Raw genomic sequence first — 257734 nt, forward strand, 5'->3', positions numbered from 1 at the left:
GTGGATTTATTGGATGATTGTTTTCTACATCAGCATGTTCGGGAGGCAACCAGACGGAGTAATACTCTTGATTTGATTATCAGCAGTGATTCTTCATGCTTTAAGAATCTGCAGATAAATGAACCACTAGGTGGCAGTGATCAAAGTGTGCTGAAGTGGGATTTACTCAAAGAGGTAACTACCATTAGGGGTAAAGGGAAGGGTTATTGCTTTCGTAAAGGCGACTACGATGGACTGAGACATTATTTAAATTCTATACAGTGGGACCAACTGATGATCTTACGAACAGCAAATGCAAAATGGGAAGCATTCAAAGAACTTATCTTGGAAGCTACTAGGCTTTACATACCAACTAAGAAATATTGTTCAAGGTTTAGGCCTAAATGGATGTCAGATGAACTGATGAGGCATATGGCAGAGAAGAAACATGCATGGGATACATACAAATTAACACATGACACAGAAGCCTATGATAGATACAAGTTGATCTGTAACCAAGTTACAAAGGAGGTTAGGCAGGTGAAGGCAGATTACGAGAAATCTTTGGCAAGGGATGCAAAGGAAAGCAGCAAAGAGTCCTTTACTTATGTAAACTCTAGAAGGAAGGGGATGAATCAGATTGGTCCACTTGATATCGATGGTTCAACTGTTGATGATCCTGCTCAGGTAGCTAACAAACTAAATGAATATTTTGCATCGACGTTCACACATGAGGAGTTATTCAGGAAGGAGAATGACGTAGGTAAAGTAAACATTGGCAGTGAGCTAGATGATTTTGTAATAACTGAGAGGAAAGTGGAGGAGAGATTGTTGAGGATAAACATAAAAAAGGCACCTGGGGTGGATGGGATCTATCCAGTTATATTAAAGGAGGCAGCAGAGGAAGTAAGCAAACCCTTAGCCATAATTATGAGAGCTTCCTTGGACTCAGGGGAGGTACCCACAGACTGGAGATGTGCAAATGTGACCCCAATTCACAAAGGAGGATCAAAGGCTGACACAAGCAATTATAGACCTGTGAGTTTAACTTCTGTTCCAGGAAAATTAATGGAGGCACTAGTTAAAGAAGCACTGCAGGATCATTTAGACAAGACTTCAGTTATAGCTCGGACACAGCATGGTTTTGTTAAGGGGAACTCTTGTCTGACCAATTTGATTGGATACTATGATGCAGTCACAAAGGAACTGGATGCAGGGAATAACTTTGATATTATATACTTGGATCTTAGAAAACCTTTTGATACTGTTGCACATGGAAGATTGCTGCACAAATTGGAGCAGTGTGACATTGGAGGAAAATTGCTGCTATGGATAAAGGGGTGGCTGAGTGGGAGAAGACAGAGAGTGGTAATCAATGGACACTGCTCGTCGTGGACTAATGTTATTAGTGGAGTCCCTCAGGGCTCCGTGTTGGGTCCATTATTGTTTTCTGTATTCATAAATGATATTGATGATGGTATAGCAAGCTTAATGCCCAAGTTTGCAGACGATACAAAGGTAGGCAGGGTTGTCAAGGACACTACTGACACTATGCTGCTGCAATAGGATCTGGAAAGGTTGAGCAGATGGGCTGAGAGGTGGCAAATGAAGTTTAACATTGACAAATGTAAAGTACTACACATGGGAAACAGCAACCCCAGAGCAAAGTATCAACTATGTGGTATTACACTGACAGTGGTAGAGAATGAAAGGGACCTGGAGATGGTTGTGCAGGCAGATATGAAGTTCTCTGAGCAGTGCAGACGGGCTGCAAGAGTAGCTCATGGTGTATTGTCAATGATATATAGGAATTTTTCTAGCAGGGATAAAGGGGTGATTATTCCCTTTATAAGGCAATGGTCAGGCCACACCTAGAATACTGTATACAGGTCTGGAGGCCTCATTTCAAGAAGGAACTGCTGCTGGAACGAGTGCAGATTAGGGCAACAAGATTAGTGAATGGAACAAAGGGGTGATCTTACGAAGAAAGGCTTAAGTTTTGCAAATTACAGTGTCTGGAGACTAGGCACCAGCGCGGTGATCTGATAGAGGTGTATAAAGCATTGAATGGTTTGAGCATGCTCAATTCTGATGGGATTCTTCCTCTCGCTCAGAGTAATCACCTGAGAGGGCATAAATTCAAATTGAGGAAAGACAGATGTAGGATAGACGTGCGGAAATTTGCCTTTAGCCAGCGAGTGGTTGGTTGGTGGAACAGACTTCCATCCCTTGTGGTGGAGGTTGATAGCCTAAATAAGTTTAAGGCTCAGCTGGACAGGTATTTTGAACGAACAGAGGGGTGAAGTGGAAGTGTTTTTTTTTTTTTTTTTTTTTTTTGGCTGATGCTGCATAAGCTTGCTTTCTTGCATCAAATGCCTCTACTAATGCTAATGCTAAATACATGGGCTATATTAGGGTAACTAAGAGTAGAAACAGGTGCATGTACACAAATGCTAGGAGTATAGTTAATAAATTTGATGAGCTTGAAGTGCTAGTCAAGACATCAAAGGCAGATATTGTTAGGATATCAGAGACCTGGTGTCACGCAGACATAAGCAGTGCAGAATTGGAATTCGGGGAGAACAATCATAATGTGTACAGAAAGGATAGACATTAGAGGAAGGGAAGAGGGATTGTGCTGTTAGTTAAGAAACATATAAAATCTAAGGAAGTGCATCCAATTGATGTTGGTGCACAATGGAATGTTGAGTCTGTTTGGTGTGACATAAACACTGGGAAAGGAAAAATGAGAGTAGGTGTGTGTTATAGGCCTAATGAATCTGATGAGTATAATGAGCAATTGTTCAGAGAAATAGATTGGGCCAAGAAATCAGAGTGTCTTATATTGGGGGATTTTAATTTCCCAGACTCTGACTGGAATTTGTGGATTGGTGACTCGCACACAAGCAATGCTTTTGTGGATTAATTGGATGATTGTTTTCTACAGCAGCAGCATGTTCAGGAGGCAACTAGAGGGAGTAACACTCTTGATCTGATTATCAGTAGTGATTCTTCACGCATTAAGAATCACATTAAGATAAAGGGACCACTAGGCAGTGATCACAGTGTGCTGAAGTGGGATTTACTCAAAGAAGTAACTGTCATAATGGAGTTTTAATTTATTCCTATTAATTGTTTCTACCCCCCCCCCCCCTTTTTTTGCATATTTCTTATTACAAAATTATCCTTCTTTTAGTACTCCTCTATTCCTTTGTTAAGCCCACTTAATAATGATTTCTACAGAATCTTTTACTTGTAATATTCAATTATTAACTCCATTATAACGAAGCATAGAAGTACATAAAACTCTCACAAAGTTCTACTGAGCTGTCTCTTAAAATAACCTAAATTATAAACAGAGGAGTCTTACACTACTAGCTTGGACATAAATCACACGCCTTTAGTGATATTCACGCTTATGGGTGTCAGCAGTTGTGCCAAATATGGAAATGCGCTTGGTACTTCGGGTAGTCGCCAGACAGGGCCGGACAGAGATTGCGAGAGTAGGAGGACATTGCGATCATTCCTTTTCCATCACGTGCCGTCCAGGTGCATGAGACGAGCACTGGAGATGCCAATCATATCTGACATTTATGTAAACTATGGAGGAATTTCTCCCTTTAAAAACTGGGTCCTGGGAGACCCAAGGAGTTAGAACAGAAACGAACAGTAAAACGTCCAATAGAGCCGAGAGTGGAGAGTGTCGGGAGGTGTGGCTGAAGCAGTTTTTGACCATAGTGCGCGAAAAATGTCCTGATAGTATTTTTTTGTGGTATGGGGTCTGTGTCGTCACCAAGGAGAAGGCCGCCGCCCAGTTACAGCAGATGAAGGTGCCCATGAGAGCAGTGGCGGATTTAGCACTTGAGAGGCCCCAGGCGCAATTCAATTTTGAGGCCCCAGGCGCATAGTGACATAGTGTTTTTTGACAGGCGGCACCGGTGCTTTCGCACAACTCCGCATTTGAATCTCTTGTGAAGTAAGACAGTACTGTCAAGGCCAGATAGCATATGTTAGTGTATGTTCATGTTTGCTTAGTGCGGGTTATATTGTTCATCTGGTCGCTTAGCCTAGGGTCTGTGCAACACCACAGACTGCTAGTTACCGTCACTGGCACTGGGAGCCGGAGCAGGTAAGTGGGAAGAGAACTCTGGCTGGCCGAACCTGGGGTTAGCCTGAGCTTCCCAGGAAGAGCCAAAAAAAAAAAAAAAAATAAATAAATAAATAAATAAAAATATAAAAAACATATATATATATATAATAATAAATAAAATAAAAATAAAATTTAAAAAAAGAAAAAATAATAATAATATAATAAAAATAATAATAAGAAGAAAAAAATAAGAAAAAATAAATAAAAAAAAATAAATAAAATAAATACATAAAAAATAATAAATAAATAATAAAAAATAATAATAAAAAAATAAAAAAATATATATACTTATATATATATTAAAAAAATATATATATATAATAAAATAATAAAAAAAATAATTTTTTTTCTTTTTTTTTTCCTCTTTGAAATAGGAGAAGGGGTGAGAGATTGAGGAGAAGAAAGAAGGTAAGCAGAAGAAAGAGAGCGAGGTACGGTGGGCTCCCCCCTATTGGGGGGAGCCCACCCTACCTCAGGAGGAAGAGAAAAGATTGTGAGGTCAAGTGACCCACAAGGTCAGGTTGCCTAATAGCATGACCCTGCATTTGAAAAGTCAAATGCCAGTCCCACTCCCAGAGGAGTATTTATGTAAGTTCCTACACAGCTAGGAAAATCAGTATTTTCCTACACCTCGAAGAGAAGAGGTGCCAGCAAGTGAGTGGGTCCCACATTGGGCAAGAGCCCAGTGTCAGCAATTTAATCTTCAGCCAAGGGTTACTTGTAGAGGACTTGGATAATCTTCTCCTCTCTCTCTCTCTCTCTCTCTCTCTCTCTCTCACACACACACACACACACACACACACACACACACACACACATACACACACACAGGGTAACTCAGAAATTTTTTTTGGCTGGTGCAGCATAAGCCTCAGGCTTCCTTGCACAATATGGCTAATAATAATAATAATAATAATAATAATGAGAGGAGGCACATGGATTTATGAAGCTTAAGGATCGCTTGGAGTTCTTGTGTCTATTGTAGAAAAGTCCTCTTTTGGGTTGGTGGGTTTGTCAGATAGCTTCCTTTGTGAACAGGATATTGATCTTTATCCTGTTAGGTCAGGATAAAGATCAATATCCTGTTGGTGTTTTCTGTGAATTGAGTTTTGGGTTCATTATAAGATGGGGGTGCGCTGAACAGTTTGCTGTAGGTGACTTTGACGCATTTCAAATACAGTCTGGGCAAAAAGTAGTGAAGGCTTTGTAGTTGGTTTCGTCAGTTATGTAGAGATGTTCCTGCCCACTGGATATATTTCCAGTTCTGGTAATTAGGAGACTTCTAGGTAAATCATAAAGAGGGCAATCATACATGAGGTGAATCCAGTCTTCATTGTCACCGCATGTGGAGAGAGGAGAATCGGTGAGACCCAGGGCATGCAGCTTGGCCCGAAACGATCCATGACCAGTGAGGAAGAACGAGACGTGAAGGCCTGGTGAGTACCATGGAGGAGGTTTTGGTGCAGTTATCATAACTTGTGGAAGAAATCTTTTAGTTGTTTCACCTTTGGCTGTTGCTCCCAAGATCTTTGCCAATGCTGGTAGAGCTTAGAGTAAATCTGTTTCATTTCGTTTTTTGGATCATTAACTAAATCTAGTGTTATATCCAGAATGGTGGTTGGAATTCCTCTCTTTATGCGGTATGAAAGTCCGCGACGAATAACCTCCAGGTCCAGAGGAAGAGTACCTGCTAAGACCTGCGGGGCAGGATTACTGACTGTGCGGCAAGCTCTAGTCACGGTGAGTAGGATATTGCGTTGAATTGTATGTAGTTTTGCTTTATTACGTGCAATGATGGCACGAGGGAACCATATGGCTGCATCATAGCACACAGCTGGTAGGAAGATGGTTTTGTAAAGTAGCATGAGAGTTCTACTCTTCAAACCCCAGTCTGCTCTGCTAATTCTTACGATCATGGCAGTATAACGACGTATTTTGTTTGAGTGGTAATTATGATGAGGTAGAAATGTTAATCGGGAGTCGAAGGTTACTCCTAGATATTTTAGTTCTGTTTTGAGTTCAAATGTCTGCCCAGAGATTTTAATTTGGGGCGGTCTTCCTATGTCCAAGGATCCTTTGAGGAGGATAGTCTTCGTTGTCCCAGGCGCAATTCAATTTTGAGGCCCTCCCCTCTAAATATTTTCGGTACCACTACAGTGTGCATTCTACGCGCACGTTTTTACTATAGCACGCGCTCTAGATTTGGTGTTGTGGTTTTCATCATTTTGGTTGTGCAATTCTTTCATACATATTTTAACTAATATTTAAATGAAAAAATGGCACAAATAAGCATTAATGATAATACGTATTCTACTTCAGATTCACTTAGTTCGCATAGATATTTCATATAATATGTAGGGATATCCGCATAAGAATTTACTACCTTCTCATATTAGATTATAGTTTTATTCAGTAACGGTAATAATGATGAGTGTAAAAATTAAAAATGAAACAATTTTATTATTTTTTTGAGACCGGAGATTCGAGGCCTCCTCTATTTAAGAGGCCCCAGGCGCGTGCCTCGTGCGCCTGTGCGGAAATCCGCCACTGCATGAGAGGACAAGGGAGCAAGAGAAGAGAATGGGGTAAGTGAGAATCCCTTTTCATAAGTGTGAAAGGATTGTGAGGAAATCATAACTGAACAGAAAATATTCATGTTAATTCTTACCCATAAGGAACGATAATTTCTTCCTAAGAATATATATTTCTTCTTAATGTTATGCCTAGTATATCTTGTGTTTCTTAGTATTCTGATAACTTAATAGATATCGCTAATGAATTTATTTTTCCAATAACGCGTTTTAAATGTAAAGCGGACAATGGCTATTTATGTGAAATTACTATAATATAGGCACAAACGATTGACCACTATAACTAATTATTATGTTGACTTATCCTCGTAAATGTAGCATATGTTATACTAGAATCCTCATGTCTTTAATCTTCTTTGATGGAAGATGTGATGTATGTTTGTTTATTAATTTCTTATATTAAATGTTTTGTTTGAAATAATTGTCTCTCTCTGTGCTGTAATGTAATAACTAGATCGTTTGTATAGCTTAGCTTAATTTTCAGCATCACCTCATAGTAATCGGCTTAGCTGGTGGAGAGTTTTACCACATACATAGTGGTTATAGGATTCTAATAATTTACAGGGATTATGGGTTTAAAAACTAAGTTATGGGCTATAAAAATTTTCTTAAGAAAGGAAAGTGCACCTTCCATTCTATGGTTGCCTAATTAAATTAAATTAAATGAAGAAAAATAGAAGCTAATAGCCGCGCACGAGCGACTTTCGAAATCGTCATCAGTTAGCTATAGTGGGGGGGGAAGAGAGCGCGCTTGTGCTATATACGGGTTGGGTTTCCCGAAATGCATTTCAGTGCACGTGGAAACTTAATACGTGCTAAATTCCAAATGGGGGAGAAATTGGTGGGAATCTTTTTGTTTAACACGTTGAGTGATGTATGGCGCTTAAACCATTCGATGACGAGGGCTTCGTTTTCAAGGATTTTGTAGCTGGAATTTATTTTGACTACTGTGATAGCTGACTCGATGAGTGGGTTATGATGATGAGATTTGACGTGTTGTGTTAGTTCTGTACTTGTTGAATTAGATTTGAAGCTATTAAAGTGGTAGTATGAACGCGTGTTGGAAATTTTTGATGTCCCGAATTTTGCTGTTGTACTTCCTATGTAACATGCTTGGCAATCTGATTGGCATTTAATCAAATATATAATGTTGTTATGGTCTTGTGTTTCGTACTCGTGTGTTGTCTTGTATGAATTGAATTTGGAACTTAATTTGTTATAGATGTGAATATTAATTTGATATCTGTATTCTTAAAAATTTGTTGAAGTCTTCTAGCGTATTATTGCTGATATGGGAGCGCAATAAGGGGTTTATGTATCTTATTCTTATTCACGTGATTAATGATTTTGCTTGGGTTATTAGTGTTATTATGAACTTTGGTGATGGTTTCTTTTATTAGTTTTAATGGGTATTTTCTGTCGATGAATTTTTTGGTGTGGTATTGTAATTCTACAGATAGGTTTGTGTGCGGCTATATTTTACAGCGTTGTATATCTGGTTGTATAGAACTGCTTTTTTGATGTATAGAGGGTGGTGTGAGTGGTAATGTAAGAATCAACAAGTACAGAACTGCAGGTGGTAGATGACTCATCAACCGGTGCAATACACCACTTTGCTTATTGGAGGGTTGAAGTGGTGAAACCCATGTTTAGTCTTTAGAGCAAAGTTTCCGGCAACCCCGCCATACTTCTCTTTCAATCCATGCACGGTACTAAGTACTATCGGTTTTGATACCTTTCGTGTTTGCGGTTTTCATAAAGTAGCACACTGTTCAGAAATGAAGTGCACTGATGGTGAAAAGCATTAGGAGCACCTGAACTCCCTATCTTCATTTAGCATCACACTGGGGCCGCACCCTAACACTGGCTAATTCACCCCCCCCCGGATATCTAGCGTCGTAACCCCGTAATCTGGCCATCACCCTCCCGCCTTACATTACTACTATCAGGAGTAAAGAGAAGAGTTTTTGCTTTCGAAAAGATGATTACGGTAGTCTGAGACAGTATTGAAATTCTATACGGTGAGACCAACTGATGATATTACCAACAGCAAACTCAAAATGGGAAGCATTGAAAAAAGAACTAATCTTGGAAGCTACTAGGCTTTTTAAAAACTAACAAATATTGTTCAAGATTTAGGCCTAAATGGATGTCAGATGAACTAATTAGACATGTGGCAGAGAAGTAAAATGCATAGGAGACATAAAACTTAACAGGTAACAGAAGTCTATGATGATTATAAACTGGTCTGTAACCAACAGACCAGTTTACTACAGACAGATCTAGCAAAGGATGCAATGAAAAACAGCAAAGAGTTCTTTACTTATGTAAACTAGAAGGAAGAGGATGAATGAGATTGGGCCACTAGATATCGGTGGTTAAACTGTTGATGACCCTGCTAAGGTAGCTAACAAACTATATGAATATTTTGCATCTACATTCACATATGAGGAGTTATTTAGGGAGGGGAATGCCAGAGGTGTATTAAACTCTGGCAGTAAGCTAGATAATCTTGAAATAACTGAGAGTAAAGTGGAGGAGAAATTGTTGAAGATAAACATAAGCAAGGCACCTGGGGGTGGATGGGATTTATCCAGTTACATTAAAAGAGGCGGCACAGGAACTAAGCAAACCATACGCCATAATTATGAGGGCATCATTGGACTCAGGGGAGGTCCCCACGGACTGGAGATGTGCAAATGTATCCCCAATTCACAAAGGGGGGGGGATCGAAAGGTTACCCCGAGTAATTACAGACCAGTTAGTTTAACTTCTGTTCCGGGTAAAATAATGAGTCACTGGTTAACGATGCATTGCAGGATCATCTAGACAAGACTGCAGCAATAATTCAGACACAACATGGGTTTGTTAAGGGGAAGTCTTGTCTGACAAATTTGATTGGATATTTGATGTGGTTACAAAGGAACTGGATGCAAAAAATAATTTTGATCATATACTTGGATTTCAGGAAAGCTTTTCACACTGTTGCGTATGGAAAAGTACTGTACAAATTGGAGCAGAATGGTATTAAGGGTAAAAAAAAAATTAAATTACTGTCTTAGGGTTACCCGTAAATGAAATTACATTAACCCGTATTCGTGTCTGTAAATTGCGTGTGTTCTCTGGTCGATTTGCCTGTTTTGCTGGACGAAAAAACCTCAGTTTCTGAGGGAAAAAACCTTGCTATCTACGCCTGAGACTGACTAACTCAGCCACGGAGTGAAAAAAGCCCACTAAAGTTCCTCCCGTCATCGACGGGATTCGAACCCGGGCCTTTTCCACCCGGTGTGGGGAGGACGGTGGCGGTACCACTGTGCTACCCACGCAGACGGTATTAAGGGTAAAGTAAAGTGCAGCCATTATTAACCCACTACAGGATGGAAGCCTCCTCAACAATTCATGCTAAGGGAAATGAACCATAATCTGCCACGCTGGTCCAGTATGGGTTGGCAGATCGACCGTATTCAGCAGTCAGGGGCTTGAACCCCGGTCTACTCAAATAGCGTGTGCTACTGCACTCCCGCTCCTGCCCACTCGGCTACGGAATCTCAGTTATCAGTTGATTCAACTACTGCTCATCTCAGATGCCCAAATTATTCGCCGTATGATTCCTTTCGCCTCAAAGGTGGTACTTGTGCATATGTCCATTCTGATATTCCCTGTCAGAGAATTGGCAATTTGGAATCTCCTCTCTTTGATCTTCTCTGGCTTAAAATCTCTCTAACTCATTTTGTCCAATTCATCTGTTGTCTCTACCGTTCTCCCAACTCCACTAATCACTTGGAGCTCTTTGACTTCCTCTCTTTGCAACTTGACTTTCTCCAGTCCAACTTACCTAACAGTGAGGTAATTTTCCTTGGTGATTTTAATGTTCACAACTCCAGCTGGCTGCCGTTTTCTAGTCACACCGACCCAGCAGGTCGAGATGCTGAGGCTTTTGCAATTACTAATGACCTAGCACAGATTGTTCATTTACCTACAAGAATACCGGACAATCCTAATCATACAACCAATATGCTTGATGTTTTTCTCACAAACAACCCGTCTAAGTACACGGGCGAAGTGAGAGGTCCTTCAGTCACTTCAGATCACAACTTGGTGATTGTCTCTTCCCCAATGGAACATTTATCTCATGGCTATTCCCAACCTCGTGTTGTTTGGCATTACAAGAATGCAAAATGGGATGACCTGCGAGACTTCTTTTCTTCTTTTCTCTTGGTCTGATTACTGTTTCAAAACTTCTGATGTCAACCTTTGCTCAGATCGTGTCAGTGAAATTATTCTTGCAGGAATGGAATCCTTTATCCCACACTCACTTTAAAATCTCGTCCTTTATCTAAACCTTGGTTTTCCAATAAAAGGCTGTCCAAGAGAAGAATGTTGCTTATCGTAATTGGCTTGTTTCTAATTCTTCAGTTTCATTTTCTGCCTACACCAAAGCTCGCAACAGTTGTAAAGCAGTTATTAATCAGTCCAAACTAGAGTTTGACCAGGCTAAGGATAGAAATCTTGCTTCTTGCCCTAATGGTGGCCGAGCATTCTGGTCTCTTGTCAAAGCTATTTGCCGCAACTTTTGCTCATCTCTGCTCCCACCTCTATCCAAACCAGATGGTTCTGTTGTAACTTCAGCCAAGGATAAAGCTAGCACCCCATTTTTCTTCCAGCTCATGTATTAATGATCTTGGTAAAACACTCCCACCATTCACAACACGCTCCATTCAGTGCCTCCTGTGGTCTTCCATCAAAAGGATATCAGAAGGATTTTGATGAATCTTGATGCTAAGAAAGCTCCAGGTCCTGATGGTATTTCTCCACTTGTTTTCAAAACCTGTGCTCCTGAACTTACTCCTATTCTTTGCCACCTTTTTTCACTTTCTTATTCCAAAGGTGTTTTTCCTTCTGCTTGGAAATTTGCTCATATCCAGCCAGTTCCTAAAATGGGTGACAAATCCCTCCCATCCAATTATCGTCCCATTGCAATTACTTCTACTCTTTCTAAAGTAATGGAGAAATCAATTAACCGCCAACTCTTAAACTACCTAGAAACCTTCCGTCTGATCAATGATCGCCAGTATGGATTCCGTCAGTGTCGATCCACTGGTGATATTCTGGCTTATGTTACCCATTTATGGACTAATTCAATGGAAAAGTTCAATGAAACACAAGTAGTTGCTCTTGACATCTCAAAGGCTTTTGATCGTGTTTGGCATGAAGGTCTTCTAAACAAGCTTCCATCTTATGGTTTGCCAACTGTTTTTAGTAATTGGTTATCCAGTTTTTCTCTCTGATCGCTCACTTAGGGTGATGGTAGATGGCAAATGGCAAAAAGGATTCTTCTGCTCCTATGGTTATCTTTAGTGACACTCCGATTTCTAGGCAAAATGATATATCTCTTTTGGGGATTACCCTGACTTCTAATCTCTCTTTGCACAAGCACATTACAAATATTGCTTCCTCTGCATCTAAAAATCTTGGTTTTCTCTTTCGCTCTCTGCGTTACTTTTCTTCCAAACAGCTACTCACTCTATATAAATCGCAAATCCGGTTGCCATGGAATATTGTTCCCACATCTGGGGTGGTTTCCCCAAAACTTTCTCTGGCTTCTTGATTCCATTCAGAAGACGACAGTTAGGTTAATTAATGATTCATCTCTAACAGAGTCTCTCCACTCGCTTTCTCATAGACGTACTGTTTCTGCTGCAATCCTCTTCTACAGATACTTCCATGGGCACTGTTCTTTTAAATTGGCTTCTATAATTCCCGCTCTCTCTTTCAAAACAGTCCGACCACGTGCCGCCATCCCCCAACATCCATTTACTGTCCAACTTCAAACCCACAGAACCAACTTTTCATCTTCCTCATTTATTCATTCAACTGCCGTTTTCTGGAACAACCTTCCTTCATACGTTTTGCTGAAAATTACAATCTACAGAAGTTCAAGTCCAATGTCAACAAATATCTTCTTTCGTCTTCTCAACCTCCAACCCAAGCACGGTACTAAGTACTATAGGTTCTAATTCCTCTCGTGTTTGGGGTTCACATAAAAAAAAAAAAAAACAACCCTTGAAGTCTTACTCGCTCACTTGAAACGTTTCTGCCATCAGAACATCTAGATAATATGTCCAGTTGGGGTAACAGATAAGAACTCTTGAGGTATGTTAAGAGTTATTTTGACCAAGATTATCAGAAAAACGCGTGTCAGTATTACCGATATTCCCCCCCACCCCCTAACTAGCAGTTTCCCTGAACCTTTAAGGGATCCTCAATAATACTGGCAAAAACTTTTGCACCACCTTTGTTTAAGTGTATCTCGTCTCTACAAAGCAAATTCATTCTAGCTACAAGTGTGGGCCATGCTGATAGAAATTTCCCCCCCTAAAGCTTTGCAGAGTCCTTCAAGTCTTGAGTTAATCCACAAGGCTTTTAACATATAATCCCTCCTATCGTGTCTGTGCAGAATTGCAGACATATAGACATTGTGGCCTAGCTCGCGGCATTTTCCTCAGCATGGTCTTGTATTTTCCCAACAAATCGTCTGATCGTGTATGTTTAATGTCATTAGTCCCCACATGAATAATAATATTCTCTTTACCCCACTTAAAATCTGACAATCTGTTGGTGACAACATTAATAGTTGCTCCTGGGAGACATACCCTGGTTCTATTCGACCTATCCTTATTACAAAAAATATTTCCCGTTTCCCTGACAATGGAGTCTCCTAATAAAACAATTTCCATTTTAACCAGAGTAGTTTGCACTTGGTTTTTCTGTTTTGAGGCCCGAATCGGGTGTGCATCACTTGGTAGATTGCTAGAGTCTTAAGTCTCTGACGAGTTCCCAGATGCATTATTCTCGATGGCAAGCACCCGGTTTTTTCAGCGACTCAAATTGTTCCATCAGTGCACCAAATTGTAATTTAAGATAGGTGCACTCCTTACATCGATTACAAAGAAAAGAATCTCCAGGTGAGCTATGATTAGTCACCAGGTCGACCTTGGAAAACATTCCACAGGTTCCGCAACCGATTAAATCATGACTCACACATATATCACCATCCGCTATTTCCGTGTGAGTCACGATACGCTGTGACGTGTTTAAGGTAGATCTCGTAACTACCATTATAAAATTAGCTAAATATCAATGAAAATTAACTTTAAAAAATTATATCTATAATATTATAAAAATCAAACTGTTACAGGAAAACCGATAACAAAATAATCCAACAATATCTAAATAAATCAAATATTTGAAAGCACTGATCAACAGTAATCCAATCCACTTAACTGAACAGCCTTGACGAAGCGCGTCCGCTCACCTCGAATGCCAACACCAAGTCTCAGGCTTCCTTGCACAATAATAATAATAATAATAATAATACAATACAATACAATATTATTTTATCAAGAGAATTTGTTTACAATAAAAGTAATAATAATAATAATAATAATTTTTGCACCATGGTCGCATGGTGCAAAATAAACACTATACAGGGTGTCTCAAAAATATTTGTAGAAACGTTTAGGGGAGGTAGGTAACATCTAAAGGAATCTGAAACGCATAGGAACACATAACCGGAAACGTCGCGGGAAAGTATTAGCAGAGGCACAAGAAGCAGAAATGACAGAAGACAGTAATTAGCGGCAAACATTTATTTGACATAATATTAACAATGGAGTACGAGATGGATGCATTTCATGATGTTACAACAGATGCTCGAAGGTTCCACCATGAGACGCGATGCATGCGTGACACCGACGCAGCATGGATTGGCGGACACGGTCGAACACACCTGGAGTTTCTTTGACAGTAGCAGTGGCGCAGACGAATCTCGCCACGAGATCCATTTCCGTCTCCACAGTCGATTCATACACGATAGATTTGAGGGTCCTCCCACAGTAAGAAATCAAGGCTCGATAAATCAGGTGAGCGTGGGGGCCAGACAACGGGTCCACCACGTCCAATCCATCGACGCCCAAAACGCTTGTTCAAATGGTCACGAACACACCTTCCATAATGGGCAGGCGCCCCGTCACGTTGAAACCAAATGTTGCGTCTCACATTTGCTGGAACATCGTCAAGTCACCCTGGTAGAAGAAAGATCCGATATTTAGCGGAGTTCATGCAGGATGGTAACAAGTATGGGCCGACTAAGCAGTCACTGACCATACCTGCCCACACATTTATTGCGAAGGGATGTTGTGCCGCATGGTGGCGCACACCGTGTGGGTTGTCATGAGCCCACACATGAGCATTGTGTTGATTGAATAAGCCTTCCCGAGTGAAATAAGCCTCATCCGTCACCAAAACATAGGCTGGAAAATTAAAGTCTTGAACACTTTCTTGAAGAAACCACTGCGCAAAAGCCACACGTGAAGGATGATATTGGGGAGCATTAACTGAACCCTTTGGAGATGGAAGGGGTGTAAGGAATCGTCGTGCCAGACACGCTGTACACTGCGACGAGACACTCAGGCAGAGGCAACGGCACGTGTGCTGGTAGTAGGATTATTATGGATGACATTCAACACACTTTCTTCCATGGCGGGAGTTCGCGTCGAACGTGGTCTGCCCGCACTACTCCTGTTACCTCTAAATGACCCATAATCGCACAAATTTTGATGCACCCGCGCAAACAAACGGTGGTCCGGTACATGTCTGTCTGGGAAGCGTTTTCCATAAATTCCTTGAACGGCTAATCCCCTCTGCTAATCCATTTCCCCTCTGCTAATCCATACACTAGGGTAATGTCTGCCAGCTCATAGTTCGTATATTGATGCATGCTCTTCGTGCGGCGACTACTGTTTGAATGAGTAAACCACAAATTTTCTCTCTCGCGAACTGATGAACAGCGCCGTGTACCGACTTACGGTGACGTTTCCGGTTATGGGTTCCTATGCGATTCACATTCCTTTAGATGTTACTTATCTCCTCTAAACGTTTGTACCAATATTTTTGAGACACCTTGTATATATATATCTCATTCAGGGTAATTTGGGAATTTTTTTTTGGTTGGTGCAGCATAAGTCTCAGGCTTCCTTGCACCATATGGATAATAATAATAATATATATACTGTATATATATATATATATATGGTCGGCCAACGTTTCCCGGACCTCCCGGAACTGGTCGTTGATCCTCCAGGAATCCGCGTACCCCAGTTTGGGAAACGCTGGAGTAAGTGATCACTTCTCCGTCATGTACGCACCTTTGCTCGATCTCGTGCTCACGTGTCTTCTGGGAAGTAATTGATCCTGTGACATTTTCAAATCAGGGTTTGAGTTCCTTCCTTCGAATGTCGCGAGGGGGAATTTATTTGCACAGATGGTAGCATTGCGTCATTGTTTATTGCACAATGTTTCTTGCAATTTTCGGATAAAAATGTAATCGTTAAGTCACTGTCACTTATCGCAACTGACGAATATTGCGCAGCTGTAGGTGTTTCTAAGACAGGTGAGAGTAAAAAAACTTTTTTTAGCAACTTTTTTAAATTAGTAAAAGAAGAAAATGTCGCTGTACGGGACATTTCTGAATGCCCATATGAACTATGACAACTATACCAAACCGTTAACTGTGCGTCCCCCACTCCACTGTACCTGCAGTGATAGTACTTTTGCTTGGCAGTATAGTACTTTTATGGTTTTGTAAATAAGCAATAAGAAGCAAAACTTAAAATTGCAGGCCACAACATAAAATCAAGTCTGCTTAATTCAGAAACTTGTTTATTTATCTTGCAAAAAAGGCACTCTAATCACAATATTTCAAATATAACTTATTAATACATCTGCTTATGATGTACCCATCATGCCAAAACCTGGTTGAACCTGAAAACTGACTGCATTCAAAGTTGGCAATCTTGGGTAAAAATTACTTGGAATTTTCATATTCACTAGGTTTAAATTACATCAAAATATTAATAACTTTTATGGTGTTAACCCTAAAGTTTATGGTGTAAACCCTAAACCAAGGTGTTAACCTTGGTTTTTTACCTCAATACCGTGCATAGGTTGGAGTTAGTTTTATTTTCTTTGACACATAAGCAAAAACAACTGTAGTTCACTGACTATTTTTGAAATATAACTTGTGTTTGCATCAGTTCCCACTTATGATTTTTGGGGGGTATACAAATTTTGTACACCCACCAAAATTGATGTACAAATTTTTTTTATGTTTGCACCATTTTATGAATTTTATTGCTGATGGAAAGCTTTCTTTCCATAGCATATGTAATGCTATGTTTATATGGTGTGTACGGCATGTTTGTGCTCTGTTGTTTCTTTTTATTACAACATACATTAACTTTAGATATCAACTGTTGTTTAAGTTAGTTTATTTTCATTGCTATTTTGGTTGCCTAAACTGTAAAAGGGTTGGTCCATAAGTAATGCATCCTGGGTGACAAAATGTTTTGTAATTGATTTAGCATCATGAAGTTTTGCATATTGCTAGTATAAATATTAAGATGTGCTAAAATTAAAGTTTCTGTGTATTCTAGACCTTAAGTTATGAATAGTAAAACTGATGACTGTTTCTACCGATGGTCAATGACAGAGTTTCTTTTCAAGTCAGAAGAAACTCAGCTGTTCAGATTCGTGAAGAATTGAGGAAAGTATGTCAACAAGGCACTACCAAAAATTAAACTGAATAATAATAATAATAATAATAATAATACTGATATAAGCACCATTTGTAGATGGTTTGCATGTTTTAAAGGATGAATCATTGACACTTGTGACCAGCCAAGGAGTAGAAGACTGAAGTGTGTGAGAATTGAAGAAAAACTAAGATTTTGGATGAAATGATTCAAAAAGAAAGGACAATAACCATATGTGCAATGATGTAAGCCTTAGTATAACTATTTTAGATATATTATAGGAAAATATGTTATAAATGGTATCCAAACTGTTAATAAGAGAAATGAAATTCTTTCAGTCAGAAGACCTACCAGGACTGTTGCAGGAGTGCAATAACTTTCATGATTTTTTTTAATCTTTCATTATGACCTTTATTCTGAATGTCAGTCTGTGGAATGAACACATCCATCATCTTCAGTGAATAAAAAAACCCTTGAATTGCCAGATGATCACAAAAAAATATGGCCACAGTATTCTGGGAAAGCAAGGACCAATTTTTGTTGATTTTTTTAGAGAAAGGTGAGATACTGTAAATAAGGAAAGATAGTGCCAAACACTTGATAGGACTAGAAAACAGAACAAAACAAAAGGAAGGCTCTGATAGGACATCAAATCACATTACATGATGATAATGCCAAGCACTTATTGTTCATATGACTTGGATGAAAACTGCTGGCCTAGGGTGGAGAGTCTTGCCTCATCCTGCACATGGCCTGAACTTTGCTCCATCTGATTTTTTTCTGTTTTGATATATGAAAAGAGATCTTTGTGGAAAACACTCTTTGAGTGATGAGGAGCTGAAAAAGTGTGACATGCTGGCTTCAGCAGCAAGGTCTATCCTTTTACTTTTACAATGAATTGGAAAGAATGATGGCAAAAATGTATTGATAAACAAAATAGATACAAAGAATAATGTATACATGCTTTCCAGTGTTTGTTTAATAAATGACACAAATTTCGACTTTGTACCTGTTGTCTTTATATTTTTTATGTTGGTCCATAAGTAATACCAAAGAGACATTACTTATGAACCAACCCTTGTATCTTCTCATTTTACCATTGACCATTGCCTTATACAAGAGGTGATTATCCTCTTGTATAAGGCAATGGTCAGGCCACATTTTGAGTACTGTATACAGGTCTTGGAGGCCTCATTTTAAGAAGTATGTAGAACTGTGGGAATGAGTACAGAGAAGGGCAACAAGATTAGTGACTGGAACAAAGGGTTGCTCTTACGAAGAAAGGCTTATGTTTTGCAAATTACAGTGTCTGGAGACTCGGCACCTGCAAGGTGATCTGATCGAGGTGTATAAAGCCTTGAATTATTTGAGCATGCTCAATGCGGATGGGATTCTTCCTCTTGCTCAGAATAATCGCCTGAGAGGGCATAAATTCAAATTGAGGAAAGACGGTTGTAGGATAGACGTGCAGAAGTTTGCCTTTAACCAGCGGGTGGTTGATTGGTGGAACAAACTTCCATCTGTCATTGTAGAAGTTGATAGCTTAAATAGATTCAAGGCAGATCTTGTCATTGTTTCTTCAACCCTGTGATTAAATGACGTGTTTTTCTTGTGCACATCCACTTCCTGCTGTGTCTTTAAATCAGTTATGATTGTCACCATAAATGAAAAATTTCATTCAACTATTTTAAGCTAATTGAACACTAAGAAATTGCAACTTTCATGCACTAATTAGCTTCAATTTTAGACATAGATCTTGTTACAGTTTTTGCTTATATTTTAAAAATATGTAGCCTTTTATAAATTAAATAAATTTTGCATAAGTTTCAGATTAAATAGCTATTTATGTTATTTATTTCAGTTGCCAGCATGTGAAGTGGAGTGAAGAATAGCTTTATTATTTTTCTGAATATCTGATATGTCAGATGGATGCAGTACAGTACAACTGTATCCAGCTGTTCTGGATGTAGCACAACTACCTCTTGAACAAGATCAAATCAATGAAGATATCCTGCAGATGTGGAGGATGTAAGAAATTCCATTTTATTTTTTTTCTTGTAACAATTTTTATATGAACACTATAAGCAGGAAACCCCCCCCCCCACTTTCTTTTTGTCTTGTTTATCATATTTCATAAATATTCTGGCAGGTAACATGATTTTTAATTTTTTTTTTTTTTTTTTGTGGAGCAGTAGTTTGTATGTTACTTGCAAATCTATTTGCTTGATTTCATTCTTGCTTTCTTGGCACCTTTAACGTTTTTTTTTTTTTTTTGCATGCTATTAACAAGAATGAAAAATGAAGATAAAAAGATTTTATTAAATTAAACTAAACATATATTGAGTGTTAGCGTATTATAAACATGATAAAGTTGTATTAATACTGTAATGCTGTTATAAATTATATGTAGTTATTAATACAATGCTGTTATCAATTGCACGTCGGTGTTATTAATACAATAATGCTGTTATCAGTTACGTGTTCTTATTGAATGCTGAAATTTGTTGATGCCTTGTTGAACACAAAAATCTCCCCAAGACACTGATTACTGTACCAGCAAAGAACAAACAATGTTGTTTTTTCGACAAACAATGTTGAATTTAAAAAAGCTGAGGAGAGCATGCAAATGTGCCAATAAAGAAGAAAGCACTGAGCTGTAAAGAGCAGCAAAGGTTCATGGAAGTCATGTTAACAAGCCCATGAATGAAGCTTCTCAGAAGTCATTACAGCAAGCTCACAAATTGTGATTCTCAGCAGTTGCGCCAACATTCAGCAGGTGCCAAGTGGCCAGGTATTGCTTATCAGGGGCAATTGCAGCAACAAGTCTTTTTCAAATGAATGCATTGAAGGATGAAACTGAGGTCTGCAATCTCAACTGTTTGTTCTAAGCCAGAACAAAAGTTGAGTCAAAAAAAATTGCCGAAATCATTCCTTGTGGTTCTGTGCAATCTGCATCAAGTGCATGGAGAAGTGGTTGTCCCTGTTTAGCTAAGCAATGGAGTAAGTGGCAAGAGAAAATGTGTGTGTGAAGGACAATATCCAGATCTTGAGGAAGTGTTGCTGAAGTGGTTAAAGCAGACACTTGCATTGAACATACCAGTGCAGTTCAGTCAGAGGTGGCTAATTTAGCCTAAAAGATGGGGCTAAAAGTTGAATGGCTGGATAGAAAGGATTAAGAAGAGACATAATTTTGTGTACTGTTTTGTGTGTGTGTGTGGTGAAAGTACTAGATGAATATAGAGATAGTGGATGTGCAGAAAAACAGTCTGCCAGCCATCCTTGAAGAATATTACCCTGAAAACATTTTCAATGCAGATGAAACGGGCATGTTTTTCTACATTTTACCGAATAAATCACTACAGTTCATAGATCAGAGGTGCAGTGGGGATAAATTTAGCAAAGAAAGGCTTACAGTCCTGTTTTGCCACAACAAAAGTGGAACTGAGAAGCTTGTGCCATTGGTGATGGGGAAAGCAAAATATCTGCAATGTTTTAAGAATGTGTATACCTTTCCTTGCACTTATCACTCAAATACTATGGCATACCATTCAGGCCTTAGTATTTGAGTGATGTGCCCATTTTTTAAACTTTTTTTTTTAACAAGTATTAGATGGCAAAATGGGATTAAAGAAGAGAAATTTTTACTCTTCGTGTGTGGCTTATCCATCCAACACCTCATATTAGCAGTATATAAAGATGGTATTCCTCCTGTCTAATTCTACAAGTAACCTTCAACTCCTTGATTAACATATAATTTTATGTGTGATGCAAAATTATACAAAGGAGGCTAGCATTTTGTACACACAATGCAGAAGAAAATTTCAATATTGGATGTAATACACTTCATAAAATCTATGTTAGGATTCTATTGATGCAAACATAAGGAACTGTTTTAACAAATCTGGCTTTTGTCATATGCTCCTGATTGCTACTTCCCAGTAGCAAATTCATACAACCACACAACAAAATCAGATGACTCTGGCAATTGTCATTGTGTCATTCTGGGAATGACATTATTTTTGATGATTATGTCGAGTGTGACAACATTATCTCCCAGCCTTCATCACTAGGTGAAATGGAGCAGCGGCACCATGTAGGAAGAGGTGCTGAAAATAATACGATGGCAAAGAAAAAGAGCTTGCACTTTAAGACACTGTCGAAAGCTGTAGAAGCCAAATGCAGTTATATAAATTGCAGAATCTGGCACCTGTGAAGTGACCTGATCTAGATGTTTAAGTCTTTGAATGGATTAAGCAAGCTCAATGCTGTTGGCATTCTTCTTCCTCTTGTTGAGACTACATAAATGAGGGGTCATAAATTTGAATTCAGGAAGGATGGTTGCAAGATAGATGTATAAAAGTTTGCCTTCAGCCAGCAGTTAGTAGATTACAAGCTTCCATCTGTTGTTGTTCTGGAAGTGGGTAAATAAATTTGAATAAATTCAAGGAAGAACTAGACACAAGACTATTGGAGGGATGGACAGGTGATGTGGAAAGGTTGTTTTTAATTTTTTTTTTGTTGATGCTCTATAAGCTTCCTTTCTTGCATTATTTGCCACTACTAATACTAAGTCATGGTTATTATATTTGCTGTTTTCATGTTTATATGTGGGGCATTATATTTGAAGTTTGATGTTGATAAGGACATCATTATTCAGTTCTCAAATATGGACATGATTATTTACAAATTAGGCCAGAGCAATAAGAAACAAAAGACTAGATATGTGTTTTAAAAATGTTTGTTAAATGAATACATGTTTTTTAACTTACCTGAGAATTTTTGTTAGTATGTTTTCCAGCTTATGACAATTTTTTTTTTTTTTTTTTTTTTCTGGTTCCCTAAAAACATACTAATGTGATTCCACTCTACCATGTTCCCCTCTTCACCTATGTGTCTATTCATGTTTCCTACAATCCAGTCTATACCAAACCCCATGATTTGAATTTATGGCTCCTATTTCAGTAATCATTTATATCAGCAAAAATTTTTGAAAACTTTATTCAGACTACTCACTTCCACAAGACCAGATGAAAGTTTGCTCCTATCAATTACTTTTTGGCTGAAAGCAAATTTTCACTTGTCTATCCTGCAACTGTCTTTTTTTTCAATTTAAATTTGTCTCCTTATGCGTGCATCTGAGAAAGACCAAGGATGCTATTAGCATCCTTTCTCTTTAAATTCAGCACCTTGTAGATGCTCAGTTACAAGTGATGCAATTTGCAGAACTGAAGGCGTTTTTGTTAAGAGTATGTTTTTGTGCCCCTTATCTTTTTACTCTCTCTCTCTCTGTACCTATTCCAACATATTTGCATCTTTCCTCAAATGAGGCCTCCAGACCTGTATGCAGTAATCTAACTATTGCCTTATATAATGGGATAATCACCTCCTTGTCCTTGCTGGCAAAGTTCCTTATATCATTGAGAGAACCCCATGAGCTATCCTAATAGCCTATCTGTACACATCAAAAAACTTCATGTCACACTTTGCAATTATCCCTAAGTCTTTTTGGTTCTCTACAAATTTGAGTGTTGGCACCACCCAACTGGTATGTTATTCTGGGATTACTGCTGTCCATATGAGTGCCTTGCATTTAACAATGTTAAATCTCAGTTGTCACTTCTCAGTCCACCTGCCTAATTTTGTATAGGTCTTGTTACAGTAGCATACCTGATTGCCATCCTTTGTATAATCAGCAAACTTTGACATTAAATTTGATATGCCTTCATTGATAGCATTAATAAGTATTGAAAACAGTAAGGGGCCCAGCACTGAACCTAGGACTCCATTAATAAAGTCCAGATAGTGCAGTGTTCATTAATAATATCAGTGGTTCTTATACTGCCTCAAACTTTCTACATAATTGGTTTGGCAATTTTGATTTTATTAGTATCAATCAGTGGTTGATTTGGTTTGTTCTATTCACTTTTGGAGGAATTTGATATAAGAGTTGGGAGAAACTCAAACACAGTTGACCTCCACGTATCTTAGGTTTTTTAATCATACTTGGCATAATGGCTTTCTAAATAAGCTTCCATCCTATGGTTCACTTTCTGTTTCTTGTAATTGAGTAGCCAGTGTTTTCTTTGATTTCTGACTGCAAGTGATAGTACATGACCATTTGTTTTCTAACATCTCAACTAATGCTGGCTTTCTGTTCTTTCTTCCACTTTCTTCCTTCCTATATATTAATGACCTTCTTTCACTGATTGGAAATCCTGTCCATAGCTTTGCTGATGATATGAGATTCCACCCTTTCTGTCTGAGGAATCCTGCTCTGTGTAAAAATTACAACTGTTTGAGTATCCACCACCAGTTGCTTAAATGCTGATATCTGTGAAATTTTCTGAATTAGCTGAAGTTAACTAAGAAGAAAAAACTTAGTTAACTTCAGTTAATTCTTCTAAAATTCAGTCTCGTCTTGTTTATCTTCAACAACTCTGATTTCTAGATAAGACTGTATATCTTTGGTGGTGATAACCGTGACTTCTATCCTTTCTTGTCATAAGCATATCACAAACATTGCTGCTTCTGCAATGAAGAAACTAAGTTTTTCTCTTTTGCTCTCAGCATTATTTTTTTTGTAAACAGTATTGACTCTGTGCAGATCACAAATCTACCCTGCCATGGAATATTGTTCTCACATCTGGGTGATAATGCATCCAAAACTACTTTGATCATTAATTAGCTTAACTGCCCTCTTTTTGAACAGGGAAATTAGGCTAATTAATGATTCATTGCACACTCAATCCACTCTTCATCACATAGATGTTCATTATTTGATGCATTTATTTTTTATAGATTTTGGGCTGGCTATGGTCCTGGAGTAACATATTTACACATTGTATGATTGAGCCTGTATGCTGCCACAAAAAAGTACAGAGTGCATTATTAGCCGATATGGTGGTAAATTAGCATTAGCATTAGTAGAGGCATTTGATGCAAGAAAGCAAGCTTATGCAGCATCAGCCAAAAAAAAAAAAAAAAAAAAACCACTTCCACTTCACCCCTCTGTTCGTTCAAAATACCTGTCCAGCTGAGCCTTAAACTTATTTAGGCTATCAACTTCCACGACAAGGGATGGAAGTCTGTTCCACCAACCAACCACCCGCTGGCTAAAGGCAAATTTCCGCACGTCTACCCTACATCTGTCTTTCCTCAATTGGAATTTATGCCCTCTCAGGTGTTTATTCTGAGAGAGAGGAAGAATCCCATCAGCATTGAGCATGCTCAAACCATTCAAGGCTTTATACACCTCTATCAGATCACCTCGCTGGTGCCTAGTCTCCAGACACTGTAATTTGCAAAACTTAAGCCTTTCTTCGTAAGAAAGGCTTAAGTTTTGTTCCATTTGTTCCATTCACTAATTTTGTTGCCCTTCTCTGTACTCGTTCCAGCAGCTCTACATCCTTCTTGAAATGAGGCCTCCAGACCTGTATACAGTACTCTAGGTGTGGCCTGACCATTGCCTTATACAAGGGAATAATCACCTCCTTATCCCTGCTAGAAAAATTCCTATATATCATTGACAATACGCCATGAGCTACTCTTGCAGCCCGTCTGCACTGCTCAGAGAACGTCATATCTTCCTGCACAACCACCCCCAGGTCCCTTTCATTCTCTACCACTGTCAGTGTAGTACCACAGAGTTGATATGTTGCTCTGGAGTTGCTGTTTCCCATGTGTAGTACTTTACATTTGTCAATGTTAAACTTCATTTGCCACCTCTCAGCCCATCTGCTCAACCTTTCCAGATCCTGTTGCAGCAGCATAGTGCCAGTAGTGTCCTTGACAACCCTGCCTACCTTTGTATTGTCTGCAAACTTCGACATTAAGCTTGATATACCATCATCAATATCATTTATGAATACAGAAAACAATAATGGACCCAACACTGAGCCCTGAGGAACTCCACTAATAACATTAGTCCACGACGAGCAGTGTCCATTGATTACCACTCTCTGTCTTCTCCCACTCAGCCACCCCTTTATCCACAGCAGCAATTTGCCTCCAATGTCACACTGCTCCAATTTGTGCAGCAGTCTTCCATGTGCAACAGTATCAAAAGCCTTTCTAAGATCCAAATATATAATATCAAAGTTATTCCCTGCATTCAGTTCTTTTGTGACTGCATCGTAGTATCCAGTCAAATTTGTCAGGCAAGACTTCGCCTTAACAAAACCATGCTGTATCCGAGCTATAACTGAAGTCTTGTCTAAATGATCCTGCAGTGCTTCTTTAACTAGTGCCTCCATTAATTTTCCTGGAACAGAAGTTAAACTCACAGGTCTATAATTACTTGTGTCAGCCTTTGATCCTCCTTTGTGAATTGGGGTCACATTTGCACATCTCCAGTCTGTGGGTACCTCCCCTGAGTCCAAGGAAGCTCTCATAATTATGGCTAAGGGTTTGCTTACTTCCTCTGCTGCCTCCTTTAATATAACTGGATAGATCCCATCCACCCCGGGTGCCTTTCTTGTGTTTATCTTCAACAATTTCTCCTCCACTTTACTCTCAGTTATTACAAGATTCTCTAGCTTACTGCTAGAGTTGAATACACCTCTGGCTTTCCCCTCGCTAAATAACTCCTCATGTGTGAATGTCGATGCAAAATATTCATTTAGTTTGTTAGCTACCTGAGCAGGATCATCAACAGTTGACCCATCGATATCAAGTGGACCAATCTGATTCATCCCCTTCCTTCTAGAGTTTACATAAGTAAAGAACTCTTTGCTGTTTTTCTTTGCATTCCTTACCAAAGATTTCTCGTAATCTGCCTTCGCCTGCCTAACCTCCTTTGTAACTTGGTTACAGATCAACTTGTATCTATCATAGGCTTCTGTGTCATGTGTTAATTTGTATGTATCCCATGCATTTTTCTTCTCTGCCATATGCCTCATCAGTTCATCTGACATCCATTTAGGCCTAAACCTTGAACAATATTTCTTAGTTGGTATGTAAAGCCTAGTAGCTTCCAAGATAAGTTCTTTGAATGCTTCCCATTTTGCATTTGCTGTTGGTAACATCATCAGTTGGTCCCACTGTATAGAATTTAAATACTGTCTCAGTCCATCGTAGTCGCCTTTACGAAAGCAATAACCCTTCCCTTTACCCCTAATGGTAGTTACCTCTTTGAGTAAATCCCACTTCAGCACACTGTTATCACCGTCACCTAGTGGGTCATTTATCTGCAGATTCTTAATGCATGAAGAATCACTGCTGATAATCAAATCAAGAGTATTCCTCCCTCTAGTTGCCTCCCGAACATGCTGATGTAGAAAACAATCGTTCAATAAATCCACAAAAGCCTTGCTAGTGTGTGAGTGGCCAGCCCCCAAATTCCAGTCAATATCTGGGAAATTAAAATCTCCCATTATAAGACTCTCTGATTTACTGGCCCACTCTATTTCCCTGTACAGTTTCTTATTATAATCATCAGAGTCATTAGGCCTATAGCACACTCCTACTCTCAATTTTGATCTCCCAATGCTTATGTCACACCAAACTGACTCGACACTGCACTGTCCAGCGATGTCCACTGGCTTCACTTCCTTGGATTTTATGTATTTCTTAACTAATAGCATAACCCCTCCTCCCTTCCTATCCAGTCTATCCTTTCTGTAGACGTTGTACTCCCCAAATTCCAGTTTTGCATTCCTTATATCTGTGTGACACCATGTGTACACCATGTACCGCAATGACTCCCAGCAGTCTCTGAAATATCCTGCATCTTGTTTTTCAGGCTTCTGCTCAATTTGCTGCAAGAAAACAATTACAAGAAGTTATAAATTCTTCTGGCCTTGTTTGTACAGAATATAAGTAGAAATTTATTTATTCTTTCTATGGGCACTATTCTTCTGAATTAGCATCTGTAATTTCCCTATTTCTTCCAAATCAGGTCAAATACACATCTCAACTAGTCAATGTCTATTCACATTTAAGTTCCAACTGCATCAAATCGACTTCTCTTCCCCATTTATCCCTTCTACTTCTGTTCTATGGAACAGTCTTTCTTAGTATGTATATCCTGAAAATTGCAATCTGTAGAAAATTCAGAAGAGGAAATCACAAATTCAGAGAAGTACTAACTGTGGTTTTCCAATTTTGGTGTGAAATTGAAGGAATTCTCTAGAATTAAATATCCAGAAGTTTATGAAAATTAATAAAGTTAAATAAATTGGTGTAGAAGATATTATTGCGTCAAAAGAAGTTATTTTTTTTTTTTGTAATTTGTTTTATAAATTTTTTTGCAGATTTTTCAGTATCAAAAGATTCTGATTTGATTTTTAACAATAATTTCACTATAATGTTGGGCAGTGGAGCCAAAATAGGCAAAACGTAATATTTAAAAGGATTTAAGTACAAAGTTTTAATTTTTACAAAACAAAAACTTCATAAAAAAAAACTATTACAGCTTTCTGTTTGTAGAAAACTTATTGCCTGAGCCCCCCCCCCCCACCCCACCTTCTGATAATGTGAGTGGTATTGTTGCTAACAATACCATTGCACCTTTGATTTCTGTTCAAGCTCTTTTTTTTTTTTTTTTTTTAGGGAGCAGGATGAATTAAAGAAGAAATTAATTTGTCATGACACTGAAAAATGGCAGAAAACAAAAGCAATTGGTAAAGAAGAAAATAGCACAGCTTATATTTCACAATCAGATGTTCCAAAACTTTCAAGTCACCTGAAAAATTTAACTGTATGTCAAGAAAATGAAAAACTATACGAGACAGCTGATGATGATATCTGTAATGAAAAGAAAATATTAGATGATGTGAAAATTGATGAAGGCACTTCTGATGAAAATGAAATCCTAAGATATGTGGCTGGAGTAGATATATCATATGGAAAGGGAGAGCAGAAGGCTTGTGCTGCAGTTGTTGTTCTTTGTGTACCAGATTTGAAGGTATGAAATAATATGGTTAATTTATTTTGGGTAGGTGTTACTAACTTTCTTATTAGCAAAGTTAAATAATTTACAATAAATACAGGGACAGGCATCTGTTACTGATTTGTTAGCCTTGTTAATGGTAGGAATTTGCTATAGTTATATCATATTAGTATTTTTGTTCAATTGTTATTGTTTTTTTTTTTTTTTTTTTTTGTATATCTTCTCAAAGCAGAACAGACAGGGCACTTTCTACAGGAGCATCAGGAGTTAACGTTACATAAAAAATGTAGCTAGAGGTATTCTATAAGTGGTGAGGGGTACATATTTAAGTATTTTACCAGATGCAAAAATACCTAGTAACAACTCTCAAGTATTTGTCCTCGAAGTTCATTGCCTAAGAAGACATTCAGTAAGAATAGAATTTATGAAAAATAATTTTTGATTATGAAATGACATAATCAAATGAGACATGAGTACTATTTGTCTACTACATAAGTCTTGGAAACACTCTCACCAAGTAATTAATTATTTTAATGTAGTGCAAATAATTTAAGTTATAAATTGCATAATACATAACAAATCAGAAAGCTTCCAGTGGACCTGTCACCTCTCTCTCTGTCTCTGGCCACATCTTGAGTACTGCTTACAGGTCTGGAGGCCTCCTTCTAGGAAGAATGTAGAGCTGCTGGAACAAGTACAAAGAAGGGCAATGAGATTGTGAGTGGAACAAAGGGAATGCACTTACCAAGAAAGGCTTCAGTTCTGCAAATTTTAGCATCTGGAGACTAGACACTGCGAGGTGATCCAGTTAAGGCTTTGAATGGATTGGGCAAGCTCAGTGCTGATGGGATTCTTCCTCTTGCACAGACTACACACATGAGGGGGCACAAATTCAAATCAAGAAAGGACAGTTGCAGAATAGATGTACAGAAGTTGCCTGTAGCCAGGAGTTGGTTGATTGTTGGAACAAACTTCCATCTGTTGTTGTATAAGTTGATAGCTTAAATGAATTCAAGGAAGAACCAGACAAACTATTGGAGGGAATTGCTTTTTTTTTTGGCCAATGCTGTATAAGCTTGCTTTCTTGCATCATTTGCCACTACTAATGCTAATGTGTGCGCACGCGCTCTCTCTCTCTCTCTCACACACACACACACACACACACACACACACACACACACACACACACACACACACACACACACAATTCTCTATATCAGACTAACTTTTTGATGTGAAAACATCTTTGGCGGCACCTACTAAATTTTTCAGACTGAAGTAAAACTGATTGGTAATGAAAACATGAGATAGAAATGGCGCAGATGACCTCAATTCCTAAAAGTCACTAACATTGGTTCGTTAGAATAAGTGGCAGGCTTGAGCATAAAATGTTACATCGTTCGTGACTTTGGTTCTAGCTATTTGATTTTAAAAATTTAAATGGTGTTGATTTTCATCAAAGATGTTTTTACATAAAATAAAATATCTTTCTTGTGTACAGGGTACACATGCAGTTCTTTGATCTTTGCTGCCTCTTTTCCAGCAGATCCCTTTCTTGAACTAAAGGTTCCAAACCTGTATCCATTACTCAAGATACGTTCTAACCATGGTTTTATATAATGGATTAGTTACCTCTTTGTCCCTATCAACAAAATTCCCGTACTTCATAGATAAAAGAGTATCATTGTTATTGTAGTAGTCTGTCTACACTGTTGAGGGAAATTCACTTGGTTTGCACAATTATTCCTAAATTTTTTTCTTACGTTTTTAAGTTCAACCATCTTAATAAGTTTGTTTCTTGAGAGTTTGAAGGGATTACTATTTCTTAAATGTAGAACACTAAATTTCTGGGTAACACATTGTTGTACTTCAGCTGCTATTTTTAAAGTCAGCTGAGTAATTTATCCAGGTGTTGAAGCAGCGTACTTTGCTTACTATCATTTACCACGCTCTCAACCTTTGTGTCATCAGAAAACGGCATTAAGCCTGCTGTACCTTCATCAGTATCACCAACTAATATCGAAACAAGAGCGAACACAGTAATGACAATAATAAATCCCAAAGAACTCTACTCAAGACCCTGGTCAAGTCACATAATAGCTATTTGTAACTATCCTTTGTCACCCAATCAGGCTTTTATCCACCTTAGCATCTTTCCACCAGTGGCACATTATTCCAAAAGGTGCTCGTTTAGGATGGCATTAGAAGTCCTATAGTCTAAATATACTATGTTAAAATTATTCTTTGTATCCAGGTCTTTTTGACTATCTTATAACAGCTTATTAGATTGTGTAGACATAGTTTTTCTTAATAAACCCATGATGTGCCTCACACAGTACAATTTGGATAGCTAATTTTTTCAGATAATTCATTTTAAATGCAGTTAATTGGTTATAAAAGGGAAGTAGGAAAAAATTAATGAGAGAAAATTACTGTAATTTGCATTTATGATTTACACTTTCTGACTGTATATGCTTATAGAGCTTTAAAATAATTACAATAATTTTCTGATTGAAAGATGTTGAGGTGTTTTTTGTTTTTTAATGCAAGTTTCTTCAATCATGTAATTGTTCTCATTCAATTCTTGAAATTTGACCAATCTAGTATGGGTGTTTAGTTCTTCACTAGCCATTGATTTTCATTGGGCACATTTGTCATAATGTCAATCTTCGTTTTCAGTTTGATTTGGATTAGTAAACAGTAAAAGTCCTCTTAGCCAACCTCAGTTTAACTGAGCCTCTGGGTTAACTCTTCCCCCTACTCCTTCCTTCCATCTTTAAAACCATCTGTGCAATCTCCACGGTTCACTGTAGCCTTTTTTTGGATAATACTCCTTCACATATCGTAGTGAGGGACTCAGGCCATGATTTTATCACCAAATATTGATCAAGCCTATGGATCAAAGGGTACTACAATGTTTAAAGTGACAACATAGGCAAAAATGAGTTTGCTTTTGGAAAAAAAAAATGGTAGACAAAATATAAACCTTGTAGAATTGTTAAAACCATCAACATCAAAGATGTGATTTACAATATAGCAGAAGCATGGAACAAAATTCCAAGATTGACATTTACCAGGTCTTTTAGAAAATTTTGACCAGAGGTAACAAAATTCCTGAACTAGTTGTGTAAGTTAAAAAATTTGAGTTTGCGTAATGAAGAACGTAGGTTAGCAGATTTCAGGCAAATAGGTTTCAAAGATTTTCAGCAAGAAGACATACAGCAATGGATTCAACAATGTTTTCCATCTACTCATGAAGATTTGTTGTAAAATAAAATTGTAGGTGTGCAGAAATCAACACACTGTGATGGAAACATATAGATCTAAGTATGAAGAAGAAGAGGTTGGATCAAATCTAGGGCCAAAAATGTTTTCAAAAATAGTTCTTGCCAGCAAAATATGCCCCATATTAAGAAACCACTGCCACCTGGATAGTGGACACCATGCATGATGGTTCCCTGGATTCGCATTTGTGTGTGCCACGCACAAAAGCATCTGTTGGCACGTTGTGCCAGGTATTTGGACTTTTCTGACCAGTACACTCATTTCCAGCCTTCCAATATCCAATCAGGATTTTGTTGACACCACAGCATTCTCCATCAAGAGTGATCAGCTGTGAGGAGAGGGTGTCTCTTGGGTCATCTGCTGAGGAACCCCATATGTTTATGTATGGGGTTGAACTAGACAAACTTTTGGAGTGAATGGATGGGTGAAATGGGAATATTTTTTTTTTTTTTTGGCTGATCCCATGTAAGTTTGCTTTCTTGCATCACATGCCTCTACTAATCCAATGTCTGAGCGTACAGTGCATTTTCATTTGGAATACTGTTGCATTCTTTGTATTGTATTGCAATGTCAGCTGCCGCATAGTGACCTGCTGTTGAGCCTATATAACATGCTGCACTCTTTGCTCACTACAAACATCCACTTTGCATAATCCTTTACAGTTTTGTTGGCAGAAGGTGGTTTGACCCGTTCGACACCATTCTTTGTACACCTTAACCACAGTGGGCCATGAGCAACTGACAAGACATGCCATTTTCGATATGGAAGCACCTAATGCACCAGCTCCCACAATCATGCCATTTTGAAACTGAGCTCCATGATATCTTTACTACATTCATAATTCAGATGCAAATTACCACTGCTATAGCATACAAAACTGTTCAGCTTTTTATACTGCAAGCTATGTGGCATAATTCATTATGGATGGAGTGGTCACAATTCAGTGATCACTGAGTGTGTGTGTGCACCATAAAGATACAGGTTTGGTAATCTGCCCTACATATGCGCCCCCATAGTCCACTTGGCAAGATTCTGCTTTATAATATTGTATCATTCCAGACTTTGCTAAATTCAGCTGTGGGAGCAGAGATGTATACTCATTTACCCCATACCTTGTTCCATTCCATTCTTCTAATGATGGCAATGTCTGGATTGCAATTCTGAGTACATTGGAGAATAGAGCCACAGTTGAGAGATTGAATGAGTGAGCATAAATTGCCATTTTTGCAGTTGAAGTCAATAGGTCAGCAGTCGCATATCACTGTTAGGAAATAAATCATCAGATATGGAATTATAAGGTGCCTGGATAATGTATAGATCCCAGAAGTTATTACATAGGAAGTGGAGACTGTCCTCTTTCCATATCTTGTAAAAATTGTATTTTTTTCCATTTCTTTAGACTCCCAGAAGAAAAACTGTTAAGTTTGCTTTTAATGAAATAGGGATACCAGTCCAAAAGCCTTAGCATGCACTTGTAGATTTCTTCTGGCAGTATTTTATCACTTTACTCTTAAGTATTTATTTTTCATCATCTTTTAATGGCATTTTTTTGGTTTATTTTACATTAATAGCAGTTATTTATATATATATATAGTGTCTGCCAATTTTTTTTGTGAGAGCTTTCAGCCATTTGCCTATTCTTGCAAGAAATTTTTGCAGAAATGGGATTTTTATTGTCCTAAATAATTTGATTTCTGTGATTTTTCCTTTTTCCTCGTAGGTACCCAGCTTGTTCAGTATCAATAATAGTATCAATGTTCAGTATCAAATAGCCATATTTAGCCGCTTGATTGAATATTTTTTACATCGAATTATTTCTGTAAGTAGCTTATAGACCTAGTAAGGATCGTTAGTTTATTCTGAATTGAGACAGCGAGATTTGAAAGTTAATTAATACTTAAGTGTCCGTAGATTCACCGTTTGTAACTTTCCCGCCTTTGTGATACGATAGTTATATACCGTACTAGATAGCGTTAGTTGAACTTCGTTAGCAGTTAAATTGTACTTTTAAATAAATACATATAACGACTTAGATTACAAATGTAATATAATTATATTTAACATAATAAATAACATAAAATAATTAATAAATTAATAGAATCATGACTCAGACCAGAGCAGCAAAGCAAAAGGCTCAAGCTAATGGAAGTGCTGTGGCTCAGAGCAGAACTGAGGGGGGCAGTTGTCCTCTGACTCACAGCCTTATAAAATGCACTGTTTGCTTGATGTTTGCAGAGCAGTCGGGTACGGGACATGATACTGCCATGGGGGATGTCTTTGTGTGTGCGCGATGCAAGGAGTGTATCGATATCAGGCAACAACTCAGCATTCTTGTGGGCCTATATGAGAGCTTGAAGGACAGGGTGGATGCCCTCGAAGAAACTAAATTGAGGGGCCCATCAAGCTCTCAGCTGCCCACATCAACGCCAGAGCTTGCACTTGGGCATCACGTGACACAGAGACAACCCCCAAGGCAGAATGCGCTGGTCCCGAAGGAACTAGTAGTTGTTGGTGACTCTATTGTCAGGGAAACGGGGAACATGCTTTGTAAAAAGGATAGGTGGAACAGGACCAGGGTATGTCTGCCAGGGGCAAAGGTTGATGACGTTGTAGAGCAGATATCATCTTTTAAGGGCACAAAAGGTGATATAGTTGTACACATTGGCACTAATAATATTAAGAGTAGGAGACTGGCAGAATTACTTAACAAGTACAGGTCACTGTTGAACAAAAGCCGAGAATTAGGGTTGAATTTGAAAGTGTCTGCAATTCTGCCCAGACACGATAGGAGGGAGTATATGATGAGAGCCTTGTCGATCAATTCGGCCCTGGAAAGATTGTGCACGGCTCAAGGGGTAGAATTTTTTTCAGCCTGGACTGTACTTGTTAACAGGAGAAATTGCTTCTACAGGGATGGGATACACTTAAATAGAAAGGGTGCAAGAATATTTGCTGATGCTATCGAGGCAGTGTTAGGTGGGTCGGAAAACTGCTAGCTTGGGGGGGGGAGACAAAGACCAATAGATTGACAGTAGCCACTGGCAGAGGTGAAAGAGATTCTTGCACTGCTTCTATTAGAATGAGCAGAAGCCTGAAAAACAAGATGCATGATATTTCAGAGACTGCTGGGAGCCATTGCGGTACAAGTAAACACACGGGTTGTGTTAGGGTAGCTAAGAATAGAAACAGGTGCAGGTATACTTGCGTGTACACCAATGCTAGGAGTTTAGTAAATAAATTTGAGGTATTGCTCAAAACATCGAAGGCAGATATTGTTGGGATATCAGAGACGTGGTGTCACACAGATATAAGGGATGCAGAACTGGAATTTGGGGAGTACAACATCTACAGAAAGGATAGGCAGGATAGGAAGGAGGGAGGGGTTATGCTATTAGTTAAGAAACACATAAAAACCAAGGAAGTGAAGCCAGTCGACATCGCTGGACAGTGCAGTGTTGAGTCAGTTTGGTGTGACATAAGCATTGGGAGATCAAAATTGAGAGTAGGAGTGTGCTATAGGCCTAATGACTCTGATGAGTATAATAAGAAACTGTACAGGGAAATAGAGTGGGCCAGTAAATCAGAGAGTCTTATAATGGGGGATTTTAATTTCCCAGATATTGACTGGAATTTGTGGGTTGGTCACTCTCACACTAGCAAGGCTTTTGTGGATTTATTGGATGATTGTTTTCTACATCAGCATGTTCGGGAGGCAACTAGAGGGAGTAATACTCTTGATTTGATTATCAGCAGTGATTCTTCATGCATTAAGAATCTGCAGATAAATGAACCACTAGGTGGCAGTGATCACAGTGTGCTGAAGTGGGATTTACTCAAAGAGGTAACTACCATTAGGGGTAAAGGGAAGGGTTATTGCTTCCGTAAAGGCGACTACGATGGACTGAGACAGTATTTAAATTCTATACAGTGGGACCAACTGATGATGTTACCAACAGCAAATTCAAAATGGGAAGCATTCAAAGAACTTATCTTGGAAGCTACTAGGCTTTACATACCAACTAAGAAATATTGTTCAAGGTTTAGGCCAAAATGGATGTCAGATGAACTAATGAGGCATATGGCAGGGAAGAAAAATGCATGGGATACTTACAAATTAACACATGACACAGAAGCCTATGATAGATACAAGTTGATATGCAACCAAGTTACAAAGGAGGTTAGGCAGGCAAAGGCAGATTACGAGAAATCCTTGGCAAGGGATGCAAAGAAAAACAGCAAAGAGTTCTTTACCTATGTAAACTCTAGAAGGAAGGGGATGAATCAGATTGGTCCACTTGATATTGATGGGTCAACTGTTGATGATCCTGCTCAGGTAGCTAACAAACTAAATGAATATTTTGCATCGACATTCACACATGAAGAGTTATTCAGCGAGGGGAATGCCAGAGGTGTATTCAACTCTAGCAGTAAGCTACAAAATCTTGAAATAACTGGAAGTAAAGTGGAGGAGAAACTGTTGACGATAAATACAAGAAAGGGACCTGGGGTGGATGGGATCTATCCAGTTATATTAAAGGAGGCAGCAAAGGAAGTAAGCAAACCCTTAGCCATAATTATGAGAGCTCCCTTGGACTCAGGGGAGGTACCCATAGACTGGAAATGTGCAAATGTGACCCCAATTCACAAAGGAGATCAAAGGCTGACACAAGTAATTATAGACCTGTGAGCTTAACTTCTGTTCCAGGAAAATTAATGGAGGCACTAGTTAAAGAAGCACTGCAGGATCATTTAGACAAGACTTCAGTTATAGCTCAGACACAGCATGGTTTTGTTAAGGGGAAGTCTTGCCTGACCAATTTGATTGGATACTATGATACAGTCACAAAAGAACTGGATGCAGGGAATAGCTTTGATATTATATACTTGGATCTTAGTAAGGCTTTTGATACTGTTGCACATGGAAGACTGCTACACAAATTGGAGCAGTGTGACATTGGAGGCAAATTGCTGCTATGGATAAAGGGGTGGTTGAGGGGGAGAAGACATAGAGTGGTAATCAATGGACACTGCTCATCGTGGACTAATGTTATTAGTGGAGTCCCTCAGGGCTCAGTGTTGGGTCCATTATTGTTTTCTGTATTTATAAATGATATTGATGATGGTATATCAAGCTTAATTTCCAAGTTTGCAGATGATACAAAGGTTGGCAGGGTTGTCAAGGACACTACTGACACTATGCTACTGCAACAGGATCTGGAAAGGTTGAGCAGATGGGCTGAGAGGTGGCAAATGAAGTTTAACATTGACAAATGTAAAGTGTTACACATGGGAAACAGCAACCCCAGAGCAACGTATCAACTCTGTGGTACTACACTGACAGTGGTAGAGAATGAAAGGGACTTGGGGGTGGTTGTGCAGGCAGATGTGAAGTCCTCTGAGCAGTGCAGACGGGCTGCAAGAGTAGCTCATGGAGTATTGTCAATGATATACAGGAATTTTTCCAGCAGGGATAAGGAAGTGATTATTCCCTTGTATAAGGCAATGGTCAGGCCACACCTAGCGTACTGTATACAGGTCTGGAGGCCTCATTTCAAGAAGGATGTAGAGCTGCTGGAACGAGTACAGAGAAGGGCAACGAGATTAGTGAATGGGACAAAGAGGTGCTCTTACGAAGAAAGGCTTAAGTTTTGCAAATTACAGTGTCTGGAGACTAAGCACCAGCGAGGTGATCTGATAGAGGTGAATAAAGCCTTGAATGGTTTGGGCATGCTCAATGCTGATGGGATTCTTCCTCTAGCTCAGAAAAATCACCTGAGAGGACATAAATTCAAATTGAGGAAAGACAGATGTAGGATAGACGTGCGGAAATTTGCCTTTAGCCAGCAGGTGGTTGGTTGATGGAACAGACTTCCATCCTTTGTAGTGGAGGTTGATAGCCTAAATAAGTTTAAGGCTCAGCTGGACAGGTATTTTGAACAAACAGAGGGGTGAAGTGGAAGTGGGGTTTTTTTTTTTTTTTTGGCTGATGCTGCATAAGCTTGCTTTCTTGCATCAAATGCCTCTACTAATGCTAATGCTAATAATGAGAAGATCTTTATGGAAATTAGTGATGTCTTGAACATTATATATATTTAATGTATGTGAGATATGATGCTGCTTGTTGCCAGGAATGCATTAAATTTCACTAGTGTCATTAGCCTTAGGGTAAATCATTCTTATAATAAAAAGACTGAAAACACTTTTATACAGATAGACACAGAGAGAGAGAGAGAGAGAGAGAGCATGAGATTTTATATTGTATTTATTTATATTGCATGCTTATACTTAATATCTAAAATAAATTTGTTTTTCTCTTTATAAACAATTTCCATAGGTGGTGTATGAAGATTGCCGTTTAGTTGATATTGATGTACCATATATTCCTTCATTTCTTGCTTTTAGAGAAGTTCCATGTCTTGTAAAAATGGTGAATGAAATGAAAGCAGTTGCTCCCCACTACTTTCCACAGGTATGTTGTTTGATTTTCTTATTGATTTAGCAAATTTTCATTTGGAGAATAGTGAAAAACTAAGCACTTCATCTTATTTAGAGTGTAATCTCTCCTTAATTTCTTAAACAACTTCAGATTATTCTTAGATATTTTGTAGTACTTGTACCACTTCTTCACTGCCCATAAAGACAGCATAACAGGTAAATTTAGTAACTAAATTATTTAATTATTTTGAACCAACTTAATAATCTTACATATAAGCTTACTCTTACTTACCTAATAGATAAGTTAGTTAATATTGTCATATTCATTATAATTATTAGACAAATATTAGTAGTTAATTGATCAGGCACTCTAAGTTTATAATAAAACTAAAGGTTAAAGTATCTTATAGCCAATTATTTGTTAGGCCCAAAATGAGCAACTGGTTTTAAGGTTTAGAGATGTTAAAGGATTATGTGGTTCCTATCATATAACACTTTTCGGACCTGGTTCTAGGGTATTGAGGAATTAAGGGATTATAGGTTAGTCATCTGTATTGCTCCTGTTCTTTTAGACAACTGTGTAAGTGGATTCTTTATTAAGGTTATTACAGTTTATAAATCTATTACTATTAGTTTTATTTGTTCTGAAATCCTCCTTTTTGAAGATGCAGAAGAAGGCAGTGGTTAAATCATATTTCGAGGAAGGTATGAATCTATTCGAATGAGTGCAAAGAAGAGCAACAAGATTTGCTTTTGTGAAGATGACTACAGTGGTTTCAGATAGTTTTAAAATTCTGTACAATGGGAACAACTGATGCTTTTACCAACAGTAAATTTTAAATGGAAAGCATTCAGGGGAAATAATCATAGAAGCTACTAGTTTTTCATACCGCTTAAGAAATATCAGGGCTTATATGTAAATGGATGTCAAATGAACTGATGAGAATCGTGGCAGAGAAAAAATGCAAGGGGTTTATATAAATTATCAGGTGATACAGAAACTTATGGTAAATATAGTCTGTAATCAAGGACACAAAGGAGGGCAGACAAGCTGAGATAGATTACAAGAAGTCTCTTTTTTTATTATTATTATTTTTTATTTGTAGTTTTGAAGTGTCCTGTTAAATCGAGAGTCTGCTGTACATATAAGCAGAAAATGAGTGAATAAATAAATAATGAAAACAGGAATGGAAGCTAACTGGTAGGAATACGTGTCGAATAAATTAAGAATAATATACTCTAGCAAAGAATGCAAAAAAAAAGCAACAAAGACTTCTTTATTTATATTATTTGTAGAAGGAAGGGGGTCAGTCACATTGATCTACTTGATTTTGATGGTTTAACTGTTGATTATCCTGCTCATTATTTTGCATCTACATTGACACATGAGGAATTCTTTAGGAAAGTAGTGTTAGAAGTTTATCAAACTATAACAGAGAAGTAAATGATTTTGTGATAATTGAGAGGAAAGCGAAAGAGAAATTGTTGAAACTAAACATAAAAAAGGCACCTGGGCTGGATGGAGGTCTATCCAATTACACTGTCAGCAAAGGAGGCAGGCAAACCCTTAGCCATAATTATAATAGCATCTTTGGATTCAGGGAAGGTCCCTGTGGATGGAAAATGTGCAAATGTATCCCCTGTTCACAAAGGGGATCAAAAGGGAACATGAGTAATTACAGACCTGTTACCTTAATTTCTATTCTAGTTAAAGACTAAAAACTGGTTAAAGAAGTAATGCAGGTTAAAGAAGTAAAGAAGTAAACCACCTAGAGAGGGGCACAGTTGTACTTCAGTCACAGTATGGGTTTAGCATTAGCATTAGTAAAAGCACATGATGCAAGAAAGCAAGCTTATATAGTATCAGCCAAAAAAACCACTTCTCATTTCACCCATCCACTCACCTCAAATGTTTGTCTAGTTCTGCTTTGAGTCTATTTAAGCTATCAACTTCTACAATAACAGATGGAAGTTTGTTCCAGCAATCAACCACACGCTGGATAAAGGCAAACTTCTGCACATCTTTTCTACAACTGTCTTTCCTCAATTTGAATTTATTCCCTCTGAGGTGATTATTCTAAGCAAGAGGAGGAATCCCATCCGCATTGAGCATGCTCAAATAATTCAAGGTTTTATACACCTCAAAAGATCACCTCACAAGTGTCTTGTCTCCAGACAATGTAATTTGCAAATCTTAAGCCATTCTTCATAAGAGCAACCCATTGTTCCATTCACTAATCTTGTTGCCCTTCTCTGCACTCACTCCAGCTCTACATCCTTCTTAAAATGAGGCCTCCAAGGTGTGGCCTGACCACTGCCTTATACAAGGGGATAATCACATCCTTATCCCTGCTAGAAAAATTCATTCCTGTATATCATTTACAAGACACCATGAGCTACTCTTGCAGACCATCTGCACTGCTAGGAAAACTTCATATCTGCCTGCAGAATTACCCCCAGGTCCTTTTCATTCTCTACCACTGTCAGTGTAGAAATGCACAGTTGATACGTTACTCTGGGGTTACTGCTTTCCATATGCAGTACTTTATATTTGTCAATGTTAAACTTAAGATGCCATCTCTCAGCCCATCTGCTCAACTTTTCTAGATCCTGTTGCAGCAGCATACTGTCACTAACAACCCTGCAACCTTCGTATCGTCTGCAAACTTGGACATTAAGCCTGATATACCATCATCAATATCATTTATGAATACAGAAAACAATAATGGACCCAACACTGAGCCCTGAGGGACTCCACTAATAACATTAGTCCACGAAGAGCAGTGTCCATTGATTACCACTCTGTCTTTTCCCACTTAACCATCCCTTTATCCGTGGCAGCAATTTTCCTTCAGTGCCACACTGCTCCAATATGTGCAGCAGTCTTCCATGTGCAACAGTATCAAAAGCCTTTCTAAGATGCAAATATATGATATCAAAGTTACTCCCTGCATCCAGTTCCTTTGTGACCCATCATAGTATGAAATCAAATTGGTCAGACAAGATTTCCCCTTAACAAAACCATGCTGTGTTCGAGCTGAAACCAAAATCTTGTCTAGATGACCCTGCAGCGCTTCTTTAACCAGTGCCTCCATTAATTTCCCTGGAACAGAAGTTGAACAAACAGGCCTGTAATTACATGTGCCGCCCTTTTGTGAATTGGGGTCACATTTGCAGATCTCCAGTCTATGGGTACCTCCCCTGAGTCCAAGGGAGCTCTCATAATTATGGCTAAGGGTTTGCTTACTTCCTTTGCTGCCTCCTTTAATATAATTGGATAGATCCCATCCACCACAGATGCCTTTCTTATTTTTATCTTCAACAATTTTTCCTCCACTTTGCTCTCAGTTATTACAAAATCATCTAGCTCACTGCCAGAGTTTAATTCACCTCTGGCATTCCCCTCTCTGAATAACTCCTCATGTGTGAATATAGATGCAAAATACTCATTTAGTTTGTTAGCCACCTGAGCAGGATCATCAGCAGTTGAACCATCAATATCCAGTGGACCAATCTGATTCATCCCTTTCCTTCTAGATTTTACATAGGTAAAGAACTCTTTGTTGTTTTTCTTTGCATCCTTTGCCAAGGATTTCTCATAATCTGCCTTTGCCTGCCTAATCTCCTTTGTGACTTGGTTACAGATCAGCTTATATTTATCATAGGCTTTCATGTCACCCATTAATTTATATGTATCTGATGCATTTTTCTTCTCTGCCATATGTCTCATTTGTTCATCTGACATCCATTTAGTCCTAAACCTTGACAATATTTCTTAGTTGGTATTTGTAAAATGATAAGAGGAGTTTACCTCGATATAGTACATAGAACACGTAGTACATCTCCAGAAATTAAAATGAAAAACTTACATTAGAGTAAAAAATAATTAAAAATCAATTTAACACAAAACATCATTTTGAATATTTTCATTAGATTCTTTTTAATATTTTTAATTGCGTTAAATTTATTTTTAATTGTGTTAAATTATTTTAATTGTGTTAAATTGGTTTTTAATTATTTTTTACTGTAATGTAAGTTTTTCGTTTTAATTTCTGAAGAATATCATATGGAAGTGTTCTACGTACTATATTGAGGTAAACTCCTCTTATTATTTTACAAATATTAATGTCAACGTAGAACGTATTGAGCATTACAGCTCAGATTCATACTATCTAATTCTTAGCTGGTATGTAAAGCTTCCAAGATAAATTCTTTGAATACTTCCCATTTTGAATTTGCTGTTGGTAAATTCACCGTATAGAACTTAAATACTGTCGCAGACCATCGTAGTCGCCTTTACTAAAGCAAAAACCCTTCCCTTTACCCCTGATGGTAGTTACCTCTTTGAATAAATCCCACTTTAGCACACTGTGATCACAGCCACCCAGTTGTTCCTTTATCTGCAGATTCTTAATGCATGAAGGATCGCTACTGATAATCAGATCAAGAGTATTACTCCCTCATGTTGCCTCCCGAACATGCTGCTGTAGAAAACAATCATTCAAAAATTCCACAAAAGCCTTGCTAGTGTGTGAGTGACCAACTCATAAATTCCAGTCAATATCTGGGAAATTAAAATCCCCCATTATAAGGCTCTTTGATTTACTGGCACACTCTATTTCCCTGTACGGTTGTTTATTATACTCATCACAATAATTAGGCCTGTAACACACTCGTACTCTCAATTTTGATTTCCCACTGCTTATGTCACACCAAACCGACTCGACACTGCATTGTCCAGCCATGTTGACTGGCTGAACTTCCTTGGATTTTATGTGTTTCTCTACTAATAGCATAACCCTTCCTCCCTTCCTATCCTGTCTATCCTTTCTGTGCACATTGTACTCACCAAATTCCATTTCTGCATTCCTTATATTTGTGTGACACCACGTCTCTGATATCTCAACAATATCTGATTTGATGTTTTGACCTACACCTCAAATTCATCAATTTTATTTACCAAACTCATAGCATTTTTGTACACGCAAGTATACATGCACCTGTTCCTATTCTTAGCTACCCTAACACAGCCCATGTGTTTACTTGTACCGCAATGACTCCCAGCAGTATCTGAAATCGCCTGCATCTTGTTTTCCAGGCTGCTGCTCATTCCAATAGAAGCAGTGCAAGAATCACTTTCACCTCTGCCAGTGGCTGTTGTTGTTGGTGGTTTTGATTTTATTGGCGCATTAGCTACTAAGGCTATAATGCGCCAAGACCACCTCTGCCAGTGGCTACTGATAATCTATTAGTCTGCATATCCCCTCCCCAAGCTAGCAGTTTTCCGACCCACCTAACTCTGCCTCGATAGCATATGCAAATATTCTTGCACCCTTTCTATTTAAGTATATCCCATCCCTGTAGAAGCAGTCTCTCCTGTTAACAAGCACAGACCATGGTGAGAAAAATTCTATCCCTTGAGCCTTACACAATCTCTCCAGGACCGAGTTGATTGACACGGCTCTCATTATATACTCCCTCCTATCGTGTCTGGGCAGAATTACATACACTTTTACATTCAACCCTGCTTCACGACCTTTTTTCAACATTGACCTGTAGTTGTTGAGTAAATCTGCAGATCTCCTATTCTTAATATCATTAGTGCCAACATTTACAAAAATATCACGTTTTGTGCCCTTAAAAGATGATATCTGCTCTACAACGTCATCAACCTTTGCCCCTGGCAGACATACCCTGGTCTTGTTCCAACGGTGTTTCATCAGTAGGCAGGTAGGCACCCTGGTACTGCAAACATGACAGCTCAGTTGTGAAGATAATCCCACAATATGAAAGGCCAACAAACCTTGAAACGGTGCCATCTGGGTGGTGGTGCCCACTGAGAATAAGTAACAATAGCCTTCTCTATTAGTGAAGCGATTATTATTCGAGGTAGTGCAAGATATGGTAACTAGTTGTGAAGGATGAGCACAATATGAGATACAATTGCCTGGTACTTTGTTTCAACAAGTTTATCTTCAAATTTCTCTACATTCCACCGCTTAGTTTTCTCAGCCTTTCCTCTTGCTACAAGGGCTATTTTATACTTCAGTCTAGCTCTCACTAGAAAATGATTAGAATTAGAGCTGTCACGCGAAAAGAATGGACATTTTCAATTGCAGTAGCCCACCTCATAGAGACCAGTACATGATCAATCTGATTAGCCTGATTTGTACCAGGGATTTTTCATGTACCTTTATGAATATTCTTTCTTTGAAATCAGGTACTCATGACCTTAAAGTTGTTGGCAGCAGCAAATTGAGATTCATTTCTTTGTGGAGGCTGCCTCCCAAATAGACCCATGAAAACTTCTTCCCTGCCTAATTTAGTGTTGAAGTCACTGAGAGTTATAATAGTGTCATGTCTTTCACTTCTTTCACACACAGCCTGGAGTTCATCATAAAATCCATCTGCAACATCATCATCCACACCTTTACACATTAATGAAGTTCACATTATGGAATTTTCCTTTAATTCTAAGGCTGCAAATTCTCCCAGACACTGGTGTGAAGGCAAGCACTGATTTGCACATTCTCTTAGAAATCCTACACCCTGTTCTCCCTGCCTGTCATGAATTCCAGAGTAGTACATTGTAAATTTCAACTTATTAATCACACCTTTACTTTTCCTGTGCTATTCATATATCCAGCTTGCTACAGGGTACGCACATTCCAAATCTCAATACCAAACTCGTGTCCATATTTCGAGGCTTGGTCTGTTTCCGTAAGGGCTGTCCAGTTTCATTCGTCAAATTATACGTAACAGTTAAATTTTTTACAGGGCAGGGTTATCAGCTCTGCACCCAACCCCCAACCTGGAGGACCTGGGTATTTCTTTTCACCTGTCTCTTCACCTTTGACCTGTCCAGCTGGGTGGTCCTACCAGTAGCTAAGCTACCACTGGTATAGCTCTTAGGATCACAAGCCCCACCACCACTTCAAGGTAGAGATACTATCATATGCCTCTACTGATGCTAATGCTATGGATAAAGTGATGGCTCATTGGGAGAAGACAGAGGGTGGTTATCAATGGTTAGCTCCTTGTGGATTCTTGTGATTAGTAGATCCCCCCCCACCAGGTTCAGTGCTATGTCCATTGTTGTTTTTCTGTATTTATTAATGAAGGTATATCAGACTTAATGTTTGTTTGCATATGATACTAAGATTGGAAGGATGGTTGATGACAGTAATCAAGGTAAGCTACTGCAACAAGATATAGAAAAATGAGGGAGATGGGCCGAAAAATGACAGTTGAACTTCAACATTAACAAATGAAAAGTACTGCACAAATGACAAATGAAAGGTACTCCTTTTTTGGTACAAGATTAACATAACTACTGTGTGGTGGTGCTGCATTCAGGGTAGTTCGAAATGAAAAGTGAAATGATAAGCATGAAATGCTTATCATTTCAAAATGAAATGATAAGCAGTGATCCTTTCAGATTGTAACTTTTCTAAAGTGAGCATTTAAAGGCAAAAATAAGGTATTTTTTTGAAAAACAAAAGAAAGTCATATTTTTATAATTTTAATAAAATCTAAAAAATAAATTAGTGACATAGATTTGTTACATATAAAAGTATTCGGAATTTGCATTTTTTATGTATAGCCTGAAAATAAAAAAACGGTAACATGAAAACAGAAACTTCCTTTTACATGTAACAAGATATGGAAAATGTAACACTAATTTTGCTTGAATCACTCAGTGCGGGTCCCTAAAGAATTCTAACTTTAAATATGTCTCCTGTACAAGAAAAGGTTGAACACCACTGCAGTAGAAGTTGAACCAGAGCCCATTGGGAATACCCCTTGATCTGCTCACTGTTGACCAGTGCAACTTCTCCGTATGTGGGACAGGTGGTCGGATAGGTTTTACCAGGCACCACGTTGTAGAATGGTAATCCCTTTAGTTTTTTCAATTCTTGCTTAGCAGCAGCACTAATTTCCTAAATTTTCTGAAGGCCAGAAGTGCAAACAGTGTGTACGCAGTTAAGTCTCTCCTAAGCCGTTCGTTATATGAAAATTTTCTTCGCTCAACTGAAACTATTTTAAATGTAATTTCCAAGGGATTCAAAAAAACTTTGCTATAAAAGGAGTTCGTTAAACAGAGGTCCGACCGAGTAATTTAGAATTCTAAAAATAGTTATAAATGTTTATATAGAAGATATCTTAACAATAGACAGTAAAAAATGCAAATTTAGTTAAATAACTTTAAGCTTATTTGAAAAGTAGGTAAACATGTGAAAAAATTGATGGAATATTACAAATTTTGAAGTGTACTGCATCCAAATGTCACACGTCGTTTTTAATAAAGGTACCGGTATGCCGTACCTTTGAGTACTGTCCCAAAAAAGCAGACTATTACATTCGAAAGACTATTACATATGTTAAACATCACATTAACATGTTTTGCTAACTTTCAAATAGTTTAACATTTTACTCTAGTTCTTATAAAAAGTGCAGTACTCTGGCAAACTGGTTGCTTTGGTAGCTGTTTTATCCAGTTGACATTCACTCTAACTGCATGAGATGGTACGAGTCAGCAAAGACTTGCAACCTGTAGATCTTGTAGTTGGTGCAGAGCTTTGCTGGATCGGTCTTAAGTTGATTAAAAAGTTCTATGGTTTTTATGTAAGAAACTGAAATTATGTAAGAAACTTAAATGCTCACTATGGATTTCCAGTTCAAAACATTCATTCAGCGATGCCCAAGCAGTATCCAAAATTGTATAAAAAAACATTGACTCTGAATATATCTTCTGGCATTTGTGGTGATTCGTCATGATGGTCATTCTGACGTGTTTTTTTTTTTTTTTTTTCTTTGGCGAACTTCAACTACAGATTTAAATTCTGGTTCTCCCTCTACATCTTTACAAAGTTTTTTTTTTTTTTTTTTTTTTTTGCCGTTTCAAGATCCTTGTAATTTGAATCTGATCGATATTTTAATACGAATGTTTAAATTGCTGATGGATTCTAAGACAAGTGCAATGTTCATATTTTTATCTTGAAGTTGTTTGCTGACAGGATTTATTCTATTCAGCATATCATGCCAAATTATCAAGGAGCAAATAAATTTATAATCTTTTATTTTAACACAAACTTTGTGCTTCATGTATTTCTTTATTCAAGTTGTCATGGTCCATAATTTCATAGAGTGCGTCATAAATTTCTCCTAGTTGTAGAGGCCAGATTGCTTCGATTCTACTTTCCCATCGGGTGTCTGAAAGCTGCTTTAATGTTAAATGTGAGATGTTCTTTAAAATAATTCTCCATTGCTTTGGAGAAGATGAAAAGAAATTATATAATTCTTGCACAGTTGCAAAAAAACTAATTTTGTCTGCATTGACTTTTGCTGCATAATTTATTGTTAAATTTAGAATATGAGCAGCACTGGTGACGTAAAATGCACGAGGATTTGTATTTAAGAGCATACGTAAGCCCATTTCTTTTCCCTTTCATATTCGCCCCATTGTCCTATCCTTGACCCCTTATATCAATTGGAACGTTCCAGTTTTCCAATAGTTTAATTATGGTTTCATATAAACCGTAGCCTGTAGAGTCATCAACTTCCACAAAACCTAAAAGGTTTTCCCTGATTTCGACTTTTCCATCGGTGTAGCAAACAAAACGTATGATAGTACTCATCTGTTCTGTTTTACTTACATCAGGTGTGCAGTCCAGGATCATTGAATAGTAATTAGCCTTTCGAATTGATAATAAAATTTTATCCCTTATTCCATTGCTTAAAATTTGCAATATTTCATTTTGACTGTCTTTACTTAAATAGTGAATGCAACCTTTTTGCTGTAGAGCTCTTTCTATGTGGGTTTCCATAACTGGGTCAAACTTAGCGAACAGTTTGACTTATTTTAAAAAGTTTCCGTTATCCTTTTGATATAATGTATCCGATGATCCTCAAAATGCTAAATGTTGGCCTCCAAGAAATTTTAATATTTCAATCAATCTTTCTAAAACATTTGACCAATGTTTTTTTTCCATTTTGTACATGTTTTGTGTTTGAAAGTCAACAGTTGTTTTATTTTTCAGATTCTTCTCAAGTTCCTTCCATTTTAAAAAATTTTTCATGTGAGTCATACTGGTCTCATGTATATGTAAAGTTTTGGACATGTTTCCCCAGTCATCATATCCTTTTATGAGGCTATTACTCTCTGCTGGGGCACCTCCGTAGCCAGGTGGGCAGGAGCAGCAGTGCGTAGCACACGCTTCTTGATTAGACCGGGGCTCGAACCCGTGACCACCAAATACGGAGGATGCGGAAAGGTCAGGGAATGACCACCGCATATCCCTGGAGCAATATGGCCTTAGTTGCTAATGCTCCTAAAAACCAAATAACAAACAAACTCTCAGCAGGTGTAAAAAGCTTGCAACAAAAACAGAAAACAATTTGCGGTTAATGAATAAATAAGCCATGTCCGTGTTACCAATTCTCTGTTTTCCATTTTTCTGTTATAATATGTATCGCTAAATTTACGTCCATTCGTATCTCTTGGATATATTAAATTTTTCTTTGAATAAAATTTTATCCCATTTCGGATAAAACTATTCATAATTTGTCGTCAATATTTGGCCATTTTGCTGGGTCTTCTAAATTTACATTAACTAACGATTTTTCATAACAGTTTTATCACAATGCCTTGCTCCGAATTATCTCGAAACGATTCTTCACTTAAGACGTTTTCCATGTCATGATTTAAAGAATTTTTAATTACCTCAAGATCTGAATCACCAATTAATTCCTCATGGTCTTGATCAGTCGTAATATTCTCATTTAATCTGGCTGATGAACTTGGGTTGGATGTCTCTTCATCAACATTTGGTTCTGATGATATTGTCAAGTTGGACACAGTCTAAGTCTGCAGTATTCTTCATTTTTTTAATGAAATGAGTTAGTGCAATGGCTTGGTTTTGAATGGCAGTGTCTTTTGCGGCCTTACGTTTATGATTCTGGGCACCGGATAACTTCTTCGATTCCATTTTTTAATTAAATTTTTAGGCTGAAATTTAATAATAAAAATAAATTGGGGTTAATTACAAAATACCAATTGTTTTTAAAAAATATTCCAAAATGCCCACAGTTTTTAGTGGGTATTTTATCTGTTTGTATGTATCTGAACATAACAGATACATATAAATGGATTATAACAATTTTATTCATGGCCAGGGACAGTCAGTGTCCTCATGTTGTTGTGAAAATAGCAAATGAACATCAAAACCATAAATTTAACCAAACTGTATGCTTTGGAGCGAACTGAAGTAGACACTGTACTCTGCCTGGTAATTGTTTATTCGCTCTCCGAACATCATGGGATAAACGCTAATTACAAGAGCTATGCAACTGCCATGTATGATTATTAAAAGACAAACTCGATAATACATTATTTTAAATAGGAGTTTGTTTGTAATCCGCATTTTTGTAGTATAAAAAAGTATTTTAACAAGGAAAATGTTCTGCCCAAAAAATTAACAAGGGGAACACTACTCAAAAATATTTAACAGGGAGAACTGCACCCTCCCAATTTAACTACTGTGTCTAAAACTCATTTTGGAAATATGACAAAAATCGAATTCTAAAACATAATTTTAACACATTGAATGCCGACTACGAGTTAATTCGTATTTGGTGATCTGGCCCAGGACGCCGACTACGAGTTAATTCAGATTAGTATAACTTGCCTTTCAGGCGCAGCTATGAGTATTCCTAGCAAATATGTGCAAATGATGGACAGTTGGCTTCTGGGATAAGAATGAAAAATCAACCACAGTGTCAGAAAACAGAATTTATTCACAAAAAAAAAAAAAAAAAATTTTCTTCATGCAAAGAGCTAGCTTCTCTTGGAATGTTTAGAATTTTTCTCCAATCAAAGATTCAATGTAACTTTTCCGTCAAGTTACGGGTTCCACCAAAAAATGTCCAAAATTCAGAGAAACCCGTAACTTGAGGCGCCTCCGTAGCCAGGTGGGAAGGAGCAGCAGTGCGTAGCACATGCTTCTTGATTAGACCGGGGTTCGAGCCCGTCACCACCAAATACGGAGGATGCGGAAAGGTCAGGGAATGACCACCGCATATCCCGGAGCAATATGGCCTTAGTTGCTAATGCTCCTAAAAACCAAATAACAAACAACAACAACCGTAACTTGACGGAAAAGGATGTATGCGTTATGCATATATATTTCTATATTTCATATATATATATTGAGGTAAACTCCTCTTATTAATTTACTAATATATATTTCTATAATATATAATGCAGTTTTTTTTTGGACATCTGGTGGTTTTTATTAGTGCTGAATAATAGACACTATTTGATCCGATTGATCTATGAACCAGAACCATGCGACTCGTCAGACAGCTCTTCAAATTCTGAGTCACTCATATTATCATAGAGCTCAAGCTCTTCTTCAGTCAGTTGTCTCTTCTTATCCATGTTTTAGGTTCGTTTTTTTTTTTACAAAAAAAAAAAATAAATAAATAAAGTAATAAATACAATGTACACGACAAAGTCTGTGTCACTGCAGCGGATTTACACACAGCACAGATTGATATATAGAGAATTCTGCAAGTTACAACACGTCGAGTTAACTCATAGTTGGCTGCCACGAAGAATTTTCTATTACATACGCCGACTACGAGATAATTCCCGAGGCTTTTTTTTTTTACACCAATAAGCTTTTTTGTATGAGGTTTAGTGATGAATATAATTTGGGTTTTGAATAATTTAACATGCTTGTTATTTGGTTTTTAGGAACATTAGCAACTAAGGCCATATTGCTCCGGGGATATGCGGTGGTCATTCCCTGACCTTTCCGAATCCTCCGTATTTGGTGGTAATGGGCTCGAACCCCAGTCTAATCAAGAAGCGTGTGCTACTCATTGCTGCTCCTGCCCACCTGGCTACGGAGGCACCAATTTAACATACCTAACTCAAATTGGCATCAGAGACCAGTTTACCCAAATAAGCCTTGGCATCAACGTGTTAAATAACTAATAATTACATATAATTTTATAACCTATAAAAGTAAAATACGCTGAGTGATCACTGAATTATGACCATCCGTATGAAAACCGAATGCGACCCATTGACCACGTGAGGTACGTGAGTGTGGAGTTAGTCGACCTACATTGCTTTCTTGCATCACATGCTACTACTACTACATAGCATAGATAAGGTGTCGGTGGTTCAGTAGGTAGTAAAATTCCGAGCATGATGGGTAAAAGGAAGGATTTATCGGATTTTGATAAAGGATAGATTGTGGGTGTTCGACAAGCTGGTGCCTTAATTTCCCAAACTGGTGGGGTGTTCGAGAGCCACTGTAGTTAAAGTGTACCAGGCATCAAAATAGCCAAACAAGGACCCGACAGCAAAACTGCAAAGGTCAGCAGAAGGTTGATGTTAGAGGTGAGTGCCGAGTCCGATGACTCGAACAGGCGCAGCACTGTTGAAGAGTTGACTACCCAATACGGCATGGGCCGACCCGGAACAATATCTGGCATGACCATGTGTCGCATGCTCGCACGTATGGGCTACACCAGCAGACAACCCCCTACGGCATCTCTTCAAACCAAGATTCATCGGCGTAAAAGACTCGCCTGGTGCAAAGAGCATGCATGTTAGACGTTAGAAGACTGGAAGAAGGTGTGCTGGTCAGATGAGTTATGTTATTTACTCCATACCATGGATGGTCGTGTAAGGATCAGGTATCTGGATACACCAATCACCTCCATACCTGCATTGCTGACCGCATTACACATAGCTTGGTTGGCCATACCTCCCGAACCCTTCTGACACCTTGTTGAATCAATGCCATGTTGGTAGGGCTTACAGTGCCGATATCCTGGTAATTTTTTTCCGGTATTGAAATGCCGATATTGATACAAAAATACCACAAAGTAAATTAGTACCAGTTTTTCGGTACTAATTTAAAAAAATAATTGTTTATAAAGGTTATAAAACCGAAATTGCCAAAAAGATAATCATTAATATTGATTAATGATTATCAATATTAAGATAATCATTGATTTTGCAACTGAGGAATTGTTATATAAAATTCAAATATAACAGAAACCTGGAATTGTCATGAAAATGAGATCTCGTTTCCTCACCAAGCTTAAATATCAATGCTCTTCTTTCGTTAATACAGATATAGTGCCATAAAAATTCAAAAAGGATATTTTTTTTATTTTTGATTCATTTTGAATTGTATTCATTTAAATTAATTTTATATTTACAAGCCCAACAGACACAAAAATTGCCTTCGTAGAACACAGAAAAGGAAGCGATGTCGTCAGTGTGGTTTTATTATTAGATAATTAAAAAATGGTTAGCTAGCACAATGTAAAAAATATTCAAAAGAAGCTCAATGAGGTGGGGGATCTACAAGTGGGCTCCATATGCATTTGAAGACAATAAATTATATACAATTAAGAAAAAGATGTGCGGGCATCTAATTTAGGGAATGATGAATATGAACTTACTACAACATTCCATTTTAACCTCCATTCGCTGAATCCGCTACCAAGGCCGTAGCCTATCCGCGGTAATGTCAGAATGGGATTTTTCCTAACTTTTAGAATTCAGTTTTATTAATAAATAAATAAATAATAACCGAACAATAAACAATTCCTATCTAGCCACTTAGCCTCATGCAAGGAGAATCAACTTTGATTTTCTATCCATTGATCCTAATTGGATGAGTTGACATCCCTGCCACTTGGAGGCGTGCCACTACTACCCAGCAATCTAAATCTTCTTTTAAAGACTTCCGAAACGTACTTATTAAAATAAGTAAATAACCTTTTATCAGTGAACATAACATGGAGTCTCTCTTTCTCCAGATAGCCAATTGATAGTTCCAATTCCATTCTCAAGTCAACGTAATAATTGCAGTCAAGCATAACATGCTCAGATGTTTCAAGCTCTCCACATTTACACAACCCATTTTCTTTAAACTACAACAACAGCAGAGGCAAAGCCAAAATTTTTATTGACTGATTACTTCAAGAGCGATAAGAGAGAAACTATCGGAAGTACTGGCTCGTATGAGAGCATATGATGGCTTACCATTCCATCTTTTCTCTACTTCTGTTGATATCAGAAAAGGATTGATCTCCACAGGTTTTAGTGATTTACTCAAATTGCCAGTAACAATTTAAAAAATGGTACTGGATGGCAGAAATCATATTCAAAATATGTTAGAAATGAAATAGCTCAACCTATCAGAAGTAGTCTGTAGTCTGAAACAGTACAAAGTAGATGATTTTAAATATAAATGTTCACTCTGTTGGGGAATTTTGTGGGATATGGGACTAATGCATGTGTACAGTAGCATGCCAGCAGAGTTTTGCTTAGAACTTGTAGATAAAAAAAAAAATAGGTGAATACAGTTTCTGTTTTTCTAAAGACATAATTTGCATGCCAACTGGTGGTGCATCAGTTATAGCCAAATTTGGTAAAGTAATCAATGCCGAACAGCAGCTTTGTTTGGTCCATGGTATACACTTAGCAGTAATAGATGTACTTTATAAGTCAACAGTAAATTATGAAAAATTTTGGAATACCGGTATCCTGGTTTTTTAAATTAAAAATACCGAAATACCGGTAATAAGATTTTGACCGGTATTGTGAGCCCTGCACATCGGATAGTTGCTGTACAGAGGTCAAGAGGAGGACCCACGCAGTATTAGGTAGGTGATCATAATTCAGTGTATATGGTTACAGTTCAACTAAAGGAAATTAAGTACATAAAAGAAAGGTTTGTTTAAAAACCTCCACATTAAAAAAGTAAGTTTCAGTAAACTTACTTTTTTAATGTGGAGACAAAACAACAAAATTTGAACTAACACTTTCGTTTCTTTTAACCTGCATCTATACTCACACTTTGAGCACTTGTGATTCAAGCGAAATACAGTACTCACCAACTGATTAGCACTAGAGGATTAAATAGCACTTTAAAACAAACCAAAATGCTCAGAAGTGTGACGTCACAAAATGTGTCGTACTTTATTGAAATTTGTAATTGGAGTTTCTCTGTTATTTTCGAAATTTGTAAAACACTGTTCCGCCCTGATATTTTTTCCATGATTATAAATCTCGAATTTATAAATTTTTTCACTCTCACAAAAATTTGTGGAATCAGATGTAGCACGCACAAAGATAATTCAGTATTTCCTTTAATAAAACTTTTATTTTTATTGTAAACAAATAACACAGGTTGACTAGAGGCTATTATCCATGTCAGAATATGCCTTAATCTTCTCGCTTGCTGTAAATAAAAAGAATTGACTAGCGCGACTTCTCAGTATGTTGAATAGGTGACTGGATAGGTAGCATGAAGTCTCTAATTAAGGACACAATACAGGACTCTCTAGTATAAAATGGACTTCTAAAATTTAATTTAATTTTATTTCAATTTTAGTTTCATTGTTGAATTTTTTATAAAATTAAAGTGACATTTAAATGGCCTTTGATATGGAATAAAATTGTACTAAAACAAAAAAAAAAGAAATAAAAATTTATTTTTGAATTGTATTGCAATATTTAAAATGGCAATTTTTCTAATGTACCGTGAGAAGGCACATAACCATGCTTTCTCAGACTATGCATTACAAGAAGTTTTATTTCCATTGTACATTATGCAAGTATTTTTACTATTACTGTGTAATAGCAAAGATACTTTATTGTGTTGGTTAGGTGTTTTTGATGCACTGGAATTTTGCATATAACTAAATAATATCAAACATGATTGACTCATATCATGGAACTCTCATCAGTGGCTCAGCTTTAAAACTTAAATTGCATGCAGATATACTATTTACAATATTAAGAACAATTTAGGATAACAAATCTCATATTGCTTTATCATTATTATTGTTAGTAGTAGTGGCTTAAACTCTGAAGTACTAAATTCTGAATTCTTTAAAACAAACCAAATCTGGATAAAATAAATTTTTTTTTTTTTTTTTTTTTCCCCACTGTCAAGAATTGAAAGTCGCTGCCTTCTAATTTAAAGCAGTGTGAGTTTCATTATGTCAATTTGTTCTTAATATTGTAACTGGCATATTAGGATGTAAATTTGTTTTTTAATAAGGTCACTGATATTGAGGGCTCCAAGATAGGAGTTGATACAGTTGGTATTCTTTAATAGGAGTATGTTTAAAATTCCCATCCAAAATACCTAGTCTATGAAGTAAGGCATATCATTACTATTAAAATAGGGATTTATTTATAATCACACTTTGTATAAAATCTGGCCACATTATAGTAGTATAGAATTTTTAATATAATGTAGTATTATATCAGTTATTACAATTGTAGGTGTAATTTTTTATAGGTAATTTTTGTAGATGGGAATGGAACATTACATCCAAAAGGTAACTGAATTTGCTATATTATATGAAAAATAAACTATTCTTATATAGAAATTTATGTTGAATTCAGTGTCATATTTCAAACTATTGTAAATATATCTTGAGATAAACATTATCTGATTTTAGATATCATCATCTGATATCTAATAACTAAAAGATATTTTTCATAAAAATTATTGCAATAAGAATAAAAATGATTGGATTAACTCATGTATTTTGGTTTCCATTTAACTTTAATAGAAAAAACTGAAAGGAATAATTTTTGGATTTTATTCCTGGAGGCATCTAAGTAAATTTGTAGTTGCTTTTATATAATTATTTGTACTTTAATAGCTGAACCTCAAATTACTTACTCATTTAAGGTTCAGCTATTAAAGCACAAATAATTGTATTTTCAGAATTGCCGACCTGGCTATCCGGGTGGGTAAAGTGCCTGCCCGGCAACCCAAAGGTCGCGGGTTCGAATCCCGCCTCGGGCTTGGATCAAAGTACTGCAAAAAAAAACCTTGGGAGGTGCATTATGGCCACAGAAGCCGATGCGCCAACAACTACCAAAAAAATTTTTTTTCTGAATTATTAAAGCATTATCAGCCCTGCTTTGCTACCAAAGCAGGATGGCCAAGGTCATTTGAATATGATACCTTTAATACGATATTTTTTCAGAAACACACTAAGGGTTAGATATTAATGTAATCAATTTTCAACTTTGAGCTGACAAAAGATTAAAGAATTTGGTATATATCTCTCTGTGTCCTCGTATGACCAGTGATATAACTTTTTTATATTAAGAAATTTAGTTTTTTTAAATTATTTTTTTGCTGTTATAAAGAAATAAACTAATAATTTTAAATTGATGCTATTTGATATATGGCATTAATGCTATTGCAGTAGTTAACAATTAAACATTATATGCACATTATTTTACTTAGGGCATGATCATAATCATTTATTATATATATATATATATATTTATTATTTATTTATTATATATATATATATATATTTATTATATATAAAATGTGTAAAATTAATGTTAAAGATAATAATATAGAAGGCAAATCAGTCAAATAATACCAAGCAGGAAATTAAGAAAACGCAAAAAAAAAAAAAAAAACTTATCGCTGTTTACCCACAATTCAGATGACTTCAACTGGGGCCAACCACCCAGACTGAAAGCAAAAAACGACAAGAAGTGCTCTGTTTCTGTAATGATCATTATGTGCTAATATATAAAGTATATAGTAATTTGAATCTAAACTAAGTAAAATGTTTGAATCTAAATCAAATAAGAAATTGTAAATGTAAGCATATATCTGATTTCTACAAAGTCAACGTCTGTTTGGAAGAAAAGCAATGCCGAGAGTGAAAGAGGAAAACCCAGTTTTTTATATGCAGAGGAAACAGTATTTGTAATGTGCTTTATGCCAAGAGAGATTAGAAGTCAGGGTAATCCCCAAGATCTTGCATAGAAACTGTCATTGAAAATAAGCATAGTAGCAGAAGAATCCTTTTTGTGAAATATAAGACAGGACTGAGTTTTAGAAGGATTGAAATTAAGTTGTCTTTGCCCCACTGGAGAATTACCTGGAGATCAGCATTTAAGGATTTGGCAGTCGATACTTGAGAAGTTGAAGCTGTTTGAACAGGGCAAGGTTTCTCAAACTAAAAGGTGAAATGCAATGTGCTATGTTCAGCAAAACTATGGATAGGATTTCCGGTCAATGGAAGGTCATTAATATACAATACGAAAAGAATGGGAGAAAGAACTGAACCTTGTGGAATAGCAGCATTAGTGGACAAGTTAGAAGACAGAGAGCCATCTACCATCACCCTCAGTGAGCGGTCAGAGCGAAAACTGGATACTCTGTTACAAAGAACAGCTGGCAAACCATAGAATGGAAGCTTATTTAGATGACCTTTATGCTAAACATGATAGAAATGTCAAGAGCAATGGCTTGAGTTTCAACAAACATTTCCACTAAATTTGTCAATAGATGGGTAATATAAGCCAGAATATCACTAGTGGAGTGACACTGATGGAATTCATACTTTCAAATCATTGATCAGATGAAAGATTTCCAGATAGTTTAAGAGTTGGCGGTTAATTGATTTCTCCATTACTTTGAAAAGAGTAGAAGTAATCGCAATGGGACGATAATTGGATAGAAGAGATTTGTCACCCCTTTTTAGGAACAGGCTGGATATGAGCAAATTTCCAAGCAGAAGGTTTTTGGTTTGGATTTATTGGCACCAAGCAGAAGGAAAAACACCTTTGGAATAAGAAAGTGAAACAAGATGACACAAAACAGGACTAAGTTCAGGGGCACAGATTTTGAGAACAAGTGGGGAAGTATCATCAGGACTTTTCTTAGTATCAGAGTTATCAAAATCCTTCTGACATCCTTTTGATGGAGGATAACAGGAGACATTGAATGGAGTGTACTGGGAATGGTTTAAGTTGATTTATCAAGATCATCAATACATGAATTGAAAGGAAAACAGGATGCTAGCAGATTAGCTTTATCTTTGGCTGATGTGGCAGCAGGACCATTTGGTTTTGGCAGAGGTGGGAATTGAGATGGACAAATATTGCGGCCAATAGCTTTGACAAGAGACCAGAATGCTCGGCTACCATTTGGACATGAAGCAAGTTTTCTACTCTTAGCCTATTATAAATCTCCTTTGGACTGGTTAATTAATTGCTTTACAAAGTATAAATAATACTTAATAATAATTTTTATTATTATGCAATGTCGCTTATAAAAACGTGGTACTGGAAATATTTTATAATGAAAATTCAGAAATATACGATTTCAGAGAATATAGGCTTAGTGGTTTGCATTAAAAATATTATGTTGAAAGGTGTTCGTAATTAAAAATATTACGTTGAAAGGGGTTCTCAAATCAAAAAATGTTGGGGACTGCTGCCCTAGACTGTTTTTAGCATTCCATACAATGGAATGCTAAAAACTGCCTATCCATCATGGCTAATCGGATACACCCCTTTGTGACGACTGTCTTCCCAGATTGCATAGGTACGTTCAAGCAGGATAATAACCTGTTACATTGCCAGTATTGTTTGAGAGTGTTTTGCCGAATGTGAAGGTGACTTCTAGGTACTACCTTGTCTGCTGAATTTGCTGCATATGAATTCCATTGAACATTTTTGGGACTATGTGGATTGACAGATCCAGCATTTCGATTCTCTGTTACAGACTGTTGCAATCCATGGCATACAATCCTGGAAGAATAGTACAACATGGCGGATATTGTTAGTGAAGTTTTGGAGAAAACCAGGGAGAATTCAGAAAATTTTAAGCCCATAAATGTGGAAAAAGCTATCGATTTGGAATTAGATGTAGGCAATTTACTTGCTCTAGATAACAATGTAATTGAGACAATAGAATATAGGTAAGTGAATTGCGTATTTAGTATTGTACACGTGGTGTGTTGTGTATTGGGTATTTAACATTTTTAAAATAACTTCTGCTCATTTGGAATATGATGACATCTTGCGCTATGGCAGAAGGCTCAGTTCAACATTTATGCACTATTAAAATTTCTGTCTGAAAGATGTGTGGGCAAGGTATTCATATTTGTTGCAGTGGTATTTTCCACTGGCTGGAGTAGTACTTAAATCATTTCCCATTACTAATACTAAATTAAAATAACTTACAAAAATGCAGAACTAATAATTATTTATCACTTGCTGGTAGCTGCTATATAAAATGCTCACCATAGCGAATTTGTCATGGCAATTGTCTTGTGAGAATTGAATACCATATCAAATGACATCAATATGCTTCGCTGCATTTGAATTTCGATCATGGGGATCGTTCTGCTCCCAGTGAAGACACTATTTGGTGATACGTGCTTATGATAACCCTAGGAGCTCACATCTGGTGAGTATGGGCTTGGCACACTCTTTTGTGAGCTGGATATCATCATTCTTCTCTCTCTCAGGGTAACTCGTGATATTTTTTTGGCTGGTGCAGCATAAGCCTCAGACTTCCTTGCACCATATATCTAATAATAATAATATTCATCATAGGTACAAGTGTCTCATCCAAGTTCTGCCTAATTTGATATTTTGAAAATGATTTTTTTTTTTAAATTATACATTTAAAAATCTGAGACACTGCTAGGTCAGCCAGCTGATGAGCAGCTACTGACTTCTCATCAGCTGGCAAGTGTCTGCTGTTAGCGCACTTGTTCTGAACTGTGAATAATGTATTTTGTCTAAGTGAACAGCAAAACAGTGGATGGAATTTAACCTCCTTTTAAGCACACAAGAATAATTATTTGTATCTTTAACAAATCATTATTATCAGAGGTTAAAGGCACACGAGTGTATTCTAACCCTGAGAGTTGCACAAGATAATCTCTGTCAGGCGCAAGCCTGTGAAATACATTCACAATGTCTATTAAATAAAAAAAAATTGTATTAAATAAAAATTCATGTAATAAAAATTAAATAAAAATAAAAAAAATAAAACATATTTACTGCAATTTTTAGAAGCCTTGTAGAGTCCATGCCTTGCTGCATGGTGGCAGTACTCATGAGAAGAGGAGGATATACCCACTATTACTGGTCATAATGTTTTAACTACACTGTGTGCGTGTATATCGACTTGGTAGGAGGATCATTTATACCATATTATATATAATGAGCAGAGTACAACTTCGTTTTTTACATCTGCTTTATTAAATGAAGAGGAAAAAGTCATTATGGTATGGGGACTAATCTTTCAAATTAAATTAAATTAAATTCAATTGAGAATAATGATTACTGTAATTTTGCTGCATAATTATCAGATGTTACCTGGATATTTTTTAATTTTCCAGTTTTAGATATCTTGCTTGATGTCTCCTAGTATACTTTGCTTGTATGAAGGTGGTTCAAAAAGTTTGCAGAATGACTGAAAAAATACAGGGTTTGAAAAGGTTTTTATTTTATTCATGGGGGAACTGTGTGTTCAACTGAACGTATTCTCCCCCTCGTGAATTTCATTGCACTTTTCCCAATATTTAAGTTCTTTTACATCATAAAAAAAAGAGAAAGCCTCTGTCCTTTTATGCAATCCATTCTGTAATGGCATACATTGCCTCTTCATCTAAGTAAGAATTTTTCTTAAGTTTTTGGAAAGAGGAAGAAGTTGCACAGAGCCAGGGCCAAAAAAAATGATCAAGGATTTCTAACTCTGCAGCATTTACATTCGACTTGTGTGTTGGCAATAAGGACACTGTGATGTAACTTCTCTCACCTCCTCATATTGCTTGCTGCACAGTTTCACCTGTGATCAATGTAATGTAAAAACAGGAATTCCTGAGGTCCAAAAAAATGGAAGCCATCACTTTGACCACAGGCTGTTTTATTTTGGATGTGGAGATTGTGTATTTCTAGATTATGCTTTGAAACTTGAAAAAGTGGTGTGCATCTTGTCTATAATTATGAATGAGAAAAGAAAATAGTATTGGTATTAGTAGTGGCAAATGATGCAAGAAAGCAAACTTATAGAGCATTAGCCAAAAAAAAAAAAAAAATAAAAAAATCACTATCCACCTCACCTCCAAGAATTTGTCTAGTTCTTCCTTGAATTTATTCAAAGTACCCACTTCCACAACAACAGCAGGTGGAAGTTTGTTCCAACAATCAACCACCAACCAGAGCCGGACCAAGGTATTTCTGCTCCCGGAGCAGAAACATTTTTCGGCACCCTTTTACTAAGGATGTATATATTTCTTGCCACATTGTTCTTCTGTTTTTGGTGCCCCTTAAAGAATGCCACCCTGGGCAAGGGCCCTATTAGCCCGTGCCTTAATCCGGCATTGTCAGCAACCGGCTGAAAGCAAACGTCCACACATATATCCCACAACCATCCTTCCTTAATTTTTTGAATTTAAGTCCCATCATGTGTAGTCTCAGCAGGAGGAAGAAAGTCATGAACATTGAGCTTACTCAATCTATTTAAGGGCATAACACCCTAATCAGATCTCATCACAAGTGCCTGGAGTCCAGATGCTGCAATTTGCAGAACTGAAGCCTTTCGTTAGAGCACCCTTTTGTTCCCTTTGAATTTGTCAATGTTAAAGTTTAACTGCCATTTTCCAGCTCATTGGCCTAATTTTTCTAGATCTTGTTGCAGTAGCTTACCTTGATTACCTGCCATTCTTTTTATCATCTGCAAACTTAAACATTAAACCTGATATACCTTTGTCAGTATCATTAATAAGTATTGAAAATAACAATGGGCCCAGCACTGAATTCTAGGAGACTCTGCTAATAACATTAGTTCATGAAGAGCAATACCCATTGTTAAGTATTCTCTGTCTTCTTCTTCTTCCACTTAACCATCCCTTCATCCATGGCAGTAACTTGTCCTTAATGCCATATTGCTCCAGTTTGTATAGCAGCCTTTTATGTGCAGCAGTATCAAAAGCTGTCCTGAAATCCAAGTACAGGTTGACCATCACCGGTAATCTGGTTCCACCGCTAATTCGGACATAATTTCCGCAAAAGTAATTTCAAATTTCCCATGTCGGCGCACCGACCTGCCGCTACTGTTTTTGTGGCATTGGTTGCAGCATCAACTGTTGGCGCGAACTCGTAAACACTGGCAAGCCATTCCCACTTGTTTTTCTGCATTTATTATTATAACCTGCTCACATTTAGCCCCACCCGTGGTTCCAATGCATAAAGGAAGTGCCTCTCGTGGTGTAAAGCACAAACACCATACATTGTCCATAACAGATAAAGTTGAACTTCTGAAAAAACTCGACAGCGGTGTGTCTGTGAGAAGTTTAACTCTGCTTAATTGTAAATTCCGGTAATTTCTCTGCTCCCGGAGCAGAAACATTTTTCGGCACCCTTTTACTAAGGATGTATATATTTCTTGCCACATTGTTCTTCTGTTTTTGGTGCCCCTTGAAGTTCCTCAGTTCCTCTTATCTTAGTAATTTTCTTTTAGCCATTCTTTTTAAAATTTTTCTTTTTTTTTTTACAACACACTTATACAAACTTGCAGAAAAATACAACACAATATGATGGATAATACAGCACGCTAACAAACTTGTTTTCACAAAATCTCTAACAATACTGACAAACTTATTGTGACGTTTGAGAGTTTATTTTATCGCAATTAGTTTTATTGCAGCATTCGCCACGGGTGCAATAAACTAATCATAAACGACCATCATATGTATGCCGTAATAGAATCACACGTTTGTAGCCGACACGGCTTCTCAAGAAATAAAGTAACCAACATATTTTAGTTATAAAACATATATGCGACATAAAAAAAGTCTTTTTTTTTTTTTTTTTTTTAATATTTTAAGCGAAAAAAAGACAACACTGACATTACAATATTTATTTTAGAATTACTAATCAAATTATTTCTTAAATATTTTTTGGCCCCTGGGGAATTTTTTTCTTAAACTAACTTGACAGTCAATGTGTTAAAGGTAGAAGGACGTGGTTAGCTGTTGGATAAAATGTATGTGCTAAAATAACCACCGGTGATTTGGCACCCCACAGGTAACAACGCTGCCGGATTAGTGATGGTCGATCTGTATATATAATATCAAAATTATTTTTTGTATCCAGTTTCCTTTGTTACTGAATTATAGTATCCAGTCAAATTGGTCAGACAAGACCACCTCTTAACAAATCTATGCTGTGACTGCAGTATAATTTCATTTCTGTTTAAATGGTCCTGCATTATTTCTTTAACCACTGAATCCATTATTTTCTATGGAACAAAAGGTAAGCTAATAAGTCTGTGATTACCCATGTTTCCCTTTGATGATCCCCCTTTGTGATTTGGGAATACATTTGCATATCTACAGTCCACAGGGACCTCCCCTGAATCCAAAGATGCTATTATAATTATTTTTACGAGTTTGCTTACCTCCTTTGCTGTCTTCCATGATATAATTGGATAGATCCCAATTACCTTTTTTATGTTGAGTTTCAACAGTTTCTCCACTTTCCTTTTTTGGTTATCACAAAATTACTTTGCTTCCCATTAGAGCTTCATAAACTTCTGGCATCCTTTTCTCTAAAGAATTCCTCATGTGTGAATGTAGCTGTAAAATACCTATTAACCCTGCTCAGGTTGCATATATAAATAAATATAAAAATTTAGTTGCATATATATAAATATATTTGCAACCTGAGCAGGGTCATCAACAGTTAAACCATTGATATAAAATGGCCCAGTGTGATTCAAAAACTTCCTTTTACTTTTACCATAAGCAAAGAAGTTTTTGCTGCTGTTCTTTGCATTCTTTGACAGAGACTTTTTCATAATCTGCCTTAGCTTGTCTAAGATCATTTGTGATTTGATTACAGACTAGTTTTTATCTACCATAGGCTTCTGTATCACTTGATAACTTATACGCATCCCACACATTTTTCTTCTCTACCACAAGTCTCTCAGTTAATCTAACATCCATTTAGATGTAAGCCTTTTACAATATCTTAGTCAGTATGAAAAGCCTAGTAGCTTCTGCGATTATTTCCCTGACTGCTTTCCATTTAGAATTTACTGTTGGTAACATTATCAGTTGGTCCCACTGCATGGAATTTAAAAACTATGTGAGACCATTGTAGTCACCCTTACAAAAGGAAAGATCTTTACCCTTGATAGTAGTTATGTCAAGCTACTATTTAGATAGCAGGGGTAAAGGAAAGGGTTTTTCCTTCCATAAAGGTGACTACAGTGGTCTCAGACAGTTTTTAAATTCTGTATGGTGGACCAACTGATGATGTTACCAACAGCAAATTCTAAGTGGGAAGCATTCAAGGAATTAATCATGGAAGCTACTAATGTTTCATACCTATTAAGAAATATTGTTCAAGGTTTAGGCCTAAATGGTTGTCGAATGAACTGAGACTCGTGGCAGAGAAGAAAAATGTATGGGATGCATATAAATTATCAGGTGACACAGAAGCCTATGGCAAGATAGTCTGTAATAAAGTCACAAAGGAGGTTAGGCAGGTGAAGGCAGATTATGAGAAATCTTTGGCAAAGGATGCTAAGAAAAACAGCAAGGATTTCTTTACTTATATAAATTCTAAAAGGAAGGGGATGAATCTGATTGGTCCACTTGATATCGATGGTTCAACTGTTGATGATCCTGCTCAGATAGCAAACAAACTGAATGAGTATTTTGCATCTATATTCACACATGAGGAGTTAAGGATTAACAATGCCAGAAGGTTATCAAATTGTAGCAGGGTGCTTAATGTTTTGTAATAACTGAGAGCAAAGTGGAGGAGAAATTGTTGAAGTTAAACATAAGAAAGGCACCTGGTGTGGATGGGATCTATCCAGTTATATTAAAGGAGGCGGCAAAGGAACTAAGCAAACACTTAGCCTTAATTATGAGAGCATCCTTGGACTCAGGAGATCGAAGGGTGACAGAAGTAATTAGGACCAGTTAGTTTAACTTCTGTTCCAGGTAAAATAATGGAGTCACTGGTTAAAGATGCATTGCAGGATCATCTAGACAAGACTGCAGTAGTAATTCAGACACAGCATGGATTTGTTAAGGGAAAGTCTTGTCTGACAAATTAGATAGGATATTATGATGTGGTTACAAAAGAACTGGATGCAAAAAATAATTTTGATATCATATACTTGGATTTCAGGAAAGCTTTTTACACTGTTATACACGAAAGACTACTGTACAAATTGGAGCAGAATGGTATTAAGGGTATTTTAGTATTAAATCAGCTCACACCAACCATAAGAAAAATATGGACTTCCAAAAACTCATAAGACAGAAGTCCCACTCAGACCTATTGTATCATTTATAGGAAGCCCCACATATGCTTTGTCAGGGTATTTGGCTAAATTGATTTCGCCTATAGTGGGCCAGTCCAACTATGTCATAAAAGACAGTAAAGAATTTGTGAATTTTGTGAAAGATTTGACTGTAAATGAAAACGAGAGCATGATTTCTTTTGATGTGGTGTCACTATTCACATGCATTCCAATTAAACATGGAATATATTGTGTTAGAAGATCTTTGAGTAATGATGTCTCTTTGGGTAGTAGATCGCTTTTAAATGTAGAGGATATTTGTTCGGGTGTGGAACTTTGTCTGGTTTGTTATTGTTATTTGGTTTTTAGGGGCATTAGCAACTAAGGCCATATTGCTCCATGAATATGCAGTGGTCATTTCCTGATCTTTCCGCATCCTCCGTATTTGGTGGTGACGGGCTCGAACCCCGGTCTAATCAAGAAGCGTGTGCTGCGCACTGCTGCTCCTTCCCACCTGGCTACGGAGGCGCCACTTTGTCTGGCCAGCACCACTATGGTGTACCAAGGTGTTATGTACAAACAGGTTCACGGTACAGCCATGGGATCTCCTATTAGCGCCATCGTGGCCAATCTGGCCATGGAGGAGTTAGAGGAGAGGGTTTTTAGTGGATGTCAGTTTCCCATAAAGAAATGGAAAAGGTATGTTGATGATACCTTTACCGTGGTCCAGAAGGGGAGAGAGGATGATGCACTCCATTGGCTTAATAGCTTCTCCCAATTTATACAATTTACCTCAGAGGTGGAAACAGGAGGTACCCTTCCTTTCTTGGATGTACTGGTCTCTAGGGTAGGCCCTAGGCTAAAAACTTCTGTGTTTAAAAAACCTATGTGCAGAGGCCAGTACACCCATTATAGTTCAGCACAAGCTGGGCAGCATAAGAATAGTGTAGTGAAAGCTCTACTAGATAGAGCAGGGTCACACTGCACCACCTCTGAGGACAAAGAATGTGAAATTAGACGGGTCACAGCAGACCTTAGAAAATGCGGATACCCCCAGAGGATCATAGACAGATTTAGTAGAGGAATAGAGTCTAACCGTCAGGAACCGTTTGTTCCTGTCGCTACCGCATACATTCCTTACTATCCGGGCGTTACTGAGCATCTCGCTAGAATTTTGCGGGGCTATAAAACACGCTGTGTGCAGCTTCCCGGGCGGAGGTTGCACACTGTGTTGTCTCAGGTAAAAGACCCAATAGCAAAGGACCTGAGTAGTGGAGTAGTATACAGGATAGAATGCCCGGATTGTGGGGAATGTTATGTGGGCGAGACAAAACGACGGCTCAAGGATCGTCTGGGGGAGCATGTAAATGCTATAAAAACCGCTGATTACAATAAATCTGCTGTGGCCGAACATTTTTGGGAGAAGCAGCATCAAATTTCCCCAGAGGATGCGGTTATCATGGATCGAGCGCATGGGTTCTGGAACCGTAAATGGCTCGAGAGCCTACGAATCTGTTCATCCGACCACAATATTATGAATAGGGACAGAGGTATGCGTATGCATCCTCTGTTTGAAACTATTATCCTAAGTACGGATGAACGGTTTTGCTTAACACGTTCCCGAGCTATTTCCGCTTCCAGTTCAGACCATGCGCCGACTGCACCACGTGTATAGGTACCGTGAGCCTGTTATATATGGACGTGCTGCAGGAAGTTTTGTTACTGCTGAGGAAGGGAGCGCAAGCTTCCGAAAGCTCCAGAGATTTTTATCGTTTTTATCGCTTTTAATCCGGTTTATTTTAGTGTATTTTATCTCAAGGATTTTATCACAGTTTTAATGTTTTTACATGTATATTTAATATAATAGCAGTTTTTTGTAAATATTTATTTTATCTTAATATGTAAATAAATATTCTAGTTACAGTAAATGCTTATTCTTATGGTTGGTGTGAGCTGATTTAATACTAAAATATGAATTTTCCCAACCTCAGAGGCCTTTTTCAGGATGGTATTAAGGGTAAATTGCTACAATGGATAAAAGGATGGTTGAGTGGGAGAAGACAGAGGGTGGTAATCAATGGGTGCTGCTCTTCGAGGACTAATGTTATTAGTGGAGTCCCACAGGGTTCGGTGTTGGGTCCACTGTTGTTTTGTATATTTATTAATGACACTGATGAAGGTATATCAAGCTTAGTATCGAAGTTTGCAGATGATACAAAGGATGGCAGGGTTGTTAATGACAGTGTGCTACTGCAACAGGATCTAAAAATTTGGGAAGATGGGCTGAGAAGTGGCAACTGAAGTTTAACATTGACAAATGCAAAGTACTGCATATGGGTAGAAGTAACCCCAGAGGAATGTACTAACTGTGTGATAGTACACTTGGGGTGGTAGAAAATGAAAAAGACCTGGGAGTAATTGTGCAGTCAGATATGAAGTTTTCTGAACAATTCAGACAGGCTGTAAGAGCAGGTTATGGGTTTTTGTCAATGTTATACAGGAATTTTGCTAGCAGGGAAAAGGAGGTGATCGTCCCTATGTATAAGGCCACGTCTTGAGTACTGCATACAGGTCTAGAGGCCTTATTTTAGGATGTAGATTTGCTTGAGCCAGAGAAGGGCAACAAGATTGGTGAGGGGAATGAAGGTATCCTCTTTCCAAGAGAGGCTTAAGTTCTGCAAATTGCAGTGGCTGGAGACTAGGCACCTGCGAGGTGATCTGATTGAGGTGTATAATGCCTTGAATGGATTGAGAATGTTGAATTCTGATGGGATTCTTTCACTCGTTCAGATTATGAACCTAAGGGGGCATAAATTCAAATTAGCATTAGTAGAGGCATATGATGCAAGAAAGCAAGCTTATGCAGCATCAGCCAAAAAAAAAAAAAAAAAAACACTCTCATTTCACACCTCCGTTCATTCCAAATACCTGTCCAGCTCAGCCTTAAATTTATTTAAGCTATCAATTCCACATCAAAGGATGGAAGTCTGTTCCACCAACCAACTACCCACTGGCTAAAGGCAAACTTCCGCACATCTATCCTACATCTGTCTTTCCTCAATTTGAATTCTCAGGTGATTATTCTGAGCAAGAAGAAGAATCCCATCAGCATTGAGCATGCTCAAACCATTCAAGGCTTTATACACCTCAATCAGATCACCTTGCCGGTACCTAGTCTCCAGACACTGTAATTTGCAAAACTTAAGCCTTTCTTCGTAAGAGCAACCCTTTGTTCCATTCACTAATCTTGTTGCCCTTCTCTGTACTCGTTCCAACAGCTCTACATCCTTCTTAAAATGAGGCCTCCGAACCTGTATACAGTACTCAAGGTGTGGCCTAACCATTGCCTTATACAAGGGGATAATCACCTCCTTATCCCTGCTAGAAAAACTCCTGTATATCATTGACAAGACACCATGAGCTACTCTTTCAGACTCTGCACTACTCAGAAAACTTCATATCTGCCTGCACAATTATCCCCCAGGTCCTTTTCGTTCTCTACCACTGTCAGTGTAGTACCACAGAGTTGATATGTTACTCTGAGGTTACTGCTTCCCATATGTAGTAAATTGAGGAAAGACAACTGTAAAATAGATGTGCGGAAATTTACCTTTAGCCAGTGGGTGTTTAATTGCTGGAACAAACTTCCATCTGTCGTTGTAGTAGTAGTAGTAGTGGTAGTGGCATGTGATGCAAGAAAGCATGTGTATGAGCTTATGCAGCATCAGCCAAAAAAAAAAAAAAAAAATCACACCATTCCCTCCAAATGCCTGTCCAGTTCCTCCTTAAATTTATTCGACCTATCAACTTCCACAACGACAGATGGAAGTTTGTTCCACCAATTAACCACCCGCTGGCTAAAGGCAAATTTCCGCACATCTATTCTACATCTGTCTTTTCTTAATTTGAATTTATGCCCCCTTAGGTTCGTAATCTGAACAAGTGGAAGGATCCCATCAGAATTCAGCGTGCTCAACCCATTCAAGGCCTTATATACCTCAATCAGATCACCGTGCAGGTGCCTAGTCTCCAGCCACTGCAATTTGCAGAACTTAAGCTTCTCTTGGTAAGAGGATCCCTTCATTCCCCTCACTAATCTTGTTGCCCTTCTCTGTACACGCTCAAGTAAATCTACATCCTTCCTAAAATGAGGCCTCCAGACCTGTACGCAGTACTCAAGGTGTGGCCTGACCATTGCCTTATACAGAGGGATAATCACCTCCTTTTCCCTGCTAGCAAAATTCCTATATATCATTGACAAAACCCCATGACCTGCCCTGGCAGCCTGTCTGCATTGCTCAGAAAACTTCATGTCTGACTGCACAATTACTCCCAGGTCTTTTTCATTTTCTGACACCTTAAGTGTAGTACCACACGGTTGGTACGTTTCTCTGGGGTTACTTCTACCCATATGCAGTACTTTGCATTTGTCAAGGTTAAACTTCAGTTGCCACTTCTTAGCCCATCTGCCCAAATTATCTAGATCCTGTTGCAGTAGCACACTGCCATTACAGTCATTAACAACCCTGCCAACCTTTGTATCATCTGCAAACTTCGACATTAAGTGTGATATACCTTCATCAATATCATAGATAAATATACAAAACAACAGTGGACCCAACACCGAACCCTGTGGGACTCCACTAATAACATTAGTCCACGAAGAGCAGCACCCATTGATTAATACCCTCTGTCTTCTCCCACTTGTGGAGGTTGATAGGTTAAATAAATTTAAGGAGGAACTGGACAAACATTTAGAGGGAATGGTTGTGTGAATTTTTTTTTTTTTTTGGCTGATGCTACATAAGCCCATACGCTTGCTTTCTTGCATGACGTGCCACGATTACTATTACTTTAAGGAAATTCCATATTAGTACACGCGATTGCTGTCACCCAATGTATCTTTTACTTGCAGATTCTTAATGTACGAAAAATTTCTGCTGATAACCAGATTCAGTTATAGCTCAGACGCAGCATGGTTTTGTTAAGGGCAGGTCTTGCCTGACCAATTTGATTGGATACTATGATGTAGTCACAAAAGAACTGGATGCAGGGAATAACTTTGATATTATATATTTGGATTAGCATTTAGCATTAGCATTAGTAGAGGCATTTGATGCAAGAAAGCAAGCTTATGCAGCATCAGCCAAAAAAAAAAAAAAAAAAAAAAACCACTTCCAAGGCTTTTGATACTGTTGCACATGGAAGACTGCTGCACAAATTGGAGCAGTGTGGCATTGGAGGCAAATTGCTGCTATGGATAAGGGGATGGTTGAGTGGCAGAAGACAGAGAGTGGTAATCAATGGACACTGCTCAACGTGGACTAATGTTATTAGTGGAGTTCCTCAAGGTTCAGTGTTGGGTCCATTGTTGTTTTCGGTGTTTATGAATGATATTGATGATGGGATATCAAGTTTAATGTCTAAGTTTGCAGATGATACAAAGGTTGGCAGGGTCGTTAAGGACACTACTGACGCTATGCTGCTGCAACAGGATCTGGAAAGGTTGAACAGATGGGCTGAGAGGTGGCAAATGAAGTTTAACATTGACAAATGTAAAGTACTACATATGGGTAACAGTAACCCCAGAGCAATGTATCAACTCTGCGGTACTACACTGACAGTGGTGGAGAATGAAAAGGACCTGGGGGTAATTGTGCAGGCAGATATGAAGTTCTCTGAGCAGTGCAGATGAGCTGCAAGAGTAGCTCATGGTGTCTTGTCAATGATATACAGGAATTTTTCTAGCAGGGATAAGGAGGTGATTATTCCCTTGTATAAGGCAATGGTTAGGCCACATCTTGAGTACTGTATACAGGTCTGGAGGCCTCATTTCAAGAAGGATGTAGAGCTGCTGGAACGGGTACAGAGAAGGGCAACAAGATTAGTAAATGGAACAAAGGGTTGCTCTTACGAAGAAAGGCTTAAGTTTTGCAAATTACAGAGTCTGGAGACTAGGCACCGGCGAGGTGATCTGATAGAGGTGTATAAGGCTTTGAATGGTTTGAGCATGCTCAATGCCAATGGGATTCTTCATCTTTCTCAGAATAATCACCTCAGAGGGCATAAATTCAAATTGAGGAAGGACGGATGTCGGATAGATGTGCGGAAATTTGCTTTTGGCCAGCGGGTGGTTGGTTGGTGGAACCGACTTCCATCACTTGTTGTTGAAGTTGATAGCCTAAACAAAGTTAAAGCTCAACTGGACAGGTATTTCGAACGAACGGAGGGGTGAAATGGGAGAGGGTTTTTTTTTTTTTTTTTTGGCTGATGCTGAATAAGCTTGCTTTCTTGCATCATATGCCTCTACTAATGCTAATGCTAAGAGTACTGCTTCCTCTTATTGACTTTCTAACATGCTGCCGTAGAAAAAAATATTTATCCAATAAATCCACAAATTCCAATCAACATCTGTCAAGTTAAAATCCTTGATTATAAGACATTCTGATTTGTTGGCCTGCTCTATTTCTCTGTTATAGTTATTTGATATGCAGTGATTAGTCCTATAGCTGACTCCACTCTCATTTTCTTTTTCCCTGTGCTTGTCACACCAAACTGACTCAGCATTGCACTGCCCACTCATGTCGACTGGATGCACTGTCTTAGATGGTGCCTCCGTAGCCAGGTGGGCAGGAGCAGCAGTGCGTAACACACGCTTCTTGATTAGACCGGGGTTCGAGCCTGTGACCACCAAATACGGAGGATGCAGAAAGGTCAGGGAATGACCACCGCATATCCCCGGAGCAATATGGCCTTAGTTGCTAATGCTCCTAAATAACAAACAACAACAACAACAACTGTCTTAGATTTAATATGCTTCTTAACTAATCTTGTTGCCCTTCTCTGTACTCGTTCCAACAGCTCTACATCTTTCTTACAATGGATTCGTACAATGTATAATTTTCGTACAATTTTCATCCAATATTCGTACAATGTATAAAATTCGCACAATATTTGTACAATGTATAAAATTCGCACAATATTCGTACAATGTATACAGGAAGGACATCCTTCGTTGTCCTTCCTTTATACATTGTACTCTCCATGTTCAAATTCAGCATCACTTATGTCTGAGTAACACCATGTCAAATATCCCTACAATTTCTGCATTTGGTGACTTGGCCAGCACTTCAAATTTATTTACTGTACTGCTAATGTTGGTGTACATGCAGTATACCTGAACATATTCTTAACAATCTAAACACATCCACTTACCTTTACACAGCTCTCTTCATTGGGTAAAATTTGCATATGTCTTGGCTCAGTGTCTCCCAGTTTTTCCAGTCTATCATAGGCCTCTGTTGCAGAGGTCTGTGCTGTTATCTTCATTGTATCTGGCTAAAAAATGAATAGCATGTGCTTAAAATTCATTGTATCTTTATTGATAATAGCATGGAGTTTGGATTTTTTCCATTTTTGTATTCCCAAAAGAAATGGGGAGACTTACAAAATCCTTTAAAAAAAACCTATTGTATTACAGAAGGATGCATTTAATGAAAGGTTGTTTTTATATATAAAATTTCTGGATTGTTTTTATAATACTTGTACATCGGTCTGTGAATTTTTTTCAACTACCTTCATAGTTCCAGGTTTTTTTTTTTGCTATCATTCTTGAGATGGTTATTTTATGATACTGATTATTCGTATTGCCCAAATGAGTGTATAATTATTATTATTTATTTATTTATTTTTATTTTTTAAATCTAAATAAGGATTTGGTTATGCTTGCCATTTGGGAGTGTTGCTTGATGTACCTTGTGTGGGGGCAAGTAAAAATTTTTACGTCATTGAAGGTCTACCTGCATATCCAGACATCAAAAATGAGGTAAATTGATTTTATAACTCTTAAGATATGAGGTGCATTAATAATAATATTAATTTGTTCTGCCTAGTTATGTGAGGTTGAGGATGTTAGCAAGTTGTTTGTTTTGAAAACTTAAGTGATTACATTTAGATATGTGACATGGGAACTTTTCTGATGTAGTGTGAGAGGGGTGTATACTTTCTCAGACATTATGCAAATACTAGGTAAAGATACTTTATTGTAGTCTGTTGTTATTGAAATTTATTTTTATTTATAGTTGTTACTGAAATCTAGTTAAAACAATATTTAGATATTATTAGTAATGGCAAATGATTGAGGAAAGCAAGATTATACAGTATCGACAGGAACAAAAAAAAACAAAGAAATCTCCATCTGCAGATCACCTCTAACCATTTGTCTAACCCTTAGATTTATTCAAATTACTGACTTTCATACTACCACATGATAATTTGTTCAAACAATCAGTTACTCTCTGGCTGAAAGCGTATTTTCATGCATCTATCCTTACAGCCACCCTTTTTTAATTTAAGTTTGTTTCCTTATGTGTGTTGCCTGAGAAAGAATCAGGATGCAACCATTTAGTGTACTCAATCCATTTGCAACCTTATGCACTTCAGTCAGGATCCTTTCAGGTTGCTCGTTCCCAGGTGATGAAATTTGCAGAACTCAAGTCTTTTATGGAGTACTCCCATTTGTATCCTGAACTAACCTTGTTGTTGTTCTTTAACTAATTGTGTTAAAGGGTATATTAAAATTCTTGCCACACTGAATAAGCAAAACAGAATTGATTTTAATAGTAAAAATGAAATAAAATAAAATTGAAAAAAAAATAAATAAATAAATAAAATTAAAAAAATAATAAAATTGAAATAATAAAATAAATGAATAAAAATAACACACATAAAAAAATAATAAAAGTGTTAAAAGCACATAAATTTGTGTATATAAAGAACAACTGAAAGATTTTTTATATTATCTGAAAGATAAAATATACAGAAATATACACATAAAAGAGAGATGTTTGTGGAAGTGTTTGCTCCAAAAGTACCTATCTTAATACTATCAGACAAGGTAGTATACCTTGTCTGATAGTATTAAGACAGTGGCTTTACTTTTGTATTTTCCCCCTTTTCTTGTACTATAGACAAGTTTGGAAACAGTTCCTGATACATGGTCAGGAGTAGTCCCCTAATGAAATGCCTGGCCACGTATCAATTTTTCTTTTTAACTGTCTTCAGATTTTGCATATTTGTCATCCCTATATTCGACCTTCTTTCTAAAATTGCCCACCCATATCTGAATACAGTTAAACCCCTGTGTAATTTTTGTATATCCCTTTGTAATTTGTAATTTATTTTCTTTTTACAAAGTCCATTTCTTCCTATTGGCTTGTTAATTATGCCATTAATAATCTTAATTCATTATCATACTAAGATTTTAACATTCATTCAATTTACTTTTATTTACTTGTTTTTATTTATTTACTTGTATATTCCTTTTTTCCCTCAGTCCCAGTTCATTTTTGCACTAAGTTTTTCAAATTCTTTCACCTGTTTAACCACTACTTCACTTCCACTTTCTACTATTCCTTAAACTTCACTTAGTTCTGTGTTTGTGTATATAAAGTGTGTACTTCTCATACCCATCTTTGCAGACCCTGTATTAATGTTTCTTACTACACATTTATATATATATACAGTGTGTGTATATATATATATATATATATATATATATATATATGTATATATAAATAAATAATGTGTGGTTTGTAGAATAAATAAAGTGTCTGTGAAAATGGAAATGAAAAGTCCACAAGGTGCCAGAACTAAGAGAAGTTTAAGGAATAGTAGAAAGTGGAAGTGAAGTAGTGGTTAAACAGGTGAAAGAATTTGAAAAACTTAGTGCAAAAATGAACTTGGACTGAGGGGAAAAAGGAATATACAAGTAAATAAATAAATAACACTATATTCAGATATGGGAGGGCAATTTTAGCAAGAGGTCGAATCAGGGGATGGCAAATATGCATAATCTGAATATAGTAGATGAAAATATGATACACAGCCAGGAAATTCATCAGGGAGCTACTCCTGACCATGTATCAGGCACTGTGTTTCTAAACTTGTCTGTAGTATTAGAAAAAGGGGGGCAAATATGCAGCCTTTTATCGTAATACTACAAAGTTTGGAAACGCAGTGCCTGATACATGGTCAGGAGTAGTCCCCTGATAAATTTCCTGGCTGTGTATCATATTTTCATCTACTATATTCAGATTATGCATATTTGCCATCCCCTGATTTGACCTCTTGCTAAAATTGCCCTCCCATATCTGAATATAGTGTTATATATTTATTTATTTACTTGTATATTCCTTTTTTTTTTTTTTTTTTTTTTTCATTGTTCTTCAGTCCCAGTTCATTTTTGCACTAGGTTTTTCAAATTCTTTAACCTCTTTAACCACTACTTCATTTCCACTTCCTACTATCCCTTAAACTTCTCTTAGTTCTGGCACCTTGTGGACTTTCCATTTCCATTTTCACAGACACTTTATTTATTCTACAAACCACACATTATGTATATCCTTTTGTTTCCTCTACTGCTGCACTGTGTGTTTTGGAGCATTAGACATATAACTTTTGTAATTTTCCTTTTTTCTGCTTATTTTGCTTCAACTGTTATATATTACTACTATATATATGTGTATATATATATATCTGATAATTAAAATAAATATGATAATTAAAATAAAAACACCAGCCAGTATATATATATATATATATATATATATATATATATACATACAGGGTGATTCACTACCAGTGCGACAAACTTGCAGGAGGTGTAGGGGGCACAAAGACGAATCGGAATCATGTAGCATTGCAGGGTCCGAAATGCCTTCGTCATGTGGTAGAGGACGTTGAACGGGAGGTCACGTGAACAGCGGTCTCGCTGGAAGTCAGCATTTGCAAACCGGTTCCCGAGGCAGTAGGATGGACGAGTATTCAAACATTGAACTGGCCGACATGCACCTCGCGTATGAAACTGCGGACTGTAATGGGCGCGCTGCTCTGCGCTTGTACCAGGAACGTTTCCCGCACAGGCATGCTCCTCATCATACGATTTTCGCACGTGTGCACAGAAGGTTACGTGAGACTGGTTGTTTCATGAGAGGTACCATGAATCGAGAGCAAACGACGAGGATGCCAAACAATGAGGAGAATGTCCTACGTCTTGCAGAAGGCAATCTGAGTATGAGTACTCGAGCGATAGGCCAACGATTGGGTATTTCCCAATGCACTGTATGGAGGATACTGTCAACAAACCAAGTGAGTTCATACCATCTGCAACGCATCCAATCATTGGAGCCTGCAGATTATCCGCTCAGGAGGACTTTTGCTACTTGGTTTCTTCAACAGAAACGGTTCACAAATGCTGACTTTCAGCAGGATCGCTGTTCACGCGACCTCCTGTTCAATGTCCTCTACCGCATGACGAAGGCATTTCGGACCCTGCAATGCTATGTGATTCTGATTCGTCTTTGTGTCCCCTACAAGTCACTACCAGTGCGACAAACCTGCAAGTTTGTCGCACTGGTAGTGAATCACCCTGTATATATATCCTGTTATAGAGTCCATTATATTTTTATTTTCCCCCTCTTTCCCTTTCTTCCTTTTCTAGTATTGAGTGTGATATGCTACTTGCTGTCATGTTGTGTCACATAGTATGAATTTCTGCCTTTTAGGACTGTTCATGAGCTGCTATTAGTTGACAAAGGTGCATATAGTTCTGAATGCTCTTCTCTTTTATGTATACATTTGTGGATATTTTTAATTATTTTTCTTTTATCTTTATATTCATAATTTATATATGTATTTATATATGTATTATGTATTTTTTATGTAAATTTTATTTCATTTTTATTATTAAAATCAGTTTTATTGTATTTAGTTAGTGTGACAAGAATTTTATTATATACAAGGGCTTTTTTTACCCCCTAATAGTGAAGGAGTTTTTCTATATGAATTGCTATATAGTATGCGAAAAGTTCTTTCAAATATAAAACAACTAAAGGTATTTGGCAAAGCTCAATATAAACTCTGCAAGGCTGAAAAAACAAAAGGATGTGAGACAGTTCTTTGCATTTCATTAATATCAACTAGCTTTAGCTTTTTATAATTTTTGAAGTATACATATTTTATGATCCAGTTTAAAATTATTTAGAATCTTAGATATAATGCTTAGGTAATGTCTATATGGACTTGTAATGTTTTGTTGAAATTGCTAATACTGTACATATTATACAGAGCTATTTTTCTGCATTGATCTACTCAGCACTCACCTGGGACTCCAAAAATAAATATTGCAGTTAAGTTTTATGGCCACTCTGTATGTTCACATAAGTGGTGATAGATGACTTTCATCAACCGGGGAAATACCACCACTTTGTTTATTGGAGGCTTGAAGTGGTGAAACCCATTTTAGTCTCTAGAGCAAAGTTTCCGGCATCCCCCTCCCCCTATACTTCTCCTTCAACCCGTGCACGGTACTAAGTACTATAGGTTTTGATACCTTTTGTGTTTGGGGTTTTCATAAAAAAAAAAAAAAAAAAGTTTTAATGACTGTTGTAATTATTATTATTAATAGAAATAATATTAATAATATTTTAAGGGAAATTTTTAAAAAATGCATACACATTAATATAGGAGAGAGACTTGACAAACCAAGTTGCAAATATTAATTACAAAAAGTTCCTGGAGGTCCCTTAATGGTTCTGAGCGTGAGTGCCTCTGATGGGCTGAAAATGGCTCTGATATTAAATGTTTTCAAGTAGTTGATTATTTTTCAATATACAAAATAAGATTTTCAATTACAGTTACTTGAACTTCCTGTTGGAGATATTTATCCACTACAAACTTCAGTTGGAAAATTATATGGATGTGTAAGTGTGATTTGTAAAATTTTTTAATAATTTAAAATTTTATTTCTTAATACTCTGTAGCTTTCTGGTCTGACTTGACATCACTTATTAAAATTTTTCTGATATGTTTTAAATTTGGAAATAAAATCAAATCCCATGTACCTTTCTCCACAATATTCTCGAAATGAATATACAGTATTTTCTGTTTTTATATTTATGTACTGTGAATTATGAGAAATCAATTTTTTTTGTTTGGCTTTTCACAGACACAAGGTGAGCAATAGCATCTATTTTATGTTTATCTTACTCAGCTGCATACTTATGTGGCCTCTGTGAGATGCCAGGAAAGAGATGTCTGATCTGTTGTAGAGCTTTGCAGAATTGAGATACAGACAGCTGAAAAAAACGCAAACATTCACATGGGGTCTGGCGAGCACAATGTGAGCATCTGTTTTAGTTTGGAGGATGATTAACCTTTAAAATTCTAAGAAATACTGTGAAAACATTATTATTATTATTGGTTCTCTTGTGTATTTTATATAAAAATTCCAAACATGAAAGGTATTAGAACCTATCATACTTAGTACAGTTGAAGAGATGAAAGAAGATGCTTATTGACATTAGACTTAAAATTTAATAAAATTTCCTAAAAATAAATATCTGTAGATATTTAATTTTCAGGAAATATGTGCAAGGGAGGTTTTTCCAGAAAAAAGAGGTTGAAAAAATAAATGAGAAAGAAGAAAAGTTGGTTCTGTGAGTTTGAAGTTGATAGTAAAAGGATGGTTACCGGTTGCAGCATCATTCCAACTGCGTTTTTTTTGGGGGGGGGGGAATTATAGAAGTCAAATCAGAACATTAGTGCCCATGGAAGTATCTATAGAAAAGGCATGCAGCAGAAACAGAATGTCTACGAGAAAGAGAGTAGAGAGATTTAGTAAGAGATGTGTCTCATTAATTAACTTAACAGCCATTCTTTTAAATGGCGTCTAGAAGCCTGAGATAGGTTTTGGAGGCACAGCCCCAGATGTGGGAACAATATTAAATGGTAGAGTGGATTTTTGATTTGTACAGAGTGAATAGCTGCTTAGAAGAAAAGTAGTGCTGACAGTGAAAGAGAGAAAACTCATTTTTAAAATGCAGAAGAAACAGTATTTGTGATGTGATTAGAAGTCAAGTAATTCCTAATAGAGATATGCAATATTATCTACAAATATGAGTGTCGTAAAATATATGCACAGGAGCAGGAGAATATTTTTAGCATTAGCAGAGGCATATGATGCAAGAAAGCAAGCAAGCTTATACAGCATCAGCCAAAAAAAAAAAAAAAAAAAAAAACCTTCCCATTTCACCAACCCACCCATTCTTTTTTTTTTTTTTTTTTATAAAAGCCCAAAACACAATATGTATTAAAACCTGTAGTACAGGGGTTAGAGGGTGTGAGAAGATGAAAGAAGATACTTGTTGACATTAGATTTGAACTTCTGTAAATTGTAATTTTCAGGAAATATGTATGAAGGAAGATTGTTCCAAAAAATGGAAGTTGAAAGAATAAATGAGGAAGAAGAAAAGTTGGTTCTGTGAGTTTCAAGTTGAACGGTAAAAGGATGTTGACTGGCTGCGGCATGTTTGGACTGCTTTGAACGACAGAGCGGGAATTATAGAAGCCAATTCAGAAGAACAGTGCCCATGGAAGTATCTACAGAAAAGGCATGCAGCAGAAACAGAACATCTATGAGACAGAGAGTGGAGAGATTCTGTTAGAGATGAGTTATTAATTAATCTAACTGCCCTCTTTTGGATGGAATCTAGATGCCTGAGAGAGGTTTTGGGGGCAATACTCCAGATGTGGGAACAGTATTCCATGGTAGGATGGATTTGATATTTGTACAGAGTGAATAGCTGCTTGGAAGAAAAGTAACGCCAAGAAAACCAGTTTTTTTAGATGTAAAGGAAGCAATATTTGTAATGTGCTCATGCCAAGAGAGATTATAAGTCAGGGTAATCCCCAATACAGATAAATCATCTTGCCTAGAAATCTGAATATCATCGAAGATAAGCATAGGAGCAGAAGAATCCTTTTTGTGAGATATAAGAGAAGACTGAGTTTTAGAAGGACTGAAATCAACTAAGTTATCATTGCCCCACTGGAGAATTACTTGGAGATCAGCCTTTAACGAATTGTTAGTGGATATTCGATAAGTTGAAGCTGTTTGACCAGGGCAGTGTTTCTCAAACTGAAAGGTGGGATGCAATGCGTTATCAGAAAAACTATGGATAGGATTTCTGGTCAATGGAAGAAGGTCAGTAATATACAAGAGGAAAAGAGTGGGAGAAAGAACTGAACCTTGGGGAACGTCAGCATTATTCGAGAAGTTAGAAGACAGAAAGCCATCTACCATCATCCACGGTGAGTGGTCAGAGAGAAAACTGGATATCCAATTACAAAATATAGTTGGCAAACCATAAGATGGAAGCTTATTTAGAAGATCGTTATGCCAAACATGATAAAAAACCTTTGAAATGCCAACCGCAACTGCTTGAGTTTCATCAAACTTCTCCATTGAATTTGTCCGAAGATGGGTAACATAAGCCAAAATATCACCAGTGGATCTACATTGATGGAATCCATACTGGCAATCGTTGATCAAATGGAAGGTTTCTAGATAGTTTAAGAGTTGGCAGTTAATTTTTTTCTTCATTACTTTGGAAAGAGTAGATGTGATTGCAATGGGACGATAATTGTATGGGAGGGATTTATTGCCCTTTTTATGGAACTGGCTGGATATGAGCAAATTTCCAAGAAGAAGGAAACACGTCTTTGGAATAAGAAAGTGAAAAGAGGCAACACAGAACAGGAGTAAGTTCAGGAGCACAGGTTTTGAGAATAAGTGGAGAAATACCATCAGGACCTGGAGCTTTCATAGCATCAAGACTGTTCAAAATTCTCATGTCCTTTTGATGAAAGATCACAGGAGGCATTGAATGAAATGTACTGGGAATGGTGGGAGGTTGTTTACCAAGATCATTAATACACGATATTGTAGATTTAAATGTTTTTCACCAACCTTGTGTAGAAATAAAACACAACGAAAACGAAAACTGAGATCTTGATAACTATGTGTATTTATAATAAATTATAATTGCCTGTATTTACAATAAATATATTTAACTTTACAACTCAAATATGTGAAATATACATTAAAATTTACTGGGTTAACAACAATAAAATACATTAAAATATACTAAATTAAAAGCGGTAAAACCATAGCTTTCGAAGGCTCCTGAAGAAGAAGGCAGGAGCCTTCGAAAGCTATGGTTTTACCGCTTTTAATTTAGTATATTTTAATGTATTTTATTGTTGTTAACCCCGTAAATTTTAATGTATATTTCACATATTTGAGTTGTAAAGTTAAATATATTTATTGTAAATACAGGCAATTATAATTTATTATAAATACACATAGTTATCAAGATCTCAGTTTTCGTTTTCGTTGTGTTTTATTTCTACACAAGGTTGGTGAAAAACATTTAAATCTACAATATGAATATACCCAACCTCAGAGGCCTGTTTGAAGAATTAATACACGAGTTGGAAGAAAACCAGGATGCTAGCAGGTCAGCTTTATCCTTGGCTGAAGTGGCTATAGAACCACTTGGTTTTGATAGAGGTGGGTAAAAGTTGCAGCAAATAGCTTTGTCAAAAGACCAGAATTCTTGGCTACCATTTGTTAGAAGAAGCAAGTTTTCTTCTCTTAATCTGTTCGAAATGTAGTTTGGACTGATTAATAACTGCTTTACAATTGTTGTGAGCTTGTGTAGGCAGAAAATGAACCTGGAGATTTGGATACAAGCCAATTACGATAGTGACATTCTTCTCTTGAACCGGCTTAGCACATTTATTGGAAAACCAAGGTTTAGGCAAAGGACGAGATTTTAAGGTGGAGTGTAGAATAAAAGATTCCATCCCTACAATTCACTGACACAATCTGAGCAAATGTTGACATCAGAAGTTTTGAAACTATAATCTGACTTAAGAAAAAGAAGAAAAGAAATTATGCAGATAATCCCATTTTGCATTCTTGTAATGCCAAAGAACACGAGGTTGGGAATGGCCTTGAGAGAAATGCTACATTGGAGAAGACACCATCTGCAAGTTGTGATTTGAGGTGCCTAGGCGACCACTCACCTCGACAGTGTTCTTAGAAGGTTGTTTGTGAGAAAATGATCAAGCATGGTTTGGCTGTATGGTTAGGATTGTCCAGTATTCTGGTAGGTAAATGAACAATCTGTGTGAGGTTATAAGTAATTTCAAAAGCCTTGGCATCTTGACCAGCTGGGTGAGTCATACTCACCCAGCTTTTTTTATATTTATTGTATGTGTATGATGTGAGCAATACATGAAGGAACCAGTTTTTTTCTGCGTCCTTCATCTGTCGTGGTCTTGAGCTCCAACCGGAGAGTACGGCACCATCTTAATATCCAAGCCCGAGGCGGGATTCAAACCCGTGACCTTTGGGTTGATAGGCAGGCACTTTACCCACCTGGCTAGCCCGGTCGGCTGTGAACATTAAAGTTACCTCACTGTTAGGAAAGTTAGACCGGAGAAAGTCAAGTTTCAAAGAAAGAAAGTGAAAGAGTTCCAAGTTATTCGTGGAATTGGGAGAATGATAGAGGCAACAAATGAATTTGACAGAACGTGGTTGAGAGATTTTAAGCTATAGAAGATCGAAAAGAGGAGATTCTAAATTACTAAGTCTCTGACAGGGAATATCAGAATGGACATATGCACAAGTACCACATTTGAAGCGAAAAGATCATACAACAAATAATTTGGACAACTGAGATGAGCAGTGGTTGAATTAATCAGTAAGTGAGATTCTGTCAGAAAAAGTACATGAGGTTTTGCAGACTGTAAGTGGAAATGGACATCATTGAGATTAGAACTCAGACCATGTATATTTGTGTAATGAATGAGGAAGTGTTTTGGATGATTAGATCTTTTTGCAGATAAGTTTGCTCTATTAGTTTGACAACTTACCTCAGGGGCTCACATCTGATGAGATGGGCTTGGCAAACCCAGGGGCCTGAGCTGGATATCTTTGTTCTTCTCTTTCTTGGTGATTCCCTTCTACTCTATTAAAGGAGGCGGCAAAGCAACTAAGCAAACCCTTAGCCATAATTATGAGAGCATCCTTGGACTCGGGGGAGGTCCCCACGGACTGGAGATGTGCAAATGTATCTCCAATTCACAAAGGGGGATCGAAGGGTGACACGAGTAATTCAGACATAATTGTGCAGTCAGATATGAAGTTAGTTTAATTTCTGTTCCGGGTAAAATAATGGAGTCACTGGTTAAAGATGCATTGCCGGATCATCTAGACAAGACTGCAGCAATAATTCAGACACAGCATGGGTTTGTTAAGGGAAAGTCTTGTCTGACAAATTTGATAGGATATTATGATGTGGTTACAAAGGAACTAGATGCAAAAAATAATTTTGATATCATATATTTGGATTTCAGGAAAGCTTTTGACACTGTTGCGCATGGAAGACTATTGTACAAATTGGAGCAGAATGGTATTAAGGGTAAGTTGCTACAATGGATAAAAGGATGGTTGAGTGGGAGAAGACAGAGGGTGGTAATCAATGGGTGGTGGTCTTCGTGGACTAATGTTATTAGTGGAGTCCCACAGGGTTCGGTGTTGGATCCTCTGTTGCTTTGTATATTTATCAATGATATTGATGAAGGTATATCAGGCTTAGTGTCGAAGTTTGCAGATGATACAAAGGTTTGTAGGGTTGTTAATGACAGTAATGGCAGTGTGCTACTGCAACAGGATCTAGATAATTTGGGCAGATGGGCTAAGAAGTGGCAACTGAAGTTTAACCTTGACAAATGCAAAGTACTGCATAGGGGTAGAAGTAACCCCAGAGAAACGTACCAACTCTGTGTTACTACACTTAAGGTGGTAGAAAATGAAAAAGACCTGGGAATAATTGTGCAGTCAGATATGAAGTTTTCTGAGCAATGCAGACAGGCTGCCAGGGCAGGTCATGGGGTTTTGTCAATGATATATAGGAATTTTGCTAGTAGGGAAAAGGAGGTGATTGTCCCTCTGTATAAGGCAATGGTCAGGCCACGCCTTGAGTACTGCGTACAGGTCTGGAGGCCTCATTTTAGGAAGGATGTAGATTTGCTTGAGTGTGTACAGAGAAGGGCAACAAGATTGGTGAGGGAGATGAAGGGATCCTCTTACCAAGAGAGGCTTAAGTTCTGCAAATTGCAGCAGCAGCTGTAAACTAGGCACCTGCGAGGTGATCTGATTGAGGTGTATAAGGCCTTGAATGGGTTGAGCACACTGAATTCTGATCGGATTTTTCCACTTGTTCAGATTAGAAACCTAAGGGGGCATAAATTCAAATTGAGGAAAGACAGATGTAGAATAGATGTGCGGAAATTTGCCTTTATCCAGCGGGTGGTTAATTGCTGGAACAAACTTCCATCTGTCGTTGTGGAAGTTGATAGGTTAAATAAATTTAAGGAGGAACTGGACAGGATTTGGGGAGAATGGTGTGGTTTTTTTTATTTTTTTTTTGGCTGATGCTGCATAAGCTCATACACTTGCTTTCTTGCATCACATGCCACTACTACTACTTCTCTCTCTCTTAGGGTAACTCAGAAATTTTTTTTTTTGCCTAGTGCAGCATAAGCCTCAGTCTTCCTTGCACCATATGGCTAATAATAACAATTTTTCGTGTATTCAGTAGTAAGAAAAGGTGGAGGGGACATGCTGTATGAAGTAATGAAATTTTTTTAATATGGCAATCACATGGTAAAAATATACCCAGATCCTTGACATATCGTGACCTCGACAACGATCCCTGCATACACGCTATTCAAGCTCCCTCCATTCGCTATCTGGCAGAGCAGAGGATGCGAAGTTATACACTAGCTGATCTGGAAGTTTCCTAGAGATTTACCAATGGGTTTGGTCAGTGTACTTATTAGTAGCTAGCCTGTGAACAATTTCAGAGCTGGACCTTAAAATGTAAGGAAGATCGGATCTTGCCATGATGCCCGTCATAACCTCCAAAGGCCCCGGGTGCCAAGCGTTTCTTGAGGCCAAGCGATTTTCTGTGCTAAATAGTACTGCGATTCTTATAGCGATTTTCCAAAGCGACTGAGTTTTTCCTTGTTTCATTTCGTTCATAAGCCTTTCTGTTTATTTAGCTCTACTTTTTAAAAGTATAGAAAGAGAGCCAGAAAAAGGAAAGTACCTTTTTCTTTATTGTATATTCTAACCTTACTAACTCCTACGCTTGGCCACAAGCGGCACTGCTCCTGCCTCCCCGTGGCGGGGCCGGTAACCTGGGTGGAAAAGCTAATCCCCCAGGGCAAAAAGGAGCCGACATGGATAAAGAAAATTATCCAGCCTTAGAGCCTTCAAGCTCAAATACCATAGATTGGTATAACTCCGATGAAAGTAGTGCGCAATATAAGCGCTTAAAAATAGATAATCATCAACCTGAGTATCCAACTTTCCTGATTATCCATTCCTTAACTAGTCAACCAGTGAGCAAACTCTCTCCATTTATTATACAGAGATTTCTTGAAAATGCTGCTGGATCACCTAAAATGGTCAAAAGGTTACATTCAGGGGATTTGCTTGTGGAAACTACGCAGTCGAAACATTCAGAATTGTTGTTAAAGATGACAACATTTGGTGGTATCCCTGTTAAAATATCTCCCCACTCAACCCTAAATAGTTCCAAAGGTGTTATCTCTGAGTGGGATCTATTGAATGTAACAGAAGAGGAGCTTGTACAAGAACTTAAAGAGCAAAAGGTCATACAAGCTAAGAGAATTTTGACTCGTAGAGATGGCAACCTCATTCCAACCCGCAGTGTAATTCTCGCTTTCAATACTCCAAACTTACCAAATACTGTAAAAGCTGGTTATCTTAATTGCCATATCCGCCCATATATACCAAATCCAATACGGTGTTATAAGTGTCAGAAGTTTGGACACTCTCAGGCAACATGTCGAGGAAACACAATATGCCCAAAATGTGGATCCCAGGATCACACTCAAACAGACTGTACTGCTACATCTCCAGTTTGCCCTAACTGCAGGGAAGATCATCCTGCATATTCTAGAAATTGCGAGCTATGGAAAGTTGGAAAAAAAATACAGAAATTTAAAGTTGAAAATAAAGTGACTTATCAGGAAGCGAGACGACAAATACTAAAAGATGCTCCTGCACGTACATATGCAGATGTTACAAAGAAATATCGTTCAATTGCTACACAAACCAATGACTCAGTTCCACCGAACATATCACTTGCTGAATGGGCTAGAGCTCAGCTTTCAGTTCCTCAGCCATCCTTGAAGCAACACAACAGAGACCAGACTTGTAATACTCCAATTTCCATCCCCACCACTAGTGGCATCAAGTCACAAAGTGAGACCAGGATGACAAATGCTGAATCTTCTAATACAAAGTAAAACCCAGATTAATACTGCAGAAATGGATACAGATGACAAAACTCAACAAGAACCTATATTAGAAATTCATGCCGAAGAAGACATGGACACTGGACGGCCTACCTTTCCTAAAAAAGATAAAATTAAAATAGATCGAAATAAGCCTACTGCCTCTAAAAGGCAACCGGATCATCCTACCACTAAAACTAAATAATGAAGTGCATTTTACAATGGAATTGTCGAGGACTACGTACTAATACAGATGAACTTTATGAACTAATCCGAGATTTCAATCCAGCAGGCATTTGTTTACAGGAAACATTTTTAACTCCACAAGTGACCCCCTCAATAAAGAAATATATTTTGTACAGGCGTGACAGGAATACAGCAACTGCAGCCCATGGAGGTGTAGCGGTTTTGGAATCCGTTACTAATCCGTCCAGACAAATCCCCATAAAAACTAATTTAGAAGTTGTTGCTGTAAGAATAGAAATTGGAATATCTTTATCTCTTGTTTCTATTTATCTTCCACCAAACCAAACGTATACACTCCGTGACTTTGATGAGCTCCTTGCCCAGATACCACCTCCTTTTTGTTTGATGGGTGACTTTAATGGACACCACCCGTTATGGGGAAGTCTCCATATGGATAAAAGAGGGCAGCTAATAGAAGCATTACTGGACAAACAAAATCTAACTCTGCTGAACACCGGTGCACATACTCATGTTCATTTTCCTTCAGGAAATACTTCAGCCATAGATCTATCAATTTGTTCCCCGGCTCTGTACCCAAGTATACATTGGGCTGTATTGGATAATCCCCACAATAGTGATCATCTTCCAATTACTTGTAAATTCCAAACTACCACCACCTATCCTGAAACTCGCAGAAGATGGAAATTTACAAAGGCAAACTGGGAAAAATTTTCCTTAAATACAGTTTTAGATAAAAACTTCATTCTGCCAGTCAATAGATGAAGCTAATGACCATATTACTAAACAGATACTAGCAGCAGCTAACAAAGCTGTTCCTCAGTCGTCGACTCATCCACGCAGGTGCAAAAACTACTGGTGGAATGATGAATGTAATAGAGCAAAAAAAGAAAAGAACAAAGCTTGGAATATCTTCCGCAAGCATCTCACTATTAGCATTAGCATTAGTAGAGGCATTTGATGCAAGAAAGCAAGCTTATGCAGCATCAGCCAAAAAAAAAAAAAAAAAAAAAAAACCCACTTCCACTTCACCCCTTTGTTCGTTCCAAATACCTGTCCAGCTGAGCCTTAAACTTATTTAGGCTATCAACCTCCACCACAAGGGATGGAAGTCTGTTCCACCAACCAACCACCCGCTGGCTAAAGGCAAATTTCCTCACGTCTATCCTACATCTGTCTTTCCTCAATTTGAATTTATGCCCTCTCAGGTGATTTTTCTGAGCTAGAGGAAGAATCCCATCAGCATTGAGCATGCTTAAACCATTCAAGGCTTTATACACCTCTATCAGATCACCTCGCTGGTGCCTAGTCTCCAGACACTGTAATTTGCAAAACTTAAGCCTTTCTTCGTAAGAGCACCCCTTTGTTCCATTCACTAATCTTTTTGCCCTTCTCTGTACTCGTTCCAGCAGCTCTACATCCTTCTTGAAATGAGGCCTCCAGACCTGTATACAGTACTCTAGGTGTGGCCTGACCATTGCCTTATACAATGGAATAATCACCTCCTTATCCCTGCTGGAAAAATTCCTGTATATCATTGAGCTTAACTTCTGTTCCAGGAAAATTAATGGAGGCACTGGTTAAAGAAGCACTGCAGGATCATTTAGACAAGACTTCAGTTATAGCTCAGACACAGCATGGTTTTGTTAAGGGGAAGTCTTGCCTGACCAACTTGATTGGATACTATGATGCAGTCACAAAAGAACTGGATGCAGGGAATAACTTTGATATTATATACTTGGATCTTAGAAAGGCTTTTGATACTGTTGCACATGGAAGACTGCTACACAAATTGGAGCAGTGTGACATTGGAGGCAAATTGCTGCTATGGATAAAGGGGTGGTTGAGGGGGAGAAGACAGAGAGTGGTAATCAATGGACACTGCTCATCGTGGACTGATGTTATTAGTGGAGTCCCTCAGGGCTCAGTGTTGGGTCCATTATTGTTTTCTGTATTTATAAATGATATTGATGATGGTATATCGGGCTTAATGTCCAAGTTTGCAGACGATACAAAGGTTGGCAGGGTTGTCAAGGACACTACTGACACTATGCTGCTGCAACAGGATCTGGAAAGGTTGAGCAGATGGGCTGAGAGGTGGCAAATGAAGTTTAACATTGACAAATGTAAAGTACTACACATGGGAAACAGCAACCCCAGAGCAACGTATCAACTCTGTGGTACTACACTGAAAGTGGTAGAGAATGACAGGGACTTGGGGGTGGTTGTGCAGGCAGATATGAAGTTCCCTGAGCAGTGCAGACGGGCTGCAAGAGTAGGTCATGGAGTATTGTCAATGATATACAGGAATTTTTCTAGCAGTGATAAGGAGGTGATTATTCCCTTGTATAAGGCAATGGTCAGGCCACACCTAGAGTACTGTATACAGGTCTGGAGGCCTCATTTCAAGAAGGATGTAGAGCTGCTGGAACGAGTACAGAGAAGGGCAACAAGATTAGTGAATGGAACAAAGGGGTGCTCTTACGAAGAAAGGCTTAAGGTTTGCAAATTACAGTGTCTGGAGACTAGGCACCAGCGAGGTGATCTGATAGAGGTGTATAAAGCCTTGAATGGTTTGAGCATGCTCAATGCTGATGGGATTCTTCCTCTAGCTCAGAATAATCACCTGAGAGGGCATAAATTCAAATTGAGGAAAGACAGATGTAGGATAGACGTGCGGAAATTTGCCTTTAGCCAGCGGGTGGTTGGTTGGTGGAACAGACTTCCATCCCTTGTGGTGGAGGTTGATAGCCTAAATAAGTTTAAGGCTCAGCTGGACAGGTATTTTGAACGAACAGAGGGGTGAAGTGGAAGTGGGTTTTTTTTTTTTTTTTTTTTTGGCTGATGCTGCATAAGCTTGCTTTCTTGCATCAAATGCCTCTACTAATGCTAATGCTAATAATGCTAATTATAAACCTTATAAATTACAAGGAATTAAATGCTAAAGCACGACAAATAAGAAGGAAAGCCAAAAAAGATTCCTGGATACAGTTCGCTTCCACTATCACCAAAAACACCGATACAAGATTAATCTGGAGGAAAATCTAACATCTGAATGGCAAATATCCATTGTCATCCTCTCCAATATTGATCTGTAATGGACAGGAACTGTCTTCCTCCAGAGACATAGCAAATGCTTTTGCTGAAGCCTTTGCAAAAATTTCAGCAGCAAATTCATATGATGCTTCATTCCAACAAATTAAAGTGGTAGCAGAAAGGTATAAGTTAAATTTCAACACCAGTCTGTCTCTTCCATATAATCAGCCTTTTACTATATCCGAGTTAACGGATGCTCTTAACAGAGCACCCAATAGTGCAGCTGGCCCTGATGGTATATTTTATATTATGCTAAAACACTTGAATGATACTGCTTTGTAAATTCTTTTAATATTTTTCAACAGAATTTTTGAAGAACCTATTTATCCTAGCTCTTGGAAACATTCACTTATATTAGCCATCCCTAAACCAGGGAAAGACCTCTCTAATCCAGGAAATTATCGTCCAATTTCCTTAACTAGTTGTTTGGGGAAAACACTGGAGAAAATGGTTCTGAAGCGCCTCACCTGGTTTCTTGAGTCACATAACATCTTACATAAAAATCAGTACGGTTTTCGGCAAAATAGATCTGCATTAGATATGATGACCAAAGCAGAATCGAACATCAGAAACGCTTTTGTCAGAAATGACCACCTCGTTATGGTAAGTTTTGATTTAGAAAAGGCCTTTGATACAACATGGCGTTTCGGTATTCTGCGTGACCTTTACACCTTTGGTCTACGAGGCAGGCTTCCTCTGTTTATTCAGAGCTTTCTCCAGAGCAGAACCTTTCAGGTTAGCCATCTAAATACTCTATCTAGAATTCATATACAGGAGGAAGAGGTCCCTCAAGGGTCTATCTTGAGTCCAACTCTATTTTTAATAAGAATAAACAAAATCATCCATGATATTCCAAGCACAGTAGAATTATATCACTATGCAGATGACCTCATGATTTCGTGCCAAGGGAAAACTATGAATTCTATTGAGAGACAGCTTCAAATCTCAATTAACAAAATCGAGCTGTGGATGTCTCGCAATGGCTACCGCTTATCAGCACAAAAATCTAACTGTATTCATTTCTGTAAAAAATGTAAGATCCACCCTGAGCCTGAACTACATCTTAAAAATACCACCATACCTCTTTCCAATAGTATCAGATTTCTTGGCCTAATCCTGGACAATAAATTAAACTTCTTACAACACATCACATATCTGAGAACCATTTGCTTGAAAAAATTAAATATCCTCCGAGTACTATCTTCATTGACGTGGGGTGCTGACCGATACACTCTGCTTCGGCTATATCGGGTATTAATCCAATCTCGCTTGGATTACGGAGCTCCAATCTATGACTCTGCCAGGAAAAGTGCACTAACTCGGCTAGACACCATCCATCACAGTGCCCTAAGAACTGCTTTAGGAACATTTAGAACATCCCCTGTACAGAGTCTATATATAGATGCACACGAACCTCCACTCCATCTTCGGAGGAAAATGTTGATGCTGAACTATGCAGCAAAAATACGGAGTCTTCCTTTTCATCCTATCTCGCCATACTTATTTGAGCCCCAGTGGACCACATTTTATCAAAACAAACCTAACGAAAACTAGCCTATTGGGATAAGGTTGCTACAGTTAACACAATGTTGGAATCTAGACATGGGTAATGTCTTTCAGGAAATGAGCAATCACGACCCTCCGTGGTCTGATTATACACCAATTTGTGACTTCTCATTCCAACAATGGGGGAAAAAGCAAGCAGCAGACCTTACAATCAGGAAACTCCATGCTGCACATGTAGCAGAAAATTCTCGGTATCTTCAAATATATACCAATGGCTCGAAAACAAGTACGACAGTGGGCGCAGCAGCAGTTTCTTCTATCTTTTCTACTTCTGTGTCCCTTCCAAAGGAATGCAGCATCTACTCTGCTGAACTGTGGGTGATTAAAATAGCTCTGGATCACGTTATTAATCTGTCTAGTAAGCGAATTATGATCTACTCTGATTCTCTGAGTGCAATAAAATCATTGAAAAATCCATCCAAACCAATCCACCCCATCTTGAAGCAAATTAGATCACAGATAATTGCGTTACAAGCTGCAAACCAATCAGTCCGTTTCTGTTGGATACCGGGTCATGTAGGCATCAAAGGAAATGAATATGCAGATCAAGCCGCTAAACATCCAATCACTGCAAGATCTCCTAACTACCAAGTGCCATATGTAGATTACAAATCAGTCATAAAAAACGTGTGTGAAGAGCAATGGTTGCAAATCTGGCAGGCTCAGTGTGGAAATAAACTGCTTCAATTTAAACAGGAACCTAAGTTATGGCCATCAAGTATGCGATCAAATAGGCAAGAGGAGGTGATCCTGGCTAGGACGCGTATTGGGCACACGCATCTAACCCATATTTATCTGCTCATGGGGGAAGATCCGCCTATTTGTACATATTGTCAGACTACACTTACGGTGAGGCATATTCTAATAAATTGCAATCATTATAATAATTATCGAAAAAAAATTTTAAAATCGCTTTCACATCTGCAAGAACCATTGACATTACCACATCTGATTGGAGACAATGCAAATCTAGTTCTTTTATTTCTTAAAGCAGACGGGATTATTTTACAGATTTTAACTGTAAATTGAATAGAATTCTACCGAATAGAATCGGGCACAATATGGCCTTAGCAGCCCTTGTGCCATTAAACAACACATCAACCAACCAACCATAACCTCCAAAGACATCACTGACTGCATTTATGGAAGAGATGGGGGGGGGGAGTATTTACCAGAACTTTGCTCTGGAGACTAAACATGGGTTCCACCACTTCAAGCCTCAAATAAGCAAAATGGTGGTATTGCAATGGTTTATGAGAGTCATCTACCACATAGCGTTGCTTGGTAACACGGAGGAGTGGCATTCCTCCGTGTGGTGTGGGCACCACACCTCAACTCCTGCTTACGTTGGTTCACACCTGGGTGGTCACCCACAGTGTGCTAGGTGCCATATTTCAGGTTGGTTGGTTTAGTGTTTAATGGCACATTGGCAACTGAGGCCATAATCCGCCAAGTCAACCAGATTTCAGGACTTGCTCATTGGGGATTATACGCAGGGTTACTAACAGTACCATCGTGAAGGTGCAAGAAGAGGATTTGGTTGGCACAGACTCACCTGACTTCGCCGAAATTAGATCCACTTGACTTGAGTGTCACCCAAATATCACTTTCATTAGTTTTAGACTACCAGGTAGCAAGCACAGTTTGGCATATCTGACAGAATGTCTGCGACACCCTCGATGACCATTTGTTCCAAATGTTTGTCCAGTTCTTCCTTGAATTTATTTAAGCTATCAACTTCCACAATGACAGATAGAAGTTTGTTCCAGCAATCAACGACTCGCTGGCTAAAGGCAAATTTCTGCACATCTGTTCTACAACTGTCTTTCCTCAATTTGGGTTTATGCCCCCTCAGGTTCATTACCTGAGCAAGAGTAAGAATCCCATCAGCATTGAGCCTGCTCGACCCATTCAAAGCCTTATACACCTCAATCAGATCACCTCGCAGATGCAGCCGACAGGGCTAGCCGGGTGGGTAAAGTGCATGCTAGCAATCCAAAGGCCGCGGGTTCGAATCCCGCCTCGGGCTTTGATCAAAGTACTGCAAAAACCTTGGGAGGTGCATTATGGCCACAGAAGCCGATGTGCCAACAACTACCAAACAAACAACAAACAACCTCACAGATGCCTAGTCTCCAGACGTTGCAATTTGCAGAACTTAAGCCTTTCTTGGTAAGAGCACCCCTTTGTTTCCCTTCTCTGTACTCATTCTAGCAACTCTACCTTCCTAAAATGAGGCCTTCAGAGCTGTATGCAGTACTCAACTTGTGGCCTAACCATTACCTTATACAATAGGATAATCAACTCTTTATACCTGCTAGCAAAATTCCTGTATATCTTTGACAAGACCCCATTAGCTACTCTGGCAGCCTGTCTGCACTGCTCAGAAAACTTCATGTTTGACTGCACAATTACCCTTGGGTCTTTTTTTATTCTCCATTAACCCGAGTGTAGTAACACACGGTTGGTACATTTCTCTAGGGTACTGCTACGAATATGCCATGCTTTGCATTTCTTAATGTTAAATTTCAGTTACCACTTCTCAGCCTATCTCTCTAACTTTTCTAGATCCTGTTGCAGTAGCATACTGTCATTACTGCCATTAATAACCTTCCCAACATTTGTATAATCTGCAAACTTTGAAATTAAGCCTGATATACCTTCATCAATATCATTGATAAATATACAAAACAACAATGGCCCAGCAGTGAACCCTGGTGAGACTCTACTAATAACATTAATGCACTATGAAGAGTGTCCATTGATTACCACTGTGTCTTCTCCCACTCAACCATTCTTTTATTCATTGTAGCAACTTGCCTTTAATGCCATACTGCTGCAATTTGTACAGTGGTCTTCCATGTGCAACAGTATCAAAAGCTTTCCTGAAATCCAAGTATATGATGTCAAAATTATATTTTGCATCCAGTTCCTTTGTGACCACATTATAATATCCATTCAGATTGGTCAGATTGGTTAGACAAGACTTCCCCTTAACATATCCATGCTGTTTCTGAATTATTACAGTCTTGTCTAAATGATCCTGCAATGCTTCTTTAACCATGAAGAAGCATTGCAGTTTTAAGAAGCATTAACCAGTGACTCCATTACAGGCTGGCCTCGCTTAACGCGATTAATTTGTCCCGCAAGCGCATCGCGCAAAACGGAAACACCTTAATCGAATATAATGATCAATAGGAAAAATTATAATTGGTCCTTGACCTTCTGGAATGTCCATAAAGAATTTTAAAAATGCTTTTAAAATAACTTTTTAACTGTATACAATGTAAAAGATAATGAAAATAATTATGGAATTAAATGTTTATTGCATAAAACAACGGTTTCCAAACTGTGCGCCACGGAATATTTTAAATTTTCGAGGGAAACACAGCGATACTCGACATCTGTTGGGCACCGCCCGTGCGAACTACTAGCTTGAGGTAGTTCACAGTTTCAGCATTTCTTATTAAGTTGTTTGGACCTAACTACTAAACGGAACTGTTAGGTATTTCTTTTGATCTGGGTGCGCCTTGAAAAAATTACTGAGACACTAAGGGCGCCGTGAACTGAGAAAGTTTGGGAATCTCTGACATAAAATACAATGAAGAAATGACAGTTGCAGAAATATTTGAACAGTGTTGACTTTCTCTTTTCATCAATCAATTTACTATAGCCGACAACAATCTTCTCTGGGGCCTGGTGAAATAAATATCACAGAGAGCCTCAAACCTTTTGTTTGAGGTTCAGTGCGATACGAAAGATTTCATCTAATTCTTTTACCGTTATCTCCTTCGCGGTAACATTTTCATCTGGCTCATTTAAAAATTTGAATTTTTATGAAAGTGTGCATTGACTTTATTAGCAGGAGACAAACAAGTAACACGTCTTCTTCCGATGGTTGATGGAACACACCGAGGTGGGCAGCAGGCAAACGTTTGTTTATTGCCTGTACGACTTGCAGTAAGCTTAACACATGATTCAAATCTTTTTCAACTATCACATAAAAAAAAAAGATCGCGTTAACTGGAAATTTGCATAGTGTAATGTGAAAAGTGGTATATATTTTTTTAAATAGTATTAACTGAAAATCATGTTAATCGAACTCGCATTATGCGAGGCCTGGCTGTATTTTCCCTGGAACAGAAGTTAAACTATCAGATCTTTAATTACTCATGTCACCATTAGATCTCCCTTTGTGAATTGGTGATTCATTTGCACACCTCCAGTCCATGGGGACCTCCCCTGAGTCCAAGGAAGCTCTCAAAATTATGGCTAAGGGTTTTCTTACTTTCTTTGCTGCCACCTTCAGTATAACTGGATAGCTCCCAACCACCCCAGGTGCCTTCCTTATGTTTAAGTTCAATTTCTCCTCCACTTTTCTCTCAGTTATTACAAAATTATTTAGCTCCCTGTTAGAGCTTAATAAGCTTCCCTACATAATTTCTCATGGTTGAATGTAGATGCAAAATACTCATTCAGCTTGTCAGCTATCTGAGCACAATCATCAACAGTTGAGCCATTGATATCAAGTTTACCAATCTGATTCATCCCCTTCCTTCTAGAGTTTATATAAGTAAAGAAGTCTTTGCTGTTTTTCTTTACATCCTCTGGCAAAGATTTCTCATAATCTGCCTTCGCTTGCCTAACCTTCTTTGTGACTTGATTTTGGACTAGATTATATCTACCATAGACTTCTGTGTCGCCTGATAATTTTTATGCATCCCATGCATTTTTATCCTCTGCCACAAGTCTCATTAGTTCATCTGACATGCATTTGTACCTAAACATTGCATGGTATTTCTTAGTTGGTATGAAAATCCTAGTAGCTTTCAAAATTAATTACATCCCATTTTCTGTGAGATGTAAGACAGGACTCAGTTTTAGAACGATTGAAATTAACCAAGTTATCTCTGCTCCACTGGTGAATTACATGGAAATTAATATTTAGAGAATTGGTAATGGAAATTTGAGAAGTTGATGCTGTTTGTTGCAGAACAAGTTTTCTCCATGTGGAAGATGGAATGCAATGTGCTTTCATCAGCAAAACTATATATAGGATTTCCAGTCAATGGAACAAGATCATTAATATACCAGAGTAAAAGAGTGGGAGAAAGAACTGAACTTTGTGGAAAACTAGCAGTAGTGGAGAAGTTACAAGACAAAGAGTGACCATCTACCATCACAAGCTTATTTAGAATACCTTTACGCCAAACAAAATCAAAACTTGGGGGAGAAACGAAGGGGGGCGATTCTCTGGCACATCACAGTATCAAAAAATGTGTGAAATCTGAAATATTTGCTGACCTTTCTAAAACAGGTCATGATCTAGCCGAGGAGGATGCCTTTGTGTGTCTTGAGTGTCAAGAAATTAGGTGCCAACTGAGCATTCTGATGGGCGTTTGAGAGCTTGAGGTGTAGGTGTAAATGCCCTCGAAGAAATTAATATGAGGGAGATCCATCAAGCTCTCAGCTGCCCAGCTCAACAGCAGAGCTCATTCCTGTGTGTCAGGTAACACAGAGGCAATCTCCAAGGCAGAATGTGCTGTTCCCAAAGGAACTAGTTATTGTTGGTTACTCTATAGTCACGGAGATGGGGAGATATACTATGCAAAAAGGATTGGTGAAATAGGACCAGGGTATGTCTGCCAGGTGCAAAAGTTGTAGAGCAGATATAATTTTTAAGGGGCAAAAGTTGATGACGTTGTAGAGCAGATATACAAATTAGCAGATATGCAAATTACAGTGTCTGGAGACTAGGCACCAGCGAGGTGATCTGATAGAGGTGTATAAAGCCTTGAATGGTTTAAGCATGCTCAATGCTGATGGGATTCTTCCTCTAGCTCAGAAAAATCACCTGAGAGGGCATAAATTCAAATTGAGGAAAGACAGATGTAGGATAGACGTGCGGAAATTTGCCTTTAGCCAGCGGGTGGTTGGTTGGTGGAACAGACTTCCATCCCTTGTGGTGGAGGTTGATAGCCTAAATAAGTTTAAGGCTCAGCTGGACAGGTATTTTGAACGAACAGAGGGGTGAAGTGGAAGTGGGTTTTTTTTTTTTTTTTTTTTGGCTGATGCTGCATAAGCTTGCTTTCTTGCATCAAATGCCTCTACTAATGCTAATGCTATAATTTTTTAAGGGCACAAAAGGTGATATTGTTGTACACGTTGGAACTAATGCCATTAAGAGTAAGAGATCTGCAGATTTACTCAACAAGTACAGGTCTTTTTTTCAACAATGTTGAAAAAAAGTCGCGAGTTAGGGATGAATGTGAAAGCGTATGCAATTCTACTCAGACACGATAGGATGAAGTATATGACAAGAGTGTTGTCGATCGATTCGGCTTTAGAGAGATTGTGCAAGGCTCAAGGGGTAGAATATTTTTTAGCCTGGTCTGTGCTTGTTGACAGGAAAGACTGCTTCTACAGGGATGGGGTACACTTAAATAGAAAGGGTGCAAGAATATTTGCTGATGCTATCGAGGCAATGTTAGGTGGGTTGGAAAACTGCTAGCTTGGGGGGGGGGAGACACAGACTAAAAGGTTAGCAGTGGCCGCAGCCAGAGGCAAAAGTGATTCTTGCACTGCTTTTATTAGAATGAGCAGCAGCCTGGAAAGAAAGACAATGGAGATTTCCAGGACTGCTGGGATAGTGGAACAAATAAATACATGGGCTGTGTTAGGGTAATTAAGAGTAGAAACAGGTGCATGTATACTTGCATGTAAAACCAGTGCTAGGAGAATAGTTAATAAATTTGATGAGCTTGAAGTGCTAATCAAGACATCAAAAGCAGATATTGTTGGGTTATCAGAGACATGGTGTCATACAGACATGTGGTCCTTAAGGTACTTGCTACCTGAGAATCTAAAACGCTGATGAAACTGATATTCGCGTGACATTCAAGTCAAGTGGACTCAATTTCGGCAAAGTCCGGACAGTCTGTGACAGCCAAATCCTCTGCTTGCACCTTCACGATTGTTGGACTGTTAGTAATCCTGGGTATAACCTCCATGTACAAGCACACGGTGGGTGACCACCCAGGTGTGAACCAACGTAAGCAGGGGCTGAGGTGTGGTGCCCACACCACATGGAGGAATGCTGACCCTCTGTGTTAGGGGGCAATACTAGGTGGTAGATGACTCTCATCAACTGGTGCAATAACGCCACTTTGCTTATTGGAGGCTTGAAGTGGTGGAACCCATGTTTAGTCTCCAGAGCTAAGTTCCAGTCAACCCTTCCCCATCTCTTTCCTCATGCAGTATTACTGATGACTTTTGAGGTTATGATGAACATTATGGCGGGATCCAATCTTCCTTACATTTCGAGGGTACAGCTCTATAACGGTGTTCGCAGGCCAGCCGCTAGTTAGCACACCGGACCGAACCTATTGGTAATTCTTTAGGAGGCTTCCAGATCAGCTAGTGTATAATCTGGCTACCTCTACTCTGCCAGACATTGACTGGAGAGAATTCGAGTAGTGTGTGTATGCAGGGGGGGGGAATTGTTGAGGCCACGTTATGTCAAGGATTTGGGTATATTCTTACCTTGTGTATGCCATATCCAAAAATTTCATTATTTCATACAAATGTCCCCCCACTTTTTCTTACTATTGAATACACCATGAATTGTCAAACTAATAGAGCAAGTTTATCTGCGAAAAGATCTAAATCCCCCAAACACGTCCTAGTTCATTTCACAAATATATGTGGTCTCAATTCAATCTCAACAATGTCCATTTCCATTTGCAGTCTGCCAAACTCCATGTACTTTTTCTGACAGAATCTCAGTTATCAGTTGATTCAACTACTGCTCATCTCAGTTGGCCATACTATTCGCTGCATGATTCCTTTTGCCTCAAATGTGGTACTTGTGCATATGTCTGTTCCGATATTCCCTGTCAGAGATTTGGTAATTTGGAATCTCCTCTTTTCGATCTTCTTTGGCTTAAAATCTCTCTACCTCATTGTGTCAAATTCATCTGTTGTCTCTACCATTCTCCAAACTCTGCTAATCACTTGGAGCTCTTTGACTTCCTCTCTTTGCAACTTGATTTTCTCCAGCCCATCTTTCCTAACAGTGAGGTAATTTTCCTTGGTGATTTTAATGTTCACAACCCCAGCTGGTGAGTACAATGGGGAGTACAATGTGTACAGGAGGGATAGACAGGACAGGAATGGAGGAGGGGTTATGCTGTTAGTTAAGAAACACATAAAAATCTAAGGAAGTGCATCCGATTGACGTTGGTGGACAATGCAATGTTGAGTCTGTTTGGTGTGACATAAGCACTAGGAAAGGAAAAATGAGAGTAGGTGTGTGTTATAGGCCTAATGAATCTGATGAGTATAATGAGCAATTGTGAGAGAAATAGAGTGGACCAGTAAATCAGAATGTCTTATAACGGGGGTGTTTAACTTTCCATATATTAACTGGAACTTGTGAGTTGGTGACTCGCACACTAATAAAACTTTTGTGGATTTATTGGATGACTGTTTTCTACAGCAACATGTTCAAGAGGCAATGAGAGGGAGTAATACTCTTGATCTGATTATCAGCAGTGATTATTCATACATTAAGAATTTGCAGATAAAGGAACCACTGGATGACAGTGATCACAATGCAGCAATATGGGAATTACTTAAAGATGTAACTACCATCAAGGCTAAAGGGAAGGGCTTTTGCTTTCGTAAAAAATAACGTGACTATAGAGGTCTCAGACGGTTTTTAAATTTTGTACAGTGGGATCAACTAATGATGTTACTAACATTGAATTCTAAATGGGAAGAATTCAAGGACTTATATGTGGAGACTACTAGGCTACTTAATTTTGGAGGCTACTAGACTTTTCATTCCAACTAAGAAATACTGTTCAAGGTTTAGGCCTAAATGGATGTCAGATGAACTAATGAGGCTCGTGGCAGAGAAGTAAAATGTATGGGATACATATAAAGTATCAGAAGACACAGAAGCCTATGGCAGATATAAACTAGTCTGTAATCAAGTCAGAATGAGGTTAGGCAGGCGAAGATAGATTACAAGAAATCCTTGGCAAAGGATGCAAAGGAAAAGAGCAAGGTGTTCTTTACTTATGTAAACTCTAGAAGGAAAGGGATGAATCAGATTGGACCACTTAACATAGATAGGTTGACTATTGATTATCATGTTAAGGTAGCTGATAACCTGAATGAGTATTTTGCATCAAAATTCACACATGAGGAATTATTCAATGATGGGAGTGCCAGAAGTTTATCAAACTCTAACAGGGAGCTAAGTGATTTTGTAATAACTAAGAGCAAAGTGGAGAAGAAATTGTTGAAGTTAAACATAAAAAAGGCACCTGGGGTGGATGGGATTTATCCTGTTATATTAAAGGAGGCAGCAAAGGAAATAACAAACCCTTAGCCATAATTATGAGAGCTTCCTTGTACTCAGGGGAGGTTCCCATGGACTGAAAGTGTGCAAATGTATCACTAATTCACAAAGGGGATTCAAAAGGTGACACGACCTGTTAGTTTAACTTGTGTTCCGGGGAAAATAACGGAATCGCTGGTTAAAGAAGCAGTGCAGGATCATCTAGACAAGATTGCAGTAATAGTTAAGACATAGCATGGGTTTCTTAAAGGGAGGTCTTGTCTGACCAATTTTATTAGATACTGCGATGTGGTCACAAAGGAACTGAATGCCAAAAATAATTTCGATATCATATACTTGGATTTCAGGAAAGCTTTTGATACTGTTGCACATGGAAGACTGCTGTACAAATTGGAGAGGTATGGCATTAAAGGTAAGTTGCTACAATGGATAAAGGGATGGTTGAGTGAGAGAGGACATGGAGTTCCGCAGAGTTCAGTGTTGGGTCCATTATTGTTTTGTATATTTATCAACGATATTGATGAAGGTATATCAGGCTTAATGTCCAAGTTTGCAGATGATACAAAGGTTGGCAGGTTTGTTAATGACAGTAAAGACAGTATACTACTCCAACTGGATCTTGATAAGTTGGGCAAATGGGCTGAGAAGTGGCAACTGAAGTTTAACAATGACAAATGCAAAGTACTGCCTATGGGTAGCAATGACCTAAGAGAAACATACCGACTGTGTGGTACTGCACTCAGGGAAGTGGAAAATGAAAAAGGCCTGGGGGTAATTGTGCAGTCAAATATGCAGTTGGCTGACAGTGTAGATGGGCTGCAAGTGCAGGCCATGGAGTCTTGTCAATGATATATAGGAATTTTGCTAGCAGGGACAGGGAGGTGATTATCCCATTATACAGGGCAGTGGTCAGGCCACACTTGGAGTACTGTGTACAGGCCTGGATGCCTCTTAGGAAAGATGTAGAGTTGCTAGAACAAGTACAAAAAAAAGTGCAACAAGATTGGTGAGGGGAACAAAGGGGTGCTCTTACCAAGAAAGGCTTAAGTTCTCCCCATGGCTCAGAGGAGAATTGAGGGGGGCAGTTGCCTTCTGAATCACAGCCTTCTAAAATGCACAGCTTGCATGATGTTTGTGGAGCATTCAGGTACGGGACATGATATTGCCATGGGGGATGTCTTTGTGTGTGTGCGCGATGCAAGGAGTGTATCGAAATCAGGCAACAACTCAGCTTTCTTATGGGCCTATATGAGAGCTTGAAGGACAGGGTGGATGCCCTCGAAGGAACTAAATTGAGGGGCCCATCAAGCTCTCAGCTGCCCGCATCAAAGCCAGAGCTTGCACTTGGTCATCATGAAACACAGCGGCAACCCCCAAGGCAGAATGCGCTGGTCCCAAAGGAACTAGTAGTTGTTGGTGACTCTATTGTCAGGGAAACGGGGAACATGCTTTGTAAAAAGGATAGGTGGAACAGGACCAGGGTATGTCTGCCAGGGGCAAAGGTTGATGACGTTGTAGAGCAGATATCATCTTTTAAGGGCACAAAAGGTGATATAGTTGTACACGTTGGCACTAATGATATCAAGAGTAGGAGACCGGCAGAATTGCATAACAAGTACAGGTCACTGTTGAAAAAAAGCCGTGAAATAGGGTTGAATTTGAAAATGTCTGCAATTCTGCCCAGACACGATAGGAGGGAGTATATGATGAGAGCCTTGTCGATCAATTCGGCCCTGGAAAGATTGTGCAAGGCTCAAGGGGTAGAATTTTTTTCAGCCTGGACTGTACTTGTTAACAGGAGAGATTGCTTCTACAGGGATGGGATACATTTAAATAGAAAGGGTGCAAGAATATTTGCTGATGCTATCAAGGCAGTGTTAGGTGGGTCGGAACTGCTAGCTTGGGGGGATTCAAAGACGAATAGATTAACAGTAGCCACTGGCAGAGGTGAAAGAGATTCTTGCACTGCTTCTATTGGAATGAGCAGAAGCCTGAAAAACAAGATTCAGGATATTTCAGAGACTGCTGGAAGTCATTGCGGTACAAGTAAACACATGGGTTGTGTTAGGGTAGCTATGAATAGAAATAGGTGCATGTATACTTGCGTGTACACCAATGCTAGGAGTTTAGTAAATAAATTTGATGAATTTGAGGTATTGCTCAAAACATCAAAGGCAGATATTGTTGGGATATCAGAGACTTGGTGTCACACAGATATAAGGAATGCAGAACTGGAATTTGGGAAGTACAACATCTACAGAAAGGATAGACTGGATAGGAAGGGAGGAGGGGTTACACTATTAGTTAAGAAATACATAAAATCCAAGGAAGTGAAGCCAGTGGACATCGCTGGACAGTGCAGTGTCGAGTCAGTTTGGTGTGACATAAGCATTGGGAGATCAAAATTGAGAGTAGGAGTGTGCTATAGGCCTAATGACTCTGATGAGTATAATAACAAACTGTACAGGGAAATAGAGTGGGCCAGTAAATCAGAGAGTCTTATAATGGGAGATTTTAATTTCCCAGATATTGACTGGAATTTGGGGGCTGGTCACTCACACACTAGCAAGGCTTTTGTGGATTTATTGGATGATTGTTTTCTACATCAGCATGTTTGGGAGGCAACTAGAGGGAGGAATACTCTTGATTTGATTATCAGCAGTGATTCTTCATGCATTAAGAATCTGCAGATAAATGAACCACTAGGTGGCAATGATCACAATGTGCTGAAGTGGGATTCACTCAAAGAGGTAACTACCATTAGGGGTAAAGGGAAGGGTTATTGCTTTCGTAAAGGCGACTACGATGGACTGAGACAGTATTTAAATTCTATACAGTGGGACTAACTGAAGATGTTACCAACAGCAAATGCAAAATGGGAAGCATTCAAAGAACTTATCTTGGAAGCTACTAGGCTTTACATACCAACTAAGAAATATTGTTCAAGGTTTAGGCCTAAATGGATGTCAGATGAACTGATGAGGCATATGGCACAGAAGAAAAATGCATGGGATACATACAAATTAACACGTGACACAGAAGCCTATGATAGATACAAGTTGATCTGTAACCAAGTTACAAAGGAGGTTAGGCAGGCGAAGGCAGATTACGAGAAATATTTGGCAAGGAATGCAAAGAAAAACAGCAAAGAGTTCTTTACTTATGTAAACTCTAGAAGGAAGGGGATGAATCAGATTGGTCCACTTGATATCGATGGGTCAACTGTTGATGATCCTGCTCAGGTAGCTAACAAACTAAATGAATATTTTGCATCGACATTCACACATGAGGAGTTATTTAGCGAGGGGAAAGCCACAGGTGTATTCAATTCTATCAGTAAGCTAGAGAATCTTGTAATAACTGAGAGTAAAGTGGAGGAGAAATTGTTGAAGATAAACACAAGAAAGGCACCCGGGGTGGATGGGATCTATCCAGTTATATTAAAGGAGGCAGCAGAGGAAGTAAGCAAACCCTTAGCCATAATTATGAGAGCTTCCTTGGACTCAGGGGAGGTACCCACAGACTGGAGATGTGCAAATGTGACCCCAATTCACAAAGGAGGATCAAAGGCTGACACAAGCAATTATAGACCTGTGAGTTTAACTTCTCTTCCAGGAAAATTAATGGAGGCACTAGTTAAAGAAGTACTGCAGGATCATTTAGACAAGACTTCAGTTATAGCTCGGACACAGCATGGTTTTGTTAAGGGGAAGCCTTGCCTGACCAATTTGATTGGATACTATGATGCAGTCACAAAGGAACTGGATGCAGGGAATAACTTTGATATTATATACTTGGATCTTAGAAAGGCTTTTGATACTGTTGCACATGGAAAACTGCTGCACAAATTGGAGCAGTGTGACATTGGAGGCAAATTGCTGCTGTGGATAAAGGGGTGGCTGAGGGGGAGAAGACAGAGAGTGGTAATCAATGGGCACTGCTCATCGTGGACTAATGTTATTAGTGGAGTCCCTCAGGGCTCAGTGTTGGGTCCATTATTGTTTTCTGTATTCATAAATGATATTGATGATGGTATATCAAGCTTAATGTCGAAGTTTGCAGACGATACAAAGGTAGGCAGGGTTGTCAAGGACAGTACTGACACTATGCTGCTGCAACAGGATCTTGAAAGGTTGAGCAGATGGGCTGATAGGTGGCAAATGAAGTTTAACATTGACAAATGTAAAGTACTACACATGGGAAACAGCAACCCCAGAGCAACGTATCAACTCTGTGGTACTACACTGACAGTGGTAGAGAATGAAAGGGACCTGGGGGTGGTTGTGCAGGCAGATATGAAGTTCTCTGAGCAGTGCAGACGGGCTGCAAGAGTAGCTCATGGTGTATTGTCAATGATATATAGGTATTTTTCTAGAATAAGGAGGTGATTATTCCCTTGTATAAGGCAATGGTCAGGCCACACCTAGAGTACTGTATACAGGTCTGGAGGCCTCATTTCAAGAAGGATGTAGAGCTGCTGGAACGAGTACAGAGAAGGGCAACAAGATTAGTGAATGGAACAAAGGGGTGCTCTTACGAAGAAAGGCTTAAGTTTTGCAAATTACAGTGTCTGGAGACTAGGCACCAGCGAGGTGATCTGATAGAGGTGTATAAAGCATTGAATGGTTTGAGCATGCTCAATGCTGACTGGATTCTTCCTCTCGCTCAGAATAATCACCTGAGAGGGCATAAATTCAAATTGAGGAAAGACAGATGTAGGATAGACGTGTGGAAATTTGCCTTTAGCCAGCGAGTGGTTGGTTGGTGGAACAGACTTCCATCCCTTGTCGTGGAAGTTGATAGCCTAAATAAGTTTAAGGCTCAGCTGGACAGGTATTTTGAATGAACAGAGGGGTGAAGTGGAAGTGGTTTTTTTTTTTTTTTTTTTTTTGGCTGATGCTGCATAAGCTTGCTTTCTTGCATCAAATGCCTCTACTAATGCTAATGCTAAAGTTCTGCAAATTGCAGTGCGTGGAGAGTAGGTATCTATTAGGTGATCTGATTGAAGTGTATAAGGCCTTGAATGGGTTGAGCAAGATGAATGTTGATGGGATTCTTCCTCTTGCTCAGATTAAGAACTGACGGGGCACAGGTTCAAATTGTGGAATGACAGTTGTAGAATAGATGTGAGGAAATTTGCCTTTAGCCAGCAGGTAGTTGATTGGTGGAACAGACGTCCATCTTTTGTTATGGAAGTTCATAGCCTGAATAAATTTAAGGCTGAGCTGGACAGGCATTTGGAAAGAATGTAGGGATGGAATGGGAGGGGTTTTTTTTTTTTTTTTTTTTTTTCTGGTTGAAGGTGCATAAGCTTGCTTTCTTGCATCATATGCCTCTACTAATGCTAAAATCCTTTGAAATGTTAAGAGCAACTGTTTGAATTTCACCAAACATTTCCATTGAATTTGTCTATTGATGGGTAACTAATCACAAGTGAATCAACATCTGAAGAAATCCATACTGGCATTCATTTATCAGATGGAAGGTTTCTAGATAGTTTAGGAGTTGACAGTTTTCTCCTTTACTTCAGGATTTCTAATATAATGAGTAAATGAATTTCTCCATTACTTTAGAAAAAGTAGCTGTAAGTGCAATGGAATGATAATTTGATGGCACAGATTTGTCACCCTTTTTAGTAACTGGCTGGATATGAGCAAATTTCCAAGCAGAAGGAAAAACACCCGTGAAATAAGAAAGTATAAAAAGGTGACACAAAACAGGAGTAAGCTCAGGAGCACAGGTTCAGGGAACAAATGAAGAAATATCATCAGGACCTGGCACTTTCTTGGCATCAAGACTGTTAAATTTCTTCTCACATCCTTTTAATGGAAGACAATAGGAAGCACTGAGTAGAGTGTAACGGAAATGGTAGGAAGTTGTTTGCTAAGAGGTGGTGGGTGGTGTTTTACCAAGGTCATTAATACAAGAGTTAGAAGAAGAGTATGATACTAGCAAGTCAGCTTTATCTTTAGCTGAAGTGGCAATAGAACCATTGGATTTTAACAGATATGGGAGTAGAGATGGGCAGAAGTTGCGCCCAGGGGCTTTGGCAAAACACCAGAATGCTTGAATGCCAGAATAGCATTTGGACAAGGAGCAGGTTTTCTACTCTTAGCCAGTTCAAAATTGAGTTTGGACTGATTAATAACTGCTTTACAATTGTTGCGAGCTTTGGTGTAGGCATAAAATGAACCTTGAGATTTGGATGCAAATTGCAGTATGCAATGTTCTTACCTTGAACAACTTTAGCGCATTTATTGTAAAACCAAGATTTAGATAAAAGATGAGATTTTAAGGTGGAGTGTGTGGAATAAAGGATTTCATTCCTATAAAAATAATTTCACTAATTCAATCTGTGCAAACATTGACATCAGAAGACTATAAATAGTAATCCAACCAAGGAAAAAGGAGAATAGAAAACTTGTAGGTCAGCCAGTTTTGCATCCTTGTAGTGCCAAAAACATGAGGTTGAGAATGGCTGTGAGAGGAAAAGGCTCCAGTGGAGAAGGGACCATCACCAAGTCAATACTCACCTTGACTATGTATTTGAAATGTTTGTTCTTAAGAAAAAGATCATGAGTGTTGGCTGTGTGGTTAGGATTGTCTGGTATTCTGGTGGGCGAATGAACAATCTGAGTGAGGAGGTAATTAGTAATTGAAAAATCACCAAAGGTAAATTACCTCTCTGTTAGAAAAGTTGGACTGTAAAAAGTCAAGTTTCAAAAAAAAAAAAAACAAAGTCAAAGAGTTCCAAGTGATTAGTGGAATTGGGGGAACAATAGAGGCAACAGAAGAATTTGACAGAATACGGTAGAGAGATTTTAAGCCAGAGGAGATTGAAAGGAGGAGATTCCAAAGTATTAAATCTCTGACAGGGAATATCAGAGTGGACATAATGCATAAGTTCCACCTTTTGAAGTGAAAGGAATTGTACAGCAAATGATTGGGACAACTGAGATGAGCACTGGTTGATTCAACTGATAATTGGGATTCTTTCAGAAAACATAAGGCTTCGCAGGCTGTAATTGGAAATGGACATCATTGAGATTGGAACTGAGATCACATACAGGGTGATTCACTACCAGTGCGACAAACTTGCAGGAGTTGTAGGGGGCACAAAGACTAATCAGAATCACATAGCATTGCAGGGTCCGAAATGCCTTCGTCATGCGGTAAAGGACGTTGAACGGGAGGTCGCATGAACAGCAATCCCGCTGGAAGTCAGCATTTGCGAACCGGTTCCCGAGGCAGTAGGATGGACGAGTATTCAAACGTTGAACTAGCCGACATGTACCTCACGTATGGAGTTGCGGACTGTAATGGGCGCGCCGCTCTGCGCTTGTACCAGGAACGTTTCACGCACAGGCGTGCTCCTCATAATAAGATTTTTGCATGTGTGCACAGAAGGATACGTGAGACTGGTTGTTTCACGAGAGGTACCATGAATTGAGAGCGAACGACGAGGACGCCAGACAATGAGGAGAATGTCCTACGTCTTGCAGAAGGTAATCCGAGTACGAGTACTCGAGCAATAGGCCAACGATTGGGTATTTACCAATCCACTGTATGGAGGATACCGTCAACAAACCAAATGAGTTCATACCATCTGCAACACGTCCAATCATTGGAGCATGTGGATTATCCACTCCGGAGGACTTTTGCTACGTGGTTTCTTCAACAGAAATGGTTTGCAAATGCTGACTTCCAGCTGGATTGCTGTTCACGCGACCTCCCGTTCAATGTCCTCTACCGCATGACGAAGGCATTTCGGACCCTGCAATGCTATGTGATTCCGATTCGTCTTTGTGCCCCTTACACCTCCTGCAAGTTTGTCGCACTGGTAGTGAATCACCCTGTATACAGTAGACTCTCGATTTTCCAGGATAGATGGTAAAAAACAAATCCCGGATAATCGATTTCCAGGTTAATCCAAAAATGCAGAAGTCCACGACATACATAAGAGATACGTCCCAGGACTTCTTACTTCATCAAGTTTTACATAACTGGACTAATTTTATTTATTTATTTCGTATGATGTGATCAATACACGAAGGAACCAGTTTTTTCTTGCTTCCTTCGTGTATCGTGGCCGGGATATCCAACAAACCAGTTGGTTCGGCTATTTGGCATTATCCTAAAATTTGTATAGTTTTTGTTTATTGGATTTAAAACTCGAAATTATACAAGGGTTTCCGGGCTACTATTTATGTCTATTCTTTCTTTTCGTTTGTTTGTTTATTTGGGTTATTTTTATGTTAATTTTCGCTCTACAGTTTTTGCCATACTACTGGCTTATGTTTTATTTAATTTAAAATATTGGATGTATTTCAGCTTCATATGGAGGAATTGCATGTCGCTGCCTCTAATGAATGCTTAATTATTTATTTATTTATTCACTTTATTATAATTTAACTTATGTTAATATTTAATATAATTCAATGATAGTATATATATATCGTGTCTCGGAAATGCATGGCATGGCTTCAGGAATGAGTTCCTCATGTGTGGACAATAAGAATGTTTTATATCAGTATAGTTCCGGAAATGCTTGGTTCCCGAGTTATTAACCGGAATGTCTTATCTCCCGCAGGTGATTTCCTTCATCACGGTGCCTCCGTAGCCAGGTGGGAAGAAGCAGCAGTGCATAGCACACGCTTCTTGATTAGACCGGGGTTCCAGCCCGTCACCACCAAATACGGAGGATACGGAAAGGTCAGGGAATGATCACCGCATATCCCGGAGCAATATGGCCTTAGTTGCTAATGCTCCTAAAAATCAAATAACAAATAACATTGTGAAGGCACAAGCAGCGGATTTAGTTGTCACAGAACACCTGGACTTCACCAAAATTTGGTCCACCTGATACAAGCGTCACCTGAATATCAGTTCAACAGCATTTTAGACTCCTGGATAGCAAACCCAACTTGTCATACCTGAGAGAATACCCATGACAATCTGGACAAATTTTGTTCACTGAGTTTAGCAAATTGTAATTAACAAAACATTGTTTTCAATTCAGCAATAAGCTAAAATTAATTTTTTATATTTAAAAAAAAAAAAGTGTCCCCCAAATGCCATGCAAGAATATCTCTTCCATTTAAGGCATGAGTTATAGAGGATTAATTTGATTATAGTTTTTTTCCTAATATTTTCAATAGAAAAAAAGCATTAGTATTGGCTGTACAGTGTCTAGTATTTCCAAGTTTTCCATTCAGATTTCCCCATCTTATCTCTAATCATTCTTATTGGTAACTTTTGTAGTATTACATTTGTTGGTTTTCATAATAATAATGACAAATTTAAATTATTTTTTGTTAGTTATTTCTTATTTTTCTAGAGTCAGTTATTAGAAAACATAAATTTGTGTCCTTATAATTGAATTTGTTAAGCACATTATTTAAATTTAATTTTTTTAGCATTAGCATTAGTAGAGGCATATGATGCAAGAAAGCAAGCTTATGCAGCATCAACCAAAAAAAAAAAAAAAAAAAACCCTTCCACTTCACCCCTCCGTTCGTTCGAAATACCTGACCAGCTGAGCCTTAAATTTATTTAGGCTATCAACTTCTACAACAAGGGATGGAAGTCTGTTCCACCATCCAACTACCCGCTGGCTAAAGGCAAATTTCCGCACATCTATCCTACATCTGTCTTTCCTCAATTTGAATTTATGCCCTCTCAGGTGATTATTCTGAGCAAGAGGCAGTATCCCATTAGCATTGAGCATGCTCAACCCATTCAAGGCTTTGTACAACTCTATCAGATTACCTCGCCGGTGCCTAGTCTCCAGACACTGTAATTTGCAAAACTTAAGCCTTTCTTTGTAAGAGCAACCCTTCGTTCCGTTAACTAACCTTGTTGCCCTTCTCTGTACTCGTTCCAGCAGCTCTACATCCTTCTTGAAATGAGGCCTCCAGACCTGTACACAGTACTCAAGGTGCAGCCTGACCATTGCCTTATACAAGGGAATAATCACCTCCCTATGCCTGCTAGAAAAATTCCTGTATATCATTGATAAGACACCATAAGATACTCTTGCAGCCTATCTGCACTGCTCAGAGAACTTCATATCTGCCTGCACAATTACCCCCAGGTCCTTTTCATTCTCTACCACTGTCAGTGTAGCACCACAGACAGTGGTAGAGAGGGGTTGCTGTTTCCCATATGTAGTACTTTACATTTGTCAATGTTAAACTTCATTTGCCACCTCTCAGCCCATCTGCTCAACCTTTCCAGATCCTGTTGCAGCAGCATAGCGTCAGTAGCATCCTTAACAACCCTGCCAACCTTTGTATCGTCTGCAAACTTGGACATTAAGCTTGATATACCATCATCAATATTATTTATAAATACAGAAAACAACAATGGACCCAAAGCTGAACCTTGAGGGACTCCACTAATAACATTAGTCAATGATGATCAGTGTCCATTAATTATCACTCTCTGTTGTCTGCCACTCAACCATCCCTTTATCCATAGCAACAATTTGCCACCAATGCCACACTGCTCCAATTTGTGCAGCAGTCTTCCGTGTGCAACAGTATCAAAAGCTTTTCTAAGATCCAAATATATAATATCAAAGTTATTCCCTGCATCCAATTCTTTTGTGACTACATCATAGCATCCAATCAAATTGGTCAGGCAAGACCTTCCCTTAACAAACCATGCTGTGTCTGAGCTATAACTGAATTCTTGTCAAGATGATCCTGCAGTGCTTCATTAACCAGTGCTTCCATTAATTTTCCTGGAACAGAACTCACAGGTCTATACAGGCATACCTCGAATAACGAATAGGATGCATTCCACGAAATTACTTCGTTAAGCGAAACTTCGTTTTCAGAGGTAAAAGTACTATGGCCAGAATAGGGATACGTTCCTACGTAAAGAAAATGAAAAGCTTTTTTTTCGAACAAAGAAAAGTTTTATTAAGTAAACAGTCAACTTACATACAAAGTGAAATCACATTTTAAAATATGAGTCTAAAGTTGATTGCTTATGCTTTTTTTTCTCTTTCATTTAACAATTGCCTATATGGAGTTATTGCATTTAACACTGATCGCTTAACAATAAAACTTCTTCCTAAATCAGGATCATTTTCACTAAAAAAATTTAAAACGTTTTCAATGTCATTTAAGCACCTTTTTAAATCTTTGTTTGTTAACACTTTTTCAGCAGGAACTTCTTTAACTTCATCATCTTTGTCTTCGTTGCTAACAAGGTTTTCTAAATCTTCCACTGAAAAACCATCGCCATCATAAATTTCTAACATCCTCTTCATCGACATTTTCGAAACCTATTGATTGAGCCATCTGGATAACTTCATTTCTAATTTCTTGGATGTTATTTTCTTCTTCTAGTACAACTTCTGGCCATATTTTGTGCCAAACTCCATTTAAGCATTTCTTAGTGACTTCTTTCCAAGAACTATCAATGTTTTCAATTGCCTTTTTAATGATGTAGTTTTTCCAAAAAGTTTTAACTGTCATTTCCTCTTTATCCTCTAGTTCAGTTAAATTGCTTAATGTTCGACGCAGATAATAAGCTTTAAATGGTGCTATCACTCCCTGATCCAATGGTTGAATCAGGGAAGTTGTGTTTGCTGGAAGAAACACAACTTTGACAGGAATGCATGTGACCAACGTGTTAAGATCAGTAGGATGTCCCGGAGCATTGTCTAACAACAAAAGAGCTTTTTCTTCAAAGTTGTTTTTTTGACAATACCGTTTTACTTCAGGACAAAAGTGGTTAACAAACCAATCAGTAAATAACCCCTTGGTAACCCACGCTTTTCTATTTGCTTTCCATATTACAGGTAAATTCATTTTTATGTTACCTTTTAATGCCCTCGGATTTTCTGAATGGTAAACTAATAACAATTTTAATTTATAATCGCCAGAGGCATTTGATCCAAAGAGTAACGTTAAACGGTCTTTGGCTGCTTTGAACCCAGCAGCTGGTTTTTCTTCAATAGAAATGAAACTTTTTGTTGGTAGCCGTTTCCAGAACAAACCGCTTTTGTCAACACTGAACACCAAATTTGGTGGATAATTTTCACGTTCAATTATTTCCTTTAGTTTTTCTGAAAACTTATTTGCGGCTTCTCCTGTTAATTTTACCCTATGAACCCTGGCCCGTTTTTTAAATTTCTCGAACCAACCACGAGAAGCCCAAAAGGTTTCCGTAATTTCGTCAGTTTGTTTAGATTTCGGGTGATTAAACTGGAATATTTTTTTAATGTTAAATGGGGCTTGAAATTGCGGACTTCGTTATATCGAAGCTTCGTTATCAGAGGTAACGTTAACCGAGGTATGCCTGTATTACTTGTGTCAGCCTTTGATCCTCCTTTGTGAATTGGGGTCACATTTGCACATCTGCAGTCTGTGGGTACCTCCCCTGAGTCAAAGGAAGCTCTCATAATTATGTCTAATGGATTGCTTACTTCCTTTGCTGCCTCCTTTAATATAACTGGATAGATCCCATCCACCCCAGGTGTCTTTCTTGTATTTATCTTCAACAATTTCTCCTCCACTTTACTCTCAATTATTACAAGATTATCTAGCTTACTGTCAGAGTTGAATACACCTCTGGCATTCCCCATGCTGAATAACTCCTCATGTGTGAATGTTGGTGCAAAATATTCATTTAGTTTGTTATCTACCTGAGCAGGATCATCAACAGTTGAACCATCGATATCAAGTGGACCAATCTGATTCATCCCCCTTCCTTCTAGAGTTTACATAATAAAAGAACTCTTTGCTGTTTTTCTTTGCATCCCTTGCCAAAGATTTCTCGTAATCTGCCTTCGCCTGCCTTACCTCCTTTGTAACTTGGTTACAGATCAACTTATATATATCATAGGCTTCTGTGTCACATGTTAATTTACATGTATCCCATGCATTTCTCTTCTCTGCCATATGTCTCATTAGTTCATCTGACATCCATTTAGGCCTGAACCTTGAACAATATTTCTTAGTTGGTATGTAAAGCCTAGTAGCTTCCAAGATAAGTTCTTTGAATGCTTCCCATTTTGAGTTTGCTGTTGGTAACATCATCAGTTGGTCCCACTGTATAGAATTTAAATACTGTTTCAGACCATCGTAGTCGCCTTTACGAAACAATAACCTTTCCCTTTACGCCTATTGGTAGTTACCTCCTTGAGTAAATCCCACTTCAGCACACTGTGATCACTGCCACCTAGTGGTTCCTGTATCTGCAGATTCTTAATGCATGAAGAATCACTACTGATAATCAAATCAAGAGTATTGCTCCCTCTAGTTGCCTCCCGAACATGCTGATTTAGAAAACAATCATCCAATAAATCCCCAAAAGCCTTGCTAGTGTGTGAGTGACCAACCCACAAATTCCAGTCAATATCTGTGAAATTAAAATCCCCATTATAAGACTCACTGATTTACTGGCCCACTCTATTTCCCTGTACAGTTTGTTATTATACTCATCAGAGTCATTAGGCCTATAGCACACTCCTATTCTCAATTTTGATCTCCCAATGCTTATATCACACCAAACTGACTCAACACTGCACTGTCCAGCGATGTCGACTGGCTTCACTTCCTTGAATTTTATGTGTTTCTTAACTAATAGCATAACCCCTCCTCCCTTCCTATCCTGTCTATCCTTTCAGTAGACGTTGTACTCCCCAAATTCCAGTTCTGCATTACTTATATCTGTGTGACACTACGTCTCTGATATCCCAACAATATCCGCCTTTGATGCTTTGAGCAATACCTCAAATTCATCAAATTTATTTACCAAACTCCTAGCATTTGTGTACACGCAAGTATACATACACTTGTTCTTTTTCTTAGCTACCCTAACACAACCCATGTGTTTACTTGTACCCCAATGACTCCCAGCAGTCTCTGAAATATCCTGCATCTTATTTTCCAAGCTGATGCTCATTCTAATAGAAGCAGTGCAAGAATCACTTTCATCTCTGCCAGTGGCTACTGTTAATCTATTAGTCCGTGTATCTCCCCCAATCTAGCAGTTTTCTGACCCACCTAACACTGCCTCGATAGCATCAACAAACATTCTTGCACCCTTTCTATTTAAATTTTTAATTTTCTATTTTTATATTTTCAACTGCAGTATATGCCATAACTGTTCAATTCCAGAAATATAATCAGTAAAAGAAGAGAGGGTGCTCCTACTGATTGCATTGCTGGAATTGAAAAAGTTACATTGCATTTCAAACCAAAGAACAGGATGGGGAAACTGTTACAAAGAAAAGATTAATTATTTTGACAGAAAAATACACGTTCATGCACCAATTTACATCAAAAAATGTGTATCGGGGGAAGGCTTTATAGATACATAGATGTGAACAGTGGGACACCCAAAACATATTGAAAAAGGTAAGAATAAAACTTCTGAAATGACAGAAAACAGATATATCCATAAAAAGTCTTTTAGTAAATGTAATTTTACTATTGTCGGGATGAAAGGTATTTTATGAAAGTAATAAGCTGCCATCTATATTATAATATTTAATAATTTCACAATAGAAATAATAGTAGATATTCATGTTTTCCTAGTTGGCAGGGGCAGCTAACGAGTCGATCGCGGATTTAATTTCGGTCGATCACGACGAATTTTAAATATACAGTCATCCCTTGATTTGTGCACCTTGTGCAATGTAATTTTTGAGATGGTAGATCGCGGCACATTTTGAAGGAAAAAAGTAGATCGCATCACAAATTAAGTGGGCCACTCCTGGTAAATAGTTGCACCAATGCAGAGTTACGATTGGCTTAGTTGGTATATCAGGACTTTGCTGAGATGTATTTAACGTGTTAACTGTTACCCAAATGTGAATGAACTCATTCAATATGCTGTAATTTTCAGAGTGTTGGAAAAAAAAAAATCAGCATTCCAACATCTCCATTATTTCAAAAATTTTTACATAATGGTTGAAAATTAAAAGTTTGGAATTTATTGCCAAAAGCTTACTTCTGCTGAGCTGTAAATCAGAACAAACTTTAAAATTTATTGATGTACAAAAACTAACATCAACATGAGCAAATAAAACTGTGTGCTAATATATACAAACCCAAGCATTACTGCAAAATATCCAGTCATGTCCCAATACTGAGCAGTTGTTAATTTCATTTGCCTTTACTTTTGCGGTATTCTTTGGTTCTTTGAGCTATTAAAGGGGATACATGGCTTATAAAAGGTGAGAAACACTAATCTTATCATTAATTGCATTATTTTAATTAACATATCATATATATAAATGCTTCATCACTGATTTTTGAATCCTAATTTTTATTCAGGCATTACGAACTTGTGAGAAAGCTACTAAACCAGTCTTTGTTTCTCCTGGTCACCGATGCTCGGTTGAAACAGCTGCATGGTTAGTCAAAATTTGTTCTCTTTATCGTGTGCCAGAACCAATTAGACAGGTATTAAAAATATTCAGTTTTATAATCTCAAACCTAGAAATTTCAGTTTTTTTAATATCTTCTGTGTACGATAACTATGAAAGTTTCCACATTTTATTTCAAACTTTTACAAACAAAATAATACAGAACAAAAAAAAATAAATAAAAAGAAACTCAATTCTATTGAATTACATTTAAAAAAAAAAATTCAAATGTAGTTTAAGGTAAACAAACAGTGGACCCCTAGTAAATCATGTAAACACAAGACTATGTAATGCATACAAATCAAACACATGGCTACCAACTAAAATATTTTAGAAATATGTAGTGTCTATCAGAGATGATTCTATGCTTTGAGTTACATTGCTGTTGTTTTTCACAAACTTGTTTCTATTGGGAACAATTGGTGAATCAGTAACCATAATTTTATTTTGATTTCTTTCTTTAAAAACATTTAATTTGAAGTATTATCCATATGCGAGGGGTAATCATTTAATTCGCAGACTGGTGCAAGAGCTTATCTTAATTGTCATCATGTGACTCTTCTGTTGATTTCTCCTCCTCAAAATACTCTCCCTTGAACTTTAAACACTTTTGCTGCTGTCATACCCACGCATTAAATACTTCTTGCAAGCCATTTTTCAAAATACTGCAAAGTTCTTCCGTTATGGCTCTGTGAGCATCACTGTCGGATGCGAAACGCTGGTTCCTGTTTCTACTGCTGAAGCACTTTCGCTTCAGATGCGGAAACATGAAGAAATCACATGGGGCAAAGTCAGGTGAATAAGGGAGATGTGGCAGAACCTCGGCACCTATGGCAGTGATCACATCCTGCACGGTATAAGCCGTATGGGACCTGGCATTGTCTTAATGGAGAAACCACTTCACACTGGAAAGTTCTTGATGTTTCTCGTGAGTGGCACAGGGAAGTTTGACTCTGAGAACTTCAGAGTATGCTTCCTTATTCATAGTTGTTCCATGAGGCACCAAATGTGTAACAAGAATGCCTTTTATGTCAAAAAACACAAGAACCATTTGTTTTTCAGCCAAACAAAGCTTGAAATTTCTTAGGTCTTGGCAAATCAGAATGCTTCCACTCACTTTAACGGTTGTTTTGTCTCTGGATCATAGTGAAAAATCCAAGTTTATTACAAGTCACTATTTCATTTAAGAAGTTTTGACCCTGTGTTTCAAAATGATCAATCATTTCTTTGCACAAGTCTGCTCTGCTGTTTTTGTTCTGGAGTCAAATTGTATGGAATTCAGTGGGTACGGATTTGTGACATTTTCAAGTGATGTGTGGTAGTGCTCACAATATTGTGAGAACTACCATATGAATTGGACATTCTAACAGCTAATTCATGAAGTGTAATTATTCGTCTGTCTTCATCCAAGATTTCCTGGCCTTTTGCGATTTGCTCAGGAGTTGTTGAGGAGGAAGGCTGACTAGGTCTTGGGGCATCTACAACAGACTCATGGCCTTCACTGCATCACTTGTGCTATTTAAATATGGCTGTCCTACCAAGACATTCATTACCATACACTTCATTCATCTCTTTAACTGTTTCCGATGAATTTCAGCCCTGTCTGACACAATAACAAAACATATATCGCTGTTCAGGTTCAGTCTGTATGCTTCAAAAAGATCGCCAGTGACAAGCAGCTAAAAAACTCTCTACACAGCCTTTGGCTGTGACAGGACAGTTGCAACTTTACTTATTTATCTATATTGTATTCATCTAGTTGCAATAAAGATTTTCTCTCTCTAAAGTACTAGCATGCATACACAGTTTGCTCAGTAGCGAGAGCACCTCTAGCAGGCAGTTATGGGAAGTTTGCACGGTAAACACAAAATCTTGCACCAGTCCACGAATTAAATGAGCACCCCTCGTAATAAGTTTTATATATAAAACTCAATGCTATAGATATAAAAGAATAAGTAATTGTCTGATAGTGTCAAATGATTATTTCCTGTTGTGCAGGCAACTTTTTCAACATCTGATAAAATTGAAGGGAAAAAAAGCACCACTTACAAAATGCATGCACAAGATAAACTTTTCATGTGACTTTGGCATCATTGAAAAAACAAGACTATTTAGTGTGCTGTTCATTTTTTATAGGATCAATAGTAGAATGATCCTATTAAAAATGTACATCTGGTCACCCTAGTAATTATGCTCTTCAAATGAGGAGTATGTATGTTTATTTACGTGTTTTTTTTTTTTTTTATGTATGGGCACCTTGTATTATACATTTTTTTCAAGTTCATTTCAAATAATGAGCCCATTTATGAATTATTATCACTTATCTATGTTTATGGCTAATAATAGACAGTTTGTAATAGATGGTGCCACCATGCACAAAAATAACTTTGAAAGAAGAGGAAATCACAAATTCAGAGGAGCACTAACTGTGGTTTTCCAGTTTTGGTGTGAAATTGAAGGAATTTTCTAGAATTGATATCCAGAAGTTGATGAAAATGAAAAAAGTTAAATAAATTGGTGTAGAAGATATTATTGCATCAAAAGAAGTTATCTATTTTATTTTTTATAATTTGTTTTATAAATTTTTTGCAGATTTTTCAGTATCAAAAGATTCTGATTTGATTTTTAACAACAATTTCACTGTAATGTTGGGCAGTGGAGTCAGAATAGGCAAAAATTAATATTAAAAAGGATTTAAGTATAAAGTTTTAATTTTTACAAAACAAAAATTTCATAAAAAAACTATTAGAGCTTTCTGCTAGTAGAAAACTCATTGCCTAAGACCACACACACACACACACACTTTTTGCCCGAGGCTGCTACTACTGACACTACTGAAAGGATTAAGGATCAAAGCTCTTTTATTTAATCCCTTAATCTTTTAAATACTACAGTATTATATATGCCAGGCATAGTTTCTGTACATAGCTTTGAGCAAAGTGAATTGAGCTCATATTGTGGAGGTACTTCATTATTAGTTGCATGGTATTGTTTCACTATAAAAAATGCTTGTCCAATTGGAGACATATACTATTATTTATTTAAAGTGTATGCCACTACTTAGACCATGATTTGATCTTGATCAAGGTCTCGGTGGGTAGTTTGGCACTGTGAACACCTCAACAACACAGTGACAAGACAGTGCAATACCAAGGCGATGCACGGTGAAGTGTCTTCACAATGTGAGATCAATGAAAGATAGAAAGAGGCAAGTGCGTATGAGCTTATGTGGCATCGCCAAAAAAAAAAAAAAAACCCCAATTTCACACAACCATTCCCTCTAAAAGTCCAGTTCCTCCTTAATTTTATTTAAGCTATCAGCTTCTGCAACAACAGATGGAAGTTTGTTTCAGCAATTAACCACCCACTGGCTAAAGGCAAATTTCTGCACATCTATTCTCCAACTGTCTTTTCTCAATTTGAATTTATACCCCCTTAGGTTCGTAATCTGAGTAAGCGGAAGAATCCCATCAGAATTCAGAGTGCTCAACCCATTCAAGGATTAATACAACTCAATCAGATCACCTTGCAAGGTGCCTAGTCTCCAACCACTGCAATTTGCAGAACTTAAGCCTTTCTTCGTAAGAAGACCCCTTTGTTCCCCTCACCAATCTTGTTGCTCTTCTCTATACATGCTCAAGCACAATATGAGATCATTGTAAGATCAATGCAACTCTATATCGTTTCTAAAATAAGGCCTCCAGACGTGTATGCTGTACTCAAAGCATGGCCTGACCCCATGACCTTCTCTGGTCGCCTGTCTACATTGCTCAGAAAACTTCATATCTGACTGCACGATCACTCCCAGGGTTTTTTTTCATTTTCAACCACCCTAAGTGTAGTACCACGTAGTTTGTACGTTCCTCTGCAGTTACTTCTACCCATATGCAGTACTTTGCATTTGTTAATGTTAAACTTCAGTTGCCTTTTCTCAGCCCATCTGCCCAAATGTTCTAGATCCTGTTGCAGCACACTGCCATTACTGTCATTAACAACCCTGCCAATCTTTGTACCATCTGCAATCTTTGACACTAAGCTTGATATACCTTCATCAATATCATTGATAAATATACAAAACAACAGTGGGCCCAACACCGAACCCGGGGGTCTCCACTAATAACATTAGTCCAAGAAGAGCAGTGTCCATTGATTACCACTCTGTCTTCTCCCACTCAACCACCCTTTCATCCATTGTAACAACTTGCCCTTAATGCCATACTGCTCCAATTTCTATAGTAGTCTTCCATGTGCGACAGTATCAGAAGCTTTCCTGAAATCCAAGTATATAATATCAGAATTATTTTTGCTTCATACTTAAATTATCAAAACTAATGGGATGTTTTAACAATTTAATGCTGTTAATTTTAGCAAGGAGACACTCCCCCCTGTTGGTTTTTCGTGTGACACATTTAAGTGTTACCATCTTTTATGTATTTATCTTGCTGTCAGTATGCCCAACTTTTATGCCTTTGTTTGAAGAAAATATATTCATTTACTAAATTTGATAATTGAGAGCTATTATGTGCTCGATAATTCCTATATTCTATTATATTATAAATCAACAGGGATTACCTTTATTTTAGATTTAGGAAGCTTCTTTTCCAACTCTCCGAGTCCAACTCGCTAATAATTCTTGAGGATGGCGATATCTATTTTGTAAACCAGGTGGGACATCTTATTTCTTTTGGTCCTATAGCTGGACTTTAGAGTTAAATTTAGGGGTCTAATAAAATTGGATATGGGGGGAGGGATTATTCTCTACATTCCTTAAGTTGGACTAGAACTTTTCGGGCGTCATGTTCACAGGAATAGAGCAACTCACAATTAATCCGAAACTTTTATCTTATGTTTAGTGTTTGTTCTTCACGCATGCGTATAAGTGACCAATCGTCGGACAATAGGAATGGCCTACGGATATTGATTGAAGTTTCATGTAGTTTCATCTCTAAGGTTTCTGCAATAAATAGTTTGTGATAGTTGTGTTGAATATTTATAATTTTTGTTTCATTAAAGCTGAATGAATGTCAGTCATTTATTGCATGGAACGAAAGTCCCGATGCATTTGAATGATCCACCCGCACAGAAGCTTCGTGTTGTTTTGCTCGAAGCTGTGCCGCTCCCATGGTAGATCCTACATAAACAGCGTCGCAATTTTTGCATGGAATGCTGTATACGAGGTCATGCTGTGATTGGAATGTGGTGTTTGAAGGTCGATTTCTGAAGAATGTGTATAATTTGTTCATGTGTTTTGCTATGATTTTCATGTCGGTTCCCTTGCATATTTGATTAAGTTTATTGTACCAGTACTCGACATATGGAATGGTGATAAAATGTATTTTGGTCTTGTCAGATTTTTGTGCAATGTTTGTTGCGAGGTTGTTGTTATTTATTTTATCACGGGCTATTGTTTGACTTTGTTTATATAGGTTAGCGGGTAACCCCTATTTGAGAATCTTATAGTTAATTCATTTATTTCAGTGGTTAGAGAAATTTGGGTGGAAGAATATTAAAGGTGTCAAGAAATTGGTTCAGCATGACCGATTTTTTGTATGGTTGGGGATGATAACTGTGGAAATGCAAAAGCATCCCCTTATTAGTGGGTTTTCTATATATGGTGAAATTAAGTTTTTTCTAAAAAAAATCGGTCATGCTAAACCAATTTCTTAATGCCTTTAAATATTCTTCTACCCAAATTTCTCTAACCACTGAAATAAATGAATTAACTATAAGATTCTCAAATAGGGGTTATCCGCTAACCTATATAAACAAAGTCAAACAATAGCCCGTGATAAAATAAATAACAACAAACATTGCACAAAAATCTGACAAGACCAAAATACATTTTATCACCATTCCATATGTCGAGTACTGGTACAATAAACTTAATCAAATATGCAAGGGAACCGACATGAAAATCATAGCAAAACACATGAACAAATTATACACATTCTTCAGAAATCGACCTTCAAACACCACATTCCAATCACAGCATGACCTCGTATACAGCATCCCATGCAAAAATTGCGACGCTGTTTATGTAGGATCTACCATGGGAGTGGCACAGCTTCGAGCAAAACAACACGAAGCTTCTGTGCGGGTGGGTTGTTCAAATGCATTGGAACTTTCGTTCCACGCAATAAATGAACGACATTCATTCAGCTTTAATGAAACAAAAATTATAAATATTCAACACAACTATCACAGACTACTTATTGCAGAAACCTTAGAGATGAAACTACTTGAAACTTCAATCAATGTCCGTAGGCCATTCCTATTGTCCGACGATTGGTCACTTATACGCATGCGTGAAGAACAAACACTACAACATAAGACAAAAGTTTTGGATTAATTGTGAGTTGCTCTATTCCTGTGAACATGATGCCTGAAAAGTTCTAGTCCGACTTAAGGAATGTAGAGAATAATCCCTCCCCCCCATATCCAATTTTATAAGACCCCTAAATTTAACTCTAAAGTCCAGCTATAGGACCAAAAAAAATAAGATGCCCCACCTGGTTTACAAAATAGATATCGCCATCCTCAAGAATTATTAGCGAGTTGGACTAGGAGAGTTGGAAAAGAAGCTTCCTATATCTAAAATAAAGGTAATCCCTGTTGATTTATAATTCATTTACTAAATAGAGTTGACTTTTAATTTTTAATATATGAATTTACTGATTATGGACTTGGTCACTCAAGAAATTTGAGTTTTTATATTAAACTGAAAACAAAAGGGTAGTTAGGTTCCTGAATATAACATAGAATTGCAAGAAATGGAGGTAGTTCCCCAAAACATAATCTTTGTATATATTTAACTAGCTTTACACAAGGACAAGGTATCGCTAAACGTTCTTTCCCAGATACTCTGGCCTTGAACCACTTAGATAGAGGTGCTCCCCCCTTCCATGCCAACAAGTTGACAGTATGTTAACAATATCAAGCAGTTACAGAAGTCATTTAAAAAAGATATTTTTTGGTCTTTGAATCAGAGCAGCCATCAGAGATAAAATGTTGTGCTGATTGGAACCATGTGTTTAAACATTAGTGATAGTTCTGGTATGTTGATATACTCATATGGACAATCTTATGGATGAAAATAATACTGACATTAGAGCAAAGTTGAAACATTGTCTTTTGCAAAACAAGCCTAATGATTGTGTCAAAATGCATTAATAAGTACTGTAATCTTTTATTCTGTGTATTGCTTGTTTAAATGTTTGCTTTTACATTGAAAATAATTGATTTGAGAGCTCTTAAAAGTGCCATTTCCAATTAAAAAAAATTTAATAACCAGAATAATTTATTGCATTATTCATTATTAATTCATGTATTTTTAATTTTTCCATATGGTAGCCCTTTTAAAGTTCTGTAATAATGATTTTAACATGTATCCACCTCCCAGTTAGAAAAAAAAACAGGAATTAACTTTCTTTTGGCCACTCATATTTTCTTTCCGATTACAACAATTTATGAAATATTGAAATTTATAGAAGAGAAAAATTTTACTAGTCGTCTCAGTTACACTATCTTAATTTTAGATTATGTAATTATTCTTGTAGGCTGATATCAAATCAAGGGAATACTTGAGAGCTAATTGTCCTGATGAAATATAGTTGATGGCTATTGCTGTATATAATACCAGTTGACACGTTTGGATACTAAAGTATGTTTTTTTTTATTAATAATCATTAATAAAATAATAGTTTTAGAATGTATATGAGGGTTGTTTGAAGAGAATAGTAATAGATCTTTTTTTGGAAAAAGACATTTAATTGCAATGCAACAAAATGTATATGAAAGTAGTGCATTACTTTTCAACCTGTTACCCATCACATTCAGGCAGTTATCTCTTCTGTCACAACTGCAGTCACACTTCTATTGTAAAATATCAGAGCTATTTCTATTCAACTATTCCTATTCCTAAATTGTGCATAGAAACATCAGTAGTTTCAGTGCACAGTTTTTAACTTTGTCATCATCAAATCAGCTCCCAGACATTTGCCATCCCAAATGGGTGCTATAGCTTCTGTCCCAGTTTTGTCAATCAAAATAATGTAGATTTTATCTACCGCTACATAATGATTAAAACTCAACAGTTCCCTGGAAATGCTGCTTTAGCTCCATCCTAGAAAATCCTAGGACACTCCCTGCTACCAGATGTTTTTTCAAAGGCCTGAATAGATGAAAGGCAGAAAATGGAAAGTCAGGATGATATGGTGAATGGAAGAAGTCCTTGGCACCTTTTGCAAGCAGCCATCAGTAATTTGTGTATGGTTTTGCAATACTGTTTGCAAGTGGTGTTTGAATCTTTCTTTCTCAGTGATGTTCTTGTTAACACTGCAATGAACTGAAAAATATGTCTGGTCTTTTTGGAACTAATTTTGCCGAAAACAGCCTTGGTTGTTGGATATGATTGTTAGACCACAAACAGCTTGTGGATAGTATTAGTACAGTATTGGCAAAATGATGCAATGAAACAAGCTTATGTAGCATCAGTGAAAAAAAAAAAAAAAATATATATATATATATATATATATATCATCGTCTCTTTTCCTCACTTTATTTACCTATTTCATTCAAGTATTTGTCCGAACCCTCCTTAAATGTAGATAAATTTCAACCTCCACAAGAGTAGGTAGAAGTTTATTCCAACATTCACTCATTCCGGGAAATTCTCTGGACATCTATTGTACAGTTATCCTTTCTCAATTTTAAGTATGTAAAGATGCCCCTCAGTCTTAGTTTACCCAACTCTTTTACTTTAAACCCCTTGAACACATCCCCCTGCAAATGTGTAATTTCAAAACACTAACTTTAAAACTGTCTTTATAAGAATATCTGTATATCCTTAACCAGTTTTATCAGTCATCTCTGTACTCATTAAAAGTAATAAATTTAAAAAAAAATAGTATTTTGTAAATAGATATTGCAAACCTTAATAATAATAATAATAATCGTAAATAGTCTTATATTTGGTTTATCTCAGTAGTGTACATATTTAAATGTTTTTATTAATAAAATTAATTTCTTACCCCTTTTTTTTATTTCAGTAATAAAGATAGCAACAAGTGAAAGTTTGGTGAAGTGTTGAAATTGTAACCATATTTTTAATGACAAAATTGATGATTGTTATCTAATTACAGATGTATTAAAAGTTTAATTTTATATAACGGCTTTTAGAATTTAACAGTTTTAACGTCACAATTAGTATATGAATATTAACACTAGCAGTTTCAGATAAGATTATAAATTTGAAAAACCCAGTATCAAAATTGATTACTTTGATTTGACATTAACAAAGGCTCATTTCAAAAAATGAAAAAGCTTAATAAGTGTATTGATTCTAACAGAGTTGTAATGTATGCTACTATTGTACAAGCAGCAATCTTGAATAGTGATTAGCACAAGTTAGTAAAATATAAGGTGAAGAGGAGATAACCAGAGAATGTAACATTTTATGCAAGACAGAATTGTACATGGCATTGATTTGACTGCTGGGAAAGTTCTCACGATCAAAGTTACATTTGACACCATTGTCCAAAAAATATCTGGATAAACAAGCAACTCACAGTTGTATGTAAGGAAGACACACAAGTTAGTTTTTCTCATCATGGCACACAGAGCTGAGTTGACTGAGTTCAAGAGGGGTGTTATTGTCAGATATCACATTGCTGGCTTGTCCATTCATGCAATTGCTAACAGCCTATCTAGTGGCACAACCAGGATTTTTTGACAGCAAGTACATTCACAAAAAAGGCACCAATTGCCTAATGCTAATCTACCTGTTATTTTTGTTTTTAAATAAGAAGTGCCTGAATATTTGTATATGCCTGTATTACAAAAACTCAAGAGTTATATTGCATTATATTAAACATTAAATAATAACAACAAACTATTTTATAAATTATTATTTTATTAATATATTTAGTAAGTATAAGTTTTTTAATCATTACATACATATGATATCATCAGGGATCCCAGACGTCCCGCAATGAGCGGGACAGTCCCCTACAAAAGTGATCTGCCCTGTGTTGGTGCCTCCGTAGCCAGATGGGCAGGAGCAGCAGTGCGTAGTACACGCTTCTTGATTAGACCGGGGTTCGAGCCCATGCCCACCAAATACGGAGGATGCGGAAAGGTCACGGAATGACCGCCGCATATCCCCGGAGCAACATGGCCTTAGTTGCTAATGCTCCTAAAAACCAAATAACAACAACAACAACAAACCCGTGCCCCGCATAAACATTTAAACGTCCCGCATGTAAAAAATTAACAGATTTTGACAGATTCATACATATTAGGAAAGAAATGTATTTCTTTCCTAATATGTATGAATTTCGGACATTGGCGAGTGAGTTGCACGCTAATGCTCACGGGATGTGTTAGATGTCCGGGATGTGTTAGATGTCCGGGAATCTCCTCGAGCTGCTCGGGGATTTTTAGATGTAAGCGTCTGCGTAAATAGTGCGATCAACGATGTCAGTGCTGTCTGGTGGTCTAAGTTAGGTGTATCTCGAGTGTATGTTTATCTTTCATTATAAAAAGAATAAAAATTATTTTGAGAGTATTGATATAGAATCTGTTGTTATTAAAATATTTAATGAATTTAGCTCTTCAATAAAAAATATGACTGAACTAAAAGACTTTTTCGAATGGACAGAAACAGAATGGAATGAAATGTTACGGCATATACCAACAAGGTGACTGACTCTTTTACCCACTATTGAGTGACTATTGACCAATTTTGCACCTATTAAATCGTATTTTATGAGCAAGAATAACATAGCACCTATATCGAGACATTTTTTTGAACATGAGCTTCATGAGGCGTATGTAAAATTTGTAAAGAATGTATGTTCAGTATTTCAACCAGCGCTAAAAAAACTCCAAGGTAGTAATGTTACGATAGTTGAAGTATATTCAATTATGAATAATGTAAAGCAGTCCAAGTATAAAATTATAGAATTCTTATAGTACCGTGATAATAGACTAAATATATATATATATATATAAAAAAAAAAAAAAATAGCGAAATGCTTAAAGTGCGGTACTCACCTTGAATATAATCTGCAATAGTTTTATGAAAAGACTGATGGCTAAATATAAGGTGGAATGGTTAAGTTAATGCATTAAGGTGGGATGAGATTTAATTTAATGGAATTTTAAAATAAGCGCAAGGAAGCAGAAGTGCACTACTCCATCCCTGGTTGTCATAATGTATAAAATAGTTAATCTGGAACATAAAAGAATTGATATTGCTAATAGTCGTTATGACAGACTTTCGTTAAGTTATAACGTCTTCAGTTGGTGGTGTTAAATGAGAAGTAACGCGTGCTGTATTTTAAGGAATTTTCTATACTCTCATGATGCTCTTTGGGACACGTGGGAATCGCAGATGTGAGAGATTGCAAGCCGAGGAAAGGTGAAAGGGAAGTTTTGCGTTACCATTCGATAATGAGGGTTTCATATTGAAGAATTTTGTGGCTGGTTTTAAGTCTACCACTATAATAGACCAGTCTACTTAGATCGGGACAAGCTAGTACAGAACTCACAATTCATGCCCAAACCCACAATCACACTCCGTTAATTGACTCTGCTATCACCATTATACACACTATTTCCACCGCCAAAAGTAAAATTAACAATCCACCAAAACCCACCACCAACACAAATATACGCATCATCCTCCCATACCATAATGAACTTGCCGGACAATTCCGCCGTGTGTTTACAGGTACTGATATCGCCCTTATTTTTTCAGCTTATAATAAACTAACTTGGATCCTTATTCAACACTTACAAAGATACACACAAATACCCAACCAACGATTTGAACAATATAATTTACTTGATTAAATGTCAACCAAACTGTGATGTCTGTTATATTGGTAGTACTATTACCAAGTTTGGTTCTACCAAAACCTCCAACACTCGTGCGTACTACCACTATAATAGTCTTAGATCGGGACAAGCTAGTACAGAACTCACAATTCATGCCCAAACCCACAATCACACTCTGTTAATTGACTCCGCTATCACCATTATAAGACTTAAAACCAGCCACAAAATTCTTCAATATGAAGCCCTCATTATCGAATAGTTTCGACACAATACTAATCTCAACATCCTAAACGCAAAACTTCCTTTTCACCTTTCCCCGGCTTGGAATCTCTGACATCTGAGATTCCCACATGTCCCAAAGAGCATCATGAGAGTATAGAAAATTCCTTAAAATACAGCACGTTACTTCTCATTTAACACCGCCAATTGAAGAGGTTATAACTTAACGAAAGTCTGTCATCACAACTATTGGCAATATCAATTCTTTTATGTTCCAGATTAACTATTTTCTACTTTATGACAACCAGGGACGGAGTAGTGCACTTCTGTTTCCTTGCGCTTATTTTAAAATTCCGTTAAATTAAATCTCATCCCACCTTAATGCATTAACTTAACCATTCCACCTTATATTTAGCCATCAGTCTTTTCATAAAACTACTGCAGATTATATTCAAGGTGAGTACTGCACTTTAAGCATTTCGCTGTTTTTTTTTATATGTAAGGCAGTTCTTGATTGAGCATAAGAATGAATGTTATTATGGAGCAAATGTTCACGAAATTATCCAAAATTATGATAACCTACTTCAAAACGGTTTAAAATGGAAGCAAATAATTTATTTGATATGGCTATAAAATATACAGGGTGTTTCAGTTAAACGTTTCAGAACTTCTAAGAGGGGTAGGGTACATCCTGACAACTCGAAATCATATAGCAATGTGGGGTCGGAAATGCTTTCCTGAAGCGGTGTTGTACACAGAAGCACCATAAAGAAAAGAGACCGTAAGTGAGAAATCGTTTTAATAATACATGAAAAGAAGCAAAAGGTACATGGATTAAAGTAAGTGTTCGAAGTTTCTTCCACGGGCTACAATGCACACCTCACATCTCCAACGCATGAACATCCGAACATTCTGGAATACTCCAGGCAGCGTGTCCAGACACAGCAACCGGAGGATTATGCACCTCATATTGCTTTCGCACAGTGGTACCTTGAAAAATGTGCTACAAATCCCCTTTTTCCTGCTGAAGTGTTGTTTTCCGATGAGGCATCCTTCACAAGGGAAGGAATTTTCAACACGCATAACGACCATATCTGGGTGGTGGAGAACCCGCATGCAATACGACGTCGTGCAGCACAGATTCGATTTTCGGTCAATGTATGGGCCGTTATTATGGGAGATCACCTCATCGGACCTTACCTGCTACCGTGTCGTCTAACCGGACCTATCTACTTGATCTTTCTGCAGCAAGTATTGCCACAACTTTTGAGAGATGAACAGATTTCTGCATCGACGCAACAGACTATGTGGTTCCAACACGATGGAGCCCCTGCCCATTATAGTGGAGATGTTCGTAACTACCTGAATGTCACATTTGGTCAACAGTGGATCGGACGTGGTGATCCCGTGCGTTGGCCTGCTCGGTCACCCGACCTATCTTGTCTTGATTTTTATTTCTGGGGTCATATGAAATCGCTAGTTTATGACACCCCTGTTGACAATGCTGAGGAGCTGGTTGCAAGAATCGCAGTAGCTGCCGAAGAAATTCGAAATTCGCCTGGAGTATTCCAGAATGTTCGGATGTCCATGCATTGGAAGAAACTTCGAACACTTACTTTAATCCATGTACCTTTTGCTTCTTTTTCATGTATTATTAAAACGATTTCTCACTTACGGTCTCTTTTCTTTTTATGGTGCTTCTGTGTACAACACCGCTTCAGGAAAGCATTTCCGACCCCACATTGCTATATGATTTCGAGTTATCAGGATGTACCCTACCCCTCTTAGAAGTTCTGAAACGTTTAACTGAAACACCCTGTATAGAGAAATGGTTTAATTTCAATGACCACAAATATAAAATTCTCTCTAACTTATCTTTGCATAGCATACCAGCATTTCATGAAATCGTAGAAATCACTAACACATTTAAAATAGAAGTAGATCAAGATTTGCTGTTTGAAGAATATATCTTCTTAAAAAGATTTATGGCAAATATAATGGATATTGAAAGGCAATTACCGTGTGATCGAAGATGGGTTTTTTTTTTTTTTTTTAAATTTTTCTCCACAATTTTTAAAAATTATCGAATACATTTTTTCTATTCTGCACAAATGCAACATCTGAAAGGATATTTAGTCTAATGATGAGTGCTTGGCATAAAGATAGAAATAGGTTGATTCTAAAAAATTTGGAGGCCAAGTTGATGATAAAACAGGATTTCGGAATGAATTGTTCGGAATTCCAATTTTTAGTCATTCTTAATGAAGTGAAATCAAGTGATAAATATTGAATAATTTTTAGGATTATAGTATAAATAAAAATTTAACTCAATTATTTTTGTTGTTTTTTTATCAGATACATTTTTAAATGGCCAAAATGAAGTATAGAAATTAAAAATTGATATGTCAAAATTATTAATTGTAAAAAAATTTTCTTGAAAAAAATTGCCGCAATTTTTTTCATTTTTGTCCTGTGAGACCTAATTTGAAATCTGGCATCCCTGGATATCATGTGTATAAAATATAAGTGTAATACCTATATAATTATGAAAAAAAAAAAAAAAACGTGAGACAAAATAAACCGAAAAAATGATAAATAAAATATTACAAGAAAAAAAAAATACATATACAAAAGGTAGAAATTTTTAAAATTTTTAAAGCTTTTTTTACATACTTGAACTTTTCCAGATCTTTTACGTAATTTAACTCTAATGATAAATCACACTTAATACTTAAAAGAGCTAAGAAAGATGGCCTCGCTCTTCTCCCATTGTGCTTTGAAATAATTTTTAATCAATTTCAATCTGAAACTTCTTTTAGAAAAATTGATTGTTAGAAAAATTTTATATCATAAAATTATTATATAAATTATTATTATTATTTTTTTAATTTGTAAAATAATAAGAGGAGTTTAGCTCAATATAGTATGTAGAACACTTCCGTATGATACTCTCCAGAAATTAAAACAAAAAAATCGAAAATGCTGTAATGCTCAAAACTATTGAGCATTACAGCCCTGGTTCATACTGTATAAATTATTATACACTACATCCAAATTATTTGCCAACATAAATGCAATTATATTTTCTAATTTTATTTCTGCCATTTCAGAATGTTCAAAAATAAATGATTTAAGATTTAAATTTAGCAAGAACATTGGTATTTATTATGTAATCAGTAAGCACCAATAGACAATTTATTTCATTATCTGAAACATGTCTTTCAGCAGAAAAATTTGTGATATAAAATCAAATCTCAAACATTCTTGTCAGTGACCTGAAACATTCAAATCTATCAGTAAAATTTTGTATTACTGTATCCAGAATGACATTACATGTTCAGTCTTAAATTTTTCAATAGGATCCCTTATTGACTATCTTTAGGTTTATCATCAATAAAATTGTTTGTTCTTACTCTAAATTGCCGAAACTCAAGAGTTATGAGTCAAGAGTGGTGAGCTGTGAATATTTTAACAATGGGCTCGCACTTTTGCCGACTTTTTGATGTGAAACATCCTTTGTGGGGGGGGGGGGTACCTACAGAGTAAATCTGATTGGTCACGGAAGTGTCGTCATCCACGGAATCTGCCAGAGGCACTTCCCATGCTCAGACCACCAGTAGTATGATTAGAGTGCATGACGCATTTTTCGTGACCAGTACGATAACTCGAGTTTTAACTTTTTGGAATTTTTGAATAGTATAACATCACAATCATACTTCCTGCAGTTACTACTGCAGTAAGTATGATTGCAAGTATTTGTCATATGACTGCAACAATACAAAGATTTGTCAATGGTTTCTTATTTCGTTTCACATATACAGCCGTTCGGGGCACCTAACATCCCATTGTTAGGTGCCCCGACATTTAGATATGTTGTTAGGTGCAGAGACATTTAGATATGTTGCAGTAGCAAGTATGTCTCTTTAGTTATCATAAATCCATTTTGTATATTGTCTTCCAGAAATTTTGGAAATTTGTGAATGATCAATAAAATATTTACAATACAAAAGCTCTTTTATTTCGTAATCAATATACAAATCAAAATGTGTAAAAGAAACATGAAGGATGTTTCACATAAAACCATCTATCGTGCAACTTTTTTTTTTTTACAAATAAAGAAATATAATGGATATATATTTTTTTCATGATAAAATTTTAATATTGCAAATAAAAAATAACATAAATATATTTCCCATATTACAAATAACGAATTATCACAAAACATTCTAGAATATAAAAACAAATATCTAAAAAAGGTACACAAAAATCACAGATTACACGAAAAAAATTATTGCACAAATATTCAAGAAAATTTTATTCTAAAAATCGCCATATGTAATTGACTTCTTTATTAATATTTGTTTTCAATCTTCTTTGCTCAATAGCTGAGCTATTATACGGAGGAATGATTTTTTGGGATATCACAAACGTGATGTCACACAGATATAAGGAATGCAGAATTTGGGGAGTACAATGTGTACAGGAAATATGGAGGAGGGGTTATGCTATTAGTTAAGAAACACAAAATCCAAGGAAGTGAAGCCAGTCGACATTGTTGGACAGTGCTGTGTCGAGTCAGTTTGGTGTGACATAGGAATTGGGAGATCAAAATTGAGAGTAGGAGTGTGTTATAGGTCTGATGAGTATAATAAGAAACTGTATAGGGAAATAGAGTGGGCCAATAAATCAGACAGTCTTATAATGGGGGATTTTAATTTCCCAGATATTGACTGGAATTTGTGGGTTGGTCACTCACACACTAGCAAGGCTTTTGTGGATTTATTGGATGATTGTTTTCTACATCAACATGTTCGGGAGGCAACTAGAGGGAGTAATACTCTTGATCTGATTATCAGTAGTGATTCATCATGCATTAAGAATATGCAGATAAAGGAACCACTAGGTGGCAGTGATCAGTGTGCTGAAGTGGGATTTACTCAAAGAGGTAGCTACCATTAGGGGTAAAGGGAAGGGTATTTGCTTTTGTAAAGGCGATTATGGTGGTCTGAGACTATTTAAATTCTATACGGCGGGACCAACTGATGATGTTACCAACAGCAATTCAAAATGGGAGGCATTCAAAGAATTTATCTTGGAAGCTACTAGGCTTTACATACCAACTAAGAAATATTGTTCAAGGTTTAGGCCTAAATGGATGTCAGATGAACTTAGGAGACATGTGGCAGAGAAGAAAAATGCATGGGATAGATATAAATTAATGGGTGACATGGAAGCCTATGATAGATATAAGCTGGTCTGTAACCAAGTCACAAAGGAGATTAGGTAGGCAAAGGCAGATTATGAGAAATCCATGGTAAAGAGTTCTTTACCTATGTAAACTCTAGAATGAAAGGGATGAATCAGATTGGTCAACTGGATATTGATGGTTCAACTGTTGATGATCCTGCTCAGGTGGCTAACAAACTAAATGAGTATTTTGCATCTACATTCATACATGAGTTATTCAGGGAGGGGAATGCCAGGGGTGAATTAAACTCTGGCAGTGCACTAGATGATTTTGTAATAACTGAGAGGAAAGTGGAGGAGAAATTGTTGCAGATAAACATAAAAAAAGGCACCCGGGGTGGATGGGATCTATCCAGTTATATTAAAGGAGGCAGCAAAGGAAGTAAGCAAACCCTTAGCCATAATTATAAGAGCTTCCTTGGATTCAGAGGAGGTACCCACAGACTGGAGATGTGCAAATGTGACCCCAATTTATAAAGGAGGATCAAAGGGTGACACAAGTAATTATAGACCTGTTAGTTTAACTTCTGTTCCAGGAAAATTAATGGAGGCACTGGTTAAAGAAGCACTGCAGGATCATCATCTAGACAAGACTTCAGTTATAGCTCGAACACAGCATATTTTTGTTAAGGGAAAGTCTTGCCTGACCAATTTGATTGGATACTATGATGTGGTCACAAAGGAACTGGATGCAGGGAATAACTTTGATATCATATATTTGGATCTTAGAAAGGCTTTTGATACTGTTGCACATGGAAGACTGCTGAACAAATTGGAGCAGTGTGGCATTGGAGGCAAATTGCTGCTATGGATAAAGGGATGGTTGACTGGGAGAAGACAGAGTGATAATCAATGGACATTGTGGACTAATGTTACTAGTGGAGTCCCTTGGGGGTTGAGTGTTGGGTCCATTGTTGTTTTCTGTATTTATAAATGATATTGATGACAGTATATCAAGCTTAATGTCCAAGTTTGCAGATGATATAAAGGTTGGCAGGGTTGTTAATGACATTAATGACAGTATGCTGCTGCAACAGGATCTAGAAAATTTGAGCAGATGGGCTGAGAGGTAGCAAATGAAGTTTAACATTGACAAATGGAAAGTACTACATATGGGAAGCAGCAACCCCAGAGTAATGCATCAATTCTGTGGTACTACACTGACAGTGGTAGAGAATGAAAAGGAACTGGGGGTAATTGTGCAGGTGGATATGAAGTTTTCTGAGCAGCACAGACAGTCTGCAAGAGTAGCTCATGGTGTCTTGTCAATGATATACAGGAATTTTGCTAGCAGGGATTAGGAGGTGATTATCCCCTTGTATAAGGCAATGGTCAGGGCATACCTTGAATACTGTATGCAGGTCTGGAGGCCTCATTTTAATAAGGATGTAGAGCTGTTGGAATGAGTACAGAGAAGGGCAACTAGATTAGTGAATGGAACAAAGGGTTGCTCTTACGAAGAAAGGCTTAAGTTTTGCAAATTACAGTGTCTGGAGACTAGGCACCTGCAAGGTGATCTGACTGAGGTGTATAAAGCCTGGAATGGTTTGAACATGCTCAATGCTGATGGGATTCTTCCTCTTGCTCAGAATAATCACCTGTGAGGGCATAGATTCAAATTGAGGAAAGACGGATGTAGGATAGTTGTGTGGAAGTTTGCCTTTAGCCAGCGGGTAGTTAGTTGGTGGAACAGACTTCCATCCTTTGTTGTGGAAGTTGATAGCCTAAATAAATTTAAGGCAGAACTAGACAAACATTTTTAGTGATCGGATGGCTGAAATGCCAAGGGGGGGGAGGGTTTTGGCTGATGCTGTATAAGCTTGCTTTCTTGTATCATATGCCTCTACTAATGCTAATTTGACATAACGATCTGGATCAAATTGAAGCAATGGTTTTCCATTTAGGCATATGGTCTTCATAATCTGCAACATGTTTAATTGTCGACATTATTCATTCGCACGATATTATTCACTATGCTGAAAGCTCGGTCAGCTTCAGCACTGCTAATCACAATGTTTCAAAGATATTTCTGGCTTTCTTTATTAAAAAGGGAATTTCACTCGATTTTAAAGATAAACTGTCTTCGACAAAATCTCTAAAATCATTAATTTTAGAGCTTAAAAACTTGACATTATATCTAATCCACCATATCCCTTGGCCTCTACAGTCTTTTAGATCCAAGCTTAAATCATTTGGTGATTTCAGTACCAAATTGTAACAATTAGCAGCAAATGAACTAGGAAGAACATTTAAATTTTATAAACTGTTCCGTAACCAAACTTGTAGGATTACTGTGTCTTAACGAAAGAGAAAATTTATGCAGTCGAGATATATTTATTCTAGGCTGCAAGAGATTTAGACAAAGTACAAGTTAGTGCAAACGCATCATAAAATACGCAGCTAAACTCTGAATTAGCAAAAATGTGCAAAGGCGGCATAGTTTAAGTGATGTAATGATGACAAAACAGCCTGAGGCTAAAGCCCTTAATGTATTTCAGTCTTAATTTATATTATACACCATCGGGCATCTCTCATATTGTGGAGTTATACTTCATAACTGTTTTGTCATCATTGCATCACTAGGGTACCTACCTACCCACCCACCGAAGAACGGCCAAATAGCCCTGAAACGGTGCCGTCTGGGTGGTGGTATCCGCTGAGAATAAGTAACAACAGTGTCTTCTCCTTTGGTGAAGAGTTACTTATTCGAAGTAGTGCAATAACGATGCCACCTTTGCACATTTTGCTAATTCAGAGTTTAGCTGCGTACTAATATGATGCGTTTGCATTAACTTGTACATTGTGATAGTTCTTACTAGTTTTATCAAGAACATTTTTCTTTTTTTCTCATTTCTCAACAGTTTTTTTTACTTTTCTTTAGCCAAGTTCATTTCTTTAGCCAAGTTGAGAAACCACAAACCAAGTCGGACACTTTGTTTGTGGTTTCTCAACCACAAACCAAGTATCAGACCGGTAGAGGTTATAAACAAGGACTGGTAACATTTATTTACTACGTTCAAAAATTAAAAATGGAAGGTAAAAGAGAAGAGAAGAATTTTTAAATGTCATTGTTAATAAAATTGATGGAATTTGTCAATCAGACACCTACTTACAAGTCATCCGGCTTTGAAGGATGAAAATGGAGGTTAATTTGTGTTTTGTAGGGATTTTATCTCTCTTTTATTTTGAAAGAATTATCTTTTTTTTTAAATTTTCTTTTGAAAATTTTTTTATTTGTATTGTATAATTGGAATTCAAGCATAAATTTCCTTAAATATTTAATAATCCTGTCTCAAAAAATACTTTATTCAATTAAATTTCATTAATACATGTCGTTAAAGGTTTTGATCATATGAAAACTTCATTTCAAATCTCATCTTGATAAACTTAAGACAAGAAACAGCGCCGACGTAGCCAGGTGGGCAGGAGCAGCAGTGCGTAGCACACGCTTCTTGATCAGACCGGGGTTCGAGCTCGTGACCACCAAATACGGAGGATGCGGAAAGGTCAGGGAATGACCACCACATATCCCCGGAGCAATATGGCCTTAGTTGCTAATGCTCCTAAAAACCAAATAACAACAACAAGAAACAATTGGTTAAAAAATGTTTCATGAGAAAGTATACAAGAAATCTCTAAATAAAAAAAGGTTTTTATCATTCAGTATGCTCTATCACACTTATACATAAAAATAAAGCAGCTTAACAACATTAAATTTTTGAATTATTACTTTTTCTATTCTTGGACTGAGAAACCTAACTGCTAAATGTAGTGTGCGAGTAACATTAAGCCGATTTCTTTCATTTTTATAGACAGTCATGGCTGAGAAGGTGATTTCACACAAGTAAGCGGTTGAAAATGGTAATAAAAACTTAAAATGCTGTATAATTCCAGTCGTGAGATTCAGCAAAAATTGAAATGCACTTGTCGATTTAAAGGCTGATTTTAATCCTAAATCTGAAGACATTTCAATTAGTAGTTTCTCTTTAGTGTTAGTCAGCTTGTTTTCATGTAGTGCAAACAGGTCTATAACCCATGAATTTTCTAATTGTAGTCTCTGGTGGATAATAGACATTGAACACGTGCTTTTTTTTTTTTTTTTTTTTTTGTAAATGCATCCATTTTATTGTTCAAATTAAAAACAATTGTCCTGTGCCCTTGAAGGCTCAACTTCAAATTGTTCACAAGGGAAAACATATCCACTAAATGTGCTAGTTTTGCTATCCATTCTCTGCAACTGAAAGTCCTTCCCCATGTAAATATAATTCGGCTTCCTGCCTTAGTTAAAACATTTTCCTCTCAATAGCCATTGAGCATGAAGTAATAAGTGCACATGATCAGTTCAGTGCCGATTTCTTTGCATAAGAGAAAAGTCATGAATTCAATATCTTTATAAAACTTAGTTTTTACTGATTGCATGAGAACATCATTTAGGCTTGGAGAAATTTTTTCATTGCTAAATGCTTGCAGTGTAGGAAGCAATGAGTATTCTAGCGTAACCTAGTTTTCTTATTCATGTTACTACTCTAAAATGCCTTCTGCTCCATCTGTGCATATTCCAACAGTTTTTCCATTCAAGACCTTTACTTTCAATGTGCTCAATTATTGCATTTTATAATTCAGAGCTTTTGGTTTGAGAATGCAGTTCAAGGCAACATAATTCTTCCTTCATATCTCCTGCATCAAAATCAATGAAACATATGTAGCATAAACGTATTGCTCTATTAGAAACATCTGTTGACTCATCTAACTGTATTGCAAACCATTCTGACAATTTGATCTTTTGGATCATTGATCCTAGGATAATTTGGAAATTGTGCACCCAACAGTATCACTGGAAAAGGTATGGTTTTCATTTTGTCTCCGGCTGTTGGGGCTAAAACTTCAGCCAAACAAGGTTTTATCAATTCTTTGCCAATTGAATACGATTTCTTGCATTTAGTAATTTGAAAGGCCACCAAATAAGAAGATTCTAATAAGGACTTTTCCACTGTAAAATACTTTTTCAATACATTATTTTGTTTGGGTTTTTTTTTTTATTTTTTTAGGAGCATTAGCAACTAAGGCCATATGCTCCAGGGATATGCAGTGGTCATTCCCTGACCTTTCCGCATCCTCCGTATTTGGTGGTCATGGGCTCAAACCCCGGTCTAATCAAGAAGCGTGTGCTAGGCACTGCTGCTCCTGCCCACCCGGCTACGGAGGCACCACATTATTTTGTGAATTCCTGTAATTTTCTTCGTAAAAATTCCACTGGTTTATTTTGTAATTCTGCGTGTTTTGAGTTAAAATGATAAAGCTTTGAGGGTTTCACGCATTCATTTTATAGAATATCCCCACAAATTAGACACTGGTTTTGGAAAAAATCTGATTCTGGACTATGATGAAACCCAATTTTAAATATTCATTGTTTTATCTCCCTCTTTTTTTGTATGGACAGTCAAGTTCATCTGCAGCAACCAATTCCTTATTAATGTTACTGATTGTTGGATTTGTAGTATTTGGCTCATCCTTACAAAAAAAAAAAAAAAATAATAATAAGCATTGTTCCTTTTCTTTGTTTGTCACTCATTTTCAAGCAAACTCACTTATCAGTATTTAATTATCAATTATTTTACACTTCAATGGGAAGTTCCAAAACTAGAAAAACAAGCCTCTCATTAAAATCTATTATAAGTAAAAACAAAATGAAGTGTTCATAGTAAATAATAAATATTTAAAGTGAATTAAATATTGGTAATCTCTTATTTTATAGGAAATTTTAGTTTAATTCAACAGAATTCGACTAATGATGAAAATGTGTTCAAGCAATTTAAAAAATGAAAAATACCTTGACAATCACTGGTACATATGTTGTATGAATATATAAAATTATCAAGGCGCCTCCGTAGCCAGGTGGGAAGGAGCAGCAGTGCGTAGCACACGCTTCTTGATTAGACCGGAGTTCGAGCCCGTCACTACCAAATACGGAGAATGCGGAAAGGTCAGGGAATGACCACTGCATATTCCGGGAGCAATATGGCCTTAGTTACTAATGCTCCTAAAAACCAAATAACAACAACAACAATAAAATTATCACAATCAAGCCAATATTTATTTACTTAATTTATAAACAAGTATTTATAGAAAAACTTCAATCTGTAAGATGTCAAATTACAAATACATATTTAAAAATAAGGCAGGATATTAGAGCTGGAAAAGGAATTAGAAAATGTGAATTGGAATATCATCGGTTTGGCTGAAACAAGAAGAAGAAATGAATCACTTAAGTTTATCAAGTGGAAATCTGCTGTACACCAATGGAAACAGTGAAAGGAGTGAAGGTGGAGTTGGGTTTCTGGTCCATAAAGATTTTAAAAACAACATTTTGGAATTCAAAAGTACATCACCAAGGGTGTCAAGACTAATACTCAAGATTTCTAAGAGGTACAAGCTAAAGATTATAATGATTTATGCATCAACATCGAGCCATGATGATGAAGAGGTTGAAGAAATGTACACCGAAATTGAGAGTCTTCTAGATGAGCAGAAAACCCACTACACTATTATTATGGGGGACTTCAATGCTAAGGTTGGAAAAAGGCAAAACAGCGCAGAAAGAGGAACTATAGGAAATTTTGGAATTGGTGAAAGAAATAAAAGAGGTGAAAGACTTGTGGAATTTGCAGAATCTCAAGGAATGTCAGTAATGAACACTTTTTTCAAGAAAAGGGTGAACAGAAAGTGGACACAGAAGAGTCCAAATGGATTAACAACTAATGAAATCGACTTCATCCTCACTAACAGAAGATATATTGTGAATGATGTTACCGTCCTGAATAAGGTAAATGTTGGAAGTGATCACAGAATGGTAAGATGTACACTTGATATAGATATAGGAAAGGAAAGGAAAAAACTGACTCGAGTAAATAATACAAAGGTCTTTGAAATAACAGAGGAGGAGAAAAGGCAGTATGTACTGGAACTTAAGAACAAGTTTGAGCTTCTGCAGACTGCTCAGGACCAAGATATCGACGAGGAATATTACAACTTTCTGAAAGTGATAAAGCCCAAGAAACCTATAGGGAAAAAGAAATCCAAAGAAGAAAAAATTAGTCAAGAAACACTTTTTATGATGAACCGAAGGCGACAAATGAAGAGCAAGATAAACACTAACACGGAGAAAATCGAGTATACTGAGTTATGCAAAGCCATTAGAAAGAGATTCAGAGAGGACATAAGAAGATTTAACACAAGAAAAGTAGAACAAGCATTAAGGGAAAACAAAGGATTTAAATCAGCAGCCAAGAGCAGTAATACAGAAAGACAAATGATACTGAAACTGAAGAATAGCGATGGTGTACTTATAAACAGCAGAGAAGGCATAATTCAAATAGCAGCAGACTACTATAGAGAATTATACAAGGAGCGAGGGAATGATACCAGCAGTGGGGAAGATGGATTGCAAAGTAGCAACACATACGACATACCCGATATTCTTCCTGATGAGGTAGAACATGCATTGAAGAAAATGAAGAATCGGAAAGCCCCGGGGGAAGATGAAGTTACTGTAGAGTTGTTAAAATTGGGAGGAAGAGACATAACACAAAAACTGGCAAGGCTCTTCACAAAGTGCATTAGAAAAGGTGTGATGCATAAGCAGTGGAATAATGCAATCATAGTTTTCTTGCATAAGAAAGGAGATAAATCAGAAATTGGAAATTATAGACCAATTAGCTTGTTATCCCATATCTACAAGTTGTTCACAAGGGTCATTACTAACAGATTAGAAAGAATACTTGATGAGAATCAACCGAAAGAGCAAGCTGGCTTTAGGACAGGATTCTCAACTATGGATAACCTTCACGTAATATCACAGCAAATGGAGAAAGCAAATGAATATAAAACACCATTATGCCTGGCATTTGTGGATTATGAAAAGGCATTTGACTCCATACAGCATAAGGCAATGTTTCGGGCACTGGAAAGACAAGGCATAGATACTCCATATATTATGATTTTGAAGAAAGTATATGAGAGTGCTACATCCTTTATTAGACTAGACAAAAACAGTAGCAAATTTAAAATCGAGAAAGGAGGTCGACAAGGAGACAATATCTCCGAAGCTGTTTACTACTGCCCTTGAGGAAGCTTTCAGAAGATTAGACTGGTCGCAGAAAGGAGTCAATGTGAACGGAGAGTACCTAAACCATTTACGATTTGCAGATGACACTGTGGTCATAAGCCACGATCCCAAAGAATTAGAGGAAAATCTTAATCAGTTATGCACAGTTAGTAAGGATATGGACTAAAGATGAATATGGCTAAAACAAAAGTAATGATGAACAAGTATGCCACGGAAAGGGAAATAATGATTGAAGGAGCAGTAACTGAAAAGGTGGAGTCAAGTATCTGGGACAAGTTATTAGCTGTAATAATGATAAATGGCTGGAAGTCAAAAGAAGAATAAATTTTGGATGGATAGCATTCAGGAAATATAGTCACATACTGAAGAGCAATATCCCAGTTTGTCTGAAACATAAAATAATGAATCAATGTATACTCCCCACCATGACTTATGGAAGTGAAACTTGGGCACTCACCAAAAGAATGGAAGAGAAGCTAAGAACTACACAGCGAAGAATGGAACGAATTATATTGGGAATCAGACTGTTAGATAAGAAGAGAAACACATGGATTAGGCAGCAAACTCAAGTAAAGGACATTCTTATCAAAACTAAAGAACTAAAATGGTCTTGGGCAGGACACATAGCTCAAAGACATGATGACAGATGGACTAAGAAAATAACAGAATGGTACCCAAGAGGAGCTAGAAGAAAACCTGGAAGACAAAGGCGGAGATGGATAGATGAAATTCATGAGTTTTTGAGTAGTAAATGGATGGCCAGTGATCAAAACAGAAGGAACTGGAAAGTTGCTGGAGAGGCCTTCATCCTGCAGTGAATTGAAAATGGCTGATGATGATGATGATTTAAAAATATAGATTTGAATCATAAAAATAACTAAAGAAATCATTTTAAAATAAAAAGAATCGGTGTACATATTTATTTTAAATGGGGCTGGTGATCTCTCATACCTAACAATAACTTATCTAGAAATTTTTCAACTTCAATGATATCTTTACAGTGTATGCTAGAAGGGGCATCAAAACATAAAAATTAATTATTATTTTGAATTAATCTTTAAAATCAAATATATTGTTAATATTAAATCCTTTTTATACTTACTTACTTCCATGTCAAATTCCTCTGATGTTGGCAACAATTTGTACTCCACTCAACTGGATAAATATTTTCACAAAAAAGTTAAAAATAACATATTCTTGCCCACTCTTAGCATTCACTTCCACAACAGATGGAAGCCTGTTCAAGCAATCAACCACCTGCTGGCTGAATGCAAACTTTCACACACATATGCAACCATCCTTCCTAAACTTAAATTTATGCCCCCTCATGTATGTAGTCTCGATAAGAGGTAGAATTACATTCACATTCAAGTCCTTAAACACATCAGTCAGATCACCTGTAGGTGTCTACTGTCTGGAAACTGTAATTTGCAGAGCTGTTGCAGTAGCATCTTCAAACTTTGATGATTCTTTATCAGTAAGCTAGTGGGTGGTTGATTGCTGGAACAAACTTCCATCTGCCGTAGAAATTGATAGCTTAAACAGATTCAAGGTAGAACTAGAACATTTGGAGCAAGTGGATGGGTGAAATGAGAAGGTTTTTTTTTTTTTTTGGCTGATGCTGAGCTGGCTTTCTTGCATCCCATGCCTTTACTAATGCTAATAAATATTGAAAAACAACAAAATGTCAAGCAGTGAACCCTGGGGGGACTCCACTGACAACATTAGTCCATGAAGAGCAGTGCCCAGTAGTATTAGTAAAGGCCATATGGTGCAAGGAAGCCTAAAGTTTATGGTGCACCAGTAAAAAAAAAATATATAATAAATAAAGAAAAGGAATACAAAACCTATGCATTTCCCTCCTCCCGTGGGTAACTTTTTCAGTAATTTTACTGGCTAAAATAAAACTTCCTGCAATCCAGTTTAAACATCTACCCCCCTCCTGTAACTTGAATTTATATCTGAAAATTTTGTCCTTGTTTTACTTTTGACACTCAGCCTTAAACACCTCAATCAAGTCTCCTCTAAGGTGCTTGGTTTCCAAGCTGTGCAACCCTCATATGGATGCCCTTTTGCCAATCTCACCAAGCAATTTACCCATCTTTGGACCCTTTCTAGAAGAAGATGTCTCTTTTTTTTAGGTGGTCTCCATATTCCAAGTGTGGTATAACAATAGTCTTATATAATGGGATTATGATATCCTTATCCCGACTAGCAAAATTCGGCAAGGGTGGGGGGGGGGGGGGCTAGCAAATGCTGCAATTAAAGAAAAGGGCCTTTCTTTGTTCTGCTTTAACATACAGGACTTCAGAGTCAAAGCTTTTCTTTTTTTTTTTTTTTATGTAAACCCGAAACACAAGAGGTATTAGAACCTATAGTACTTAGTACCATGCTTGGGTTGGAGGTTGAGAAGACGAAAGAAGATATTTTTTGACATTGGACTTGAACTTCTGTACACTGTAATTGTCAGGAAATACGTATGAAGGAAGGATGTTCCAGAAAACGGCAGTTGAATGAATAAACAAGGAAGATGAAAAGTTGGTTCTGTGAGTTTGGAGTTGAACAGCAAATGGATGTTGGCTGGTGGCGGCATGTGTTCGGACTGTTTTGAAAGAGAGAGCAGCAATTATAGAAGCCAATTCAGAAGAACAGTGCCCATGGAAGTATCTGTAGAAGAGGCATGCAGCAGAAACAGTACATCTATGAGGCAGCGAGTGGAGAGACTTCGTTAAAGATGAATCATTAATTAACCTAACTGCACTCTTCTGAATGGAATTGAGAAGCCTGAGAGAGGTTTTGGGGGCACCACCCCAGATGTGGGAACAATATTCCATGGCAGGGCGGATTTGCGATTTATACAGAGTAACAAGTTGTTTGGAAGAAAAGTAACGCCGAGAGCGAAAGAGAAAACCAAGTTTTTTAGATGCAGAGGAAGCAATATTTGTAATGTGCTTGTGCCAAGAGAGATTAGAAGTCAGGGTAATCCCCAAAAGAGATATATCATTTTCCTAGAAATCGGAGTGTCATTAAAGATGAGCATAGGAGCAGAAGAATCCTTTTTGCGAGATATAAGACAAGACTGAGTTTTAGAAGGGTTGAAATCAACTAAGTTGTCTTTCCCCCCTGGAGAATTACCTGAAAATCGGCATTTACGGACTTGGTAGCAGATTTTCGAGAAGTTGAAGCTGATTGAGCAGGACAAGGTTTCTCAAAATGGAAAGTGGAATGCAATGTGCTATCATCGGCAAAACTATGGATAGGATTTCGAGTCAATGGAAGAAGGTCAATATACAAGAGGAAATGAGTGGGGGAAAGAACTGAACCTTGGGGGACACCGGCATTAGTGGAGAAGTTAGAAGACAGAGAGCCATCTACCATCACCCTATGTGAGCAATCAGAGAGTAAACTGGATAACCAATTACTAAAAACAGTTGGCAAATCATAAGATGGAAGCTTGTTTAGAAGACCTTTATGCCAAACACGATCGAAAACCTTTGAGATGTCAAGAGCAACTACTTGTGTTTCACCAAACCTTTCCATTGAATTAGTCCATAAATAGGTAACATAAGCCACAATTCACCAGTGGATCGACACTGACGGAACCCATACTGGCAATCGTTGATCAGACGGAAGGTTTCTAGGTAGTTTAAGAGTTGGCAGTTAATTGATTTCTCCATTATTTTAGAAAGAGTAGAAGTAATTACAATGAGACAATAATTGGATGGGAGGGATTTGTCACCCTATTTAGGAACTGGCTGAATACGAGCAAATTTCCAAGCAGAAGGAAAAACACCTTTGGAATAAGAAAGTGAAAAAAGGCAGCAAAGAATAGGAGTAAGTTCAGGAGCACAGGTTTTGAGAACAAGTGGAGAAATACCATTGGGACCTGGAGCTTACTTAGCATCAGGATTCGTCAAAATCCTTCTGACATAAGACCACAGGGAGCATTGAATGGAGCGTGTTGGGAATAGTGGGAGTTTTACCAAGATCATTAATACATGAGTTGGAAGAAAAATGGGATGCTAGCAGGTCAGCTTTATCCTTGGCTGAAGTGACAACAGAACCATCTGGTTTGGACAGAGGTGAGAGCAGCTGGGCAAAAGTTGCGGCCAATAGCTTTGGCAAGAGATCAGAATGCTACTATTAGGGCAAGAAAGGTTTTCTACTCTTAGCTTGTTCAAATTCTAGTTTGGATAGATTAATAACTGGTTTACCATTGTTGCGAGCTTTGGTGTACGTAGAAAATGAAACTGGAGAATTAGAAACAAGCCAACTATATATATATATATTTTTTTTTTTATGTGAACCCCAAACACGAGAGTTATTAGAACCTATAGTACTTAGTATCGTGTTTGGATTGAGAAGACGAAAGAAGATATTTGTTGACATTGGACTTGAACTTCTATAGATTGTAATTTTCAGGAAATATGTATGAAGGAAGGTTGTTCCAGAAAACGGCAGTTGAATGAATAAATGAGGAAGATGAAAAGTTGGTTCTGTGGGTTTGAAGTTGGACAATAAATGGACGTTAGGGGCACGTCTTCGGACTGTTTTAAAAGAGAGCGGGAATTATAGGAGGCAATTCAGAACAGTGCCCATGGAAGTATCTGTAGGAACAGGCATGCAGCAGAAACAGTATGTCTATGAGAAAGCGAGTGGAGAGACTCTGTTAGGGATGAATCATTAATTAACCTAACTGCCCTCTTCTGAATGGAATCAAGAAGCCCGAGAGAGGTTTTGGGGGCACCACCCCAGATATGGGAACAAGACAGTATTTAAATTCTATACAGTGGGACCAACTGATGATGTTACCAACAGCAAATTCAAAATGGGAATCATTCAAAGAACTTATCTTGGAAGCTACTAGGCTTTACATACCAACATAAAATATTGTTCAAGGTTTAGGCCTAAGTGGATGTCAGATGAACTAATGAGACATATGGTAGAGAAGAAAAATGCATGGGATACATACAAATTAACACGTGACACAGAAGCCTATGATAGATACAAGTTGATTCTGTAACCGAGTTACAAAGAAGGTTAGGCAGGCGAAGGCAGATTACGAGAAATCTTTGGCAAGGGATGCAAAGAAAAACAGCAAAGAGTTCTTTTCTTATGTAAACTCTAGAAGGAAGGGGATGAATCAGATTGGTCCACTTGATATCGATGGGTCAACTGTTGATGATCCTGCCCAGGTAGCTAACAAACTAAATGAATATTTTGCATCCACATTCACACATGAGGAGTTATTCAGCAAGGGGAATGCCAGAGGTGTATTCAACTCTGACAGTAAGCTAGAGAATCTTGTAATAACTGAGAGTAAAGCGGAGGAGAAATTGTTGAAGATAAATACAAGAAAGGCACCTGGGGTGGATGGGATCTATCCAGTTATATTAAAGGAGGCAGCAAAGGAAGTAAGCAAACCCTTAGCCATAATTATGAGAGCTTCCTTGGACTCAGGGGAAGTACCCATGGACTAGAGATGTGCAAATGTGATCCCAATTCACAAAGGAGGATCAAAGGGCGACACAAGCAATTATAGACCTGTTAGTTTAACTTGTTCCTGGAAAATTAATGGAGGCACTGGTTAAAGAAGCACTGAAGGATCATCTAGACAAGACTTCAGTTATAGCTCAGACACAGCATGGTTTTGTTAAGGGGAAGTCTTGCCTGACCAATTTGATTGGCTACTATGATGCAGTCACAAAAGAACTGGATGCAGGGAATAACTCTGATATTATATACTTGGATCTTAGAAAGGCTTTTGATACCGTTTTACATGGAAGACTGCTGCACAACTTGGAGCAGTGTGACATTGGAGGCAAATTGCTGCTATGGATAAAGGGGTGGTTGAGGGGGATAAGACAGAGTGGTAATCAATGGACACTGCTCATCGTGGACTAATGTTATTAGTGGAGTCCCTCAGGGTTCAGTATTGGGTCCATTATTGTTTTCTGTATTTATAAATGATATTGATGATGGTATATCAAGCTTAATGTCCAAGTATGCAGACGATACGAAGGTTGGCAGGGTTGTCAAGGACACTACGCTACTGCAACAGGATCTGGAAAGGTTGAGCAGACGGGCTGAGAGGTGGCAAATGAAGTTTAACATTGACAAATGTAAAGTACTACATATGGGAAACAGCAACCCCAGAGCATCGTATCAACTCTGTGGTACTACACTGACAGTGGTAGAGAATGAAAGGGACCTGGGGGTGGTTGTGCAGACAGATATGAAGTTTTCTGAGCAGTGCAGACGGACTGCAAGAGTAGCTCATGGTGTATTGTCGATGATATATAGGAATTTTTCTAGCAGGGATAAGGAGGTCATTATTCCCTTGTATAAGGCAATGGTCAGGCCATACCTAGAGTACTGTATACAGGTCTGGAGGCCTCATTTCAAGAAAACAAGATTGGTGAATGGAACAAAAGGGTGCTCTTACGAAGAAAGGCTTAAGTTTTGCAAATTACAGTGTCTGGAGACTAGGCACCAGCGAGGTGATCTGATAGAGGGTGTATAAAACCTTGAATGGTTTGAGCATGCTCAATGCAGATGGGATTCTTCCTCTTGCTCAGAATAATCACCTGAGAGGGCATAAATTCAAATTGAGGAAAGATAGATGTAGGATAGACATGCGGAAATTTGCCTTTAGCCAGCGGGTGGTTGTTTGGTGGAACAGACTTCCATCCCTTGTCATGGAAGTTGATAGCCTAAATAAGTTTAAGGCTCAGTTGGACAGATATTTCGAACGAACAGAGGGGTGAAGCGGAAGTGGTTATTTTTTATTTATTTATTTATTTTATTTTTTTTTTTTTTTTGCTGATGCTGCATAAGCTTGCTTTCTTGCATCAAATGCCTCTACTAATGCTAATATTCCATGGCAGGGCGGATTTGCGATTTATACAGAGTGAGCAGCTGTTTGGAAGAAAAGAAACGCCGAGAGCGAAAACCAAGTTTTTTAGATGCAGAGGAAGCAATATTTGTAATGTGCTTGTGCCAAGAGAGATTAGAAGTCATGGCAATCCCCAAAAGAGATATATCATTTTGCCTAGAAATCGGAGTGTCACTAAAGATAAGCATAGGAGGAGAAGAATCCTTTTTGCAAGATATAAGACAAGACTGAGTCTTAGAAGGGTTGAAATCAACTAAGTATTGTTTGCCCCACTGGAGAATTACCTGACGATCGGCATTTAAGGAATTGTTAGCGGATTTCCGAGAAGCTGATTGAGCAAAAAAAAAAAAAAATAATAATATGTTTCTCAACATAGAAAGTGGAATGCAATGTGCTATCATCGGCAAAACTATGGATAGGATTTCCAGTCAATGGAAGAAGGTCAATTAATATACAAGAGGAAAAGAACTGAACCTTGGGGGACATTGGCATTAGTGGATTAGTTCGAAGACAGAACCGTCACCCTATGTGAGTGATCAGAGAGAAAACTGGATAACCAATTACTAAAAACAGTTGGCAAACCATAAGATGGAAGCTTGTTTAGAAGACCTTTATGCCAAGCACTATCAAAAGGATTTGATATGTCAAGTGCACCTACTTGTGTTTCACTGAACCTTTCCATTGAATTAATCGATAAATGGGTAACATAAGCCACAATATCACGTGGATCGACACTGACGGAATCCATACTGGCGATCGTTGATCAGACAGAAGGTTTCTAGGTAGTTTAAGAGTTGGTGGTTAATTGATTTCTCCATTACTTTAGAAAGAGTAGAAGTCATTGCAATGGGACGATAATTGGATGGGAGGGATTTGTCACCCTTTTTACGAACTGGCTGAATAACAGCAAATTTCCAAGCAGAATGAAAAACACCTTTGGAATAAAGTGAAAAAAGGCGGCAAAGAATAGGAGCAAGTTCAGGAGCACGGGTTTTGAGAACAAGTGGAGAAATACCATCAGGACCTGGAGCTTTCTTAGCATCGAGATTCATCAAAATCCTTCTGATATCCTTTTCACGGAAGACCACAGGAGGCATTGAATGGAGCGTGTTGGGAATGGTGAGAGGTGTTTTACCAAGATTATTAATACATGAGGTGGAAGAAAAATGGGATGCTAGCAGGTCAGCTTTATCCTTGGCTGAAGTGACAACAGAACCATCTAGTTTGGAGAGAGGTGGGAGCAGAGATGGGCAAAAGTTGCGGCCAATAGCTTTGGCAAGAGAACAGAATGCTCGGCTACCATTAGGGCAAGAAGCAAGTTTTCTACTCTTGGCCTGTTCAAACTCTAGTTTGGACTGATTAATAACTGCTTTACAATTGTTGCGAGCTTTGGTGTAGGCAGAAAATGAAACTGAAGAATTAGAAACAAGCCAATTACAATATGCAACATTCTTCTCTTGGACAGCCTTAGCACATTTATTGGAAAACCAAGGTTTAGATAAAGGACGAGTTTTTAAAGTGGAGTGTGGGATAAAGGATTCCAATCCTGCAAGAATAATTTCACTGGCAAGATTTGAGCAAACGTTGACATCAGAAGTTTTGAAACAGTAATCCGACCAAGGAAAAGAAGTCTCACAGGTCATCCCATTTTGCATTCTTGTAAGGCCAAACAACATGAGGTTGGGAATAGCCATGGGATAGAGGTTCCATTGGTGAAGAGACAATCACCAAGTTGTGATCTGAAGTGCCTAAAGGACCTCTCACTTCGCCCGTGTACTTAGAAGGGTTGTTTGTGAGAAAAAGATCAAGCGTATTGGCTGTATGATTAGGATTGTCCGGTATTCTTGTAGGTAAATGAACAATCTTTGCTAGGTCGTTAGTAATTGCAAAAGCCACAGCATCTCGACCAGCTGGATCGGTGTGACTAGAAAACAGAAGCCAGCTGGAGTTGTGAACATTAAAATCACCAAGTAAAATTACCTCACTGTTAGGAAAGTTGGACTGAAGAAAGTCAAGTTGCATAGAGAGGAAGTGAAAGAGCTGAAAGTGATTAGTGGAGTTGGGAGAACGGTAGAGACAACAGATGAATTTGACACAAAGAGGTAGAGAGATTTTAAGCCAGAGAAGATCAAAGAGAGGAGATTCCAAATTGCCAAGTCTCTGACAGGGAATATCAGAACAGACATATGCAGAAGTACCACCTTTGAGGCGAAAGGAATCATACAGCGAATAATTTGGGCATCTGAGATGAGCAGTAGTTGAATCAACCGATAACAGATTCTTTCAGAAAAAGTACATTAATTTGGCAGACTGCAAGTGGAAATGGACATCGTTGAGATTAGAATTGAGACCACGTATATTTGTGAAATGAATTAGGAAGTGCTTGGGAGGTTTAGATCTTTTCGCAGATAAGCTTGCTCTATTAGTTTGACAATTTGTGGTGTAATCAATAGTAAGAAAAAGTGGGTGGGACATGCTGTATGAAGTAATAAAATTTTTGTATATGGCGTACACATGGTAAGAATATACCCAGATCCTTGACATAACGTGGCTTCAACAATGCTCCCCGCATATACACTACTCGGACTCCCTCCGGTCACTATCTGGCAGATTAGACGTAGTAAGTTATACACTAGCTGATCCGGAAGCCTCCTAGAGAGGTACCAATAGGTTCGGTCCAGTGTACTAACTAGCGGCCTGCCTGCCTGCGAACACCGTTTTAGAGCTGTACCCTCGAAATGTAAGGAATATTGGATCTGGCCACAATGTTCATCATAACCTCAAAAGGCATCAATCATACTGCATGATGGAAGAGGTAGGGAAGGGTTGACCGGAACTTAGCTGTAGAGAGTAAACAGGGTTCCACCACTTCACGCCTCCAATAAGCAAAGTGGTGGTATTTCACCGGTTGATGAGTCATCTACCACCTAGTACTGTCTGGTAACATAGAGGGGTGGCATTCCTCTATGTGGTGTGGGTGCCACACCTCGACCCCTGCTTACATTGGTTCATACCTGGGTGGTCACCCACCATGTACTTGTGCATGGAGGTTATAGCCAGGATATAACCATTGTGAAGGTGCAAGCAGAGGATTTGGCTACCACGGACCGTCAGGACTTCGCCGAAATTGGGTCCACTTGACTTGAATGTCACCCAAATATCAGTTCCATCAGCGTTTTAGATTCCCAGGTAGCAAGTACAGCTTGTCTGGCATATCTGAGAGAATGTCTGCGACAACCTCAAGGATCAAATTCTTAAAATTTCGATAAGGTTTCGTGGACTAACTGGGAAGTAATAGGATATGGACTATACTGGGAAGTAATAGGATATGGACTGGTGCTGGTCCATAGACTATTACTTGCAGTTGAGAAACACTGACCTAAATGACAAAAAAAAAAAGTTTTCATAATAAATTAATTTTTCATAATTACAAGAATGTAGATTAAAAAAAACATTTCATTTTTTTGTTGATTTTTTTTTTTTTGTCATTAAATTTTGGCCCAGGAGCCCCTGGTTCAAAAACTTTAATTTGGTTCTGAGTCTACATTTAAAGTAATTATCAAATTATATATGTTCCTTGGTGATATATACCTTTTTAATATTGTGACACTATATAAGACATCAAAAAACAAAACAACTGAGAATGTCTGATTGTCAGGCAGTTACGTGCACTGCCCACAGTTGTTATGCTGCTCTATTTCTTATGGTCATTGTACACCTGAACCTACTCTGGCTACACATCACTGGGCCTATTGAAAGTCAGGATTTTTCAAAATTTAATGACTTTACAGCATTTATTTTAATGATGTAAAAATGTAATAAGAATAAAAATTATCAGCTATTGTGAACTTTTAATGTGTTAGAAAATGAGATGTTAAAGAATTTACAATTTTATTAACATTTTATACATTTATTTTTTCATCCCTTTTCTTTTATTAGCAAATTTCCTCTGCTTTTCTTTGCCTGCAAACAAGGATCCTTTTCTTCCTTTTTTATTTGTTTCTTTGGCTGAAAACAAGGATCTTTTTCTTGCTTTTTTATTTGTTTCTTTGCCTGCTTTTCTTGGCCTCTTTCGTTTAGTATTCTCCTGCTGGTTGTCTTTGGAATGGCTGAAAGTAATTTAAAATAAAAATGGCAATTTTATTGACATTTTTTTTTTTTTTTTTTTATGTGAAAGCATTTTTGGCAGCACCTACTACATTTTCAGACTGAAGCAAAAGCAACTGGTAACAAAGTTTTCTTACGAAAGTGATGCAAATGACGTCACTTCCTAAATAGCACCAACGATGCTAACTCAGGCACTGATTTTGATTTGGTAGAGTAAGTAGCCCGAAATGTTTGAAATAACAATTTATTAGCTATTAACATTAAGTTTAAAGTTAACTAGGAGTATAATGTAATAACTACTAACAGTGATTAGGTTGAGTATTTGCTGGATCGTTAATGGTAGTTATTAGTAATAATAGTGAATATTTTAACTACTATATACAAAAAAAAAAAAAAAAAAAAAAAAAATGTAAGAAATGATAACTCGTTTCGATTATTTGTATCCGACCTGAGCAAGGGTCGGGATGAGCTCGTGCAGACCTCTAGTATATGGTTAGTAGTTATACTGTATAGTATAGCTATTAGTATATGATTAGTAGTTATAGTTAACTATGAATAGGAGTATATAGTAGTATACGGTTAGTAGTTATACTCCTAAAACTAGTATTGTGTAGTATATACAGGATACAGTTACATTATTATGACCATCTACCTAGTATCCAGAATATGAGCCTTTCGCAGCATGCACTGCAGCCAGCCGCCGTGGGAGGGACTCAAGTCCGCAGAAGGTTGCTACGGGTATCTGTGACCACGCAGACTGCAGTGCATGCCGGAGTTCCTGTAGGTTCCTTGGTGGAGGATCCATTTGTCTGATGTGTCAATCGAGGTAGTCCCATAGATTTTCACTTGGGTTATAAGATCTGGGGAATTCGGTGGCCAATGGAGTAGCCTGAAGTCTTCGTCATGCTCTTCAAACCATTCACGGACAATTCTTGCGACATAGCATGCATGGCGCATTGTTTTGCTGATAGATACCGCTGCCCCCAGGGAACATGGCCAACATGTACAGGTGTACCTGATCAGCGATGATCGATCGATAGGTAACCATTTGCATTCAGGGTGCCCTCCAGAGGTATCAGCGGACCCAAGCCATGCCATGAAAACATTCCCCAGACCAGCATGCCTTCTGCCAACAATCGTGTCCGGGTGTCTGTTCTCAGAGGTTTCACGCCTAACATGCCATCATCCATCCACTCAGCGGAGAAGGCCACCCGTTGCCACTCAGTTGGGGTCCAGTGTCAGTATTGCTGTGCAAACTGACGGCATTGTTTGCAATGAACGGCCATCAGCATGGGTGCTGTCACCAAGCGTCTGCTCCGGAGCCCAATGCGCAACAGGGCTTGCTGCACCATCATGTTGGAGACCTTTCTGGTGGCCCTACTATTCATTTAGACGCTAAGTTGAGCGTCCAAATGCACTGATTGGTCCTGACCAACCGTTTCAGCCAATGTTCACCTCTGGGATCAATGGCGCATGAGGCTCCAGAATTGGCACGTCGGGTTGTTAAAACTGTCCCATTCGTCCAGTCTTGATACACTTTCACCACTCTGCTGTTTCGGAAATGCTGGCAACCCCTGGCTCAATAGCCGATGATCATGCCTTTTTCCAGGTCTGATAGGTCTGCTTTGCCCACGACAGAGGCTGTTACTGTGTTCATGGATGCTGAACATCAAGCCTTATATGCTTGCGGTGTGTAAACATGCGGTGTGTGCGCTGTATGATTTGCTAGGCACATGTGTCTGCATTTGGGGGGGGGGGGGTCATAATATTGTGACCGGACTTTTGTAGTTTTTACTACTACCTTTATAGCTAACTAGGAGTATATTGTTAGTAATAATAACTACTAACACTAACTGGTTAATAGTTAACCACTAACAGTAACTAACAGCGAATGGGAGGTGTATTTGCTGGATGGTTAACCGTAGTTAGTAGTAGTAATAATAGTTAATATTTTAACTATTGCTGGAAGAGTTAGTAGTAATAGTAGTCATTAACTGTTATTACTACCAACAACTCTTCCAGTGTTGGACTTCTTCCTCCAAAACTGGAGTAAGAAGTCAAAGAACTTTGTTGCTGCTGTGGCATTGTCATCCATAAATTGGTCATCACCTTCAGGATAAAGAGTAGGGTTACTGACATTTGACTTTCCACTACTTACTCTACCAAATTAATGTTAGTGACCGCATTAGCGCCACTTACGAAGTGATGTAATTTGCATCATTTCTGTTTGACATAAAACATCTATTGTGCATACAGGGTATACATGCTGCTGCTTTTTTTTTCTTATATTCATTGCTTTATATCATTCTTAGGATCTAACCTCCAAATATGCCGAAGTTTGGTATTGAGAAATAACCAAATTTCACGTATCCAACAAACCATCTGTTTTCACATTCATATAAAATTAAAGAATATTAGACAGAATGAACACTAACACTTCAGTGTAATTTCTGCAACCACTAATAATGCCCTTCATATACAAAAATGAAAGAATATTGTAATGAGTGAAGATAAAAGCAAACAAAAGGTCAAATTAATTTGCCATATAGGAAATGGCACTAACTATTCACTGATTTGTTATCAAGGTTTAGTGGAAGAATAGTTAAAAAAAGTCTTGTTTTACGGTCAAATATCAACCAACTGGCTTAAAGCCCTAATTTTGACAGCGTGGCCAAATAAATTGCCAAGAACTCTTTGCACAACTCTTATGCGATTACAGTTCATTTTAGTAAATGAATTGTAATCTCATAAAATCAGCAAAATGAAAAATCACCACATGCTATCCCAACTTTAATTACACAGGTTTCCATAACAAAATTATAGAACTGAAAAGGCCAAAATGGCATCAGTTAAATTGTGAGAAGATACGCTGTCATCTTCTCCTGTGTTTTACTGTCAATACAGGCAATCCCCGACTTACATGATACTTGACTTATGGAAATTCAACTTTACATAAGTTTTTGCCAGTGCAAACTTAACAAAATCATGGAAATGTATTTTGCATCCCATACGGATAAATGGAGGTATCGTGAAAATATCGTAATGTGAACCCAATAACACGTTTTTTGTGGTAATTCATTCCAAGACCTCGGAAGTTGAAATTTTCACTATATAACTAAGCTATTTATCTCTCTAAAAAGGTATTTTTATAATGGAAATTGCACTACACTATCATCGTTATCATATGTTCCGTTATAAGAATCAATTTTGAATGCCTTTGTGATATTTTTCTAAAACACGTTTCTAGAGGTCACTACCATAAAACAAATTTGTACTTTCTGGTTTATTGGGATTTTTCTGTTAGCACAATCTATTATAAACAGGTAGTAAACTCGATCTTATTGCATTTGCGATAATACTCATAACTGGAATTCTGTGGGTTTTTGCATTACAGTATTATGGTGAAATGAGTTCCCATTCACTGAAATCTTCAATCATATAAAAAACAAATTTTCAGTATCTTCTCTTCATTCCTATTTACTTATTACAATGGTGGATGGAAAGGGACCAACGGAAAGTGGCAGTGCTAGGAAACGAAACAAACTTGATTTAGAAATGAAGATGGTTAAGAAGTACAAAGCAGGACAAATTTTGTCATCTATTGCATAAAAATTAGGTCTCGCTGCTTCAACAGGGAATACTATTTTAAGGGACAGTGCACATATAAAAGAACACGTTAAAGGATCAATACATTTAAGACCAACAGTGATCACAAAACAGCATTCAGGTGCTATATCAAGGATGGAAAAGCTATTAATAATATGGATGGAAATTCAGATTCAGAAGCAAGTGCCCCTGAATCTAATGGCCACTCAAACAAAAGCAAGAAGTATGGATAAGTATGCCGAACTCCAAGCCAAGTTCATGGCAAGCAATGGGTGGTTTATAGGTTCAAGCATTGCGCTGGTTTCCAAAACATTAAAGTATGCGGTGAAGTTGCCAGTGCCAATTCTGAAGCTGCATGAAATTTTGGGATGTGTTGGAAAAAACCTCTTCTAAATCTCCACAGCCCTCAACTCCGTTGCCAAAATTAACTCTCCAGCTTATCAGCTGGAGAGTTAATTCTGGCAACGATGCTCAAGAGCTGACGTAATGCCTGTCTCCTCAAAAAAAATCGAATAAATAATTCTATTTACATGTTCGTTGAACATTTTTTTGCTTCAATCAAATTCAGTGTGCATAGTTGTGAGTGCTGCATAAGCATTTAAGGAAATTTCGACTTATGCAGAGTTCTGTTGAGCACAACCCTTACATAATTCAGGGAGTGGCTGATTTAGCTACCTAATAAATGCAAAAAAATAAAATTCAAATTATTATTTTGACAGTGCTGAAGCTTGTTATTAATATCTGCATTAGATTTTTGGAGGAGGGCCCTGCTTCCTCCACCTGCAATAAGCTAACTACAGCCAAAACTGAAGACGACTTTGGAAATTCCTCATCATTAAACAGAATCAAATCAAATTGCAGACAGCACTGGCATGGAGAATTGTGTAATAAATATAATTAAATGTATGCAAGTAGAACAAACTGTGCCTTTACCATGAATTTTCTATCTTAATGCATAATATACTTGCTAACTAAATATGTAAAAATATTATGGCTCACTTACTTGGCTTCTTCTTTATGGATGTATGTATTCACAGCCTATATATATATAAATGAATATCAATATATAAAATAATTAATACTACACTGTTAACTCATCTTTATATATAAATTTAAAAATATTAATTTGCTGAAATTATAGCATCTCCTGTAAAATAAACATTTTTATGTAAAATTTATATACATTTATTTCATGTCATTCTAGCCTATACCGGCATTTGTTAATCAAATAAAAAAAAAAAAAATACAATATAAATAAACCAAAATAAGTTTTACCAGGCACCCTTACAGAATTTAGGTAGTCAATTTTTGTTGTTGTTAGCTGTCTGCTAAATCATGACACCTGCAAAGATCCACTGGTGTTCATGAATTAGTACACGTTCATTTATATTTTCTGAAGGAGACAGCAAGAGAGTGCATTGATCCATTGAAGTTAATTATGAGGGCATCATTGGACTCAGTAGAAAATTCCTCTGGAATTCCAACATATTGCCAATATGTAAAGACAGTTCTAAGAGTGAAGTCAGTAACTGTGGAGAGGTAGTCTGACTTTAATGGTAGGGAAAATCTTAGAGGCAATGTTTAAGGGACATTTAGATAGATATGGCATGAGCACAACGTGGTTTTGTAAAAGGAAAATCATATTTAACTAATAAACTGGTAAGCTGTTAGACAGTAACTCATGAGTAGATGTAGGGAACAATTTAAAAATATTTTATTTGGATTTTAGTAAGGCGTTGGATTCAGTCCCTCATGAGAGGTTACCGTATAAGCTGGAACATACTGGGATTACTGGAAATATTCTAAGATGGATTGTAGGATGGCCACAGGCAGAAGGTTGTGATCAACGGATATTCTTCAGATTGGTGTAACATCAGAAGCGGGATCCCACAACGACCTATTCTTGGATCACTGCTGTTTTGGATTTTCATAAACAATATCAATGAAGGGATAGAGGACATGATATCAAAATTTGCAGATGATATAAAGATTGGGAGAGTCATTAATGATCAGTGCCAAGCAGCATTCCTTCAGGACAACTTGAACAGGCTTCAAGAATGGTCATAAAAGTGGCAGCTATGTTTTAATGGAGCGAAACTACTATTCCACAAGTGTAAGACTTGAGGAATAGTAACTCCAAAACAACTAATACACTTGTTGAGGTTGAAGAAAGGGAACTAGAAGTTAAGATAAATGTAGACATGAAGTTTTCTGAGCAGTGTAAACAGGTGGCTAAAAAAAGCCCATGATGTCCTATTGATATTATCAAGCAATATCCCATAGAGATAGGGAGATCATAATCTCACTGTATAAAGAAATTGTAAGATTGCATTTTCTTGTCCAAGTAAAATATGGAGATGGGTTTCAGGAAGCTCAATGTCTTTTTGAAGACCTTGATCTTCTTGAAAGGGTCCAAAGACAGGCAGATAAGAGTAATTGTGTAGACATGAAGTTCTCTGAGCAATGCAGACAGGATGCCAGAATAGCTCATGGTTTTGTCAATGATATACAGGAACTTTGCTAGCAAGGGTAAGGAGGTGATTATCCCATTGTAGAAGGCAATGGTTAGGCTGCATCTTGAGTACAGGTCTGCAAGCCTCATTTTAGGAAGGATGTAGATCTGCCGGGTGCAGGGAAGGGCAACAAGATTGGTGAAGGGAACAAAAGCATGGTCTTACCAAGAAAGACTTAAGTCCTGCAAATTACAAAGATAGACATTGAGCTTCTTGAAAGGGTGCAAAGATGGATAACTCGCCTGGTGAGATCAGCCAAAGGGCGTCCACATCAGAAATGAGTTTGAATATGTGAGTTGCACAGCTTGGAAACTAGACACCTTAGAGGAGACTTGAACGAGGTCTCTAAGCCCTGAGAGTCAAAAGTAAACTGAATGAGGCCCCTAGTTCTAGAATCATTTCATGGTTATAAATGATTCTGGAACCTAGGGGCCATAAATTCATGTTATGTGGGGGGGGGGATGTTTAGACCGGATTGCAGGAAGTTTTATTTTAGCCAGCGAGTTATAAATTACTGGAATAAGCTACCTACATGAATGGTTGAGGTGACAGTTTAGGGAAATTCAAAAGGTCAGCTGTATAATTACATACAGGAGGAGGGGAGGAAATGCATAGTTTGTCTATTTACTTTTCTTTTATTATTTATTATTATATTTAATTTTATTATTATTATTATTTTATTCCTTTTTTTGGCTGATGCAGCATAAGCCTTAGGATTCCTTGCACCATACGGCCATTAGAAATACTAAATTGCAGCGACTGGAGACTAAGCACCTGTGAGATTAGCATTAGCATTAGCATTAGTAGAGGCATTTGATGCAAGAAAGCAAGCTTATGCAGCATCAGCCAAAAAAAAAAAAAAAAAAAACCACTTCCACTTCACCCCTCTGTTCGTTCAAAATACCTGTCCAGCTGAGCCTTAAACTTATTTAGGCTATCAACTTCCACCACAAGGGATGGAAGTCTGTTCCACCAACCTACCACTCGCTGGCTAAAGGCAAATTTCCGCACGTCTATCCTACATCTGTCTTTCCTCAATTTGAATTTATGCCCTCTCAGGTGATTATTCTGAGCTAGAGGAAGAATCCCATCAGCATTGAGCATGCTTAAACCATTCAAGGCTTTATACACCTCTATCAGATCACCTCGCTGGTGCCTAGTCTCCAGACACTGTAATTTGCAAAACTTAAGCCTTTCTTCGTAAGAGCACCCCTTTGTTCCATTCACTAATCTTGTTGCCCTTCTCTGTACTCGTTCCAGCAGCTCTACATCCTTCTTGAAATGAGGCCTCCAGACCTGTATACAGTACTCTAGGTGTGGCCTGACCATCGCCTTATACAATGGAATAATCACCTCCTTATCCCTGCTGGAAAAATTCCTGTATATCATTGACAATACTCCATGAGCTACTCTTGCAGCCCGTCTGCACTGCTCAGGGAACTTCATATCTGCCTGCACAACCACCCCCAAGTCCCTTTCATTCTCTACCACTGTCAGTGTTGTACCATAGAGTTGATACGTTGCTCTGGGGTTGCTGTTTCCTATGTGTAGTACTTTACATTTGTCAATGTTAAACTTCATTTGCCACCTCTCAGCCCATCTGCTCAACCTTTCCAGATCCTGTTGCAGAAGCATAGTGTCAGTAGTGTCCTTGACAACCCTGCCAACCTTTGTATCGTCTGCAAACTTGGACATTAATCCCGATATACCATCATCAATATCATTTATAAATACAGAAAACAATAATGGACCCAACACTGAGCCCTGAGGGACTCCACTAATAACATCAGTCCACGATGAGCAGTGTCCATTGATTACCACTCTCTGTCTTCTCCCCCTCAACCACCCCTTTATCCATAGCAGCAATTTGCCTCCAATGTCACACTGCTCCAATTTGTGTAGCAGTCTTCCATGTGCAACAGTATCAAAAGCCTTTCTAAGATCCAAGTATATAATATCAAAGTTATTCCCTGCATCCAGTTCTTTTGTGACTGCATCATAGTATCCAATCAAGTTGGTCAGGCAAGACTTCCCCTTAACAAAACCATGCTGTGTCTGAGCTATAACTGAAGTCTTGTCTAAATGATCCTGCAGTGCGTCTTTAACCAGTGCCTCCATTAATTTTCCTGGAACAGAAGTCAAGCTCACAGGTCTATAATTACTTGTGTCAGCCTTTGATCCTCCTTTGTGAATTGGGGTCACATTTGCACATTTCCAGTCTATGGGTACCTCCCCTGAGTCCAAGGAAGCTCTCATAATTATGGCTAAGGGTTTGCTTACTTCCTTTGCTGCCTCCTTTAATATAACTGGATAGATCCCATCCACCCCGGGTGCCTTTCTTGTGTTTATCTTCAACAGTTTCTCCTCCACTTTACTCCCAGTTATTTCAAGATTCTGTAACTTACTGCTAGAGTTGAATACACCTCTGGCATTCCCCTCGCTGAATAACTCCTCATGTGTGAATGTCGATGTAAAATATTCATTTAGTTTGTTAGCCACCTGAGCAGGATCATCAACACTTGACCCATCAATATCAAGTGGACCAATCTGATTCATCCCTTTCCTTCTAGAGTTTACATAAGTAAAGAACTCTTTGCTGTTTTTCTTTGCATCCCTTGCCAAGGATTTCTCGTAATCTGCCTTCGCCTGCCTAACCTCCTTTGTAACTTGGTTGCATATCAACTTGTATCTATCATAGGCTTCTGTGTCATGTGTTAATTTGTAAGTATCCCATGCATTTTTCTTCTCTGCCATATGCCTCATTAGTTCATCTGACATCCATTTTGGCCTAAACCTTGAACAATATTTCTTAGTTGGTATGTAAAGCCTAGTAGCTTCCAAGATAAGTTCTTTGAATGCTTCCCATTTTGAATTTGCTGTTGGTAACATCATCAGTTGGTCCCACTGTATAGAATTTAAATACTGTCTCAGTCCATCGTAGTCGCCTTTACGGAAGCAATAACCCTTCCCTTTACCCCTAATGGTAGTTACCTCTTTGAGTAAATCCCACTTCAGCACACTGTGATCACTGCCACCTAGTGGTTCGTTTATCTGCAGATTCTTAATGCATGAAGAATCACTGCTGATAATCAAATCAAGAGTATTACTCCCTCTAGTTGCCTCCCGAACATGCTGATGTAGAAAACAATCATCCAATAAATCCACAAAAGCCCTGCTAGTGTGTGAGTATCCAGCCCCCAAATTCCAGTCAATATCTGGGAAATTAAAATCTCCCATTATAAGACACTCTGATTTACTGGCCCACTCTATTTCCCTGTACAGAGATGATCTGCCTGAGGTTTTTAAGGTTTCGAATGGATTATGCAAGTCAATAAGGGGGCATAAATTCAAATTGAGGAAGGATGGTTGTAGAACAGATGGCAGAAGATTGCCTTCAGCTGGTTGATTGTTGGAACAAACTTCCATCTGTTGCTTTTTTGTACCATACACCACTACTACTACTAATAATAAACTTGCACGGTGAGATTGGCAAAAGGGTGACGGTATGAGGAAAGACTTTGATTATGCTATAAATATTGGCAACCAGGCACCTTAGAGAGAACCTGACTGAGTTTATAAGGCTCTGAGAGGGATTATTAAAATGAAGGTGGAATTTTCACTGTTAAAGAATCCAAGAACTAGAGGCCATAAATTCAAATTACAGGGGAAGAGGTTCAGACTAGACTGTAGGAAGTTTTCTTTTAGCCAGCGAATCATTGAATACTGGAACAATATGCTTCTGCAGGTAGTTCTCCTGGTAAATAGCCAAGATCATGTATAAGTATAGTGCGAAAGCATCAATAATACATAGCCAAATCTGAATTAACATAATGTTAGCAAAACAGCATCATTTTAAGTTATATCTCAAATTGTGAATACCTTCACAATGAGTTGCCATGATATTGCACTACTTCGAATAAGTAACATTAGTCTTCTCCTCAGGTGAAGTGTTACTTATTCGAAGTAGTGCAATATCATGGCAACTCGTTGTGAAGGTATTCACAAGGCCGCCGTAGCCTAGTGGTCAGGCGCGCGGGTGCATAAGTACATGTGTCTTGAGTGACCGGGGTTCAAGCCTGTGACTGCTGAATACGGTGCTGTTTCTTGTATTCTGTCTATCTTGTGAACTCCTCTGATCATTTGGTCGTCCCGGAGTATAAACAGAAAATTTATTTTTTATTTATTAGATGAAACTGACAGTTTGAAGAAATTCAAGGTCAACCGGATAGTTACCAATGTGAGGACGGATGCACATAATTTGTACTTTCTTATCTACTTTATTTTATTTTATTTTTTCGAGTGCAGCAAAAGCCTGTGACTTCCTTTCACTATAATACTAATACAAAGTCTTTCTTCAGTTGCTTTCCCAGTGGGCACCACTTAAAATCAGTTTCATACTTGTTTTATATGAATTTTAAAATTAAAATTTTAAATTTCATATAAAACAAAAAGAGGAAGCTCTTATCCTGGTTCAAGCCGTAGATGTTTCTATTCACATGCAATCTTTAAGGTTCAAGATTACAGTTAACACCTGAAGCAATTAATGATCTTGGCTATTTAGACTATAAAGCGTTTAGGGCTAAAGCCTCAAGCTATGGAAAAGTCTAGACTATGTATAAGTATAGTGCAGAAGCATCAATAATACATAGCCAAATCTGAATTAACAGAATGTTAGCAAAACAGCATTGTTTTAAGTTATATCTCATATTGTGAATACCTTCACAACGAGTTGCCATGATATTGCACTACTTCGAATAAGTAACACTTCACCTGAGGAGAAGACTAATGTTACTTATTTGAAGTAGTGCAATATCATGGCAACTCATTGTGAAGGTATTCACAATATGAGATATAACTTAAAATGATGCTTTTTTGCTAACATTATGTTAATTCAGATTTGGCTATGTATTATTGATGCTTTCGCACTATACTTATACATGATCTTGGCTATTTACCAGGAATGCTAATATATACCATTGTAAACTGATGCATATAGGTGGCCACATCAGTAGCTTAGTAGTTACTAAACAGTGACATAATGGACTGGCACAACTTCATGTGGATGGAAGGAAAATCGTCTGTTATAAAATAAAAATAAAAACCAACAGTAATGAGAAATTCAATTTTGCATCATAAATGTTTGACTGCAACAGTAAAATACTTGGCTACAGGCAGAAGTTACAAAGACAATTTTCTGCTGTGATGTTGCTGCAGCCATTGGAAATTATTCTAGAAACCCACAAAGTTATTGTAACGGTAAGGTGCTTCTCCATTCAGTTCTCCCAGTTAAATTAAAGTAGCATGAAACTTACAGCCACTGTTTTAACTGTATTAATTGATTAGTAGCAGAGTGAAGCTGAGAACAAAGCGCTCCAGAGCAAATAACTATTTAGATCTGTGAGTAGACTTTTGAAGGACAAGGCCCTCCAAGATTTCTCTCAATATATTCCAGTATGGTTCCATCCAAAATGATATATGAAGAAACTTGAAGCCTTCAATGTCAACAGATTAAAAAATAAAGTATACCACTCTTTGGAAGCAACTAGATATGCTTTCTCATGACAATTCCTACAGACATTGTAATTGCCACTATTTTCCATTTCTAGTCCCCACCCCCAATATCAGTGCCAGTAATGATGATATGAGGACAAAATGTCAGTTCATAATGATCAAAATAGACTTCTTTTGCAAGATGGTATTTTTTATCTTTACAATTATATAAACTCTAGAAGGAAGGGGATGAATGAGGTTGGTCCACTTGATCATTCGACTGTTGATGATCCTGCTCAGATAGCTGACAAATTGAATGAGTATTCTGCATCTACATTCACACATGAGGAATTCTGTAGAGGAGTGGAGAACAGAAGCTTATTAAACTCTAACAAGAAGCTCAATGATTTTGTAATAACAGAGCAAAGTGGAGAAGAAATGTTCAAGTTAAACATACGAAAGGCACCTGGGTGGAGGATGGGATCTATCCAGTTATATTAAAGGAGGCAGCAAAAGAAGTAAGCAAACCCTTAGCCATAATTACGAGAGCATCCTTAGACTCAGGGGAAGTCCCCATTGACTGGAGATGTGCAAATGTATCCCAAATTCGCAAAGGGAAATAAAAGGGTGATACACGTAATTACAGACCTGTTAGTTTTAACTTCTGTTTTGGGGAAAATAATGGAGTCACTGGATAAAGAAGCACTGCAGGATCATCTAGACAAGACTGCAGTAATAATTCAGACACAGCAGTTAAGGGGAAGTCTTGTGTGACTAATTTGATTAGATACTATGACGTGGCCACAAAGGAACTGGATGCAAAAAATAATTTCGATATCATATACTTGGATTTCAGAAAAGCTTTTGATACTGTTGCACATGGAAGACTATTACAGATATTGGAGCAGTGTGGCATTAAGGGCAAGTTGCTACAATGGATAAAAGGGTGGTTGAGTGGGAGAAGACAGTGGTAATCAATGGACACTGCTCTTTGTGGACTAATGTTATTAGTGGAGACTCCCAGGGTTCAGTGTTAGACCCATTGTTGTTTTGTATATTTATCAATGATATTGATGAAGGTATTCAGGCTTAATATCCAAGTCTGCAGATGATACAAAGGTTAGAAAGGTTGTTAATGACAGTACACTGCTGCAATAGGATCTAGAAAAGTTGGGCAGATGGGCTGAGAAGTGGCAAATGAAGTTTAACATAGACAAATGCAAAGTACTGCATATGGGTAGAAGTAACACAAGAGAAACATACCAACTGTGTGGCACTACACTCAGGGTCATATAGAATGAAAAAGACCTGGGGGTAATTGTGCAGTTTTGAAGTTTTCTGAGCGGTGCAGCCAGAGCAGGGCATGGGCTCTTGCCAATGATATACAGGTATTTTGCTAGTAGGAATAAGGAGGTGATTATCTCTTTGAATAAGGCAATGGTCAGGCCACACCTTGAGTACTGCATACAGGTCTGGAGGCCTCATTTTAGGAAGGATGTAGAATTGCTATACAAGTACAGAGAAGGGCAACAAGATTGGTGAGGGGAATAAAGGTGTCCTCTTACCAAAAAAGGCTTAAGTTCTGCAAATTGCAGCATCTGGAGACTAGGCACCTGCAAGGTGATCTGATTGAGGTGTACTCGGCCTTGAATAGGTTTAGCAAGCTCAATGCTGATGGGATTCTTTCTCTTGCTCAGATTGCGAAACTGAGGGAGCCTAAATTAAAATTGAGGAAAGACAGTTGTAGAACAGATGAGTGGAAATTTGCCTTTAGCCAGTGGGTAGTTGATTGCTGGAACAAACTTCCACCTGTCGTTGTGGAAGTTGATAGTTTAAATAAATTCAAGGAAGAACTGGACAAGCTTTTAGAGCAAATGGATGTGTGAAATGGGATTTTTTTTTTTTTTTTTTTTTTTTGGCTGATGCTGTATAGGCTTGCTTTTTTGCATCATATGCCTCTATTAATGCTAATGACAGTTTTGAACAGGTAAAAAAAAAAAATGCTTTGAATAGATATAAATACATGTTTTTCAAATTTCTTTGGTAGTAAATTGTATTTTTGACAAGGAAAGACTTCAATATGTTGCTGTGCTATATTTAATTATTCACTTAGCACAAATTACCACAAAATAAATGAATGTGTACAGTGGTTCCCAAACTTTTTCTAGTCACTGCTCCCCTGGTTCCATAAATGCATCTCCAACATCCCCCCCCAGCCCTAACTTATAAAAATATTTTTCAGAGTAGAAGACTGCATGATCGGAGAATGTCAAGTTTAAAGTCACTTAGAAGGAGTATTAAATCACCACGTTTAGTAATCTGGAGTTGATTTTTTTGCTTGGAGTTAAGTTGGTTAATCACACTAAAACCATATCCTACCAAATATAATGTTGGGAATGCAATAAGTAGCTTCTTAACCACTGTCCATAATGCAGGATAGCAATCAGAAATTTTCTTCTGTAACCAAAACTCCTGATAAGATTTCTTAATCTTCAGTTTCAGCTCAATATCACTTTGTAATTGAATTAGTTTTTCCTCTAAGTCTAATACCCCCAACTTCCTCAATATCTAAAAATGGATTCATCACCCAATCTGGAATTTTTATCAAAAGAAAATCCTTAAATCATTCAGGTATATCTTTATGCGGTGTATAACAAAAGACTTGCAGATCATCATCCTGTATCCCACCAATCTTTTCTAGCTCAGACAGAGAGGGAAATTGATGTAGCTCGCGATGGCCTATATTGCGCTTGAATAAAGTCAACTTTGAAAGAAAAGTGGATACTACAGATTTGGCTTTAATAAGGTTAATATCATTTCCTTGCAACTGTGAATTCATTTCACTGAACTTTGCAAATAGTTTAGACAAATATACAAAGTCATGCCTGATATTTTTAAGTTTATCACTAAGAAAAGCACCTTTCCCTTCAAAAAACTCCACAACAGAGTCAAAAAGGTTAAAAAAGCTTCTTACGCAGTTGCCTTTTGATTGCCAATGAACTTCAGTATGAAGCAACAAATGTTGAAAATCATCATTCTCAACACAAAATTCCCAGAATAGTCTAATGTTGAGAGCATGCGCTTTGATTTTATTACCACCAGTAATGACAGTGTGTAATGACTTGTGAAGGTGATCACTAAGGTTTTTTGCAACCAGATGTTGACGATGAATGACACAGTAAATGATAAAGATATTTGGTACAACTTTCTTCAAGTATGCAACACAACCACGGTAGCAACCAGTCACTAATGGAGTTGCATCCATAGCAAGAGCATGTTAGCAAGTGGAATTTTCTTGTCTTTAAAGAAATTCTCAACAACACGAAATATTGACTGACCTTTAATATCTGTTTCTAATTGCCTTGCTTCTAGCATATGTGTGCTTTAACTTAACTTTCATCTTTTATAAAGTGCACATATGCTAGAAGCAAAGGTTCATTGCCTGGCAAAGTTGACTTATCTAGTGGTAATGCAAATTCTGTAGTCCTTGGTATGCTGCACAACACATCTTCCACATTCTCAGCCATTTCATCTATGTGTCTTTGAACTGAATTGTTGCTTAGAGAAATACTCTTAATTACTTCATGTGGTGACTTACTGTAAAACAGTAAGCAGAACCTCACTTACTGCTAGTAAGATGAGTTCTTCACCAATTGTATGTGGCTTTCCAGACTTGGCAATCAACAATGAAATATTGTATGATTCATGCAAATCATCAGTTTTTCGTTGTGAGGCATTACAAAATATACTTGGCAGTGGCCACTTGCAATTTAACACGAAGTGTTGAAAAAATGTTAAATTCGCCTGCAATGTCAGGGTGTGCCTTCAATGTCAGGACAATAGTTCCTGAAAATGCTGTAGTCAGACGAGGGTGAATGATTTTCATTTATAATTTGAAAATGGAATCTTGTCAGTTCTGCACACCATTCGTGCGACACCCTGTGTAATTACTTAGCAAATATGCACAAATATTCGTGCTATGTGCTAACCTGAACAGAAGTAAATAAGTGATCAACACACTCAGGAAGATCCAGCCTCAAACTCCCCTGTGCCTCCCCCTTGCTTCTTTTTGCCCTCCTAGGTAAGCCCACTTTGGGAACCACTGTTTTAGTATATTGATAAATATTAAATATCTTCATATTGGCAATGGTATATCACTGAAATTGATGTGTGGATTTGGATACATGACATGAATGAAAATGTTATACTGTACTTTTTATTGTCACCTATATCAGCTACAGTACAACTTAGACATCAAAATAAAAAATGTTCAATATATTGGTCATGAAACATCAGTTTATTATATTTTTTGCCATCCTTACTTTCCAATAATTGCAAAATTCAGTACCAGTTGACTTCTTCAGTATGGTGCAATTTTACCCCTGAGGTGTTCAATTAGGAAGTTCATTAGTTTATTCAATTATTGGCTGTGAAAGTGATTACCAAGGTAGTTAAGGCATCACTGATCACACATTTGTTCATTGAGAAGTAGTAATAAAATATAAATATGTGAAAACTCCACTTGAAGAATTCAAAACTGGCTGTTATCTCTTGCAAGCCACTCATGCCATGAAAACTTCAATGAAAGTTCCCTTGCATGTCCTTGGACAGTTGCTGCTAATATGTTTCTTCCTGCCTGCCACTGAGGGGTTAATTATGTGTGTGTGTGTGTGTGTGTGTGTGTGTGGTTATAGCTTATAGTTCTTATAGCCCCAAAGCTTATAGTTCTATAAGCACTGATTCCAGTTGACAGTGGATTCACTCTGATGTCATTACAATGATATCTTTAAAGTACAAAATAACTGAACAAAACAATTCTATTCACACTGTTGAATAACAAAATCGCAAATAAAATATCTAACACCGAACAGTAATGCTGCTCAACATTACATGTTTCTTGGCAAAAATAAAAGTATAATTTTCATTTCAATTAAAATCCAGCTACTTGTTTAAAGTTATACTTATTTTTGCATGTTGAATTATAGGGGTAAAATACCCCTATAATTTTTTCAGTGTGATTTAGAAACACTGTGTGTTTGTGTACACGTGTCTTTAAATCAACAATATAACTTTTATAGAGAAACAACTTTTTCCATTTTTAGGAAATAAGATGTTAAATAATTATGTTTTATAACAAAGATGGTAAAGTTTAAAGCAGGATGAGGAGCTTGTGGTTTAATCAACCAAGAAAATAATGTTTAATTAGGTTTAACCAACCTGGTTAAACATAATTTTCTATTAGCTATTTTGACATTGTTTATTTGGATTTAAGCAAAGCATTTCACTCAGTCCTAAACAAGAAGTTACTGTACAAGCTAGAAGTCTGCACGGGCCTGGCCCTCAAGCCAGGTAACACGAAGGATGTTTGAGCTCAGGCCAGGTAACCCAAATGATGTTCAGGTACAAATAATCATAATGAATTGTTATTTCCAAACATTTCGGGCTATTTCCTAAATATATTTTTTTTAGGAATTTAAATTCTTAAAGGGTTTTTAGAAAAAAAAAGTGTAATAGTTGTCTTTTGACACTTTTAATTGACCAATAAGGTGCATTTTGCCAACGTCTCCAAAATTCACCGAAATTTGTACCCTTTCGTGGAAATGATCCAGTTGTGTATTTTTGCTCAGTAAAGTAGCCTTTACCCTTAAGCGGGCATTAAGTTGCAATTTACATTACATCAAGAGTAAGTCATTATTATATTAGTCATTATGTCCCCCGGCAATGGGTTCCTTTTTAGTTGTATGTGTACGGTAATAAAATTGTACGTGTACAGTATTTATTAAGTGAGATACAGTTAATCCTAGTTCTACTACATCCAAGATTTTGGGTTGACCTACTTTCAATTAACTTGCAACACTTTCTAACCACTTCTTTGCTGACCAATAATTTAGAAATACAGGTAAGTAAGGAGTATGCTTACACATCATTCATACAGTGAGAATTGCCAGTGACAGAAGTGACAGTCAGTTCTAATTTTTTAATTTAAGTAGAGGTGGATATCAATATTTGTTTTGGAATTATATTAAATATGGTAAATTGAAAATGTATTACATTTTCTTTTTTTATATAATTAATATTGATAATTATTATTGAATTTTGAACCTGAAAGTTTATTTATTTTTTATTATTATGTAACTTAAAAGTAATGATAGTGATTTTATTTATATAAAAAGTTTCAATCGGGGTGGGATAAAAATTGGTTCTGGGGTGGAAATGAATTTGAAAAACAAATTCAGGCTCGGGTTGGGCCGGGCCAGGCCATCTAGACTTCGGGCCAGGCTGGGTATAAATAAAAAATATAGGCCTGTGCAGACCTCTAGTACAAGCAGGACACTGTTGAGATCTTGGGAAAAATCCTTAGTTGGACTATAGGGCAAGAGGCAGAGGGTTCTGATTAACAGTTACTCTTCAGATTGGGCTAATGTAAGAAGTGAAATCTCTCAAAGAACAGTAATGAGATTACTGTTATGTGATTTTCTTAAATGATAAAGATGAGGGGAATATAGTGGGATATCTAGATTGAGAGAGAGATATGTTCTAATGATGCATCAAAATGCAAAGTCTTACAACTTAGGAAAGAGCAACTCCAAAATAACTTTCATACTTTTGGGGAGGGGTAGATTAAAAAGAGTAGAAGAAGAAAAGGATTTGGAGTTACAATATGGGAAGGGGGATATGAAGTGCTCTGTGCAATGCAAACAGGTGGCAAGATGGGTCTCTCAAAAATCTCTCAAAGAAACAGTAATGAGATTACTGTTATGTGATTTTCTTAAATGATAAAGATGAGGGGAATATAGTGGGATGTCTAGATTGAGAGAGATATGTTCTAATGATGCATCAAAATGCAAAGTCTTACAACTTAGGAAAGAGCAACTCCAAAATAACTTTCATACTTTTGGGGAGGGGTAGATTAAAAAGAGTAGATGAAGAAAAGGATTTGGAGTTACAATATGGGAAGGGGGATATGAAGTGCTCTGTGCAATGCAAACAGGTGGCAAGATGGGTCTGTTGACGATTTATTAAACACTCACTTGTAAAAATAGGGAGTCATAGTCACTCTAGAAGACAACTGCAATACCACACTTTAAATACTGGAACAAATTTGGAGACCACATCTAAAAAACATCCCCCTCCTTCTTGAAAGGGTCCAGAGATGGGCAACCAACTTTGTTAGATCTGCACATGGGCAATCATATGAAGAAAAGTTTTGAATGTATGGATTGCAGAGCATAGTAAGTAGGTACCTTAAAGGGGACACAATCAAAGTCCATAATGATTGAAGATGAAATGTTCAGTTATAAATTACTCCACAACTAAGGGGCCATAAATTTCAAATTGGCTAAATCTTTTAAAAAAACTACCCTCATGTGCCCGGAAGACATTTCTTGAATAATCACACAATTTCATGAGTATGTCCAACCACTCTGGCTTCAAACAAATCACTGCATGAATACAGCTATTTACTGAATGGTGTGATGTCACTTCATGCCTGGCAGAGAGAACGGGCATGTGCAGGTCACAACTCAAGGTGGATTCCTGGAGTGATGCTCTGAATTCCAGGCCCAAAAAATTTGTACTCATGCCACTCACACATTAACAATCATGTTATTGATTGTTGCTCTTCACAATTGTGAAAGTGCCAGAAAACATGAGATTATCTTAGCAGGCCTTGCATACAACTTTCACAGGTAATTTTCAAAATTTCTGCCAAACTGAACACGTACAGTAACTATAAAAGTCTACATGAACAGTAGATTTTTTTTGAAAAAATCTCTTCTGCAGGTTTGGTATGTAGGAGTTGCAAGAATTACATCACAGTCCACATTCTGTATGAGACATTATACTACACTATACAAGTTTTTCTGATTAAAATGCAAAAATGAATCTGACTATGCTACATGGGTCCAGTTGTAGTACAGTCACTTATGTAGACAATGGTATTTAAAGCTTATATATAAAGACATTTATGTTGCTTACATATAGAGTAATAACAGTTTTTTTTATAAAAAAATAGCTTACAATTTTTAATTTAAAAATCATAAATTTTTTTACATACCTTTGTAATGTCCAATTGTGGCTTCTTTCTGTTAATTTCATCTAGAATTCTCAAATTCTTTTCTTTTTCCTTCGTTGGATCACCAAGATTTGGTTCAAACTATATTCAGAAAAACAAAAATATTTTTTAAAATGTAAAGTAAGATAAATAATCTTCACAAATTGAGCACTTTGGCAAGTACTTTAAACCCAGTTTCTTTCCTAACAACTGGGACTACTTATACAATCCTTGATAAAATGTAGACAAGAAATCTCCTCAGATATACAACTTCTAACCAGAACTGGCCAAGAAGCATGGGGTGTAACTTCATACTTCTTGGTATTATGTTCAGTTCATGTTACCACATGATTTGAACTACCTTCTGCCATTTCTACCCATCAGATTCCTTGGAAGATTTCAGTCAACAGTTAAAGCTCTCTCTGCTTATTTTCTATTTGAGAAAATGCACTACATGAACTGAACCAGCTATATAATTTACATCATTATATTTTACATAATGGTGTAAAATAATTTAAACTGAAATGAGACGTTTTCAAAGTTTTGTTAAGATGTTGTATCTTTTTCCCACTGCTTTGCGTGTGCTTTGTTTGTGTGTAATAATGGGTCCGCAAGAAAAGTGCTTTCAGTAAAACCAGTTTCAATCCCAAGGAAAAGAATCTTCAGTAGCTACTTTTCTTTAAAGAATGCATTTCATTGTGTTCTTTAACATAAAATTCTGTCTCATGCTCTTGATTAGTTATTACTTCTAGTTATTTTCTTTGAAGATAAAAGTGAAAAATCTGGGTTTATATAACATTGACTGAAAATTAAACTTCAATGTTTGTAATGGCAGGTTTATAGAGAGGAGTTTATATTGTGTCCTTCATGATAAGAAATATGGCTCTTAGCTCTTCAGCTGTGTTTGCTAACTTTATAAGAAAAAAAAATTTATAGAAGCCTTCAATATCAGACTAATAATTTTCATTAATTTGTACCCTGAATAATTTCCCTTTTCCCCCATCCCGATTCTGAATGTAAAATTAATTCCAGTATTTGATTATTCTCTGGCTGAATGCAAATTTCTTGCCATCTATTCTCCAGTTATCCTTTTCAATTTAAATCTGTTATCTTGTGTGTGTCACCTAGGGGATGCTTGCAAGAGGCAAAAGTTGATGACATTGTAGAGCAGATATCTTTTAAGGGCACAAAAGGTGATATCTTTGTACACGCCGGCACTAATGACATTAAGTGTACGAGATCTATGGATTTAATTAACAAGTACAGGTTAATGTTGAAAAAAAGTGGCTAGTTAGGGTTAAATTTAAATACGAGTTAGGGTCTGCAAACCTGCCCAGACACGATAGGAGCGAGTATATGATGAGAGCCTTGTCAATCAATTTTGCACAATCTGAAGAGATTGTGCAAGGCTCATGGAGTAGAATTTATTCTGCATGGTCTGTGCTTGTTAACAGAAGTTGAGGGATTGGATACACTTAAATAGAAAGGGTGCAAGAATATTTGCTGATGCTATCGAGGCAGTGTTAGGTGGGTTGAAAACTGCTAGCTTGGGGGAATTCACAGACTATTAGATTAACAGTAGCCACGGGCACAGGTGGAAATGATTCTTGCACTACTTCTATTGGAATGAGCAGCAGCCTGGAAAGCAAGTTGCTGGAGATTTCAGGAATTGCTGAGAGTCATGAAACAAGTAAATACATGGGCTGTGTTAGAATAACTAAGAGTAAGAACAGGTGCATATATACTTGCATGTACACCGATGCTAGGAGTATACTAAATAAATTTGATGAATTTGAAGTGCTGTCAAGACATCAAAGGCAGATATTGTTGGGATATAAGAGACGAGGTGTCACACAGATATAAGAAATGCAGAATTGAAATTTGGGGAGTACAATGTGTACAGAAAGAATAGGAAGGGAGGAGGGGTTATGCTATTAGTTAAGTAACACATAAAATCCAAGGAAGTACAGCCAGTCAACATAGCTGGACAGTGCAATGTTGATTCAGTTTGGTGTGAAATAGGAACTGGGAAAGCAAAAATGAGGGTAGGAGTTTGTTATAGACCTAATGACTCTGATGAATACAAGGAACAATTATACAGAGAAATAGAGTAGGCTAGTGGAACAGAGTGTCTTATAATGGGGGATTTTAACTTCACAGATACTGACTGGAACTTGTGTGGTGGTCACATGCACAACACTCTTGATCTGATTATCAGCAGTAATTATGCATGCATTAAGGTAGCAGTGATCACAATGTACTGATGTGAGATTTAATTAAACATGTGACTCCCATCAGGGGTAAAGGGAAGGGCTTTTGCTTTCATAAAGGTGACTACAGTGGTCTCAGAGATTTTTTAAGTTCTTACAGTGGGAACAGCTGCTATTACCAACAGCAAATTCTAAATAGGAAGAATTCAAGGAAGCAATCTTGAAGCTACTAGGCTTTTTGTTCTAACTAAGAAATACTGTTCTACGTTTAGGCCCAAATGGATGTTAGAAGTAACGAGACTTGTAGCAGAGAAGAAAAATGCATGGGATGCATATAAATTATCAGGCGACACAGAAGCCTATGATATATATAAGCTAGTCTGTAATCAAATCACAAAGAAGATTAGGCAAGCGAAGGCAGATTATGAGAAATATTTGGCAATGAATGCACAGAAAAACAGCTAAGACTTCTTTACTTATATAAACTCTAAAAGGAAGGGGATAAATCAGATTGGTCCACTTGATATCAATGGTTTGTCTATAGATGATTATGCTCAGGTATCTGATAAACTGAATGAGTATTTTGCATCAACATTCACACATGAGGAGTTATTCAATGAGGGGAGTGCCAAAAGTTTATCAAAAGCTAACAGAGAGCTGTGATTTTGTAATAACTGAGAGCAAAGTGGAGGAGAAATTGTTGAAGTTAAACATAAGGAATGCACCTGGGGTGGATGGGATCTATCCAGTTATATTAAAGGAGGCAGCAAAGGAAGTAAGCAAACCCTTAGCCATAATTATGAGAGCTTCCTTGGACTCAGGGGAGGTCCCCATGGACCGGAGGTGTGCAAATGTATCACCAATTCACAAAGGGAGTTCAAAAGGTGACAAGTAACTACAGACCTGTAAGTATAGCTTGTTCTGGGGAAAACAATGGAATCACTGGTTGAAGAAGCATTTCAGGATCATCTAGACAAGACTGCAATAATAATTAAGACACAGCATGGGTTTGTTAAAGGGAGGTCTTGCCTGACCAATTTAATTGGATACTATGATGTGGTCACAAAACATCTGAATGCCAAAAATAATTTTGATATCATATACTTGGATTTTACGAAAGCTTTTGATCTGTTGCACATGAAAGACTGCTGTACAAACTGGAGAGGTATGGCATTAAGGGTAAGTTGCTACAATGGATAAAGGGATGGTTGAGTGGGAGACGACAAAGAGTGGTAATCAATGGACACTGCCCTTCATGGACAAATGTTACCATCAGTGGAGTTCCCCAGGGTTTGGTGTTGGGTCCATTGTTGTTTTGTATATTTATCAATGATATTGATGAAGGTATATCGGGTTTAATGTCCAAGTTTGCAGATGATACACCACGGTTGGCAGAGTTGTTAACGACAGTAAAGACAGTATGCTACTCCAACTGGATCTAGATAAGTTGGGAAAATGGGCTGAGAAGTGGCAACTGAAGTTTAACGTTGACAAATGCAAAGTACTGCATACGGGTAGCAATAACCAAAGAGAAATGTACCAACTGTGTGGTACAACACTCAGGGAAGTGGAAAGTGAAAAAGACCTGGGAGTAATTCTGCAGTCAAATATGCAGTTCGCTAAGCAGTGCAGATGGGCTGCCAGGGCAGGTCGTGGAGTCTTGTCAATGATATATAGGAATTTTGCTAGCAGGGACAGGGAAATGATTATCCTGTTATACAAGGCAATGGTCAGGCCACACCTAGTACTGTGTACAGGTCTGGAGGCCTCATTTTTGGAAGAGTGTACAGTTGCTAGAACGAGTTGCAATAAGGGGAACAAAGGGATGCTCTTACCAAGAAAGGCTTATGTTCTGCAAATTGCAGCACCTGGGGAGTAGACACCTGCGAGGTGATCTGATTGAGGTCTATAAGGCCTTGAATGGGTTGAGCAAGCTGAATGCTGATGGGATTCTTCCTATTGCTCAGACTAAGAACCTGAGGGAGCACAGTTTCAAATTGAGGAAAGATAGTTGTAGAATAGATGTGCGGAAATTTGCCTTTAGCCAGAGGGTAGTTGATTGGTGGAACAGGCTTCCATCTTTTGTTGTGGAAGCTAATAGCCTAAATAAATTTAAAGCTGAGCTGGACAGGCATTTGGAACGAATGGATTTCTTTTCTTTTTTTTTTTGGCTGTTGCTGCATAAGCTTGCTTTCTTGCATCGTATACTAATGCCAATGTTAATATTGGAAATCCCAGAGGGTTCACTGGGAATTATTGGTTTAAATATCAGAACAGTCCCACCTTTCTATTTAAATTAAAAGGGAATGGTAAAATAGATATCAATTTGTGCATTGGTCATTCCACAATCAGACACGTTTTTTTTTTAATTATTTTTTCTAACATTCAATTTTCACACTATTTTCTTTAACGTTCTCACCCAAAACTTGCCTCATCCATTATTATATTTTTTCCACATCATTCTGCTTTCCTATATTTACTTTCTCTTTTTTAACTCCTCATTTCTGTTTCATTCCACTCACTGCTCTTCCCCCAACTCTCTTCCGAGTTTTATCACATACAATATAATAAATGAATGAATAGTTAAATAAAAAAATTATAGGAGCTCTAAGGTTTTACAAATTTTTGATTACCCTGTATATTCACAAACAGACCTTTCTTTTCTTCTGCATCCTTCTGGCAGGTTTCTCCTTAGGCAGTCTTTGCTCAAATCTTCCTACTGATGCTGTAGATACTTTCGCAAGATTCACTGCCTTCGATAACTAAATGTGAAAAAAAAAAAATAATATATATATATATATATCACTCAGATGCACATATACAGTGTAAGTTCACATCTAAACTGAGAATAAATAAGTGAAACACTGGTCATGGAAATAGTAAAACAAAAATTACAGGGAAACCAAAGAAGAGACCATATGAGGGACATTCAATAAATTATCTACCTTCCCTACAGTTATATTTCAATGATTCATGATTTATCATGTTCCTACTTATCTCAACTTGAATCACACTAATTTTGATCCTGCTGTGTTTTTAGGCTGTACTGTAACAGAAAGAAGGAAGACAAATTATGGATTAATGGAAATTAGAATATAGTTCAGTCATCAATTTTCTCATCAAAGGAAATGGGCCAAAGGCCACTCGTGCAAGGATAGTGGCTGTGCATGGCAACGGTGCCCAGGTGAAATTCTGGTCAAAACAATTCAAGTGGGATAGAGTCCATCAAAGATGATCCACATTCAGGAAGGCCTGTGACAGCCACCACTCCAGAAATGTGCCAAGCTTTGGAAATCCTTGTGCTGAATGACACGTTTAAAGGTGTCCCAAATCTCTAGGACATGTGATATATCTGAGTTATAACCATCCTCCATGAATATTTGGGGATGGCTAAGGTCAGTGCAAGGTGGGTTTTGAATCCTTAAGGTGTTCGTTGCTAAGTTGTATTTTGTTTTCCTTAATGGGTTCTACATGTGAACCCCTGGCGCTTGTTGCACAAGGGGATATTGTGCTATACAGGTGACCCCATTTAACGCTGATAATTCGCTCCTGAAAAACAGAGCGCTAAGTAAATCCACACTAAGCGAACTCCGCATTCCCATAAAGTAATGTATGTATCTGTAAGTTGCGGTCGGTGCCATAGGATATTTCCTAATCAATAATAAACGGTAGTCAAAAGATGCACAAATGTCGGTCAAAATATTTAATATTCAAATATTTGTACATATAAAATATTCTGCATTACATACGTATATAATTATGTGGTAACTACTTACGTATCAAAATTAAACTTAAAATTCCAATTAAAATCATGAATTTAATTGATCTAAATTGATTTTAATTGATTTAATTTAATTGATGAATTTAATCATGAAAAATGTGTCGATTTTGGCTCTCTTCTAAATAAACTAAAAGGGGTATTAATTTTAAATCCCCCGCAGCGTTACCACCCAACAATAAAGTCACCCGATCCTTCGCCGCTTTGAAACCTGGCATGTTTTTTTCTTCTTTCAATATTAAACTTCTTTTAAGCATTTGTTTCCACAAAAGTCTTGCTTCATCTATATTATAAACTTGTTGAGAAGTATAACACACAATACCCCTCGTCAATAATTTTAACAAGTTCTTTTTTGAAAGTTTCGGCTCCTTGATCTGCATTTGTGGCTTCTCCCTAGATTTTAAATCTATTCAACCAGCCCTTACCAGTTTTAAATGGTTCCACATTTTTTTTTTTTTTTTTTTTAGTTGAGTTTTCTTCAGATCATCATATTGGCTAATCTCCCTTTTTTTTTTTTTTTTTTTTTCAATAATATTTAACTTAACCGAATTCTGCATTGGATATTATCTTCAATAAAATTAGTTAACGTCGTTCCATTTCAATCCTGATAGCCGGCCTAGCCCTAGTTGCTTGCAGTGGAACAGCTATCTTTCCTGCTGCTAAAATTAAGTCTTTATTTTTTTATAATTGTTCTTACAGTTAAACTTGCAAGTCCTAAATTATGGCACACATCCGCTTGTCGTTGACAGGAATTGATTCGCTTCAAAACGTCTATTTAATTTTCAAATTCAGTCTTTTTCTTACATTTATAGTCTTCGTACTGTGCCCAGACATTGCTTTTTCATTCTTATCGGACATTATTAATTCTTCGAAAATGTAACTGCATTGGTTGCATTAATTACGATACAGTGTTCAAGTAAACTGTCCATTACGTACAATGTCTAATACTGTACTGAGTGATGACTAGACTTCGGATAAATGCATATAACGCAAATATTACAAGCAATGTACTTGATCATTTTTTAAAAGGTTGATCTCGGAACTACATAACAAGTGACTGTACCGCAATTAAATTAGCATGTGAGAAAATTTCACCGAGCGTGGGAAAATTTCTCAAGTCGGTGTGGGAAGCGTTTTAATGTTAATCAGCATAAAGCGAACCACATTATAACGGGGGCCTGCTGTATATGTAATTCTGTACTTCACATTAAAGATTTATTTATTTATTCTCCATCTAAAGTTAACAACCATTAATTTCTTATCTGTTTTTAATAGTACTTCAAATAGATTTCCAGATATCCCATCATAAGAAATCATACATGTAATAAAAAGCCTAAGTTGAAAATGTACTTCTTTATAACAGTGGTGTTGTGCATTTGTATTTAACATATATCATTTATTGGAAACAGCATCATTATTTTCTCAAATAATGAAAAATTGGACACAGTTATCCTGTGTATTTGAGCACAGAATAAAGTAGAACACACACACACACACACACACACACACACACACACACACACACACACACACACAGAAAATACAAGAATAAAAGGTAGGAGTGAACTTGCAGAATGAAGGAAAAGACTTATAAAAAGAAATATTAATTCTAATTCTACATTAATATGGTTTTATCATTTGATGTCAACAAACCTGCTCTTTGTTCATTGTTTCTGAAGGTGGAAGTCCCATCCTAGGAACTGTAATAAATAAACAAATAAATAAAAAGTTAGATTTTACATAATATTAACTACAATTTCATATATAGAGAACCATTCAGCATGTTATTAGGCTACAGAAATTTGTCTGTAGTGATAAAAAAAAATAATAATAATAAAAAAAAAAAAGTAAATTATACTGTATATTCAAATTATTAGCAAAAAGGCCTTGTGAGTTAGGAATAAGTACTGAAACAAATCTTGTCATTACGGATAAAACATACAAGTATAAAATAAGACTTTATTAAAGATACAGTAAAAATAAAATACAATATACAGAAACTTATTTAAAATTTTCACTATATAACAGCCATTTCTCTCTCTAAAAGGTCATTTTTATAATGGAAATTGTACACATAAAGCACAACACAAAAAATCACTTCAACTAAAGGATGCCAAATAACATACAGCCATCATGTTTACAAAGGCTGCTATTGGCTGAGAGGAAGGACCACATGTCCGATCAGAGACAATTGTAAGCCAAGTCCATAAAGTGAAATAAGTAGGTGCCTCTTAACATGGTCACTGGTCAGTAGAATCAGCAGCTTTATAGAATAAAATTTCAGAAATCAATGCACTACACTTTCATCGGTTCGATTATGAGAATCAATTTTGAATGCCTCTGCGATATTTCTGGAGGTCACCATAAAACAATAAAAACAATTTGCAGTCTCTGGTTTATTGGGCTTTTCCGTTAGTGCAATCTAATTTCAAATGGGTAGTAAACTCGATCTTATTGCATTTGCGATAGTACTGATAGCTGGAATTCTGTGGGTTTTTACGTCATTATTATGGTGAAATGTGTTTCCCCTTCCTCTGCAATCATACAAAAAACAAATAAATTTTCAGAAGCTTCTCTTCATTCCTATTTTTTAATTTTCTTAAACTTGTTACTCTGCAATTTGTGAATGCCGTGGTCTTTGTTATTGATTGCTTATCTTTTTTACTGTTTCAAAATTTACAAAAAATGTCAGTGAACAGATATATCGATTAGCACGTACATATTACAATAGTAATTAAGCTATGTACGTAAGCATATATTTATTTTTATTTTGCTAACCTGTTTGTTATTTGGTTTTTAGGAGCATTAGCAACTAAGACCATATTGCTCTGGGGATATGCGGTGGTCATTCCCTGACCTTTCCACATTCTCCGTATTTGGTGGGCACGGGCTTGAACCCCGGTCTAATCAAGAAGCATGTGCTACACACTGCTGCTCCTGCTCATCTGGCTATGGAGGCACCTTTGCTAACCTGTGGAAAATATTCTTCCGATTTTCATGTATAATTTAATTTTGTTAATTGGCAATGTACAAAAGGGTACTAGGAAAGTTTTGCAATACAGCTTTGTTTATTTAATTTTTTCAAAGTAATTTCCTCTACATTCAATACACCTCTCCATCCTCCGAAACCAATCTTTAAACCAGTTCTGCCAAGTTTCACTAGGAAGTAAAGCACACTCGTTGTCCCAAGCCCGTAGAAGGTCCTCATCACTGGAAAACCGCCTCTCTTTCAGCTTCATTTTCACATGCGGGAACAGTGCAAAGTCGCAGGGAGCAAGGTCTGGACTGTAGGGAGGGTGCTCGAGAAGTTTCAGTCCTGTCATGGTCAAATATTCGGTGCAGGCTTTGGCGCGGTGAGCTGCAGCATCATCGCGATGGAGGTACCAGGTGTCCATTCTTGACTTTGGCCGCAGGTTCTTCATAGATCCAATGACTTTAGGCAGGCATTGTTCAGTATACCACTTAGCTGTGACTGTCTTCTGCGTGTCCAAAACGACACGTTCCACAATTCCACTCGATTTGAAAAATACAGCTATCATTTTCTTCTTTACAGATCGGGATTTTCTGACAATTACGGGTGTGTCGTCATCATCAAAGACCCAAACTTTGTTTTGAGCCTTGGTCGGCAGATCGTAATAGTACAGCCAAGTCTCGTCACCTGTCACGATGTTGTTCACATACCGAGATTGTCCCTTATCAAACTTTTTTAACATCTCCCGGCACCAAGTCACACGTCGTGTCATCTGCTCTTCAGTCAGTTGATGCGGCACCCAGAGAGAACAAAGTTTCTTCACGTGCAAATGATCTTGCAGAATCGAACGAATTGCTGGTGCATTTAGGCACAAAGTATCCTCTATCTGTTGGTAGGTCACTCGCCTGTTTTGGTCAAGCATTTTCCTCACAGCAGTAACGTTTTCCTCCGTAACTGACGTTCGTGGCCTTCCCGGCCTCTCCGAATCCTCCAGAGTGAAATTTCCTCTTTGGAATTCTCTATACCACTTGAATATCGTTGTACGATGTGGACAATCATCATCTAGTGCAAGAGTCATTTCTTCTAAGCACTGGTCTATGGTTAAACCACGCACGAAATTATACTGCAAAGCTGTCCTTATCTCATTTCGTGACCACGATGCCATCGCAAGCACTTTACATTCTCACTACTAATGAATAACTGAGCCCATCAACTTGGCGCGGCGGCTACTATGCACGTATGAACATGTCTCAACATGCAGCAACAAGCAGCTTCCTGTGATTCATTGTTGCGTCATATTGCAAAACTTTCCTAGTACCCTTTGTAATAAAGCATTAATTTGTATTTATATCTTTACTTTTATAGCCTGTGGATAATATTCCTCCTATTTTTGCTTATCGGAATTGCTGTTTAAAAGAATTAAAATTTAATTTGCAAACGGGATCACGATAACCGGCACAAACCACATATCGTATAATGAACGGAGAGTCCATCGTAAAGTGAACCAATGTAAAGCAGTGGTGTACACACACGCGCACAGAGAGAGAGAGAGAGAGAGAGAGAGAGAGAGAGAGAGAGAGAGAGAGAGAGAGATCGAGAGAGAGAGAGAGAGAGAGAGAGAGAGAGAGAGAGAAATGGTAAAAGTTATAAAAGAACTAAAAGCAATAAGAATACAAAAACAAAATATACGATTAAGAAGCTTTTAGAACACTGTGCCTCTTTATCAACTTGGAAGCAAAGCGGTGTGACATATATCATTGTACTTCACAGAGGCACAACGTATATGAATGTGCTTCAACAAACCAACACAGATCATGAAGGAGGACAAAACATCAAATGTCAGACTCTGAAGAAGTAGGTTGGTGTACATTTGCCAGTTATAAGCTCACAATCTTTCATTATGCTATAAAATAACCACTTCTACAATAGGGTTATACACCCTATTATAGATTCCGCAATTGCGATTAATGTTGCAACCCACCTATGAAACAGAAGCGATGATGAGAATCATGTTCGCAGTCCAAAATTAACAATGGAACACGGGTTACAATTCACATCCTGCTCACACCAATAATGCTCAGCAACAGCAGAGTGAGCAAAGTTTTCTTCACACAATTTTCCCTCATGTTCCAAGATGCAATCAAAAAGCTTCTGATCTGACTTGACAATATAGCACACCCAGCAATATGGACATGTGATCCAATAAACAGAATCTGCACAATGCAGCAAGGGAATAACATATTTAACTGTGGAAACCATTGACTGCAACTTCCTGCCAGGAAGCTGCACACAACCAATATGGTACATCACAACATTCTAGCAAGATGTGTAGATATGCCCAGATAATTGGGAATATAAGCAGTGACAATTAACTCACTATTGCAGTCCAAACAGGAAACAGAATTATTACCATGTAACTAAAAAATATCCAAACCATGCATGGCAGGACAATATCAGCACCTACACAAATTTGTCCAAATCTTAGAGATCTTGGCATCCCTGTTGACAGTGTAATCACAGTAGGATCAAGCACAGCTAAATAACACTCGTGCTGTGCTATGCAGATGTCCTTGGGCATGTACTGACTTATAATTGTTGAACTGTCTTTGGCACATTGGTTTTCTGTAGTAGTAGTAGTAGTAGTAGTGGCATGTGATGCAAGAAAGCAAATGTATGAGCTTATGCAGCATCAGCCAAAAAAAAAAAAAAAAAAAAAAATCACACCATTCCCTCCAAATGCCTGTCCAGTTCCTCCTTAATTTATTCAACCTATCAACTTCCACAACGACAGATGGAAGTTTGTTCCAGCAATTAACCACCGCTGGCTAAAGGCAAATTTCCGCACATCCAATCTACATCTGTCTTTTCTTAATTTGAATTTATGCCCCCTTAGGTTCGTAATCTGAACAAGTGGAAGGATCCCATCAGAATTCAGCGTGCTCAACCCCATTCAAGGCCTTATACACATCAATCAGATCACCGCGCAGGTGCCTAGTCTCCAGCCACTGCAATTTGCAGAACTTAAGCCTCTCTTGGTAAGAGGATCCCTTCATTCCCCTCACCAATCTTGTTGCCCTTCTCTGTACACGCTCAAGTAAATCTACATGCTTTCCTAAATGAGACCTCCAGACCTGTACACCGTACTCAAGGTGTGGCCTGACCATTGCCTTATACAGAGGGATAATCACCTCCGTTTCCCTGCTAGCAAAATTCCTATATATCATTGACAAAACCCCATGACCTGCCCTGGCAGGCAGCCTGTCTACATTGCTCAGAGAACTTCATATCTGACTGCACAATTACTCCCAGGTCTTTTCATTTTCTACCACCTTAAGTGTAGTACCACACAGTTGGTACGTTTCTCTGGGGTTACTTCTACCCATATGCAGTACTTTGCATTTGTCAAGGTTAAACTTCAGTTGTCACTTCTTAGCCCATCTGCCCAAATTATCTAGATCCTGTTGCAGTAGCACACTGCCATTACTGTCATTAACAACCCTGCCAACCTTTGTATCATCTGCAAACTTCGACATTAAGCCTGATATACCTTTGTCAATATCATTGATAAATATACAAAACAGTGGACCTAACACCGAACCCTGTGGGACTCCACTAATAACATTAGTCCAAGAAGAGCAGCACCCATTGATTACCACCCTCTGTCTTCTCCCACTTAACCATCCTTTTATCCATTGTAGCAACTTACCCTTAATACCATTCTGCTCCAATTTGTATAACGAGGTTACCAAACAGGAATCCACACACCAAACTAGGACATCTAGAAATGAAAGAGTATGATCTCCTTCAAACTCCATAGTAAAACAGATATGAGGAGAAGAATTGAGATACTGGAGGAGGAGCAGCTCTGATCTGACTATTGAAATTATATGGAAACTATGCTGAAATGATATTTGGCATATAAGACAACTTCTATTTTTTGCCTTGAAAATTCATACTTAACTTATATTCACTGTATAAGTCAACCCGCACCCCTCCCTTTTTAAGTACAGTCAGTCCTCGTATAACACATGTTTACACTACATGAATTCGATCATACACAATTTATAAATAGGGGAACGATATATTATATAACACGAACTGAATTCGCTTATGCACGATTCGCCTTTGTGTTTACAAGAAATGGCAGTCAGACGCGGAATCACCCCAACTGAACGCAACACGATAGGAATGAAGAGGAGATTCTGAAAATGTATTTGTTTTTTATATCAGTGAAGGGGAAACACATTTCACCATAATAACGTAAAAAGCAACACAATTCCAACTATCGGTATAATTGCAAATGCAATTAGATCGAGTTTCTACCAGTTTCAGATTCCACTAGCAGAAACGCAACTGGATTTTTATTGTTTTATGGCAGTAACCCCTAAAAATGTGAGGTGTTAATAGTGTATCTCTGCCTTTACGGTGTTGTTTATTCAGTCGCTACGCTGCGCGCAGCTTTGTTTATGTGTATCAAGCGTGCCTCGTTTTGTAATTGTTCTTTATTCCCTACAAATGAGTAAAATACTTAAAAGGTGTGAAAAGGAACCGTCCTGGTGAAGACACTGCAGATTCAGAGAGAGAGAGAGAGAGAGAGAGAGGAAAGCAATATCGATAAACAGAGGCGGACTGGGTCAAAAATTCTTACACAGGAAAAAATTTATAGTGGCCTCATACTATGGTTTATGGCCAAAATCACACCGGCCTCCGGCCCACAGAAAGGCCATAAGCCCGGTAAGGCTTATGGCCAGTCCACTTCTGTCGATAGAGAAAAAATATGAAATTGTGAAACGCTTTGAGCGAAATGAAAGACCATGTGATATTGCACATGCTACAGACCTAAATGAGGCAACGCCGAGAATTACAAAGAATGCAGAGAAAATAAAAACAACTTTCATAGCAGGAACAACTCAAAGTGTAATTAAAATCCATTAGATTAAGACGCAAATAATTGGAAGAGATGGAACGGCTGTCATCTGTTTGGATAGAAAATCAAACAAAAAAGTTTGCTTACGATAGAAGCAAAAGCATTAGCAATATTTTATTAGGTAATAGTCATAATAAAATACTTACGTATTACTTAAAATACTTAAGTAATTAAAATACTTACGTATTACGTATAACAATAAATAATCGTAATAAAATACTTACATATTTTATTACGATTATTTATTGTGTTTGGTAATGTTTTGGTTACAAATGTGTGTTCAATCTTGGGTGGTCGGCACCTAACCCTATTTTTCCCATAGGGTCTGTTTATATTGCACGAGGGTTTCTAGGAACACAACCATCGTGCTATACGAGGACTGACTGTAATTTTTTGTATCATACATGGTATAATATTCCAGTAAAATCCATATAAACCTCTTCCTTCACACATAAAAATACAATTAGGAAACAAATTTAGATTTACCATGGTAATTTCACATACAATTCAAATAAAGTGTTTGTTAATGTAAAAATTTTTTTTAAATTCATTGTTTGGCAATTAACCAGTGCACATATATAGCACATTGCTGCACTTGATTGTACATGGTGGCTGTGCATTTTGGAACTTCATAGCAGGTTAGTTTTTGGAATAATTTTGAGGTATTTTTTTAAATTTAATATACTAAACTGTAGTTGCTATATAGTTTGAATATATATAGTCTTAGTTTATTTTTGTATTTAGTTAAGTATTTAGAAAGCTACTGCTTAATATTTACAAGGCCTTTGTTATTTGATATTTTAGAAAGCTACAGCTTAATATTTACAAGGCCTTTGTTATTTAATATTTTAGCAGAAAATTCCATTTGGTAGCTTAAATTTAACTTCACTAGTGGTTAAAGGTTTTTTTTAGCAGTTTAATTTCTGTAATAGTCTGTTAATTTAAATCCTATAATATAATGTAAATTTAAATTTTCTAAAGTATTAAAAAAAAAAAAAAAAAGCTACTGCTTAATACAGTAAATCCCCTGCTATTCGCAGTTTTGCGTATTCACGATCGCTAATTTAATATAAAATGAAACCTAAAAAAATGTGAATTTTAAAGCGCCGTGAATATTTTCCGCCATAAAAAAATATGGACGTGGCTAAAATTATCTTTCCTGGTCAAAACAGCGCTCAGTGGGTGTGTGGGGGGGGGGGTGACAAAATCGCAAGTGTGGATGTTTCTCGCTAATCCTTGTTCAGTATGTGTTATGCGCTTGTCATGGAAGGTTTCGTCATTTGCTTTTAATTTATATGCTTATAAATTGAATAAATTTATCAATTTATAAATTGATATGCTTACAAAAGTGATAAATCTACAGTTTTGCAGTGTAAAACAGACTTTTTCGAATGTGTTAATGGAAGAAAGTGACTTTATTGTGGACAAGTTCTTTCTAACCTGTACAAAAAAATGGCTACGAATAACAAGGGAAATGTGAAAATATCAAAGGTGATGACATTAGCGAATAAAATTGAGTTATTAGACAAAATTTCTAATGGTGAAAGTGTCTCCTCAGTGGCAAAACATTATAAAATCAATGAGTCAACGGTACGATCAATCAAAAAATCGAAAGAAAAAATCTGCCGCAGTGTCTGTGAAAACGTGCTAATTGCTTAAAAAATTTGCTCTATAACTCGTGATGTTAAATTAGAAAAAAATGGAAAAAGCTTTAAATCTGTGGATAGAAGACCAAACTCAAAATAAAATTCCTTTAAGTTCACTCATCATTCATGAAAAAGCAAAACACCTTTATCAACACTTTAGCGAAACTGGTGATAGCACTGGTGGGATAAGTTTTTTTGCTAGCAAAGGTGCTGGTTTGAAAGATTTAAATATTACATTTAATATTAAATTGTGTCTTATTTTCATTTCGATGCCATATGCTTGCATTTCACTATGTACTGTCTATGTTATTGTTATTCGGTTTTTAGGAGCTGTTGTTGTCATGTTTGTTATTTTGGTTTTTAGGAGCATTAGCAACTAAGGCCATATTGCTCCGGGATATGCGGTCATCATTCCCTGACCTTTCCACATCCTCCGTATTTGGTGGTGATGGGCTCGAACCCTGGTCTAATCAAGAAGCGTGTGCTACACACTGCTGCTCCTGTCCACCTGGCTACGGAGGTGCCTCACTGTCTATGTACATAGTCATATTATGAAGGTACATATAATACATACATAGACAAAATTTTAGACTAGTTTTTCTTATATATTTCATACTTTGGAACAGGACCCCTTTATTACTATGGGAGCCATAACTCAGTATTTGTGTTTTCGGTATTTGCGACATTTCTCAGGAACGTAACCCCCGAAAATAGCGGGATTTACTGTATTCAGACAGCCCTTGTTATCAACATTTTGGTGTGAACTTAGTAACTTTCGTTCAGTAACTTAAATTTAATTTCTCTAGTGTTTAAAGTTTTGTCAACGGTTTTATTTCTGAAATATCATGTAAATTCAAATTTTTTCAATTTTCTGAATGTCAAATTTTACCTTAATAATAGTTACTACATGATCCACTTACATTACCAAGTCCAAGGATATTGTGACCTAGATGGAAATACCTGTGGGCATTTCTGATGTATGTCATGAGTTCATCATTTGTTAGTCTGTGGCATGTATTCTAAGGTTGGTCTAGTGGACAAACCTAGCTCGACTACCATTCTTTCCTTTGCACCCCATGTACGGATCTCAAATCAGAACTTGGTGCATTACAAGAAGAATTTGATTCATTAGGGCAGGCACTTGTTTCTTCATCTGAAGAAATGAGTGCCCTTCCCTAAAAACAAAAGGGACTGGGAGCTTGTCAGGGGAAATATCTCATGACCTGTCAAGTGATAGACCTCTGATTCAGGCCCCAGATAAGAATAGTCAAGTATAACTCAGGGAAACAGATATTTTTTGTAATAAAGACAGGTGGACCAGAGCTAGGGTGTTTGCCAGGAGTAACAACTGATGATGTTACCAACATTTTATCAGATTTTAAAGGGGAGTAAAGAGAGCATTATTATTCATGCGGGGACTAACAATATTAAACGAACACGACCTGACTATTTGTTGGATAAATATAGACCATGCTGAAGAAATGTCATGAGTTAGGTCAAAATGTCTCTGTCTCTACAATTCTGCCCAGACACGACTGGAGGGATTATATGATGAAAGCCTTGTGGATGAACTGAAGACACCAGGGAATCTGCAAGACTTTGGGGAAAGGAGATTTTTATCAGTGTGGCCTGCACCTGTAGGTAGAAGGAACCTATTTTTTATTATTATAATTATTAATATCTGTTTATTGTTCTGCTCTGAGCCACCCCCTGGACAACAGTAAGCTGGGGGGGGATTATTACATTCAAATGTTAAGGAAGGGAGATGTGTCCAGGGTTACATGGAGCCATGTGTGTGCTTACCTGAAATGTTAAGCACAAATGACTTAATCATTTTGTAGAGATGGTATTCATTTGAACAAAGGTGGTGCAAAGATTTTTGCCAGTACCATTGATGAATAATCCATAAACTAAGACAAAACATTCATTTGTATAATATTCCCTCCTCTAATAACTTTCAAATTAGAGGCAATGGTAATGCTGTCATTAAATCAAGTTATCAGAAATACAGGTTAATAAAGTGCCAGCACGATAGCATCCAGAATCCAGTAATATGAGATTCCATGCTATCAAAACAACAGAGACTTCACAAAAATCAGACCTCAACAAAATCTTTCCAAGACTAAAAATAACTATCTAGAGAGGAGAGATCTTCAATAAAAACTTAGAGAGATCCATCACAGTATTAAAGGCAATACATTTGTAATAATTAACACCTTGTATTATGCAGCTAAAATCAGAAATCTACTAGAGGATATTTCAGTTTATTCCTCAGTTCCCAAAGATTATTTGGAGCTGCTGTATATATTTACCAACATTAAAGTGCATAAAAAGGGATTCCCAGCCAGAATTCTACAGGAAATTCCACCCCATTTTCTACAGTTACAGCTAGGGGTCTCTACAGAAATCTGAAATACAACTGGTTTTATTTAGTTATTGGGCCTATTCAGGTTTAATTGTATCAACCTCTCTTTTCATACCAATAAACTAATAAATATGTCACATAGTAAAGTGTCTTTTATTAAATTTTCTTACATGGCAGTATTTCAATGTCCTTCTCAAGTTAAATTAATTTTTATAATTTAAAAATTTAACAGTTATGACAGTTTGGGATGACTATTATAGTTTTCTACAACTGCAGAAATTGATATCTAAATCAGCTAATTAGAATTAATGACTAAAATAAAACCAGAAGAAAATAAATGAATCAAAGGAATGTTCCAATATTTACCTTTCCCTTTTTGGCAGGCAATATTTCTCAGTCTCTGAAATTCATTTTTAGCAATACGTTCTTTCTTTTCATCCTTTTTCTTGGAAAAATAATCAACATTTGGATCTAAAAAAAAATTAAACAAACATTTTATGTAGTTTCATAGTAAACGCTATTCTAATACAATGCATATGTTTAAGTTATCTTATGTCTGGGAAGAATCTTTTAAGAGTTTGGTAATTTAAATCTATGCCAAGCCAACTGAAGCCACAAAGCACTAGTGTATTACTGTGTGTGTTCTTAAGCCTTTACTTGACTCTTGCCCACAGAGGAAAGCAGCAGCAGCAGTGGCAAAAGCTGGTCCCCCACCCACCCACCCACCCCACAACCTGGTCAAAAATGTATGTAAATTGCAATGAGTAAGACCATAAAGTGATCTGCTGGGGTGTACCTTAAGTTTAAGATATGAGTGGTAATGCTGACCACTTCAAAAGAAAAAAGCTTGAAAAATGTAGTAGTAGTAGTAGTGGCACATGATGCAAGAAAGCAAGTGTAGGAGCTTATGCAGCATCAGCCAAAAAAAAAAAAAAAAAAAAATCACACCATTCCCTCCAAATGCCTGTCCAGTTCCTCCTTAAATTTATTCAACCTATCAACCTCTACAACGACAGATGGAAGTCTGTTCCAGCAATTAACCACCCGCTGGCTAAAGCGGGTTAAAATTTGAGTTAAAATTTGTGTAAGATGCTTTTATTGTTTTGATAGATATTTTTAAATCTTACTCAAGGGCGAAAAATTAGTTCATTACATGCTACAAGGTTTCAAGAAATGATACCTTTCTTTTCACTACCTGTTGAGTCACCAAGGAGTGTTGAAATGTATCAGGGAGAGGAGTAACCAAGGAGGAATTATCAGGTGACGCAGAAGCCTGTGGCAGATATAAGCTAGTCTGTAATCAGGTCACAAAGGAGGTTCGGCAGGCAAAGGCGGATTACGAGAAATCTTTGGCAAAAGATGCTAAGAAAAACAGCAAGGATTTCTTTACTTATATAAACTCTAAAAGGAAGGGGATGAATATGATTGGTCCACTTGACATCGATGGTTCGACTGTTGATGATTCTGCTCAGATAGCAAACAAACTGAATGAGTATTTTGCATCTACATTCACACGTGAGGAATTATTACAATTTGAAAATGGAAGAAGGTTATCAAATTGTAGCAGTGTGCTTAATGATTTTGTAATAACTGAGAGCAAAGTGGAGGAGAAATTGTTGAAGTTAAACATAAGAAAGGCACCTGGGGTGGATGGGATCTATCCAGTTATTTTAAAGGAGGCGGCAAAGCAACTAAGCAAGCCCTTAGCCATAATTATGAGAGCATCCTTGGACTCAGGGGAGGTTCCCACGGACTGGAGATGTGCAAATGTGTCCCCAATTCACAAAGGTGGATCGAAGGGTGACACGAGTAATTACAGACCAGTTAGTTTAACTTCTGTTCCGGGTAAAATAATGGAGTCGCTGGTTAAAGATGCATTGCAGGATCATCTAGACAAGACTGCAGCACCGAGCTTGAACCGGGGTTCAAGCCCGGATGTGACGGGCTTGAACCCCGGTCTAATCAAGACGCGTGTGCTACGCATTGCTGCTGCTCCTTCCCACCTGGCTACGGAGGCACCTCCAAGAAAGAGTAAGGATACCATCAGCATTTAGCTTACTCAATCTATTTAAAACATTAAACACTTCAATCAGGTTTTCTTGCAGGTGCTTGGTTTCCAGATGTTGCAATTTACAGAAGTGAAGTCTTACTTGATAAGAGTACCCTTTTGTGCTCCTGCCTAATTTTATTGCCTCTCTCTTTGAACACAATTTAATGCAATTAGCATTAAGTATGATCTTAAGGACATGACAATAGTGAATAAATGATATTAAAAGAAACATTCTCACAAATTATTAATTGCCAATTAATTAATTAACATAAATAGTAACTTAAAAGTTATAAATTTCATGATAAATAACAAACTGGACATTTCTGCTGTCTAGTATATTAAACATAATTATAAGAAATACATCAATAAATATAGCCCAATACATACCAGCATTGTCTGGGACCTCTATTAACCAATCAGACTTTTCATTATCAGCTCGCCGATATCCCCATCGAGGTTTCCATTCCTTTAAGTTGGGAAGGGAAAAAAATGACAGACAAATTGCATTATCTACCCTTTGAGTAACTCAATATTTATATAACTAATAACTCTACACAAATCATGTTACAATACAACCAGGAAAATTAATTATCTTACTTTCTTAAATTCTATTAATACTAATATTTCCATACCTTATCTAGTATTAGTATTATTTTATTTTGTTCTGTATTTATGATATAATATGAAATCATATTACAAACACCAATTAACATCACTCCTATACAATGTCACCAATTAATGTCAATTCTAGTTATCATTTATAGTTAGTATCATTTGCAAGTACAATATACAGATACTAAAAATGTTGTATGGTATTATATTGTACTGCACTGTCTATAACACTTTTTAGCATCTATAAACTATATATTTTTAATATCTTTAGGTACATATTTAAAATATATATATATATATATATATATGCATACTTACTCGAGTTGTTTCATCCCATACAAGTTTTTCTTTATTTTTTTTCTGGATGCCTTTCTGCCTAGCAAACTGTTCCCACTTGGTTGGTGGTTTTGCTTTGGGAATCTACAAAGACAGTCTCTCTCTTATTAATCTATTCTACAAAGTTTCTGATTACAGCCCAATTTTACAATGAGTATAGAAAAATTCTCTTCTTAAAATGAGTATACAAACAATAAATGTAAGAATTCGTACATCCATGGTTATAAAATTGAAAATGTCAAAAAGGTTAAAATATGTAATTATGTACTATCAAAGATGGATGACCTATAAAAAAATAAATAAATAAAAGGGCAGCATTTCAGAGTTTATATGAGTAATGTGATTTTCATTAAGAAAATATCAACACTGAGTTCCAAGTGAAGGCAGATGCATCTTGCATATAATATTTCATATTATTAATCAGTTCTATATGATTTGGTAGTAATAGTCGGAATTCAGAGATTTAGATACTTATCCATTGTTTCATCTTCTTCAAATATCATTCATTGGCTGTTGGTGCAACAGTTGCCATAGCTGTAATATACTGCAGTCTGGTTAGATGTCACAGATTTGTTTAAATATATTTTTAACTATTATTCATTATTTTAATTTTTTTTTCAAAAAAATTTAAATTCATTGTCCTGCAAAATAATTTTACATGAGTAGGTGGGCAATATATCTCTCACTATTGGACATACTGGGTATGTACAACAATGAAAAATCAGATTTTTCCAGTTCTAATAAGATGCAGATCATAAATCAAAACAATAATGAAGGAATACTAAAATCCGTACCGATTTAATTTAAAAATGAAATCCGTTTTATGATGTTTTAAATTTAACACAGCTATAAAAATGTATAAAATATATAAAAAGCTTAGTAGCCTCCAAAATTAAGTTTCTGAAGGCTTCCCATTAAAAATTCAGTGTTGTTAGCATCATCAGTTGATCTCACTGTACAGAATTTAAAACTGTCTGAGACCCCCCCCCCCCCCGTAGTCACCTTTATGAAAGCAAAAGCCCTCTTGAGCAAAAGCAAAAGCAAAAGCCCTCCCTCTTGAGAAGGGCTTTTGCTTTGGTAGTCACATCTTTAAGGGAATTACTTAATTCCTTAAAAGATGTAACTTTCGGTACATTGTGATCATTGTCACCCAGTGGTTCCTTTATCTGCAAATTCTTAATGCATGAATAATCATTGCTGATAATCAGATCAAGACTACTACTCCCTGTGGTAGTCTCTCGAACATGTTGCTGTAGAAAACAGTCATCCAATAAATCCACAAAGTCTTGCTAGTGTGCGAGTGACCAATTCACAAGTTCCAGTCAATATCTGGAAAGTTAAAATCCCCCATTATAAGACATTCTGATTTACTGGCCCACTCTTATATCTCTCTGCACAATTGCTCATTATACTCATCAGATTCATTCTATAACACATACCTACTCTCATTTTCCCTTTCCCAGTGCAAACAGACTCAACATTGCATTGCCCATCAACATCAATTGGATGCACTTCCTGAGATTTTATGTGTTTCTTAACTAGTAGCATAACCCTTCCTCCATTCCTGTCCTGTCTATTCTTTCTGAACACACTGTACTCCCCAAATTCCAATTCTGCACTGCTTGTTTGTGTGACACCACATCTCTGATATCCCAACAATATCTGCCTTTGATGTCTTGACTAGCACATCAAGCTCATCAAATTTATTAACTATAGTCCTAGCATTGGTGTACATGCAAGTATACATGTACCTGTTTGTACTCTTAGTTACCCTAACACAGCCCATGTATTTATTTATCCCACTATGACTCCCAGCAGTCCTGGAAATCTCCATTGCCTTGCTTTCCAGGCTGATGCTCATTCTAATAGAAGCAGTGCAAGAATCACTTTTGTCTCTGCCTGTGGCCACTGTTAACCTTTTAGTCTGTGTATCTCCAGGCGCCTCCGTAGCCAGGTGGGCAGGAGTGGCAGTGCGTAGCACACGCTTCTTGATTAGACCGGGGTTTGAGCCCATGACCACCAAATACAGAGAATGCGGAAAGGTCAGGGAATGACCACTGCATATCCCCGGAGCAATATGGCCTTAGCTGCTAATGCTCCTGAAAACCAAATAACAACAACAACAATCCCCCTCAAGCTAGCAGTTTTCCAACCCACCTCAATAGCATCAGCAAATATTCTTGCACCTTTCTCATCCCTGCAGAAGCAGTCTCTCCTGTCAACAAGCACAGACCAGGCTGAAAAAAATTCTACCCCTCGAGCCTTGCATAATCTCTCCAGAGCCAAATTGATCGACAAGGCTCTCATCATATACTTCATCCTATCGTGTCTGGGCAGAATTGCAGACGCTTTCACATTCAACCCTACCTCACAACGTTTTTCAACACTGACCTGTACTTGTTGAGTAAATCTGCAGATCTCTTACTCTTAATGTCATTAGTTCCAGTGTGTACAACAATATCACCTTTTGTGCCCTTAAAAGATGATATCTGCTCTGCAATGTCATCAACTTTTGCCCCTGGCAGACATACCTTGGTCCTGTTCCACCTATCCTTCTTGCATAGTATATTCTCCGTCTCCCTGATAATAGAGTCACCAACAAACAATAACTAGTTCCTTTGGGACCAGTGCATTCTGCTTTGGAGATTGCCTCTGCATTGCCAGATGCACAGGAGTGAGCTCTGCCATTGAGCTGGGTAGCTGAGAGATTGGCTGTGCAAAGTAAAATTCTTCTTTTTACAGTGTCACAGAGAGTGGCACCTATTTTATTTTTGCTGATTCTTTGGTGTGGGCCTCTCCTTGACAAGCAATGTGATATCTCACTTTCAGTGAGGTTTCTAATAATTCTTTTTTACAACTCAGAAATAGAGATTTCACCAACAAAGTATTTTTTATGTAATATTTCTTTTTCTCTTTGAAATAAGCAATGGTCTTACCATTCAAGTCTTGATGACTGATGTCTTTCAAAATGCCTCATGAACAGTGGATTTCATACAGTTATTGATGAGTTTCAGTTCATATATTCAGAGGGATTAGATTTTGCTCATCACCACAATAATAGAAACCATATTTAAAATATTCATTTTAATAATGTTGTAGGTCTTTTTCTGGTTCTTATCTGGAGCTGCTATACTCGTAGATGGTCTTGGTGAATGGTCAAACTGGCATGATTTACAACTTGGTCTGTCTTACAGAGGTATTCTCACAACTTGTCTTTGCATCTTTTCTCAGGATTTTCTGTTCTCACCACAGAATTTAACTTTCTCTTTGTTCCTCTTACTAAAAATTTATCCACAATTGGACAATGTGAAATAAAAATTAAAAATAGTTGTATAGAAAAACCACCATGTCCCTCCAGCACAAACCCACAACACAAAGCGTTTCTGGGACTCGCATTTACTGTAGATCAGTATTTCTAAGAGGGGATAATAGCTAAAATTTGGCTGTATATTCTCTTCAATATATTCCGTAGTCAGTTGCTTAGTAATTTTTGTAAACAACGGCAGATGATATCCTTTCATTGACAAAAAGTTATACCTAGGATAGCAAAAACTGCTAAGGGCTAAACTGGACAAAAATATACATGAAGTGACAAGAGATTTATGGAGAAATCATGCGACTTTGGCAATGTGATAGGCTAGACAGTTTGGTTTTGATTTAGTTTTCTTAAAACATGATAAATTCTATGGCAGCGTTTCCCAAACTGTGTTCCGTGAAAAATCGTAATTAATAATTTAAAAAATAAAATAAATATATTTTGCATATTTTAGTGTACACCACTTTTATATTATTACAATTTTTAACATTATTTTTTTTCAGTTATTAATATACTGGCATAGACTATTAATCAAATAGACTGCAGAACACTTTATTCTGGCGGGCTTTGCATAGAGAAGTATGTGTAGAGGTAATGACATCGATAAAAAAGTAGCAATGACAAAGCATTACATGCTCAAAACGAGCATGTAATACTTTGTCAGATGACAGGTCGATGAGATCCTCCATTTTGCTCAATGGAAATTTCAGGACATGAAGAAATTTCAAAAGCAAAGGGATCACGAATCCAATAAATTTTTTTTCTGGAGAAACATTAAATCATTTGGAAAAGTTCTTAATTAGCATTGTTAGGTGGGAGGCAATGACATCCCTAACTTATAAAATGTCAATATTATTGCTATTAAAACATGGGAACATTTCAGTATTATTTCACTCAAATTCAGTTTTTCAAAGGTTAAGTTTATTTTTGAAAGCTTCTGAGTATTAATATATTTGTTCCCTGTCCTTGAAGACTTAAGTTTAAATCATTAAGTTTTTCAAATATATCAACAAGGTAGCTAAGTTTTCCAAGCCATTGAGCAAGGTTCTGATCTGTATCTGACAAAAACAATAAAACTTCATGTTTGAGGCCAAAAAGATGACAACACTTTACCACTGGGCAACCACCTCACTTTCGTATATAAAAGCGTTTCATATGCAGATCCCATTTCAGTATAGTGAAAAGTGTGCTATTTAAGCTTCTACTTTCAATAAAGTTGATAACACTTACTGCATCTTTCAAAACTTCTTGCAAATCGGTTTGCATTTCCTTCGCTACTAATACTTCCCTACTGGGCCATTTTAATGCATGGGCGCGCCCAGCGGATGCCAGGGGCCTCACTTGTTGATCTTAAATATTTTTTTAAAAGATCCTCTGTCCCATATATTATGTTGCAGTCGAAAGCACGGCAAACGCAGAACATAATGATTACAAATAATGTTTTTGGCTTTCTTTTATCATTGTTTTGTTCGGATTTTTTTTTTTTTTTTTTGGCTGGTGCAGCATAAGCCATAGGCTTTCTTGCACCATGCGGCCGTTACTAATACTAAAATATTAATATTTAGAAAAATAACTAACAAATTTAATTCTCGCTTATGATTATAAATTAATAATATATATATAATTATAATTTTTAAGCGTCCACTATGCTCTGTGCAAGGGTTCTCACATGGTGATGGAGCATAGTTTCCAGTAAAATTTTGCAATTAGCTGATAAATATTTTACTAAAAACTAAGGACATGAAAATTTGCCATTTTGGATGCAACGCCCAATGTACCCCTGGTTGAGAACCACGGCTTTACTGAATACCAGGTTTAATTTGGAAAATTACATAAATTAATTTAATTTAAAACCCACATATTTCATGCTCACCAACTTAAATATGGATTAAACTGATAATGTAAAAATGGATTCAGCCTTATGTATAAACAAGGTATATAAACACAACTACATCATTAAAACATGTACTCAATATCAAAGACTAATAAGTTATGAACGAATTCTACTATATACTTACAGGTTTCTCCCTTGGCAATCTAGTTATTCCTTTGGGCAGCTAGTTACAAAATAAAATTTTAAAAATTATATAAAAATAAGTTTTGAATGTTTATAATTAATTATTGATTCTAGTTTAATAAATATTTATAATTGCATTACACGAACATCACATAAATAATTAAAAGCAATATAAAACCAGTGATTTTTTTTTTTTTTCTATGAAAACTCCCCAAAATGAAAAGTACTGACACGTACAACGTAGTACCATGCGTGGTTGAAGGTTAAGGTTACTTCTTGACATTAGACTTGAATTTCTGAAGATTGTAATCTCCACAAATTACAAGTGAAGGAAAGATATTCCAGAGAACAGAAGTAGAAGGGATAAATGATGAAGAGAAAAAGTTGGTTCTGTAAGTGTGGAGTGCATAAGTGTTGCTTGGTTGAGGTGTATGTTCATAATGATTTGGAAGGAAGCAGTGGGATTACAGATGCCAATTTGGAAGAAGTGTGTCTATGGAAGTATCTATAGAAAAGGCATGCAGCAGAAACTGAATGTCGGTGAGACAGAGTGAAAAGAATTAAACTGACTGCCCTCTTTTGAATAGAGTCTAAAGCCTGAGTACCATGGTATATTGTTCGACATCTGAGAGGAATATTCCATGATAAAGATAAAGCAGATTTGAGATTTGTAAAAAGTCAGTACCTGTTTAGAAGAAAACTAGGAAAGAAAGTAAAAGGAGAAAACCCAGTTTTTTTGATTCAGAGATAACAATTTTTTGATGTATTCATGTCAAGAGATTAGAAGTTGGGATAATCCCAAATATAGATATACGAAGTTGTCTAGAAATCTGAGTGTCATCAAAGATAAGCATAGGAACAGGACCACGTTATGAATAAATTGAAGTTTTTGTGAAAAATAAGACAGGATTAGGTTTTGTAAGAATTCAAGTTAACTCAGTTTTCTTTTCCCATTGGAGAATTATCTGGAGATCAACATTTAAGGAATTGGTATTAGGAATGGCAAATGATGCAAGGAACCAAGCTTACACAGCATCAGCCAAACAGAAAAGAAAAATAAACCTACTCACTTCATTAGCATTAGCATAGGCATATGATACAAGAAAGCAGGCTTATGCTTTCTTGTATCATATATAAGGAAAAAAAAAAATTTCTTTTTTTTTACATTTCTTGTAAAAAAAAAAAACTTTCCCATTTCACTCCTCCATTCATTCCAAATGCCTGTCCAGCTCAGCTTTAAATTTATTTAGGCTATCAACTTCCACAACAAAAGATAGAAGTCTGTTCCACCAATCAACTACCCACTGGCTAAAGGCAAATTTCCACACATCAATTCTACAACCGTCTTTCTTCATTTTGAACAATAGAATCTGAGCGATAGGAAGAATCCCATCAGCATTCAGCTTGCTCAACCCATTCAAGGCCTTATACACCTCAATCAAATCACCTTGCAGGTGCCTACTCTCCAGTCGCTGCAAATTGCAGAACTTAAGCCTTTCTTGGTAAGAGCACCCCTTTGTTCCCCCTCACCAATCTTGTTGCCTTTCTTTATACTCGTTCTAGCAACTCTAAATCCTTCCTAAAATGAGGCCTCCAGACCTGTAACAGTACTCAAGGTGTGGCCTGACCAATCATCTCTCCCATTTAATAATTTGTCTAATTCTTCCTTAAATCTATTCGGACTACCCACCTTGATAACATCAAATGGAAGTCTGTTCTACCAATTAATCAATCACTCTTTGGCTGATAGCAAGTTTCTGTACATTATCTTACAAGCATCTTTTTAAATTTAAATATATGTCCCCTTGTGTGTCGTCCAAGCAAGAGCTCAGTTCCCATATGCATTCAATTTACTCAATTCACTTAAGGCCACTGCACTCAGGTCTCCTCATTGGTGCCTGTCCTTTCTACATACACCGTACTGATCATATCCAAATTCTGTGCATCCATCATGTCTGAGTGGCACAGTGTTTCTGATATCCTCACAATGTCTGCATTTGATGACTGAACAATACTTCAAATTCATCAAATTAGTTTACTATACTCCTAGCATTAGGGCACAATGCAAGTATACATTCATTTTTACTCTTAATAACCCTAACACAGCCCATGTAATCTGAGGATTCCCAGCAGGCCTTGTAATCACTGACATCTCACTTTCCAGGGCTGCTGTATGTCCCAGTGAGAAACAAATACATAGGCTGTGTTGGGGTTATTAAGAGCAAAAATGAATGTATATCCCCACCCCAAGCTAGCAGTTTTCTGATCCAGCTAACACAGTCTTGATAGTAAATATTCTTGCACCCTCATTCACAGGAGAGACTGTAAAAAGTGTCTCCTGTTAATAAGCAGACCATGTTGTGAAAAATTTTACTGCACGAGCCTTGCACACACAGTATCTCAAGGGCTGAAATGATTGACAAGGCTCTAATCAATTCACTATTAGAATAATATTATGTGACATCACAGTACCACTTCAAGTTAAAATAATATTCTGAAGTTATATTAGGATATGTTATGTTAAATTATATAAGAATGCTGAATTTCATGTAAAAATTAAAGACAACTTTCAGTGTCCATTCAGAAAGTATACCTTCCACAATACTGTAAGACCACACTCGGAATACTGTATTCAAGTGTGGAGACTGCCTAAAAAAAGACAGTGCACTTCTTGAAACGGTCCAAAGATGGGTAACTCAGTGAGACTGGCAAAAGAATATCCATATGAGGAAAGACTTCGAATATGAGGGTTGCACAGCTTAGAAACTAGACACCTTAGAGAAGACTCGACTGAGGTGTCTAAGGCTGTGAGCAGCAAAAGTAAAATGAATGAGGACAAAATTTTCACAGTTATCATTCTAGCACTAGGGGCCATAAATTCAAGTCTAGATCAGATTGCAGGAAGTTTTATTTTAGCCAGCCAGTTTTAAATTATTGGAAAAGTTACCTACATGGGTGGTTGAGGCTGACAGTTTGGGGAAATTCAAAGGTAAGCTGGACAGGTACCTACAGGGGGAGGGAAATGCATAAGTTGTCTATTTTCTTTTCTTATTTATTAATTTTATTATCATTTTACTTTTTTTTTTTTTTTAGCTGGTGCACCATATGGCCAATACTAATACTATTTAATCTTAAACATTTAACTTCTCTACACCATAAATTCACACAGAACTGCATCAATATTCATACATCAAATATGCACTAATGGAAGCAATCACTATCTGATGAGAGCTTGAAAAAGGCTGACACTTCATATAAACAGACTAACTGTTCAGTAGTGTAATTTATTTAAAAGTAATGCATTAACAAAGCAATTTGTGAATACTTCTATCATGAATGTATTGTAAGACTATGATGTTTACTAACAGCAGTCAGAAGTCTTCTGGCTGCAAAACACCTAAGGGCAAGAGTCATAAAAAAAAAAAGAAAGAAAACAATAACAACTAAAGGTGCAACTCAGCTATTAGAATGCCAGTATAGAATGAGAGCAACAAAACTATATATATAACTTCTATTAGATAATATTCTCTGCCCATTTAATTTATCTGACTGCAGATAAATGGGCTAATGATGTGCTGCTACATTAAATGAGTTAAATGTGTCACAAGTTGCAACTTGTTATAATGACACTAGCATTTTACATATTTTGCTTCTAATTTATATTTATATTCTTGTTTTTATGCATGCTTTGTGCTACTGTATTTATTTCAAAGAAAATTTTTGTATCTATTTTTAAGAATAAATAGAAACTATCCAAGATTTCAGACCTAATCCCTGCTTAACTGATAACGTAAATTATAAACAACTTACCTTAGCAACAATGGCATCTTCATATCGTTCTGTTGGAAGCTACAAAAGTCATAAAAGTTTTAATTTAATAGTCATAATCATAGTTTTAATTCAAAAAAATTTTGAATCAATGCTTTTTGGAAATCAGAGGTGGTCAGAGAGCAAGGATCACCTTGCTCTCTGGCCACAAACTTTGTGAATCTCTAAATATTCTTCAAATGATACACAGCATCTTTCCCAAAAACTGTTTTTAACATTGTGAGTTTCTATTGCATTTTTCCCTAATTTAAAACAAAAGTGGATGCAAATTCGGTGCTTAGTAAAATTTTAAAATGCAGCATTTGAAATGTAATATTTTCTATACAATATGTATGGAAAAAAAGAAATAATAATTAAATATGTAAGTTTAGAAGAAAGAATATGTAAGTTTAGAGAACAAAAGAAGAGGAAAAAATATCTAAGTTTAAAGAACGAAAGACTGCACAGTTTTTTTTTTAAGTGTTATTTAAAGTTATAATTTTAGTAATTAATTAAGGAGATAACTATATTTACTTTTCACTTCTATTAATCGCAGAGAAAGAAAAAAAATCAAAATGCACCTAAAATGCAATTTTTTTTTTTTTTAATTTAGGCAGGATTTACGCCTAATGACAGCACTCAGAAGAATCTTGAAACATTACCTTTCAACATTTAAAGTATTTGTATTGCGAAAATTACTTGCTACCCTCTTTTTAACAATTTTAATAGAAAAATGAGTTAGCACATGGTTTGACAGTATTTACTGAATTGAATTTTTAAAAAAAATTTGATTAGATTGGATTACAATTTTATTGGCACATTAGCTGCTAAGGCTACTATGCACTAAGACATGGTTTTTTTTTTTTTTTTTTTTTTTTAAACCCCAAACACGAGAGGTATTAGAACCTATAGTACTTGTTTTGTTATTTGGTTTTTAGGAGCATTAGCAACTAAGGCCATATTGCTCTGGGATATGCGGTGGTCATTTCCTAACCTTTCCACATCCTCCGTATTTGGTGGCGACGGGCTCGAACCCGGGTCTAATCAAGAAGTATGTGCTACGCACTGATGCTCCTTCCTACCTGGCTACAGAGTCGCCTCTATAGTACTTAGTACCGTGCTTGGGTTCGAGGTTGACAAGACAAAAGAAGATATTTGTTGACATTGGACTTGAACTTCTGTAGATTGTAATTTTCAGGAAATATGTACGAAGGAAGGTTGTTCCAGAAAACAGCAGTTTAATGAATAAACGAGGAAGATGAAAAGTTAGTTCTGTGAGTTTGAAGTTGGACAGTAAATGGATGTTGGCTGGTGGCGGTGCGTATTCGGACTGTTTTAAAAGAGAGAGCGGGGATTATAGAAGCCAATTCAGAAGAACAGTGCCCATGGAAGTATCTATAGAAGAGGCATGCAGCAGAAACAGTACGTCTATGAGACAGCGAGTGGAGAGACTTTGTTAAAGATGAATCATTAATTAGCCTAACTGCCCTCTTCTGAATGGAATCAAGAAGCCTGAGAGAGGTTTTTGGGGCGCCACCCCAGATGTGGGAACAATATTCCATGGCAGGGTGGATTTGAGATTTATACAGAGTGAGCAGCTGTTTGGAAGAAAAGTAATGCCGAAAGTGAAAGAGAAAACCAAGTCTTTTGGATGCAGAGGAAGCAATATTTGTAATGTGCTTGTGCCAAGAGAGATTAGAAGTCAGGGTAATCCCCAAAAGAGATCTATAATTTTGCCTAGAAATTGGAGTGTCACTAAAGATAAGCATAGGAGCAGAAGAATCCTTTTTGCGAGATATAAGACAAGACTGAGTTTTATTGGTTGAAATCAACTAAGTTATCTTTGCCCCACTGAAGAATTACCTGAAGATCGCAATTTAAGGAATTGGTAGCAGTTTTTAAGAAGTTGAAGCTGATTGGGCAGAACAAGGTTTCTCAAAATGGAAAGTGGAATGCAATGTGTTATCATCGGCAAAACTATTGATAGGATTTCCAGTCAACGGAAGAAGGTCATTAATATACAAGAGGAAAAGAGCGGGGGAAAGAACTGAACCTTGGGGGACACCAGCATTAGTGGAGAAGTTAGAAGAGAGCCATCACCCTCAGTGAGTGATCAGAGAAAAAACTGGATAACCAATTACTAAAAACAGTTGGCAAACCATAAGATGGAAGCTTGTTTAGAAGACCTTTATGCCAAACACGATCAAAAGCCTTTGAGATGTCAAGAGCAACTACTTGTGTTTCACTGAACCTTTCCATTGAATTAGTCCATAAATGGGTAACATAAGCCAGAATATCACCAGTGGATCGACACTGGCGATCGTTGATCAGACAGGAGGTGTCTAGGTAATTTAAGAGATGGCAGTTAATTGATTTCTCCATTACTTTAGAAAGAGAAGTAATTGAATTGCAATGGAATGATAACTGGATGGGAGGGATTTGTCACCCTTTTTAGGAACTGGCTGGATACGAGCAAATTTCCAAGCAGAAGGAAAAACACCTTTGGAATAAGAAAGTGAAAAAAGGCGGCAAAGAATAGGAGTAAGTTCAGCAACACAGGTTCTGAGAAAAAGTGGAGAAATACCATCAGGACCTGGAGCTTTCTTAGCATCGAGATTCATCAAAATCCTTCTGATATCCTTTTGACGGAAGACCGTTGAATGAAGCGTGTTGGGAATGGTGGGAGGTGTTTTACCAAGATCATTAATACATGAGCTGGAAGAAAAATGGGATGCTAGCAGGTCAGCTTTATCCTTGGCTGAAGTGACAAAAGAACCATCTGGTTTGGACAGAGGTGACAGCAGAGATGGGCAAAAGTTGCGGCCAATAGCTTTGGCAAGAGACCAGAATGGTCGGCTACCATTAGGGCAAGAAGCAAGTTTTCTACTCTTAGCCTGTTCGAACTCTAGTTTGGACTGATTAATAACTGCTTTACAATTGTTGCGAGCTTTGGTGTAGGCAGAAAATGAAACTGAAGAATTAGAAACAAGCCAATTACGATATGCAACATTCTTCTCTTGAACAGTCTTAGCACATTTATTGGAAAACCAAGGTTTAGATAAAGGGCGAGATTTTAAAGTGGAGTGTGGGATAAAGGATTCCATTCCTGCAAGAATAATTTCACTGACACGATCTGAGCAAACGTTGACATCAGAAGTTTTGAAACAGTAATCCAATCATGGAAAAGAAGAAAAGAAGTCTCTCGGGTCATCCCATTTTGCATTCTTGTAATGCCAAACAACACGAGGTTGGGAATAGCCATGAGATAAAGGTTCCATTGGAGAAGAGACAATCACCAAGTTGTGATCTAAAGTGCCTAAAGGACCTCTCACTTTGACCATGTACTTAGAAGGGTTGTTTGTGAGAAAAAGATCAAGCGTATTAGCTGTATGATTAGGATTGTCCGGTATTCTTGTAGGTAAATGAACAATCTGTGCTAGGTCATTAGTAATTGCAAAAGCCTCAGCATCTCAACCTGCTGGGTCGGTGTGACTAGAAAACGGAAACCAGCTGGAGTTGTGAGCATTAAAATCACCAAGGAAAATTACAGATTTTTACTCAGATTTTGGTTACGATATGCAACATTCTTCTCTTGAACAGCCTTAGCACATTTATTGGAAAACCAAGGTTTAGATAAAGGACGAGATAATTTGGTTACTCAGATTTTGTTTCAACTTTATTTTTCCTTCTGCTTCATAGAGCTGTATGTTGCTCAACTAGTATGTCTATTCACATGAATTAAGTCTGATTCTGTTAATTTATAAACCTACTTTTACAACTGCAGGAATAAGTGGTTTATTTCTGACTTTCAGTAAAAACTCTCTGTGTAACAAGCCATCAGATTTTATCATAGACAAAATTTTCTGTTATTTAAAATACTGCTTGTTTCGACTATTTCAGATATAAAATATTCAACTGCTTTTTTATCAAAAAGATAATCAAACATAAAAATTATGGTAGGATTCAAAGTGTTAAAAATAATTCTAATAAAACAAATTTACTAACCGCCCATAATGTATTTATCAAAATCTGTGTATCATCTCTTGCTAGTGACCGTAGATACTCTTCTGTTTCTTTCCTGTAAGATTGTTAAACAACATAAATATACAACAAGTAGCAATGATAAAAATCTTTATTTTGAATGCCAAAATAGACTACATTTTTGAATTCAAATTTATGAAAAGTGGAGTTTATAAAATTTATAGAATGCTTTGTTCCAAAGTAATATACAGGGTGTTTCAGTTAAACGTTTCAGAACTTCTAAGAGGGGTAGGGTACATCCTGACAACTCGAAATCATATAGCAATGTGGGGTCGGAAATGCTTTCCTGAAGCGGTGTTGTACACAGAAGCACCATAAAGAAAAGAGACCGTAAGTGAGAAATCGTTTTAATAATACATGAAAAGAAGAAAAAGGTACATGGATTAAAGTAAGTGTTCGAAGTTTCTTCCACGGGCTACAATGCACGCCTCACATCTCCGACGCATGGACATCCGAACATTCTGGAATACTCCAGGCGAATTTCGAATTTCTTCGGCAGCTACTGCGATTCTTGCAACCAGCTCCTCAGCATTGTCAACAGGGGTGTCATAAACTAGCGATTTCATATGACCCCAGAAATAAAAATCAAGACATGATAGGTCGGTTGACCGAGCAGGCCAACGCACGGGACCACCACGTCCGATCCACTGTTGACCAAATGTGACATCCAGGTAGTTATGAACATCTCCGCTATAATGGGCAGGGGCTCCATCGTGTTGGAACCACATTGTCTGTTCATCTCTCAAAAGTTGTGGCAATACTTGCTGCAGAAAGATCAAGTAGATAGGTCCGGTTAGACGACACGGTAACAGGTAAGGTCCGATGAGGTGATCTCCCATAATACCGGCCCATACATTGACCGAAAATCGAATCTGTGCTGCACGACGTCGTATTGCATGCGGGTTCTCGACCGCCCAGATATGGTCGTTATGCGTGTTGAAAATTCCTTCCCTTGTGAAGGATGCCTCATCGGAAAACAACACTTCAGCAGGAAAAAGGGGATTTGTAGCACATTTTCCAAGGTACCACTGTGCGAAAGCAATACGAGGTGCATAATCCTCCGGTTGCTGTGTCTGGACACGCTGCATGTGAAACGGATGCATGTCTTGTTCTCGGAGAATCCTCCAGACGCTGCAATGGCAAACCCCGACTGCGTTTGCTAGACTTCGTGTACTCGTTCTTGGATTCCCCTGTACATGCTGCAGCACATTCTGTTCGACGGCTGGAGTCCGTGCTGTTCTTACCCTGTCCCTGTCAGCTCTTTCAAATGAACCTCTCTCAGCTAACCTCTGGTGCAGTCTTGCAAAGAAATTATGACTGGGAATACGCCTCGTCGGATATCGTTCCGCGTACAAACGCTGTGCGGCTGGCCCACTACAATTTGCAGCCCCGTATGCCAAATGCATATCGGCTAACTCTGCGTTCGTGTAATCATCCATCCTACTAACTTGGCGTTCTTGTTCAAGAAATTCGAAATTCGCCTGGAGTATTCCAGAATGTTCGGATGTCCATGCGTCGGAGATGTGAGGCGTGCATTGTAGCCCGTGGAAGAAACTTCGAACACTTACTTTAATCCATGTACCTTTTGCTTCTTTTCATGTATTATTAAAACGATTTCTCACTTACGGTCTCTTTTCTTTATGGTGCTTCTGTGTACAACACCGCTTCAGGAAAGCATTTCCGACCCCACATTGCTATATGATTTCGAGTTGTCAGGATGTACCCTACCCCTCTTAGAAGTTCTGAAACGTTTAACTGAAACACCCTGTATATATACACTTATGACCTTCCAAGGCACATGAGCCTAAAAATGTTTATAAGAAATTTTAATAGTGATAAAAATTTCAAAAACCTAACAATGAAAATATATCACAGAGAGAATATTCAATTATACTGCCAACTGTATATTACACTTAAGTCTGTTATGTGTAAATGACTAATCCAACTCAGCTATGACCCAGTCAAATGCCACATCTCAATCTTAACTTTCTTTTAACTTGTTATACTTTGACAGAAAAACGTAAGGTATGTATGCTTTATTATTATTATATAAGAGATTAAAATTGTTACTTTTCCTATATGGCTGGGCCCAAAGGGTTAGAAATACAGGATGCTATATATTTTATGATCAAGTACCATATGATGCTTTATAATAATGTATATTATATAATGAGTGATAAATGTGTATATTATATAATGAGTCTCCAAATGAGTGACAAGTAGTCAGTCATGTGGAGAGATCTGAATTTCAATACAATCAGTTGGAAGAATTCTTAGAGGCTTCTTCAACTGTGACTGCAATTAGAAAACCTCAGTTGGAAGAAATATGATTTCCATAAGTTATTCAGTTTTCCAACCCAGCACAACAAGCAAATCACCCATGAACATATATTTGTACAGTATATAAATCAGGAAAGGAAATTACGATGCCCTCTATTAACTGGGTAGATATCTCACAGAGAGCGAATACAATTGAATTATGATATACCTTTAAAACATTAATCACAGAAACCTTGAATACTTGTATACCATTAAAAAAAAATAAACTCCACGAGGAGGATTCCAAGTTGAATGAATAATGAAGTTGCTAAATTATTTGAGCAGAAAAAGATGGCATGGAAAAATTACAGAGCAATAAAAAGTACTGAAGTCTATAACAGTTATAAATTGATCCGTAATAATTCCACTGAAAAGGTTAGGCTGGCAAAGGCAGATTATGAGAAATTGCTGGCAAAGAGAGCAAAGAAGGGGAGAGGGATAAGGAATTCTTCACATATATAAATGTAAAGAAGAGAAGGCCAAACCACGTCCATTACATAAAGGTCCATTACATTTGGACCCTTATGTAATGGGATAGTATTAGAGACCCCTGCTGAAGTTGCAGATGAACTCAACAGTTACTTTGCAACAATATTTACAGAAGAAAAACCCTTCAAACAATGAGAAATTCTGGGAGTGAAGTTGAAAAAAAATGTTTTAATGATGTTGAAATTTCACACATTTATTTAATGAAAAACCTTTCATGCCTACAGGCCCGTAAGACTCCTGGGGTTAGCTGGTGCAACATAAACCTTAGGCCTCCTTGCATCATATGGCAAATAATAATAATAATAATAATGTACACATATGGAACAGATGTAGAAAAGCCACAGCTCTTTTACCAGTGGGTTGCAATTCTCTGAGAAATATGGAGTGAAAATTTAGGCTCAACTCCAGATTACAGGTACACCTTGTCATCGCGTTGCGGGCATGGCCACATTCAAGATGGATTCAAGCAAAAGAAGTTTGAGTTTTTTAATAGACTTTCATTTCTGGCTAATAAAAAAATGGTTATGTTAGTTTATGCCAGTAATTCAAGAAGTATTCAAGCAAAAGAAACCACTTCCTCTGGAGGTGTACCCATAATGTGCAGTATAACCAAAATTTCATGTCTCAAAATACCTTAATTTTCATGGAAAAAAATAAATAATAAATAATAGAAATAAAAATTGAGTAGTAACCAAATAGCTAATAATTTTAATATCACTTGGCATTTTCAAGAAAGATGCACAGAACCATAAAAATTCAAATTTATTTTTATTTATTTTTTATTAATAGTATTTCCTTGTCATTTTACAAAAGGCACTTTATTCATTTATGAATATGTTAAATGTGTCATTAAAATGAAACTATTAATCAAAATTTTGAAATAAAATTACCTCAAAATCAACTAAACTGAATATATTTATTGCACTGAATCTGAATTTTTATTCAATACGTGAATTTCAGCTTTAGCAGGACCTTATCACCACAATTAGATCACCTCGCAGGTGCCTAGTCTCCAGAAGCTGCAATTTGCAAAACTTAAACCTTTCTTGGTAATACCAACCTTTTGTTCCACTCGCCAATCTCGTTGCCCTTCTCTGTACTCGGTCCAGCAGCTCTACATCCTTCCTAAAATGAGACCTCCAGACCTCTACATAGTACTCAAGGTGCGGCCTGCCCATTGCGTTATACAAGGGGACAATCACCCCTTTATCCCTGCTAGCAAAATTCATGTATATCATTCACAAGACATCATGAGCTACTCTTTTTTTTTTTTTTATGAAGACCCCAAACACGAGAGGTATTAGAACCTATAGTACTTGGTACCGTCCTTGGGTTGGAGGTTGAGAAGACGAAAGAAGATATTTGTTGACATTGGACTTGAACTTCTGTATACTGTAATTTTCAAGAATATGTACGAAGGAAGGTTGTTCCAGAAAACAGCAGTTGAATGAATAAACAAGGAAGATGAAAAGTTGGTTCTGTGAGTTTGAAGTTGGACAGTAAATGGATGCTGGCTTGTGACATCACATGTTCAGACTGTTTTGAAAGAGAGCGGGAATAACAGAAGCCAATTCAGAAGAACAGTGCCCATGGAAGCATCTGTAGGAAAGGCGTGCAGCAGAAACAGTACGTCTATGAGACAGTGAGTGGAGAGACTCAGACAGGAGTCATTAATTAAGAGAGATGCACTCTTCTGAATGGAATCTAGAAGCTTGAGAGAGGTTTTGGGGGGCACCGTCCCGGATGTGGGAACAATATTCCATGGTAGGGTGGATTTGGGATTTGTACAGAGTAAACAGCTGTTTGGAAGAAAAGTAACGCCGAAAGCATCAAGTTTTTTAGATGTAGAGGAAGCAATATTTGTAATATCCTTGTGCCAAGAGAAATTAGAAGTCAGGATAATCCCCAAAAGAGATATATCGACATGCATAGAAATCGGAGTGTCACCAAAGGGAAGCATAGGAGCAGAAGAATCCTTTTTGCGAGATATAAGACAAGACTGAGTTTTAGAAGGATTGAAATCAACTAAGTTGCCTTTGCCCCACTACAGAAATTCCTGGAGATTGGCATTTAAGGAATTGGTAGCAGATATTTGAGAAGCTGAAGCTTATTGAACAGGGCTAGGTTTCTCAAAATGGAAAGTGGAATGCAACGTTTATTATTGCAAAACTATGGATAGGATTTCCAGTCAATGGAAGAAGGTCATTAATATACAAGAGGAAAAGAGTGGAGGAAAGAACTGAACCTTGGGGTACACCAGCATTATTGGAGAAGTTAGAAGACAGAGAGCCATCTACCATCACCCCCAGAGAGAAAACTGGATAACCAATTACAGAAAACAGTTGGGAAACCATAAGATGGAAGCTTGTTTAGAAGACCTTTATGCCAAACACAATCGAAAGCCTTTGAGATGTCAGGAATTTGCTTGTGTTTCACTGCACTTTTCCACTGAATTAGTCTATAAATGGGTAACATAAGCCATATCACCAGTGGATCGACACTGACGGAATCCATACTGGCGATCGTTGATCAGATGGAAGGTTTCTAGGAAGTTTAAGAGTTGGGAGTTAATTGATTTCTCCATTACTTTAGAAAGAGTAGAAGTAATTGCAATGGGATGATAATTGGATGGGAGGGATTTGTCACCCTTTTAGGAACTGGCTAGATATGAGCAAATTTCCAAGCATAAGGAAAAACACCTTTGGAATAAGAAAGTGAAAAAAGGCGGCAAAGATACAAGAGTAAGTTCAGGAGCACAGGTTTTGAGAACAAGTGGATAAATACTATCAGGACCTGGAGCTTTCTTAGCATGAAGATGTCAAAATCCTTCTGACATCCTTTTGACTGAAGACCACAGAAGGCATTGAATGGAGTGTGTTAGGAATGGTGGGAGATGTTTTACCAAGATAATTAATACATGAGTTGGAAGAAAAATGGGATGCTAACAGGTCAGCTTTATCCTTGGCTGAAGTGACAACAGAACCATCTGATTTTGACAGAGGTGGGAGCAAAGATGGGAAAAAGTTGCAGCCAATAGCTTTGGCAAGAGACCAGAATGCTCGGCTACCATTAGAGCAAGAAGGAAGTTTTCTACTCTTAGCCTGTTCAAAATCTAGTTTGGACTGATTAATAACTGCTTTGAAATTGTTGCAAACTTTAGTGTAGGCAGAAAATTAAACTGAAGAATTAGAAAAAAGCCAATTACTATATGCAACATTCTTCTCTTGAACAATCTAAGCACATTTATTGGAAAACCAAGGTTTAGATAAAGGATGAGATTTTAAAGTGGAGTGTGGAATAAAGGATTCCATTCCTACAAGAATAATTTCACTGACACGATCTGAGCAAACATTGTCATCAGAAGTTTTGAAACAGTAATCCAATCAAGGAAAAGAAGAAAAGAAATCTAGCAAGTCATCCCATTTTGCATTCTTGTAATGCCAAACAACACGAGGTTTGGAATAGCCATGAGATAAAGGCTCCATTGGAGAAGAGACAATCATCAAGTTGTGATCCGAGGTGCATAAAGGAACACTCACTTCAACCGTGTACATAGAAAGGTTGTTTATGTGAAAAAGATCAAGCGTGTTGGCTGTATGGTTAGGATTGTCTGGTATTCAGGGGTTCACATCTGGTGAGTATTGGCTTGGCACACCCAAGGTTCTGAGCTGGATATCATCATTCTCCTCTTTCTTGGTGATTCCCTTTTACTTTTGACTCTCTCTCTCTCTCTCTCTCTCTCTCTCTCTCTCTCTCTCTCTCTCTCTCTCTCTCACTCTCTCTCAGGGTAACTCGGGAATTTTTTTTTCCTGGTGCAGCATAAGCCTCAAGCTTCCTTGCACCTTATGGTTATTAATAATAATAATAATATTCTTGTAGGTAAATGAACAATCTGTGCAAGGTCATTAGTAATTGCAAAAGCATCAGTATCTCGACCAGCTGGGTCAGTGTGACTAGAAAATGGAAGCCAGCTGCAGTTGTGAACATTAAAATCACCCCACTATTATGAAACTTGGACTGCAGAAAGTCAAGTTACAAAGAGAGGAAGCCAAAGAGCACCAAGCAGTTAGTGAAGGTGGGAGAATGGTTGAGACAACAGATGAATTTAAAACAATGAGGTAGAGAGATTTTAAGCCAGAGAAGATCAGAGAGGAGATTCAAATTACCAAGTCTCTGACATGGAATATTGAAACGGAAATATGCACAAGCACCACCTTCGAGGCGAAAGGAATCATACAGCGAATAATTTGGGCAACTGAGATGAGCAGTAGTTGAATCAACCAATAACTGGGATTCTGTCAGAAAAAGTACATGGGTTTGGCAGACTGCAAGTGGAAATGGACATCGTTGAGATTAGAACTGGGACTACATATATTTGTAAAATGAATTAGGAAGTGCTTGGGAGATTTAGATCTTTTCGCAGATAAGTTTACTCTATGAGTTTGACAATTCACAGTGTATTCAATAGTAAGAAAAAGTGGGGGACATGCTGTATGAAGTAATGAAATTTTTGGATATGGCGTACACATGATAAGAATATACCCGGATCCCTGACATAACGTGGCCTCAACAATGCCCCCCACATACACACTACTCGGACTCCATCCAGTAACTATCTGGGAGAGTAGAAGTAGCAAGATTATACACTAGCTGATCCGGAAGCCTCCTAAAGAATTACCAATAGGTTCGGTCCGGTGTACTAACTAGTAGCTGGTCTGTGAACACCGTTTTAGAGCTGTACCTTTGAAATGTACAGAAGATTGGATATCGCCACGATGTTCATCATAACCTCAAAAGTCATCAGTCATGCTGCATGAGGGAAGAGATGGGGAAAGTTTGACTGGAACTAGGCTCTGGAGACTAAACATGGGTTCCACCACTTCAAGCCTCCATTAAGCAAACTGGTAGTATTGCACCAGCTGATGAGCATCATCTACCACCTAGTATTGCCTGCTAACACAGAGGGGCAGCATTCCTCCAAGTGGTGTGGGTGCCACACCTCGACCCTACTTACATTGATTCACATCTAGGTAGTCACCCACAGTGCTTGTGCATGGAGGTTATAACCAGGATCACTAACAGTCCCACTGTCTAGATTTTGCCAAAACTGGGTCCACTAGACTTGAATGTCACCCGAATATCAGTTCCATCAGCGTTTTACACTCCCAAGTAGCAAGTACAGCTTGTCTGTCATATCTGAGAGAATGTCTGTAACAACCTCAAGGATCAAAGGACACTTTCAGCATTTGTGCACTGTTCAGAAAACTTCATCTTTGACTGCACAATTACCCCCAGATCCTTTTCATTCTCCACTAACCTGAGTGTAGGACTACCCAATTGATATGGTACTCTGGGGTTACTGCTACCAATATGTAGTACTTTACATTTGTCAATGTTAAACTTCAGTTGCCACCTCTCAGCCCATCTGCTCAACTTTTTCAGATCCCTGTGCAGTAGTGTACTATCATTGCTGTCATTAACAACCCTGCCAACCTTCATATCGTCTGCAAACCTAGACATTAACCCTGATATACCTTCATCAATATCACTGATAAATACCGAAAACAACAATGGGCTCAACACCAAATCTTGGGAAACTCAACTAATAACATTAGTCCATGAACAGCAGTGTCCACTGATAACCACTCTCTGTGTTCTCTCAGTCAACCATCCTTTTATCCATTGTAGCAACTTGCCCTAAATGCCATGCTGCTCCAATTTGTACAGTAGTATTCCATATGCAAAAGTATCAAAATCTTTCCTAAAATCAAAGTATATGATATCAAAATTATTCTTTGCATCTAATTCCTTTGTCACCACATCATAGTATCCAATCAAATTTGTCAGACAAGACTTCCCCTTAACAAACCCATGCTGTGTCTGAATTGTTACTGCTGTCTTGTCTAGATGATCTTGCAATGCTTCTTTAATGACGACTCCATTATTTTCCTTGGAACAGAAGTCAAAGTAACAGATCTGAAATTACTCATGCTACCCTTTGTGAATTAGAGATACATTTGCACATCTTCAGTCCGTGAGGGCATTCCCCGAGTACGAGAAAGCTCTCATAATTATGGCTAAGGATTTGCTTACTTCTTTTGCCACTTCCTTTAATATAACTGGATAGATCCCATCAACCCTAGGTTCCTTTCTTATGTTTAACTTCAACAATTTCTTCTCCAATTTTCTCTAAGTTATTACAAAATCATTTAGCTCCCTGTTAGAGTTTGATAAACATCTGGCCCTCTCCTCCTTGAATAACTCCTCATGTGTGAATGTAGATGCAAAATACTCATTCAGTTTGTTAGCTACCTGAGCATGATCATCAACAGTAACCATCTATGTTAAGTGGACCAATCTGATTCATCCCCTTCCTTCTAGAGTGTACATAAGTAGAGAACTCTTTGCTAGTTTTCCTTGCATCCTCTGCCAAAGATTTCTCATAGTCTACCTTCGCTTGTCTAATATCCTTTCTGACTTGATTACAGACTAGCTTATATCTGCCATAGGCTTCTGTGTCGCCTGATAATTTATAAGCATCCAATGCATTTTTCTTTTCTGCCATGAGCCACATTAATTTATTTGATATCCATTTAGGCCTAAAACTTGAACAGTATTTCTTAGCTGGTATGAAAAGCCTAGTACCCTCCAAGATTCACCTTTACAAAAGCAAAAACCCTTCTGCTACCCTTCTGATGGTAGTTACATCTTTAAGTAAATCCCACATCAGTACACTGTGATCACTGCCACCTAATGGTTCCTTTATTTGCAGATTCTTAAAGCATGAAGAATCTCTGCTGATAATCAGATCAAGAGTATTACTCCCTCTGGTTGCCTCTCGGACATGTTGCTAAAGAAAACAGTCATCCAATAAATTCACAAGTCTTGCTAATGTGTGAGTGACCAATCCACAAGGTCTAGTCAATATCTGAGAAGTTAAAATCCCCCATTATAACACAATCTGATTTACTGGCCCACTATTTCTCTGCATAATTGCTCATTATACTCATCAGAACCAGTGTTGCCAACTCTTAATAATATTTCCCGCTAGCCACATACTCAAAATCCGCTATTTTTAGCACTTGACCCGCCAAATTTTTAAAATTTTCATTTGTTTGTACTTTGTAGTGAATAAAAACAAACAAACAAATAGTATATATAAATAGTTATTTATTTTCTGTTTTTAATATAAAATCAATATCTAAAAATCTAAATTAATTTCGAAATTCAATACCTCCTCATCATATGTTTCTTGTGTGCCTATTTTGCGAAGCACTTCTTCAGGTAAAACATAATTTTTACAACACTTTTCAACTCTTTTGAGCCCGTATCGTACTGATAAGATTGCATTAACCGTGCCAACACTCATTCTGTTGCGTGTTTTGTTATTTACTAGATTTATGTTGCTGAATATTCTTTCCACATCTGCATTGGATAATGGCAAAATTAAAATACCCAATGCAAATTCGCTAATTTCTTTAAATGGATTTTTACCGCTTGCATCTCGATATTTCGAAACTTCTGACCAAAACTTCATTGTATTGTTGATGTTTTCCCATTTAACGAGAGTAATGTTTATATACTATTGCTCATTTTCAATTTCTACTTCAGACAATTTTAAATTTTGTAATAAATTTATCAGTGGTTCTTTTTGTTTCTTTAATATATTGTTAACTGAGATTAATGACATTTTTTCTAATTCTTTTATGTTGTCCGGAAGGCGTTGTTTTAATTGTTGATACAAATCAATCAAGAAATTACGGCATCTCTCTCTTATTGCCATTTCATCTGTTGTTGTTGTGATAAGTTTATTCATTATTAATTCATTTATTTTTCTTTCATTATTTGGTAAAAACATTTTATTGGCAATCATCGACAATAGCATGTTTAAATCATGTAGTAATAATGTAGGATCGGCAGTATTTGATTCAAAAGATTTGTTTACTCTTTGTACTTCAGATAAGATAGGTTTTAAAATAAAAGATATGCTAAATTACTTTCATCTTTGAACATTGAATAAAGAAGTTCTGCAGTATAACATTTGTCAGTCAAACGAGTTATTTCAAAATGGGCTTTTAATTCAATATACTGTTCTAAAATTCTTGTTATAGCAACTTCAATGGATAACCACCTTGTTTGACACGAATGAACTATCTTTTTCGGATCTGCACCATCATTTATGGCACTGTATAAATATTTGAATTGATTTTGTCGGCTGGTGGATTTACTAAACGCACGATTTTGCATTGCACGAGGGTTTCTAGGAATACAACTATCGTGCTATACGAGGACTGACTATACTAAGATATTATTACACTGTGGTTATTAGAAATAATTATTACTTATTACTCTTATTGCTCTGTGGTTATTAGAAACGTTGAAAGAGATGTCGGTAATTCGGATCGCATTTCTTGGAAGCCAAACAAATACGACGAAGAAAAATTATCCAATGCCATTCCTTCGCTGTTTCAAAAAAAGGCGTCATTAGAATTTTTTCCACATTTTTAGATTTGATTCAACAATTTAAAACTATGACCCAATGATCAGGTCGTTTGACCGCGAGCGTAACTACGTAAAATTGTTGGGGTTCTCCTCAGGGAAATCCAGAATAATATAAAACCGATTCTTCGCTTTATAAAAAAAAAAACTATGAAATATGATATCCCTACTATTTCAATTATGAAATATTTTTATTGTTAATTAAATAATTAATCGAACAATTAATTTAATATTTCTTAAATGAATATTTCTTAATATAAATGTTACATTGCCAAAATACATAAAATGCTAAACATTTATACTCTTCCCGCTAAAAAATCCGCTATCCGCTATTTCATATTTTTATCCGCTAAACCTGAAGCAATTCCGCTAAATCTAGCGGGAAAACCGCTAAAATGGCAACACTGATCAGAACCCCCTGTCCCTTCCTGTTCTGTCTATTCTTTCTGTACACATTGTACTCCCCAAATTCCAATTCTGCACTGCTTATATCCGTGTGGCACCACGTCTCTGATATCCCAACAATATCTTGACCAGCACTTCAAATTCTTATTTTGTTATACTCCTAGCATTCGTGTACATGCAAGTATACATACACCTATTCTTACTCTTAGTTACCCTAACAACAACCATGTATTTACTTGTTCCATGATGACTCCGATCCCCAGCACCTCATTTTCCAGGCTGCTGCTCATTCCAATAGAAGCAGTGCAAGAATCACTTTCACCCCTACCTGTGGCTCCCGTTAATCTATTAGTCTATGAATCCCCCAAAGCTAGAAGTTTTCCGACCCACTTAACACTGCCTCAATAGCATCAGCAAATATTCTTGCGATTTTTATTTTTTTTACACGAATAATTTTTTTTATTTAATTTAATTTTTATTACATGAATTTTTATTTAATACAATTTTTTTTTTTTTTATTTAATAGAAGTCATGAATGTATTTCACAGGTTTACACCTGGCAGAGATTATCTTGTGCAACTCTCAAGGTAAGGATACACTCATGTGCCTTTAACCTCTGATAATAATTATTTGTTAAAGATACAAATAATTATTCGTGTGTTTAAATGGAGGTTTAATTTCCATCCACTGTTTTGCTGTTCACTTAGGCAAATTACATTATTCACAGTTCAGAACAAGTGTGCTAACAGCAGACACTTGCCAGCTGATGAAAAGCCAGTAGCTGCTCATCAGCTGGTTGACCATTAAGATTTTTAAATGTATAGTTTAAAAAAAAAAATCATTTTAAAAATATGAAATTAGGCAGAACTTGGATGAGACACTTGTCACTGAAGATGAAGAAGATGAATATTATTAGCTGCAAGGAAGTCTGAGGCTTATGCTGCACCAGCCAAAAAAAAAAAAAAAAATTCCCGAGTAAACCTGAGAGAGTGAAGTAGAAGGAAATCACCAAGAAAGAGAAGAATGATGATATCCAGCTGAGGAACCTGAGTGTGCCGAGCCCGTACTTACCAGATGTGAGCCCCTGGGGTTGACATAAGCACGTATCACCAAATAGTCTCTTCACTTGGAGAAGAACGATCCCATGATCAAAAATTCAATTGTGGCGAAGCATATTGATATTATTTGATATGGTATTCAATTCTCACTGCTGTATATGGCGAACTTTTATACAGCAGCTACCAGCAAGTGGCAAATAATTATTAGTTCTGCATTTTTGTAAATTGCTTTAATTTAGTATTAGTAATTGGAAATGGTTTATTTACTACTCCGCCCAGTGCAAAATACCACCGCATAAAATATGAATATCCTGCCCACAAATCTTTCAGAGAGAAATTTTAATAGTGCATAAATGTTGAACTGAGCCTTTCGCCATAGCGCAAGATGTTAATCATATTCCAAATGAGCAGATGTTAAATACCCAATACACACAACACGTGTACAATACTAAATACGCGATTCACTTACCTATATTCTATTGTCTCAATTACATTGCTATCTAGAGCAAGTAAATTGCCTACATCTAATTCCAAATCGATAGCTTTTTCCACATTTATGGGCTTAAAATTTTCTGAATTCTCCCTGGTTTTCTCCAAAACTTCACTAACAATATCCGCCATCTTACAGAATAAAAACAGACAGCTGGCGTCATAGTTAAGAATTATGGAAAGTAAAGAAACGCTAATAATTCAAACCCGCCCAACACTCATAAAAAATAGCCATATTCTGTGTCATAGAATTTTACTTGAGATACTAACTTCATGGTTAGTTCAGTGCTTTTCATATAGTGTAGGACAGGGCTCAATAGGAATTCTCCAAAGAAAGTTTTTTTTTGTTGTTTTTTTTTAATAATGTAGTCCCAGTCTCAAGGCGAGTAGCATTGCATAATTTTCAGTGCATCAGCAACTTAGGCTATAATGCACCGATTATAACATGTCTCGTAATTGCGTGCACTGTTCTGTGGTCGACATGCTCTTCTGTTGAAAGAAAAACCCGAGATTCCCGGAGAAAAATCTAGGCTACTTCGACAGAAAAAGATCCATAAAAATTCATCCATTGGTTGGCGAGTTTCAACCTGAGGTCTTTTCCACCCTGTGTGGGAAAGACGAAGATTACACCGACTGTGCAACACAGAGGGTTTGAAGGCGAATGTTGTCTTGAGGCCTTCTGCGCGAGTAGCACAGGGTTCGTCACCGTCCACCCCACACCGGGTGGAAAAGCCACGGGTTCGAATCCCGTCGATGACGCGATGAACTTTAGTGGACTTTTTTCACTCCGTGGCTGAGTTTGTCGGTCTCAGGCGTGGATAGCAAGGTTTTCCTCCAGAAACAGTGGCTTTCCATCCAGCAAAACAGGCAAATCGAACAGAGAACACAAGCAATTTACAGACACGAATACGGGTTAATGTAATCATTTACGGGTAACCCTTATATAATAATTTGTTTTGTTTTTTTGTTTTTTTTGTTGCCTTGAGGCTTTCGTCCAGCAAACAGGACCAGACGACACACGCAATTTACAGACAAAATAAATATGGGTAGATGTAATTACTTTTAAAGGTCATAATGTCATAATTTTGGTGCCTTCAGGGCGTCTGCGCAGGTAGCACAGTGGTAACGTCGCGGTCCTCCGCACACCGAGTGGAAAAGGATCGGTCTCAGGCATAAATAGCAAGGTTTTTTCCTCCGAAAATGGGGTTTTTCGTCCAGCAAAACAGACAAATCGACGAGAGAACACACTCAATTTAGAGACACAAAACATATTGCTGATGCTATCGAGGCAGTGTTATGTGGGTCGGAAAACTGCTAGCTTTGGCGTTAGGCAGACTAAAAGGTCTGTGTATTGGACCACTAACTAAAAGGTTAACAATGGCCGCAAACAGAGGCAAAAATGATTCTTGCACTAGTTCTATTAGAATGAGCAGCAGCCTGGAAAGCAAGGCAATGGAGATTTCCAAGACTGCTGAAAGTCATAGTGGAACAAATAAAAACATGGGTTGTGTTTGGGTAACTAAGAGCAAGAATATGTGCATGTATACTTGCATGTACACCAATGCTAGGAGCATAGATAATAAATTTGATGAGATTGAAGTGCTAGTCAAGATATCAAAGGCAGATATTGTTGGGATATCAGAGACGCGGTGTCACACAGACATAAACGTAAAGGCGACTACGACGGACTGAGACAGTATTTAAATTCTATACAGTGGGACCAACTGATGATGTTACCAACAGCAAATGCAAAATGGGAAGCATTCAAAGAACTTATCTTGGAAGCTACTAGGCTTTACATACCAACTAAGAAATATTGTTCAAGGTTTAGGCCTAAATGGATGTCATATGAACTGATGAGGCATATGACAGAGAAGAAACATGCATGGGATACATACAAATTAACACGTGACACAGAAGCCTATGATAGATACAAGTTGATCTGTAACCAAGTTACAAAGGAGGTTAGGCAGGCGAAGGCACATTACGAGAAATCTTTAGCAAGGGATGCAAAGAAAAACAGCAAAGACTTCTTTACTTATGTAAACTCTAGAAGGAAGGGGATGAATCAGATTGGTCCACTTGATATTGATGGGTCAACTGTTGATGACCCTGCTCAGGTAGCTAACAAATTAAATGAATATTTTGCATCCAAATTCACACATGAAGAGTTATTTAGCGAGGGGAAAGCCAGAGGTGTATTCAACTCTAACAGGTAAGCTAGAGAATCTTGTAATAACTGAGAGTAAAGTAGAGGAGAAATTGTTGAAGATAAACACAAGAAAGGCACCCGGGGTGGATGGGATCTATCCAGTTATATTAAAGGAGGCAGCAAAGGAAGTAAGCAAACCCTTAGCCATAATTATGAGAGCTTCCTTGGACTCAGGGGAGGTACCCACAGACTGGAGATGCGCAAATGTGACCCCAATTCACGAAGGAGGATCAAAGGCTGACACAAGTAATTATAGACCTGTGAGCTTAACTTCTGTTCCAGGAAAATTAATGGTGGCACTAGTTAAAGAAGCACTGCAGGATCATTTAGACAAGACTTCAGTTATAGCTCGGACACAGCATGGGTTTTGTTAAGGGGAAGTCTTGCCTAACCAATTTGATTGGATACTATGATGCAGTCACAAAGGAACTGGATGCAGGGAATAACTTTGATATTATATACTTGGATCTTAGAAAGGCTTTTGATACAGTTGCACATGGAAGACTGCTGCACAAATTGGAGCAGTGTGACATTGGAGGCAAATTGCTGCTGTGGATAAAGGGGTGGTTGACGGGGAGAAGACAGAGAGTGGTAATCAATGGACACTGCTCGTCGTGGACTAATGTTATTAGTGGAGTCCTTCAGGGCTCAGTGTTGGGTCCATTATTGTTTTCTGTATTTATAAATGATATTGATGATGGTATATCAAGCTTAATGTCGAAGTTTGCAGATGATACAAAGGTAGGCAGGGTTGTCAAGGGCACTACTGACACTATGCTGCTGCAACAGGATCTGGAAAGGTTGAGCAGATGGGCCGAGAGGTGGCAAATGAAGTTTAACATTGACAAATGTAAAGTACTACACATGGGAAACAGCAACCCCAGAGCAACATATCAACTCTGTGGTACTACACTGAGAGTGGTAGAGAATGAAAGGGACCTGGGGGTGGTTGTGCAGGCAGATATGAAGTTCTCTGAACAGTGCAGACGGGCTGCAAGAGTAGCTCATGGTGTATTGTCAATGATATATAGGAATTTTTCTAGCAGGGATAAGGAGGTGATTATTCCGTTGTATAAGGCAATGGTCAGGCCACACCTAGAGTACTGTATACAGGTCTGGAGGCCTCATTTCAAGAAGGATGTAGAGCTGCTGGAACGAGTACAGAGAAGGGCAACAAGATTAGTGAATGGAACAAAGGGGTGCTCTTACGAAGAAAGGCTTAAGTTTGCAAATTACAGTGTCTGGAGACTAGGCACCAGCGAGGTGATCTGATAGAGGTGTATAAAGCCTTGAATGGTTTGGGCATGCTCAATGCTGATGGGATTCTTCCTCTCGCTCAGAATAATCACCTGAGAGGGCATAAATTCAAATTGAGGAAAGACAGATGTAGGATAGACGTGCGGAAATTTGCCTTTAACCAACGGGTGGTTGGTTGGTTGGTGGAACAGACTTCCATCCCTTGTCGTGGAAGTGGATAGCCTAAATAAGTTTAAGGCTCAGCTGGACAGGTATTTTGAACGAACAGAGGGGTGAAGTGGAAGTGGTTTTTTTTTTTTTTTTTTTTTGGCTGATGCTGCATAAGCTTGCTTTCTTGCATGAAATGCTTCTACTAATGCTAATGCTAATGCTAAAACAATTCAAAGTTGTAGTTTGGGGAGTACAATGTGTACAGAAATAATTGACAAGACAGGAAGAGAGGAGCGGTTATGCTATCAGTTAAGAAACACAAAAAATCTAAGAAATGCATACAATTAATGTTGGTGGACAATCCAACGGTGAGTCTGTTTGGTTTGACATAAGCACTAGGAAAGGAACAATCAGAATAGATGTGTGCTATAGGTCCAATGAATCTGAAGAGTATAATGAGCAATTGTACAGAAAAATAGAGTAGTACCGTTATTCAGAATGGGAAGAATTCGTGGATTTAATTTTGGAGCCTACTAGGCTTTTAATTCAGCTGAGGAATACTGTTCAAGATTAAGGCCTAAATGGAGGGCACATGAGCGAATGAGGCTCGTGGCAGAGAAGAAAAATGTGTGGGATGCATATAAAGCATCAGGTGGCACAGAAACCAATGGCAGATATAAAGTAATCTATAATCATGTCACGAAGGAGGTTAGGCAAGCGAAGGCAGATTACGAGAAATCCTTGGTAAAGGATGCAAAGAAAAACAGCAAAGAGTTTTTTTATTTATGTAAACTCTAGAAGGAAAGGGATGAATCAGATTGCACCATTAAACATAGGACCATTAAACATGGGTTAACTATTGATAATCATGCTCAGGTAGCTGATAAACTGAATCAGTATTTTGAATCTACATTCACACATCAGGATTTATTCAATGAGGTGAGCGCCAGACGTTTATCAAACTCTAACAGGCAGCTAAGTGATTTTGTAATAACTGAGAGCAAAGTGGAGGATGAATTGTTGAAGATAAACATAGAAAAGGCATTTGGGGTGTAGGGGATCTCTCCAGTTTTATTAAAGGAGGCAACAAAGGAAGTAAGCAAAGCCTTACCCATAATTATGAGAGATTTCTTAATGTTGGTCTCGATGGGCTGGAGGTGTGCAAATGTATCACCAGTTCACAAAGAGGAATCAAAAGGTGACACATGTAACTATTGTCCTGTTAGTTTCATTTGTATACCAGAGAAACTAATGGAATAACTGTTTAAAGAAGAATTGCAGGATCATCTAGACAAGACTGCAGTAATAGTTAAGACACAGCATGGGTTTTTTAAAGGGAGGTCTTCTCTTACAAATTTGATTGGATACTATGATGTGGTCACAAAGGAACTGAATGCCAAAAATAATTTTGATATCATATACTTTGATTTCGGGAGATATTTTGATACTGGTGCACATGAAAGACTGCTGTAAAAATTGGAGAGCAATGGCATTAAGAGTAAGTGGCTACAATGGATAAAGGGATGGTTGAGTGGGAGACGACAGAGAGTGGTAATCAATGGACCTTTGTGGACAAATGTTATTAGTGGAGTTCCCTTTGGGCCCATTGTTGTTTTGTATATTTATCAATGATATTGATGAAGATATATCAGGTTGAATATCCAAGTTTGGGATGGTACAAAGGTTGACAGAATTATTAACGACAGTAAAGACAGTATCCTACTCGAACTGGATCTAGATAAGTTGGCAAATATGCTGAGAAGTGGCAACTGAAGTTTAATATTGAGAAATGCAATATGGGTAGCAATAACCGAAGAGAAACGTACCAACTAGCTTTAGTAGAGGCATTTGATGCAAGAAAGCAAGCTTATGCAGCATCAGCCAAAAAAAAAATAAATAAATAAAAAATAACCACTCCCACTTCACCCCTCTCTTCGTTCGAAATACCTGTCCAGCTGAGCCTTAAACTTATTTAGGCTATCAACTTCCACGACAAGGGATGGAAGTCTGTTCCACCAACCACCCGCTGGCTAAAGGCAAATTTCCTCACGTCTATCCTACATCCGCCTTTCCTCGTTTTGAATTTATGCCCTCTCAGGTGATTATTCTGAGCAAGAGGAAGAATCCCATCAGCATTAGTATTAGTATTAATATTAGTAACGGCCGTATGGTGCAAGAAAGCCTATGGCTTATGCTGCACCAGCCAAAAAAAAAAAAAAAAAAATCCGAACAAAACAATGATAAAAACAAAAATTAAATAAATAAATAAATAATAATAATTAATAAATAAATAAAAATAATAAAATGAAATTAAAAATTAAATAAAAAGGAAATTAATCCTATCATCCTATGCGCTTCCCTTACCCGAAAGTACTATCCAGATGACCTTTTAATTTCCCCAAACTGTCGGCCTCTACCACCCATGAAGGCAACTTATTCCAGTAATTTATAACTCGCTGGCTAAAATAAAACTTCCTGCAGTCCAATCTAAACATTTCCCCGCGTAACTTGAATTTATGTCCCCTAGTTCTAGCATCATTTATAATCTTGAAAATTTTGTCCTCATTCATTTTACTGATGCCTCTCAGAGCCTTAAACACCTCAATCAAATCTCCTCTAAGGTGTCTAGTTTCCAAACTCTGCAACCCACATATTCGAAGTCCTTCTTCATAAGGACGCCCTTTTGCCGATCTCACCAGGCGAGTTACCCTTCTTTGCACCCTTTCAAGAAGCTCGATGTCTTTCTTTAGGTGCGGTCTCCATACTTGAACACAGTATTCCAAGTGTGGTCTAACATAGGCCTTATATAATGGGATTATCACGTCCCTATCTCTACTTGCAAAAGTTCGATAGATCATCGATAGGACACCATGGGCCTTCCTTGCAACCTGTTTACAATGCTCAGAGAATTTCATGTCTGACCGTATCGTAACACCCAAGTCCCTTTCCTCCAGTACTGAGTTTAGTTGAACTCCACCAAGTGAATAAGTTATTTTGGGATTACTGTTTCCCAGGTGTAATACCTTACACTTTGTTGGATTAAAACACAGCTGCCATTTTTCTGACCATTCTTGCAGTCTATCTAGGTCTCTCTGAAGAAGCTCAGCTTGACAGTGATCATTAACTACTCTACCAATTTTAACATCATCTGCAAATTTAGACATCACGCCCTCTATCCCTTCATCAATGTCGTTTATGAAAATTAAAAACAACAGTGGTCCTAATACTGATCCTTGGGGAACCCCACTTCTTACATCAACCCAATCTGAGGAATAGCCATTTATCACAACCCTCTGCCTCCTGCCCTGAAGCCATCCTTCTATCCATCTAAGGATTTTCCCAGTGATTCCAACCTGTTCCAGCTTATAAAGCAACCGCTCATGTGGGACTGAGTCAAAAGCTTTGCTGAAATCTAAATAAACAATGTCGAAATTATTCCCTAAATCCAGCTCGTGAGTGACCTTTTCGAAATAGCGAACCAGATTTGTTAAACATGATTTTCCCTTTACAAAACCATGCTGAGTATCCTTGAGAATTTCAATTCGATCCAAATGATCCTGAATTCCACCCTTGATCAATGCCTCCATGATTTTCCCTACTACTGAAGTCAGACTGATAGGTCGATAATTTCCCACTTCACTTTTAGAGCCACCCTTATGTATGGGAGATACATTTGTACTTTTCCAATCCAAGGGAATCTCCCCAGAGTCTAGTGATGCTCGCATAACCAGCCTCAGTGGTTCAATGCACTCGCTTGCCGCCTCTCTCAAGATTATAGGGTATATTCCATCAACTCCAGGAGCCTTACTAGTCTGTAGGCTTGAAAGTTTTTTCATTAAATAATCTTGCGAAATTTCAATATCATTAATTACATATTTTTTAACTTCGCTCCCACAATTTCCCATTGCCACAAAAGGCTTTTCATTTGTAAATATCGATGCAAAATAACTGTTGAGTTCATCTGCAACGGCAGCTGGTGTATTTATTACTATCCCCTTTCCCTTACGTAAAGGTCCGATCTGGTTTGTCCTGCTCTTCTTGGCATTGAGCATGCTCAAACCATTTAAGGCTTTATAGACCTCTATCAGATTACCTCGCTGGTGCCCAGTCTCCAGACACTGTAATTTGCAAAACTTAAGCCTTTCTTCGTAAGAGCACCCCTTTGTTCCATTCACTAATCTTGTTGCCCTTCTCTGTACTCGTTCCAGCATCTCTACATCCTTCTTGAAATGAGGCCTCTAGACCTGTATACAGTACTCTAGGTGTGGCATGACCATTGCCTTATACAAGGGAATAATCACCTCCTTATCCCTGCTAGAAAAATTCCTATATATCATCGACAATACACCATGAGCTACTCTTGCAGCCCGTCTGCTCTGCTCAGAAAACTTCATATCTGCCTGCACAACCATCCCCAGGTCCCTTTCATTCTCTACCACTGTCATTGTAGTACCACAGAGTTGACGTTGCTCTGGGGTTGCTGTTTCCCATATGTAGTACTTTACATTTGTCAATGGTATTATATAATGGTACTATATGGTACTACATTCAGGGAAGTGGAAAGTGAAAAAGTCCTGGGGGTAATGTACAGTCGAATATGAAGTTCGCTGAGTAGTGCAGACGGGCTGCCAGAGCAGGTCATAGAGTGTTGTTAATTTTGAAAAAAATTAACAAGATAAAAAAAAAAAAAAATTGTGAGTGATCCTTTCAAAATAGCGAAATTTTGAAAGGGTCACTCACGAGCTGGATTTATGGAATAATTTCGACATTGTTTATTTAGATTTCATGTGGACTGAGTCAAAAGCAAATGTGGGACTGAGTCAAAAGCTTTGCTTTTGACTCAGTCCCACATGAGCGGTTGCTTTATAACTTGGAACAGATTGGAATCACTGGGAAAATCCTTAGATGGATAGCAGGATGGCTTCAGGGCAGGAGGTAGAGGGTTGTGATAAATGGCTTTTCCTCAGATTGGGTTGATGTAAGAAGTGCGGTTCCCCAAGGATCAATATTAGGGCCACTGTTGTTTTTAATTTTCATAAACGACATCGATGAAGGGACATTGGGTGTGAAGTCTAAATTTGCAGACGATGTTAAAATTGGTAGAGTAGTTGATGATCACTGTCAAGCTGAGCTTCTTCTGAGAAACGTAGATAGACTTCAGGAATGGTCAGAAAAATGGCAGCTATGCTTTAATCGAACAAAGTGTAAGGTATTACACCTGGGAAACAGTAGTCGCAAAATAACTTATTCACTTGGTGGAGTTCAGCTAAACCTAGTACTAAAGGAAAGGGACTTGGGTGTTACGATACGGTCAGACATGAAATTCTCTGAGCATTGTAAACAGGTTGCAAGGAAGGCCCATGGTGTCCTATTGAACTTTTGCAAGTAGAGATAGGGATGTGATAATCCCATTATATAAGGCTTTTTTTAGACCACACTTGGAAACTGTGTTCAAGTATGGAGACCGCACCTAAAGAAAGATATCGAGCTTCTTGAAAGGGTGCAAAGACAGCTAACTCGCCTGGTGAGTTCGGCAAAATGGCGTCCTCATGAAGAAAGACTTCGAATATGTGTGTTGCAGAGTTTGGAAACTAGACACCTTAGTGGATATTTGATTGAGGTGTTTAAGGCTGTGAGAGGCATCAGTAAAATGAATGAGGACGAAATTTTCAAGATTATAAATGATGCTAGAACTAGGGGACATAAATTCAAGTTATGGGAAGAAATGTTTAGATTGGACTGCAGGAAGTTTTATTTTAGCCAGAGAGTTATAAATTACTGGAATAAGTTGCCTTCATGGGTGATAGAGGCTGACAGTTTGGGGAAATTCAAAGGTCATCTGGATGGTACCTTCGGATGAGGGAAATGCATGGGATGATAGGTTTAATTTGCTTTTCTTTGATTAATTATTATTATTTTTTTTTTATCATTGTTTTATTCGGGTTTTTTTTTTTTTTTTTTTTTTGCTGGTGTAGCCTAAGCCATAGGCTTTCTTTCACCATACGGCTATTACTAATACTAATACTAATGATATTAAGAATTTTGCTAGCAGGGACAGGGAGGTGATTATCCTGTTATATAAGGCAATGGTCAGTACACACCTAGAGTACACTGTACAGGTATGGAGGCCTCTGTTTAGGAAGGATATATAGTTGCTAGAACGAGTACAAGAAGGGCAACAAGATTGGTGAGGGGAACAAAGGGGACGCTGTTACGAAGAAAAGCTTAAGTTCTGAAAATTGCAGCGCCTTGGAGTTGGCGCCTGTGAGGTGATCTGATTGAGGTGTATAAGACTGATCTGATTGAATGGGTGGGAAGATTCCCACCAGCATTCAGCTGGTGGGATTCTTCCTCTTGCTCAGATTAAGAAGCTGAGGGGGCATAGATTCAATGTGAGGAAAGACAGTTGTAGAATAAATGTGCGGGAATTTGCCTTTAGCCAGCGGTTAGTTGACTGGTGGAACAGACTTCCATCTTTTGTTGTGGAAGTTGGTTGCCTAACCTAATGGCTGAGCTGGACTCGCATTTGGAACCAATGGGAGATTATTGTTTTTTTGGCTGATACTGCATAAGCTAACTTTCGTGTGTCATATGCCTCTGTTAATGTTAATATACGGGTATATTCAGTGGTGTATTCGGGCCGCAACGTACTGGTACGACGTTTCGGTACTTTTTTCTAAATGTCATAAAAGAAAATCATTAAATTTATACATATTATGAAACAGTTACATAGTCAAAGGGGAAGGAGAAACATCTATTTTATCCATTGCTACTAAAAATATATATTAATAGTAATCCTTAAAATGAATAGATGTCTTTAAAAATTTATTTAAAAACAAAAATATAAATTTCGCAATGAAACTTGAACGTTTCTAACTAAAGTACAATGTGTTAGATAAAAAGATCCAATGAATGAGATATACTGTGATGCGTGCGAATGCTGCATTTTGGTTCACTGTGAGCTGAACGCTAGAACTGATTGTTCTATGAAATGTGATTCTGTCGATGTGGCGTTATCATATAGTCTTCTGGAGAACGAGCGTTCCGGTAATATTTTTTTTACGTCGAGCGTTCTGGTACTATTTTTTTAGCAATACACCTGTGGGTATATGTAAGAAATTAAGGGTGGCCCTAACATAATAATTTCAATTTGTTGCCTTGAGGCCCTTGACCTGTAATTCTGTACTTCACGATCTTTATTGTGAAGTACAGAATTACAACACTTATCCAAACACGGCCGACTTGCGCCAGTGGTTAATGTGTGGCAGCTTGAAAAAACAGAATAAAAAACTGCATGCAAGCATAAAATCAAGATACAAATACAGCATAGAAATAGAAAACTGAACTCAAATGAGGAAAACAGAAAGAAGCTTAGCAATGATTCAGCAGGACTCCATTCAGCAGGACTCCATTGATGACAGATTTGAAATATGGTGATGGGAAACGGGAGCATCGTGATCTTCTTTTAGTAGATCATGGAATAAGGGCTTCAAAGGATTTGTTAAAGTCTTATCTGTTGTTCTTGTTACTTATTAGGCTGTCAAAGTCGGCATCCACAGAGTTCAGGACAACAAGCATCTGCTTGAGTAGGAATATTTCAGTAAGTGCAAGCCTATTGTGGTGAGCTACACGTGCGGAACAATGTTAGGCTGGCCTGTGGGATCCTCTAAGAGCAGAAGTTTAAAATATTAGGAGATAAAATATGGTATATGAGGAGTTAGGCTGTGAAGACTAACCTCTTTTCCATGATCAGGGACTTCACACTCGGGATTTCGAGTGCCTGTGCCATCTTGGTAGTTGAGGTCGCGGGAAGCAGACGAAGTTTGATATTGGTCCATTTTGAGCAACCGGTATTCAGCAGTGTATACTTGCTTAAGTTCTGTGGGCGCTGCTGACGCCCATATTTTTGTACCACAGAGAATAACGGGGTAGATTGTGGAGACGATGAATCTTTACATTCTCCTGAAATTCGTTTTCTGTCAAGAAAAACTCGTAAGTCGAGAATACAATACATGTAATTTACAAATATTTGCTAGCCTTAGTTATTTAAAAAAAATTCATTTTTTTCCTTCTGCGCTATGTGCAACTACTCCAACCCTCCAATAGAAAATTGAAGATTGGGGAACAAGAGTAGCCTTGTGCAGGCGAAGATTTTACGGCTCCGGCTAATAGTTTTCTTAAATTATTGTTTTTTATTGACTTAAATTGGCACATTAAATTATTTTCTATAAGTAGCTTTATATTTCTAGTTACGATACTTAGTTTAATTGAACTTCGATAGAGATTTTGTAGGTTATTGTTTAGCATTAGTAGAGGTATATGATGCAAATGTTCCACAGGTGTTTCCGTTATAGTCTGTGCTTGCCAATTAACGTTCTCTGTGAACCACTCGGCTTCCGACAAGATCAGGCACTAATATTTGCATCCAGAAAACCTGGGTTTCATATGACGTTTAGCAATTTCGATTAGGACAATAAATCCTGTGCCCTTAAGACTCACTCAGATTGACACTGAGAGCAAGCTCGCAGCATCGAAGATTTGCGTTGTGTCTAAACTTTGGACTCCTTTCTATGTGATTGGGCTCCAAAGCACCACATAACTATGGTTCTTCTTCAACACTTTGTTCAGTGAGTTATGTGTAGCAGAGAATTGTCACAAGACAAAATCAATAACAAAACAAGGTTTATTAAACATACTAAATTATACAATTAATCATTAAAGAATTGGTCATGATTTGGGTAACACTTGTATAAGACTGCTTGGGTACAAACTAGAAAGCAGGTTAAAATATTACTGCTGTTGATGTAACAAATTAACAGTATTCTTCATGTGGGCTCCTTCCTCCTTGCTCCCACAAGTATCCAAAATGATTGGTGCCTGTCATAACATACAACTGTTCTAATGCTAGAATAGGAAAATATGTCAACTTAATAGTTTAATTAGTATTTTGACAACTAGGTTGATAAGACACATTATCTGTTAAGACCTGAGTACTAAGAATTCATACGGCAATTATCAGAATGTGTCCATGAGGAGAGATGTCATTAAATGCGCATAAAACAAGAGGTGGGTATGTTCGACTTTGGGCAATTTAGTACAGTTTGTTATTAAGCAACAAGGGTTGACTTACCCGAATAACTCCGCACCGCCTCGGAGGCCATAGTTCTAGAACAGAGGTTCATTGTGAATTCTCTTCTATCTCCTCCCTTCTGATTTTTCCCTTCTTCTCTTCTCAGCTCTCAAACCCTCCAAAAGTTTCCCAAATCTCTCTCCTCTCTCCCTGATCTCTAATTTCTCTCAAGCCTCACCCAAAAGTTATCCCACTTTCTTGTTATCCCCTTTTCATATATATACCTCCGCACCCCTTCCTGTATTTCCCATGACCTGTTCTGGTTTCGCGGGTTAATCACGTGGGGCAAAGAACAAACCTTAGGACCTGTCGCCTATTGCGACTAGCCTCTACTAAAAATGATATGAGAAAGACGATCCGATATTTGTATAGGGCAGTTTCTGTCATTTTCAGGGGGTTGTCAGACATAAATTGATTCACTACTACGCACCGAATGTCGAAATGACAGTTAATGTGTTTATAGGATTCTGATTACGCAAGAAATCATGTCTCTTGTTCCTAATTTTCCTACATCTGACAATAGTCGTCTTCTGCCTTCACCGTTCTTGGAGATATTACGCGTTCGACGCTTGCCCGTTACAATTGGGAGAACGTCCTGACGTCACTAGTTGACTGGACACTCTACGATGGTATAGTGTTTCCACGGCCGCATTCCCTGAGGCAATGTTGATTGCACGGGCGAAAACTAAAGCGAAATGCAGCTATCTCCGAGGGAGTGACGAAATCGTAAATATAAAGGCCGTGACAAAAGTATAGGGCGTCTTGAAGCATAGAATACTTCTTATGGGCAAGCGAGAGGGCTAGAAATGAAAGCATTTTCATACAAGAAAGGAAGCTTATACAGCATCAGCCAAAAAAAAAAAAAAAAACAAAAAAAAAAAAAAAAAAACGATCCCATTTCACCCCTCCATTCGTACCAAATACCTGAAAAGCATAGCCTTAAATTTATTTAGGCTATCAACTTCCACCACAAGGGATGGAAGTCTGTTCCACCAACCAACTACCCGCTGGCTAAAGGCGCACTTCCGCACATCCATCCTACAACTGTCTCTCCTCAATTTGAATTTATGCCCTCTCCAGTGATTATTCTGAGCAAGAGGAAGAATCCCATCAGCATTGAAGATGCTCAAACCATTCAAGGCTTTACACACCTCAATCAGATCACCTTGCAGGTGCCTAGTCTCCAGACACCGTAATCTGCAAAACTTAAGCCTTTCTTCGTAAGAACGAAGTATCGGCAAGAGTATCCAATCCACGTGTTGTACAAGTTTTTGCAGCTCCGGCGAATGCTAAGTTTTATTTATATTTAGCCGTTTTATTAATTTAATTGTTATATTAAATTATTTTCTTTAAATGGCTTAGAGACTTAGTCAAGCTCCTAGCTAGCTCTGCAGGCTGTTGATTGCTATGTTAATTTAGTGAGTTTAATCCCATCGTCATCGTTTATTTTGTGTTCAATTGTGTTTTCAAAGTTATATTAATATTTAATCAGAGTTATTTACTAATCAAATAGTTATTTCCTTAACCTGGTGAAATTGCAATCTAATTACAGTGAAACAAAGAGAAAAAGCAATAACGCAGTATCAAGTTACTAACGACTGATTTGTAGGTAGTGTTTATTGCTAAAGTTGATAAGTTAATAGAATCGATCTTCTTGCCTACGTTATATGCGATTACTTCGGATATTATTTTCCCCCACACTGCAGCATGGAGGGGAAATCGACAAGAAAATCATTACAAATTGGGGGGAGGTGGGATGAGGCTTCTGCTTTTCCCCCTTTCCCCTCTAGAGTTCCCAGGTTGAATTCAGAACAAATTAAGAAGTTAGAAGGTAAATATCTCAAGGAAAAAAGTACTAAAGTTGTGAATGCAGTGTGATATTTGGATGGTTTGCAAGGAACAAGTGATGTTGCTCAGCAAAATACTGATCAGGTAGAAGTAGTTGGAGAAATTACAAATGTGACAACTGAACGGGGGGAGGGTGCAAATAAGTGATGAACTAGATGTTGATATTCAAGGTTTGGCTGAGGTTGTGTTTAACGATTTTACAGATCTTAATGTAGATGGTGATTTTGATAGCTTATATGTAGATATTGCAAGAAGAAGTACAGGAACTAATGTTCGTGAAAGTGACATTATTGTGTCAAAAATTCAAGAACAGAGATTATGTTATGACGTGTCAACTGTGTATGAGTTAATCACTAAATTAAAGAAGCAAGTACTAAACTACACTACAAGTGAGTCGCGCAAAATAACAAAGACTGCATCAAACTTTATATTAGATAAGTGGGTTGACATTGAAGTTATTGCAACAGCTGTGCTGATTGATAATGAAAGACTAAAAGCAAAATTAGAAGAGTTGGAAGTTAGAGTTGCACTTTTTGATGAAATTGTGAGGGGCCAACCATTTCCTTCTGCTCAGGAAGAACAGCAAATTTGCGTTGATAAGGTTAAAACATACAGTAGTGTAGTTAAGGATAATATAAGTGATGGTAATGAAGACAGTAAAACTGGTAATAGATGTGGGGAAGGAAGTAATAAGCAGAAACAGGTGAACACTAATATTAAGGGCAGATGTTAATGCACAGTTTACGAGTAGTCAGGAGGTCAAAGAAGTGGTATTAAATGCCTTAAAGGATGATTTTAAGGAAATTAAAGTGAGAAACCTGCGAACAATACGAAATAAAGGTGTTTTGATAGAAACAGACAATAAAGACGACTTGAACAAAATAATAGGTTCAGAGACTTTAGTTAGTAAGGGTAAGACTAAGCTGCATTTAGGGCACAATATGAGATATAACTTAAAACGATGCCACCTTATAAATATTCTGTTTATTCAGAAATGGCTGTGTATTAATGATGCTATTGCACTTAATATATACTTAGTAAGGGTATTAATTATGATAAGTTGAAAACAAATGATCCTTCCATACTGGTGTATGATATACCCAAAGATATTAGGAGGGATGAAATAGTTGAGGACGTATATGTAAAGAATTTGAAGGACTGTGGTTACGATCTCGAAGAGGTAAAGAATGTAGTTGTATTTAGATTTAATAGTGGAAACAAGTTAAATTTGACTAACTGGGTTATTGGGGTGGCCCCAGAGTTGTTAAAATGATTGTTACTGAGAGTCAGAATATTTTTGGGGTATTCCTCCTATAAGCTTAGAAAATTCACAGTTGTGACCAAATGTTTTAAATGTTTGGGATATGGCCACTTTCTGCCCAGTACTGTAGTCATAAAACAATGTCATGTGGTCATTGTGCTGAGGGGGAGGCCATGTTTATGCTGACTGTCAGCGCAGGGACCAACATCCAAATTGTGTTAACTGTAAGCGTAGAGGTCGTGACTATGAACACTCTGTAAAATATGTAAAACGTCCAGAATATGTTAAAGCCCTTGAATTAGCAAGTACGCACATAAATTATGGATAACGATAATAACGATTGTATTAAACAGTTTTGGTTAGCACATAATAGTGATAATAATCAAATATTAAACATAGTTCAATTGAATGGACAAAGGTCTCGCATGGTAATGAATGAAATTAGAATATATGCAATGGAAAACCGGTGTGACATACTTTGTTATCAGGAACAAAATGCATTACAGCATGAGCAGAGTTATAGATTGGTAGGTATTCCTGTAACTGCTAAGTCAGTTTGTTACTAGAGTGAGGCCAAGAGTAGCAATAGTTATTTTTGATAGGAATTTAAACATAACTGTGGTATCAGGGTTGTGTAATCAAGGCATTGTTTGCATTCATGTTGTTATGCCTAACATTTCATTTTATTTATTGTCATTGTATTGTTCTCCAACAAATAATATTGAATATTTCATTTCATGTATGGAAGGTGCATTGGCACAAATAGGTTATGGCAATGTATTATTGGCTTTTGACATAAATGCTAAATCTAGTACGTATGTGGTTCGGTGGTATGACTGATAACAGGGGAATGTGTATGGAGGATTTTATAATATCAAATAATTTAGTTGTACTTAATGAATCACAACAACTGTATACTTTTAGCAATGTACATGGACAGTCGAACATCGATTTGACACTGGCTTCACCAGATTTTGTAAAGAGGGTGTGTCACTGGGTTGTTGATGAGAATGCAACAAACAGTGACCATCGGCTATATTATTTCATGTAAATGTGGGGTATATAGTAAGACTTATTATATTAAAATCAATGAGCAGATGAGGTTTGCATATAAAAAGATAAATTGGGAAAAATTTAATGATTGCTTGAAATTGTTTTTGGTACTGATAAATATCTGGCTCTGAACACTATAAATGCCACAGAATATGCATTTTATATTCAAAGTGTACTTTTTGAAGCTTTGAAGTACGCAGCTAGGCGTAGGAAAGCCATAGATAAGCAAGTACCATGGTGGTCTGAACAACTGAAAATTTTAAGGCGAGATGTTTTTTCGGCCAGGAAGCAATTTCAAAGATATAGGTCTCGTGATATAGAAGAGGCTAGCTATTATAAGGAAATATATAGAAGTAAAAGGAAGGAATATCATAGGGCTATTTTAGTTAAGACCATGGCAGAATTTGGTAAGAACTGCAGGAAACAGTAACCCTTGGGGACTACTGTATAAGTTGACCTTACTGAAAAGATAGAGCAGGATGTATTTCACACAGTAATAGTAGATGGTAGGGAAACAGTTAGTTGGGAGACAACTATTAAAATTGTCACAGACAAACTCTTTCCCGAGGATTGTGTAAGTAACGATAATCTTGAACAGTGTGAGATAAGAGCAGATAATAGAGATTATGTCAACGATGAGAATATCTCTTTTTTTCAGCAGAGGAGTTAGTTTTAGTCAGTAAACAGATAAATGTTGATAAGACTCCGGGGATTGATTTAATTGAGAACAACAGTATCAGTAAGTTATTAGAGATATACCCTCCAGTTCTGCTTAATATGTATAACAAATGTCTATTGGAAGGCACATTTCCTGTTTTCTGGAAATGTGCCCTTCTGAAATTGTTGCAAAAACCAGGTAAAGAAAAAAACAAGCCCCAGGAGCTTTCGACCAATATCGCTGTTTCCTAACCAAGTTGTTTGAGAGATTGATTTTCCAGCGATTAAGTGAATTCATGAATTTACACCACATTGAGTTGCCATTTCAGTATGGTTTTAGAAAATCCAAATCTACTGAGGACGCGATTAATGATTTCGTGCTTTATGTTAAAAATGCAGACAGTAAATATGTTCTTGCTCTGTTCATTGACTTTGCAGGAACTTTTGATTCAGTCTGGCAGGAGAGTATTCTTTACTCATTAAGACAGCTCCATTGTCCAGGGAAAATATACCGGGTTGTAACAAGCTATTTAACTTCAAGGCAGATAATTGTAAGGGCACAGCATTTAACTTATAGGAAATTAGTGTCTAGGGGATGCCCACAGGGATCTGTTTTGGGTTCCCTATTTTGGAATTTGGTTCTGAACCAATGGCTTAAATTGAGACAAACAGTTTGCCATAAAATAGCATTTGCGGATGATCTGCTTATCTGTGTGCCTGGTAACTCAAGAAGGGATATGAAGAGAAGGCTGCAATAGTTCTTCAGAGTCTAACATCATGGGCTACTGTAAATAAATTAACAGTTTCAGAAGTAAAAACAGTCATGATGTTAGTTAAAGGTCACCTTGATATCAATCGACCACCAAAAATTTTGTTAAATTGTAAGCAAATTAAATTTGTTACCCAAACTAAGTATCTAGGTGTTTTATTAGATGCTAGGTTAACTTTAGTTCCACATCTGAATTATTTGATGAACAAAATTAAGCGTTTTAGTGCAACAGTAATACGGATTTCTAGATTAGAGTGGGGGTTACGTAGATCAGTTTTAAATCTTTATTATACGGCAGTTTTTCTGCCAATAGAGACTTATGTATCATCAGTGTTGGTAACTTGTGTGAATAAGATTAAGTTTAAAGCCAACTTAAATTCTGTGCAAAGAACAATGCTGTTGGCAATTCAGAGGGCTTGCAGAACAGTGTCAACAAATGCCCTGCAGGTATTAGCGGGCCACATTCCGTTAGATCTTTTTATAATATATAGAGCTTTCTGTTACCATATTAGATAGCGTAATAATTTTACGTGCTTAAACATTGTGTGTGACCTTAACATTCACCTTAAGGTTGAAAAGAAAAGAATATATGCGAAGTTAATGGAAATCTGGCAAGCCAGATGGACGGATAGTATTACTGGTGCGGTCACCAGACATTTTATTCCAAATGTTTCTTTTTCATGTTTTAAACTGAACAAGTGGTTTTTTCCTAGTATGGAGACTTCTTTTTTGTTAACAGGGCATGGTTCTTTGAACAGTAAATTATATATTATTTTGGATTAAAGTCAAACCGTTACTATGTATGTGGTGCTGAAGAAACTTGGTGCCATGTATTGTATGATTGCTTGTTGTATGAGAATTACAGAGCTCAATTAAAGAATGTAATTAGTGATTTGAGATATGGAAATGAAAATAACTACTTGTCAGATTATAATAAGTTTGTTGCTTTGTCTATTTCTGTATTTCTAAAAAGAAGACAGTTATCAGCCTGAATATTTGTAAACTAATATCTGTTTACTGTATAGATTGTAAGTTTATGATATCAAAATTATTTTTTTAATCCAGTTCCTTGGTGACAACATCTAGTATCCAATCAAATTGGTGAGACAAGATCTCCCTTTAACAAACCCATGCTGTGTCTGAAGTATTTATGCAGTCTTATCTAGATGATCCTGCAATTCTTCTTTAACAAGTGGCGTACATTTTTTTTCTCCCAAGAACAGAAGTTAAACTAACAAGTCTGTAATTAATCGTGACACTCTTTTACCCCACCTTGTGAATTGGGGACACGTTTGCACATCTCCAGTCCATGGAGACCTCCCCTGAGTCCAAGGAAGCGTTCATAATTATGGCTGAGGGTTTGCTTAACGTCCTCATGTGTGAATGTAGGTGCAAAATACTCATTCATGAGTATTTTGCACCTACATGAGCAGGATCATCAACAATTGAATCACCGATATCAAGTGGACCAATCTGATTCATTCCCTTTCTTCTAGATTTTCCGTAAGTAAAGAAGCCTTTGCTGTTTATCTTTGCGTCCTTTCCCAAAGATTTTTCAGAATCTGCCTATGCTTGCCTAATCTGCGTGACTTGATTACAGACTACTTTATATCTACCAATAGTCTTCTGTGTCACCTGATAATTTATATGTATCCCATGCATTTTCTTCTCTCCCACGAGTCCCATTAGTTAATCTGAACTCCAATTCAGCCTAAAGCTTGAATAATATTTCTTATTTGGGAAAAAAAAACCTAGTAGCTCCAAAATTACTTTCTTGATCCTTCCCATTTAGAAATAGCTGTTGGTAACATCATTAGTTGGTTCCATTGCATAGAATTTAAAAACTGTCTGAGATCACTGTAATCACCCTTACGATAGAAAACTCTTGTTTACCCCCTGCTGGTGTTTACATCTTTGAGTAAATACCTCAGCGCACTGTGATCACTTCCGCTTAGTGGTTCCTTTATCTGAAGATTCTTAATTCATGAATAATCACTACTGGCAAGTGGCGTAGTGTTTTGTGAAAGGTGCCACCTGTGGTTTCCCACATCTGCACCATGGTACTTTGTGAAGAAGTACAGAATCTCTGTAAAAGCCAGAAAAAGTGTAATGTCTGGTTTCTGTCAGAGTAGTGTTATGTTTTGTTGTTGTGTTTCTGGCTACTTGGCCGCAGAGCCCCTAGTGGGACCCCACGTTGCCCGCCATCACCACTGGGAAGTGAGCCATACTGCCCATTATATTCTGGCTGGCCTTTGCAAGGATTGCCTGAGCTTCCTGACAAAGGTCAAGTGAAAAAAAAAAAAAAAAAAAAAAAGTGGGGGAGGAGAAAACATAGAGCAGGAGTATGAGTTAGAAGGAACAGAAAGAGGGAAAAGGAGGACGGACTGAAGTTGAGGAGCAGTCCGCTCTTTGTGAGGTGAAAATAGGGGTCTGGGAGTGGGTGTTAAAGTAGCAGGGGACAGGTGCCCCTGCATGATCACCAGAGGCCAATGGACTCTGTATCCCTCACTCAGAAGTTCTCCAGAGTGCCACCAATCCCGCACCAGAACGGTGCCGGCTGATCCTACCCTATAAGGGGTTTGCAGCAGTATCCTGCACTCGATGAGTGCCAGAAGTCCCACACCAGAATGGTACCAGCAGTGTTCCTACCCTTAAAGGATTAGCAAGTTGTCGAGGCAGCGTCCTCTAGCGGAGAAGGAGGTAACCCACGCCAGTCTCATTCAGGCCTTGGGCAGCATGATCCAATGTTCTCATTTCAGCAATCTTGGCTAGCCTCAGTGCGAAGATTTCCTGCGCATACACAGTTAGTGCCCTGTACGTGTTTTCATGGAGCAGCAGCGAGGACTCTTGGTTACGTGGATTCCTTTGAATTGCGGTAGCAAACTTGATTCTACTGTTGTCATAGGCAGGGCACTCATACATGAGATGCCCCCAGGACTCTTCTTCTCCACAGTGGTACCGCGGGTCTCTTTCAATCCCCATAGCTGTGAGTTTCTGACGAGGGGCCGTGTCCAGTGATAATAAACGTCATGTGCAGACCAGGTGAGAACCAGGGAGGGGGCTCTGGGTGAGTATGATTTATAGTTGGGAGGAATCGCCTCGTGATGTCTCCTTTCTGCGTGGTTTCCCAGATCTGTTGCCATATCGCTTGTAGGTGTTGGGTGATTCTCCTCTTCTCTATCTTGGGGTCATTTGCAAGATCCAGCTGGAGATTTACTATTTCAGCTGGTGTTCCTTTCCTAAGATGGTAATATAGGCCTCTCCTGACTACTTCTAGGTAGAGTGGACCTTACCTGTTAGAACTTACTGATAAAAAGTTTAAAGTGTATTTAGTGTCTAATGGTACCAGGGGTTTCCCCCCCATCTCCGCGTTGCTTTCATTGTGGGTGTATCAGTTCACTGGGAAGGCCATAGATTTAAAAGTGTATGGATATTGTACATGTGTAGTGTTGTGTTCTGTTGTTCATCTGGCCGTTTAGCCGCTGGACCCCTACTGAGGCCCAACGTTGCCCACACTTAGCCCCGTGGAGGCAGACCAGGTACAGCAGTATTTTTAGATAAGTACTCTGGCAGGTCCTGCCACCTAATTTCCTGAGATTTCAGTGGCTAGGACCTATATATATATAAAAAAGGGGGGGGGGGATAAACGCTTGAATTTAATTACGCCGAAAGAGGTTGCAAGTGTGTCGAGTTTGGCATTTAAAATTTTACGTTGTGTGGGGCATTCGCTTTTCGCTGGCGATATAGGTAGAGTAGGGGGGAGAGACGGAAGGCTGGGGGAAAAAGACAGAAATATGGGGTCAATAGGGAAGGCGACCCCATGTATATCAGTGGGACATGTCCTTGCCCCACCAGAGGGAAAAGAGGGGGGTGGTGGGGTGGGGAGGAGGCAGAAAGACCTTCCCCTCACCCCACCAGGGATAGGGAGAGAAAGTGGGCTGGGCAAGGGAGCCCTGCCCACTTACTTACTTACTGATAGAGAGAGAACGAACTTACTGATAGAGAGAGAGAGAGAAAAATAGTAGGGAATCAACAAGAAAAAGAAGAATGATGATAGCCAACTCGGGACCCTGAGTGCGCCAAGCCGACGCTCATCAGATGTGAGGCCCTGGGGTCAAATTGTTAGAAGACAGTACCTAAAAAAAAAACACATCGAGCTTCTTGAAAGGGTCCAAAGACTGAAACTTGCCTGTGAGATCGACAAAAGGGCGTCCATGTGAGTCAAGACTTCGAATATGTGGGTTGCACATTTTGGAAACTAGACACCTTAGAGCAGGTTTGATTGAGGTGTTTAAGGCTCTGAGAGGCAAAAGTAAAATGAATGAGGACAAAATTTTCAGTTATAAATGATTCTAGAATTGGGGATCATGATTTAAAGTTATGGGGGAGATGTTTAGATTGGATTGCAGGAAGTTTTATTTTAACCAGCGAATTATAAATTACTGCAATAAATTACCTGCATGGGTGGTTGAATCTGACATTGGGGAATTTCAAAGATCAGCTGGATAGTTACCTACGGGAGAAGGGAAACGCATAGGATGTCTATATCCCCTTCTTTTATTTTTTATTTTATTATTATTATTATTTGCTGATGCGTATAAGCCTTAGGCTTCCTTATACCATATGGTCATTACTAATACTAATTCTAATATAGTCTTCTTCGTGTTCCAAATGACCAACGTTTACTTCCCATAACAGCGCAACGGTTACTACTTATACACTTTGGACTGTAATTCGATGACCTATCTTATCGCACTTTCTGTAGTCGCTAAGATTAATGAACTGGAATTGATAAAGATGACTGCTTACTGCATTTGCACATCTACCGTAATAATAATATCGATATCAAATCGGATATCATACGAATATGACACATGTACGCCGAGTACAATAGTGTATGCGGGTTGTAATCATTCATCTGAATGGCGAGATTAATGATTAGGAACTTGAAGATGTGTCTTTCTTTGTCAGTTAATTTCATGGAAAACATGAAAAATTTTATTACCATATTAATATCGTTTAACCATACTAAACGATGTAGTTGGGGTTTAACGCATCAGCAACATGAGCCATGTTGTGCCGTTTATGAAATGTATGTAAATTGCATGTATTCTGTGGTCGTTTTGCTGTTTGTTGAAAGAAAAACCGGAATTTATGGAGAAAGGACCATACTATCCTTACCTGAGACTCAGCCCTTATGAAAAAGGCCCATAAAAATTCTGCACGCCATTGGCGGGATTCGCACACAGCTCTTTTCTACTCGGAGTGGGGAGGACCATGATTATATCAACTGTGCTACCCACGAGGTTTCCCCTCACGATATTACTATGCTACACTACACTAAATAGAAAATATAGTGAAGTGAAAATATAGGCAATCCTGGGCATAACTATGTAATAAATTTGCTAGCCGATTTACAAAAAAATTCATTTGAAAATTAAATTCATTACAATAGAAAGTTTTAATTTGTTATGTTCACATTAAATAGTTTATTACCTATACCCACTTGTATATTAATCACATTAAATCTTTGTTAGTTTTTAAAATTAACTTTCCTTATTGAACGAATTGACAGGATGGAACAATATTTTCAAATATTCAGGGTTAGTCATTTTACTAGGACCATGAAGTAATAGTGAGTTGGATCACTTTTGGTCTTGGTCGGAAACTTGCTCGCTGCGATATGGTAGAATGTAGTCAACATGGTAATGAAAACTGAAATGAAAAATATTAGTACGTATTATTATTAGTGACTAAATGATGTAAGGATATAGCTCTTTTCTACACCTGAAATAACAATAATCATCCAGGATATGACGACCATGAGTCGCCAACACCACATGTCAGCCATAGAGAGACTGACTATATCCGCAAAGAAAAAGAGAGGGGCTTGACTGAACTCATTGAACAACAGAAAAAGACGGATTATTTACAGAAAAGCGCAGCACCAATCTGTCAAACCATAAGAAAGATAGATAAGCGGCACATATCGCTCAACCTCAAGAAGGGAACCCCACTCACACAGACAGCACAAATAAAGATGGAAAGATGTGTGAAGAAGGCACTCCATGGCAGACACTACAATGACTTCCATCAAGACTACACAGATAAGGAGACTTCCGACGCATGGCTAACGAGCGGGACGCTCTTTCTAGAGACAGAAAGATTCATGCTCGCCATCCAAGACCAGGTAATCAACACCAGGAACTATAGGATACACATGGCCAAGGAACCCGGAGTGGAAGATGACGTATGTCGACAATGCCATCTGGCCCCACAAAGAATCCAGTATATCACCATGAGTTTCAGGGTTATCACTCAGACGAATTATAATTATAGGCATGACAAGGTCGCGAGGAGATTACATAAGAAGCTAACTCAAAAACACCAGTTGATCAAAGAAAGTCTGCTGTATTGCCAGGACGAATCTCAGGCCGTAATAGAGACCTCTACTCACAAATTATACTGAGACCGTTCCATCATAACGGACGAGGTCCTGCAAAACGGATCATGCATAACGCTCATCGACAAGAAAGAAATGGCGATCTGTCTGATCGACAAAGAGGTGACCAACACCACCTACCGCCAGAAAACCTAGGAGGAAAAGATCAGGAAGTACACAGACGTAAGACAGGAGATCAAAGAAATGTGGCATATGGAATGACCATCCCGATCACCGTGTCAATCATCGACATGGTGCAAAAGAGCCTACACAAGAACATAGCAACAGTAGTCCTCGCAGAGAACACCTACATGGAACTCCAGAAAGCCCCTATCCTGAACACCTATAGGATAATCAAAGAGTTCTTAGACCAGTAAAATTAACTGGAAATAACAATCCCCACGCACCTGGTACCAGTACCCGTCGCGGGATGGGAAAAAATCCCGTAGAAAGAGATAATAATAAAAATAAGAATGCTACAAGACGCTCACTTGTACACACAAGCCACCTGGATAGAACTAGAACGCAAGAAAACCAAGGACGTACAAGAAATGAGAAGGTGGGAGATTCGGGAAGAAGAAGTAAAACAGACGATCAAGAACTCTCACAACTGGCGAACTCCAGCAATACATAACGTCCACGACTATTAATACAAGAAGCTCACTTGCACACACAAGCACCTGGGAGAGCAGTTCACCCGAATGATAAGGCACCCAGAGACAATCCCGAAGTTTCTCACTCAAGGATTACATATCTGGAGCCTAAAGACGAAGATACAAGAAACCTGGCGAAATATAGGCCAATCAGCTGCCTCCCAACAATGTACAAGATCCTGACCAGCTGCATAACCAGGAAGATATCAGACCACTTGGAGAGCCAAAACATAATGGCCGAACACCATTTATGCGTATGTACTTCTTTTGGGTGGCACCTAGACGTTTAGTCGAACTCCACCTTGGAAAATCTGTGTTGAAAAAGTAACTCTGATGTCCACACTCTACAGCAATCAACACCCGGTCAATCACTGCTCATTTCTAAGCATGAGGAGTTGTGCCTGGTTCTGTTATCTAGTGCTGCTGCACCAATTTGTCGTCCAGTGTAAGGAGTGCAATACCAAAGGACAGGAGCCCTCAGGCTGCCAACCCGAGAAAAATAAATAAATAAAAGAAAATAAATAAATAAATACAAATAATAATAATAATAATAAAAAAATAATAATAAAAAAATAAATAAAAAATTTTACATAATAAAATTTTACATAATAAAAAAATTATTTTAAAAAATTTTAAAGAAATTTTACATAATAAAAAAAAATTTTTATGTAAAAAAAAATTCTAAGTATAGTTAATACCATTATATACATTCTATATTATTACTAATTTAAGAACACAACATTTAGTTTTTAAGTTAACAGCTGTTTGACCTACTAAGGTAGAAATATAAGTTCATGAATACATCAGTCTACTGTTGTCCACTTCTAGAATTAGTAAACAAAGTGCGTCTTCTTTTAAAAAAAGATTGGAATGCTGCAAAGTTCTTGGCATCTTGAATCAAAAAATATCGAGGTTATCAGTCCTAATAGGTTGAGTGCTGTTAAATAGTTCTTGTCTGAAGTCGTCATAAGACGGGCAATAAAGCAGAACATGCCTCCAATCTTCTACTGCCCCACAAAAACACAAAGGGTCAGGTTCAAGTCCAAATTTACACATTTATCCCGCAGTGAACCATGTCCAATTATTAAATATGACGTTGTCATTGAAGGATAAAACCATCCCATAACTTTCTTATTTACAGCAAACGTTGCATCTTCAATGAACTCCCTAGTAGTGAGTCCTGTTTCACTGGATTGCCATCTGTATTTCCATTTCTCAGTGAATTTTGTCCAAAGATTAATTTTCTCCTGCCGAATGTCCGTGGCCGGATTACTTGCAATGTCGAGGATTTGAGTTGCCAAACATTTCTTTAAGTTAGAAATCATGCTTCGGTATGCCACATAAAAGTCAATCGGGATATAACCTGAGATCACTTGTAATGCATGGGTTAATGTTGTTCTGCAGCATCTGTCATCTGCCAATATCATCTTTCTCTGCAATGATAAAAGTTTGGCCTTCACTCTGACGTGAGTAACTCTAGGAAACCATATGGCAGCCGTATATACTACAATTGGCAAAAATATAGTCGTATAATATAATGCCAAAGTTTTGTGCTTTATACCCCATTCAGCTCTTGAGAGCTTAATCACATTGGCAGTAATCTTCTTAATCTTTTCAGCTACATTCTATATACGTGGGGATAAAAGAATATTTATCATCAATTAAGAGACCAAGATATTTATTTGGAGAAACATAAGGAATTTGGGTATTGTTAGTATGAAGTTTAGGAGGTCTGTTAAAATCCAGTTTATTATTGAAAATAATCATTTTAATTTTCGTCTCAGAAATTTTTAATTTGTTTATTCTAGACCGTTCCAGCGGATGCCATGTGTGCATCCTCTAGAAATGAAATGTGAAAATATCAAATGTTGTGAGATGACTTTTATCTGCCTATTTGAAAAATAAGATCTAATAACCTGATATAGTAAATCATCACATTCTGCCTCTCGAAGTGATCTGAGGGCGCTCTCCCACCAGAGTGTATCGAAAGCACCCTCAAAGTCGATAAAAACAACCATCATGTATTTCTTGTCTGTAGTTTTACATAGATTCACCAAATTTCTGATGGCATTTTCAGTGGAGGAGCCTTTCTTAAAGCCGAATTGTGAATTAGAACTCATATTACTTGTAGCCAGAACCTTCTGCATCCTAGGCGCTAATAATTTCTCATAAAGCTTTCCAAGATTTTCTTGAAGGGATATAGGGCAATATGCCTTGGGTTCCGTTGCCAATTTTCCAGGCTTTCTAAGCATCTTTACTAACTCAATCTTCCAAAAATTTGGAAAGAGTCCCCACTAATAGACATTTGTTGAATGCATTCAATAATATATGTGGAAAATGTTGGTGAAATCTTTTGATTGCCGCATTTTCAACTAAGTCCATTCCAGGACATTTTGACAGATTGATTTTAGAAATTGCAAGAGCAAGTTCATCTAGACTAGATGGTTCCGTGTCATTTGATGCCTTGTACGATCAGTTAACGAACCTCATCTGCGATTGTTCGGTTGTCTTGGTCTGGGTGATCATCAGGGGAAAAGTCTCTCTACAATAGCTTCAGCCATGAAGAGCCAATCAGTAGTCAGATTTCCGTTAGAGTAAACAGAACAATATTTACCCCCAGGGGCTCATATCTAGTGAGTATGGGCTGGACACCCCAGGGTCCTGAGCTGGATATCATCTTCTCTTTCCTGGTGATTCCCTTCTATTTTTGACGCCCCCCTCTCTCTCTCTCTCTCTCTCTCTCTCTCTCTCAGGGGTAACTCAGAATTTTTTTTTTTTTTTTTTTGGCTGGTGTAGCAAAAGCCTCGGCTTCCTTGCACCATATGGCTAATTATAATAATAATAATAATAATAATAATATTATTATTATTATTATTATCTTAGGATAATAATCTTAGGAGTTACAAGTTTGGCACGACAAATTTTGTATATTAATCCCCCTGGATCAGAATTACCTGTATGGGACATAGTGTTTTTTTGACAGGCGGCACCGGTGCTTTCGCACAACTCTGCATTTGAATCTCTTGTGAAGTAAGACAGTACAGTACTGTCAAGGCCAGATATCATATGTTAGTGTTTATTCATGTTTGCTTAATGCGGGTTATGTTGTTCATCTGGCCGCTTAGGCTAGGGTCTGTGCAATACCACAAACTGCTAGTTACCGTCACTGGCACTGGGAGCCGGACCAGGTAAGTAGGAAGAGAACTCTGGCTGGCCGACCCTGGGATTAGCCTGAGCTTCCCAAGGAGGGCCAAAAAAATAAATAAATAAATAAATAAATAAAATAAAAAAATAAATAAATAAAATAAAAAATAAATAAATAAAATAAAAAATAAATAAAATAAAAAATAAAAAAATAATAAATAAAATAAAAAAAAATAATAAATAAAAATAAATAAAAATAATAAAAAATAAAATAAATAAATAAAAATAAATAAATAAAATAAATAAAAAATAAAATAAATAAATAAAAATAAATAAATAAAAAAAATAATAAAAATAAATAAATAAAAAATATATATATATATATATTTTTGAAATAGGAGAAGGGGTGAGAGATTGAGGAGAAGAAAGAAAGTAAGCAGAAGAAAGAGGGCGAGGCAGGGTGGGCCACCCCAAAGGGGAGCCCACCCTACCTCAGGAAGAAGAGAAAAGATTGTGAGGTCAAGTGACCCACAAAGTCAGGTTGCCTAATAGCATGACCCTGCATTTGACAAGTCAAATGCCAGTCCCATTCCCAGAGGAGTATTTATGTGAGTTCCTACACAAGTAGGAAAATCAGTATTATCCTACACCTCGAAGAGAAGAGGTGCCAGCAAGTGAGTGGGTCCCACATTGGGCAAGAGCCCAGTGTCAGCAATTTAATCTTCTTCAGCCAAGGGTGACTTGTAGGCAATGAGCCATGTCCCACACTGGGTAGAGGACTTGGATAATCTTCTCTTAGGGGATGAGAGGAGGCAAATGGATTCATGAAGCTCAAGGATTGCTTGGAGTTCTTGTGTCTACTGTAGAAAAGTCCTTTTTTGGGTTTGTGGGTTTGTCGGACACTAGTTTCTGCCATGAGGATCTTTTGGCTTCCGCAATAGCTTCGAAATATTCCTTACATAATTGACAATAGACTTCTTTTAGTCGCCTAACGTCTGTTTCTGTTAAGTATCTGTGCCTCTGGAAATTTTCCTTGCATCTATAACCCGTCTTCTCAAAACAGATAACTGGGGATTCCACCATGGGGTGGAGCCAGGTCTCCTAACTTTTCTTTTAGTGGATTCAGTCAAAGCTCTGTAAAGAGTGTTTTGCATAAAGTAAGCATATTCTATTGCAGATAAACTGTTCAATTGTGCAATTTTATCATCTGGAAATTCTTGTTGCAAGACTTGCTTAAATTTGGTCCAGTTCGTGGTTCTGATAGAGAAGCGGTTTAAATCCTGAAGGTGAACTGAAGAACCTCCATCCCTAACATTTAATAGTAAATCAAAAATAATAGCACGGTGATCGCTATTGCATACATCTGGGCAGACCATTCAGTTTTTTACATGCTGCGACAAGTACGGAGGGGAAAGGGTAAGGTCTATGTTAGACCGTCCGTGAACGTTCCAAAAGGTTTTTAACATGTTGGGAAGATTATGCACATTCCAATGGTTAGTCAATATAATTTCTTCAAACACAGATCGAACACCAGAAAGGATGCAAGGAGGTATTAACAATAGATGCCGTGGTTATGGAGCAATTAACCATAGATGCCGCGATTATGGAGCAAGCCTACAAGAAGCGCCGCAACATGTACACACCCTACATCGATTACTGCAACGCCTTCGACTCCGTGCCTCATAGCTGGCTAATAGAGGCACTGAACATCTACAAAGTCAATCTGATAGTGACAAACTTCCTAGGAGAAACGATGGCGAAATGGAGTACCACCATTAAGGTCGAAAATATCACAACCAGGCCAATCCCCATCAGGAGAGGAATCTTTCAGGGAGATGCACTGAGCCCATTGTGGTTCTGTCTGGCACTTAAACCACTATCCACCATGCTCGACAGTAGCGATTACGGATATAACCTTAAAGCAGGAAGGAAGAACCTGTACACCCTTACACACCTGATATATATGGATGACATCAAGCTCTACGCGGGAACCGAGAAGCATCTCCAGCAACTACTGCAGATCACCGAAGAATTCAGCAATGATATTAGGATAGAATCTGGTCTGGACAAATGCAAGACGCACGGTTTGCACCAGGGAAAATTAATCAACCAAAACTACTAGCTGCAGACTGGTAAAGAGATCGAAGCCATGGCAGAGGGAGGCCTACAAATAAATACTTGGGGATAATGCAGGCTCAGCAGTTACAGGACAAGGGAATTATGGCCTGCCTGACCGAAACGTACCATCAGAGACTCAGAAGCCTGCTGAAAGCAAAGCTAAACGGAGGGAACAGAGTTGAAACCATAAACACCTAAGCAGTCTCAGTGCTAACATGCACCTTCGGGGTCATATATTGGACTAATACCGAGCTGGAGGATATCATGAGAAAGGCAAGGACATTGATGACCAAGAGTCGCCAACACCACCCGAAATCTGCGGTGGAAAGAGAGAGACAATTACCTGGAAAGAACAAGAATAGAGCAACAGAAGACAGTGATAGTTAACTTGAAGGATTACTTTCAGAAACACACAGCAGCACTCCAGCAGTCCATAAGGAAGATAGACAAGCATTATACCCCAGTCAACCCAAGCAAGGAGTCCTCCCCCCAACCAGCAGGTACAAACGAAGCTAGAAACATGGGCAGAGAAGACACTCCATGGCAGTCACTACAATGATCTAAACTAAAAAAAACAAACTATTATATTTAGATCACCGGAATAATTAAATCATCTGCCGTGCGTTGTCTTATGTCTGTTAATTGCGTGTGTTGTATGGTCGATTTGTCTGTTTGCTGGACGAAAAACCCCAGTTTCTGGGGAAAAAAACCTTGCTATCTACGCCTGAGACCGACTAACTCAGCCACGGAGTGAAAAAAACACATTGAAGTTCCGACGGGATTCGAACCCGAGCCTTTTCCACTCCACCCGGCGTGGGGAGGACGGTGACGATACCACTGTGCTACACGCGCAGACTACAATGATTTCCATCAAGATCACATAGATAAAATTGCCTCCAATGCAAGGCTCACGAACGGTTCGCTCTTCCCCGAGACTGAAGGATTCATGCTTGCCATCCAAGACTATGTAATCAACACCAAGAAATATAGAAAATATATCGCCAAGGAACGCGGAGTGTTCGATGACACATGTTGACGATAATTTTTTGACGATGCTACCTGACCTCAGAAACGATCCAACACATCACAGCGGATGCAAAGTTACAGGGTGAATACACTCATAGACACGACCAAGTACCCAGGATAATACATCAGAAGCTAGCGAGGAAACACCAGTTGACCAAAGAAAGTACCATACTACAAGTATGAACACCAGGCAGTACTAGAGACCTCAACCCATAAGCTGTACTGGGCCGCGCCATAATAACGTATAAGACCATCCCGCACAATAGACCGGACATAACCCTTGTGGACAAGATGGAAAATGCTACTCACCTGACTGACATAGCGGTGCCCAACACTAGCAATGTCCAGAAAATCCATGAGCAAAAAATGGATGTATCCGATCGAACATGTTTGGCATGCTCTTGGGGGTCGCATTGCCTTTCGACAGCCAACTCCTCAGTGACTTGGTGAGCTAAGGTTTGTGGAAGAATGGGTTTGGTTGCCACAGAATTTTATAGGCACCGTTATATCGAGCATGGTTCACCGCTGCTAATAATTAAACAGGCCTTACAGGCCGCTGTCAGGCCTGTTTAGTTGTTGGAGGGGATTATGCGGAGTATAATCCCCTCCAACAGCACGTTTTATCGACTTCTGTAATGTGACCATTTTGGTAATTCTTATACAACCCCTATAAATGTCCCTTATACCTGTCCGAAGTTTCTCGCTGTCTCCTCATTTCATCGTTATTCTATGGTACACCACCATATCAACGTTTGTCCCGTTTCATCGCAAGCTGCAAAGGTTACACCACGTTTTCTACGTGTTCTGTTAATTTTGTCCAGCTCGAGCCACGGGGATGTTTCATTTTGTTTCGAGGATGTAGACGTTGATGGTGTCAAATGTTGCGATATGCTGGTGAGTATCGTAATTCCAGTTGGCGGTGTGATTGATTATGCTTATCGCAAAGAAACCGATGAACGTGCTGTAGCTAGATAAGAGTTATTGTTGCAAAACTGCCAATGACAAAATTGTTTTGCTGAAAATTTTTTTAAAGAAAATGTAAATGAAAAATAAATGGATTTACCTATTTGTTTGCACTTGTTCTCAAAACATGTCCCACTTTGTGTTCATTTTACTGCCCCTGAGAACTGGTCTATGAATGAGGCTGATTGTTGCGTTTCAGTTAAACGAAAAGATTGTTACGTTTCATTGAATAAAATCATATAATTAGAAATTGGGACTATTGTTATAAGCTATTCTGAAACATTATTTAGTCGATATTTATTCTTCATTCACCCTGCCAATTAGAAAAAAAAATGTTACTCTGTACTACTTAGACTCTAGAAGTCGTGAGTGTACATGAGAAGGATGTTCTACTATATTCGAACCCTCTTCCTGATGTACCTCTTTGTTTTCTGTTTATGTGGTCCAAATCCAGAATGGGATGTGTTAGAACATAAAAGCCGACTCGCTCTGTACGTGAACTTGATCTCCCACGCACTGTCCAGAACAGTTCTTGCCACAGCTTGGAGTTACCTTTTTCGAAGGTTCTCTAGAGTGCCAAAGAGAGGGAGATGTCCCTACAAAAAAACGATAATTATTATAATAGCGGATGTGAGTACCAAGTTGTTTTATGGGTATGTAGCGCATCTATAAAGCACTAGCTGCATTAATTGTGTTGTTTTCTTGACTGTTTTGTTTTCTTTTTATCTATTTACAGGTGGCATTTCTTGCAGCAGCGACTTACTTTCCAACCGCACCTCTTAAGCAGATTATTGTCAACCTCACAGCTGCGACGACAAATGTCGCAATCTTCGCGGCTATACTGGCGAGTATCGTAATTCTAGTTGGCGGGGTGATTGATTATGGTTATCGCAAATACACAGGTGAACGTGCTGTGGTTAGGTAAGAGTTATTGTTAAAAAAGACCAATTACAAAGTTATCATGATGTACAAAAATTACTTTGCTAAAATTTTATGTTAGCAAATTGTAAATGAAAATAAATGGATTTGTTTCCACTTGTTCTCCTCAAAACATGTCCCATTTTCTGTCCATTTCTTTGACACTGAGAGCTGGTACATGAACGCCGTCGCTTCCATGTTAGCATTACTGTGATTGCACTTACCGGCGAAAAAAATACGAACCTTTATATTGAGACAGTCACAGACAAAAGAAGAAACTGTGACGTGGGTGATGACATGTTGTCTCGTTGAGTATAAAGACTGCACGGTTGTTCAACTGCAGTAATCTGAAGCAGAATAGGTAAAACGCGTGATCTTATTATTATTATTATTATTAGCTACGTGGTGCAAGGAAGCCTGAGGCTTATGCTGCACCACAGCTAAAAAAAAAAAAAAAAAAAAAAAAATTCCCTGAGTTACCATGAGAGAGTGAGAGCCAAAAGTAGAAGGGATCACCAAGAAAGGGAAGAATAATGATATCCAGCTCAGAACACTAGGTGTGCCAAGCCCATAATCACCAGATATGAGCCCCTGGGGTTGTATATCATACTTTAAAAAGGTCTTGTTGTGGGTGCACGTTTAGTAAGAGCCACGACTCAAGAAACGACATAGAAAGTAATCAGTTCGTCCACACCACAAATCATTAGAAAGCATTCAGTTCTTCCACATCACAAAGGCGAATGGGGCAGAAAAACAATACTTCAAGAGCGAAGCCGTCGTACCCTGAGGAATACTGCACGGATAAATGAGACATCAGTAAATAACATCTGTATTCCAACAGGCCCAGACCTGCACTATTTAAACTCGTACCATGCACAGCGAATTGAAGAAATTGGGTATTGGCAGTCGCCTACGTATTCTAGCCACTGTAGGGTGTCGCCTTCATCTTGTGGATGGCCCTGTTCTCTTTGGTTACGTGGCACGTCTTGATTGGGTTGGTTCTCTTGCTGATTCAAGGCGCCATCTTGTTTCCTCTCTTCTGTGGGGCGACGCCCTTTTTCTGTCTAGTCACTCAACTCACTATCTTTTAGGACAAAATCCCCGCCCTCGGTCTCCAGAAGTTATATAACCACTGTGACTGCAGCAAAGGATTAGCGCTGTGTTAAAGAATCGACCAATCGCGATGCGTTGGTTCGATTCCCCGCAATAACTTATTTTAGATGGTTCTTACCTGTGCTGGTGTGATTGGATATGGGCAGAGAGGATGAGACTTAGTAAAACACATAACAATATTTATTAACACAAAACAAAACTAAATATACAACACTTGCACTCTACTTAAGTGATCAGTTTAAATAGTGGCATTCAGGCATTAGTTACATTTCATAATGTCAATGTGTGAATCAGGTATTAAGCTAGTACATTCTGTTCTTCATAGAAATTCTGTAATTTGTCTTGCAACATTAACTCTTCACAATTCTTAGCTTTTATAGTGTACTAGGTTATTCTAGGTTAACCGTCCAGAATGCTTATAGACCTTTTTGGTACTCCTCATATTCTGAGGCTAACCGCGAGTGGGTGTGTTTAATTCTCCTGGCTGCTAGTTATCTTTTGGTGCATCCTCCATCATCATTCGGAACTCAGCGCTTGCTCACGCTCGATTATATTGCGCTTTTCTTATGGACATCAGGATGGGGGTTTTCGTGTCTATGGGAGCATTCTAGTCGTTGAACCTCCAGTGTATTAACATGTAATTCATTTGTGGCTAGGAAAGAAGCATTGAACAGGTTATCATTTTAGTTTCGGTTTCGGATTGTTACATTCACACGAATAATAGAATTGCTTACCAGTTAATTTGCTCACTCCTAGAATTCAGTGGTACGGCCTCCTTCTCTTCAGCGAAATCTGGGCGGGGTCCTCTACTGGGTTTCGGGCGACTTTTCTGGTGGCCGATCTGCTCCTTCTCAGCCTTTGTCTCTCGCTGCTCTGGCAATCTTTCGACTAGATGTTCATCTGCGAAGAGCCAACTCTCCTCTCTTCGGTGTCCTCTCTCCGTCTCTGTCTCCGTCCGAGTCTGTCTCCTTCTCTGTCGTGAACGCCGTCGTCCTCCTCCTCCTCTCTTTTCTGACTCAGCCCTCCTGTATATATCTCGGACTTGAGCGCTACTTTCCCTCTTTAACTTTTTTCTTCATTGATTACTCAACAATGAGGAATTCTTCGCTCCCTCCCAATGACAGTGGGGAAAGTCGTAAATATGACAGAGTCCTGTTCTTTTAGTTGCCCAAGTCTGCGTCACAGGCAGGTGTGAGCCTGGTTTCGCTATCAACCTAAACCTTCTATTTTGTTTATTATCGTTAGCGCGGGGCCGAAGTTCTCGCTGACTCTTTCTACCCCCGTTTCGATCCCCTGTTCAGAGCGAAAGTAAGTTTGTGTTAGTCATGGGCTCTTGCCTTCTCATTGGCTCACTCACATCTTCTCTTCAATACTTTCGGTTTGGCTTTCCCTAGCTTGAATATTACGAATTCTAATTGAAAACTGTTTTTCGATAATTTCGCCCTAATATCCTGAATATCGGTTTTATTTATTGAACAAAGAATGAGATTTATCCGATCGTCGTGAGCTGAGAATTTATCAGTCTCACATTCTCCCCTGCTCTCACCAACAGAATCGCCGGATCCGGGACAATGGCTTCGCATCCGGAGATTCTGTTCGTGGGACGTGAAGACATCGACTTAAAATTTCCTCATGCTTCTTTCCTTTACAAACTGTAATCCAAATTATCTGTGTTATCGTAACATAAGGTGTGCACACAAAAATACTAAAGGTGTCAGGCTAGTAATAAACTAAGCCTATTACCATCGTGTAATATTGAGAAAAACTAATCTAGAGTAATCTGAGTATATAAATCACTCGAATAACATATAGCACAAGATAAACACTTTAACACATTTAACTTTAACAACACATAAGATAAATACTTGATTATTATAGGCGCTAATGTATGTTTGCCCGAAATATAGAAGAAACATGCTTCTAAAATATAAGTGAAAATTATGTTAACAATATAAATGCTACAATACTATATGTGATACATATTTGGTTAATTGATAAATGCCTGTGCACTGGAGTAAGTTCAAATAGAGTATGTGTGATCCCATCTGCACTTCTTCTAGCTGTGATACACAAAGTTCGTTCTTCGCTAGCTCTTGACTGATGGGGTATAACACTTTCTCTTTCCTGGTATGAATTCCTGACACAGGTGCACATGTTCTTCATTTTTACAAATTTCTCCGGGTGTTCCCGGGAGTAGACATGAAATAAGAATAAATGTATTAGTCTATATTCTTATCATTTTGCTAAATATATAAGCATAAATCAATCTAACAAGTTATATTTCAATTCTCTAAGGTATACAAAGGTTAATATGTGTCAAAGCTACATACAATCCTAAAACTACAGATAACATTCATATAGGCATTGATAATCACAAAAACATTCACTTTATCAAATAATTCTAAGCTAATTCTACATAACATCGATTCTGAGAACTTCTATTATATTTTGGTACTATACTGTCCATTGTTCTTTTTCTTCTGGTGCATTGAACCACTTCAAATGGGCCTCCATCTGAAAGGCTACCCCTCTGCAGTACTCTGCATCCTCCCAGGGAAACTGTTTCCCGTACTATCGATCTCATCGAAGATGTGATAATCTGGGTGTTTCCTTATGGCTCGGTGAATCTCCTGTTGAATATTTCACTTTGGTGTCGAAAACTTCAGGTGAATAAACATGAAGATCGCGGCTTGGCAACGCGCACTAATATCACTGCACACAGAAATAGACACAACACACACATGAACTACTGTAGGCACTATATTTAAGAGCTTGGATGTTTCAAGGGTTATAGTGATGAGAATCTTATCTTCTCTTCTTTCCTTATTCTACATGATCGACGTCATCTTCGTACAGATTTTCGTTGTAGTATACCTGGTAGGTATTGTATGAGGTATCCGTGTCACTTGCGTTATTAATTTTTTCAGAGCACAAGTTCCAGATCACTCCTCCTAATATCACTCCGATTAGGAAGACAGCAGGTATTCCTAGAATAGCATACATGATCTCTTTGGACCAATTCCTTTCAATTTGAACTGTTAATATTGATCTTCCCCAAGCATTCCATGCATGGCATTCATATGAGCCAAATTGATTTCGCTTGAATCGAAGTAATGGTTAAAGTAGTACTGATTTCTCTGGGATTCCATTCCTCTGTGTATTTTCCAAATGATTCCTTCTTTATTGGGCCTTTCCAAGATACATTTCCCAATGGTGGTACGTGTTTAAAAATGCACTTCGTTTGAACTGGGTCTCCCAAATGTGCTGTGGATGAACTGCAGCTTCCTTTTGGCGGTCCCTTTACAAAGACTGACGATTCACTTTTCACAATGGGGTATCCAGAGATTTCTCCTATACATGTGTAACGACCTGATGTCTCGTAGGATATGTTTCTAATTGAAAAAGTAGAACTGATACTACTTTGAATGAGCCGATCTTCAAAATACCATTTTATCACGGGAAGGGGATTTCCCTTTACATCGCATTTCAACTGCACTGGGTTTCCTTTGGTCGTGGCCATGTCGGTCAACGCCGTTTGACGTGTGGGACCATATGATACTGCTATTACTAACAAGGCTTGGGCTGAACCCAATTCATTTCGAACCACACAAGTATAATTGCTATTATGGTCTTTACGGAGAACCTTTCTAATTACCAGAGTACTATTC

General features: G+C 37.7%; 3 protein-coding genes across 5 annotated transcripts in view; 1 reads left to right on the top strand and 2 right to left on the bottom strand.

Annotated features, from left to right (window-relative positions):
* Window positions 1-16082: 16082 nt before the first annotated feature.
* LOC150086339 (endonuclease V-like) lies at window positions 16083-180856 on the top strand. 3 transcript variants are annotated; one of them, XM_090371313.1, is made up of 10 exons: window positions 16083-16171; window positions 19174-19340; window positions 27861-28215; window positions 37820-37954; window positions 55263-55302; window positions 72779-72891; window positions 77762-77827; window positions 115833-115961; window positions 123481-123584; window positions 180806-180856. In XM_090371313.1, exons 2-9 carry the CDS (start codon window positions 19231-19233, stop codon window positions 123532-123534), a joined length of 1002 nt encoding a protein of 333 aa, XP_090227439.1. In that variant the 5' UTR covers window positions 16083-16171; window positions 19174-19230; the 3' UTR covers window positions 123535-123584; window positions 180806-180856. The 3 variants fall into 3 exon arrangements, with proteins under 3 accessions (XP_090227439.1, XP_090227438.1, XP_090227440.1); XM_090371312.1 differs by lacking the exon at window positions 180806-180856 and adding an exon at window positions 124972-125740; XM_090371314.1 differs by lacking the exons at window positions 77762-77827; window positions 180806-180856 and adding an exon at window positions 124972-125740.
* Window positions 152159-219485, bottom strand: LOC150086340 (ribosome biogenesis regulatory protein homolog). The gene is made up of 12 exons (XM_090371278.1): window positions 219333-219485; window positions 206058-206130; window positions 202056-202094; window positions 198247-198285; window positions 192895-192996; window positions 192352-192430; window positions 190281-190385; window positions 179659-179705; window positions 176882-176989; window positions 172021-172119; window positions 156965-156999; window positions 152159-152357 (listed from the first exon to the last, which is right to left on the bottom strand). The coding sequence occupies exons 1-12, from the start codon at window positions 219482-219484 to the stop codon at window positions 152159-152161; spliced, it is 1077 nt and encodes a 358-aa protein (XP_090227404.1). The 5' UTR covers window position 219485.
* Window positions 219486-257142: 37657 nt separating this feature from the next.
* Window positions 257143-257734, bottom strand: part of LOC150086341 (irregular chiasm C-roughest protein-like) — a 1434-nt gene continuing 842 nt past the window's right edge. The window contains exon 1 of the mRNA XM_090371280.1: window positions 257143-257734. This exon is cut by the window's right edge and continues 842 nt beyond it. Coding sequence (XP_090227406.1) covers window positions 257143-257734 — 592 coding nt within the window.

This window comes from Mastigoproctus giganteus, chromosome 4, assembly GCF_048544385.1.
Source record: "Mastigoproctus giganteus isolate SK-2022 chromosome 4, ASM4854438v1, whole genome shotgun sequence".
Taxonomy (NCBI): Eukaryota; Metazoa; Arthropoda; class Arachnida; order Uropygi; family Thelyphonidae; genus Mastigoproctus; species Mastigoproctus giganteus.

What these genes read in the sequence shown, in the direction of transcription:
- LOC150086339 (XM_090371313.1), top strand. Translation starts at nt 19,231, where the DNA reads ATGTCAGATGGATGCAGTACAGTACAACTGTATCCAGCTGTTCTGGAT. An exon ending in CTCCCCACTACTTTCCACAG is followed by an intron (nt 37,955 to 55,262) that starts GTATGTTGTTTG and finishes AATTTTTTATAG; the next exon opens with GTAATTTTTGTAGATGGGAA. An exon ending in ATCCAGACATCAAAAATGAG is followed by an intron (nt 72,892 to 77,761) that starts GTAAATTGATTT and finishes TTTCAATTACAG; the next exon opens with TTACTTGAACTTCCTGTTGG.
- LOC150086340 (XM_090371278.1), bottom strand. Translation starts at nt 219,484, where the DNA reads ATGGCGGATATTGTTAGTGAAGTTTTGGAGAAAACCAGGGAGAATTCA. An exon ending in TATGGGATGAAACAACTCGA is followed by an intron (nt 192,431 to 192,894) that starts GTAAGTATGCAT and finishes CCCAACTTAAAG; the next exon opens with GAATGGAAACCTCGATGGGG. An exon ending in GGATGCAGAAGAAAAGAAAG is followed by an intron (nt 172,120 to 176,881) that starts GTCTGTTTGTGA and finishes TTCTGAATATAG; the next exon opens with TTTGAACCAAATCTTGGTGA.